We start from the raw sequence: 271,730 nt of genomic DNA, 5'->3' as shown, positions 1-271,730 counted from the left end.
GAATGGATTAATGTGGGGATAGAAAGGCCTGGCCGTCATTCCCAACCCAGCATCTCCGAAGGGGCTTCTCAGTTCCAGAGGTCTCTAGTTTGTCTGGATCTTCTGTTGAGACTGTGTGACAGCCGGACTCGCTCTTCCTGTCCCTGTCACAGAGTCTGCTCCCAGGAAATCCAACAAGTATGCACAAGTTTAAAGGCATTGAGATGCCACTTCTCTTCTGTCACATTGGGCAAAACTCCAAGTGTGACAGCATACTCTGCTGGCAAGGTCAGAGAAAGGACTCCCAAATTGCTGGTGGGAAATTTAGCAATGTCTTACAAAACGGCATAGGCTTCAACCTTTGACCCAATTAACCTGGGAATTTATTAGCAAAAATATGAAAAGATATATGCATAATGTTTTTTATTGTAACACCATTTTGTAGTAATGACAAAGGACTGAAAACAAATGGCAACCAACGGGGTCAATGACGTATGTTCATGTGATAGGGTACCATGTGGCTATGAGAAGAAATGAAAGGTACCTCTGTGTTCTCATGTGGACTGCTCTAAGATATTAAGTGGGAAAAAAATCAAGGAATAGAAAATGTGTATGGAATGCTTTAGGGAAACCACATGCATACTTACAGACCTTTGCTCATTCTAAAACATCGGAAAGTCAAACAGAAACCCTTTATTGGTTATTTGTGAGAGAGGAAATGCATAGAGCAGATGGGAAGTTGGGGAGAGAAGCCTGACCTCTTTGATGTACCTTGCTTTTCAGATCAACTTCAGAATTAAACTTAAAAATCAAGCCCCAGGGCTGGCTGGCACTGTGGCATAGTGGGTAAAGTCGCTGCCTGCAGTGCCAGCATCCCATACGGATGCCAGTTCCAGTCTCGGCTGCTCTACTTCCTATCCAGCTCCCTACTAATGTACCTGAGAAAACAGTAGAAGATGGCACAGGTCCTAGCCCTGCACCCACATGAGAGACCTGGAAGAAGCTCCTGGCTCCTGGCTTCGGATCAGCCCAGCTCCAGCTGTTGTGGTCATTTGGGAAGTGAACCAGTGGGTGGAAAACCTCTCTCTCTCTCTCTCTGTAACTCTGCCTTTCAAATAAATAAATAAATCTTAAAAAAGCAAGCCCCAAAAATGAAAAGGGGAATTGCACAAATGAACCATAATTATATAACATAAGCAGCCAAGAAGGAATTATTCCAAATAACTTAAAGACAGTCATTCGACTATACATCCCTAGTGGGATAGACTCTGAGGACAAAAATAACTTCAGAACATCACAGACTGTTTCCAGTAATTAGATTGTTAGCTGTGGTTCATACTGTTACTCTGAGACTGTTGTGCGTGTGTTTGTGTGCGATAAAGCAAATGAGGAATGATGTCGGCACCTTGCACAGGATTTTCAGCGTGGGGGAGAAAAGATACAAAGATGTAAGATCAGTGATGTTAAATTAACACTCAGAAGTTCCGAATCTGACTTAGCACTAGCAGCATGAACACATGACATATTTTATCTCAAAAAAGTAGCACACATTTCCTAGCTGTAGCTGCTGAAAGACCTGGAGCAATCTAGTAATGACAATCCCTCTCTATAAATACATTCCCCATTAGGAAGAATCAGGACTTGGAGAACGGGCTGTTTCCAAGACCTGCGCCAGGAATGTGCAAAGTGTCTTGGTCTGGAACATTCCTTGTCATATCCCAAAACACGGGAGCCCACGCTAGGGATCCTTTGACACACAAAAGGACACAAGGACTTGGGAAGTGTTGGATCTGTTACCTTGATTGTGGCAATTGTATCACGAGTGTTTGCTGAATCCAAACTCATCAGATGATACAACGTGAATTATGTGCAAATGCCTGTTTATCTATACCTCAGTAAAGCTGTTTTGAAAAAACACTAGGGTATGGGGCCGGCGTTGTGGCACAGCAGGTTAACACCCTGGCCTGAAGTGCCAGCATCCCATATGTGCGCCGGTTCTAGTCCTGGCTGCTCCTCTTCCAATCCAGCTCTCCGCTATGGCCTGGGGAAGCAGTGGAAGATGGCCCAAGTCCTTGGGGCCCTGCACCCATGTGGGAGACCCGGAAGAAGCTCCTGGCTCAAGGCTTTGGATCAGCGCAGCTCCAGCCATTGCAGCCCTCTGGGGAGTGAACCAGTGGATGGAAGACCTCTCTGTCTCTACCTCTCTCTGTAACTCTGTCTTTCAAATAAATAAAAAATAAATCTTTAAAAAAAAAAAAGAAAAAACACTAGGGTCAGGTCAAAATAACTCAGGAACCCAGGAACCAGACTGAGTATAAGGTGCCACTGGCCAAAGATGGAAACATGGGAGTATCAGTAAGAATAATGACACACAGGATTGAAATACAGCATATTTTTCACTCCATAAGTTTAGAATACTGCTAGAGGAAACTCATTCTTAACTTCCTGACTCTTTTTTGGGTCACTTTTGATGTCAGAGAACCATATTTAGGAAATCTGACAAATGAAAGGAAAGAATCAAGTGGTTATGTGGCCTTTAGTATTGAACTATACCTTTGAGTTACCAAAGCGTTGCTGAAAGTTTATCACCGTAAAAAAAAAAAAATTCCAGCAAAAAAATGAAAAAGGAAGCCAGAATTAAAACATCACTATTTTGCAACCATAACAGATTAATATATTTAAGCAATGGTCACTAATAGCTGTTGATGTCACAAAAGAGAGGTAGCCAGTCATTTTTGTGTCTCCTGTTGAGACAACATACCACCAGTTAGGAAATAATCTTGGCCAAAAATTAAACCTGGGGAAGACATTGGGTTCAGTGATTAAGACACTGCTTGGGATGCCTGGGTTGCTGTCAGAATGCCTGAGTTCAAGTCCTAGTTCTGCTCCCAGTTCCAGCTTCCTACTAATTAATGTGTGCTCTGAGAGCATCACGTATTGCCTCAAGAAGTTATGTCTCAGTCACCCACACAGGAAACCCAAACTTGAGTTTCAACCTGGTCCAGCCCGGCTGTTGTGGGCATTTGACAGGTGAACAAACAGGTAAGATCTCTCTCTCTCTCTCTCTCTCTGACTCTCAAATAAATAAAATTTTCAGAAATTAAACCTGAGTCTAATAAATACTCTAGACTTAACTACCAACTTCTAAGTAATACAGGTGACAGGAAAATGGTCTTGCTTAGGGGTTTCTTGGTTTTTAACGATGCATAAGCTGCGTCCTTGGGTCACCCTAATGTTAGGCCATATCACAAGCATGCAATTGGGATAATTCAGGTGGTAGAAAATCATGAAGGATGAACTGTTCAGATTCTTCCATCAAAACAAGACCAAAGGGGCTGTGCCGGCATCTCACATGAGCACCAGTTGAAGTCCTAGATGCTCCATTTCCAATCTAGTTCCTTGCTAATGTGCCTGGGAAAGCAGTGGATAATGGCCAAGTGCTCAGACACCTACCATCCACATGGGAGACCCGGATGGAGTTCCAGGCTTCCTGGCTTTGGCCTGATCCAGCCCCCATTTTGCAGTCACTGGGGAGTGAACCAGTGGATGGTAATTAATGGATAGAAGGCTTTTTCTCTCTCCCTCTCCCCCCCCCTTCAAGTAAATAAATAAAAACCAAAAACCCAAGACCAAAAAACAAAGAAAACATATGGAAGAGGCCTCTATAGATTAAAATGCACTTAGGAATGATACCTACCAGTTTTATTTGATTTCTGTTTCAAATAAAGAAAAATTTTTAGAAATACATAAAATAACTATATAAGTTTGGCCACTAACTGTATACTTGATGTTATCAAAGAATCATTATATTTAGGTGTGGTAAGGCTGCTATTATGTATTTTCTAAGGGTTCTCATCTTTTAGAAAGACTCAAATATTTACAGATGAAAGTGTATGGTGTTTGGGATTTGACCAAAACAGTCGGTAGTCGGGAGAGTGGAAGGTGTCAAGGAAGCAAGATTGGATACAAATTGATCATTGTCAAATGTCACATACACAAGGATTATTGTTATACTGTGTTTAGTGGTTTTATGTATATTTGAAATTTGCATAATCAAAAACAAATTTTAATTCAAAAAAGAAACATACGAGGAGTGAGACTCACCCGGAAAGCAAGTTCTCATGTGCTGGCCCTCAGATCCTCCCTAGCCGGTCCGTACTTTCCTCTGGATTGTGGGGGCAGGAAGTCTCCCAGACTCTCACCAACTGGCTCCTGGCTCATTCTGAGCAGTGGGGATCAGTGACAAGGGAGGAGAGGGGAAGAACAGAGGGGCCATCGTGCTTCTCCAAGAGCCAAGCAGGCGGCTGCAACCTTCAGCGGCACCAGTGGCTTCATGGTAGTCTCAAGAAGGACTCGTATTCAGCAGCTGTCAATCAGTGTGGGCTTGGGTGCTGTCTCCAAGGGGCAAAATGACTTCCTGACCCTCCTGCTTGCTCTCCCAGACCTCCTTCCACACTGGGAACCAGCGTTGCCAACGTTCCCCGCGCTGAAACCCTCTTTGCTGGCCGCGTCGACAGTAACGTCTGCTTTTCCGAGTGCACACTGCGTGATGCGCCACGACGCCCCATGACGGGCAGTTACAGCAGGTGTGGGGCTGATAGGATCAGCATGGGATTGACAGGAGCTGAGGATGAAGGGGCCAGGGCAGACTGGCCTTGAAGGACCCTGGAATTAGTCCGAAGGACACTCTACAGCAATAATCCACAAACCCAGGGAAACGCCATTTATCCTCCTCTCCAGGCAGGGGACCAGGTGCTAAAGAAGGGACACAACCAGGCTTGGTCCCACACACAGCCGCCTTCCATGGCTCCCTGACTGCCTCTGACTGGGGTGGCCGACCGGGCCATTCTCTTGCGTAAGTCCAGAGCTCAGCAGAGAGCACTGGCTTGGAAGCTCTTCAGGATCTTTCCCTTCTGTGACCCTGCCTCCTTTAGCATGAACACTCACTCTCCAGTCAGCAGGAAGGAGAGGTGAAAAGGAGAACCCCCCTCCCTGGCAGGACCACCCTCAACAGCTACCTGCGACATTTTCACTTCCAGCCTCTCAGCCCCATCTTAATCCCATGGCAGCAGCAAGCAAATGTAGCCCTCGCTCTGGGAAGCCACGGGCTCAGCTCAAACTTGAGAGCATCGCGGATGTGAGGGCAGGCACCCAGCAGCCACAGACACAGGGCACTGAGACTGCACTGCCCTGCCCCCTCCTCCCAGGGAGCCCCTCTAAAGAGTCACCTGCCCTCATGTATTTGGGCAACCAGAGAGTGTCCTGCATCTACCCCTGCTGGGTGCACACAGCCTCCCCAGTCTTGCGATGTTGTCTGACCCCTAGCTATGTGCCCCCACCTCTGCTCAAGCTGCAGCCCTGTCCTTCCTCCACCACCACAAAGCAATGCGTGGTTTAGACCCTTCCTGAAGGCTAGGAGGGTAACAGAAGCATTTAGGGGGAAGTAAATCCACACTAAATGTCAAACAGCAACCTTCCTAAAAACACATTGGACATTTCCAACCTATATATATACAGGCTGGAGATATATATAAATGTATATATTATTGTCACTTTGTCTTCTGGATACTTCTCCCTCTCATTTCTGGGCCCTTCACCTCATACCCCAGGGTGCCCATAAAAACTCACAAGTGACTGGTGTGTGCTGTCTCTGATCTGCCCTCACCCACCCAAGTCACTTCCTGGGTACCTCCTGTTTAACAACCAAATGCAGCCCCCTCTTACGTCACCACATCCCATATCAGAGCACTAGTTCAAGTCCCAGCTACTCCACTCAAAATTCAGCTTCCTTGGGGCTGGTGCTGTGGTACAGTGGGTTAAAGCCCTAGTCTGCAGTGCTGCCTTCCCATATGGGTGCTGGTTTGAGTCCCAACTGCTCCACTTCCAATCCAGCTCTCTGCTAATGCACCTGGGAGAGCAGCAGAGGATGGTCCGAGTCCTTGGGCCCCTGCATCCATGTCAGAGACCAGGAAAAAGCTCCTGGCTCCTAGTTTCAGATCAGATCAGCTCAACTCCGGCCACTGTGGCCACTGGGGGAGTAAACCAGCAGATGGAAGACTTTCTCTTTCTCTCTCTCTCTCTCTCTCTCTCTCTAACTCTTTCAAATAAAATTTTAAAATAAATCTTAAAAAAAGAAAAAAGAAATTCAACTTCCTGCTAATGAATCTGAGAAAGCAGCAGAGGGCAACCCAGGTACTTGGGTCCCTGTCACCCACATGGGAGACCTGCATGGAATCCCAGGCTCCTGGCTTTGACCTGGCTCAGACCTGGCTGTTACAGGCATTTGGGAGCAGACAGAAGATCCATCTCTCTCCATCCCTCTGTGTGTGTGTGTGTGTGTGTGTGTGACTTAGCCTTTCATATAAATAAATAATCTTTTTTTTTTTTTGACAGGCAGAGTTAGACAGTGAGAGAGAGTCTTCCTTTTTCCATTGGTTCACCCCCCAAGTGGCCGCCACGGCAGGTGCATTGAGGCCGGCGTGCTGCACTGATCCGAAGCCAGGAGCCAGGTGCTTCTCCCGGTCTCCCATGGGGTGCAGGGGCCCAAGCACCTGGGCCATCCTCCACTGCCTTCCCGGGCCACAGCAGAGAGCTGTGCCGGGTTCTAGTCTCAGTTGCTCCTCTTCCAGTCCAGCTCTACTGTGGCCCGGAAGGGCAGTGGAAGATGGCCCAAGTGCTTGGGCCCCTGCACCCTCATGGGAGACCAGGAAGAAGCACCTGGCTCCTGGCTTCGGATCAGCACAGCGCCAGCCGTACCAGCCATCTGGGGAATAAACCAGCAGAAGAAAGACCTTTCTCTCTGTCTCTCCCTCTCACTGTCTAACTCTGTCTGTCAAATTAAAAAACAAATAAAGTGAGGCCGGCACTGTGGCACCACTGCCTACAGAGCCAACATCCCATATGGGCACCAGTTTAAGTCCCAGCTACTTCACTTCTGATCCAGCTCTCTGCTGTGGCCTGGGAAAGCAGTAGAAGATGGCCCAAGTCCTTGAGCCCCTGCACCCGCATGGGAGACCTGGAAGAAGCTCCTGGCTCCTGGCTTAGGATGGGAGCAGCTCTGGCCATTGCAGCCATCTGGAGAGTGAGCTGGCAGATGGAAGTCCTCTCTCTGCCTTTGCCTCTGCCTCTCTGTAACTCTGCTTTTCAAATAAACAAATAAATCTTTTAAAAAATAAAATAAAGTTTAAAAAATTAACCCGACAGGTCCAGCACAGTATTTCTAAACAAGAGGAGTAGGTGCTTTGCCACAGGAATATTCTGTCTTTCTCCTAGGACATTCAACTCAAACTAGATTCAGTTTGAAAAAAATGTGTTTTCTGCTCCACACAGATAATAAAAACTGCTGTTTCCACTTTCGGTGAGAAAGCACTGCAGTGAGGAATCAAATTAGGTCTTACAGTGACTCGCCTCGCTGTGGTGCTGGAGAGGAAGGCCATGAAATATGCCTTTTCCCAATAAATTACAAAGCACAGAGCTAAGCAGGGTTTCTCAACCGCAGCACTGTTAGCATCTCGGCTAGATACGTCTGCGGGGGGAGGGAGCTGTCTGGTGCCTGTAGGATGTTTTGCAGCATCCCCGGCCTCTTCCTACCAGACAGCAGGAACAACCTGGCAACCCCCACTGCTGATGTGGTGACCCAAGTGGATCCAGACATTGCCAAACACATCCTGGGGATGAAAACCACCCCCTGCGTGTGAGCAACGGGCTAGAAGCAAGATGCAGGTGCAGGACGAGATGACCTGGCTCTGCTCCTTCTGAGCCCCGACTGTCCTCAGCACTCCCCAGATGAGCTGGCGGGGAGGCGGAAACCAGAGCTGGGTAGGGAGAAGGTCTGAGAGGCTGGAGAGCTCCAACAAGAGGCTGATTCTCCAAGCGGATTCTGATTGCCACAGACTCCGCCTAGAGACCCACACCTTTTGCTTTTGCAGGGAGTGGCTGAATGGTCGAGCAGAACCCGGCTCCCAGCCCAGAGGACGAGCCCCTTCCCCCACATGAATGTGTGAGCAGATGCACAGAGAGCAGCCAGGTTTCACACAGGTGTGTTTCAAGGGCTGAAAGGTTCATGATCTGGGCCCTTGATGAGACAGAGACCAGAGACCTGTGTTCCAAGCTTGGCCTCTGCCTCTAATGATCTCCATGACCCAGGGCGGGCCAGTGCTCTCTCGGGTTCTCAGTTTCTCTGTCTCTGTAACGGACTGAGTTCTCCAATAGCAATCCAGCCCCGACCTTTGTATTCCCATGCCCACCCTGATCTTCCATGTTCTATCTCCTGTTGAGTTCTCACAAAACCCACTTTTCCACATGTGGTATTTGCAACCAGCCTGCCAGCCTTCACTGAGCTCTGTGACAAGTGACAATGACAAAAATGGGCAAAATCAAGACCTCTGACTCTACCTCCCCCATCCAGGGACAAGGGCTGCTGAGCGAGACCTACTCCAGAAGCGCGTCTCCCATAAGAGACTTCCTCAAAGGGCCGCCCAGGCTTCGTTTCCACTTCAGTCTCAGCCCCAGCTCCAAGGAATTCATAACTGTGTTAGGAAGATGAGACTAGCACATATTTCTATTTTATTTTGCCAAAGGTGAAATCAGTAAAATTTGTCCCCCCAAAATAACTTGATTTATATCAGGTCTGTTTCACAATGTTTTATTTCTATTTACCTGTTTGGTTTATTTGAGAGACAGACAGATCTCCCATCTACCAGTTGACTCCTTAAAATGCCCAAGACTGGCCAAGCCAAAGCCCAGAGCAAGGAAGCTCAATCCAGGGCTCTCCTGTGGGTGGCAGGGACCCAAGTACTTGAGCCGTTATCTGCTGCCCAGCATGGTGCGCACCCGCAGGAAGCTGGAATTGGAAGTGGAGCTGGGACTCAGACCCAGGCACCCTGATTTAAACACTAAGCCAAACATCTGGCCGGGCTCATAATGTTTAACCCTTAAACTGAACTTCTAAATCCTACTTGAAATGATGAACAAGCATTTGCTGGAGAAGTTAAGTCGCCAGTTGGGACTCACGCATCCCACATCTGAGTGCCCGCCCTCTACTCCCACCTCTGTGCTCAGTCCAGCCTGCTGCTAACGTGTGCCCTGCAAGGCAGCAGGTGATGCTCAAGTCCTCGAGTCCCTGTCACCCACCTGGCAGATCCCGGTAGAGTTCCTGGCTCCTGGCTTCAGCCTGGCCCATCCCTGGCTGTTGAGGAGTAAACCAGCAGACAGAAGGGTTCTCTCTTTCTCCCTCTCTCCATCTGCCTTTCAAATAAATAAACTACAAAAAGAACAAGCCCATCACATACAGCTCACCTGAAGTCCCCTTTCCTCTCCTGTTCCCCCTAAGGCTGTGCCGCCCAGTCTAGCTGGAGTCCACCCTGGCACCACCTCCAGGGGTCATTACTGGACACCCGTTGCCCCGCCATCTCAGTCCCAGGTACTCTCATGGCTGCTCTCCAAGAACCACAACCCCTGCCCAAGCCTCCAGAACTACATCCAGTGACCCCATCTCAATCCCCAGCCAGGCTGATTGCTACAGTGCTTTGCTGTATGACTTACATTCAATGTTCATCAGACTGGCCCTGTCCAAGAACTCAGATGACAAATGAGACTTTGCCAGTCTCAGAGATTAATGGGTGAATTCCTCCCCTGTCTGGGTCAGTTTTGTCTCTCAAAGATTTCTGAGAAATGGGGCAAGTGTCTGGCCCAGCAGTTAATAAGCCACTTGGGGCACCACATCCCAAACTGGGGTTTGGTTCTCAGCTTTTTTTTTGCTTGCAATCCCACTTCCTGCTAACCTGCACCCTGGGAGGCAGCAGGCGATGGCTCAAGTAGTTGGGTCCCTGCCACCCACGCAGGAGACCAGGATTGAGTTCTGGGATTCTGGCTTCAGCTTGGCGTTGCCCTAGCTGTTGCAGGCATTTGGGGAGTGAACTAGGGGATGAGATCTCTCTCTCCTCTCTCCCAACCCCCCACTCTGCTTTTCAAATACAATGAAAATATAAATTTTTTATATATCTTTGAAGATGAAAACCACTCTATGAACAATATGGCTTGCAAGCGCTCCATCAGAGCAAAGCGAATACAATATCAAAGTTACTGGGAAAGTGCTAGGCGTCATTCCAGTCCAGAAAACCTTTGCCCCTGCTGGCTCTGCCGGAAGAACTGAAAGTTCAGTCCTATCCAGAGTCCTCATGGGGCCTGCCACCTGGACATGAGCCACAGGCGAGACCAGAATCTCAAGTAACCAGGGAACACACAGGTGGCTCTGGAAGGAAATGGCTTCTAAGTCAAGTTAACCTACGTCCCCAGCTGTTAATTCACTCAGACCTTTGGTCTTGCCAGGGTGGCTGCCAGCTTCCATGTAAGAAGGGACCCCCAAGGGCTGGAACCATCACCAGGTAGTGATGGCAGGCAGTGCCCCGTGCTATTGAAGAAATGTGAGCATCCCCCAGATTACAATCTGTACCCAGAGAAGAGGCCAGGAGCAAGCAGGAGGCACCTCCCCGGCCACTGGGTGGCGCCTCATACTTAGGGGGGACATCAGGGATTGGAAAAGCATTATAGGAGGAACGGCATCCTGGCTGCCTGAGGACTCCAAGGGGATGGTGGCTCTCTGTGGCCACACTCTGCACAGCTGGCTTCCCCGCCACCTCGTGGACCCCCACCGGGAACACGTCTGTGAAGCAAGGCTGATCGGACATGCCTGCGTTGAGGCCAGAAGTCAGGCAGCGGACAGTGCGTCTCCACGGAGGACAGCAGCTCCCCAGCAGCATTCTCCGTGTTGCATGGCATCTAAGGTAAATACTGTCCACACTAAAGAGGTGACCCCCCCAAATCCAGCTCCGCTGGCCAACACAGAGCCTGTATGACCAAGAATTGCCAAGGGATCGTGTCGCATCACGAGGCACGGGGTGTCACCCAGAACACCATGGCAGGACAGGAGTTCCTTGCAGAGGCTTTGTGACAAAGGCCACGGGGAAGACTTGAACAGAAGTAAAAGCAGCTCTGTGGGGCATCTCACTGAAGTGGGGCCACAGTTATTCTCTTCTATTTCGTCACGTTTCCAGTACACCTACAAGAGCTGGCTCCTGGACCGCAGGGGCTGGGCGTCTGGAAGCGGTACAGCCCCAGCCTGCCTGACCTGGGGCAACCCTGGGCCTCCCTCTCACCCACTGAGCATGCGCGGGGCCTGGGGCCCGACTGTGCTCTCTAACGACCTCTCCTGGCCTCCTGTGGTTCTAGGAGGCGCTGGCGGAGGGGTGAATATTTTAATGGAAAACTACTGCGCCCTGGGTCGAGCTGTACAGGCAAGAGAGGGGAGCGCGGGGTGGTGATCACCGCCCACGCAGTGCAGGTTGCTCTGCTGAGAGGAAGGCAGGCGAGACGGGAACCTCCCCAGCACTGGTCCTGGCTCCGGGGAGCCAACCCCGGACCAAGCTAACCCCGGATGCAGCTATTGTCGAGGGCGGTGCGTGTGTCCTGCGGGCATCTCCATCCATGAGGCTACCCTTGGCCCCAAGTCGCTGACGGCTTCTCTGCGTTTTGTTCCTTTTGAACCACAAAGTTGAAGGTTACCGGGAACACTCGCGTTGGCAGTCAGTTTGGCAAAAGTTAGCAGGGCAACCGGGCAGGGTCTGTGCTCAGGAGCGGCGCTGTACCCAACCCCTCCTCGGGCTGGGTCTGCCGTGAGTTAGGTCTCTAATTGGCAGCGGCACTTACAGCCCCTGCAGTCCCCGGCCTTCTCCGAGTGCCCGAGGTCACAGAGGGCTCTGCAAGGGGAGGCTAATTGGCTCAGGAAGGGATTTTCCTAAGACCTCGGCTTTATCAGCCCTGAGCTGCACGGCTCAGCCCCAAATCAAGCCCAATCCGCCGTGCCCTGAGATTGCCTCCGTGGACAGGGCGGTAGGAGCCCCGCACCCTGCTCCGCACTCCCGGAGGCTTGTCACCTCCCCCTCTGCCTGACCTCCTCCCTAACTCCCATGGCTGCCACTGGCCGAGCCTCCTCATGAAGCGCTAGCTACTGTAGCAGACAGACCACTTGCTTAGCAAAAAAAAACAAAACCTAAACCTGCTCATCATGCCTGAGGCTTGGGACATACCCTGGGAGCCCGAGCACACCTGACGGCTGAATGAGATCATCCTGCGGGCTGGTTGTTGGGGCCTCCAACACCTTCACTGGTCACCTGCTGCCAGCAACAGCCTTTGGATAGTGGTGCCCTGGGGTCAGGAAGGAGGAGGGGCGTGTCCCGGCTGAGCCACAGCGGGGTGCCACGGAAGAGGGTTGGAGTCTGGCACTTGCAGAGACCCCGGTTATAGGAGAGTCAGCCCAGAGCAGCAGACTCATGGCTCGGGCATCCGCAGAGATATAGGATGGTCCTGGGGACACCCCATCCCACCCCGGATAGGGTTCAACTCAGCTCTCAGCATCAGAAGGGAAGGGCTTCCGGGGCTGGGTGTGGCGAACAGTCAGACCACGTCGCTAACTGCTGTTTGCCCGAATCCTCAATACCCTGCTTCACTTTCTCCAGCCCCAGGAAACTCCATTATGGCTCCTCAGAGCCCCACATCGCCTGAGCTTCCCTGCAGCACGGTCCCAACGCCAGGGTGTCCAAGGACATTAATGAAGCCCTCCATGGTCAGTTGCCCATCTGAAAGTTCCATCCCCACCTGTGCTGCCCAGCACCACGAGAGCCTCCTGGTGTCCCCAGTCCTCGAGCTGCATCAGCTTCTCCCGCTGTGCTGACGTGGCGGGGCAGGAAGGGAGGCAGCGCTGTCGCACACGCGTGTGTTGTCATGTGTAGCGTGTGTTGTCATGTGTAGCGTGTGTAGCATGAGAGCCCTTCCCAGACTGCTTCCCCAGTGGCTGCTTTTCCTGCCTGTCAGCTTCTAAGTCTTCCCAGCCAGACCTTGTGCTGTTGCTGACTTTAACATCATGGGGAGGCCGTCCCACTAAATTCTTCCGTTCTGGTTCCTTAGCAGTGGTTCTTGCGGACTTCCGGCTCATGTTTGTAGTGTGTGGCCGGAAAATAACGAAGTTGATTCTTTAAACAAACACCTCAGAATGCATTTTTTTTAAGACAAAAGTTAACCCAAAACACCGAGCTGTGCTTGGATGTTTAGAAAATTAAGTATCAAGAATCACTTTATCAGGCTGGACACTGTGGCATAGTAGGTAAAGCCACTGCCTACAGTGCTGGCATCCCATATGGACACCGGTTCAAGTCCCAGCTGCTCCGCTTCTGAGCCAGCTGTCTGCTATGGCCTGGGAAAGCAGTAGAAGGTGGTTCAAGTCCTTGGGCCCCTGCACCCACGTGGGAGACCCGGAGGAAGCTCCTGGCTCCTGGCCTCGGATTGGCGCAGCTCCAGGGGTTGCAGCCATCTGGGGAGTGAACCAGCAGATGGAAGACCTCTCTCTCTCTCTCTCTCTCTCTCTCTCTCTCTCTCTGCCTCTGCCTCTCTGTAACTCTGCTTTCAGATAAATAAGTAAATCTTTAAAAAAAAATCACTTTATCTGAACTCCTATTGGGATTATATGATGAAGATAAATTGAGTTTTTACAGCTTAATATCATGCCTTCTAAGAAAAGTTACTATATTAAAAAAATCCTGTCGTTTGCAATAAAATGGATGAAACTAGAAGACATTATACTTAGTACCAAATTCAATATCAAAGACTACATACTTAGTACATACTAAATAACTACATACTTAGCACATAACCCAATACCAAAAGGACAAATACCATATGTTCTCTCTGACCTGTGATAACTAATAGAGCACCTAAAAGTGAAATTGACACTTGGAGAAGCAATGAATTTGAACAGCCCTTGTCTCCACTATAGAGGAACAGGGATTTTTTCCATACTATCTGTTGAACTCTACTTAGCAGAGCTAGTCATATGTGTATAAAGCTAATTGAAAATAAGCCGGCGCCGTGGCTCAATAGGCTAATCCTCCACCTTGCGGCGCCGGCACACCGGGTTCTAGTCCCGGTTGGGGCGCCGGATTCTGTCCCAGTTGCCCCTCTTCCAGGCCAGCTCTCTGCTATGGCCAGGGAGTGCAGTGGAGGATGGCCCAGGTGCTTGGGCCCTGCACCCCATGGGAGATTAGGAGAAGCACCTGGCTCCTGGCTCCTGCCATCGGATCAGCACGGTGCGCCGGCTGCAGCGGCGGCCATTGGAGGGTGAACCAACGGCAAAGGAAGACCTTTCTCTCTGTCTCTCTCTCTCACTGTCCACTCTGCCTGTCAAAAAAAAAAAAATAAAAAAAATAAAAATAAAAAAAGCTAATTGAAAATAGATCTTAGTAAAAAATACAAATGGGAATAGTAGAGGGAGGAGGAAGAAGGGTGGGACAGTGGGTGATGCATAATTATCTAAAAATACCTCAAATAGTCACTTTAGAAAGCCTTGTGCTTCTAATTTATTTCAAGTTTTTAAAATTTTTCTAGCTGTTGGTTTGAGAGACAGACAGACAGCTCTCATCCACTGGCTGGCTCACTCCCCAGATGCCCAGGGCTGGGCCAGGCTGACACTGGAATCCCAACCCAGGTCTCCCACATGGGTGGCAAGGACCCGGAGTGCCCCCTGGGTGAACATTAGTAGCCACTGGAATCAGGAGCAGAGCAGGACTTGAACCCAGGCACTCTGATATGAGATGAGGGTGGCCATCCCCTGGTAGCATCTAAGCTGCTATGCCAAACACCTGCTCCTATTTCTTTTTATTATTATTATTATTATTTTATTTGACAGATAGAGTTATAGACAGTGAGAGATGGAAAGAAAGGTCTTCCTTCTGTTGGTTCACTCCCTTAATGGCCGCTACGGCTGGCGCTGCGCCAATCCGAAGCCAGGAGCCAGGTGCTTCTTCCTGGTCTCCCATGTGGGTGCAGGGACCCAAGCACTTGGGCCATCCTCCACTGCCTTCCCGGGCCACAGCAGAGAGCTGGACTGGAAGAGGAGCAACCGGGACAGAATCCGGTGCCCCGACCAGGACTAGAATCCAGGGAGCTGGTGCTGCAGGCGGAGGATTAGCCAAGTGAGCCACGGCGCTGACCCACCTGCTCCTATTTCAACACTTTTTTTTAATATTTTTTTTATTTATTTGAAAGGCAGATCCAGAGAGAGAGAGCGTGCTCTTCCATCCACTGGTTCACCCCCGAAATAGCCACAATGGCCAAGTTAGGGCCAGGCCACAGCCAGAAGCCCCACATGAGTGGCAGGGTCCCAGATGCTTGGGCCATCTTCCACTGCTTTCCAGGTGCATTAGAGGAGCTGGACAGGAAGTGGAGCAGCCAGGACTTGAACCTTGAGCTGGACAGGAAGTGGAGTGGCCAGGACTTGAACCTTGAGCTGGATAGGAAGTGGAGCGGCCAGGACTTGAACCTATGCTCATATGGGATGCCAGCGTTGCAGGCGACCACTTAAACTGCTGCACCACGATGCAGGCCTCAATACTTCTAAAACATTTCAGAGAAACTGACACACACTGCGTGTCCTCTTAGGAACCATGCATTGCCAGCGCACCGGTTCCTTCGAGGAAGCGCCTCTCCCTGCAGGAATCACTGAAAGGCAAGGTGGATCCTGTGTCTGTTCCCATCAGACTGTCCACCATCAGGGGAGAAGGCAGGCCCCGCAGCCCTGACGCCAAAACTGCCAAGTCCCAGGTGTGACCTCAGTGCACCTCAGCCATCCGAGGACAAACAAGCAGCGAGCAGAAGCGCTGTACACAGAGGCCCGGAGCCTGGGAACCAGGGCCTGCGAAGTCTCCCTGGCTGCACCACGAAGAGGTGCAGGGAGGGTGGAGCCTCTGCGCCTCCAGACTGAGGCAGCCACAGAAAAGCACTTTCATTTCATGAAATGAATGGGCCTGGGCTTTTGATTCAAGTCTGTGGTTTGCCTTCACCACCTCTCCTGTTATTCTCTCTCTCTTTTTTTTTTTTTTTAAGAGTTATTCATTTACCTGGAAGGCAGAGTTACAGAGAGAAGGAAAGACAGAGAGAGAGGTCTTCCATCCACTAGTTTACTCCCCAGATGGCCACAACAGCCAGAGCTGGGCTGAACTGAAGCCAGAAGGCAGGAGCTTCTTCCAGGTCTCCCTTGTCGGTATCAGGGCTCAAGGACTTAGGCCATCTTCTGCTGCTTTCCCAGGCCCTAGCAGAGAGCTGAATTGGAAAAGGAGCAGCTGGGACACGAACTGGCACCCATATGGGATGCCAGCGCAGCAGGTAGAAGCTTAACCTACTATGCCACAGTGCTGGTCCCCCATTATTCTCTTTCAAACAGTTAATCAGGGTATTCTTATAATGTCAGCCGACTTCGGTTGTGCTAAGGAGAAGGGAGGGAGAGAAGGAGAGAAGGAGAGAAGGAGGGGAGGATGGAGGGAGGGAGGAAGAGAGTGAGGGAGGGAGGAAAAAAAGAAAAAGAGAAGGAAAGAAAGAAAACGAAATGAAACTATTTGTATTCACCTTTGCTAGTGAAGGGGTTAGGACCTGTGCTCCTGGGGAACAGGGGTGGGAAGAGACAGCTACAGTCAAAGGGGCCAACCCCCCAGAGAAGATGAACTCCAGGGACAGAAGTATTAGCCCAGCCCTGCCAGCTCTGCCCAGGAGCTGTCCAAGGACCAGGCAATGCAGGGGAAACATGCACTGCTCACAGGCTGGAAACCAGCGGGGCTGGAGCACAGGGCGTGTGGCAGAGGAGGGGAAGGGCAGGTGGGTCTGGAAAGGAAGATGAGAATCTGTGGCTGACGACCCAGAGGGCTTTGTCTTAGCGGCAGGGAGGAGACAGCCATCTGTCCCTTTATGACCCATGGGCGTGCACTGGACCATCTGCTCACACAACACGTGCAGGTAATTGGCAGCAGACCCTGGAATAAACAAGCAGGCTGTGGGGCTGCCCCCGAAGGTGTGGCCAAGCTAGTGGCATGGCACCTGAGAGGTGGTGAGCCCAGCTGTGGCCACCACAGGTGTCCAGCTGTGCCCCACGATGCTCACTTGAGAATTCAAGCCTCACAGGGCCCCAGACCAGGTCCCTCATTGTCACTAAGAGCAAGGAGCAATCGCTAGGTACTGAGCTTGAAGAAGCACGGAGTGGAAGAAGTGGCCAGCATGAGCCCTTAGGGCCCCTCCACAGGGTGCCACACCCCATGTCTGATATGGGCAGGGGAGACATCCAGGCCCACCCCCCTCAGCCTTCAGGCTGCGAGCCTGGCTGCAGGAGCAGACACAGCCCCTTCCATCCCCGGAGAAGAAGCACCTGCTACCCAAACCGGAACTGTTCGTTCAGTAAGTCCCTGAGTGTGTGCTCTGAGGGAACCACTGAGCTTGGTGCTGGGGAGACAGGGAGAAGGACGTGTCCCTGCCCCGGAGCAGCTCACGGTGGGCAAGGAGCGGCTGCAGCAGCCTGGACTGGGGGCTGCGGCAGTGACGGGGAGGGGCTTCTCCAAGCGCTTCCTAGGAGAGGCCCCGAGTCAAAATGACCTGAGGACTGACCAGCAGGAGTTTGTCCAACACAGTGTGTCAGGCAGAGGAGCAGAAGGTACAAAAGTCTACAGAGGGGAGAAGATTCTAGAAATTCCAGAAATGCACGAGGTTCTTCGAGTCACTGCCCCTTATACATGGTGTGCCTGTGAGCCGGCAGGCTTGTGACTCAGACGACCCAGGTTCACCTTCCCACTCAAAAGCTGTGGGTGCTGGGGCAAGTCACCCAGCCTCCTGGACTCTGGTTTCAGGCAGCTGGAACAATGCTCGCCAGAAGAGAGTGCTCAATGTGTATCAATCACTTTTATCTGTCAATGAAATGTGAGAGCTGCCGCCACCTGGCTGAGCAGGGATGGGAGCCCAGATAAGGACAGGTGCTAGGAGGCAGCTTGTACCTGCACAGATGGGCATGGATGAGTCACAAGGCTGGGATGCTCCAGGAAGCTCCCGAAGCTCTGAATGCAGAGGCGGAGGCGGGGAGGCTGTGCAGCCTGCCCTTGGGGTTTCTGCTCCGGATCCCCTGTCCCCCAGCCCAGCTCCAGGCTCCGCTCCAGGCTTCCTCCCAGCACTGGCTTCTTTCCAGCAACCACCTGAACGCCTCTTTGACCTGCCGCAGCTCCCTCCAGCTCCCACCCCCAACCTCAGCTCTAGATGATGGTCCTGCAGCCCTGCAAGAGGAGAGGGACCACACCACCCCAGCTTGCCCCTGCCCCCTACCAGTGTTCCTGTGGCTCCAGAAGCTTGGGTGAAGGGAGAAGACCAGAGAACGAGTCTGGCCCAGGAGCCAGCTGGCTGAGCAGCACGCAGCACAGGGACAAGGACGAGCACAGAGCAGGGGATAGAAGTCAAACACGCCTGCCAGTTTGCGCACTGGTTTCCGAAGCTGCTTCGGATGCCCGCATCCTGTATCAGAATGCCTTGCTCAAGCCCCAGCTCCGCCACTTCCCATCCAGCTTCCTGCCAATGCCGACCCTGGGAGGCAGCAGACGGTGGCGCAAGTATTTGGGTCCCTTCCACCGATATGGGAGACCCAGACTGAGTTCTTGGCTCCTGGCTCTGGACTGTTGCAGGCATTTGGAGAGTGAACCAGTAGATGGAAGATCTCTCCCCTCCCAACCCTGCCTTTCAAATAAAGGCGGGTAGGGGAGTCTGTCACATGCAAGGGCTGTCACAGAGTCATCCTGAACCCAGCTCTCTTCATTGGACCAATGCCGACTTCCACAGTGGCAGAGGTTAGTGATCAAAAGCAAAGCACTGGCCGGCGCCGCGGCTCACTAGGCTAATCCTCCGCCTTGTGGCACCGGCACACCAGGTTCTAGTTCCAGTTGGGGCGCCGGATTCTGTCCCAGTTGCCCCTCTTCCAGGCCAGCTCTCTGCTGTGGCCAGGGGGTGCAGTGGAGGATGGCCCAAGTGCTTGGGCCCTGCCCCCCATGGGAGACCAGGATAAGTACCTGGCTCCTGCCTTCGGATCAGCGCGGTGCGCCAGCAGCAGCGCGCCAGCCGCGGTGGCCATTGGAGGGTGAACTAAAGGCAAAAAGGAAGACATTTCTCTCTGTCTCTCTCTCTCACTGTCCACTCTGCCTGTCAAAAAAAAAAAAAAAAGCAAAGCACCTGGCTGGCACCGAGTAAATGGAGCCTCCATGACTGCTGTGACTGCTGTTCCCCACCCACCCTACAACCTCAGCTCCTGGAACGGACCTGGTACAGGGCATCCAAGCCACAGAGATACCTGTGACGAGGTCCGGCACCATAGCATAGTGGGTAAAGCCACCACTTGCAGTGCCAGCACCTCATACTGCCACCGGTCCGAGTCCCGGCTGCTCCACTTCTTTTTTTAAAAAAAGATTTATTTTATTTATTTGAAAGTCGGAGTTACACAGAGAGAGGTAGAGACAGAGAGAGAATCTGCTGGTTCACTTCCCAGATGACCGCAACCCCCGGAGCTGCGCCAATCCAAAGCCAGGATCCAGGAGCTTCTTCCAGGTCTCCCACATAGGTGCAGGGGCCCAAGGACTTGGACCATCTTCTACTGCTTTCCCAGGCCATTGCAGAGAGCTGGATTTGAAGATGAACATCCGGGACTAGAACCGGTGCCCATGTGGGATGCCAGCACTTCAGGCCAGGACTTTAACCCACTGCACCACAGTGCCGGCCCCCAGCTGCTCCACTTCTGATCCAGCTCTCTGCTATGGCCTGGGAAAGCAATAGAAGATGGCCTAAGTGCTTGGGCCCCTGCTCTCAGATGGGAAACCCGAAAGAAGCTCCTGGTTCCTGGCTTCAGATCAGCCCCGCTCCAGCCACTGAGGCCATTTGGGAAGTGAACCAGCAGGTAGAAGATCTCTCTCTCTCTCTCTCCTCCCCTGCCTTTCAAATAAATAATATTTTAAAAAATCACTTAAAAAAAAAGATACCTGTCACAGGTGCATCTCTGTCCAGACAGAATGAACCCCTCAGACACCCACATTCTTCAGTGGAGAACACGTGTTAAAAATTCCCTTCCACAGGGCCCAGACCCATCTTGAGTGCACACATGCACACACACACACACATGAACACACACATGTTGACTCCCTGCAAGCACCACAGCCCATGTCCCAGGCAGTGCCTTCACCTGGTGACAGGTGGATGGCTGTAGTGCTGGCATAGTGCCCCAAAAAAAACAACAAGTGTCAGGGTGGCAAGCAAAGTCTCTTCCACCCGCTGCTCCCTGTACTCAACACCCAGCCCAACTGAGAGGCCGGCCCCACCCCGCACCTGAACACTGAGCAGTCCCAGGATGAAGATGCCTTAAGGGCAAGGACAGACTGGAACGAGGACGAGATAGTATCAGGCAGTGGGCCGTGGTCCAAGTCAGGGTGTCTCAAGCTTCATCTATACTTTCTTCTTAATAAACATTGATTGCTTGATTGATTAACTTGAAAGGCAAAGTGACAGAGAGAAAGAGATCTTCTATACGCTGATTTGCTCCCCAGAGGGTGGCCAGACCCAAGCCAGGAGCCAGGAACTCTATCCAAGTCTCCCACGTGGGTGGCAGGGGCTCAAGCACTTGGGCCATATTCCATGGCTTTCCCAGGTGCATTAGTGAGGAGCTGGATTAGCAGTGAAACAGCCGGCACTCAAACTGGCACAGGCATGTGGGACGCCAGCGTCGCAAGCAGCGGCTTAACCCGCTGTGCCACAACGCCGGTATCTGTTCTGTTGTAATGTGCACCTTTGCTTCTCACCATCAACCACTGCCCAGGTCTGCCTCCTGCCCAAGTCCTGCTATCAAAGGCAGCAGGCTCACCCCTGGCCATGAGGAGAGCCACACACCACTGACACCAAATCCAGGCATTCCCCTACCAGACCTCCAACACATACTCACATACATATTGATCCCCCAGGAAGGACTATGGTAAACTCCCAAACCATGAGCAGACACAGCTCACACACATGTGTATCTGAACACACATGGGACAGATCCTGACACATAAAGCCGCCCTTCCTGCCTGCCCCACCTCGCTGTCATCCCCGTCCACCGCTGGCCCATGGGACTTATCCTTCTCCCCACTGCTCCCAGGCCCTGCATGGGCGGGGGGACTCCCTTCATTCTTTTCCACATGCCACGGGCACTGGAAGAACCTTCCAGGCTATGCAGACACCAACACCCACCCCATCCGAGGGGTGGCGCTGAGAATAGCCATGTTTGGCTTAAGCGAGATACTGTTCCAAGGGCTCTGGAGGCCTGCCCAGGCAGAGCTAGCCACTGCCCACAGCCCCTCTTGCTGCCACAGGGTGTGTGTGCTCACAAGCCCTGCAGCATACAGCACCCACATGCACGCTGTGCACCCACACCCTTCACAACCACCAGCTTTGTTTTGATTTAGTCCCCCAATAATGGGAAGAAGTGACCCTGACACAGCCACCCTTGTTCATCTGCTTCTCTTGTGACCAAGGAGCACAGGTGACCAAAATGAGGTCCAGCCACAGCAAGCCGCCAACTGAGCTCTGGTCAGTGCTAGAGAAACCAATATACCCAGAGCTGGGTCCAGGCATGGGCCCAATTATATAGGGTCAAGATGAGGGCCAGCGGGTAAAGCCGCCGCCTGCAGTGCCGGCATCCAATATGGGCTCTGGGTTGAGACCCAGCTGCTCCACTTCCAATCCAGCTCTCTGTTATGGCCTGGGAAAGCAGTAGAAGATGGCCCAAGTCCTTGGACCCCTGCACCCACGTGGGAGACCCAGAAGAAGCTCCTGATTCCTGGCTTCGGATCGGCTCAGCTCCGGCTGTTGTGGCCATTGGGGGAGTGAACCAGCAGGTGGAAGATATCTCTCTCTGCCTCTCTGTAACTCTGCCTTTCAAATAAAATAAATAACTCTTAAAAAAAAAAAAAAAAAAAAAAGATGAAGCCAAGTTGGGCGTGAAGGTGAGAGTCTGAACTTGGGCCGAATCCAGACCTACATTAGGGTCAGTGTGGAGCTGAGCTTACGAGCTACATAAGGGAGCCAGCCAGGTATGTGGCTGCACTGGCATCAGTGTGGAGCCAGTCTGGGGAGCCAGGGTGTCACCCAGCCAAGCGACAGGGCCCGGAGGGTGTCCGGCACACCATCAGGACCACTGACCAAAATCCATAGGGCGCAGGTGGTTCTTCACTATCCGGAATCCAGGCCTGCAGGGGAAGCAGGAGGTCCAGCCCCCAGGGAACACCTCCCACTGCACACACCCACAACCTGGCTACTGGGGCTGTCCTGTGAACCCCGCGCACGCAGACCCGTGCATCCAGACCCGGAACACAAGACAAAGCACGAGGCAGGCAGCACCCTCCCAGCACCACTGGAGTCTCCTCAGGATAATTATTTATTATTCATAGTCATCAGCATCTTCATTAATTATTCATATGATCCTTAATTATTATCCTTAACAATAAGAGCAGTAAATAGCAGAAAAGTCCTTGAGGTGCCTAAGGCCCAGGGCCGGGTGCCTCCGGGCAGTTAGACCAGCTAATGCCCCCGGGGCAGTGTGGGGACCACAGACCCCCTGTCCACTGCCCAGCCCTGCCCCTGCCCCTCCCAGTGAGGCCCAGGGGACAGCAGGAGGAGCTGCTCCTTCACCATCCTCTCCCCTTCCGTGGCCAGGGCCTCCTGGGCAGGGCCTCTGAGGGGAGGGGCCCAGGCGGCGCTCTGAACCCTGGGTGATCCACGTGTCCACACTGGGCAGCCCCACTAACTGCCCGGGTCTGAGCCGTGTCTGTGCAGGGGCTGGGAGGTGAGGGCCCCCAGCTGGCCCGGTAGGGAGAGGCGTCGAGTGGGGCCATCTTGGGGGAGCTCTGGGGCCCCTGGGGGGAGCTCCTCGCACGCCATGAACTGGGAAACCTGCAAAGAACACAGGGTGTGAGAAGGCCCGGAGGCCACAGAGGTAGGAGAGGGGCACAAGAGGAGAATCCAGGTGACAGGGGACAGAAAAGGGAGACGGACATGAGGGCTGGGGGGGCCAAGTCAGACAGAGCAAGATGGGGTTGGGGGGCTACTAAGGGCATGCACTGAGGGTGGGGGAGGGGAAGTGAACTCTCATAGGCCAAGAGCCAAACAGAGGAGCCGGGAGCAGCTAGGACGCTCCCACCTGCACACCCCAGCCAGGGAAACCTAGAGGCCACAGCTTCCTCCCCCCCTAGAGACCGTGGCAGCTGAGTCTAAACCCAGCCTGGAATATGGAGTCCCTGAGCTGGGACAGAGAGAGACAAGGTTCCTCCCTGCACTCCAGAAAGAACTCGGGGACCTAGAAACCGAGGCAGGCTGGCGGCTAGGCGTCTGGAGGCCAGGGAGAGTGCCAGGGCAGGCGGGAGGGGTTTGTGGGTGCTGCCGAGTGTGCTGGTGAGATCTCGGCGGGGGAGGCTGTGAAGGGGAGACTGGCACATTCGCTGACGTGGGCCCTGGTGTCTGCAAACAGGAGCAGTCAGCAGATGGGAGGGGGGAGCGGTGCCAGGGAAAGGGGGGAGGCAGCAGAGCCCACACGGCCTTGGAGAGCTAGAGGAGTTCCCTTCCGGGACCCTCGGGGACCGTCGCGGGATGGCCCCGCCACGGCCGTCCTGCAGGAGGCCACTCAGGGAGGACAAAGGGCAGCCGGGGCCCATCTCCAGCACAGGGGGAGATGCAGGCCCTGGCCCCCAGGGATGCCCTGGAGACACCCACCAGTGAAGGTGGGCAGGACAGTCAGAGGGTGGAATGTCAACCACAGCAGGGACCTGGGGCCAGGGCCACTCGCCGGCTGGTCCCCTGCACCAGGCCGCCTGGGGCTCTGGACTAGGGGCCCTCCTGCCTCCCCCTGGGCCCACAGCTCCCGAGGCAGCCTTCCGGCCAGGATGCAGGGGTGGCAGGAGACTGGGCACCAGCTTGAATGGGGGCAGAAAAGGCAGGGCTGATTGCGGTGGGGGATGGGATGCTCAGGAACTCACCTGAGAAAGCGAGTCCAGGGTGAGAGTGGGGATGGGGCTGACAGGTAGCAGAGGGGAGGTGGAGGTAGGGCCAGGCCCGGGGGTGGTCACAGCACTGTAGGCGGGCGGAACCAGCGTCATCTGCCTCTGTAGCAGCTGCAGGACGGTGGCCATGTCTGTACTGAGCCGAGTCTCCAGCCTGCAGTGAGGTGAGGGGGAGGAGGCACCAGTCACTGGCTCCAGGCACCAGTGTGGGGGCCGGGGAGCAGCCTGCAACCCCAGCCTCCCTGTTCACTCGGGCCCTGGCGTCCCTGGCTCAGCTCTGAGCCCAAGGCGAGGTAAAGCGGGCCCTGCTCTGGACAGCACGGCCAGCCACCCCCAGATCCTGGGCCAGCACTCACCTGTTAAGCTGCCGCTGGAGGGCGTCCAGCCTGCTCTCCACGTCGCCCCGGGGCCGCCGGCTGGGGCTGGACAGAGGGATGTTGAGGAGGCTGGGGGCGGGGGCGGGGCAGCGAGGCAGCTCCTGGTACTGGCGGCCCCGACTGTCGCCCCAGAAGCTGAAAATGTTGGACACTCCAGAGAAGGCGCCTGGAGCCGGAGAGTGGGGATGAGGCCCGGTGCGAGGCCACGCCCCGGCCCCGCCCCCGGGCACCGCCCCTACCTGACAGAGGGTTACAGGTGTCACTGCTCTTCTCGCAGTCTTCGGTCAGGGGCTCCCCGCCCGGCGGCTCTCCGGGGGGCCTGGGGCTGGAGAAGGGCACCAGGCGGAGGGGGCTGGAGCTGCGGCCTGGGCCCTCATCCTCACTGCTCTCGGGGCTGGAGGGGCCACTGGACGGGCTCTCCCCCCACGGCCCCCCCGGCCGGCCCCGGCTACTGGGCCCTGCCCCCGCCCGGCCCGGCCCCAAGGCCGACACCTCCCCTGGCTGCTCCGTGTCTGTGGGAAACAGAGAACGGACCTCAGAGACGGGAGTGGGAGGGAGGGCAGAGCAGGGGAGGGCAGAGGAGGGGGCGGGAGCCAGCCTGGGAAAGGGCTGTGGCAAGAGGCATTCGTTGGCCCCGGTTGCTTCTCGGACTGTCCTCCCCCACTCCCAACCACGCTGGCGAGCTCCCCAGGAACCCCCCCCCCCCACCGGCTGCCCCAGCAATGGCCTTGGCTCTGCCACACAAGCAAGTCCTGTCTCTTTTCCCCCTCATCTGTTCAAGGCAGCGCCCACGGATACCCCTGCCCTGTGAGAACCAAAAAAGCCTAGGCTTGCCCTGGCCCTGGCGGATGGGAGGTGACAACTTAAGTGGGCCCGAAAGGATGGGCAGCACTGGTGGAACTGGAGTGAGGAGTGGGCACGCAGGGTGAAGGTCTGGGTGGGGAAGACACCGCCCACCGGTGCTCTGTGCCCCTCCCGACCCCGCCCCGCCTCACCCCGACCCCGCCCCGACACCCCTCCCCTCCCCCCGCCTCACCCTTGTCCGTGCGCCTGCGGAAGGACAGCTTGCGCTTGCGCTGCCGGTTGAATCCGCCTTCCCACTCCGCGCTGCCCGGGGAACCCGGGATCATGTTGGTCTGGAACCAAGCAAGACACGTGTCAGGGCCTTCCCCTGCTCTCCGGGGGGGGGGCCGGATCGGGGCCCCAGCCCTCTCATTAGCATAGGAAAGGCGGGGTTGGAGGCTGGGGCTTCCGCAGCCTGGTCTAGGGTACCGCTTGACAGACAAGGGAACTGAGGCAGGGAGGCGGCCCTTGCTTGTCACCTTAGGGACTCAGCTCCGAACCCCCCAGTTAGGAGGGGAAGGCGGCCAGCCTGGGCGGCCCACTCACATCCCGCAGGTTGAAGGTGATCTCCAGGCTGGACCAGAAGTGGTCTGAGAACTCGGGGTACATATCCAGCACCTCCAGCAGGTCGTCCCGGTGGATCTTGTGCAGGTCACAATAGGTGAGGGCGCGCACGTCCCCGTTGGACTTGCCAGGCCGTGCATACAGGTTCAGGGGTTCTCCGAAGATGTCATTCTTCCCTGCAGGCCACACAGAGGGGCTGAGTTCCCGGGGAGCCGGCATCCAAGGTGGCAGGCACCTTCCTTCCGGGAGTCCCACCCCAGGCAGGGGCATCTCCTCCGGGTCCAACCCATGCAGGCAGGAAAGCGTCAGCCAACCCACCTCCCTCCACTGCCAGCAGGAGGGGTGGGAGCATGGCCAGCAGAGACTGAGGGAGAAGGGACAGCAAACCAGTTCTCTGGGCCCCCTCCCAGCAACTGGGACTGGCTGGGGCAGGGGGTGCCAGCCGGGATGCCCCAGCTCTGCTCATGGCCCTGCCTGCCCTGGCCTGTAGCGCCACCTCTCCACCCGAACACCCTGTCCCAAACAGCCTCCTGGCTGATCAGTGCACCCTGGTGCTCAGTGTTCTTCAAACTATAGACCAGGACACAGCGGCAAATCAAAAACAGCCTTTTTGTTTTTGTTTTTTTTTTTTTTTTAGCTGAAAGACATAGGATAGCCTAGCTTAGCATACCATAGAACAGAAAATACCAGAATGTACATATGTAGTAAGGCCGAGGGTTGTGTAGGGGTGGGCAGGGGGTGGGAGGTGTTTCTGGGATGAGCGTATGCTTGTTCTACGCTGGGAAATAGAATCCTACAATATCTTGCTGTGAGCCATGCTCAAACATGTCTGATGCCTTCCCTAAGGCATGCAGGGCCACGGGAAGGACAGGCAGAGGACATGAAGGCCCCACTGTCCAGGCGCACCTGCCCCGTGTGCAAGAAGGGCTGGGAGGAGAGGAGGGCAACACTCCCTTTGCTTTGGACGCGGCGGCGAGGGGCTGAGCCTGATTACACCTGTACTGCGTGAGGCTGCAGGGCCCCGTGCTTGCTCTCGGGAAAATCAGACTCACAGCCGCCAGGCTGGCGTTTCCCCCTCCACTGCCCACCTTGGAGGATCGAGATCTGATCCTTCAAGGAGAAAGCATCAGATGTCTGCCACTTCCAGCGGAGATCCTGGGGGAAAGGAGGCTGCGAACCCCGGAGTTCAGCAGCCCCACCCATGTGGGCTCCTCTGCTGGTCTCTCCTTGGAGCACCTGAGCCTGGGTAAATCAAAGGGGCCCAAAGACCTTGCGGGCAGTCCCAGGACTGTGCGCTCACGAAGCTCAGCCATCTCCGGACTGGGCAGGCATGTGCAGGCCAGCGCCAGCCACTCCCCATACCCAGGATAGCCACGACGACGTCCCCCCGCAGGATCTCAATGGAGCCCCGGGAGATGAAGTAGAGGGCAGTCAGCAGGTCCCCAGCATGCACCAGTGTGTCCCCCGGCGGCGCGTGTGTGGTCTTGAACTTCATGGCCAGGGCCCGCAGGCAGCCTTTGGTGGCCCCTCGGAAGGGCTTGCAGTGCTGCAGCAGTGAGCGGTTCAGGTGCAGGCAGATGTCAGCCTGCAGGCACTCGGGGAAGCCCTTCAGCACCTGGGGGCAGCGGGATGGCTCAGCACACGCACCCCTGGGGCCCCACCCACATCCCACCCCCCCGCCCCACCCCTCCATCTTGGGGAAACCTCAATCTTCCAGCTCCAGGGGTCCCAGATGCCTCCCCGGAGCACTAAGGGGACCCCCTCAGGAAGGGGCTGGATTCCCACGCCAGGGGCACCACCTCCATCAGGGCACCCTTGGGTGCTAGGCCTCTATTTTCTTACCTGTCTGAAGGACTGACACCATTGCCTGCCTGAAGGGTGCACTATAGCGCCTGCCCCAAGGGAGCGCTGTCCAGCAAGGGAGCCCCATGGGCACCAGACTCCTCCCAGGCACAGGGGGCACCACGCCATGCACTAAGTGTGACCACCCGAGACAAGCTCACGGCACCCAGGGCCCCCGCCGCCCCCTCGCTTGCCCGGGGAGCCTCACCGCGTTCATGTCGATGCCGTTGGTGTAGGACCAGGCGTGCTGGAAGTACTCCTCGAGGCGCTGGCGCAGCGGGTTGGGGATCTGGTGAAAGCGGATGAACTCCCGCACCCGGAGCATCTGTGTGTGGTAGCGCGCCGTGCCCGAGTACAGCCGCTGGATGATGGCGGACACGTTGCCGAAGATGCTGGCATACATGAGGGCTGGGGGCATGGGGGAGCGGGGGCCATCAGCAGCCGCAGGGACCCCGCCCACCCACAGGGACCCTCCGCTCGGGCTTTGCACCAGGCCTTGCCCTGCTGTCCCCACCCCCAAACTGCGTCACGATGGTGGACCCCACCCACCCACCCAAGGCACTAATGGTTGGAGGAGGGGGGTTGTGCCCACTCTGGCCCCTCCAGCAGCCTCACTTCCCCCCTCTGGGGGCGCACTCACAGCCAATGAGCATGACGCAGATGGAGAAGATCTTCTCCGAGTTGGTGTTGGGGGAGACGTTGCCGAAGCCCACGCTGGTGAGGCTGCTGAAGGTGAAGTAGAGCGCCGTGACGTACTTGTCCTTGATGGAGGGCCCGCCCAGGCCGCTGCTGTTGTAGGGCTTGCCGATCTGGTCGCCCAGGTTGTGCAGCCAGCCGATGCGCGAGTCCATGTGCGGCTGCTCCATGTTGCCGATGGCGTACCAGATGCAGGCCAGCCAGTGCGCGATGAGCGCGAAGGTGCACATGAGCAGGAAGAGCACGGCCGCCCCGTACTCCGAGTAGCGGTCCAGCTTCCGCGCCACGCGCACCAGCCGCAGCAGCCGCGCCGTCTTCAGCAGCCCGATCAACTGGGGACAGTCAGGGCGGGGGCGCCGGAGGTAAGATCCCCCGGCACTTCCTCCTGGAACCTCCTCTTACTGAAACCGTCTTGTGTGAAGCACCTCCCACGCCAGGCCCAGCGTGGATGTCTCATTAATCTCTGTCCTAGCTTTGGGTCAAAGCGGTTGTGGGTCCCCACCCTGCGAATGCGCAAACGGGGGGGGGGGGGGGGGGGGGGCTCCAAAATGCTCGTTTAGCTTCCGGGGCACTTTTGTGGGTTTTCAAAACCATGACTCCCTTTGGGTAGCTAAAGCAGAAAAATGGAGTCCCTTCTGGTCCCCCCACAACACCGTGAGCAGCTCACACAGAAAGAAGTGAGCCTAGGTTTGTTGGGGCATGCCATGCCTCTGTAGCCCCCCTTTCTCTCCCTCTCCTCCCACCCCCACCACCTCCCCTCCCTTTGCTCACACCCTCCCAGCCTCCCTCCCCACCAGCCTCACCTCCTCAGAGCCAGAGCCGAAGATGAGCAGGTCAAACGGGATGGCAGCCACCATGTCGATGAGAAACCAGCCCTTGAAGTAATGCACGGCGATGCGGCCGGGGTGGCTGACCACCTCCTCGTTGGCGTTCACGTAGGTGGTGCGGAAGTTGATGAGGATGTCCACGATGAACATGATGTCCACGATGAGGTCTACCACGGCCAGGGGCTGGCAGGCATAGCCACAGTCAGGGGCCGGGGGGCCCTCTTCCGTCTCCTTCAGCAAGAAGGCGGCCGAGTAGGGTGTGAAAACAGCCGTGTAAATGACCAGCAGCAGGATGAGCCAGTCCCACACGGCCTTGAAGGGGCTGTAGTGCAGGATGGTCCAGCGGTGGATGCGTGGTGCCTGCAGCTTGTACTCGGGCAGCACGTCAGCACCCAAGGACAGGACCTAGATGGGGAAGGGAGGGCAGGTGAAAGGTGAAGAGCCAAGTGCCAGGACCTCGGGGCAGGGAGAACCAGGACATCTCTGCTGAGACCAAGCAGAGGAAGGAGAGAGGCTCAGAGTCTCCGGGGGGCGGGGGACATTTCCTTAAGCTGTTAAGACAGTGCTGGGGAGGGGGTGCTGTGGCCTAGCAGGTAAACCTGCTGCCTGCAGTCCCGGCATCCCATATGGGCGCCAGTTCAAGACCCAGCTGCTCCATTTCTGATCCAGCTCTCTGCTATGTCCTGGAAAAGCAGTAGAAAATGGCCCAAGTGCTTGGGCCCCAGCACCTCCGTGGGACTCCCAGAAGAAGCTATGGCTCCTGGCTTTGGATCGGTGCAGCTTTGGCTGCTGCGGCCAATCGGGGAGTGAACCAGTGGATGAAAGACCTCCCTCCCCGCCTCTTTCCCTCTCTCTCTCTCTCTCTCTCTCTCTCTCTCTGCCTCTCCTCTCTCTAACTCAGACTTTCAAATAAAATAAATATTTAAAAAAATAAATAAAGACAGTGCTTGGGGGTGCTCACATCCATATTAAGAGTGCCTGGGCTTGGCCGGCGCCGTGGCTCAATAGGCTAATCCTCTGCCTTGCAGTGCCGGCACACCGGGTTCTAGTCCCGGTCGGGGTGCCAGATTCTGTCCCGGTTGCCCCTCTTCCAGGCCAGCTCTCTGCTGTGGTCAGGGAGTGCAGTGGATGATGGCCCAAGTGCTTGGGCCCTGCACCCCATGGGAGACCAGGAGAAGCACCTGGCTCCTGATTTCGGATCAGTGCGGTGCGCCAGCCGCAGCGCACCAGCCGTGGCGGCTATTGGAGGGTGAACCAACGGCAAAAGGAAGACCTTTCTCTCTGTCTCTCTCGCTGTCCATTCTGCCTATCAAAAAAAAAAAAAAAAAAAGAGTGCCTGGGCTCGAGTCTCAGCTCTGCTCCCAATTCCAGTCTCTGACAGTGCATACCCTGGGAGACAGCAGGTGGTGGCTCAAGTAGTGGGGTCCCAGCCACCACAGGGGAGACTCTGAGTTCCCAGCTCCTGGCTTCAGCCTGACCTAGTTCTACTGCAGGCATCTGGGGAGTGACCCAGCAGATGAGATTATCTGTCTCTTCTTCTCCCTCTTCCTCCTGCCTTTCAACTAACTTAAATAAATCAATAATCAAGTTGTCACTGTCTCCATTAGAATGCCTTCCCCTCAGCCAAGTAGTCACAGCAACTGACCACCCCTAGACCTGGGCACTGCGGTTGCCAGACTACCACACAGCCTAGGGCCACCCCAGCGAGTTCTCACAGCATCCAGCATACCTGAATCCAGGGTACTGTGCAGTAGCAACCAGTACTGCTCCCTACCAGCAATGTACACCGGGACCTTTGGACTATAGCTCATATCATGTAATCTTGCCCACACTCTGAACCAACAAGCACACACATGCACACAACCATAGTCTCAGTCCAGAAAATGTTCCAAGGACTGTAGCTACCAGCCTGGGCAATGGCCTGAAGAGCCACAATCCCAACACACAAAATTGCTGCTAGCCCAAGGACAGCAACCGCCCAGTTGCAGGCCCCCTTGGCCTCCCTGGAGGGAGAGATGACCACACTTCCTCTCACCCACCCCAACCCCTCTCCACCCAGGCTCAGGGCAGCCTGCAGTCCTTGCCCCCCCCCCAACACACACACACACACTCTCTCACAAAAGGACACAAAAGACAGCCCAGCCCAGTCCAGTTGCATGGAGAGGGACACGCACACAGGGCACACCTGGCCCTGCACAGCTCACACTCAGGGACAGAGGCAGGCCCACCACCCGGAGCAGGGGGAGCAGCCATGTCTCTTTCTCCCGGGGCAAACTAGGGAGTTCCCACTGCCCAGAAACCCCTGGGAGTCCCCCTGTGTTCCATCAGAATCCTCTCTCTCAGACATCTCACTCATCCCAGGGCCCCCTGCCCAAGCTCTCCCAGCCTGGCCCCTGACGGGCAGCCCAACCCAAGACCTCACCGAGCCACCCCAGAAGCACTGACTCCCAGGCCCCCAGAGCCTCAGGTGGGTGGGGTCCCAAAGACTCCAGCTCATATTCAAGCTGGGGCCCCCCAGGCCCACCTGCTTTGAGAATGCATCCTCAGAAGAGGAAACCGAAAGTGAGGATGGGTATAGTCAGGGGGCTTGAGCATGCTGGGGTTGGCACAGGGACTCCACGGGTACCAGCTGGCATTAGGGGTGCGGATGGGGCCTGGGGCAGGGGAAGGGACATGAGGGCAGACCCTGGACCCCATTTCTGCCCCACCTTTAGCCCAAGCACACTGCTCCTTAAGGCAGGCAGCAGACGTGCACGGGGTGGTGGTCTCTAGGGGCTCAAGTAGGAGATTGAGAAAAAGGAGCTAACTGGGACCCTGCAGACAAGGGGCAGGGTAAGGAGCTGCCCCGGATGGGATGCCTCCTCATGCCCAAGAGGTGGGACCCTAGTGGCTGTGCTGGCTGACAGCAGCGGTCTGCCCTCCCCACCCAAGGCTGCCCACAGCATGGCCAGCCCCACCCAGGACACAAACACACACGCAGGGGGCAAGCCCCAGGCCTTCTGCATGGAGCCAGTGTCAGGTCTGCACCCACAGCTCAGCACACGGCTTTAGGCGCAACTTGTCCTACGACTACTGAAGTCAGCTTATTTAAGCCAAAGCCTGGGTCCTCACCTGTGGGTGGGAGAATCCCACCTATACCTGTCCCCCAGCTGGGAGATGCCCAGACAAAGAGTGGTGGTGACAAGGGTCAGGTTTCCAGGCTCACAGGGAACCACTTCTGACTCCGCCTCCACCCCAGCCTGAGCCTCCTCCAGGCTCTGTTTGGGAGAGACACCAGGGACACAGAACTGGCTCCCAGGAGCTAAAAGAGCAATCAGCCTGGGGGTGGGGGTTGGGGGGCGATGGCCCAGCCACCAGCACCACAGGCCACATCTGAAGAGGTAAGCCAGGTGTCTCAGCTCAGCATCCCCTCACCACCCACCCAGCGCCCGCTGACCCCCACCCTCCTGAGCCTTTGGCCTCCAGGACTCCTGGAAGCTGCTCAAGCCCCCCTCACCTGCCGCAGGTCCTCCCTTGGCGCACACAGTGAGGAGCCCCAGTGCTCAGGCCCGGCCTGGCTGCTCCCACCCCCTTGGCGCTGCCGCTGGCACCTTCTCCCTCTGCCTCCATGCCATCCTCTCTGAGCACCCATGTGTTTCCTGTTGCCTTTATCCCCCCACCCCGTTTTGCAGGGGGAGCTGGAAGACTGTGGGCCCCAGAAGCCGCAGGAGAGGGGAACCCAGCAAGGGAAACCCACGCCAGGCGGGCCGGGAGGAGAGCCAAAAGTGGCCGGGCAGGGCTGCAGGGCCCAGGGTTCCCAACCTGTCCTGCTTCCCAGTAGCCCTCTTTCTGGCTGGAAGCTACACCCCCTCCGCCAGAACCTGCCTCAGTGCCCAGTCTCCGGAGGGAAGAGGAAGAGGAAGGGCCGGGGTCACCTACCTCCTGGGCCACGAGGCTGGAGATGCGCACGGCCCGCCTCACCCGGCCTTTCTTGGCCCTGGGCCGCAGAGCCCCTGTCCCGCTGGCCTTCCCTGCTGGAGCCTCCATGGAGGACTTGGCTCCCCCCAGCCTGCCTGTCCCAGGGCCGAGGGCCCGGCCAACGCCTCACCTGCACCCCGGCGGCAGTCCCAGCCCGGGCAAGCAGGGCAGCCTCTGGCATGAAGCCAGGGTGGTTGGGGCCAGGCCCCAGGGCTGGGGTCACCCTGGCAATGAGCGTGGGCAGCAGCCTGCCTGGCTCAGGCTGCCCATGGTCCCCTGGTGTGGGCCCCGCTGCTGCCAGGGTGCAGCGCTCTGCCTGCCTGCCGCCAGCCCGGCAGCCGCGGTCGGAACCTCGGCTCCTCCAGCCGGCCCCACCCCCACCCCGACACACTGGGCTCCCCCGCCCCGCCCGTGCCCGCCCCTTCGCCCCATGCCAGGCCAGGGGCCCCCTCCCCCGCAGCCCGCTCCGGGCTCCTGCTGCAGCCGCTCCCGCAGCCCATGCCCCTCCCCCTCCGCCCGGCAGCCGGGCCTGTCACCGCAGATTAATGGTCTCCCCAACACCCCCGCCCCGCCAGTCCATGCCTAGCCAGCCAGAGTCAGAGACACCGGAGTTGGAGAGACTGCCCAGTGACTGGCAGGAACACCCGGGCACGTCGACAAAGACGCACACGCACAGACCCACAACAACATGGCAGGCATCTGCGGCGGGCACGGGAGCAGAGCAGACAGCAAGCAGGGGCTCAGGTGGGAACCAGGAGACAGGCAAGGGCGGGAGGGGGAGGGGCGTGGGCAGCCAGATAAGGGCCTGGGGTGAGGGGGAATGTTCCAGAGTCCAGGCCAAGGGGCTGGAGACCTGGCAGGGACCCAGAGAGTCCGAGGCAGCTGGAGCAGGGCCAGGAGAGCAGCAAGATGGACAGCAACCTCACATTAGGCCAACGCCGGCAGCTGCTGTGGACCGAGCTGGAAGAGGCAGCTCAGGGACAGGGGTCCCCCTACCATGTCCTGAGCTCCACGCTCACTGCAGGGACCTGCAATCCTGACCACAACCCCCACCCCCCTCCCACCCCCCACACTCACACACACATTCACGGAGGCCAGGATGTGAGGGAGCCGAGGCGGACCGAGCGGTGGGGAAGGAGGTTACTGTAGACCACCTTGCTGCCAGGAGGGCTCCAAGCCCAGGAGGGGACAGATGACCAGATGGCCCCCACCATGGCGTCGTGTTGGCCAATGCCTCCAAAGGCTAGAGATCTCCTCTGGACCAGACCCAGGGACTTGATCTCTCCATAGGTTTGCGCCCACCCCCGCCCCGGCGGACATCCTGACAGCACCAGCCCCCCACGCTCACACTCACTCCTCACGTTGTTGGCCTGGAAGAACCGCGAATCTCCTGACCTTGACCTCTGAGGCCTCAGAAGCTGCAGCTTCCTCCTGTTGGCTTGACACCCAGTACCTTCCTCCCATACATCCTGTGACCAGACCGCCATGTCCCAGAGGCCGGCTTCTCCCACTCTCCTGTGCCCTCTCACACCCTCAAGTGCCCTGTCCATGGATGTGTTGGCCCCAAGGCTACCTCCCCGCCCTTCCCCTGCCCCTCAGACTGTGTCCCCTCCCATCCCAGCCCTGTGACTTCTCTCCCCGCCCCGCCCCGTTCCACCCCAGGAGGCCCTTACTGACCAGCCCCCTCCACCATCTCCTCTTGACCACAGCCTGGCCCTGCCTCTTCCCAACTCAAGTTCCTACAGAATGAGGCGAGAGCAGGCAACAGAGCACCTACCTGGGTGACCTTCTCGGTGACATTGTGGGTCCGCTCCTTTATCTTGGGTGCTATGATCTCCCGGTCACTGGTGGGCGAGGCCAGGAAGGGATCCCCCTTGAGGTCCACAAAGTTGAGGGTGATCTGGGGAATCTTGCTAATGGTGCGATAACGCACGAGGTCCGAGTCTGAGGTGGAATTAAGCAGGCCGCTGCGCAGGGGGTGCATGGCCCCTGGGGTGGAGAGGCAAAGCAGGGTCAGGTGGGCGGCCCAGCACCAAAGGGTGCTCAGGCCACGGGGGAGAGCGAGCCAGTGGACACCTGGCCCTGCTGGGGCCAGTGAGATGGAGACCACACCCCCTCCCCATATCAAGGAGGCTGGCCAAGGACACAACTGTGAGAGTACGGGCTGGCGGGCGCTGAGGAAGAATGGGTCTGTTCAGTGGGCCAGGTGGTGTTGGGAGCCCCAGGCTTCTCCCACAGCCATCCCTCTGCAGGACGTCCTGGGACAGCCAGCCCCAAGGGCCAGCAAGGGCTCTGTGAGTGGGAGAATGTAATGGGATGAATGGACATTTAATAGAGTAAAAGGCCACTTAATGAGATTAAATAAGTGCTTAATGGGATTTCCATCTCCCAGGCACCCGGGACTAGCGGGAAGGAGGAAGCTGAGGGCTTGGAAGGGGGCAGGCCTGGGGCGGGTGAGAGGGCCTGGGGTTACAGCGGGTCAGTTCCCGCCCGCCGGCCGGTGCCCTCACCGGTGCTGGCATGGCGAGGTGGCGGGGGCAGCGCCCCGGCGCGCATGGCCTCAATGTCGTCGGCCGAGGAGGCGCGGCGCACGCTGGCGCAACTCTCCCGGGAGCGCGTCCGGGCCAAGCTGCAGCTGGAGCCCGAGGCATCGGGGTTGAGGCTGTGTGCTCGAGGCGACGGGTGCGGGCCGGGCGCGCTGACGGGCGGGGGCGGCGAGCCGGAGCCCACCAATGCGCGCCGCTCCTCCGCCGGCCCGAGCCCGGCCACGTGGTTGTCCATGGCCGGCACCTCATCCAGGGCCAGCGACTCGCTGCTGGGCGCCGCGGGCGTCAGGTCCACGTCCACCACGACAGCCCCCGGGGCGCGTGCTCCGCCCGCACCGCCGGGCCGCACCGAGGACTCCCGAGCCGTGAGCGCTAACAGTGCAGGCAGCTTTAGGCGGAAGGTCTTGGCGCGGCCTGTGGAAAAGAGAGGCCATGGGGACGGTGACCCAGGAAGGGACAAGGGCTAGGAGCTGCAGCCCGAGCCGAAGAGCGGACGGTGCGGGGGGAACTGGGGACCCTGACAGCTGGCACTATTTGATACCCAGGGCCCTTCCAACGCACAGAACTCAATTCTCAGAAAACATCTGGAAACTCTGATCATCAAAAACAGCCGTTGCTTGAGCCAGGCTGCTGTGCGGCCTGTACATAAATCCTCTAACTCCCACAAGTGCAGTGTGAGTACCGTTGCCCCCATTGTCGCCAAATTTAGGCAAAAAAAAAAAAAAAAAAACTTGTTAGGTAACTTGCCGGAAATTACACCATCAGAGGTGGGGCCCGCGCCTGAGTGGGGGCCGTGGGGGATGGCAAGTGCCATGTCACTCACACTATCATTTGAGAGCTTGAAAAACCCAGAGCTGAAAGTTTTTGTCCTGACTTGGGGGGGGGGGGGGGGGGGCAGAGTTTAGAGTCAACCCAGAGAGGCCATCCTTGGGGAGAGCCGGGGGGGGGGGGGGGGTCTGAGCCTTATATCACCTTGGGAAAGAGCTAAGGCCCCCATGCCTGCAACCAAGGTGAGCATACCCCCACCCACCCACCCAGACCCTCTGCTCAAGTTGCAAAGGCCACACCGGGAGTGTGGCCTGTCCAGGTACAAGGAGTTCGGTCTCAGCCAGGCTGGGGAGAGGACCACTCCCCCGGGGGGGGGGGGGGGGGGCTGTGTTGGCAACCCAAGCAGAGGCAGTTAGGAAAAGAAATATTACCCACCCACCGCCCGCCCAGAGCCTGTGATCCTGGGACCTGTCACTCCACCGCCGTCTCGCTGTCTGCCTGTCCTGGACCAGGTGGGACCGGGCCATCCTTGATGTTCTTTCCCCCACCTCTCAACTACCTCCCTTCCTGTGGGGCATTGGCCTTTGGCAAGCAAGACCTGGGCCAGCCCAGAGGTAGGGCGGCTCCACTTACCTGGGGCCAGCCAGCTGGTGGGGGGTCCCCGGTGATTGGTGTCACGAGCCGGGGACCCCACCATGTCCTTCTCCATCACCACTTCAAAGTTGAGGATGAACATGATGACAGCCCCATCCTCGTTCTTCACGGGCACCACATCCACCAGACATAGGAAGCAGCTCCCTGCAGAGGGGGTGGGGGGAGTGGCGGGGGGGGACACACAGCCACTGTGACACCGGGGCGCTCCCAGTGCGTAGAGCAGAAAGCAAGGCAGGACAGACCCCCGAAGCAAAAGGGCCCGTCCACTCTGCCTGCCCCACTCCCCGTCCCCACGTACAACTCCCTGACCCCTCTCCAGTGTCTCCTGCCCCCACGTGTCCCCCTGGCCACGTGCCTGCCAGCGCATGGTTCATTCCCCCCACCTCCCCGTGCCGGCTCCAGCTTGCCGCTCACAGCTCACAGCTCCCCGCCCGCTGGCCGCCTATCTCCCGTCTCTAGCCCTCATGCTTCTTCCCACATTGGCTTCTGAGCCTTCCATGCTCCGTTCTTGCATCTCGTTTCCCCCCACCCTCTCAACGTGCCTTAGCTGCTCCCTCATGCAAGGCAGGGTGGCATGGAAGCCCACGGACTTCAAGCCTGGGTTCAGCTGCCAGCTCCGCTCCTTGATCATTTATGCACTGAACATTCCTGGGCCTTGTTTTCCTGCCTTTCTCACGGCGTGTAAAGATTAAGTCAGAGCACGCGAAGTGCGTGGGGTGATGCCTGGCATATACTAAACGCTGGACAGTTGGTGATCGCTATCTGCCTCCGTCTGCCCCCTCTAGATTAGTCCTTGCGGTCGTGTCGGTCCACAGAAAGATAAGTGCAGAAGTGGAGAGCAAGAGTTCCAAAACCTCTACAGCATTTTGGCATTGCCACAAGATTCCAACCACGTGATCTTGTATTTCACAAAAGCGCTGGTCTGTGACGTATTACAAATAAAGAAAACTGATCCTTCACCTTGGAGTCTCAGAAGCACTGCTTCTAGATCTTTCCATCTGCATCTCTTCTTGTCTTTCTCCCTGTCCTTGACTTTATTTTTTTTCCCCTTCCCAGTCTTTGTCCACAGGTGAGGTCAGCCCACCAGGCCAAGTGGCCCTGGCCCAGCTTGGCTTCCCCATTGAGCAAATTGGGGAGGGGCCCCGAGCCCCTCCCATCTCACAAGCTGATTTTCTGAACAAGACTCCTTTAGGGGGAGCTCTCAGCTGCACCCTCAGGCCCGTGCACCCTGCCTGCAAGAAGTCCTCCCTGAATAAGCAAGAGGGTGCATTCACACCCTGCAGGGCCCATGCATGTTCCTCATCCCCTTGCTCCCCTGTGTCACCTCTCTGCCCTGCTTCCCAGCGTCTGCGTCCCCTCTGAAGGGCCTGGCACCTAGAACACCACACACCAGGGGAGCGGGCGCTGGCCAGCAGTGGCAATGGCAATGGCAGGGGCAGGGACAGAATGACGCTGCGGTCACGGATGGAGAGGAGGAGCAACCATGTGGTCCCCCTTGGCCCCCGGCAGCCCAGCCTCATCTGTCGGTCCTGCTCGCCTCCCTACCTCCCACAGCCTCCTTTGGGCTGCTCTCCCTTCCCTCCAAACCTCCGCTGAGCCCCACAGCAGGAGGGAAGGCAGTGGGGATTTGAGTCAGGGGAGGGCCGGCACCCCTAAAGCAGGGGTCCTGTGTTTGCTGCCTGCTGGCAAGGCCTGAGGGGCTGGGTGCTGCTGCGTGAGGGAGCAGGTGGGCAGCGCCTGACTGCCGGGAGAGATCTGGCTGGGCTCGGGAAGACTTGCTGCGGACCGGACTGAGAGACCAGGGCAGAGTAGCGACCCTAACAGAGGCGGGATCCACCTTGTGGAATGGGAGGAGGATGGCACTGAGGTGAGGGCCAGCCCCGGGAGGGGCTGGCCAGGAACTCTCCGCCCACCCCGCAGCCCTTCCACTCACCGCATCCCAGGCCCTGGTGGCTCTGCCCGAGGGGCCTGAGCTTGGAGGGCTCTGTCTGGGTCTCCCTCCAGCGGTCGCTCTTGTCCCCTGACCTCCGGCCTCTGACACACAGCTGTGGTGTTGGGAGCTGCAGGGGGCTGGGCCCAGCTGGAGGCTGTTTGGCACCCAGACAGCCTGCCTGGAGTTTATGCCCTAATATGGTGATGGCCAGCAGCGGCCTGAACAGGGACTAGCCTCCTCGGGGCTGAGGAGAGGCCAGGGACCAGGAAACCTTAGCCCAAAGACCCCAGCACCCACCCCGCAGGACCCCAGTGATCTGGGCCCCATCGTCCATCCTCACCAGGAAACATGTCTCCGAGAAGTCCAGGGTCTGGAATGGAGGAGACCCCAGCCCTCCGCGGTGGCCTGAGGGTGCCAACCCCAACACCAGGGCCCCAGAAATTCTGACCTTGACACCTCAGCACCCCAGCCCCACTTCAAATCGAGCTACTTTGTGAGAGGGGCCAGAGCTGCATCCTGGAGGCCACCCAGCCCAGGCCCCCTGGCATCTCAAAAGCTGCCTGGGCTTCGGAGACTCCAGGAGAGGCCGCCCTCGCGCCCAGGCCGCCAGGGCCGGCTCCCACTCACACACACAGCCCGAGGGGCCCCTCCCTTTGTCAACATCCAAGACATTTTTCCTTTCAAATAACTCTTGTCAAAGGCCTGGTTATTCCAAAAATGTGAACTGGAGCCCTGCCTGAGGACTGAGGGAGCCAGACGGGGAGAGCGGGGAGGGTGAGATACAGAAGGCAGGGAGATGTCACCTCCCCAGCAGGCCAGGCACTCCGAAGCCCAGCCTCCCCCTACGCTGCCGTGCGGGACCTGTCTCCCTCAAGGTGCCACAACACCTGCCAGCCTGACCCCTTCCTGTCGCTGGCTGGGATCCTGGGAGTGAGGGTCCCTGAGGGCACAGGAGGGGGTCAGTTGGGCCGGGGGAGGGCCCAGGCACAGCCCAAACTGCGCATGAGCTTGGAGCAAACGGCAGCTTGCAGGCAGTGGGGCTGCGACCCTCCCTCAGCTCCCTAGCAGAGAACTGCTAAGAGCAGGCGGCTGGGCTGCACCCTGGGAGCCTGGGCGGGCACCAGCACACAGGAAACCGTGTTGCTTGCCCACCACTCCAGTTCCCCACCCAGCCCACCACTCCCTCTAGCTCCCCCAGGACAGAGGCCGGCCCCCAGGGAGGGCCCAGCAGTCAAGCTGCAGTTCCCCTAGGAGCCACTCCGTGGCAGACGCGGCCCACGCTCCCAGGCAGCCGGCGAGCTCCGGGAGCGCTCCCGCTCCTGGGCAGCTGGGGGAACAGGCTGTGGGATTCCCTGTCTCAGAGGGGAAAGGGCAGAGGCTGCAGAACCAAGTGGCCTGTAAGCATCAGGGCTGCAGGGATACAGTGGGTGGATGGCTCTTGCAAAGGAGAGGCCCCCTGGGCCAGCCTGGCTGATGAGGCTGATGCCAGAAACACACCCTGCTCTGCCCCTCCCCGCACCAACCACAGCAGCCCCAAGTGGAGCCCAGCCTAGGCCGCCACCTGTGCTTTGGGGTGCCCTGGGGGCAGTCATAGATCAGCACCCATTCAGCCACAGGTTCTCCAGCTCCTTACTTTGCCCTAACACCCCAGGTGAGGGCAGGCCAGCCATGTGCCCAGCAGGTTAACAGAGGCCATGCACCCCACTGTCGGTCACCAGGCAGGGAGAACCAGGGCTGGACACAGTCCAGCTGCAGCAGGCACAGCTCATCCCGACCCCCAGGAAGGTCGGTGTCATCATAAGAACACATCGTCCGGCTTGCTCCCATTTGGTGCCAACGCATATCCAGTAGTCTGGCCCCAGGGGCAGGACACATCATCCCTGCCCAGCCTCCTTGAAACCCACCCAAGGGCCCGGAGCTCCACCCACTGTCCAAGACACCATTTCCCATCTCTGGGCACTGCTGGCCCAGGCTAGGCCCCAGGCAGGAGCCACACTTGGCTTTAGCTGGAGCTGGGCCTTCTCTCTCTCTCATGGCAGCACCAGGTGGGGAAGAAAGGCCCCACAGAGATTCGCACAGACATGCGAGGGAAGCACGTGGGGCACCGTGGCCAACAGGGCCGGCCTGGCACTGGCCCTCACTGTGCACCCAGTGTGGTCAGGAAGAGAGAACAAACCAGACAGGTGAACAAGCCCAGGCGAGAAGAGCTGGGCTGCTGTCTCCCTTTCATTTGCTGAGTGGCTGTGAGCAGGTCATCACCCCTCTGAGCTTCAGACTTCCTGTGGGTACTGCAGGGACAAGCAAGTCCTTCCCCGGGTGCCAGCTGAGATGACAGATGGCCTTGTGGAAGCATCCAGAGCTATAACGAGGCAGGGTGGCAGGTCCCTGCAGGGAAGGTGACCTCGGGGAAGCAACCATCCTCACCCTGATTGCTCGCCTGCCTCGCTCTGAACAGGAGGAGCCATGCCCGGGACAGGCCCAAAGTCATGCTGAGGGCAGGAGGTTGGGGCTGCAGGCAGCCCTGTCCGCCCCCAGGCAGAGAGGCTGTCTCCGGAGCAGCAGCCCTGGGCTGTGCAGTGTCAGGTTATATTTAGCCTGGTGGCGGCGACAGGAAGATGCAGCGGGAGCTGCTCCTGGCCGGGGGCCACCATGTCACTAACACCACTCTCATGGGCAGCCGGGGGGCCTAGGCAAAACCAGGGATATTGTGGGCCTGGGAGACAGAGGCCAGCCAGTGAATGAGTGTGCTTTAGGGGGGTGTGTGCAGAGAGAGACCAATCCTACCCTCCTGCCTGGAGGAGCTGGGAAACCCAGAGTGCTGGGGGACACTCACTGCAGGGCATGATTGGGGGTGTCCACAGCCAGACCCCAACTCCCATAAAAGCAGTCTCCAGGTACCCTTCCAGCAGGATCCTGCCAGCTACGTCTGGGGCCATACTAGGGCCTGGGGCCTCTGAAGGCATCTGGCCCCCTGCCCAGGCCCTCTCCAGCCATCCACCTCGCACTGCAATGGCCTCAAGAGACGAGCCCTGTCCTGCTCCTGAGGAGCCCTGGGTAGGTGAGAGCCACACACTGGGGAAAGCCACCTCCAGCTGCACTCACAGACAGCCCTGAGCCAGCCGGCGTCAACGCCTCCTCCTGCACCCCAGCTTCTGCCTGCCCTCTCCTGCTCCCCTTGGCCCTGAACCTCTCCCTGCCAACTGCCCCCAGCCCCCTGTCGGAGGTTTTCTGCACTTCTCCACCTGTCCTGCGTGCAGGCTTCTCCCCGCACACTTGTCTAAAGCCTCGGCCCCTTGTAAGAGAGCGCTGTGCACGACTTCTAGGTGAACTTCCTCTCTCCAGCCCAGAGTCACAGCCCAGGGGCCAGGGCTGCCGGCTGCACCAGGGGTTAAGCGAGTGGGGAAGGATGGTTTGTGGTCTCACAGGTGGTGACCTGCAGGCATGGACAAACCATGGCCCCTCCCCCTGGGCTCCCTTCCATATCCAGGGGTACTGACCACCCTTTGGCGACAGGACTGGCCCATTTCCAACGTTTGGTGCTCTCCCATCTTGAGTCTGAACAGCAGATGGAGCCACCATGGGAATGCGGGTGTCTTTGCCTGAAGCAATAGCAAATCTGATCAACAGTGACCACGGAGGAGCGCGGGGCTGACGCTTAGAGCCCTGGGTGATGGGGGGGGGGGGGGGGGGCGGGGGGCGGCTGCAGCACAGGTGGTATTTCTGAGCTTCCGATCCCTTCAACCCTGCTCCATGCTGATTCTCCATGCGGTGTGCCATGGGGCAGCCCAGGCACACACTGTCCCTTAGGGGCCAGCCTGGGGGCCTTCCTCTAGTGCTTTGTAAGCTTCTAGAACTAAACTCCATCCTGGCTCCCAGAGAGCTGAGAGGGCACTTGATAAAGCCGGTCCCAATTTGAGCTCTGCCAAATGAGCCACTGCTTCTTGATCAGCAAACCAAGAGCTGCAGCTCCTCACTCACGGGACACTGGGAGGTACCAGCCCACAAGTACACGCGCCAACGAGAGCCCCTCGGAAAAATCAGGACGGAACATTTGAGCATCAAAACACGTGACCAGGACCCAAACAGAGATGGAGAAAACCAGTGTTATTTACGGATGATGGCGTCATCTCTCCAGAGAGCCAACAAAATCGACAGATAAACAATTAGAACTAATAAGAGAGTTCAGTAAGGTTGCCAGATACAAGATCAGCCCACGAAAATATACAGCATTTCTCTACACCAGTCATAACACAGCTAGAAAACAGAGCCACCAACAAGCCATCTTTCCCAACAGCGACAAAAAGCATAAAGCACCCAGGCAGTGACCAAGAATGTGCAAGACGTCCATGGGGAGACAAAAGCCAACCTTAAACTAATAAAGAGCAGAGAGATGACCTGCTAAATGGAGAGACAGTCTGGGTTTTTGACTGGGACAAATATAAAGATGTCAGTTGTCCCAAAATGAATCTATAAAACCCATCTCATTCCAGTCAAGATTCCAAGGGCTTTTTTTTTCTGTCCAGGAACTCAATAAACTTTCTCTAAAATGTATAAAGAAGAGAGACCCACGAAAAGCTATGTCAACCTTTAAACAGAAGAAGAAAGAGGGAGAATGTGCCTTATCAGATACTAAGACATACTAAATGTCATTTTTTTTAGATGTGGCTTTGATGCAAAAACAGACAAATGTTTGGAACAAAACAGAGAGCTCAGAGACAGACCTACAGCTATGTGGGAAATTAACCTATGACAAAGGTGGCCCCACATCAATGGAAAAGAACAGAGTGTTTATTAGATTGTGGGGAAAGTTGGCTCATCACATGGGAAAAACAAAACTTGATCCCTACTTGATCCCACATTCGAGGTAGGCTCAGGACGGATTAAAGACCCAGCTTGGAAAGGTAACACAAGTGAAGATGAACCTCTTAGGCTGGTGAAGGATTTTTTCAACAGCACTTCAAAAACACAAACAAAGCAAAAAAAAATCATGAATGATTTGGTATTAGAATTAAATATCCTTTTCCTGGATAAATTGAACAAGAGACTGAATGGAAGATGCTTGCAATATTTCAATTCAAGAAGGAATTCATATCTGGAGTATATATTGAATCTTCAATGTATATATTTGTATTTCTGGAATACACAAGCAACTCTTGAAAAGCAACAAGAACGGAAAACTGCGACCTCAGTAGAAGAATGAGCAAAATAGGTGGGCATTTGGCATAGCAGTCAGGATGCTGCTTGGGACGCCTGCGACCCCTACCAGAATGACTGAGTTCCAACCCTGACTCTGCTGCCAATTCCAGCTTCCCGCTCATGGGCACCCTGAGGCAGCAGGGTCCCTGCCACCCAGGTGGAGCTCCCAGTTTGAGTTCCTGGCTCCCAGCTGCAGCCTGACCCAGTACCAGCAATAGCAGGCATTGGGGTATAAACTAGCAGATGGGATCTGTGTGTGTCCAAAATAAAATAAATAAAAACTTTAAAAAAAAAAGAAAAGAAAAATGAGCAAAGGACGTAAGCCAGCAGTTCACAGAAAAGGAGACCCAAAGTGCTCTCAAGTACCTTTTAAGGTACTCAATAGAAATCAAAGACGGGCAAACGAAAGCACCAAGATATTGCTTTCACCCACAGATTGGCAAAAATTAGAAAGGCAGATAATGCCAAGTACGGCAGAGACACCAGGGTACAGGAATCCCATGCTCCACGTAGGAGGGTGAGTGTGGGTGCAGCCGTTCGGGTGCACAATCTGGCAGCACTTGGTTGACTGTCCATCCACGTGTTCTGTGAACCTGCAATCCCAGACACCCATCCCACAGACATCCAAGGCCGGACGGGACCACGTATGAGGAGGCTCACTGCAGCATCACTTCTGGTGGGGGAAAGGGAGGGGCAGTCTCGCATCTCTCCCTGTGCAGGTAAGGGTGCTGGGCGCACCACAGAATGCGCAGCTGCAGACGCAATATCAAATAACAGCCCAGCTAGAGTCAAAGGCATGTTTCTGTGTGAGAAAAGTGAACACCAGAATACAATATATAGCACAATATCATTTGCATAAATTAAATCCAAATGCATATATCCAGACAAAATACACATTTGCAAGAACATATGCAAGCAACACATTCACAGTAAGTACAGCTGAATGGCTGCCGATGGGGAGGGTAATGGGACTGAGGAGTGAGACAAAAGGGAAAAGGGAAAAAATTAAATGAAAAAGAAAGAAGAAAACAAACACTAACATGAGTACTGTGATTTCAGTTATTTACGAAGGGGGCAGGAGATGGGGCCAGCGGGATCCTGGGGAGGAAGAGGGCGGGGCAGGCAGGGGTGCAAAGCCGGACACGGAGTGCAACATGCAGGGGAGGAGGAGAGCAGGGGAGGAACACAGGTGCCACGGCCCGGCTTGGGCTCGCTTCCCACGGTTACAGCAGCAGAGGCCAGGACCGGTGGCCACACGGGTGACGCCCTGCCAAGCAGAGCGAGCCCTGGCACTGCTGCCCTGTCGATGCCAGTCACCTTATTCTTGGGAGCACATGGATGACAGGTGCTATGGTCCCACTTAGCAAAATGAGAAAGGGAGCTTCTAACACCCAAGATTCCCGAGGCCTGAGCCCATCACGCCCCGGACAAGGGCCCTGTGGGACAAGGCAGCCTTGTGGTGGCATTCCACGTCGGGCGGGGCTCTGGAGGTAGCATTTCCACCAGGGCAGCCACCGGCAGTCTCCCTAAGCAACAGTCTCCCTCCTGCAAAATGACGAGGCCACCTGTGATAAAGCCTGCAGCCCCCGTGGGCAGGCTGTGAAGGTGGTCACAGCAGTGAGCCTGCCATGTGAGCTGCCACGGCGGCCACCATTCCTCGCTCTGCCTCCTAACCCAGCTCTGCTCTCTTTGGAAGCTCTAAGATTTTACTCTCCTACTCGGGTCTCCTGAGTCCATTGAGGTGAGAGAGGCTCTGAGCCCCACCACGCCTCCCCCTGTACCCCACACACACAGCCGGGGCGGAGGACTCCCGGCTCTCTCAGAGGCCGTGGTCCCCCTGGTCCCGCCTTCCTCACAGCCTCCTCCTCCTCCTGAGCCCCGACATGATTTATTCCAAGGCTTTTCACAGAGTGGGAGGCTGAGGACCAGAGATGGGAAGTGATTTTCCCAAGGTCACCCAGCAAGTCTGTAGTTGAATAGAAACTGCTCCCAGGTCATCTGATCCCCAGAGGAGGAGTTCTGCAACACAGCACACTGCCCACCGGCATTCACTCGTCCATCAGCAAACATACCCCGAGCTCCCACTACATACGAGGCACAGGGATCCAACAGAGGACAAAGCAGGCAGCCCGCCCTCTGCCCTGGTGGACCGTAGGGCCTGGTAGGGGAAGAGGGACATGGTGAGTTCCTCCAGCACCGGGACCCAGGGAGCCCCTGGGCCAAGGGGAAGGCGCCGCATCCCATCAGGTGCACCCAGCCTGGCAGAGGACAGAGACCCGGCTGGGAGAGGGGGTTCATCTGAGGTCAACCACAATTCACAGCACCAGTCTCCACGGCTCCCTGGCCTGAGGACAAGGAGGGGACTATGGGGGCTAGCTCAAGCAGCCCCTTCTGTCTCTCCTCCTCCCCTGTTCTCCTGGCCCTGACCCTGGAGGCTCTCCATCCATGCCTGTTAAAAACTCCGTCACACAAAATGCTAAATGCACCCCAGCGCTGGCCCTGCTGCCACCACCCCCCCCACGGCCCCCACTCCCCAGAGCCCAAGGCCACCGTCAAACTCTGCTGCCATCCCAGACAGCTCTATGCAAATATTTACATAGCTTCCTCTCCGGGGGCTACAGAGGACTGGCCGTGGAGGAGCCACCCTCCCGACACTCTCCAGACACAGGGCGGCTGAGGCTGGCCTTCCTCCTGGGGTATACTGGGGCAGGCAGATGCACATCCACCCCCGCCCCCAGCAAACCAGGGCACCCTGTCCCAGCTCAGGAGTGACCCCCAGAGGCCTGGGACCTACTGGGGACACCTCCGAGAGACAGTGCTCCCTGGGGAGAGGCAGCCGGCCCTGAACCGTGGGGCTCTGCAGCCGCCCTCACCTGGCCCTGGCTGTGGGGATTTGGACACCTGCCCTGAAGATGACGGGAGCTCCCCGTGGCTTCAGTCCCACACGAGCATAGTTCCCCATGTCTACACTGGGTTCCCCCTGGTATCACTCAGGTCCGCTCCCATGTCAAGGACACAAAACACTCCCTAGGCACCAACCACTGTACACCCTGCATTCCCAGTCTCAAGGCATCCACTCGTCCACTCCAGGACAAGTTTCCTCTGTTGCCAACCCACCAGACAGAAGGGGACCTCGGGGCCTGAGAAGAGCGAGGTGGGGCGGGTACCTGGCATGACGAGGGCAGTCATGTTGAAGGAGGAACATGACAGTGACTTAAGGGCACAGGACGGCTGGGGAAGGTGAGAATGGGAACCAGGAGAAATGGCCTGAGATGCACAGGGCGGCAGGAGACTCGAGGAGTGAGGCTGTTAACCGCACTGCCTTTGTGAGAGCCTGGGAGACTGCGGTCAAGCCCAGGGACAGTAGACTGGTGCTACACAGCACACACAGCTGGGACAGAGGACCCCCGGCTCTCTCGGAGGCCACCATCCTCTGGGGCCACCTCTGGGGTCCTGGGAGCACAGCACTCTGGGTAACAGGCCTGAACCATGGGTCCCTACTACCCCACTCCCACCACAGTGTCAGCTGCTGCTGGAGGGGGAGGTGGCCTCTGACCCTGTTACCATGCCAACTGGCTGGAGTGGGGAAGCCAACAGGCTCCTCCAGAGATACCCCCTTCCCCACCCACGAACAGCTCCCCAGGACACAGGGACCGTTGGATGCATGGAGGGCCAGACAGAACGAAGGGGTCTCGGGAGAGGGAGGCAGGAGGAAGGTTCAGGGGTGCTGAAGGAAGAAGAGAGGCAGATGTGGGGAGAAGGAGGTAAGGGGCACACAGAGAGAAGCGGGAAGCGGAAGAGCCTGGGAGACGGGACAAAGGCAGGCAGGCCGAGCTCAGGGGTGGGGAAGCGGGGCACAGAGAGCGGAGCAGGGAACAGAGAACGTAAGGGATGGAGAGGGCGGACCTCCGTGGGGTCCAGTAGAAGAGGAGCCACAGCCCCTGCAGCCACGGCCATGTCAGGGCACAGGTATGCCCCAAGCCAGCACCGCTGAAGGAGGTGCCCCTCCACGGACAGCAGAGCCCGCTACCCCTCCCTGCTGGGCTGTGCTTCCAGTTCCACCTTAATCCTGGGCCTCACACAGGCCGGTGAACCCCGCACAGTGTGTGGCTCCCTCCAGTTCCACACTCTCCCAGTCTAACCCCCCCACCTCCCAGCGGTCCCAACAACTAACTAAATAACGGGGCTGTCTGGCTCCAGGCCTGATACTGTACAGAGCTAGGCTAGAGGCACCGACACAGCACAGCTGTCTTCTGTGGTGCCTGCCAGCAGAACGCCCTGCCTGCTTCCCAGCCCCCATCTCTCCCTGGGGCTGCAGCCCAGGGGCCCACTCTCCTGGGGCTGGCCCAGGCAAAGACCCTGAGGAAGGCCTGGCCAGAAGCAAGAGGCGGCACCCGCATTCCTGCCCTCTGCCTCCCCAGTAGGCCCCACGCACAAGCACGTGCACACTGCCCAGGTCTGACCATGGGGTCACACAAGGGACTGAATGTGTTCAAGCAGAGGAAGAGAGGCTCTGTCTTTGACTGTACTGGGTGGGGAAGGGGCAGACTGTCTGCACCATCCAAGGCCTAGAACGCAAGGACAGGTGGGCCCCGGTGGCCTAGGGCCAAGGCCAGCTTGCTGGCTAACAGGAGACATCTGATTCCATGGAAACTAGGTGAAAGTAAAGGGAGCAGGCAGAGGTGGCTGGCATAGGCTTTTCTGGGTCACAGCCCCATTTGAAGGAGCCACCTAGAGAGGGGAAAGAGTTTGAACTTGGGTCAGGGACCTGGGTTCTAGTCCACTCCCTCCGCTGATTTACTGGGTAACCAGAGCGCCATCACCCAGTTTCTCCAACTGTAACCCGAGTGGGCTGGATTAGATGACCCTCTAGGTCACTAAGATTCTGCGATAGCTCCTCTGCAGAAGTGGTCTGTGGTCATCCTCTCCCAAAGGAATTGGGTTGAGCCTGGAGGGAGGGCTTGCTCCACCTAAGAGGGCCCCACATATACTGCAACCAAAGACAGAAGTGCTCAGAGAGCCAAACCCCCCAGCACACGCAACATCGATAGTGGGCCTGGCACTGTGCTGGCCCAGAAAGACCCTGCTGGGAATGCTCTCTAAAAAGCCTAGTGTCAGGGCCAGTGCCAGGGCACGGCAGGTTAAAGCCATGGCCTGCAGCACCGGCATTCTATATGGGCAGCAGTTCGAGTCTGGGCTACTCCACTTCTGATCCAGCTTCCTGACAATGCTCCTAGGAAAGCAGCAGAAGATGGCCCAAGTCCTTGGGCCCCTGCACCCACATGGGAGACCTAGGAGCTCCTGGCTCCTGGCTCCTGGCTTCAGCCTGGCCCAGCCCCAGTCACTATGTCCATTTGGGGAATAAACAAGCAGATAGAAGATCCTCTCTCTCTCTCTCTCACTCTCTGGCTCTCCTTCTCTCTTCTGTAACTCTGCCTGTCAAATAAATAAATAAATCTTTAAAAAAGAAAATGTCCAGTGTCCTGGTGCAGTTCCCAGGTGAGGCACATTAACCCAGAAGGAGAATCAGGCTCAGGGAAGTCGACGACTTACTCCTATAATATCTCTGGTATTAGACTTGAACCCAGGACTTATGGGTTCATATTCTTTTCACTGCACTGGTGGTTTGGAAGCTTTTACAATCAAAACTCAGGGGCCAGTGGTAGGGTGCAGTGGGTTAAATTGCCACTTGCAATGCCAGCATCCCGGGTGGGCAACAGTTCGAGTCCCAGCTGCTCCACTTCCAATCCAGCTCTCCAATAATGCACCTGGGAAAGCAGCAGAAGATGGCTCAAGTGCTTGGGTCCCTGCACCCATGTGGGAGACCCAGATGGAGCTCCTGGCTCCTGGCTTCAGATTGACCCAGCCCCCACCATTGCAGCCATTTGGGAAGAGAACCAGTGGATGGAAGATGTTTCTCTTGTGTCTGTCTTTCCCTCCCCGTCCCCATAATGCTCCCTTTCAAATAAATAACTCTTTAAAAATAATTAAAACTTCAAATAGAAATTTCCCACTAACTAGTGTACAGACAGACCTCTAACTCTCAGAGGCTGTGTTCAATATGTTCAATGTGTGCTCAATGTGTTCAATATGACAGGAGGAAAAAGCAGGAGACGACATGGGTGCCCTTCCTTGCTCTGCCTCACTCCAGCTGTGCGACTTTGGGGAAGTAACTGAATTTCTCTGAACTTCAGCTTCCTCATCCAAAAAAGGGAGATAAAAATAGTTTCTACCTCCCAGGATTGTTGTGAAGATCACATCAGATAATGTAAGTGAAACACAGCCCCAAGTCCAGCACATGGAAACCACCCACTCCCTTCGGTGCCACAGCCCCTGCCTGCCTGCCAGAAACAGCCCTGATTTGCTGAGACCGTGCCCGGAGCACTGTCCAGGGCTGCCGCAGCCTGCACACCTGCAGCAGCAGGGTCTGCAGGGTGTAAGCCTTTACAGGGTGGCCAGAGCCACCCTGGAGCATACACAAGGGCATCGGGCTCCCCACCTCGCCCGGTGGCATTCACCTTGTGCAGCCAACAAGCTCCCTGAGGGCAAGAACCTCATCTGTCCCGCAGACTGCTCCACCTGCAACAGCCTAGCTCCACGCCTGGCTCACAGGGGTTCGGCAAATGCTTATTGGACTCACGCTGGGGAGCCGCAGGCTTGGGGCTTCTCCAGCAGAGGGGGCTCTAGAAAAGCCCCCTCGCTGGCCCCCCAAGGCCGTGCTGCACGGCTCTCTCCCCGCGCAGAGCCCACCCGCCAACAGGGCAGGCGGGGTGTGGAAGCAGCCCCGCCCCTGCTCTGTTTATCCGCTCTCCGGAAGCCCAGAGCGGCTGGGCGGGGAGGCGGCGGCTGAGCAGAGACACCTGGAGTAGGAGCGGGCGGCGGGGCGGGGCCGTAAGGAGGAGACCTAGGGGACGGAGGTTGGGAGAGGTACACACTGCCCCCAGGTGCAGTTGAAGGGCGGAAGGGAAACCGGACAGAAGAGGTGGGGCGGCCCTGCGTGGCCTCACCCTCAGTGGCATCTTTCGAAACCAGTCACCTAGCAGGGACAGCCCTAGGGTGGCTACAGGCCCGCGTCCGGAGGCCAGCGCGCAGCCGGGTGAAACTCCCGCTCACCAGCTCTTCGTGCCCACCGCTGCCCAGGGAGAAAGGAACCACATACTCGGGCCCCACAGCCTATCACCCCCTCTGCCAGCCTGAAAACCATCCCACCGGAGTGAATGAGACGAACAGACCCCGACCGCGCCTCTCCCCTGGCAAAAGGCAGCTTTCCGACCTGGGTCATGCCCCAGGAACCTGCCTCGGCTCAAATTCCCACCATCCCTCAGCTAACCCCCACCCCCACCCCGGGCCCTACTCCTAGCCCTACACCGGGCCCCTACTCTGCTCTCTAGGCCCCGCCCCTTCGCCCCGCCCCCCTCGGCGAGTCCCCGCCCAGACCCCGCCTACCATCCTTCCGGTAAAAGGCGATTTCCACTTTGCGCTCCTCGGCGCCCAGCAGGGCCTGCGCGATCTGTGCGGCGGCGCGGCGCTGCGTGCGCGGCCCGTGCAGGAAGTCGCAGGTGCAAGGCCTCTGCATCACCTCGGCTCGCGAGTAGCCGCACAGCTCACAAAAGCCGTCGTTGCAGTAGATGACAGCGCAGTTCTCCACCCGCGCGTTGGCGATGATGAACTTGCGGCCTGCGGGGGGATGGGGGGGCGGGGATGAACAAGCATGTGAACCCGGACCCAAGCCCGCGGGGGCTCCCTGGCCTTCCCCACCGTCTCTCGTCACGAACACTGTCCGGGGACTCCCCGCTGCAGGGAGCACCACGGGGACTGAGGTCCCCAGTAGGGGGCGAACGCAGCTGCGCCCTGACACAGGTGCCTGGCTGGGTCCGGCCGGGCGGCGCGCCCTCTCCCCCGCCCAGCCCGCAGGCTGGCTGTGTGGCTTCCCCCGGGCAGGCCGCCAACAGCCCGCCGCCCCCTCCGCGCCCGGGGCCCAGGCCAGCCTGGGCGGGTGTCAGCGACGCGTGTCAGCAGCCGCGGCGGAGGGATAAACACTGGGCCTGGAGAGGGAGCCTGGGAAGGGCCGGCGATGGCGGCCAGCCTTCTCCTTACACCGGCCCCTCTCTCCAGACCCGGGGCGCTCCCTGGGTCACTCCTTACCCCCTCCCCGAGGCTCCCTAGAAAATCACTCCCCCAAGTATCTTCTTGGAGCCTGCTGGGACAGTACCTGCTGGGACTTCTCCCACGCTCCAAGGACAGTCAGGGGCAGGGGACTGAGTGCGGCCAAAGAGGATGAGCACCTGTTTTATCTCACGTGATACACTGACAACCCCTTAAGGTAGGTGGCATCCTCCCCATCTTATAGACGAAGAAACGAGGGCTAAAGAGAAGTTCACCATTCCTAACTCCCGCAGCTTACAAATGACAGCGCCAGCTTTTGGACTTAAGCTGGCAGAAGAACAGCTGAGGGTCACAGACAGAAGCCCAAGGTCACGGGGAGTCAGGAACACGGTAGGCAGTGGGCAGCTCCAACCATGGCAATACCTGGAGCCTGAGCCACTGACCCACTAACTAGAACACAGACCCAGGAAAGGGGCCTGAAGCCCTCCTCGGTTTGGCCCTAGCAAGGAGAGGAGCCCCAGGAGACCTACTTTGGCTGGACTTGGCTCTTCCACTCCACGCCTGCCCCAGGAGCCAGGCTGGCAGGTGAGCAGCAGGCAGGCAACGGCCTCAGCTTTGCCAGGCAAGATGCTCCAGGGACAAGAGCTTTCTATAAACAGAAGTTTCCGGCCACTTTGGCCTCTAATGCTGGAGCTTTCGATAGCAGTTGGAGCTCTCCCCCTGGCCTCCCCAGAAGGCACAGCCTTTAGGCTTCAGCCCTGGGCAATCCCACGAGCAAGGACCAGGCGGCTGCAGCAGGGGCACCTTGAAGCTGGCCAGGCCTCCTCCCTTCCCCTGGCCTCAAGAGAGTTACCTTTTGGGATTGGGTCATCTTTAGATCCATTCCCAAGATACCCCCACCCCAAAAATTCCCAGGAAATCATCAACCCCAGGTGTTGGCTTCCTGTCGCAGGAAGAGACCCTTAATTCTACCTCCATCTCTGATTCAGCCTGAGACTGCCCAGAGTACCAGCCATACACCCCAGACCCTCTTGATGGAAAACCACCCCTGGTCCTCACTCCCAGGCCAGGGAGAGAAGAGCAAGTTTCTTTGAATGCAAGCCCCATCCCTTCCCCCAGGCTCTGCCCTGATATCCTGGAATACCAAGACAGAAGGGACGAAAAAGACCTCTTTGGTCTTCCCCATCCTTCAAGGATGTGGAAACAGACCCAGGGAGGAGTCACCCCAGGTCCCATGGCAGTCAGTGGCATACTGCACGAGAAGGCAGACCCCTGCATCCCAGCCCAGGTTCTTCCTGGTGCCCCCACAGCTTGTGGGGAGGAAAGCCCCGGGGCCTTCCACCCATGTCAGTGCCTCCACCCCCTGAGGCTCATCCTGTTCCTTGCTTGAGACAGTGCTGCCCATCCAACTGACCCCTCCCTCCCCCCACCACAGTTACAAGCACACGTTGTCCTGTGCTCGCAGGGTCATGGGCAAGGAATGTCACCCTCTCTGCACTCCCAGGGCCTTTGGCAGTCACACCCACTGTAGCACATGCAGTCTTGGGGACAGGCACACAAATACCCAGAACATTCACCTAGCCCGGGACACTTCTGGAAGCCTCTCCTGCCAGGCCAGCATAAAAGGGTTGGGGGAAAACCCTCAACAAGGGGGCACCACATTGAACCTGTTACCCTGGAAGCCCAGCTTCAGCCCCAAGACACCTCCCTCCTGCCCACAGAGGGTCAAACTCAAGAGTGACACACAGGTTCAGGGTCATAGCCATGCCACACACACACACACACACACACTCAAGAGCAGATGGGGCACTGACCCCACATCCTTGGCTTTGCCCCCTCACACATACAACACAGCCCAGATCAGGATGCGCAGGGTACTGTTAGGGTCCCACGGTCTGGATCACAGACATTCTCGTGTCCTTGCATCCACCCAGCCCCATCCACATCCAGGCTCCCGGAGTTGCGGACACCCGCACATTCCCTAAACACTCAGGATGTCACACACACGCTCTCCCGTCCCGGAAGTCTGAACCAAGCCCCAAGACCAGACCCTGGCACCCACGGCCCCCCAGCACCAAACCTTGTCCGGCAGCCCCTGGCCAGTCCTCGGGGCCCACCAGCCCCCACAGACTCGCACTTAGCGATGCGCACGGCCCAGGCACGCCCCCCCAGCCACACTCGTTACAGCTCGGCCCGCCCTCAGAGCCCCCTCCCCGTCCGGCCCCCTCCCCCACTCACTCTGGCCCTCAAACTTGCGGATGATGGTGTCCAGGAAGGTGTTCTGCGGCGCGACGTGGCCCCTCCGCACCGGCATCCTGAGCCCATGGGCGGGCCGGGCGGGCCCCCACCCACCCCGGCCCGGCCCGGCCCAGCACTAGTCTTCGGGTGGCCCGGCCCAGCCGTGGTCTCCGCACCCCCGCGGCAAAGCTGAGCACGGGCGGGGCCGGGGCTGGACTGCGGGCGCGGGGACCCCGCTCGCCGCCCGGGCTCGGGACCGCAGGCCGGGCCTGGAGCCGCCTGAGCTCCGGCCGCCCGCACACCTGTCTGCCGGCCCCAGCCGAGCCGCGGGCCCCGCTCCGCCGCGTCCACGCGCTGCGCTCTGCCCGCCCGAGCGCCCGGCTCCCGGCTCCCGCCCGCCCGCCGCCGCCGCGCCGACAGCCGCTCCGGCGCCCGCGGCTCGGGCAGCGCCTGCGGCTCGGCCCGGCCGCGGAAGGGTTAATGCGGCGCGCGCCCCTCCGGCTCCGGCCCCCGCCTCCCGGCCCCCTCCCGCCAGCCGCGCGCCCGCAGCGCCGCCCTCTTCCCCCCAACCCGCGCGCCCGCCCTTCCCATTGGCTGAGCCGTGCCGAGGGCTCCCCCAACCCCAGACCCTCGCTCCCGCCGCGGAGCCCCCGGGACTTGATCGCCCCGAAGAGGGGGGAGGCACCCTTCAGTAGAGGAACCGTGAAGACAGGTGCGACGCTGGCTTGGAGGTGGGCCAGAGACAGGGGTGCGGATTCCGCCCCCACCGCTGATCGGGGGCTGAGAAACCCGATTTGAAGAGAGAGGGCCGGTCCCTATGCCCTGGTTCCTCACCGTGGCAAGCACCGGCGTGGTACACACAGCGTGAGCTCAGTGCCTGCTGCGGGTGGCAGGGGCGAGGCCTAGGCCCTAGGAAGATGAGCCCAAGGTCAGGGAGACCCGGGAAAAGAGACAATGCAATCTGGAGGCCCAGGCCCGCAGAGATTTGAGATAAGGGTGGGTGACAGGAGGGGCACGCCCCCCCCCGACACACACACACACACACACACACACACGCACGCACACACGCACACACGGCGCTCTGGAGTTACAGGGCTCTCCGTGGGGGTCATGCACACGGAGAGACATTCTGACAGCAGTTGCGGCCTCCTAGCTGCTGGGATCAAAGACAGGCCTCTGAGTGCGAGGTTCCAACCAGGGGATCCCCGAGTGCCAGCGGCCCGCCCTCCCCCTGCAGCGCGGGGGGCCAGCCTTGCAGGCCCAATCGGAGGGCTCAGGGCCCTGCGGCGGCCGCGGCGGCCCAGCCCCTCGGAAAACCCTGGCCTAGCCGCAGGCCCCTCCCCCCCAGCCAGCTGGCTCGCTCCAGCTGCAGCTCCCTTATTTAGGCAAGGAGGCCTGAGGATGCTCAAGGGCAGGCAGGGTGTCTGCCCACCGCCTGCCTGGCTCTGAGTGAGGGTCTCAGGGCCGAGGTGTTCCAGGCATAAGCAGCCAGGCAGGGCCACGGAAAGACCAGGGCAGAGTGTTGACAGCTGAACAGCTTAGCCAGGCCTGGGTCCCCTCCCCTGCAGCCCAGATCAGAGGCCTGTCTAGATGGATGGGGCCATGTGGGGGCTCCTGAGGGCTTGCAGCTGCCTCTGTCCTTGGAGCTAAGGGCTGGGTCTTGTCACCAGGGAGAACCATTGGGGAAGTGGGGGAGGGGAGGAACAAAGGCAGAAAAAGCAGCAGAGTCTGGAAGGAGGCAAAGGCACAGACAAAAAGGTTGAGGTGGGCCCGCCCTACCCAGACGCTCACCTTCTACTCGGGAGCAAGAAGAGGCAGACACTGGGGCCAAATGGGGCCACTGGCCAGCAGACGACACCCTTTTTTATTTGCTGGTGGGTGGGCAGTGACTCAGGGAGGCAGCCGGTGGGAGAGAAGGAGGTGGCTCCACCAGCTGATGCTAAAAACGTCGGAGGCTCTCGCCTGTACAGTCATCCCTTAGGCTCCCTCCACGCCAGCAGCTTCTGCATTCAGCCCCGGGATGCCCAGGGCCCGCGGGCATATGGGCTTCTCCTCCTTGGGGGCCTGGCATCAGCTGCATGCACAGATCTGGGTTCACGACTCACCCAGGCCCCTCATGGAAGCAATCCAGGGGGATCATCCCCCACCTCCAGGTAGGGGATGGAGAGAAAAGGAGGAAAGACCTGCAGCTGAGAATGGGCGGGGGGGAGGGTGACTGGAAAAGGATTTCTCTGCAGCCAGAAGGGAGAGCCAGGCCCTGGAGGGAAGGAGCACTCCTCTCACCTGGCCAGCTGTTCTCCTACTCCAGTGCCCATGTCGCTGGGCCAGCCCCAGCTCTGACCCTAAGGAAGTCAGAGGGACCCCTAATCCTCCCAGAAAGAGAGCAGGCCAGGTACAGAGGAGCCATCCTTCTGTGTCAGAGCCAAGAAAGCTGTTCCCTTAAGCTAAGGAAAGTGAGATCACACACACACACACACACACACACACACACAGTCAAAGCCAAATGCAGATTTCTGACTTCCTCCGAGGCTCAGGGGACAGCAGTCCCACGGCTCCACCCCCACAGACAAGGACTGAGACAAGGAAGAGAAGCTGTGGGATGGGGCAAGCTCTCCCCAAGGCCACCTTCCTAGGGCTGCAGGTGCCAGGCAGGAAGAGGTAAGGAACCACAGAGGAGCTGATAGACAGAAGCCTCTCCCACCCACCAGTTTCCCATCTCTGCTGCCCCCAGATCTGGGACAAAAAGGAAAATCCCCAACCTTAACGGTGGGAGGGGGTTGTTGAGCGCTCCAAATCTGCCCACTCTGCCACAGGATCCAAGAGCCATTTTCAGGGACAATTCCTAGGAAGAGTTGTCCCTAGCTCTGCCTGTGACTGAGAGATGGGAGAGCTACACTTACAAGGAGACACACAGGCTCCTCCCAGCTCCCAGGAAGAGACAATTTAGGGAGAGAAGTCTACAGAAAACATCCTGCCCACCCCACTCTCTGCTCCTGCTCAGTCTGAGGGAGTCAAGCCAGAACATCGGGAGGAAAAAAAGCAATGGAAGCCTGCCCCTGCTGGTGGGCCCCCAAGGAGCAGGCCAGGCCAGACACAGCCAAAATCCTGCCCAGGAGAGCAGGTGACACTCACAGGGGACTAGGAAGCAGTTCCAGCCAGATGGCACAGGGGAGACAGCTTGTGGAGGAACAGTGCTAGGAACAACAAGAGCAGCCCCCAGGGTGCTCAGGGAGATGCTCAGACTGTGCGGTGGGGCTTTGTTTTCCTATGCAACTGGGTCTTCAGAATAGAGATGTTTTCAGATATGAGCTGGAACTGGAGAATAAAGGGGAGAGCGTGTTTCCCCTCCAGATGGGTGCCTAGCGTTTATTGGAAGGAAGGGAAGGAAAGACCAACTCATCCCAAACCTTAGACTCACCCTCCCTTCACTTGCTACATCAGTAGCTCCACATATAGCAGTCATGTCAAGCCCTGGCCCATTCCATGGTCTTCTCCCCACACTGGGGAGGCAGTCCCCTGGTGGTACCAAAACAAGGCTAGGACTCAGGAGTCCTGACTTCTAATGCTGGCTCCATTGAGAGTTGCTTCCACAGATGTTTCCTGGGGACCTTCTATGTGTTGTTCCCTGGGCCAAATGCTGGGGAAGGGAGGGAGGAGGACTGGAGGGAAAAGCCAGGATCCCTCGCCAAGGGTTTAACAGTCTAACGAGGCTTGAGAGGGGCTGTATGCAGCCAGAAACTGCAGAGTCTGTGGCCAGTGCTGTGGGATTACCAGAAGGTGTTGGTTCATTTCAACAGGATGAACCCAGGAGGGCCTTGCTAGGAAAGGTCCTGGAAGGTCAAGACAGGGCAAGGCAGAGGCACTGCAGGTGGAAGGGACAACATGAGCAAAGGTACACAGACTAGAGTGGAGGTCAGGTCTAGGGAAAACAGTGTGGTGACATGGAGCAACAGGCTGGCCATTTACAGAGGACTGGGAAGTATGAATTCTACCGATATGCAAACGGGACACTCTGAAGGAACAGTGGTGGCAGCTGAGATGCATTTTCCATGAATGTAGAAGTTGCATCCAGATCTTGGCAAACAGTAGGAGTCTAATAAAGACTTGTTGAATTAGTGAAACATGTACGATACTTTGGAGAAACTGAAGCCTACAGGAAGTGTTCCAGGTGTCTACTGCTGTATAATATCCATCCCCAAACCCAATGGCTTAAATCAATGATGTCATTATTTTGCTCATGAACCTGCAAATTGGGTAGTTTCACTTAGGCCAACTCTCTGTACTTCATTCCGGAGTAGGGACTAGAAAACTTATTCACTAACTTTTGATGGCTGATGCTGGCTGTCGGCTGGAACCTCAACTAGGGCTAAGCCAGTCATCTCCATGAAACCTTTCTTTATGGCTGCCTGCCTTCCTCACAGTATGATGGCTGGGTTCCAAAGGTGAGTGCCCCAAGAGAAGACCAGTCAGCAGCTGTATCACTTTTAATAACTTAGCCTTTCTCTTTCTCTTCCTCTCTCTCTCTTTCTCTCTCTCTTCCTCCCTCCCTTCCTTCCCCTCTCCTCCTTCTCTCTCTCTATCTCCTATAAAAAAAGTAAGACTCAGATATTTAGCCTATTTGTTATGACTCCAGTTAAGACATGCACATCTCATATCCACAATATCAGCTTCAGCTCCTGACTCTAGCTTCCTGTTAATGCAGATCCTGAGAGGCACTGGTGCTGGCTCAAATAATTTCATTCATGTCCTCAGTGTGAGAGATCTGGGTTGAAGTTCCTGGTCCCAGTTTCAGCCTGGCCCAATCCTGGCTGTTGCAGACATTTGGGGAATGAACCAGTATATGAGTGTCTTCTCTCTCCCTCTCTCTCCCTTCCACTCTCTCTCTCCCTCCCTCCCTCCCTTCTTTCCTCTTTCTCAAATAAAAAACAAATATATATTTTCTTAAAGCATGAGTGACTTCTGTCATAATCAGGGTGCACTGGATTCAAGGGGAAGGAACATAGGCCCCACCTCTCAGTGAAGGAGTGTCACTGTCATATTTCAGGAACAGCATGGCAATGTGCTATATTGGCATGACCACCTTTGAAAAATATAACCTGCCACATGAAGATAAGCAGTAGTCCAAGGAAGAGATGTCCAAGACTTGAACCAGGTCAGAAGCAATGGAGAGGGGCCAGACATTTATTGTGTATTAATACACAATATTATATCTATTTGGTGATATTTTAGAGTACCACTAAATATCATTTTCCTTAGCTTGAAAATGAGACCAAACAATCTGGCCTCTGAGAGCCCTTGAACTGCACACAACAAGTGATTCTTAATCCAATACAGCCATACTCACCAGCCATGAGCAGTCCATTTCCCCTCAATATGCATCTCCACCTCCACCTGCTGCCTCTGATCTCTTATCCTGGCTGCCCTTGGGGCCAGTGGTTCCTCCACAAATAGCACCAAGGTCCATCCTACATATTTATTTCAGACTAAAAATAAGTATAGTGGGAAACTCTTAAGGACAGACAAGAAAACCCTAAGACTGATGGGTCTCCCACTGCACCTGCTGTGCACTTGTCACTGCAGGGTCTGTTGGAAACAAACATATGGCATGGCCTCCACCCACAAGAGTTCATAGTCTAACTGGGGAGGGAGAACAAATGGGCATAAAGTCATGAAAACCATCTAGTGCTACTGATGGTGAACACAGAAGAGCTCAACAGAAGGAGGGCTCTGAGTGAGCTGAGGCAGCTGAGAGGGCTTCCTGGGGAGAGGAGGGTGGGGCTGTGACCCTCTTGTAAGGGTCACTCCTTACAAGAATAAGGGTAAGGGATTTTCCAAGCACAGGGAGAGGGGAAGAACAGCTTCATAGATCAATATCACAACAAGAGTCAGATGTGGGTCCACCCACCAATCTATACTCAAACACAAGTGAGAAAGAGAAGAGAGCAGTTTTAAGCTTCCTGTGCCTGCAAAATTAACAGCTATCTGTCCCTTTGGCTTATGGATTTGGCTCCCCAGGTATGAAAAGTGGCTTCTTCAAGTGAGACTCTACAGCTTAGTGAGCGATAGAAGCTCTAAAACTATTATATAGGAGAAGCTGGTGGTAAGGAAGAATCTGGTCATAAGGTGGTTAGGACACTTGTCTTAGGGCTAAATCTGCATGTATTCCTTCAAAAATATATTTACTAAACACCTTATATGCATCTAATGCTATTCTAGGAAATAGATTGGGTTTTGTTGTTTAATAATGCCCTCAGAGTTTGCAGAACAAGTTCAATCTTTTGAAAATTCTAGGACTTTATTTGGGAGAACTGAAAAGTACTAAGGCACAAGCCATGTTTTGAGCTATTTCCACCAGAGAAGCTGCTGTGGGGGATCCCAGGCTTTCTTGGCTGCTGGAGCCCAGCAGCCAGGCTGGAGCTCTGACTCTGTCCAAGGTGCTGAAAGCTCTTCATGCCAAGTTCAGCAAGAAATCCGGGAACAAGATCGGGGTCCTCTTCAGAACATAATGAATTAGACAGCCATCCCCAAACCATGAAAACAGTAGCTCCAGGAGGCAGTTTATGGTGGAGCAAGAGCTGGATTTTTTTTTAACCAGTTGGTGCCAAGAAGCAAAGGCCGGCCGGCGCCACAGCTCACTAGGCTAATCCTCCGCCTTGTGGCGCCAGCACACCAGGTTCTGGTCCCGGTTGGGGTGCCGGATTCTGTCCCGTTTGCCCCTCTTCCAGGCTAGCTCTCTGCTGTGGCCCGGGAGTGCAGTGGAGGATGGCCCAAGTGCTTGGGCCCTGCACCCCATGGGAGACCAGGAGAAGTACCTGGCTCCGGCCTTCGGATCAGCGCGGTGCACCAGCCGTGGTGGCCATTGGAGGGTGAACCAACAGCAAAGGAAGACCTTTCTCTCTCTTTCTCTCTCTCACTGTCCACTCTGCCTGTCAAAAAATTAAAAAAAAAAGAAGCAAAGGCCTTCTGTGCACCCAGGATGTACCTTTCTCCTTCACCCACTCCCGTTAGACAAAATACAAGTTGGCCCCTGAATTTTACTCTTGCAACTCTCAGATTTCCATTGGGAGTTTCTAGTACTTTATGAAATATTAGAGCCAAACACAAACACTTCCGTATTTTAGATGAGAAAACAGAGATTCAGAATGGGAAGACCTTTCATGAAGGTTATGTCACAAGTTGGAAATGGAGCTGGACAAGCAGTCAGGTCTCATCATGCTTAGTGAAATGGTTTTCTCACCACACTCATCCAGGTTGGGGGTTACACACGCATATAACAGTAGATAAAGAAATAGAGAATTCAAGTTCAAAGTGAGAGTTGTATGTGTGTGTCCGTGCATGTGTGCATGTGTATGTGGGGGGGGGGAGCGCGAGCTGTGGATATAGAGGTGACTGTGTCAGCTTTTCAGAACTATGCCCTATTTATTCTGTTAAAATCAGGCAGAATTCAGAGCATGGCGGGGCGAGTTGATATGGGAATGCTAACCCAACTCTAGTTCCAAGTCCTGAAGGGACTCCCAGGGTCATCAGATACTGAGCCAGCCAACACCAAGGGCCAGAGAAGAGAACTCAGTTCCAACTAAATCTGCCTTCAATCATCTCCATGATCTACTCCCAAACAATTACCCATCACTTTCTGTGTGTTCCACACTGTGCAGGGTTCCTAGGGAAATTAGATGTCTACAAACCAACCAACTCCTGGCTTTACTAAGTTAGCAATTAGTATACAGACAATATTACAAGAGTAAAATACGATTGACAGCAACTGACAAGAGAAGCTACATCACGGTAGATCCCACCTTTACAAAGTGGGGCTGACCATGAGTTCTTGACATTGGAAGAGGGAGAGAATATTTTAAGGTTGGAAGGGCAAAGGAGGTATTTACAAGAACAGATGGTTTAGGGAAAATTTGACTGAGATGAGAACCATGGTCAGGGCCTCATCTTTACCCTCCTGGAAACCACCAGTCCAGTGCAGGTGAGCATGTGAAGGTAACAACAGAGGCCACTCCATGTGCAGGGGCCCAGAATGTCCAAGAAGAGAGGATTGGGTCTTTCTCTTCTGAAAAAGAAAGGGCCCAGAGAGCTCCCCCTTCTGGATCTGTGAGGCAGAGCTTCATGGAGCTTCAGGCTCCTCTAGGAAATGGGATAGCAGTTCCTAGAGTGGTCCAGGCTGGAGTTTAGGGAATCAAACAGAATGGGAACCTAGGAAAGCTCAGGCTCAGCAGCAGCAGCAGCAAACACACCAGCGAGATCTTTTTAGCTGGTCTCTGGCAGGCCACTGAGAGTCAAGGGGCCTACAGTCCATTGGGAAAGCAGAAGCGAAAACAAATGTCACAGTGACTGAAGGTGCATCAGGGTTTGGGGTCCAGATTCCCATATCCCATGAATCAGCAGGGGAATGCTGGTTTGCAGAGAGGGCCTGGCCCCTCTTGGGGCACCTGAGAGGCAGCAGGGAAGGGCTCTGCCGAGACAACCCCCTCTGTGGTTGCTACAGAATTTCCATGCTGGGCACACTTGATGCTCAAAGCTCTGGTTCCCAAGAGACTCAGCACCACAGCAACCACACCAGGAAACTGGGCCAGCCTGAGGGACGGAACGGGAGGAGAGGAAGAAGGGAGGAGGGAAGAAGGGGACAGGGCCTTCCAGGCAGGCCAATCCTGACAACTGAGGTCCCTCAAGTCTGGAGGGACCTTAGAATCTTACATTAGCAGATAAACAGTGTGGCTTTCTCTGTATGGCTCCCAAAGCCTGAGACAGGGACCCCCCTCCCAGGTCATCATTCAGGACACCTCAGTCTGGCCCTAAAAATGTCTGGGTCCCAGGGATGATGGGCAATTTCAAGACCCTATGCACGTTAAAACATTTGCATGCACACTGATGTTCTTGGCCCAAATTAACTTTGGAGGGACAAGGACCAGATGAGGAGACAGGTCAGTGAAGGAGACCAGGACACACTGCCCATGTGTACATGCACACATGTGTTTATACAGAGACACACACGTATGTGCACATGTTTACATATGCATATACATATATTCAGTCGTGTGTTTACACAGATACACCTCGACATATATACATACACATGTGTGTTCACACAGACACATATATGCATGCACATGTGTTTACACACCCATGTGTATACATGCACATGTATGTTCACACAAGAGATGCACACCTACCTACATACATTAATATATGTTTATACAGATACACACCCACATATATGCGTGCACATATGTGTTCACACAGACACATACATACACACATGTGTTTACACACATGCATATATGCATGCACTCGTGTTTACAGAGATATGTATATGTATGTACATGTGTTTATGCACCCACATATATACATGCACACATGTGTCTATGCACACAGGTACATGCCCACGTGTACGATACATATATGCACACATGTGTCTATGCACACAGGTACACGCCCACATGTACGATACATATATGCACACATGTACATGCTTTAGACCAAGTGTTTGAAAACCCAGAGTTCACACATGGAGATTCTAACCCCCAGTGTGATGGTTTGGGGGGGTGATTAGGTCAGGGGTGGAGCCCTGGTGGATGGGATTAGTGCCCTTATCAAAAGGGCCCCAGAGAGCTTTGCCCCTTCCACCACTTGAGCACACAGTGAGAAGGCATCAGCTATGAGCTAGGAAGTGGGCCCCCTCCAGACACCAAACCTGCCAGCACCTTGATCTTGGACGTCGGGCTCCCAAACTGTAATGAATACAGTTCTGTTGCACACAGGCCACAAGGTTCCTGGTGTTCTGTTACAGCAGCAGGGACAGACTGAGATACACGCACGTATTTGTATGCAACCCACAGGCACAATAGCCACTCAGGGCAGTAGGCTGGACAGGAAAGTCTAAACCTCAAGGGGAATCAAGGCCTACAGATTCTTGAATTCCTCTCAGGAAGTTAGGCCAACCCCTAAGGAGCCCCCAAAGGCTGGGGGTCATCACCACCACTGGGCCAGGGCCAGGGGGTTCCGAACACCTCTCTGCCACATGACCTCTAGGCCAGTGGGAGGCCCAGGAGGTAGAAGAGTCTGGATCAGCTCAGGCTGCTCCCTGAGCTGCACCCCAGGGAACACACTTGAGAGAGGGAGACTTCTTCCCACAGAAGCCACAGTGCCTGATGCGCATGCCCTGGTGGTGCTGGGCACGGCTCCCTGCACCTTCAGGCCGCCACATCCCATGTGGTCTGTGCTGGAAGCAGACCAGGGCACGAGAGTTTGGGGGTGGGCTGCTCATAGAGTCACCTGCAGCAGCTTCAGACTTCTGCAAAGGCGCCATCCCTCAGACTGGACTCAGAGGCACACACCCTTGGCTCTTTGCTCTCTCCCTTGAGTCTCTGATCCCAGCACTTTGCACAAATCTCTCCTCTTCAGCTCTCTGCTGCCCTCAGGTGGCTGTCTGGAGAAGGGCCAGGGCTGCTGGAAGGCGGCCAGGGTTCACACCGCAACGCCTTTCTGATAGGCAGCTCCTTCCAAGCCTGGATCGATCGGTCTCTCAACAGCCCAGGGGAGCCCCTGCCTCAAAGCTCTCCCCAGCACCCACTTGCAGCCCTGCAGCCTGGAAGCTGAGCAAAGCTTACCATTCCCTACCAGCCTCTGACACACAGCCCCAGTGAGTTACATCCTGGGGGGGATTCCTCCCAGGCCGGCAAAGGCTGCCCCCTCCCCGTTCCTGGCTTTGCTCGCCTCCCTCCTCTCCCTTCCCCTCTTCTCCCCACCCAGGCCTTGCCAGCAGGCAGGAAGGAAGCTGCTCATAGTGGAGAGGGTGGGGCACTTCCAGCTCACACTGAACAACCCGGAGTTGGGCTATAAAGAGCGAGGGCCTTCCGCTCCCGTCACCCACTGCCCTCCGCAGCCCCCGCGCACACGCCCTGGGCCCAAGGCCTTGCCTTCCTGACTCAGGGGCCCCAAGGTCAGGGCTCTGGGCTTGGTGGAAGACATGAACAAGATTTGCCACCGTCTCAGAGTTCAGGGCAGCAGGGGCCCAGCCCTCCCCAGGAAAGTGGTCCTTTACCCACCATGGGAAGCCATCATCCTGCCCATGGGGACCAATGAGGGTGGGGGGCTGTGCTGGTCTTCCCAGCAGCGGAGCTCGGCCACTGTCAGGGAGGGAGGGGCTGGGAGCCCAGCCAGATTTTCTCCACAGCCCCAAGCAGCTCTGAGACCCCATGCTGTAAAGTGCAAGCTACTTCCTTTTTTTTTTTTTTTTTTTTTTTTTTTTCAGGAAGAGTTAGACAGTGGGAGAGAGAGACAGAGAGAAAGGTCTTCCTTCTGTTGGTTCACTCCCCAAATGGCCGCCACGGCCGGCGCTGCACCGATCCGAAGCCAGAAGCCAGGTGCTTCCTCCTGGTCTCCCATGCGGGTGCAGGGTCCAAGCACTCGGGCCATCCTCCACTGCCTTCCAGGGCCAAGCAAAGAGCTGGACTGGAAGAGGAGCAACCGGGATAGAATCCGGCGCCCCAACCGGGACTAGAACCTGGGGTGCCGGTGCCATAGGCAGAGGATTAGCCTAGTGAGTCGTGGCGCTGGCCAATGCAAGCTATTTCCTGTCAGGAGAGCTATAACCCTAAAACCTTGAAAACTGGTCTTTTGGGAAATACTCTAAAATGTGGTTGACAGTACAGGCAGTCAGCCACCATGACATGGAAATCTAAACACCTCGGCCGCAGGGATGCGGCAAAAAGCAATGCCCTGGGCTGGCGCCGCGGCTCTCTAGGCTAATCCTCCACCTTGCGGTGCCGGCACACCGGGTTCGAGTCCCGGTCAGGGTGCCGGATTCTGTCCCAGTTGCCCCTCTTCCAGGCCAGCTCTCTGCTGTGGCCAGGGAGTACAGTGGAGGATGGCCCAAGTACTTGGGCCCTGTACCCCATGGGAGACCAGGAGAAGCACCTGGCTCCTGCCATTGGATCAGCGCGATGCGCCGGCCGCAGCGCGCCAGCTGCGGCGGCCATTGGAGGGTGAACCAACGGCAAAGGAAGACCTTTCTCTCTGTCTCTCTCTCACTGTCCACTCTGCCTGTCAAAAAAAAAAAAAAAAAAAAAAGAAGAAGAGCAATGCCCTGAAGGGGCAGAGCCCAGGGAGGGAAGTGGAGGACCCTGCATCAGCACCGGAGGAACCAGCATGGCTGAGCAGGGTGCCTTGGGGGAAGTTAGGACACGCGGGGTAACGCTGGCCGGCCCCAGGAGAGGGGGAGACGGAGGCTTCCCACCCACCCAGGAAAGCCTCCCCTTGTGGCTCCTGTGGGAGTCAACACGCTGCTTTGGATGGGACACCCGCATCCTGTATCAGGTGCGTGGCTTCCAGCCCCAGCTACACTCTCTTCTCCAGCTTCCCGCCAATGCACACCCTGTGGGCATGGATGAAGTCCTCGGGCTCCTGACAGCCACGTGGAGGCCCAAACGGAGTTCCCAGCTCCTGGCTTTGGACATGGCCCAGCCATGGCTATTGAAGGTTGCAGGCATTTGAGGAGGAAATCAGTGGATGAGTGACCTCTCTCTCTCTCTCCCTGATAAATATGTTTTTAAAATCAAGTAAAAGACATTTATAAGATTGCCTATTGATTAAAAAAAAGAACTCGGCGGGGGGGGCGGTGCTGTGGTGCAGTGGGTTAACGCCCTGGCCTGAAGTGCCAGCATTCCATAGAGCGTTGGTTAGAGACCTGGCTGCTCCACTTCCAATCCAGCTCTCTGCTGTGGCCTGGGATAGCAGTGAAAGATGGCCCAAGTCCTTGGGACCCTGCATCTGCATGGGAAACCCAGAGGAAGCTCCTGGCTCCTGGCTTCGGATCAGCATAGCTCCAGCTGTTGCGGTCAGTTGGGAAGTTAACCATCGGATGGAAGACTTCTCTCTCTCTCTCTCTCTCTCTCTCCCTCCCTCTCTCTGTAACTCTGACTTTCAAATAAAATAAATAAATCTTAAAAATTAATTAATTAATTAATTAAAAAATAAAAAAAAAAATAACTCGGGCCTCGCCTGGCCCAATGCTGATGTACTGAGCCATGCCCGGCTGTTCCAGTAGCCAGACTGTGCTGCCTCTAGGACCCCTCCCATTCACCCAGACCCATCTAGTCTCAGCCAAATCTCTTCTCGGCACCTCCTCTCCAAACACAGGCTTGAGTCTCTGGGGTGCAGCAGGAAAAAAAATAGCCTCTGTTTATGAAACACCTGCTCAATAGAGGGTGCTGAGACCCAGCAGAGGGCCCCAGGCAAGCAGAACTGTCCTGTGTCTTCCAGAGCACCCATCGTCATCCGGGCGAGTGCTCACACACACCACAAGCTGCCCAAAAACCGTGACTGGGAACAACCAGGGGAAGAGACATCCCCAAGTCCTGGGTACAGGGTGACCCGGAGCTGCCTGGGAAGCATAAGAAGGGGGTGCTGATGATCCCAGAGGAACCAGCCTGGGTGTCAACTGGGTCCTCCCGAAGGCAGGCCCAAGAAGGAGTTAGAAGCCTAAGAGGGGGGCTGGTGCTGTGGCATAGCAGGTAAAGCCACCATCTGCAGTCACGGCATCCCATATGGGCATCAGTTCAAGAGCCGGCTGCTCCACTTCCGACCCAGCTCTCTGCTATGGCCTGGGAATGCAGTAGAAGATGGCCCAAGTCCTTGGGCCCCTGTACCCACCTGGGAGACCCAGAAGAAGCTCCTGGCTCCTGGCTTCAGATCAGTGAAGCTCCAGCTGTTGGGACCAATTGGGGAAGAGTGCTCTCTCTCCTCTTTCTCTCTCTGCCTCTCCTTCTCTCTATGTGTGTAATTCTACCTTTCAAATAAATAAATCTTTAAAAAAAAAAAAAAGAAGTCTAAGAGGGCCGTTGGGGGTATTGCCTCAGGAAGATGGCAGGGAAGCTGGGGGGAGCAGGATTGGCCAGAAGAAAGATCTGGAACAGAGATGGGGAACCTTTTCCCTGCCAAGGGCTATTTGGATATTTAGAACACCATCTGCAGGCCGTACAAAATTGTCAACTTAAAAATTAGCCTGCTACAGATTCAGTGGATTCTGAGTCCCACCTGCAGCTGCCTTGGTGGGACCAGACCCAGGGAGTTTGGGGGCCTAATATAGTACAAGGGCCAGACCCTCCCGTACCTGATCCATCACAAGATGCAGGTCTGACACCTGTGGGCACAGGGAAGGAAGAAGAAAAGCTCTCAGAGTCTCGAGCAGCCCAGCAGAGACCCCAGCATCGGGGGTCCCACCTGGGCAGGAATGATGAGCCCCCTCCCTCCCCCAGGGCTCAGGGACGGTCTGAAGCTTCCAGGGAAGCACGAGGCTGTGGACGGAACGCCGGGCGGAGCCCATGGGCACGGCAGCCGGAGGTAGTCGGCCACCAGCACTGCCTGCAGCAGACACCTGCTCTCTAACAGGGTAGTCGGGGCAGAGTCCGCCCAGAGCTGCCAAGGGCGGACTAGGAGGAAGGGGGGAGGATGTTTCCTTAGTCAGAGGGAAAAGAAAATGTGGAAGGGACAGTACAAGCAAAGGCCCAGAGGCGGACTGCACAAGAACGATTTGGGAACCTGTGAGAAAGCCCACGTGTGTATCACGGGCAGCACCCTGGGAAAGCTGAGGGCCAGCCCAGTGCGTCGAGGTGGCTTTGGCCTCGGCTGACAGTTTCTGGGAGAGCCAAGGCGTGCTCTGGGAGGTATCTGGCAGCGGCATGGAGCCCAGATGGAGTCAGGCTACAGGAACAGCCTGTGGCCTGTGGTGCGGCCAAGACGTGCTGAGGACATGGGCATCTCATGTTGGCTGTCACCTGGGGATTCGGCCTGAGCACAGGCCTCCTGTCTGTCTCCTCTGTCCTGAGAGAGGGCAGCACACCACCGGTGTCTGGAAGCAGGCTCCTCTGTTCCACCCTCCACCCTCCACCCTGGGGGACCCCACCTTGTTGGTGTGACCCCAGAGTTCTCAGCACAACCTGTTCCGTCCAATCTGCCTGCCACCCCCCGCCCCGCCCCAGGCCCAACCCAATCGTATCCTCTACTGTTTTCCAAAGGAGTCTGGCCAACACAAATCCACATGTTTATTTGTCTGCCTGTCTGCCTCTCCCAGCCGCCACCTCTCCCAGTCTCTCGGCTTCCGTTTCTTTCACGCAGTTTCTCTTCGTCTCTGAGGTCTCAAATCCACAAAGCTCAAACCCCTGTGGACCCAGATGCCCAGCTCATGTCCTTTATTCAGCCCTCAGATGGCACAAAACTACAAACCCCAGCATGCACTACCACGTGCAGTGCCTGAAGAGTGTTAATAGGCCTCACCTGCATTCTGGGAATTGTAGTTTCCCCAGCTTCCACACGCTGCCCAGCGTCGAGCTCTCTCCACCATGGGCAGTTCTAGCCTCTACCCGATTGCCCCGTCTCTGCTGACTTGCCACCCCAGGGAAGCATGCGTCATTGAATGACAGGCTGGGGGTGGAGGCCCTGGATGGCAGCTTCCTGCTCTTTTGTGTCCCCCACTTGAGTCATGAGGGGGTTGGGCGGGGGTTCCAGGAAATTGAGGTTGGGAGGGGAAGGGATCCCCTAATGTAACACACAAGGACAAAAGGTCACTGGATCCTTGCTGGGCCTGTATTCCCGAGAAACCACAAGTGGGAGACTGGTGAAAGAGAGAGCCGGGGGTGACCCTAGAGGTCCCTCGTGCTCACTAAGGGAGTGGGGCTCCAACACCCTTGCCACGACGCAATGCTCACCTTCCACCTGCCCTTCAGGGAAAAGCTGGCAGGGGTAGGTCCAGGGCCTGCTCTGACTATGCAAGGGTCTTTCTGACCTCCAGTTGTCCCGCCTGCCCGCCTGTCCCAGCCACTGTGCCCCAGCTCCTGCACTCCAGCCCCAGGGCCAGCGGGACACCTGGGTTCCCACTTATCAGCCCTGGCCCTCCTGGCGGAACCCAGACGTCCGGCCCCCCACCCTCTGGGCCAGCGGGCGGGCGTGGAGCCGAGGCTTTAGAGCCTCCCGGCCAGCCTTGTTCCTGTCCCATTGTGTATGGGACAGGGGCGGGGCGAGGGCCAGCTCCAGAGAGCCCCCTCCCACTGTCCCCTCCCCTCGGCCCCCCTCCCCACTTCCTAAGGAAAAGGCCGGGGCTCTGCTGGAGGGAGCCACAGAGTTGAGGCGCGCTGACATGGGCAACTTGAAGAGTGTGGGCCAGGAGCCCGGGCCACCCTGTGGCCTGGGGCTGGGGCTGGGCCTCGGGCTGTGCGGCAAGCAGGGCCCAGCCTCCCCAGCACCAGAGCCCAGCCGGGCGCCCGCATCCCCACCCCCAACCCCTCCAGCGCCAGACCACAGGTAAGAGCTGCGCGGGCTGTAGACAGACAGGAGGGCAGTGTCAAGGCCCGAAGCCCAGGGCAGGGACAGCTGGAGCCTGCAGCCCGGCCAGGAGGGCCAGGTGGCCAACCTGAAAGGGCTATCAGTGGGGACAGAACAGACGGAGAGGCTCAGAAATGAGGCCAAGATGAGGACGGGCCAGGATCAGGACAGGTGAATGAGGGGGCACTGGTGCTGGCTAGAGTCAGGCCAGGGTTTGAATGCTGCTCTGCCACCAAAGGCTGTTAGACTTCAAGCAGGTTGCTTAGCCTCTCCCAGCCCCCATTTATGTAAAAATGGTAATTCTGACCCCAAAAGGCTGTGAGTTTTTAGCACAGGGCAAGCTTTCAACAAAGAGCACTGCTGATTATTTCTCTGGAGAAGAAAGGGGCCGGGGAGGGGTCGTCCCAGGAGGGTGAAAAAGTGGGGTGGTATGGGAGAGGGAGCCAGGCCAGGAAACCTTTAGGTGAGGGGCTGGGAAGACAGAGCCACCGGGCTCTTTTCTCCTGCTCCAGGCCCCAGCATCCTGGTGGCCGTCAGCCCCAAACTGGATCCTGCCGCCTCAGTCTGCAGAGTAGGAGCGTCCTCCCTGGACCAAAACTCCCTGGAGAGAGGAAGACTGAGGGGCCTGGTGGGGGGCCAAGCAGGCAGCTGGGCTCCAGGGCAGGGCTGAGGGCCCGGGGCCTGCGGCTCAGGCGCACCCGCGGCCCGAGTCCCTCCCTTCCTCCCACAACTGGCCGTAGGCTCTGGGAGGAAATGATAAGGACTGGAAGCCTTCCCTTCACACGATGGCTACTGTCAGGAGGGGGTGCGAGTGGGAGAGAAATCAGGACCAAGGACTCCCTCTTGGGGCCTCCCTCCCCTCGGGCGTGCTGGGCTCCATCCCCCTGGAGGCAGATAGGGCTTGAGGACACCAGCGTTGGGCCATTTCTGTTGCTATTACAAAGTCCCCGAGACTTGGGGCTTTATAAATAATAGAGGTTTATTTTGGCCTGAGGTTGTGGAGCCGGTGTCTAGTGATGACTTTCTTGCTGTGTCATAACAAGGCATTGGTGACCCAGAGCAAGCTGGCCAGAGAGAGCCCACTTTGATACCAAAGCCACTCGTGCAATAACCCATTAACCTGTGCATGGTTAATTCATCCACGAGAGCAGAGCCCTCGTAACCCGGTCACCTCCCCCAAAGCCCTACCACTCATCACGCCAGCACTTGGGACAGGAAACCTGGGGGTACATTCAAGCCCAGGTAGCACTCCGTCTCCAGAGGAAGGCAGGTGGGCAGCCCCAGGCTTGGCCAAGCCACCAGAGGCCGGACACAGGGATCAGGCCAACGGGCGCCAGCTGTGCACTCTCTGGCAGAAGCTGTGACTTTTCCAAGCCTTGGATCCTTTTATCTGTACTGGGAGTGGGGGTGCACCATTGCCTCCCTCCTAAAATGGTTGTGAGAGACGACAAAAAAAAAAAAAAGGTAAGGTAGCATTTTGCAGACAAATGATAAGCCAGCGAGAACCATTATACTGTAGGAAGGGCCCTGGGCTACCTCTAGGGAGGCCAAAGGGAAACAAATCTCTCTCCCACAGCCCCAAACCTAGCTCCAACAGTCCTCCGCTAACTCGGCCCCCGGAGGGGCCGAAGTTCCCTCGAGTGAAGAACTGGGAGGTGGGCAGCATCACCTACGACACCCTCAGTGCCCAGGCACAGCAGGTGAGCCCGGGCCCCATCCCACGTCTGTGGGGGTGAGGTGGGAGAAGCCGGCTGAAACTGGTCTCGGGTGGGAGCCAAGCAAGGAAGCTGCACCTTGCTCCAAATCAGCCCCTGGTTTCCAAAAACAGGTGAGGAAAGAACTAGGAAGAACCGAACAGCTGCAGGGCATGCAAGGGGCTTGGGGGGCCCTCTGCCTCTGGCTTTCACCCCAACTCCTGGCTCAAGTTCTGCCCTAAGCCAACTCAGCCTCATCACCATGTCCAGACTCATAACCTCCCTGGACCCATCCTCCCTCCAAACCCCAATTCCTGCCTCCAAGCCCCCTCCCCCCTTGACTTGATGCTGACCTTTATGCTTCCTGCTCCCCTGGCCCAGGACGGGCCTTGCACCCAAAGACGCTGCCTGGGCTCCCTTGTGTTTCCCCGGAAACTGCAGAGCCGGCCCACCCAGGGCGCTCCACCCCCTGAACAGCTGCTGGTTCAGGCCAGGGACTTCATCAACCAGTACTACAGCTCCATCAAGAGGTGAGGCCTCCGCTGACACCCACAGCCCTCCTCGTCCCACTGAAGCCCTAGAAACATGTGGTTGCCCTCCCCACGCCCCTCTCCCTCCCCAGTCCCCACAGGGCCCCCTCTCCCAGCATTCACAGTGCCTGCCTGGCCCACCTTCTCATCCTGTCCTCCCCAGGAGCGGCTCCCAGGCCCATGAGCAACGGCTTCAGGAAGTGGAGGCCGAGGTGGCAGCCACAGGCACCTACCAGCTTCGGGAAAGTGAACTGGTCTTTGGGGCCAAGCAGGCCTGGCGCAACGCTCCCCGCTGTGTGGGCCGGATCCAGTGGGGGAAGCTGCAGGTGTGGCCAGCGGGCGCGTGTCCAGGACAGGGCACGGGGACCAACAGGGGAGGGGGTCGGGTAGCTCCTGAGGCTTCCTGGAGGGAAGGGGGTGGTCCTGAACAGCGGGGACGGCCCCTGCCTGTTCTCTTAGAGACTGGAAAGCGAAGGGGATCAGCCCCATCCCCGGCGCCCCTGGGGAGCCCTCAGCCCAGTAGCTAACATCTGGTGAGTAAGTCCCAGCAGTGCCTGGGCTGGAAGAGGAGAAAAATCTAGAACCACAGAGTGGAGGAAGGCAGCTGAGCGGGATCCCTGGGTGTCGCTGAGGAGCAGGGGCACCTCTGGGTGGCTGCTTCTCCCAGCCCAGTGTTGGCGCCACACCCCCGCTGCTCCCTCCCAGCTCCGCACCACCTCAGCCCCACCATCCTCCACAACTGGCCTACACACTCTGTGCTAGTCCAGATTCCGGGAGCGGCCTGTGGCCCTGGCACGAAGGAGCGAGTGACCCACGGAGGAACTGACTTCATGGCCTGGGGACTCTTAGCTGTAACTGGCCACCAAAGAATTTGGAATAAGGCCACGTGCTCAGCAAACCCCAAAGGAGTCTCCAATAAAGTAACAGCCATCCTGGCTGACCTTGGCCAACCCTTCAAGTTGTTCAAAGCTTCAGCTCAACTTTGAACGTGTTTGAGCCTCTGTAATGAGCCTCACTTGCTGCTGTGTGCCTTGCTTGGCCACCACCACCACCCCTGAGCCCGGAGCAGGCACGGGACCTCCCAACCTTCCCCAGGGGGCCTCTTCTCATCCTAACATTAGAAGCTGGGCTTGACAGGGTCCCTGGAGGCCAGCCCAATAGCAGTGCTCAAGGACAGCCCGACTCCGACTGGCGCCACCTGCCTTTGCTTGAGCACATGGGTAACACGTAATTCGCCTCTCTGGCAGCCGAAGCCCTTCCCCAAGCATCGGGAGCGACTGGGCCCCTCTCTGTACCAGATAGTGAGTCAGCTTCTACAGGAGTGAGGAGGAACCTGCCCCAGCAGGGACACAGGGCAGGAAGGGGGCCTCATGGAGGCAGATGGCCGGCTAGGAGCCCCTGAGAAGAAAGAGCCATGGTGCACAGCGAGTGGCTCCCCCAGCCCCGGCCTCCTTCCCAGCAAGCCACACACCGAGACCCCTTTGGGCTGGAACTCAAAACCACACCCTTCACCTTCCCCCTACCTCGGTGCACTCAGGTCTTCGATGCCCGGGACTGCAGGTCTGCACAGGAAATGTTCACCTACATCTGCAACCACATCAAGTATGCCACCAACCGGGGCAACCTTCGGTGAGTGCCCTCCCCTGCACTGCGCCGGACCCCAGGCAGCAGTGAAGGAGGCGCTCTGACCGGCTGTCCCCTCTCCCCGCCCCCTCCACTTCAGTTCAGCCATCACAGTGTTCCCCCAGCGCGGCCCGGGCCGCGGAGACTTCCGGATCTGGAACAGCCAGCTGGTGCGCTATGCGGGCTACAGACAGCAGGACGGCTCTGTGCGGGGGGACCCAGCCAACGTGGAGATCACCGAGGTGGGGAAGCCAGCGGCGTGAGGCATGGGCGTCGGGCCAACGGGTGCAGGCAACGGGAAGAGGGCATTTCTGGTTGAGATGAGGATGGGAGGTGCCCAGGAAGGGGTTTCCAGGGTGGGCACGGGCACCCACCACTGCCTCGCTCCCCACAGCTCTGCATCCAGCATGGCTGGACCCCAGGAAACGGGCGCTTCGATGTGCTGCCCCTGCTGCTTCAGGTCCCGGACGAGCCCCCAGAACTCTTCACTCTGCCCCCTGAGTTGGTCCTGGAGGTGTCCCTGGAGCACCCCACGTGAGCACAAAAGGGTGGGGTGGCGGTGGCAGTGCCGGAGCCCCTTGAGGAGGGGCTGTGGTATGGAGGGGCCCTGGTGCAGGCCCCACAGGCTGCTGACCCCACGCCCTGCACCCCCAGGCTGGAGTGGTTCGCGGCCCTGGGTCTTCGCTGGTATGCCCTCCCGGCAGTGTCCAACATGCTGCTGGAAATCGGGGGGCTAGAGTTCCCTGCAGCCCCTTTCAGCGGCTGGTACATGAGCACGGAGATCGGCACACGGAACCTGTGTGACCCTCACCGCTACAACATCCTGGAGGTGAGAGCCACGCCCCTCGGGCCTGCAGCCTGACCCTCCCTGGGATCTGCAGAACGCCAGCCGCCCGGAATCTGAGGCTCCCGGCTCCAGGGCTGCTGCTTCAGACAGACCTGAAGACAAAGCTCTGGCGCCACGGAGGCCCAGGCGCGCAAGCGTATGTGTGTGTGTGTGTGTGTGTGTGCGCGCGCGCGTGCGTGCCCAAGATTAGGATCTATAGCTTTCAGCAAATTCTCAGAGGTTTTGACTCAAAAGAGGTAAAGACTCATTTTAGAGATGAGAAACGCAGGTGCAGGACTAAAAGGCAATGCCCCAAGTCCTGTTTCCTGTTTGGGATGCCTTTGCAGGCAAAAACCTGACCCAGCCCCACATGAGGTGGGCGGGCCTCCCCACAGCACCCGCCAGCCTCACTCCCCTCAGCCTCTGTCCCTACCTATACCATGAGCACCCTTCCCCAGGATGTGGCCGTCTGCATGGACTTGGATACCCGGACAACGTCGTCGCTGTGGAAAGACAAGGCGGCGGTGGAGATTAACTTGGCTGTGCTGCACAGTTACCAGGTGCAAAGGCTGGACTGGCCGGGAGGGCCCGGAGCTGGAGTGGGTAGGAGAGAGGGAGGCACTTAGAAACCGCTGCAGGATTTGGACAGGTGCCCCAACAAGTTCCACAGCCCAAGTGCCATGGAGCACACTGGGCCTGCAGATCTGGAACTACACTACTTCAGGTGCAGTAAAACCAGGCCTGGTGTGTGCCAGAAACTGATTCCCGGGGCAAAAGCTGTGGCACCACCTGGATTCTGGCAATTCTAACACTAGAGCAGAGAGAATTCTTGGTATGAGGAGTGTAATGCATGCTGGGAACTATAGTTTAAGGAAACTAGTGCCGACTGAGTAGCTCTACGGGTTCTCACGAGTTTAGGATTTGGGGGTTAGGGTGGTAATGCATATGGATACCTGAGATCAGGACTGCTCTGGCACGTTGAACTTGGTGCACGCCCATGCAGGCTGCAGTTTGGGGGATGACACTGTAGTGTCAGAGGACACAGTATACGTTATACTTGAGCGACCCGGAGTGCAGTATGCTTTCGGGTGACAGAAGGTAGAACGGGCAGACTCTCTGGGCCACATCTGAGCCGAGCCCCCCTCCCCCACCCCAGCTCGCCAAAGTGACCATTGTGGATCACCACGCTGCCACAGCGTCCTTCATGAAGCACCTGGAGAATGAGCAGAAGGCCAGAGGGGGCTGCCCTGCTGACTGGGCCTGGATCGTGCCCCCCATCTCGGGCAGCCTCACTCCTGTCTTCCATCAAGAGATGGTCAACTATTTCCTGTCCCCTGCCTTCCGCTACCAGGTGCCCACCCCAGCCGGCTCCTGCCCACGTGGGCCCAGTGCTCGCTAGCTAAGCAGCTCCAGGAACCTCTAACCTTTTGTTTTCTTTACTCATCTCCCCCCGCCCCCCAATCACTTCCCTGCAGCCAGACCCCTGGAAGGGGAGTGGAGCCAAGGGCACTGGCATCACCAGGAAGAAGACCTTTAAGGAAGTGGCCAAGTGGGTAACCTAGAATCACCACCCTTCTCCAGTGCGCACCCTGGGGGAACCCAGCCCAGCAGCGGCCTAGGCCCACCACCCCAAAACTTTGCTGTGATGGGGTTTGGACCCCTGCCCAGGGAGGCCCCCTAACCCGGTGCACCTGGGGAGGTCCCACCTCTGTGCACCTGGGATGCCCTCACCCAATCCTCGCCTGCAGTGCAGTGAAGATCTCTGCCTCACTCATGGGCACAGTGATGGCAAAGAGAGTGAAGGCCACAATCCTGTACGGCTCCGAGACTGGCCGGGCCCAGAGCTACGCGCAGCAGCTGGGGAGGCTCTTCCGGAAGGCGTTCGACCCCCGGGTAGGGCTGAGCCCACAGGGGCAGAGACCTGGAGAGGGGCGGGGGTCTGTCAGCACCTTCAGAGGTGCCCGGGAGAACCGGAGAGGGTCACAGGTGAGGACTCAGAAAGAACCTTGGAATCCACAGGGATTTCAGGAATGGAGTCCAGCCTGAGGGAGGAGGCCCAGGCAGCAGGTGCCAAGACTCCCCAAGGACACCTGTCTTCTCCTTGCCCACAGGTTCTGTGCATGGACGAGTATGATGTGGTGTCCCTCGAACACGAGACGCTGGTGTTGGTGGTGACCAGCACATTTGGGAATGGAGATCCACCAGAGAATGGAGAGGTGAGGCCTGGGAGGACAGGGCCCCTGTGAAGGGGCCCAACACTGGGGTGGCTGGACAGGACCCCCCACACAATCCAGGACGGAAAGGGAGATGTTGAGAGGACCACAGAATGGGAGTGCACCTGCTGCTGGGGCCCTCAGCCTGCACGAGCCACAGTCCAGGCTCACCTATATGGCTGCCCACAGACACAGCCCTGCTTAACTGGGTGCCCCTCGGTCACTTCTGTTAACAGAACAAGTTTTTAATATGAGGAGGGCACTTCCCAGCTGGCCAGAGAGGTTAGGCTGTTCCAGGAGTTGACAAATGAAAAGAGCAGAGAGACTCCACTTAATACACAATGTTGGTTATTTTTTCATTTCTTTTCTTTTTATTTGAGATAGAGAAAAAGAGAGAGGGCAACAGACAGAAAGAGGGAGAGAGATCCCATCTGCAGGGTCACTCCCCAAATGCTCATTAAGAGTCATGTTGAGCCAGGAGCTGGAACTCAGTCCCTACTGCCCCCCTCTCTCCTCAGCACAACTGTCTAGATGCCAACACAGATTAGGTAACTTCACTTGTTCAACACAAAACTATACCGCCACCACTGGACGTGTATTGGTAGCCATTATCTTTCAGGCAGAAGCCTCTCTATGCTGCCCCAAGCTATCTTCGTTTCTGGCCTCTTCTCTGCTCTCACTCCTAGGTATCACAAGGCTTATTAGCAGTAAGCACCTTCTGAAGTCAGTCAGTACCCTGCAGCAAGTGCGACACCTGACAGAGGTCTCCTCTTGGCCCCACTGTCCCTTTCAGCCCTCATTCTGATCTGCCTGTTACAGGAAGCCAGCACATCGGTCTCCACATCTGTCCAGCGTCTGGTGGCAGCCTTCTTGCTGCACCACGACATGACAGAGGGCATCACACAGTGAGACAGAGGAAGTTTGCCAGGAAGAGCCCGCCTCAATAATGAAACCACTCCCTGATAACCCATGAAATCTGTGAACGGATTAATCCATTCCTGCAGTGACAGCCCTCATGATCCAATCCCCTCACCACCCCCACAAAGGCCCCACTTCCAAATACCATTAACTTTGGGGATTAAGTTTCCAAAACATTAATTCTGGGGGTCAAACAGTCACATCATAGCAGCACCATCGATCAACCCTTTGATAAGCATAAAAGTAGTGTATACACTCGTGCAAGCCCTAACAATATACAGAGCACTTCCATGGCCCTAGAAGCTTCTCTCCCAATTCCAAGTCATCTCCTCCCCGACTGCCTCCCTACCAGAAGTAACCACTGCTGCGACTAGTTCCACCTGCTCTGTCACATCATAGGAATAGAGGCAGGCAGTATTAAGCTTCTCTCCACCTGTTTTCAAGAGTCACCCGTTGCCGGCGCCGTGGCTCACTAGGCTAATCCTCCGCCTTGCGGCGCCAGCACACCAGGTTCTAGTCCCGGTCAGGGCACCGGATTCTGTCCCGGTTGCCCCTCTTCCAGGACAGCTCTCTGCTGTGGCCTGGGAGTGCAGTGGAGGATGGTCCAAGTGCTTGGGCCCTGCACCCGCATGGGAGACCAGGATAAGCACCTGGCTCCTGCCTTCCGATCCGCGGTGACCATTGGAGGGTGAACCAACGGCAAAGGAAGACCTTTCTCTCTGTCTCTCTCTCTCACTGTCCACTCTGCCTGTCAAAAAAAAAAAAATCCACCCATGCTTTGCATGACTCGCTATTCCATTCCTTTCTACTGCTGAGTAGCGTCCATTGCACGAATATCCCATTTGTTTACCCATTCCCCTGTTGATAGACACTTGGGCTGTTTCCAGCTTGAGGCTATTATGAATAAAGCTGTTGTGAACATTCTTGTACAGGCTTTGTAGCCTTATGTTTTCATTTCTCTTAAATGAATACCGAGGCGTGGAATTTCTTGGTCACAGGCTAGATGCATGCTTAAGTCCTTTCTTCTTTTAAATAAAACTACTGAACAGCCAAACAGACTGCAGTGTACCCGTTAAGATCTGTGCACTTCGATGTCTGTTAGGTTTACCCCCAACTTTTTAAAATGGAGCAAATCTAGGAATACATTTCATGGGAAATGGGATATATTCAAAAAAGATTAAAAGAAAACTCGCAGCGGTATTATAGCTCATAATACCATGAACTGGAAAAAACTCAAACGACTATCAACAATAGACTTAATAAGTAAATCGTGGAAGCTCAAATTCCAATACAGCAATAAGGTGAACAAATTACAACCGCACGCAATACGATGAACCTCACATGTGAAGTAAAGGAAGCCAAGCACAGAAGACATATGAGGGCTCTTCAGAGAGCTTAGCGAAACGCACATTATGTTTTACTAATTCCATTTTCCACCAACCTTTTGAAGTGTCCTCACACTGCAGGATTCACTTTCCTACAGAGCTTAGTAATAGGCAAAACTAATCCCTGACGTCAGAAAGCAGAAGCATGGTTAGTCACCCCAGATGAGGTGAGGGGCTGTGGGGACTTGCAGGGGACACACAGGTGAATGCTGGGATGCTGGTAATGTTTGTTTGTTTGTTTGTTTGTTTTTTAAGATTTATTCTATTTATTTGAAAGACAGAGTTACAGAGACAGGTAGAAAGAGAGGTCTTCCATCCACTGGTTCACTCCCCAAATGGCTGGAACAGCCAGAGCTGAACTGATCTGAAGCCAGGAGCCAGGAGCTTCTTCTGGGTCTCCCACGTGGGTACAGGGGCCCAAGCACTTGAGCCATCTTCCACTGCTTTCCCAGGCCATAGCAGAGAGCTGGATCCGAAGTTGAGCAGCCAGGTCTTGAACCAGCATCCATATAGGATGCCAGTGCTGCAGGCTGGGGCTTTAACCCGCTACACCATAGCGCCAGCCCCAGTAATGTTTCCTGATGGAATGCTGCTTGCATAAGGAGGATGTTGGATTTGTGAAAATATGTGTGCTTTTCTGGATATAGGTTACACTGCAATAGATAATTCAAAAATGAAATTCAAGTCATACATGCCAATTATGGTGAACATACAGAACCAGCACTCAAATACCTCCACCGTTAGCATTGGGAGGTTATTTCCTGGTAGCTTTTGTTCTATGGGAAGGTTTGTTCCGTGTCATTCTAAGCTATTTTCATGGCAGCACTAGCAGTGGTGCCTTCTGAGGAGGCTGCCTGACGCCCTCCAGGGACAGCGTCTGCAGAGAGAATGTAAGGCGACGTCCACCCATGAGAACTGGCTGAAGCATTAGACTGAGCATAGCCAGTTCTGACATGGCTGAGGCAGCGCCACCCCCTGCCCTGCTGCTGTAACCATCATCTGACTACACCATCAGCAGCCCCACTGCAGACCACCCAACAGAGAGACGCAAAAGACGCAAGGAGCATGGATAACTGTGTGAGCACTGTGCACAGACCGCCCAGGTCTCTGTCAGTCAGAGGGAAGGCACACGCCACAGTGGACGTGAGTGCCAGACTGTGATGTGATGTGATGAGTGACGTCGATCTCGATGTGCTGACCTGGAAAGTTCCATGAGAGGTGATTGGCAGACACTGGCTAAACCTAGCATGGTCACATTGTTACCGTCTTTAAAAGACCATCAACACAAAAACGGGCTGGAGTTCCCTCCTGTAGCACACACACCTCGGATGCTAAGACGGGCAGGGTAGGGTGGCCTTTCTCTTTTGCCACTGTAATGTAATTTTTCAAATAGGCCTCTTTTGAAGTGTTCAAAACACATAAAAATTAAGAGTTACAAGTTAATAAGAACCAGCCTGGTGTGGTTTTAGGCTTCTGTATAGTCTGAGATACAATAGAACTAACGGCGATGCAAACACCTCCCCTCCCGGCAGAGTTTTGCAGCAGCCCTGATGGAGATGTCCGGCCCCTACAACAGCTCTCCGCGGCCAGAGCAGCACAAGTGAGTGTGGGCAGGTGGGAGACCGGCAAGGGAGGGGCTCTGAAGAGCTCCCCTCTGTGCCACAGTCGTTTTCCCCATAAGCTGGAGGGCAGAAGGAGGAGGGCTGAGCCCCCATCACAGCCTCAGGGGGCCTTCCCTCCCTGGGAACCTGCCCGCTCCCAGGCCCCAGGATTCTAAGAGGCTGGGACAGCCCTGAGGTCCCTTCAGAGAGGAAAGGGAAGCAGAGCAGCCCCCCCTGCCCCCCACCACCAGCCCTTCCCAAGAGCAGGGCGCGTCCCACCCCAGAGGCAGAAAGCCTCAGATGTGTCTCCCGCTCCCTGTGACACCCCCGTCTTTGCTCTCTCTTACCAGGAGTTACAAAATCCGCTTCAACAGCGTCTCCTGCTCAGACCCGCTGGTGTCTTCTTGGCGGCGGAAGAGGAAGGAGTCCAGTAACACAGACAGTGCGGGGGCTCTGGGCACCCTCAGGTCTGGCCACTCTCATGGGGATCAAGGGGGGTACCCTGGGCGGTCAAGTTGGCTGGGCAGACAGGGGCTGGGTCGGGGTCTCTAGTGGCAAATGCCCTGCCCTGCCCGCCAGGTTCTGTGTGTTCGGCCTGGGCTCCCGGGCATACCCCCACTTCTGTGCCTTTGCTCGTGCGGTGGACACGCGGCTGGAAGAGCTGGGCGGGGAGCGGCTGCTGCAGCTGGGCCAGGGCGATGAGCTATGCGGCCAGGAGGAAGCCTTCCGCGGCTGGGCCCAGGCCGCCTTCCAGGTGAGCCCCTTTGCCTGTCCCCTATGTCTGGCCCCTCCAGCCTGCCAGCCCCCTTCTGACTCATGCCACAGGCAACACATCCCCTCTGTGCGTTCACTCCCTTCTTTTTAAGTTTTTTTTTTTTTTTAAAGATTTATTTTCTTTATTTGAAAGGCAGAGTTACAAAGAGAGAGAGAGAGGGAGAAACAGGGATTTTCTAACTGCTAGTTCACTTCCCAAATGGCTGTAACCACCAGAGCTGGGCCAGGTGGAAGCCAGGCTCCTGGAACCCCATCCAGGTCTCCCACGTGGGTGCAGGGACCCAGGCACTTGGGCCGTCTTCTGCTGCTTTCCCAGGCGCATGAGCAGGGAGCTGGACTGCAAGTGAAGCAGCCAGGACTTTGATGGTGCCCTTAAGGGATGCCGGAGTGCAGGCAGCAGCTTAACCCCCCGTGCCTTCCCTCCCTACCCCTGCACTACTGAGGACCGAGATGCTCACTGCTGCCCTGACTCTGTCCAGGTTTCTGGTCACTTGCTGCTCCTTCCAAACTCCTCCCTCATTTCGTCCCTGCACAGCCAGTCCTGTTGTCTCAAGTAGTGGACAATTTGGCCCTGTGAACCACAGAGGTGCCTGGCCCCAGCAGCACAGCTGAAGGGAGCAGGCAGGATTGAGGGTCAGACGGAAGTGAGGACTGAAGCTGATGCCAGCACAGAAACCCCAAAAATCTGAAGCCAGAGCAGCCGGGGCAGTGCCTGGACGGGAAGGCGTGGTCTGAGGCCAGAGGAGGGTGGAGGGTGCCAGGGCTGTGACTCTCGAAGCCTGCTCTTCCACAGCAGGCAGCTCTGCCTGTCTGGGGATTTTTGCTGGAGTTGAACAGACTCATTCTTGCCAGTGCTGCCTGTCATGCTTCGGCACAGTGCCACCCCCCAGAGCCCAGAGCTGGTTAGGACCAATGGGGAGGAGGAGGAGGGTGTCCCAGGATGCAAGGGGATGGGGAGGGCTGCCTGGTGGAGGGGGCAGGGTCTGCTGGGGAGGGGGCAGTCAAGCTGGAGCAAAAGGTCCAAGGGGGGTGGAAGATAAGAGTTGAGGAATTTGGACAAAAGGAGCCCCCAGGAGCTTGGGGGTGAGGGGAGACTACAACGTAGTTTCAGGAACACTACAGTGGAGGTGCAGGATCAATCAGAGCAGGACCAAACTAGAAGCAGGAAGAACGAGCCAACAGGGGTGGTAGCAGTGGCGTAAGGAAGGAAGGGAGGGGGCCATGGGAGGAAGGAAGAGATATAAGACTGTGCACACACCACAAAAGAAAGATTAACAGGAGCTGGTGATAGGGGCTCAGCCAATCAGAGATGAGCCCTGGGCTGCACGCCTGGCTCTGGCCTGTTTGCTGGACGTGTGCCTGACCAGAACAGATAGGATGTGCAGCCTCCTGGGAGTCCTGCCCCATGGGACACCCACCACCACCAGAATCCTGTGTCCCTCTCTTGGAGCACTTGCGAGCTATGCACACTGTGCTAAAGGCTCCACCTGAAGTCTCTCGCTGAGTCCTCACCAGAACCCAGCGAAAAATAAAGATGGGGAAAGTTGGGCTGTGAAATTCAAGTTCAGCAGGCGGGATGTGAATTCAGGGACACAGACGCCTTCACTGAGCTACCAGAAGCCAAGCACCACGCTCTCTGGGATATGGGATTGATAAGGGAACCATTGGGTGTGACAAATCAATAGTGTGCAGAGGAGTGGCGGGCAGTGCCCCTGGGCCCAGCAACCAAGCCAGAAAATGGACTAGAGGGCAAGGTCAGTGCTGGTCTCAGCCTCAACTTCCCTCCCGCTGCTGCCAGGGCTGCCCACCCCACAGGAGCCAGCCTCAGACAGGCTTCTCCAGCTCCTGAAAGTCACCCAGGAACGGAAGGAGGTGACCAGGGAGCCATCGGGCCCAGCTCTACCTCCACGTCACCCCCGCACACACATGGGGGCTCATTAGGGCTACTCCCCAGGGACAGAAGGTCCTCCGCCCTGACTCTCTAATCCCCCAGGCCTCCTGTGAGACTTTCTGCGTGGGAGAGGATGCCAAGGCTGCTGCCCGGGACATATTTAGCCCCAAACGGAGCTGGAAGCGCCAGAGGTACCGGCTGAGTACCCAGACCGAGGGCCTACAGTTGCTGCCAGGTATGGCTCTGATCTCATCCTAGGACTACTGGTTCTCAGGGGTCCCTGGGGCCCCAGAACTGACCCATCGAGGGGCCAGGCCCTTCTCCCCAGTTCAGGCCCAGTCGCCTCTGCCCCGCCTTCCCCCCCAGGTCTGATCCACGTGCACAGGCGGAAGATGTTCCAGGCCACAGTCCTCTCAGTAGAAAACCTGCAAAGCAGCAAATCCACGTGAGGGAAACTGCTTGCCCCACCCTCCTGCCCTGTCCTGGCCCCTCCGTGCCCAGACCTCGGTGCCCTCTCCTCCTACATTCTCTCCTCGCTTCTCCTCTCCACGATCCCTAAAACTACTCCCTGTCTGCACCCACAGCCGGGCCACAATCCTGGTGCGTCTGGATACTGGTGGCCAGGAAGGGCTACAGTACCAGCCAGGGGACCACATAGGAGTCTGCCCACCCAACCGGCCTGGCCTCGTGGAGGCGCTGCTGAGCCGTGTGGAGGACCCGCCGCCACCCACGGAGCCTGTGGCAGTGGAGCAGCTGGAGAAAGGCAGCCCTGGTGAGGGGCGCGGGCTGGGGCGGGACAGCGAGAGCCTGCACCTCCCCCAATCAGGCTGGCCTTAAGCAACCAGCCCCGTCCCCAGCGCCCCACTGCTGGTGCCGAGCCAGCCGTGCCATCCTTGCCAGGTTGGCCTTGTCACTGGGTGGTTCACAGCCCCCCACCTCCCACACCACCAACGGGTGGCCCCCTCCCTCTGGGATCTTTCCAAAGGCTCCCCTGGGGCAGTCCAGCTTGCTCTGTAGGTGGCACCGAGGGGATCTGCTGCTACGTCATACCTGGGGTTAAGAAAGCTTGGGGGCACTGGGGCAGAGGAGCCCGAGGCCCACTCAGTCCAGCCAGGGGTCCCTCGAACACTGGAGACCACCTAACCCTAACCCTAACTGGAGACCACCCAGATAGGCAGGTTCTCTGATGAAACATGAGGCATGGTCAGTCCCCAAAAAGCAAACATCAGTCCACATGATGCAGGAGGCCTCCTCCTCAGAGTTCCCTGTGCACCCCCTCCCCAGGTGGCCCTCCCCCCAGCTGGGTGCGGGACCCCCGGCTGCCCCCGTGCACGCTGCGCCAGGCTCTCACCTTCTTCCTGGACATCACCTCCCCACCCAGCCCTCGACTCCTTCGACTGCTCAGCACCCTGGCTGAAGAGCCCAGCGAACAGCAGGAGTTGGAGGCCCTCAGCCAGGTGGGGGCCCCATCAATCAGAAAGTGGGGACTAAAACGCAGGATGAGCTGGAGGGTGGGGGTCCTAGTGGCAGGAAGCCCCCGTGTAAGGTACTCCCTGGACTTTCCTCTCCTGGTTAACATGTACTGGTGCTTTAAGACCCAACTCCAGGGTGCTAACTCGTATTTGGAGCCTAGGGTCTTAAAGAAACACTTTTGACGTGCACTGAGGCGGCAGAAAGCCGAAGGCAGCTCAGCTGAGAAGGGGCCAAGGAGGTTGGTTGGCAGGCAAGGCTGTGAGGCTCCTAGCCCATTGCATCCTGCCCTGCCAGGACCCCCGGCGCTACGAGGAGTGGAAGTGGTTCCGCTGCCCCACGCTGCTGGAGGTGCTGGAGCAATTCCCGTCCGTGGCACTGCCTGCTCCCCTGCTCCTCACCCAGCTGCCCCTGCTGCAGCCCCGGTACTACTCAGTCAGCTCGGCACCCAGCATCTACCCAGGAGAGATCCACCTGACTGTCGCTGTGCTGGCCTACAGGACCCAGGGTGAGGCTGCATGCAGGGTGGGTCTGGCCTCAGCAGAAGCGGGACAGCCCCTCACTGGCCTTTCCTCCCTTCCCCTAGATGGGCTGGGCCCCCTGCACTATGGAGTCTGCTCCACGTGGCTGAGCCAACTCAAGGCTGGAGACCCCGTGCCCTGCTTCATCAGGGGGTAAGTGAGCCCTGCGGGAGGGAGAGAGCTGTCGAGAGGGCGAAGTGAAGGTGCCACAGGCATGGCTGGGGACACAGGAGGAGTCAGTGGGGGCTGCACAGGGCCAGGGTACTCACTCTGGGGGGAGGGAGGTGCTATTGGAGGCATGGGGGACCCCTGTGACACGGCAAGGATGGAGTGTCGCTAGGTCGCTTCAGAGCTGATGGGGACTCAGGGCCCTGTCCTCAAACCACAGCCCTGGAGACAGCTGCGATCCCATCAGCAGGTCCTCTTGCTCTTGAAAGCGTGGTTTCCATGTCTCCCTCTAAGTCCTGGGCTCCATCTGAATGTGGAAAGCATGGCCTCTGGAAACAGTGGTCCCTGATTCCCCCTCAATCCAGAGAGAACGAGCCAGAGCAAAGATCACTCCTGGTCACACCGATATGGACTTGGGAGACCCGGCCCTCGTGTTGCATCCAGAAGTCTTACCTCTGCCCCGGCAGCCAAAAGTCTCAGGTCCCAGGATGGCACCTGCTAGGCCTGGTCACCCAGACCCAGCCAGAGGGCTAAAACCGTACCAATCAACTGAATACCAGCCAAATGCCAATACTGAGGCCATTGTTTAAAACCAACACCGTCAGTGAACCCATTGTAAACCAAAGTCTGTCCCTTCCCCTCACCCCCATATTTCCTAACTTCTCTAAGCTGAGCTATACAAGTATTCTCCAAGCCGGATCGAGCTGTTTCCTTTGGCCCAAGCTCCAGAAACCAAAGATGCAGGGAGTTGCCGCTGGCTGGCAGTTCTTTTAACAAACACACCATGCTTATACCACCAGCCAGACCCTGTTCTAAGGCCTTCAAAAGTATGGACTTCCTTCTCGGTGGAAACTGGGTTCTCCTCTCTGCATCCCGCCTGCCTGAGGCTGGTAAAAAGGAGGAGAGTGGGGGGTGGGGGCTCTGATCGAACGTCTCTTCCCTAGGGCTCCCTCCTTCCGGCTGCCACCTGATCCCAGCTTGCCCTGCATCCTGGTGGGCCCCGGCACCGGCATCGCCCCTTTCCGGGGGTTCTGGCAGCAGCGCCTGCATGACATTGAGAGCAAAGGTGAGGCTGGGGGCGTGTGGTGGGAGGAAGTCACACCATCTAGGGACAAAGGCAGGTGGGGAAGAGGCCAAGGACGCCACAAAGGTGAAGAGAAGCTCATTAGCACAAAGGGGTACCTGGGGGGCCAGGGCTGGGCCCTGTTTGGCTTCCTGGTGCCTGATGGAGGTTGGGACGTGACACAGGGTGCTAATGAGAAGCCCTACAGGCGAGGGACAAGGAACCAGGGAAGCCGCAGGGCCTCTGTGGAAGCGTCCTGCACGCTCCTGGAGGCCCAACAGCCCAAACAGCGGATGCTTCAACTCAAAAGGTCAACCCGGGCATTGGGTGGCCAGTGGGAGGCACTGCCGGGGCCGCGCCCTCCCAAGCCGCCTTGTCGCCTTGCAGGGCTGCAGCCCGCGCCCCTGACTCTGGTGTTCGGCTGCCGATGCTCCCAGCTGGATCACCTGTACCGCGACGAGGTGCAGGACGCCCAGCAGCGCGGAGTGTTTGGCTGCGTCCTCACCGCCTTCTCCAGGGAACCCGACAGCCCCAAGGTGCGCGACTCTCAGGGCGCCGGAGGGACCTGATAGGGAGAGAAGGAAGGAGCGAGGCGGTCCAGCTAAACGCGCCCGGCCCCGGCCCCGTACCCTCTGCTCCTGCCCAACAGAGCTCAGACACCGAGCCCACCCAGCTGGCGCGCCCGGCCCCCGGCGGGCCGCCCCTCGCCCCGCCCCGCCCCGCCCCCTGCGGTGCCTAGACCCCCGCTCCGCGGCAGGCAGGCCCCCGCGCTCACCGCGCAGACGTCTCACACACCACGCCTGCCCCCTTCCGGCCTCCCCTCAGACCTACGTGCAGGACATCCTGAGGACCGAGCTGGCGTCTGAGGTGCACCGCGTGCTGTGCCTCGAACGCGGCCACATGTATGTCTGCGGAGATGTCACCATGGCAACCAGCGTCCTGCAGACGGTGCAGCGAATCCTGGCCACCGAGGGCGACATGGAGCTGGACGAGGCCGGTGACGTCATCGGCGTGCTGCGGGTGCGGAGGGGGCGGGGCCCGAGCCGGGGTTGGGGGCGGGGCCAGAGGCGCGGCTCGGACCCCGGACTCGGGTTCTGATCCGCTGAGCTTCTTCCCGGCAGGATCAGCAACGCTACCACGAGGACATTTTCGGGCTCACGCTGCGCACCCAGGAGGTGACAAGCCGCATACGCACCCAGAGTTTCTCCTTGCAGGAGCGGCAGCTGCGGGGCGCGGTGCCCTGGGCGTTCGACCTACCCGGCTCCGACACCCCCGGCCCCTGAGAGCCCCCCCCCCCGGCTCTCCACACTGGTTCCCAGAGAGAGCAGGGCCGGCCAGCGCCCTCCCCTCCCGAGTGCCTTCCCACGTGTGCGGGGGCAGCTGCTCAGCTTTCTTCCCCCAGGAATGGGCCAAATGCGCTCGCTCGCTCCCTCTCGCCCCTGGCCTGGGCATCCCTAATCCTGGTAGGCCCCTCCCAGCAGCTGTATGCCAGGGCCTACTACTACTACCCATTAGGTGAAGTTTAGCTTCCCCTTCGTTTCTCGGGAGTGTCTTACCCTCAAAGCCTAATCTCTAAATCATTCAGATATTTATTATTGTTGAAGATTTACGGGAAGAGACTGTGCCAGGTGTTACGACAGCCACTGACGCCTAACCCCAGCCCCGGTGAATTACAATTGTAAAATCACAACTTTCGTGTTTTAACTCGGACTCATGGGGGGGTGGGGAGTCTTTGCCGGGGAGCGCCATGTACTCCATGTGACCCACAGTGTCCAGCCAATCGTGGGCAGCTCTGACTGAGAAAACAGGTGCAGCCCTCAGCCGCCGGGGGGTAGGGGATGCCAGAGACTACGTCCCAAAGAAGTGCAACGCAGCCAGAAGCAATCTTTACTGCTTGTTTCATACAGGAAGAGGAGCCGCACCCACTTCCTCAGACATCGGCCAGTGCTGAAGTCCAAAAACATCGGCCCTCTCTACTCTTTCCACTCCCAAGTCCCCATGGGAACCTGAGGGAGTGGCAGCATGAAGAACCCATTGCCCCCTTCTCTTCCACTTAGTGTGGCCTCTGCCCTCCACCTTGAGGATGCGCAGAGACTTCTTCCCAGGTTCCCACTCCCGAGGCTAGGCCCCGGGAGAGGCGGCGGGGCGGGTATCTCCTTAGCTCCTCCACGCGGGAACCACCTCACTCCTACCCTTTCTCTGATCTCTGGGGCGAGCTCCTCGCTGACCCCCAGGTCCTTCCCAATGAAAGCATCCTGGGCTCTCATCAGCCGGGGGCTCTCAAGTTGGCTTGCTGTGCCCTTCCGCGCCACTCCGCGCAATCTCTTGTGGCTGGAGAAGCCAGGGAACCTGGGGGAGAAGGCTCTTGGTAAGAAGTCCAGGGCTCTGGGTTCCAGAGATGACTTCCCCACCACCCTCAGTTCCCACCACTATCCCCATCCCTTTTCGCTCCACCCCCTGCGTGGGCCATACCGACCTGAGGAGTCCTCTCATTCAGGGTTAAGGGCCTGGCCAGGCTCCTTCTGGGTGTCTCTGGTCTCCTGAAACCCTTCAGGGAACAGCTTCCTAGCCCTCTGGGTCCCCCACTGCTGTCTGGGGCTGGAGGCAGGACTGGAACCTGGTGACAAAAGCCATCAGCTGGGCAGTGCCACAAGGCCCAGGGTCCATCCAGGAGCGCCCTCTGCCCGCACCCCCCCCCCCCACACACACACATGTTCCTCACCATCACTTGACCAGGATGGCTTTTCCTCGTCCGGCGAGGCTGGCTGGGAGGAGCTGGACCAGGGCCGGGATGGGGACGAGGCTTCAGCCTCCCCCCACACTTCCTGCTGTTGCTGCTGATGGAGCTGGATGGGAGGGAAAGGAATGAGGGGCTGCCCCTGCCCCCGGGGGCAAGGCCAAACCCCCTCCCCAGCTGGGGGCAGAGGGCTTTTATACCTCCTCCTCAAGACTCCAGGCCCCATTTTGTCCACCTGCTTCCTCCCGCCATGTCCCTTTCTGGCAGCCCTCTGCTCACCTGGTGCAGGTAGATGGCATGGAGACCCATCTCAGCAGAAGCCAGCTCGGGGAGCTGGGCCAGCTTCTGGCCCCCACTGCCTCCTGGAGACACACAGCTAGAACACAGGGTATGATAGGTCAAAGGGCAGCTCGCTCACATCCCAGAGGGAGGGCCCCTCCCTCCCAAGTCCCCCTCACTGCCCCAGCTCCCTCCTCCCAGGACAGTCAGCCCCTCCCCTGACTTCCCTTGCGTCTGGGGCCTCCGCCTCTCACCTGGGGTCCTGGGCGATGCGGGAAATGGAGGCAAGGAGGCTGGCTGTGGCAGCAGCCGGGCACGGGGTTGTGGGGCTCAAGTCCCTCGGGGGCAAGAGGGGGTGCACCAAGAGGTTGGCCAGGAAGGCCTCCGGCTGGCAGCAAGAGAAAAGGGGAGACAGAGTCAGAAGAGAAAGCAGAGAGAAGAGGAGGTTCAAAGAAGACTGGAGAGCTGGCTGGGCTAGGCCAGCAACCCATTAATAGGAAAGGTGAAGGCGGGGGGAGGGGGGTGGAGGGCTTAGGCGCTGGAGAAGATAAAAGAGCCGGCCAGGCCTGGGCCTCACCAGAGGGGAGGTGCAGCTGCTGAGCACTCCTGGGGTGGGGGGGCTGCGAGCCGAGGTGGTGCCCCAGGCAGCCGCATCTTGCTGAACCCGGCCACGAAGCTGCCCGAGGAACTTGGAGCTGTGCCCTGGGGGGCGCCATTGTGGGTGTGCCAGGGAGAATCGCATCAGGGAGAGCTCGGTCTTCCCATCCTCTGCACGCTGAGACAGTGAGGCCTCCGTCTGGCCTTCCGAGAGCCACTGCGAGCAAGGGCAGACAGTCAGACGCTCAGGACCCTGCGCCCCGTGAGGGTCGGCAGGGCTGAACCCTGCCCCGCTTTCCACAGGAAGGAAACGGAAGGCTGTGGAGCAGCACGGGGGGCCAGGTCCAGCTCCGGGGCACAGCCAACCCCAGGGCTTCACCCACCTGTGCAGACAGGGCCCCGCGTGCTGGAAGCCGGTGCTGGCTCAGCCCCACCCACTGCCCTGCCCCCTTTCTCAGCCTCTCTGGTACCCTCGGCTCCCATTTCCTGCCATTACCATGCACTGCATTGGCATCATCTCACGTGGGCCTCACGACAAGCTTCCAGAGGACATTGGGCGCAGGAAAGTGAAATGACTTACCAGCTCTGCTTTGGGTGAGGCAAGCCCAGCCCAGCCCTGAGCAGCCGGGGAAGGACTCTAACCTGAGGATGGCCGTGACGTTTCACATCCATGAGGGCAAAGGAACAGATGTCCCCAACCCCAGCCACGTCCACAGTGAAGTGATGGAAAAAGTCAATAATCTCCAGCGCACGAGGGCGGAACCAGAAGAGCAGAAACAGCGGCGTGAGGAGAGGGGACAGGAGCTCCTCCAGAAGGGAGACCTGGGAAAGGGGGTAGGGGCTGCGTTAGGGCCCGCGCCAGTCATCAGGACCAAGAGGCACCCAGAGACAGGGCAGAGCAGGAAGCCTCCAACCCAGACACTGCCTCGTCTCCCCAGAGCCAGTCCCAGGCCCCTCGGTCCCGTGCCCTCTCCCACACAGACCTCCCCACCCCCGGGGACTGTGTCGCCTCCTGCGTGTGGGCGCGACCCTCACCGCTCGGTATTGCAAAAGCTGCGCCATCTGCCGGTAGGCGCTGGCCCTGCCGCCAGCGCCTGGCTCCTCCGGAAGGTAGTGCATGTGGGCCAGAGCCGCCTGCAGCAGGAGCTGCGGGGCACGTCCCTGGCACTGCTCTTCGGGAATGAAAGACCTGGGGGGCGAGATCCAGGGTGGGAAGGGGGGGTGCCGTTAGGAGGATGTGGAGGCGGGATTTAGGACTTGGGGAGCGCGCGGGCAGTGGGCTCCAAATCAGAGAAATGGGCATTCCCACCACCATCCCGGACACCTGGCCGGCGCACCTCGCCACGGTGGCCGTGACCCCGAGCGCGGTCATAGCGGTGAGCACGTGTTCCACGGCGAGCACGTCCTCGTCGTAGACGGTGAGCACCAGCAGCGCGGCGAAGAGCGCGCCGGCGAAGAAGACGAGCTGGCGGGCCAACAGCGCGCGCAGGGGCGCGGGGGGCGCGGCGGCGCGCAGGAAGGCGGCGGCGGGGCGGTAGGCGCGGGCCAGGCGCGCTCGCAACTCGTGCGGGAGCTCGTTAAAGTGGCGCAGCTGCAGGCGGGCCAGGCGGGACCAGCGGCGCGCCCCGAACGCTCCGGGCTCGCGCCGCAGCAGCTCCACGTGGCTGTAGAAGGCGTACAGCACCTGCCAGGCCAGCACCAGAGGGCTCAGCGCCAGGTTCACGGCGGCCAGCAGCAGCACCGTGCGCCCCCAGCGCGCGGCCAGGGCGCTCCGCTGGTCACTGCGCTTGTAGGCGTCGGGCAGCTCCCAGCCCCCGCGGAAGAGCGAGAAGGGACCTCGGAAGAGGAGCAGGTCGACGTTGAGCGCCAGGCCGCGGCTGAGGAAGGCCGCACTGCCTCCCCAGGGCAGCGGGCAGCGGGCCGGCAGCAAGCCCTTGTTGGCAAGCGCCACTTGGTAGTTGGTGTAGCGCAGAATGCGGTGATGCACATCCAGCTCGGTCAGCGGCCTCGGCTGCACGCACAGCCCTCCACTCCTCTGCAGTGCGAGGAGGCGGGACTGCACCTCCGCCCAGGGCACCGAGCTGAGCTCTTCCTAAAGGGACAAGAGGACTGCTGAGCGCCAGTGGCTGTGATACCGAAGCTCCGCCTACAAACCGCCACATAAACTCGCCTTGGCCAAAGCTCCACGCCTCGTGGCCCCTCCGCCTTTCTCGTTCTGCACTCCCCTAACCCTGCCACTGACGCTTGGTGCGGCTGTGCGTGCTCATCTGAATCGCTGTCCCTAGCCCTGCCGCTCCTATGGTCATGAGTCTTGTGGCACTTCCTGTGACACCTGCTTAGCAAACTCTCCAGGGGTTCCACCTGGCTTTTCAGCTCCTTGAAGGCAGGGTTGTCCCTTGGGCCCCACCGCCGCCGGTCATGCCACAGACAGAACGGCTGGCAGTTCTGGGGGCGGGCAGTGGAAGGGGAATCTCTCCCCGTTTACAATGTGTCAGCCGCAGCTGGACCCAAATCCTCACCACCTTCTGTTTAGGCATGTTTTCAGACTCCCAACCCCAGCCTGCTCCAGGCAGTCTTGCGGTCTGTTCCCAGATTAGCCTTCCTAAGACCCTGGCTGGGTCGGCGCTCGGGGGTGGGACGCTCCGCCAGACCCCATCTGGGGGAGCTGCGAACCTCATTTTTAGTCCACTTTTGCTCAGTTCTCCCAGCCCTGGTCAGTCAAAGTCCCTCGGGGTCAGCCTCTCCAGCTTAGCCCAATGTCTCCCTTCCCCTGGAAGGAACCGGACAGACAGGAGGGAAAAGATGGGAGGAAGAGAAAGAGAAGATCGACAGCCTCCTGGAACCGGAGGCTCCTGCTTTCCCTTTCTGGGCTACGCTGGCCTCCTGGGACTCCTCCCCGCTGTGCCTAGCAGTCCCCTCCTGTCTCGTGCACCTTCTAGAACCTCCCCTCTCCCAGTGCAGAAGGTGCTGCTCTGGGTGGGGCAGAGCAGGGACTCTGTGCCACAGAGCTGCGCTTGAAAGGAGGAGGAGCAAGGTGGAGAGGGGAAAGACAGGGCAGAGCCAGATGGGGGCAGTGCCGAGGCCAACACAGAGGCTAACCGCAGTAGGGGGGTCACCCCACAGGGGTCTTGAGGGCTCAGTTTTAGGCTGGCAGGTCCCTCTCCTCACCAAGGGCCCCCAGATGCCCGCTGCTCCCCACCCCCACCTTCCTGCCTCGGGGCTCCCATCCAGGCCCAACCCTGGTTCCTCCTGTTCTGAAAATCAGAGGATGACAGCCCTCCCTGTTTACACCACAAGCATGTGACTCTAAGTCACTCTATATGACCCGGCTAAATAAACCGTGTCCATTAGGGCAAGGATCGTGGCTCCCAAGTGGCACGTTCCGCTCCTGATGTTACTCTGAACCCAGGGCTGGTGCCAGTGACGCCTCACTCTGCCTGCTCCGCCCCCCCCCCACCTTCTCTGCCACCTTGGCATAGCACCCCACACGCAGACGGCCCTGCCCAGCTCACCGGGGGAATGTGCAGTGCCTCCCTGTAAAACACCTGGATGTCCCAGTAGCTGAAGAGGTTGCAGACTGAGCGAAGCAGCTGGAACAGCCAGAAGCCAGCAGCCAGAACCAGGAGGAAGACCAGCAGGGGGCTGGCGTGGATCCTGCAGGGGGTGGACAAGCAGACGTGAGGGACAGTTGGGAGCCCCACAGAGAGCAAGGCCTGACTTGGAGACAGATGGCCAGCAGTCGTGGGGAGCAGGCACCAGCTGGCCCTTTAATGGGGTCCACACAGGGGGTCTGCCAAAGAGGCCTTCCCGAGTTCCTGAAAAATCCAAACTTTTTTTTTCAAATCCTACACTTTCTGCTGTTTTCATTTTCATTTTCCCGTGAGTGTGCAGTGGCATTTTCCATGAAGATGTCACAATGCCCTGACAGCCCATGGAATGTATTCTTGTACAGTCTTAGGTTTTACGGTTGTTCTGAACTTTTTTAGAGGATTTATTTATTTATTTGAAAGTTAAAGTTACAAATAGAGAGAGAGATCTTCCATCTCTGGTTTACTACCCAGATGGCTGCAACAGCCAGTGCTGAGTCAGGCCAAAGTCAGGAGCCAGGAGCTTCATCTGGGTCTCCCAGGTGGGTGGCAGGGGCCCGAACACTTGGGCCATCATCCACTGCTTTCCCAGGCCATTAACATGGGGCTGGATTTGGAAGTGGAGCAGCCAGGACATGAACCTGCACCCCATATGGGACGTTAGTGTCTCAGGAGGTATCTTGACCTGTGACACCACAATGCTGCCCCTTGAGCTCTAATTTCTAACGTGTACATAGATAAGTACGACTCTCCTAAAGAAAAGCTCCTCGGGTGCTCAATTCTAAAGGTCTTAAATATACTTACTATAGTTCAAATTAAATACAACTTAATTCTAGTTGTAAACTAAGTACAACTCAAAGTATGTTCAGTGTATTTTTGGCACTGAGACCAACAGCTCTGAGAACCACTTATCAAGACCAAGGGGCAGGGGCCAGCATTGTGGTGCGGTGGGCTAAGTTGCCACCTGCGACATCAGCATCCCATATGAGCACCGGTTTGTGTCCTAGCTGCTCTGCCTCCAAACCAGCTCCTTGCTAATGTGCCTGGGAAAGCAGCGGAAAATGTCCCAAGTTCCTGGGTCCCTGCCATCCGTGTGGGAGACGTGATGGAGTCCCAGGCTCCTGGCTCTGGTTGTGGCCATTTAGGGAGTGAACCAGTAGGATGATTGATCTCTCTCTCTGTCTCTCTCCCTCTCTCTCTCTCTGCAACTGTGCCTTTCAAATAATTGTTTTTAATCTTCAAAAAAAATAATCAAGGGACAATTGGGCAAGGGAATCCCGTCTGCCCCCCTCTCGTCTCCATGTATGCTTCACCTCTGCCCCCACCCCGGGCTGTCACTCACCTCTGGGCACACTGGGTGGAGGGTAGGATGGCATCTGACAAGGTCACTTTGCTATGAAGTGGCTGAGTTTTTGTATGGTTATTTGGTTGGTTGGCAAACAGAACATCGTAATCCACACAACGGAGAAGGAAGGTCGTGAAGGTGACAATGAAAATGAATTGTCTGGAGGCACAAGGAGGTGCAGAGATGCGGCAGAGATTAGGCCTAGGGCCTCCTCAGGATCTCAGGCCCCAGTCCCAGCCCTGCCCGTCCTGCTGAGCCCTTGGGCCGCTTAGGGAAGAACTGGATTGATGAGTAGCCCATGGGTCCTGAGCAGAGAGCTGAGGGCCGGGGATCGGCATCTCACCCCAGCTGAAAGACATCCTCCAGCAGGATGCAGGCGAAGCCATTCCGCTGGTGGTAGCTGTAGATGTGTCGGGCGAGTTAAGAAATAAGCCTGGGCAGAATGGGTCCCTTCTGAGAAAGCCCCCTGCCCCAAGGCACCCTCCCTGCCAAGAAGGTGCCCCCTCCGCTGGTCAGCAGGAAGGATATCTTGGTGAAGAAGCTGTCCAGGTTCTGGATATGATGCCAGGAGCCTGGACGCAAAGAGGGGATGTCAGATGTGGTGCTTTCACCACGGTGACAAAGCCTGCTGCCCCCAGAGGCCTGGGCTACACCCAGGAGCCCCAGGTCCCCCTCCCCACTGCCCCCAGATGCACACACCCACAGTCACACACACTCACACACGTACACTGTCACACACATACCTCCCCACTGCCCCCTGATGCACACACCCACAGTCATATACACACATGTACACTGTCACACACATACTTCCCCACTGCCCCCTGATGCACACGCCCACAGTCACACACACTCACACACATACACTGTCACACACATACCTCCCCACTGCCCCCAGATGCACACACCCACAGTCACACACACTCACACACGTACACTGTCACACATAGCTCCCCAATGCCCCCAGATGCACACACCCACAGTCACATACACACATGTACACTGTCACACACATACCTCCCCACTGCCCCCTGATGCACACGCCCACAGTCACACACATTCACACACGTACACTGTCACACATAGCTCCCCAATGCCCCCAGAAGACACACCCACACACACATACACTGTCACACATAGCTCCCCAATGCCCCCAGATGCACACGCCCACAGTCACACACACTCACACACGTACACTGTCACACATAGATCCCCAATGCCCCCAGATGTACACACCCACAGTCACACACATGTACACTGTCACACACACACCTCCCCACTGCCCCCAGATGCACATGCCCACAGTCACACATACACATACATACACTGTCACACACACTCTCTCTCACCGCGGAGCCCTTCGGGCACATGAAGCAGGGGTTGCTGCTCCTCCCCGTGGAGGGGTGAGTCCTGGGGTTCTTCAGGATCACAGTCTTCCAGCCGCTCATAATCCTGCTCTGGAATCAGAGGGCCTATCCGCAGCCCAGGGGGATCCTGGGGGCACCGGCGCGAGGGCGGGGGAGTGGCCGAGGCCAGGGATGGTGCGGAGTGGGATCCCCAGGAGGGGGTAGCAGAGGTGGGTGTCATTGCAGGCTGTGCCTGTGTTGAGGGGGTGGCTGGGGTGGGGAGGGCACTGTGGCAAGGCTGAGAAGCCCCTGTGCTCTGGAGCACGGGGCAAGGGGGCCCTGGAGCAGACGGGCAGAAGGAGGAGGAGCTTCTTGTATGAGGGGCGGGGGACAGCGAGAAGATGGACATCCTTCCTCCCCCGGGTCCCCGACACGCAGGAGGAGGAGGAGGAGGCAGCAGCGGCAGGGGGAGGAGGGGCACTGACCCGGGCCCCAGGTCTCCCCACCGCCCCCGCCGCCCCCTGCTCCCCCCCCAGCCCATTCGGCTCACCATCAGGCTGCAGCTTCTCCCTGAAGGCTGGAAGGTTGGGAACCTGCTGCTGTGGCCACAGAGGTCTGTGGCGCTGAACAGGGCCTTCGACAAGGACGAGGACAACAACAGCACCAGGTGACTCAGTCGGGGCAGGCCTCCGGCGTCCCAGCTCTCAGTCACCTGCCTGATCACTCACGCCCCTTCCAGGGCAATCTAGGGCCAAAGCTCTCAAGGGCCTGCCTCTGTGCCTGGGAGGGGCATCAGTTTAAGAGGCAGGAGTTGGCAAGCGCATCAAGACAAGACGAGACACATAGCCTCCATCTTCAGGCCTTGAGTAGCTTAAAGGAGCGAGCAGCAGCCCAGATGAACGCAAAATCCTCCTAAGGTGTTGCAGGATCTTGGGGCCAAGCTGTTAAGTCCTTCACTTCTACAGTGTTATCTGCCTTCCCTCCACGCACACATATGGTGATCAATAGGGAAAGAATGAAAACAGGTGCATGATCTGTTCATCTGAGGGTGCTAAGGACAGAAAGAGGGGAGACTGTGTAACTCTGCAGCCAGGTGAGGGGTACTAAAGAGAAGAAGGAAGTGAAGCACAAGGCAGCTCTCTTGGATTTGAAGAATGGTTGGGGGGAGCTTGAGGTAGAAAGGGGGGGTTCCTTGGAAGTTCTGGTATGTTGACTTTCTAATCTCCAACCCTCCAAGTCCTGGCCCAATCGCTGAGGCTCCCCAGGGTCATCAGGGCTACCTGGATGGAGGGATAATGTGAGCACCCAGGGATGAGCCATCGGAGCACCCTGTTGCCTCAGCCAGGCGGCGGATGCCCGGGCAGCTGGTGTGGTGGCTTGCCCAACGCCATTCTTGAGGCCCTGAGTCACCGCCCATTCCTTGAATACCGACTCAGCCACCAGGTGTCAGGGCCACGGGGCGGGGGGGGGGGGGATGGGGGATGGGGGGCTGAGGCCCCAGGGCAGATACAGCAGGTATCCCAGGAATGGAGAGACAGGCACAGTGCTTCCCAGATCCTCCACTGGAGGAACGTGCAGGAATTCAAGGAATTGCCCACAGAACTCAAGTCCACGTGTGCCTGTTTTCCTCCCTCCATGCCTCCTTGCTGAGAGGCCAGTGGACACAGTAGCTTAGGACTTGTATTTGGTTGTTGCTGTAGAGGTAGAGCTATAGAAATGAGATCCTGCCATTCTGGAGGTGGCAAAATGGAGCTTCACGCTCCAAGGGGGTACCAGGAATCGCCACGATCTTTCTGGGACATGGGTCAAGATGGGTTCTGGGAGGGGGGCTTTGTCTAGTCTCTCTTCCCTCTTGGCCAATATCACTTAGTATCGTGAATATTCCATCATGCTCACATCAGGAGCCCTCTCCAGAGAGTGGGCCAATCCTGGCACATTGTACTGCCTAGTTCCACTCCTGATTCACCTGCTGACAACTTCCCATCCACACCCCTGCCCCCGGGCCAGGGGGCATCTGTTTGGAAGGGAAGGAGCCAGATCACTAAGTCACAGCCCAGTGAGGGAGGCAGCTATGCAAATAAACAAGCACACGGAAGTGCTAGGCGGAGCAGCCAGCACTGTTCAGTAGGCGCCTTGGGCAAGTAGTCGTGACTGGTGAGGAAGGCATCTGTCCGGGTGACAGGGCAGAGGTCATAACTTCATAAACCACAGGACCTCCACACCAATAGTTCTCAGTAGTTGAGAGGTAGGGAGGGGGTATCCACCGCAGGACTTTTTTCAAAAATACACCTGGCTGCCATCCCAGGGCTTCTGACACGAATGGTTTGCAAACCATTTGGAAAACAAAAAACCTCCCAGTCTTTTGTTCATTCGTGGCCCCACAGCGGTACATTCCTTGGCAACTCCAGGATATCTACACACCGCCTGGAGTACCTGCAGGAAGGTAGCCCGAGGTCAGAGGCCGGCGGGTGACTATGGAAACCCAAGGATGGAAGGGGGGACGCGCCCGGCACACCCTCAAAACGTCACCAGAACCGACCCGGGCACCAGGTGGAAAGCGCTGCCCATTCCGGCTGGGGGAGGGAGGGCAGGCGATACTCTCCAATCACAGCTCCGAAAGGAGAAAGGCCGACAACGTTTTCTCCAATCACGGTTTGCAATGAGATAGATGCATCTATCCGCCAATCATTGCCGCGGGGCGAAGAGGTTGTCGGGATGGGGGCCGGAGCCAATATGGAGTTCTTAGTGAGATGAGAGTCGAACTGCCGGTGCCGGCGGCTTCTTATTTCTCTCCCCAGCATGTTGGTGCACTTATTTCGGGTCGGGATTCGGAACGGCCCTTTCCCAGGCAGACCGCTACTACCCCTCCGTTTCCAGACATTCTCAACTGGCAGGTAAAAAAAGGAAAAAAGCTACTCGGCGCGGGCCATTGAGCGGCCGGCAGGGCGTGGGGCCTGCCGGGAGATGGAGTCCACGGACACGCGCAATGGCTGCTGGGAGTTGTAGGCTAGCCCGACTTGGAGGTGGAATGTCACTCCCTGAGCAGTCAGGCTCAATTATTTATTACGACGCTCGGGGCCCGGCAGGAGGCTCTGCACGTCTGTAGCATTGAGTCGGCTGGAAAGGCGGGACTGTCCAGCTTGGTGACCGCTCCCGGCCCGCACTGCCCGCGCGGGAGCGCCGCTCCCCGCCCGGTCCTCCTGCCTCTTGGAACCGATTTGGCGGTTTGGACAAAAGCTGAGTTAGTGTGGAGACATACAGTGTTGGTGGTGAGCCGAACAGAAATGGCTCCTCGGCAGGGATAGTCAGCCTAATGAGTCGTACGTGTGTTCTTGACAAAACACTGGACAGGAGAGAGAGGGGCTGGTGGGAAACAGCGACGCTGAAACTCCAACCTGGACGTAAATGCCCGGAGCGACGGGGCTCATTCCCTTCCAGTCGTGCAGGGAGGCCCCGCAGGGCTCGCTCAAAGCGGTTGACGCGCAGTTTGACAGAGGGCAAGGGCTGGTGTTCTTGGCAGTGACCAGCCCTGCTTAGAGTCCTGGTTTGGAGGGGGTGAGAGAAGCTGGAACGTGGCCATGGTAAATTATTTAAAGGTTTGAAAACAGTGCTTAAGGAAGGGTCAGGCTGTTGCTATTACTTGAACCAGAGAGAAACCCAGGAAAAGACACCAAATAATGTTCCATCGTTGGTGCATCCCTTAGTGCATTTCAGTAAATCAGGAAATGAGTGTACTGGGTCAGGACCGTTTACAAGTAAATGTGATAGAAATTAAATAGGGAAGGGATTGCTTTGTGAGGCATTTCAGTTCTGTCTTGCATATGTACTGGGTTGCAGTGTAAAATGTAATTCTTAACTGTTGGCCACGAGAAGTCTAAGTATTTGCAAAACACTGCAGTAGCAAAGTCGGGCTGTTCTGCGTCTGTATCGAGAGCGTGCATTCACTCAACAAACATAACCATTTGCTAAGCATCCACTGGCAGATTCGTGCTGAGTGCTAGCGATAGAAGATCCAGCTTCCTGCCCTTTGGGAAGGTGGCACAGTTAACACAGGACAGCACAGTGAGCCTCTCTGCGTAAACTCAGGATGACGTAGAACACAGTGGAAAAGAAGACTGGGAGCCAGCCAGGCAGAGTGGGGTGAGTGAGGCTTCATGTAGAGGGGGCCAGAGGCACAGGCTTCCCCGAAAGCAAGGGAGGGGTGAGACTGAAGTCCGGTTAGAAGAGTCTGGGAAAGAGTGCAAAAACCTCATGCCGTAGTCTTTTGTTCTTTTACGTTTGTTTATTTTTATTGAATTTGAAAAGCAGGGTAACAGAGAGATCTTCCATCTGCTGGTTCACTCCCCAAATGCCTGCAACAGGCAAGGCTGAGCCAGACTGAAACTGGAACCAGAAACTCCATCTGCATCTCCCACATGGGTGGCAGGGACCCGAGTACTTGAGCCATGACCTGCTGCCACCCAGGATGTGCATTAGCAGGAAGCCGGATCGGAAACAGGGCCGGGGGTGAGAGTGGGGGGCTTGAACCCAGGTGCTCTGATATAGGGCGCAGGCATCCCAAGTGACAGAGTGACAGCTGACAGCTTAACCCACCATAGCATGCTTGCCCCTGTTTTGTTTTTGTTTTTAAAGGCTTTTCCTCATCATTAATCTCATTTGAATCATTGAGCATGCCACCGTACCCTCCTGGCTTGATATAACATCTGCTTCCAACAGGCTTCTCCATAGCCGGTCCTGTTCCCTCCTTCCCACGCACACCTGTTCCCCTCCACTGTGGTCTTCAGAGTGCAAGTATGATGGTCACACCCTAGCCTGAAAGCCACAAATGGTCTCCATTGCCCCCTACAGCCCAGATGCTTTCTAAAGACGGGACTGACGGACCCCTCTCCCAAGCCTCCTGTCTCCTCTCCCTCCTGTGTGGCACTTTCCCGCCATCCTTTCTTGCTGCCTAGGACTCTCTCCCACTCCATTCCCCACCTGCACCTGCCCAATTCTGTCCACCTTCAGGCTGCGTCTGGAAGGCCTTTCCTGGCTCTCTGGGACATACGTGGGGAGTGCCTGCATTTCCCCTTTAACTCTCCCGAGCCTGACCTCCATGAGGGAGGTCTTGGCCGCCTCCATACTCCCTGCATTAGACAGCACAGCTGCCCGTTCATCCCAGTTCTACTGCCTGGAGACAGGTTATTTCCGCTGTCTCAGCTCTATGCAGTTTTTTTCCCATCAGGTAAGTGAAAATGTGCAGACCCCCTTGTTCCTGGGGCAGCTGGTAGAGAACAGCAGCCTCTCCCTTCTAGGAAGGCCAGGGTCAAGTGCACCCAACAGTGAACTCTGCAAGCCCGCTGCCAGGACAGAGGAGGAACGGGAGCCTCACTCCCAGAGGCCCTCTGCCTACCTGTCAAAGAAGTGCCCGTGGGCCAGCTCCCCGCCAGCGTGCCCTCCGGCTCTGACATGCGCAAACTGGGGACCATCACTGGCCCTGGCGCTTGGTGCCTCTGCCTGCTTGGATGGGTGCTGAGAGACGTCGTGGGGGGAGGACACGTTGAAGACTTGATCCCACGCTCATTCCTCAGCAGCTTTGCACATGTGTGTTTGTCTTGGATACTGAAGTTGCTGCAAAGCAGCCCTGAGAAAACCAGGGTGGAAGGCCTGGAAGATGAGGCATTGCCAGGATTGGGGTTGTGGTGCCACGGGTTAAACCACCACCTGCCACACTGGCACCGTAAGAGAGAGAGCCGGCCTGAGTCCTGGTTGCTCCACTTCAGATCCAGTTCCTTACCTGGGAAGGAAGCAGAAGATGGCCCAAGTAAGTGGACCCCTGCCTGCCCACATCTGAGACCAGGATGAAGTTCCTGGCCCTGGGCTGCAGCCTGGCCCAGACCTCCTAACTGTTGCAGCCATTTGGGGAGTGACACAGCAGGTGGAAGAAGATCGCGCGCGCGCTCTCTCTATCTCTCTCTGTTGCTGTGCCTTTCAAATACATAAACCCTTTTTTTTTTTTTTAAGATTTATTTATTTATTTACTTGAAAAACTTGCTCAGAGAGAGGTCTTCCATCTGCTGGTTCACTCCCCAGTTGGCTCCAACGACTGGAACTGGGCCAATTCAAAGCCAGGAGCCAGGATCTTCTTTTGGGTCTCCCACACGGGTGCAGGGGCTCAAGGACTTGGACCATCTTCTACTGCTTTCCCAGGCCATAGCGGAGAGCTAGATTAGAAGTGGAGCAGCCAGGACATGAACCTGTGCCCATATGGGATGCCAGCCCTGCAGGCGGCGGCCTTACCCGCTACGCCACAGCGCCAGCCCTGAAATACATAAACCTTTAAAAGAAGAGGAAGAAGCGCCGCCGTCTAGAAGGCTCGGCCAGAGCTCGGGTGGCGCCCGGGTCAGTTGAAGGACAGCCAGGGCCTCCAGCCATCAACACCATTCTCTCCCTGCAGGTGCTCTGATGGCTGCCACGGCTCCTCCCTCCTCAGGGCGCTGGCCCGGCTGCGGTTCCAGCTCCGGGCCTACCTCCCTCGAGCCCCGCCAGCACCCAGCCGGAGCCCCTCTGCCTGGTGCTGGGTCGGGGGAGCCCTGCTGGGGCCCGTGTTGCTGAGCAAGCATCCGCGCCTCTGCCTTGTGGCTCTGTGTGAGGCGGAAGAGGCCCCTCCTGCCCGCTGCACGCCCCGTGTTGTGGAGTCCAGCTTTAACTGGACGCTCTTCTGGCACTTCCTGCGCCCCCACCTGCTGGTCCTGGGGGCAGCCATTGTGGTGAGGCTTTCTCCACTTGTCCACGCTGGGGACAGGGAAGGGCCACATTCCTGCCTCACCACGCCTCAGGGGAGACCTTGTGGGAGTAGCAAGGGCGGGCCCCAGGGCTGGGGTGCTAGGGATACCGGAAGAATCTACACAGGACAGCCAGTTTTGCAGGGTGTGGGGGTCTACCTGGGCTGGTGTGTCCACATGAGCAGCCACACTGTGGAAAAAAAAAAAAAAAAAAAAGGCTAGTAGTGGGAGAGGAAGGGGGAGGGGAAGAGGAGGGCTCCCCTTCTTGAAACGTGTGCCCCGCCCCCATTCCAGTTGGCGCTGGGCGCAGCACTGGTGAATGTCCAGATCCCCCTGCTCCTGGGCCAGCTGGTAGAGATCGTGGCCAAGTACACGAGGGAGCACGTGGGGAGCTTCGTGACGGAGTCCCGGAGTCTCGGCACCCGCTTGCTCGTCCTCTACGGCATCCAGGTATGGCAGGGTGGGAGGGCCTGTGGGCCCGTGAGGGAGGAGCCGCCCGGGTGCCCCTGACTGCGCTGGCCTCTCTCACAGGGACTGCTGACTTTCGGGTACCTGGTGCTGCTGTCCCACATCGGTGAGCGTATGGCTGTGGACATGAGGAGGGCTCTCTTCAGCTCTCTGCTCCGGTACTGCCAGCTGCAGGGTGCGGGGCAGGGGTGACTGATGAGCCCCAGAAGGGGTCTTCGGGAGGATCTGGGGGGTCGGGCCTCACCCTGAAGTAGCGTCTCCCTCTTCTCCACCCGCTGCTTCCATGTCCCACCCCCAGGCAAGATATTGCTTTCTTTGATGCTAAGAAGACAGGGCAGCTGGTGAGCCGATTGACGACTGACGTGCAGGAGTTCAAGTCATCCTTCAAGCTTGTCATCTCCCAGGTTAGTGGCCCCAAGCCTCCCCAATAGGTGTGCGCGCAGCCCTGCCCTGCCCTGGCCTGGCTCCCACGTTGGGCCCAGAGCCAAGGCCCAGCCTGTGAAGGAGGTGGGTGAGGGAGCTTGGACACTCATGGGAGGGAGGTGCTAAGGCAGCATTCGGGGTCAAGGTAGGATGCCACCTCCGTGAGGCCTTCCCAAGCCCTCAGACCAGCCTTTCCCGGCACAAGCAGATGCCCTTGGCCTGCCTCCTCCCCTGAGTGCCTGGATTGCCTACAAGTGTTGAACTCATGCCGTGGCTCTGTAATCTGGCATCCTCCCCTCATCCACCCCCACCATCGCCGAGGCCACTGGTTCTGCCAGACCCTGGTCCACAGTGGCCACTGTGCGTGATCCCTGCCTCGTTGGTTCCTGTAGTTCAATTTCTAGCAGAGAAAGGGCAGCAAACTTGGGATTGCCCAGGGAAATGATGCTGCGGTCCCCATTCTCAGCCACTTTGTGCCTGCTGGTGGTTGGACCCTAGCTGGCCAAGAAAAGGTCACACTGTGACCCGTGACTGCCGCTTGGCCTCCAGGAGTCAGACTCGTGGCCTGCGCCTGTGAACGCAGGCTGTAGCCAGAAGCCCCACGTCCTTTTCCTCCTGCCCAGGGGCTGCGCAGCTGCACCCAGGTGGCTGGCTGCCTGGTGTCCCTGTCCATGCTGTCCCCACGCCTCACACTGCTGCTGATGGTGGCCACACCTGCCCTGATGGGAGTGGGCACCCTGATGGGCTCGGGTCTCCGGAAGTTGTCTCGCCAGTGTCAGGAGCAGGTACTGGAGTTTTGGGCTGTCCTCCGTGTCCCCTCCCTTACCTTTGCCCAGCCCTTCCCCAACCCCCGTCACTACTCCCGTCTCCATCCTGGCCCGCTGTTTCCTGGGCTCCTTGCAGATTGCCAGAGCCACAGGTGTAGCAGATGAGGCCTTGGGCAATGTTCGGACCGTGCGGGCCTTCGCCATGGAGCAGCGGGAAGAGGAGTGAGTCCTGGGAGGGACGAAGTACAGAGTAGGGACACTCCCCACCGCCCTGCACACCAGCCCAGCCGTTTCCTGAACGCGGGGCCGGCCTCTGTCTCCCCAGACGCTATGGAGCAGAGCTGGACGCGTGCCGCTGCAAGGCAGAGGAGCTGGGCAGGGGCATCGCCTTGTTCCAAGGGCTTTCCAACATCGCGTTCAACTGTGAGTGAGCGAGTCCTTGCCTGGGAGGCTCTGGGTTCACGAGCGGGGGAGAAGACAGGTGAGGGGCGGCTCTCCACCCACCACAGCCCCTCAGACACTGCCAGGCGCCCTGGCTGCCATGGCCGTCACCCAGCGGAGCTGCACGGGCAACGCTGCAGCCGTGCTCAGCGGGAAGCCAGGCAGGTGCTTCTCCAATGAGCAAACCAAGGCTGAGACCGTCCAAGAACTCGCCAGAACTCCCCGGCAGCTGGTGGCAGAGCAGGCCTGGGACTGCAGACCAACAGAGGCCAGGGCTCTTTCCTCGGCTCTCACCGCTTCCTCCCTCACCCCCGTTCCCGTCCCCTTGCAGGTATGGTCCTGGGCACCCTGTTCATTGGGGGCTCCCTAGTGGCTGGACAGCAGCTGACAGGGGGAGACCTCATGTCCTTCCTGGTGGCCTCTCAGACGGTGCAGAGGTAAGTGGGGGGTGGCCCCCTCCTCAAGGAGCCCCCAGAGCCCTGCTGAGTTAGGGGACTGCTGCCCGGCCCCCATCCTGCCCAGCTGCCCCAGGGGAGCGCAGGGATTGGGGAGAGAGCCCCTCAGGACTTCGACCAAGCCCCCAGGCTGAGTCACTGAGCCACATGCTCAGGAATGCAGTCATCATCTTCCAGACAGCCCACAAGTTTCCTTGTCAGGCCTTTTTTTTTTTAATTGTGGTAAAATACACATAACGTAAAATTTACCATCCTGGCCGTTTTTCAGGGACACTTGAGTAGCATAAGGAGCCCGTCCCCAGTGAACACTGGCTCCACCCCTCTCCCCGCAGCCCCTGGCAGCCACCCCTGTACTCTGAGTTTGACCACTCTGGGGCACTCGTACCCTGGGAGTCACACGCTGCTTGTCCTCGTGTCTCTTCTCCAAGTTCCTCCACTTCAAGGGTCAGACTTTCCTTCCTCTAAGGCTCAAGAGCATTCCATGTATGCGTGGACTGTCCTTGTCCAACCTTTTTTTTTTAATATGCCATATTCCTCCTTTTTATTTTATTTAATTAATTAACTTAGTTATTTATTTAAAAGGCAGAGGGAGGGAGAGACATAGAGATCTTCCATCTGCTAGTTCATTCCCCAAGTGACTGCAACAGCTGGGGCTGGGGCTGGGGCTGGGCCAGGCAAAAGCCAGGAGCCTGGAACTCTATCCAGGTCTCCCAAGGACTTGGGCCATCTCCTGCTGCCTCCCCAGGCACATTAGCAGGGAGCTGGATCCTAAGTGGGGCAGCCGGGATTCCAACTGGTGCTCTTACGATGCCCAGACAGTGGCTTAACCTGCTACGCCACAATGCCAGCCCGCTTGTCAGACTTTTTAAGAGCTGCCTCCCCTTGCCGGCGCTGCGGCTCACTAAGCTAATCCTCTGCCTACAGTGCCGGCACAAGGGGTTCTAGTCCCGGTTGGGGCGCCGGATTCTGTCCCGTTTGCCCCTCTTGCAGGCCCTCTCTGCCATGGCCAGGGAGTGCAGTGGAGGATGGCCCAAGTGCTTGGGCCCTGCACCCCATGGGAGACCAGGATAAGCACCTGGCTCCTGCCATCAGATCAGTGCGGTGCGCCAGCCGCAGCACGCCAGCCTCAGTGGCCATTGGAGGGTGAACCAACGGCAAAAGGAAGACCTTTCTCTCTGTCTCTCTCACTGTCCACTCTGCCTGTCAAAAAAAAAAAAAAAAAGAGCTGCCCCCTCACCTGCTGCCTGACCATTTCCGGGGATGAGAGGTGGACCCTTGCCCCTGAAAATCCCACCGTTGTAGCTTACTGTTGTTCACTACAGACTACCTGCTCTGCCAGGCCCCATCGCTGATCCGGGGCAGCCGGGGCCCTCAGCTGCCTCTGCCATAGGATAGCCCAGACACCGCCACCTCCCCTTCCTGTTCCAAGCTCAACTCTAGCAGTTCCTACTGTTTTCCAGCTTTGCTCCCCCTACGCACACCCCAAGTATATCAAAATACTACAACATAAATATATGTTAGGATAAATAATTAAAGAGTGAAAGTGCCGTAATAATTAAAGAGTGAAGACCGGTGCTACCAGCAGCCGCGTCAAGAAAACGACATTGCTTCATGCCTACCCCCTGCCCACTGGTCTGCTGTCCCCCTGGAGGTGACAATGCTGACCCATGCTGCTCGTGGCCCTGCCCCGCCTCCCTGCTCACCGCCAGTGAAGGGCATTTCTTCCCAGTTGGGCTTACTGGCCATGTAACGTGGGGCTAGCCCTGAGAGAGCAGGTAGGACATGCCCTTGCTCACCAAGACGGAGGAATGGCCTTGACCGGCCCAGAGCCAGGATTCCGCTCCCTTGTGCAGCTACAGGAACAGCATCCTCGCCCTGTTTCTGCTCCTTGATGAGGACACGGGTGGATCCGCCCATCCCAGGCAGCCTCCTCCTCCTCCCTCTTCTGGCCCAGAAACTATTCCCGGGGAGCTCTGGGATCCAGGTGCTCGGACTTTGGTCGAGAAGGGGCTTGGGTGTCCCCTCTGAGGCCCTCGCCCTCCCCACCCCTGGGGCTGGCCCACTTTCTGAGCTCCAGCCTCTCTGAGCAGGGAGATCCTTCCGGTCCTGGGGAATGTTGGTTCCTTAAGCAGCCTTGGGCCTGCTGCCTCAGGCCCTGTCTTCCCTTTATGGCCTGAGGACAGGCCCTGCTTACCCCTCTATGCCCTATTGGTACCTTTCAGATGCAGGAATGCCCAGAGAACCACAGGTCAGCCCAGGGGACATGGTCAGTGCTGGTGGTCAGCCAGCTGAGGCTGGAGGAGGAAGGGGCAGGACAGCCCTGCCCCGCTGGAGGCAGCCTCACCCTGTGGACCCCCTCCTGAGTACTTATTCTTGTCTACAGCGCAGGGGCCGGGCCCCACCTCAGGAGGGCTCTCTGAGCAGGGTCTCACGCACAGATGCGTCATGTGCATCTTGGATTTCAGCTGCTGCCTGGCCCCTTTGCCAGCCCCTAATGGCTTCCAGATCTACAAGGAGAACGTTCCCCTTCTCAGCAAGAGAGATCTCGCTGGCTTGGCCCTTCTCTGCCTGCCGGTCCCCCTCCCCTCCCAGGGCAAGTGCTCAGGGCTCTGAGCCGCCACAACCATTTCCTTGCGGGCTCCAGGGCTCTTCCCACCACCCCCGACCCGACCCCAGTGCTGGAAGAAGTGAGTCCTGCAGGCCAAGGATGTGGGAATCAGTGTTTCCTCCTTAAAGAGAGAGGACCCTGCGTACAGTGGCAGGCAGACACTGTCGGGGTGGCCAGGCCAGTCGGTGACCAGTGACTAAGACCTGGTTGACTCATCTCCCTCCCAAGCCTCGCTGCGGCTGACCAACCACATCCCCGGCTCTGCTGTGACCAGGGAGATGACCCACTGTCTAGACAGATAAACACACACACACACCCATCGCATGCACTTAACACACACCTCCAGGGCAGGCCATGGTGAACGCGCTTGTAGACTTTTGTTTTGGGGTCTCCAGCGTTCCTTGCAGCCCTTGTTTTCTTTCCCTGAAAAGATGCAACACCCGTGTTTTTCACTTTAATTTGAGTGTAAGCTGTCGCTTCCCCCAAGAGTCCAGCCAACACCAGACAACACCCTGCTAGGGCTAGCAGCTGCTGCTAGCTGCCAGGCCGGAGCCCTGTGGACAACACCGCGTCTGCGTCACCAGGGCTGAGGTGGGAGGGTCATGGGGTTAACTGTGCATGACGTCACCCCTGCACAGGTGAGCGGAGGGCACCTGCCGAGGTCTCGGGTCTTCCGGCCACATCCTTGTCCTCCTCCGGGATCTGGGGTAGCCGAAGGGCAGGTGTCCTTCTGCAGTCGGTGAGGGGCTGAGCCGAGTCGTGGCTGTGGCCTGCAGTCTGCAGTCCCCTGTCCCCTTCAGCTGGGTCCTTCCGCTTCTCACTGCCTCTTGTCACCTCTTCCTCACAGGTCCATGGCCAACATCTCTATCCTGTTTGGTCAGGTAAGCAGGGGTTGGTGTGAAGGTGAGGGCGCTGGCTGTGACTGGCTGTGAGACAGCAGGGAGGAGCAGGGGGTAACTGAGCCCCAGGGCCACAGCCCGGCCCCACTGGGGGCTCAGAAAATGCTGTGAGTGCTCCCAGCCAGCACCCAGCGGCTCACTTCCCTAGGAGCCCCCACTTCCTCCTCACTGTACACTTTGACTTCCCTCCCCCAGGTGGTGCGAGGGCTCAGTGCAGGCACCCGTGTCTTTGAGTACATGGCCCTGCACCCCTGCATCCCGCTGTCTGGGGGCTGCTGCATCCCCAGGGAGCAGCTGCGCGGCTCCGTCACGTTTCAGAACGTCTGCTTCAGGTCAGCGTCCGTGAGCGGGGCGGGGCTGGGCCTTTGTGGGCTGAGGACTGGAAGGGAGCTGGGTGGGGAGAGTGGCCTCCTGCCCCCCGCCCCATAAAGGAGCCACCTCGGAGGGACGAGGTCCATGAGGGCCCGGAAGCCTCATCTGACTGGGGGTGCTGGGTCTCTTGGCTCCTCCAGTTACCCCTGCCGCCCCGGCTTCGAAGTGCTCAGAGATTTCACCCTGACGCTGCCCCCTGGCAAGATCGTGGCCCTCGTGGGCCAGTCTGGGGGAGGTAAGGGGGATCCCCGTACCCTCTGGCTCGCTTTCCTCAGATAGCCACTCGGCAAGGCTGGAACGTGAGCCAGGGCAGGGGGTGGAGGTGGGGTGGTGGGGGGGGTACTGTGTTCCCTGGGGCGGTCCCCAGAACCCTGCCTCCCTCGCACAACTCTCCAGGAAAGACCACCGTGGCTTCCCTGCTGGAGCGCTTCTACGACCCCACGGCCGGCACGGTGATGCTGGACGGGAGGGACCTGCGCACGCTGGATCCCTCCTGGCTCCGGGGCCAGGTTGTCGGCTTCATCAGCCAGGTACGTGGCCCAAGGCCCATGGCACGCAGGGCAGGGCTGCCCTCACCCACCTCCTTCCCCCGGGCCTTGCTCTTCTCAGTCCCCAGGGCCTTGTCTGTCCTTCCCACCCGTGTCCTGCTGCTCTCAGCAGGCCCCTGGCCTTCCTCACTGCTCCTGGCTGCTGTCGGGGTCGGAGGCCCTGGGTTCTGTGGCTCAGGGGCAGGAACGCTTTGTTCTGTTACAGCAGTCTTTGCAGCTGGGTGCTTTAGGATCCCTTTAGGATCCTCTTTGAAGGCTGTGGCATCCAGAAAGTCTAGAGAAGCCCACAACTGTGGGGCCAGGACTGCTGGTGGCCACTGTCCACCCAGGGCCCAGCCTGCAGCGCCAAGCCTCCAGCCCCTTTCCCTCTCCTTGAGGTGGCGCTGCCCAGCAAGGGGCCCGTCTTCCCTCTGTGCACCCTGAGGGATGGCCACACACCAAACAGTCCTCCATGGCTCTGTTGGGCCAGCTGGCCTTGCCGTCCTGGCCGCCTCCTCGCCTGCCCTCCTCCTGAGGAATCTAGGCCCTTGGTGAGAGGTCACCTCTCCTGCCCTGTCACGGGTCACGCTGTGTCCCTGCTGCTCTCTGGCTTTAAACTTCGGATTCTCCCTAGGATCCCTGCAGGGGGTCCTACTCTGATCCAGCCGGGGGGGGGGTCTCCTGCTGTGCAAGGCAGCCCCTCGAGGGGACATTTCCTGTGGGCTCATCTCTATGCCCCCCACCCCCACCCAGGAGCCAGTCCTGTTTGGAACATCCATCATGGAGAACATCCGTTTTGGGAAGCTGGATGCTTCTGATGAAGAGGTGTATGCGGCTGCGCGGGAGGCCAATGCCCATGAGTTCATCAGCAGCTTCCCGGAGGGCTACCACACCATTGTGGGTGAGTCCCAGGGACGGGACCCTGCCCGGATCTGCAAGGCCTGAGAGGGGAGACAGGGGAGACGGGTGCAGCGCAAGCAGTGGGTGCCTCACTGAGACCGAGGGGAGCAGCGGCAGCTGGGGAGAGACGCTGATCATTTCAGGGCGGACCAGAGCTCTGGCCAGGAGAGACTAGAGGTGGCGCTGTGGGGACGGGGTGGGGGTCACAGCCCATGTGTGCTCACGCTGCTCAGGTTCTGCACGCTCCTGCCTGGCCGGGGAGCTCGGCCACACCTCTCTTAAGTTGCATTCTCCTTGTACCTCTGATCCCAGCTCACTCCCTGCTCATCAGGGGCTTCCCAGGGCTGTCCCCCCACCCCGCCCCATCACTGGCCTATGACCCTGGCATTGCCTTGAGGTTCTTTTGTGGCTCCCAGGCTATTATGGTCTGCTGTCCTGCGTGGTGGGCTTCACGTCCCACCATACGTGGGGTCACTGTGCTGTGGGAGCCCATGGCTGGGTGCAGACCAGTCCTTTTCCCAGTGGGGACCTAGGAAGGTGGCTGGGGCTGCAGGCACAGGGCAGGGAGCAGCCGTGCTGGCTCTGAGGTCAGCCGTGGCAAGGGCAATTGGTGACACACTGTGTTGTGTGAGTTGTGCCCTGACTTGCACAGGTCTGGCACTGGGGACTGATGGGCATCGCCCCGAGGACCTGTGGGTACTCGGGAAGGACCTGTGCCCCTTGGCAGCCCTTATGATCCCTTCAGACCCCTGCCCTGTCCCCTTCCTCCTCAGGTGAGCGGGGCACAACCCTGTCTGGTGGCCAGAAGCAGCGCCTGGCTATCGCCCGTGCCCTCATCAAGCAGCCCACGGTGCTGATCCTGGACGAGGCCACCAGTGCGCTGGACGCGGAGTCCGAGCGGGTGGTGCAGGAGGCCCTGGACCGGGCCAGCACTGGCCGCACCGTGCTGGTCATTGCCCACAGGCTCAGCACTGTACGTGCGGCCCACCGCATCGTCGTCATGGCCAAGGGCCGTGTCTGGGAGGTCAGTCCGGGTCTGGGTTCTGGAGGGTTTCGGCATGAGCAGTGGAACAGGCAGCTCAGCTGAGCTCTGGGAGCGTCCAGCCTGGCCTCAGGGCTAGCCCCAGGTTCTCGGGGCCTTGGTTTCTTCTGTCTCCTGGGATAGGAGAGCTACACCGTCGGCTCCCAGGCCCCAGGACAGAAGTACATGGGGCTGGGGCCTAGAACGGAGCTGGCCGCCCAGGGGCTGCGGTGCCTATGCGGTAGCACCAGGGACCCTGACGAGGGACCAGGGAGGAGCAGCACCTCAGAGACTGGGCTTGACCCCAGCCTCCAGCCGCAGGGGCCCTGGGTTCTGAGTTGCAGCTCTGGGTTCTACAGGGCAGATGGGAAGAAGTAGATGTTCTCTCAAAGTGCACTAAACAGGGTGGTGGCGCTACCACGCTGTGCCAGTGGCAGTTCTTTCCTGCTTGGACGCTTCTCAGAGCGTCTGCCGAATGGACACTGGCTTAAGAGACCGAGAGCCCAGTGGCTGATGCAGTGCAGCCCTCCCAGGGCTCTGAACTCGGTGCTGTTGCGGTGACCCTCTGCCCCTCCCTCCCGTCTTCCAGGCTGGGACCCATGAAGAGCTCCTGAAGAAAGGCGGGCTCTACGCAGAGCTCATCCGGAGACAGGCCTTGGATGCCCCGCTGGCGTCGGCCTCACCTCTGGGAGGGAAGCCCAAAGACCCCCGGAGCCACCAGCACAAGTTCTGAGCATGGCTCTCTAGGTCTGGTCGCTGCCAAGCCTCAGAGCCACGGCTGGCGCTCAGCCGGGGATACTTGGATGGGGACTGAGCCCCAGGACACAGGGGGTGGCTCCCGCGGTTCCCACGCTGACAGTAGAGCCTGGGCCCAGCTGCAGGACTGGGGGAGGCTGGGATCGCCCCCGTGCACCCTTGACCTTGTTCTCGGGCTGCCTGCTTCCTGCCAGAGCACCAGAGCTTGCCACCGTCTGTGGACTGCGTGAGGGTCAAGGCGGAAGTCCCCAGAGGCCCTGTGTTCCATTCTCTCCCTTGGTTCACACCCTCCCTGAGCTTGTACTCTGCAGCCTCAAGTTGTCGAGGCCCCCAGCTGGAGGCAAGTTTAGAACATCACCATCTGGAAATGGGCCTGGGAGCGCAGACCCCCGCTAGGACCTCACCTCTGCAGACTGCGACTGACCCCCACACACACTCCTGCTTCCGCCCTGCTCCTCTGGACCCTGGGACAAGGAGCCCTCCCCCAGCCCACCCTCCAGACAGCCTCCCTTCCCGCTCCCTGCTCCATTCCCGTAGTCCTGATGTCTAAATTGCGCCTCCTCACCCCTCCTCCAATGAGATGCCTGATGGGGCAGAGAGGCAGAGCACCCGTGGTCCATCCCGCAAGAAGCACCCAGCCTGCGCAGCTGTCTCCTGCTACCCCTGCCCTGTGCACCTGCCCTGTAAGTCTCCCTCTACACTGTGAACACTCAGCTGGGAAGGAGACAGGAGGGACCAGAAGCGCACGCGCACACAGCTCTCAGCTGGGGAAGCCACAAAACCAACAAGTCAGAAGCAATAGGGAGCAGTTAATGCAAGATACAATGTGAAAGTAATCTAAAAACAGGGACACTCAAGAAGGCGGCGAGACCGGCCCCACCAGGCTGCTGAAGTGAAGTGAGCCTAGGGCCCCAAAGCTGTGAACGACCTCCAGGCATCTAAGAGGCCCTTAGGCTGGGCCGCCGCCCCAGGGCTGGGGAGCCATAGGGATGCACTGGCCCTCCTCACCTACTCCCACCTTAGTGTGTCCACGGCGCTTCCCACCAGAACCCTCCCCTGCTGTGTCCACAGAGCCCTACTCTGCAGGATGTGGGAGGAGGAGGTGCCCGTGCTACACTGCCCCAGCCAGCTAAGCATTTTGAACTTACCCTGTGGCCATCTTTCAGGGGCGGTGGTGGCAGTGTGCAGAAAGTGCAGATGGCAGCTGCCGGGAGGCCAGCCTGGAAGAAGTAGCAGTGACTCCCGGCAGCGCAGGGGCCAGGGAGGGACTCACAGCTTCTTGTGGGTATGGCTCACTGCCAGATGGCTACTTTTACAACAAGCTGCCCAAAAACTCCAGGGTCACACCCACCCTGAGGTTGCATATCTGGGCAGCGGTGGCCCTGAGGAGCAGAACTTGGGGCTGGCTTTGGCCTGCTTGGCCACTAAACCATTCCCTAGTGCAGTGCAGAGCGGGACCTCAGCTTCCTGGCAAGTTCCCACTGTCCCACCCCTCTGTCCTCGGGCAGCCAGCCAAGGCCCAAACTGCGCAGGGCGCCTTCTGACACCAGATTCTTGGTCTCTCCTTACAGCTTCAGGGTAGCTTCTGTGAATCCGGCCCTCCCCTCTCCCCCGCCCACTAGGGAAATAGTGAAACCCATGGCCAGTCAAGCTTGTCCCGCTAAGCCGCCTGTACGCCCTCCCCGAAACCCTACCTCGACCTTGGCGCCCCAGCTGCTCAGAGATGAGCAGTCTGGCTGTTGTTGGTCTTGGAAGCCTGTTCTGGACATTTAAATGAGATGATCTACAGTCAAGTGCTTACAGATTGAACGCTGCAGCCTCACCTCGGTGCTGCAAGGACAGCATTCACCCATCTCTTCCAGCGTTTCTGAGTGGGGCACTTACCGCCTGCCGCTGAAAGGGTCCTGCGCCTGTGCAGCTCTCGGTCTGCTTGGGGGCCAGGCAGCTGGGGTGGGTATGGTCCTGTGTGCCTCGTGGGACTGTTTCCTGCCCCTTATAGCCAGCAGCCAGAGCGACCATGGCAGCGTCCAATGCTTGTTGGGCAGAGATGGGATAGAAATGAATTTCGGTAATAAACTGATGGATGACGTGAGCCTGCTTTCTCTCAGATTGGCAGGGAGATGTTGCCCACTCCCCAGGTACATGGGGGTAGAACAGACGCAACCGATGCCAAGCTTCACAAGGACCAGGTTCTGCAGTCCTTGGTGCAGGCACGGCCCCCTCCCCCTGCCCCCGCCCTGTGACACGGGCCCCTCACCCTGCTCAGGCCTGCCAACGGCACTTATCTGCGTCCTCCCCTAGCCCACACCAACCCATCCCACCCTCTCTGGATCAACGTGAAGTCTCCGTCTTGAGGCCAGCTTTCGCCACGCTAGTGCAGTGGCCAGGGCGCCCTGAGCTGGCTCAGGGACACGGTGATTCCCCTTTAGAAAAGCCCTGGGGGGTGTGGCGTAGCGGTCGGCCCTCTGCCTGCAGTGCCAGCGTCCCGCGTGGGTGTTGGTTTGAGTCCCGGTTGCTGTACTTCCAATCCAGCTCCCTCCTGATGGCCTGGGAAAGCAGTGGAGGACAGCCTCCACTTGGTTGGGCCCCTGCACCCATGTGGGAGACCCAAAGGAAGCTCTTGGCTCCTGGTTTTGGATTGGCCCAGCTCTGGCTATTGCGGCCATTTGGAGAGTGAACCAGTAGATGGATGTCTCTCCTTTCTCTCTAACTCTGCCTCTCAAATTAATAAATCTTTAGAAAGAAAGAAAAGCCCTGAACAGAACAGGCCCACTTCCACCTTGCTGGTGGGAGTGCAAATGGCATGACTTGGGGGAATTTTGGGTCAACTATCACATTTCCAACTCAGCGGCCTCTTGACCCAGGAGTCGACATCTGTGCCATGGTATTGACAGCAACACTGTTTGCAACAGACTGGAAATCCCCAGCATTCAGTGGGGCAATGGTTAAATAAACTGTGGTACCTCCGCATAATGGAATGGGGTGCGGCCACTTAGAAAAGAAGGGTGTTGTGCATGGTAAACTGAGCCATCACTTGGGGTCCCACAATCCAGCTCCCTGCTAATGCGCCTGGAGGACAGCAGATGATGGCCCAAGGGCTTGGGTCCCTGCTACCCACATGGGAGACTGGGATGGGGTTCCTGGCTCCAGGCTGTGGCCTGGCCCAGCCCCAGCTGTTGGAAAAATTCTGTGTGTGTGTGTGTGTGACAGAGAGAGAGAGAGAGAGAGAGAGAGAGAGAGAGAGTCTGACATTCAAATAAATATAACTTTGTTTAAAAAGACGTTTTCCAGGTAGTGGATACTGCATGGTCTCCAGAATATTCTTTTAAATGCAAAGAGTAAGATGCAAAATCATAGGGTACCCATGAAAACTGGTAGGATGGCAGGTGGGACACCATGTTACCTGGAGGTGAAAGGTGGGGTCCATGTTAGACTTGGGGTGGCACATAGGGTACCCATGTTACTTGGGGAGTGGCAGGTAAGCCCACAGTCAGGGCGGTAGATAGCAGCCTCCTAGCAGGCCAGTGTGGAGAGGTGAGATCTGACTCCTAGTGGGGGGTGGGGGGGAGGCAGTCAAGGAAAGCGTGCTGGTTGGGGGACCTGAGAGACCCCCAGGTGCCCTTTGGAGGCTGGGAGGCTGGGGGCAGAGAAAGAAGAGATTCGTCAGTGCCAGACTTCCCACTACTTTCCAACCTGGTCAAGAGCCAAGTCTACTCTTTGTGAAAGAACAAATGATCCTGGATGAGGTTCCTGGGAAGGGCAGAGAGGCAAAAGAAGGGCAGGGTGGGTCCAGGGTCAACAACTGACCCCCAGGCCTGACCTGCAGGGCAGCACCAGGGACCTTGAGGGGTCCCGAAGGCGCTCCCAGCCCCAAATTAATCTTGGGTTCCCCTCAAGCCCTCCCAGGAATGCTGTGGTTTCCTCCTGGCGCTGCCTCTGATCTCAGCCACAGCACCCCCTCCCCCTGCCACTGCACTAATGGCTCAGCCTGGAGCCCCAGGGACCGCCCCCGCCCCCCAGCCTGCTCTGCTGGCCCCCTTGCCCCCCTCACTGCTGAAACCCAATCCTCTGCGGCAGCTCTGGCTCAGCACCGCCTCAGCACTGCTCCGCAACCCCTCCTGCTGCCACTGCCTGCGCCCTACCTGGTCTGTGCTGAGCCCCCAGCCCAGTGGAGCCACAGCCTCTTCCCGGGGAGCAGGCTGAGCGGGTCCAGCCAGGCCACTTCAGCCTGTCCCACCAGGCCAGTGTCTCCCCACCTCTTGGTCCTGGCTCCTCCTCTCCCACCCTCTCCTCTCCTCTCCTCTCCTCCCCTCGCCTCACCTGCAGTGGCCCCTTCCTAGCTACCTGCATCCTGCCTCACCTCCTGCCAGCCCTTGGCTCAATTGCCAAGTCCCAGGAGCTGGTCACGAGCCTCCTCTGAGGTCTCCGGCCATGAAGCGCCCCTCGGAGCAGGAGGAGGCCCGGCGGCCAGCCTCGGACATCCGCGTGTTCGCCAGCAGCTGCACGCTGCATGGGCTGGGCCATGTCTTTGGCCCGGGGGGCTTGACCCTGCGCCGGGGGCTATGGGCTGCAGCGGTGCTCCTGGCGCTGGCTGCCTTCCTCTACCAGGTAGCTGAGAGGGTGCGCTACTATGGGGAGTTCCACCACGAGACGGCCCTGGACGAGCGTGAAAGCCACCGGCTCACCTTCCCAGCCATTACCCTCTGCAATATCAACCCACTGCGCCGCTCACGTCTCACACCCAACGACCTGCACTGGGCTGGACCTGCACTTCTGGGCCTGGACCCCGCCGAGCACGCTGCCTTCCTGCGCGCGCTGGGTCGGCCCCCAACGCCACCCGGTTTCATGCCCAGTCCCACCTTTGACATGGCACAGCTCTACGCCCGCGCCGGCCACTCCTTGGAGGACATGCTGCTGGACTGTCGCTATCGTGGCCAACCATGTGGGCCCGAGAACTTCACTGCGGTGAGCTGAGCACCCTGCCCGTCCCCAGCACTGCCAGCCCAGGCTCCCCCAGAGTCAGCGAGCCTCAATGCCCTCTGCCCGGAGATCCCTTCCTTCCCACAGGGCTTGTGCTCCTCACTGCACAAGTGCTGTTCTATCCCGCGTAGGCAGGTGCTCACCTTGGGGCCCTCTCCCTGTCTCTCAGCTGGATGGCAAAGTGCAAGGCCATGGCTTTTAGCACAGGCGGGGACCCGGGCTGGCCCCATATCCAAGGGCTGGCCTGTGGAGACCCTGCTCCTGGAGGTGAGGGGCTCCTTAGTACTGGGACTGCTCTGGGGGCAGAAAACTCCCCATCTCTGCCAGGTGGAGCAGGCTTGCTTTCCCTCTGCGTCTGCAAAATTCTGCTAGCCACAGAGGAGGGTCACTGGTGCCCACTTCCTTTTACCCTGAACCCCAAAGAAACACTTGCCCTCTATGGCTGTGCTCCGGGCTTTGAAGGGAATAGAAGAGGTGGAATGATGGGTAGGCACCCAAGAGGGTCCAACTGCATGTGCCAGAATGCAGAATGGGGCTGGGGCATTGAGATGTGGGTTTCAGCAAGGAGCTCAAAGAGAAGACTTGGAGCATGAGGAAAGAAGTCCCTGCTTTCACGCCTGCCTGGGGGTGGAGGACACTCTGCGTCTGTCCCCACCCCCAGATCTTAACCAGGATGGGACAGTGCTACACATTTAACTCTGGCGCCAATGGGGCGGAGCTGCTCACCACGCCCAAGGGCGGTGCAGGCAATGGGTTGGAGCTCATGCTGGATGTGCAGCAGGAGGAGTACCTGCCTGTGTGGAGAGACATGGGTATGGAGCACACGTGTGAGCCTGGGGGCCATGGGACGCAAAGGGATAAGGGAAGGAGAGGCGAGGAGGGGAGGAGGGGCTGGGGAGAAGCCCCTGAAGCACCTGTGAGAACAGGCAGGGCTGGCTCATCCCAGTCCTGGGGGCGGGGGAGGGCACAGTGGGAGGTCTCACCTGGATAGTGCAGGAGGCCTAAGGTTGGGTCTCAAGCCCCAAGGGCCTCTCCCTGCAGAGGAGACCCCGTTTGAAGCTGGGATTCGAGTGCAGGTCCACAGCCAGGAGGAACCACCGGTCATCGACCAGCTGGGCTTTGGGGCCGCCCCTGGCTACCAGACTTTTGTGTCCTGCCAGAAGCAGCAAGTATACTCACCTCCAAATCCCTCCCACCTCAGACCTGTCCCAGGGGCTCAGCACCTCTCATGTTCCCCAGGAAACCTCAGAATGCTATCCCTCCACAGCTAAGCTTCCTGCCTCCACCCTGGGGTGACTGCAGTTCCGTATCTCTGGACCCCGACTCTGAGCCCGACGCCTCCGATCCCCTGGGTTCCCCCAGCCCCAGCCCCAGCCCCAGCCCTCCCTACAGCCTAATGGGCTGTCGCTTGGCCTGCGAGACCCGCTACGTGGTTCGGAAGTGCGGCTGTCGCATGATGCACATGCCTGGTAAGGGGGTGGAGGTGGCCGCATCCTGGGGGCAGGGACCTGGGGGGCTACTGGGCGCTCCTGAAGCTGTCTCCTCCCCCTCAACTCCACCCCAGGAGGCGCACCGGTGTGCAGCCCCCAGCAGTACAAGGATTGCGCCAACCCGGCCTTGGGTAAGGGGCGAGCCTGTAGCCCAATTCTGCATCCCCAGGGAGGCCCTCGTTCCACCCTTGACCTCGATCCCGCTGCTGTCAGCTCTAACCGTGGCCTCTGTGACCCGCAGACGCCACGCTGCGAAAGGACGCGTGTGCCTGCCCCAGCCCTTGCACCCTCACGCGCTATGCCAAGGAGCTCTCCATGGTGCGGATCCCGAGCCGCGCTGCCGCCCGCTACCTGGCCCGGAAATACAATCGCAGCGAGGCCTACATCACGTGAGCTGCACCTGCCGGGAGGGGGGTGGGTGGGCCGGCGGGCTGCCTCCTCTGAGACAAGGGGCTTCTGGCAGGAGGCTTGGCCAGAGCCTGGTGCGCATAGCCGGGGTGGACACCCTCCTCCACACCATCACCGGCGCACGACTCTGGGAACCGCTCAGCCTTTGGGGACCCCGGGGTGATCAATGCTCTTTCTCAGCATTCTTCAGAGGATCAGAGGAAAAAGCTGCTTCCTGGTAGCAGCTAGCACTGGCGTGCAGGTCCTACAAACGTTCGAGGCCTTTCTTTTCCTCCAGGGAGAACGTGCTAGTCTTGGACATCTTCTTTGAGGCCCTCAACTACGAGACGGTGGAGCAGAAGAAGGCTTACGAAGTGTCCGAGCTGCTGGGTGTGTGCGCAGGGGACACCCCACCCCAGAGCTCCAGGAGCTGAGGGCAGGACGGGCTGTGAGTAGATGGGTGTCTCTGTCTCCACAGGCGACATTGGGGGCCAGATGGGGCTGTTCATCGGGGCCAGCCTGCTCACCATCCTTGAGATCCTGGACTACCTCTGTGAGGTGAGCCAGGGCCCCAGCTGGGGGAAGAGGGGAGGTACAGAGGCACTAGGATCCGTGGTCAAGGTGCGCGCTGGCCATCTCCCCCCACCATCTGTCCCCAGGTGTTCCGAGACAGGGTCCTGGGACGTATCTGGAACCGAAGGCGCTCCCCAAGGCACTCCAGCACTGATCTGGTATAGCTCGCTCAACCTACCCCACCCCCGCCCCCTCCAGGGGCATGCAGCCTTCTCCTCAGAGGCCTGCATCATCCTCCCTGGGATGAGAGGGGTGTGAGTGACTCTCTGGTCCCTGGGAGGGCCTCTCCCCACCTCTGACTCGCCCCTTCTCCCACAGCTTCAAGAAGGGCTGGGCAGCCATCGAACCCAAGTTCCCCATGTCAGCCTGGGCCCCAGGTAACACAAAACAGCCCCCTAAGGTCAAAGGATAAGAGGCAGGTCCACTCCAGAGGGAAAGTTCAGGTCCAGGAGGGCAGGGGCGGGGGGAGGGGCAGAGCAGGGCAGTGGGTGTGAAGGACCCTTGACCAGCACTGTGGTCTGTCCCACCAGGTCTCCCACCCCTCCCTGTGCCATCACCAAGACTCTCTCTGCCTCCCACCGCACCTGCTACCTCGTCACTCGCCTCTAGCCCTGCTCTCTGCATCCTGGGGCCCACATCTCCGCGTTCTGGACCGGAGTCAGCCTGCACGTGTCTTTGCTATCTTCACCCCCAAATAAAGTTCGAATGCACCTGCCTCAGGTGTTCCTCTCCCGGGGCAGGGACTTAGCCAGAGCAAGGTTGGCCCTACTCAGGCACAGGAAGTCCTCAGCAGCTGTCATCCAGCTGGCCTTGGCTTCTCCTGTGTGAGGCTGGTCCCCAGACTGGCTGCACAAGTCTCTGCATGACATCAGTGGCAAGAGGACATGAGGCTGGTGCCGCGGCTCACTAGGCTAATCCTCCGCCTTGCGGTGCCAGCACACCGGGTTCTAGTCCCGGTCGGGGTGCTGGATTCTGTCCCAGTTGCCCCTCTTCCAGGCCAGCTCTCTGCTGTGGCCCGGGAGTGCAGTGGAAGATGGCCCAAGCACTTGGGCCCTGCACCCCATGGGAGACCAGGATAGGTACCTGGCTCCTGCCTTCGGATCAGCGCGGTGCGCCGGCTGCGGCGGCCATTGGAAGGTGAACCAATGGCAAAAAGGAAGACCTTTCTCTCTGTCTCTCTCTCTCTCTCACTGTCCACTCTGCCTGTCCAAAAAAAAAAAAAAAAAAGAGGACATGAGCCGCAGGCACCTCGTTGTGGAGTTTATCGGACTGACATTTCAGAGAGGGGAAGAACGGGTGTCCGCCAAGATCCAGACTCCGTGTGACAGCACAGAGGTCACACTCGGCAGGGACTCACCACACTCCGAGGGTACAGTGGGATGCAGGCTAAGGGGGCGGGTGACGGGGGTTATTCCACTCCGAGAGCGCAGGCTGTGGTCCTGCCTTAGGTCCTCTCACATGGGGGACCAAGGACCCAACTGTCTCTGTGGGAACAGCTCGTGCCTCCTTAACCTCACAAACACTGAAGTCCTCAGCTTGAGAGGGTGGAGAAGGAGAAGGAGAAGTAGAAGGAGCCCTCTCTTCTCCCTCCTGCTCGGGCGCCGGCCACAGGCTCAGCCCCCCTATCTTTCTGTGTACCCCAAAGACTGGAAAACTGACAAAGAAGAAGGGGATGGAGGGGGGGTGTTCCTGATGGAAGCACACTTTTGGGTCTGTTCTGCTGCAGCCTGCAGGCCCGGGTAGAGCAGTGAGGAGGGCAGGGAGGAGGAGGGCCAGCGGGAGAGGTCTAGCCCTCTTCTCCACACTGCCATGAAGCTCAGCCCTGCTCAGGTGCTGGCTGCCCGGCCCTCCGGGGCTGTGTCCTGGGCAGAGGGAGGGAGGGGTGTGGCACAGTGCTGCCCTGAGCCCAGCCAAGAGGGGTGAGTGGGGGGCAGCCCTGGGTCGCGACTGCTTAGTGCTGGGCTGGGTCTGAGCAGGAAGAGCCAGGCTGCAGAGGGTGGTAAGCAAGGCAAGGACCCCCCCGCCGCCCCAGTCCACACCCCCTTCAGAGCCACCCTACCACCACATCAGCAGACTGTGGGAAAGGAGCCAATTTATGAAATTAAATAAAGTCCATGGAGAAGGGTAAAGACCACGGGCCAGGGCACCTCCACCCTGGCTGGACCCAGCACAGCTGGAGCTCAGCACACAGTGCACCCCCCACTTTTCCTCCCCTCCTGGGAGTGGGGCTTAAATAAGGCCAGGCCCCAGCCTGGCAGGCAAGTGTCCCAGAGCCTAGGGGGGACAGAAGTCTGAGAAGTAAGGGTGCTGCAGGGCCTCTTCTGCGGAGATGCGCTGGACAGGGTTACACTTCAGAAGGTTCTGGACACAGGGAAGGAAGGCAGAGGTACATTCAGGCCAGGTCAGCTGCCCAGAGCTCCGCCTCCCCTGCTCCCAGCCCCACCCTCTGCCGCTGGTCTCTACCTGCAGCAGGTCCCTCCCTGTGGCGTTGAGCTTGGGCACGACGTTCACCAGGGACGTTGTGGCCGGGTACATTGGGTAGGGCTGTGGAGGGACAGAGGGAGTCAGGGCCACAGAGACTGAGCTGAGAGGGACCCTACTGAATCACCACCCTCCCCCACCCCCGTCACACCTTATAATCTGGCAGTTTGGTCATAGCGGGCCACTGCTCCTCAGTTGGTGTCCCCAGCAGCGTGTCCACAGGGTCAAGGGTCACTCGCAGAAAGGGCTGCACCTGTACCTTCAGGGGCTCCCCCCAGGAGAGGCTTCCTTATGCCCACCCCAGCCCCCCTCAGCCCCCCATTACTCTGTCCCCCTGGCTCGTGACGGAAGAAGGTCCCGAGCACGTGGCTGGCATATTCAGTGCCACATGCACAGCACCGAGATGGGCCAGGAGCATCGCAAGCACTAACCCAAATGCTGCTGTCTGGGGTCCCAATGAGCCAGTGTTCTTCCCTTTCTTCCACAAAACCCCCCTGCTTTGGCCTAAGAACTTGTCCGGAAGCACACCCCAGCGTGCCCTTGTGCCTGCAGGCCGCACCTCTGCACAGCGTGTGCCAGCTGCCTGCCTCTCACCCTCAGGAGAAGCCTGCAGACCCCGCCATCCCGGCAAGGCCACCGCCACCCTCACACCTGTGCTGTCGGTCCACGGCCTCACCCGCTTCCAGCGGGCCCAGGGCTCAGGGCCCTGGGGGCAGCGAAAGGATATCGGAAGATCCTCTTCAGCTGGTCATCCACATCGTTGCCAGGGAAGAGGGGCCGGCCGGCATTGGCCAGCTCTGTGAGAGGGGCACAGCCGTGACGCACCGCGCACTCCTCACTCCGAGGCACCCCTGCACCTGCCATTCCCGGACCCGAGGGCCCTACTCCCTTCCCCGAGAGGGCACCCTCCAGACCCTGTTTGTCAACCCAGATTGGGGAGAAAGAGCAGAGCCGCCCCAGCACGTCACCTGCGAAGATGCAGCCGGCTGACCACATGTCGATGGACGTGGAGTACAGCTTGGCCCCAAAGAGGACATCCGGTGGGCGGTACCACAGCGTGACCACCTGGAGAAGACCCCACCCACAGGGACGCCCTCCCGTTTAGAGGGCTGGGACGGAGGGTGGAGAGGGGAGCTCAGAGAAGAGAGGGCACTGTCTCGGGTTGGTCATGGAGCAGGAGCTGAAAAACACCAGGGACTGCTCCCCTCAACTCCAAATCCCACCCCCCAGCTCACCTCAGCTGAGTAACAGCGGACAGGAATCCCAAAGGCTCGAGCCAAGCCGAAATCGGCCAATTTCAGTTCCCCATTCTGGGGGGAGACGGGAGGGAGGCACGGCACGGGGCTGTTAAACGTCTCAGGGCAGGCTCCTGCCCCCTGCCCTCCCCTTCTCCCCTGAGCAGTACCCTGTTTATGAGCAGGTTCTGGGGCTTTAGGTCTCTGTGCAGCACGTTGCGGCTGTGACAGAATCCCAGGCCTTTCAGCAGCTGGAAGAGGAATGACTAGAGAGGGGCAGAGGGGACAGAGTCAGACACCCTGGCTACGAGGTGATGCCAGCCATGGGCATGCTCCCTGCCTCACCCTCAGCTTTGTTCCATGTCCTACCCAATCCCCAGCACCAAGCTCAGGACAACACTATATGCACTCACTGCCGAGGGTTGGCTTTGCAGCCCGTACAGCAGGAAACAAGTGGCTCTGCTCCCTGCCCTTCCAGACCTTATAGCCCGATAGGCCTTCTGCCTTCCCAGCCCATGCCTCTCTCCCCTACCTGGCTGGACCTGAGTGTACAGTCTGTCACCATCAACATGGATATTGTGCTCTGGGATGGTTCAGGACCTGACTCCCCTGGAACCTGGGCCAAGGCACTTGGTCTCGGGCCTAGTACTCTCAGCAAATGTTTGTTGATTAAATGAGTGTAGCTCTTTGGGTGGAAATAGCCGTTGGCCTCAGAGTGTCACTATACAGGTCCAAGGAGGCCATGTGGAAATGCTGGCTAAGCCCGGAGGCCCCTGGAGGGCAGGAGCAGGTTTGCTCTTTCTCTGACACCCCCCCCCCAGAAAGTCCCTGATTTGTGCCTAAACAGGAGAGCTGACACTGCATACAGACCGGAACCCCAGCCCCGAAGAGCCCCCAGAACACCCTTCCCCTCACCTTCACAATCTCAGGATCGAGGTCACCATTGCAGCTGTCAAAATACTTCTTGAGGTCCTGTCAAGGGATGCAGCGGGGGAACAGGACAGAGGTGAACCTCCGTCTGGGCCCCACACCCTCCCAAGCCTGCTCCCTTTCAGCCCACCCCCATCCCCTTTCACCTGGTCACAGAACTCAAAAACCAAAGTCAGCTTCTTGTCACTATGCAGGACATCGTGAAGCCTACGGAGAAGCAAGGGCTGAGCCAGGCAGGTCTGCACGTCTGCACCACCCCAACCAGGCTGAAGCCCCCTCCTCCTCCACCTGCAGGGCCCCCTGCCCCCTCCACACCTGACAATGTTCTTGTGCTTCAGCTCCTTAAGCAGGCAGATCTCCCGGAGGGCTGAACTCGGCACACCCTGCACAGCGAGGGAGCAGCAGTCAGATCCCACTCACCCCAGGCCTCCTCATCTGCCACTCCCTGCCCTGGTGTCCCCGGTCCTACCTCGTCATCGTCATCCAGCCTCACGCGTTTCAGAGCCACGATTTCGTGAGTCTCTCGGTTTTTGGCCTTGAACACTGTTCCGTAAGTGCCTAAGGGGAGGAGGTCATAGATGAGGGGGAGGATGCGGCACCCTCCCCATCCCCAGGAAATGGGGAGGGGGAAGGGCACTTGAGTGTGTAAGGGAAAGGCTTCAGGGTGAGGGGCAGGCTTGCAAGAGCTTTGTAAGTGAGGACGCTGCAGGGTAGGGAAGGCCTAAAGGTTGAGGCTCCAGGGTCTGAGCCGGAGGCCAGGGTAAGGACAGCGCTAATAAGGGCGGCACTCCGGGAGGTCTGGCCATAGCAGGACTCTGGGAGAGAACTGAGGGCCTGCAGAAATGTCAAGGCTGAAGATCTGCTGGGGTCCGGGTGAGGATGTGCAAGTGGTGCTGAAGCTAGGCGTGGGAAACGCAGGACGTGCCGCGGCTGGGAGGTCGGCTCCACAGGGAGGCTAACGTTGGGAGTGGGAGTCCGCGGAGAATGCTAACACGGGCAGGGCTGGTGTCTGCACGGAGTGCTGAGCTTGGGGGCCAGGGCTGCAAGCCAGTGCTGAGGTCGGAGCCTGCAGGTACCGCAGACTACGGGAGAGCCTAGGCTGCAAGGAATCCCGAAGGGTCTGCAGAAGAAGATCTTGCAGGAACATCTCGTGGTTCTATTACCTTCCCCAATCTTCTCCAGCTTCTCGTATTTCTGCATCACGGCAGCCGCGGGGACCCCTGCGGGCCCTGGGTTCTAAGACTCCGGCCCCGGCGTTGCAGAGGAGGCGGCACCCCAGCCTCCGGCCCCGCCCCGCCTCCTGTCTGCGCATGGCCTTCTGGGGCTTGTAGTCCTAGGACGGCCAGGTTTCCCAGCGGTGTCCGGAGACTCGGGCAAGAGGACTACAGCCCCCAGCAGGCTGCGCTAAGGTCCTCTGCAGCACTCGACTCCCGGGACTCCGGTTCGACCGCGGAGGCAAACCCTGGACTCCAAGTCCCAGAAAGCATCACGCGTCCGCTCCTTGGGCGTCCCCACCGTGACGCCACGGTTCCCAGTGTGCCCCGCTCTTGTTACTCCTTTTCTGTGTGCCTTCTTGAAAAGGGTCGCTCTGGGACTACGCGTTCCAGAATGCGGCGGGGTGGGGGTAGGGCGCCCTCGGGTTGAGGTCTGGCGGCCCAGATCCGGGACCTAGTGGCTCAGCTCTGACCTGGTTGGTGATGATGAGTTCCGAGCGACCTCAGCGCGGGTTTCCACCTCGCCCCAGGCCTCCCAGTGACCTCAAGGTTGATTGGGGAATAGGAACGATGACCTCACAGGGACCAGCTGACCCCAGGGCTGGGTAGAGGCAGGTGTTTGCCATTTCTGGCTGGATTGGAAGGGTGACTTCTCCCTCTGCTGGACCTCATCTGTCGTCTCGGAGCCCATGATGAGGCGAGCCGGCTGGAGCCCTGGGAGTCCCCCCAGATCCCAGTCTTCCGAGCAGAGCCCACTGGAGGCAGTAAGGGTGTGGCCCACGAGGGCTGACAGGTTGGTTACCCCCTCTACAGACAAGACCACAGACAGATGCTACACTTACAGCAGCCTTTACCTCATCCCTTACGGCAGTTGATTATAGATTTTCCTGTGCTGCTCTCTAATTGTCTCATGATTGCATTCTTCCGGGCTGTGAACTGGACGAAAACAGCCCCAAATAGCACTCCGCAGCCAGGAACCAGAACTGGTGCTGACAATTTGTGGATTAATTCCTTTATATCAGAATGCTTTCGCATACACAATGCTGTGCTTCACCCACGTGGCAGACTAAAAAAACAAAAAAGTATATAATCCTTACCTAAACGCATTTTTAATTGAGAAAACAAGATGGCACACAAGTTCTTTAAAAGAACAGGACTCGATTCAGGGTGGGAGGTAGCAAGGACGAGGAGGGGGCCGCCGCGAGGCGTTTGTGTCCCTGAAAGTGACCGGTCCTAGGTCAACTCGGGGTAAGGGACAGCCAACCTCCAGCCGCCATCACCTCGTGCCCCGTGCAAAGACAGGGGGGCTTCTCTTGGAGGCCTGGGGGGTTGCGTGCAGGTGGGCGCAAGAGAGTCTTGGCCCTGCTGCGTTTGTATCGAAACTGCCTGGCTTTCCCGGCCGTCCTGTGCCGGCTGGGATCTCCAGCGAAAAGCAGGCTCTTCTCCGCCCAGAAGTGCCGTCATGGAGCAAGAGACGGCGTCCCCGGGCGCCAGAGCCCCGCGCAGGGAAGGCCTGGGCGGCGGCCTCGCCTGGCCAGGCCGAGAGACCCCCCGCGGGGGCGGCCTCCGGGGCCCGGCTCCTGGTGCCGGGTTGTGCCTGGAAGCGCGCCCCCACCCCCTGGCCTCGGCCCCCGCTCTCCGCCTCCCCACTGGCCGCGGCGGGGCCGCGCACGGTGCGCCGGGGGGCGCGCACGCTGGGGGCTGGCCTGCCCGCGACGCGGGGGAAAGTTGAGTTGGGAGAAGTTGGGAGCGGCAGGGGCGCGCCCCGGGGTGGGCACGGGGAAGCATTTGGGAGCGCGCGAGGGCGCTGGAGGACCGGGAGAGACCCCGAGACCCCCGGGGCACGAAGCGCCGAGCAAGCGGGTGAGCGGAAAGGTGGCGGCGGGGGAGGGCCAGGGCCGCGGAGGGAGGAAGGGAGGGGGGGAACTCGGGACTCGAGCGAGGAGGAGTGGAAGTGGAGGAAAGGGCGGAGACTGGGGCGCAGGGAAGTAAGGTCTGGACGAGAGGATGGGGAGGCGAGCGGAGTCCCGGTCGGAAGTGGGGATTTGGGGGTCCGCTTCTTAAAGTTGCGTGAAGCCAAGGGTGCCGCGCCCCCTTGCCACCAGGAGGGGGTAGTCTCGGGGAGGCGCTGCCTGCTCTCCCTCTCCTGGGCGGGCTCCAGACGACCCCCTCCCCGCCCCCCATCCCCACAGTGTTCTTCAGTCCTGTCCTGGACGCCTCGCCTAGGGCTTGCCCGGAGCCTCCGGCCCGGGTTCAGAGGCGGAGCCAGGAGAGGGGTATTGAGGGTCAGGTCAGGACATGGGGTCGAGCAAAAGCGGGGCCAGCCGAATGGGAATAAGAAAGATGAACCCAGAGGGTTGGATGGGACTCCCGGGGGGCCGGTATATGTGGGTGAGGAGCTCTGTGCCGGTTTTGGGGGGCGGCAGTGCCTGAAATCCGGGGTTCACTTCGCCCTCCCTCCTCTCCTCGGGTAGACACACGCCCTCAAGCTGTGGAATGTACGAATTCACTTGAGACGTGGTTAATGCCCAAGTAGGGGTCCAGGGTGCTAATCCCTCAGGCAGGGGGAGAGATGCTAATCCTCCGGGCCGGTCGGGGCTGGTCCCCGGAATGTGCCCCTACCCCGGATTATGGGCACCGATGCTCTGGACAGAAGCTGCTTTGTGTTCGGGGATAGCCGGAGAGGAGTGTGGGGGGGGGTGAAGGGAGGAGGGCACAGCCTGGAGGTGGGAGGGAGCCCCTGCAGGTGCTCAGCACAGATCCCCACACCCCTGCAGGACACCTCTCCCCCACGCTGGCCATGCCCTGGCTGAAGGCCTGCTGAGGGGGAGGTGGAGAGAGCAGTCAGCTGAGTTGGAGTGCTCGCCAGGAATGTGTCGCCTGGGCTCCCCACCCTGGGCTGATACCCCCCACCTGCACTACTGACCCTCCACTGACCTGCCCTACCCGTGAGGTAGCCCTAAGTTGGGCTAACTGGGCTCCCCAGACCGGGGAGCTTCAGTATTGTTACCATCCGAGAGCCTGGGGGCCCGTTGCGCTGCCCTCCCTGTGGGAACGGGCACTCCTGCTGTTCTCCCCCAACAGTGCCTTCTCGGGACTCCCCGACAGTCACTGTCAGGAGGGCAGCAGCCCGGGCTGCTCACCTTTTCCTCGCCTGAGCCGGCGAGGGGAGGGGTGGGGAGGGATCCCGACTGCCCCTCGGAGGCTGAACCTCGGAGTTTCTGTGCCCAGCCCATCACGTGCCCCTCCCCCATTATAAAGCTCTGTCCAGCCTGTGCCCACCGGCCGGCCCTTCCTCCCCTCCCACTGAGTGAGTGGAGTTGGGATCATGCCCTTCCCTGCGGGAGCCTACTTCTTTCCTGCGTGCCGGCCCAGGCAGGGGAGGGGGCACCCCCTCCCAGCGGGTGGCCCCCCGCTTGCCTCTGGGCCCCCTCCAGAATCCTCTCTCTCCCTCCGCTTCCTCGCGGGCAGCCTGCCCCTCCTCCCTGCAGCTTCTGCTCCGCGGGTGTCTCCCTCTCCCCACCACACCCCTGTCTCTGGTCTCGGGCCCACCTCCCGGGTTCCTGTTTCTGCCTGGGCCCTCACTCCCGTTCTCCCTCCACTCTTTATCGTTCCCTCCCTGATCTCTGCCGCGCTCGCTTCCTCCCCCTCCCGTCCTTGCGCTCAGTCCCTTGGCGCTTCGTGGCTACCTCCTTCTCACTCCTCTTCTCTCTCTCTGTTCGTCTCTCTCCTTCCTATAAATAACTCTCCTCTTTGCTCTCGCCGCCTCTGAGGGCCACCCTTTCGGCTCTTCGAAGTCGAAGGGGATCCTGAGCATCGAGGGGACCCGCGTGGCGGGCGCCTGGCCTGCTCAGATGGTGATCGGTCCTCTCCCCCACCCAGGTTATGCCTCCGCCTTGTTGCTCTGAAAGCCGCAGCGACAGCGAAAAGGGCTAAGATTTGGCCATGAGCAGCGCCCCCCGGCGCCCCGCCTCGGGCGCAGATTCTTTCAGAACGGTGAGTGTTGCCTGCGGGGTCCTTCGCCGCCCCCCCCCCCCGCCCATGCTGGCGGCCACAGCTGCTCTGGCACAGGGTTCACGCCAACCGGGTGCGCGCTTGTGTGTGTGTATGGGTGTAAGCTCGGAGAAGGAGGCTGTGGTGTTTTGGGGAGACCTACTGCCATCCCTACCCTGGTCTTGCAACTTGTGGCGCGATCGAGAACCTTTCAATCCTTGGGGAAAGAGTTAAAGACTGTTTCTTGAAGACCTAGACGGTAGTTTAGCCTTAGTGGAACAGGAGCCTTGGAAATCCTGGGTCTCCAACCCTGCGACCCCTTCAGACCCGGCCTTGGTACGGCACGGAGGCTCGCGCGCAGCGCCTCTCTGGCTAGGACTTGCGTCTACGGCTGGCTCCGCCCCCGCCCCGCCCCCTGCCCCACGTGCTCCCCAGGCCCGCCCCTCCGCTCCCCCGCCCCCCACGTGGCCGCCGCCCCACGTGGCCCCCTCCAGATTTCCCTAAGGAGGCTAATGATTAACCCCAGGTGCCACAGTCAGCCCTGTAATTGGTCACTTTGGCCCAGTAGGGCACGTGACTGGGAAGGGGTGCGGGCCCGTGCCCTTCCCCTCTTTCCCGTGTTCACCCCTGCCGGTCATGGACTTCCTCCTGCGGCCTCAGGTGCGAGGGGTCCGCCGCCCCTCCCCCCTCCCCAGGCTGGCTCCCTGCGCCCTCTCCCGCCTGCTTCCTCCTGCGGTTCTGCTTCTGGTGGGAGCCGGGCTCCAGCTGTGGCGATGGGCTGGGCAGGAGCCCTCTGTGCAAAGGAGAAGCCAGCCTGACCCTGTCGTCCTCTCGTATCCAGTGTCCCCGCCGGCTCCAGCGGCTCCAGCTCCCCACTCCTCGGTGTCTCCCCAGGACCCGCCCTTCACCCTGGCCCTCCTACCCTGGCTCTTCCTTGCGCTAGCCGCCGGTATTGCCATGGAGGGGCTGCCTACCCCCGCCCCTGGAGGTCCCGATGCCCTTGAAGTGCAGAAGCTCCTGAGCAAATATTTGGCGGCGCCCAGAGCAGAGACCGGCAGGGGGTGGGTGGGGGGCTGGACCAAGGCTGCCCGCCCCAGCTCTGCTGGGCTAAGCTCTCCCAGGCGCCACCGCAGTCCCTGCCTGCCCGGCTGGCCCTGCCCTGGCTGTCTGCTGCTGCTGCCGCGCTCCGCAGGATGACTCAGGTGGGGGGAGTGGGGGTGGGGTGAGGGGCGGGGCTCGCTGCCTGAGGGGCTGGTGGGGCCAGGCTTGCTGCTGTGAATAGGGGGCTCTGCTGGCTAGGTGAAGGGTGCATGTTCCTGTCCCTAGTAGGGCTGGGTGTGCGTGACTCATGCCTACTCTGAATCAGTTAGCTTGTGGGGGCCGCCAGAACTTACTTTTGGGGCTCAGCAGGTTTCCTGTAGCCAAAAGGAGTTTCTTCACTCTCTGCCATGTGGACTGCCCAGTTAGCACACCCTCCCTCCAGGCTGCAGAAGGGCTGGACACACGGGATGTCTGCTGGGATCTCCAGACTGGGCCCTTTCGCCTGCCCCAGAACTGATGGACACTGACTGCAAGACAGGGTCCGGGCAGCCGGGGGGTGACTGAGTTCCTGGCATTGGAGGGAACAGATTATGGGGGGTATCAGATCCCAGATTTGAGGGGACCGTTTGCCGAAGAGTGTGTTGGAGGGGGGAGACTGCTGGGGGTGGGAGAGGGTACTGGGTCCCTGGTGTTAGGGAGGGTACTGGCAGCCAGGGATCCACTGCCCGGAGGCTACTGGATCTCCAGCGCTGGGCAGGGTAGGGTTTTGGAGTCCAGTTCCCAGTGAGCCCCTGTGTGACCTCGGCTACCCCTCTTCTTTGCAGCCAGAGCCAGAGAGCTTGGGCCCTGGGACACCTGGGTTCCCGGAACAGGAGGAGGATGAACTGCACCGCACCCTGGGCGTGGAGCGGTTTGAAGAGATCCTACAGGAAGCCGGGTCTCGTGGAGGGGAGGAACCAGGCCGCAGCTATGGGGAGGAAGACTTTGAATGTGAGGGACAGGCAGGGGTGCGGGGGAGGCAGAGAGCTCAGGCTCGGCTGAGCTAGGGCTGGGGTTGGGGGCCAGGATGGCTGGGGGGGACTCTGCCTGCCAGCAGCCAAGCCCCTTCCTCCCTGCAGACCACCGGCAGTCCTCTCACCACATCCATCACCCGCTGTCCACCCACCTTCCACCGGATGCTCGCCGCCGCAAGACCCCTCAGGGCCCAGGACGGAAGCCTCGAAGGCGCCCTGGAGCCTCCCCAACTGGAGAAACCCCCACCATTGAGGAGGGGGAGGAAGATGAGGAAGAGGCCAATGAGGCTGAGGGGGCCAGGGCACCCACTGAGCCATCCCCCGCCTCCACTCCCTCTTCGGTACAGGTGAGGGAGGCCCTGGGCACTTGGGGAAGCCTGCAGGGCCCTGGCCTGTCCCTTCTGCCCACAAGGGTCCGTGTCGCAGTTCTTTCTCCAGGAGGATGAAGGTGCGGAGCGGAAGGCAGAGAGGACCAGCCCATCTCCTCCTACACTGCTGCCCCACCAAGAGGCAGCCCCTTGGGCCACCAAAGGGGCCCAGACGGGGTAAGTACACCCCAGTCAACAAGTGGCTCTCCCTTGCTAGAGCGCTGAGGTGATGCACGGAAAAGAGTGGACCGTGAAGTCATCAGGCTGGGGTTCAAGTTGGCCCATGGTCTGTAGAGTAGGTGTAATAGAAGCCTTCTCACTGGGTGGTGTAGGGATTAAAGGGTGTTGTGAGCTAAGATTCTAAGTGTGGTTTGGCCAGGCAAGGAACAGATAGGCTAAGCTGCCCCCCACCCCTCGCTTGGCCCTCCACCCTTCATGTCAGAAGTGGCATCGAGCTATGGCCGGGGAACTGAACTGGTGGCCTCCCAGTGCTGCCCCAGGGTTGGAGAAGAATAGGGAACCCCCATCATTCCTGGGGAGCTGCTCGTCCACCCCAGTTGGAAACCGAGAGTTATCATGTGACACGGCTCCAGGATGCTGTCCCTGCACGCAGTGGCCTGGCTCAGACAGAGCGTCAGTACCAGCAGGAGACTAGAGTTGAGTTTGGGGGCACTAGTCAGGGACGGCTTCCTGGAGGAAATGACTTTGAGCCTGTCTGAAGGTCGCTGCTATCACAGACCTGTTGTGTTCTGGGTGCCAGGTAGTGCGAAGGGCTGACGGAGGTGCAGAGTGCAGGGGCACGCCGAGGAGACGGGCTGTGCGGATGGAGCTGGCCTCTGATGTCAGCCAGCCGGGAGGAAGCAGGAGCCTCGGAGAAGGCCTGGCTTGGAGACGGGATGGGGGCAGTGGACAAGGGTGTGCACAGTGAGGGCTCCGAGGACGGGAGTGGATGAGAGGGCCTGGCAGTGGACAGCTCTGTCATAGGAGGGGAAGTAGGCTTGGAGCAATGGAGCATCTCAGTATCAAGAGAGGAGGACAGGGAGGCAGGTGGGGTCGGGCCTGGGGCGCTGACACAGAATGGGGAGAGCAGCAGAAGTCAGCGCCTGCCAAGGATGAGGCATTTGAATTTGGTTGTTTTCGTTTGTTTTGTTTTATTAATTCGAAAGGCAAGAGAACTCTCGCATCCTTTGGTTTATTCCCCCTAAATGCCCACAGCCACCAAGGCTGGGCCAGGCCAAAGCCAGGAGTCTGGGTCTCTCACATGGGTGGCAAGCTCCCACGAACCTGAGCCACCAGCCCCGCCTCCCAGAGTGTGCGTTATCAGGAAGCTGGAATGAGGAGCAGAGCCGGGGCTCAGACACTGTAGTCTGGGACGCCGGCGTTCCAAGCAGTGTCTTAACTGCTAGGATAGCGCCCAGTCCAGGATGAGATATTTGTGCCCTCCCCACAAGCTCAGGGAAGCCATCGGCAGCTTCCAAGGCCTGTTCCACCTCAAAGACCCCTTTAATTAGTGATGCCTAACTCTGGCCACCTCCCGAGTCCTGTGGTAGGGGTGTGTGGGGGCAGGGCTGAGGGGCTAGGGACTGAATGCAAAGTAATGTTTTTGATCACCTGCTGCGAGCCACGCCCTGCCCTGGTGCTTTTCCCAAATTTCACCTCTCTTAGCACCATGAGGGGTTTAGCCCCACTCTGCTGAGCAGTTGATGTTGGTGGGGGTACTTGTTCAGGGCGCACAGCTAGAGACTGCTTCCGGAAGTCTCCCACTTCCTGCACCCACCTTCTGAGGGGGGGGGAGAGCATAGGACGGGGGCGGGGGGGTCTGGTCCCCATCCTGCATTCCCCTGTGTGGTGCTGGGTGTAGGGGAGAAGGCCACTTTCTTGGGCTCAAGGCTGCTCTGTCTCTCCAGAGTCCCGGTGGAAGAGGTGGCAGTGGTGGCCAGTGGCACAGCAGGAGGAGATAACGGGGGTGCCTCCGGGCGCCCCCTGACCAAAGCCCAGCCCGGGCATCGCAGCTACAACCTTCAGGAGAGGCGGCGCATTGGGAGCATGACCGGGGCCGAGCAGGCGCTACTGCCCCGCGTGCCCACAGATGAGAGCGAGGCGCAGACGCTGGCCACAGCCGACCTAGACCTCATGAAGAGTGAGTGCTGGGGCCTGGGCCGAGGCTGGTGCTGGTAGGAAGAGGAGTGTGAGAAAGGGGAAGGCTGACTCAGACTCTGTCCCTGGCCAGGTCACCGGTTTGAGGACGTTCCTGGGGTGCGGCGGCACTTGGTGCGGAAGAATGCCAAAGGGTCAGCTCAGAGCAGCCGGGAAGGGCGAGAGCCTGGCCCCACGCCTCGCTCGCGACCCCGGGCCCCCCACAAGCCCCACGAGGTACCGTTCCCTGCATCAAGGCTGCCCCACCGTCTCTCCAACCATCTTCTCTCTAGCCTCTGGGGCAGCAGCAAGCTCACGCTCCGCTCCGGGGCCACCCGCTCTGGTCGCCACGGTTGCAGGAGTGCAACGGGCACATCTGAGCGTTGTGGTTATGATTCATGCCGGAGACATTGCGGATGTGTGCGTGTCGTGGCCGTCTTCTGGCAAGGTGGCAGTGAGGTGTTTGGGGAGCAGCTGCCTTTTTCTGGTTTGAACAAAGGGACCCTGTGGGCCAGAGGTAGCCGTGTGCGGCCCTGTGCTTCGTTTTCCAAACCCAGTTATCTCTGTGCTCACGGGCCCCTCCCAACAGTTTGTGAGGAAGGCGGTGCAGGTGGAGGCAGCCGTAAACCAGGCGGCTGTATCTTGGCCAAGGTCACTTCGTTACTGAGTGGCACTGCCCGTCGTCGACTCCAGGGCTCTGATCCTGAACTCTGTGTATATTTTTGAGCCTTTTTATTGAGGTATAACAGTTGTACAGGTATTTCCAGTCGTCTCCAGCGTCCAGCTCAGTGTTGCTCATGCGACACCTGGAAAACTGCCACCTAGATAGAGGCCGTCCCCACACGCATGGTCAGTGGCCTTCAGTGGCGCCCACCCTCCTGTCAGTTGCAATGAATTTTGCCGCTTCTTGCATGCACATGGATAGCATCACGCAGGTCACTGCTCCATCTAAAGTGCGAGTACAGCAAGCGCTGGCTCGGGTAGCACGCCAAGCAGCTTATGTGCCTTTCATTTAATTCTCATAGCCCTTTGGGGTGGGCAACAGACAGGTTGGTCGGGACCTCGGGCCCTCTGGGCTGTGAGCTGGGGGGGGGGGGGGGCTGACTTGCTCCGCGCTGAGACCCATCCCTGTGGAGGGGTGGGGGTGGGGGGAGCGGCCTTGGCTCCGCACCCTGCAGTGCCCTTCTCATCTCGCCCCAAGGTGTTTGTGGAGCTGAACGAGTTGCTCTTGGACAAGAACCAGGAGCCTCAGTGGCGGGAGACGGCTCGCTGGATCAAATTTGAGGAGGACGTGGAGGAGGAGACGGAGCGCTGGGGGAAGCCTCACGTCGCCTCTCTGTCGTTCCGCAGTCTCCTGGAGCTCCGGCGGACCCTGGCCCATGGTAACCTGCACGTCCTCTCCCCAGAAAGCCCCCGCTCTTTGGCCTGTTCTCTGAGAGCACTGTGTGTGGTCCCTCGCCCCGGCGTCCCAGGGGTTCTGCAGGGCGGGAGTGACGCTGCCCTCATGTGTCTAGCGTTGGCAGTGAGCAGGTTCTCTGCGCCTGATGTTTTCAATGACGCATTTCAGGGTGGCAAGCTTTTTTTTTTTTTTTTTTTTAAGATTTATTTTATTTATTTGAAAGAGTTACAGAGAGAGGTAGAGCCAGAGAGAAAGAGGTCTTCCTTTCTGTTGATCCATGCCCCAAATGACCACAACGGCTGATCAGGAGCTAGGAGCTTCTTCCAGGTCTCCCACACGGGTGCAGGGGCCCAAGGACTTGGGCCATCTTCCACTGCTTTCCCAGGCCACAGCAGAGAGCTGGATGGGAAGTGGAGCAGCTGGGACTTGAACCGGTGCCCCTATGGGATGCCAGCACTACAGACTGGGGCTTTAACCTGCCACGCTATAGCGCCAGCCCTTGGCAAGCTGTTTTTAAACCATTTTGACAGACAGCTCTCCAAAGCTCCTAGCATGCCTTGTGAGCGTCGTGTAGATTCTAGGGCATGTGAGCTGATCCCTAGGGTCGTGTGCGTGTCACTGATGGTGTTCCAGCCCGTGGCCGCATGCTTCCTCCTTCCCGTTGGGCAGTCACTGCCAGTTGCCGGAGGGCCTGTTCCCCAGTAGCTGAGGACCAAGAAACCTCCTGGTGGCGCTGTTTCCAAACCGAGAGTGACAAGGCTCCGAGAGAGTCTTGGCCCTTTGGGTACAGTGCCAGAGTGCGGGCACTTGACGGGCCTGTGGCTTTGCCGTGTCTGTTTTGGCTGCCGATGAACTGTTTATCCTTCAGTTCTTTGTTCCTGAAAGCTGACCTTGCCGGTGATACGACCCGGTCACTTTGAATAGACTTTTCATTTCTGTATGCAATGGTGGTGAGAAGTCTAGATGTCGCCCAGGGACAGCTCTCGGGCCTGGAGAAGTGAGGGGAAGTGGAGGGGGCTGAGGGGAAGGGGGCGTCTCCAGCTGGTTCAAGGGCTGCCACGGGGACAAGGCCGTGTCCTGCGTCCAGAGAGTGGGACAGGGACCTCGGAGCAGACACACAGCTCACCAGGAGGAAGGAGGGACTTCTGCCAGCTAGGGTGGGCGGCCTGGAGCGTCCCACTGAGGCTGGGTGCTCCCCACATGGAGCATCTGTTAGTGAGTGTTGATGGTCTCTGCTGAGCCTCATGCCATTCCAGAGGGGCGGTCAGGGTGCAGAGAGAGGTCAGGGTGACATGGACATCAGGGACACTCCAGCCCTCTTATTTGTAGGCTTGTGCCCATGCCCTGGTCACACCCAGCTGGATGCCCCCATCCACGACCAGCTCACCCACCATGGTTCTCTGGGGAAATCTCCATGCCGCCTCTCTCCTAGGGGCTGTGCTCTTGGACCTGGACCAGCAGACCCTGCCTGGGGTGGCCCACCAGGTGGTGGAGCAGATGGTCATCTCTGACCAGATCAAGGCCGAGGACAGAGCCAACGTGCTGCGGGCCCTGCTGCTGAAACACAGGTGAGGCCCTTTGGGGCAGGGGGGCCCTACTTCCTCCTTCCCGCCTGTCCCTGGCGGCCCCTGCCGTCACCCTTGTCAACCTTGCTGCCCTCTGCTCCCATCAGCCACCCGAGTGATGAGAAGGACTTTTCCTTCCCCCGCAACATCTCGGCCGGCTCCCTGGGCTCCCTGCTGGGCCATCACCACGGCCAGGGGGCCGAGAGCGACCCTCATGTCACTGAGCCCCTCATTGGAGGAATTCCCGAGACCCGGCTGGATGTGGAACGAGAGGTGAGGGGACAGCAGCGCTGCCTGGGGCTGCTGGCAGGACTGTGAGCGAGCCTGGGTGTGAGCATGCAGCGGGAGGCGCCCACCCGGGCTGAGTTCCCTCCTCTCCCGTGTTCCCCCAGCGCGAGCTGCCCCCCTCGGCCCCGCCGGCCGGCATCACACGTTCCAAGTCCAAGCACGAGCTGAAGCTGCTGGAGAAGATCCCGGAGAACGCCGAGGCCACGGTGGTCCTTGTGGGTATGTGGGGCGAGTCTCGGGGCAGAGGGGGCTCTGCAGCCAGGCCTGGCGCCTGCGCTCGCCCACGACGGCCTCCTGCCTCTAGGCTGCGTGGAGTTCCTCTCCCGCCCCACCATGGCCTTCGTGCGGCTGCGGGAGGCTGTGGAACTGGATGCTGTGCTGGAGGTGCCCGTGCCTGTGCGCTTCCTCTTCCTGCTGCTGGGCCCGAGCAGCGCCAACATGGACTACCACGAGATCGGCCGCTCCATCTCCACCCTCATGTCGGACAAGGTCAGTGTCCATCCGTCCGTCCTCCTCCGGGTCCTGGTCCTCCTGGCCAACCTCAGCCCCACCCCCACCCCCACCCCCAATGCCCACGGATCGTGCTCAGCCCCGGCTCTCTGCCCTCGAGCCTCCCACTTGTGCCCTTCCCAATCGCCGTCCTGCTTTGGTAGCAATTCCACGAGGCGGCCTACCTGGCAGACGAGCGCGAGGACCTGCTGACCGCCATCAACGCCTTCCTGGACTGCAGTGTGGTGCTGCCGCCCTCCGAAGTGCAGGGCGAGGAGCTGCTGCGCTCCGTCGCCCATTTCCAGCGCCAGATGCTCAAGAAGCGGGAGGAGCAGGGCCGGCTGCTGCCACCCGGGGCTGGGCTGGAGCCCAAGTCTGCCCAAGATAAGGGTACGGGCCCGTGCCGGCCTGGGGCCGCCTCGAGGAGGGAGCGGGGTGCACAGGAGGGCTCTAGGGGCACCCTGGGAGAGGCCTGGGTTGCAGTGCTCTTGGCGACGGGCTGCGTGCACAGAGGAGGGCCGGGTAGCATGGCAGGAGGGGCCCACGGGGGCCCTGACGGAGGCCTGGGTTGCAGCGCTCCTGCAGATGGTAGAGGCAGCAGGTGCAGCTGAAGATGATCCCCTGCGGCGGACTGGCCGGCCCTTCGGGGGCCTGATCCGTGACGTGCGGCGCCGCTACCCACACTACCTGAGCGACTTCCGGGACGCGCTCGACCCCCAGTGTGTGGCTGCTGTCATCTTCATCTACTTTGCCGCCCTGTCTCCTGCCATCACCTTTGGGGGGCTGCTGGGTAAGCAGAGACCTCGGCTGGGGCAGAGACCTTCGGGGGGCTGCGCGGGACCCTGCTGCAGCTGCTTGCTACTACGTCCTCAGGAGAGAAGACGCAGGACCTGATAGGGGTGTCGGAGCTGATCATGTCCACGGCGCTGCAGGGTGTGATCTTCTGCCTGCTGGGGGCTCAGCCACTGCTGGTGATCGGCTTCTCCGGGCCTTTGCTGGTCTTCGAGGAGGCCTTCTTCACGGTGGGCGCTCCTCCTGCCCAGTTCCAGCTGCCTCCCCCCGCCCCCGGCCCAGACACCCACCTCGTTAAGTCGCCACTGACTCTGACAGCTCCCTGTGCCCCGCCCGCAGTTCTGTAGCAGCAACCAGCTGGAGTACCTGGTGGGCCGCGTGTGGATCGGCTTCTGGCTGGTGCTGCTGGCGCTGCTCATGGTGGCCCTGGAGGGCAGCTTCCTGGTCCGCTTTGTCTCCCGCTTCACCCAGGAGATCTTCGCCTTTCTCATCTCCCTCATCTTCATCTACGAGACCTTCTACAAGCTGATCAAGGTGGGCGGGAGCCAGGGCCTACCCTGTCCCATCTCGCGGTTCTTCCTTTGGGTTGGGGGCCCGGCTGGGCTGCAGCATCCCCAAGCCAGTCTGGGCTTGGGTTTGTGGAGCCTACAGGGCTGGGACTTCTTGTTCTTCCTGCTCCCACTGAGTCTCCCTGTCACCAACACACAAACCAGGGTTTCAAATCTTTCAAAAATCCAGCACGTGTTTAATAACAAAGGAAACCCATGCTTCTGTCACCGTATCAACCCAGGGGTGCAGCAGTGGTGACACACATCACAGTCTGGGCATCAGGGGTGTGTGTGACAGGCTCAGGAGGTGGCACCCCAGGCTTCTTCAAGCCTGGCTGGTGCACAGCCTTCCTGCCTTCGCCTGGCTCCTTGGGGCCCTCTCCTCATCCCATTCAGCCCCATGGTTGGTGCTGGTTCTCTGGATCATTTTCCCAGTCCAATAAGAGAAACTCCTTGAAGGCAGGGCGGGCTTTTCCCCACCCACGGACAGCTGAGTGCCGGGAACCTTCTCTGCAGTCCAGCTGATGGAGTCCTTTGTGGACCTCCCCTCTCCAGATCTTCCAGGAACACCCGCTGCACGGCTGTTCCGTCTCCAACAGCTCAGAGACAGACAGCAGCGAGAACGCCACCTGGGCCGGGGCAGGATCCACGCTGGGGCCGGCCAACAGGAGCTCAGCTGGACAGGCCGGGCAGGGGAGGCCCCGGGGCCAGCCCAACACAGCCCTGCTGTCGCTGGTGCTCATGGCTGGCACCTTCTTCATTGCCTTCTTCCTGCGCAAATTCAAGAACAGCCGGTTCTTCCCTGGCCGGGTGCGTGGGCTTGCGGGCTGCAGGGAGCCGGGCCAGGGTAGAGGTGACTTGTTGGGGGGTGAGAGGCAGCCGCAGGGCACATGGCCTCTGAGCGCGGTGCTTGCCCACTCAGATCCGGCGGGTGATTGGGGACTTTGGGGTGCCCATTGCAATCCTCATCATGGTGCTTGTGGATTACAGCATTGAGGACACCTATACCCAGGTAAGGGGGTGGCCGTCTGTCCGGCACTGAGCTGCTTCCTCGGCCCTGGGTCCTGGGTGCTCTCTGCTCCAGCCCTCAGCCTGAGCCTGTCCTTTAACTGGGTAGATGACAAGCTTTTTCCATCCTATCCCATCTCTGCCCTCCAGAAACTGAGTGTCCCCAGTGGATTCTCAGTGACAGCCCCTGACAAGCGGGGCTGGGTCATCAACCCCCTGGGCGAGAAGAGCCCCTTCCCAGTGTGGATGATGGTTGCCAGCCTGCTGCCTGCCATCCTAGTCTTCATCCTCATCTTCATGGAGACGCAGATCACCACGTGAGTGGTCCTAGCATAGGGGCGAGGTGGGGGAGGGGGGACCAGTGTCCCTGGCCAGCATGGGCGCACAGCTGCACTGGGCAGGGGAGACCATGGAGCGTGAGGACTCTGACTGCCAGGTGGGCCGCTGGAGGTTTATTTCATAGGCAGCAGAAAACCCCACTGATGCTGGCTGGGCTGGGGACAAGGGCTGAGGGGCAGGTTCAGCTCCTCGTTGGAATTCTAGGCCTGACAGAATGGCCAGGGACCACCAAGTTCCGGAACAGACACAGGGTCTGGCTGGGGGGGGGTTCTGTGTGCAGCCTGGGCCCCGGCAGGTTTCTCCGCTCTCAGGCTGATCATCTCCAAGAAGGAGCGCATGCTGCAGAAGGGCTCCGGCTTCCACCTGGACTTGCTGCTCATCGTGGCTATGGGGGGCATCTGTGCCCTCTTTGGCCTGCCCTGGTTGGCCGCTGCCACCGTGCGCTCTGTCACTCACGCCAATGCACTCACCGTCATGAGCAAGGCTGTGGCGCCCGGGGACAAGCCCAAGATTCAGGAGGTCAAGGAGCAGCGGGTGACGGGGCTGCTGGTGGCCCTGCTTGTAGGTATGCTGCTCTTGGCCCTTCCCTCCCAGGGGCTCTGCGTCACTGGGTGGGGAATCTGTGCCAATGACATCTCCCCACGCCCCGCCCCGCCCCACAGGCCTCTCCATCGTTATCGGGGACCTGCTCCGGCAGATCCCCCTGGCCGTGCTCTTTGGAATTTTCCTGTACATGGGCGTCACATCTCTTAATGGGATTCAGTTCTATGAGCGGCTGCACCTGCTGCTCATGCCGCCCAAGCACCACCCCGACGTCACTTACGTCAAGAAGGTGAGCCCCAGCTGGAAGGGGCCTCCGTGCCTCTGCCCCATCCTGGTCTACCTGGGTCGCCCTCCCGCTCTGACGGCCCCTTTACTTTCTGTACAGACCAGGCTCTGGAAGCACTTAAGAAGGTATCTCCGTCCCCACCTCTGAGCAGGGGAAAGGGGTCAGCCCCACGCCCTGGCTGCGGCCAGCTGGTCAGAAGCCCGGGCTCAGCCTGTCTCCCCTCCCCAGGTTCGGACCCTGCGGATGCACTTGTTCACGGCCCTGCAGCTGCTCTGCCTGGCCCTGCTCTGGGCTGTCATGTCCACAGCTGCTTCCCTGGCCTTCCCCTTCATCCTCATCCTCACGGTGCCGCTCCGCATGGTGGTGCTCACCCGCATCTTCACTGAGCGAGAGATGAAATGCGTAAGGGCTCCCGTGCTCCCTCCCTCGGGCCTCTGCAGCCCCCCCCCCCCCCCCCCCCCCGCCCCATCTGTCTGCTTGCTAACAGTCTCCTCCTCCCACAGCTGGACGCTAATGAGGCGGAGCCCGTGTTTGATGAGCGGGAGGGTGTGGATGAGTACAACGAGATGCCCATGCCTGTGTAGCTGCTGCCTGGAGGGACGGCCAAGGGACTGATGGACAGAGGGAACGGGGGCTGTGGGGTGCTTCCCCTGCCCTCCTTGTTTTTATTTAAATGAATAATTTAAAGCTTTCTCCTCTCCACCCCGCCCCCGCAGTAAAGTGCTTCAGCCGCCACCTACTTCTGGCCTTTTGTTTCTTGGGGGGGAGGCATGAATGGAAAAGAGGTGTAGGGGACCCCAGCCCGGCTCCCTGTCCCAGAAATGAAGCTAGCAATGGGGAAGGAAAAGGACTTTAATGAAAAACCAAAACATAGGGAGCCAAAGTGCAAATTGTCCACCCCCCATAGGGGGGCCATCCTGAACCCCATGTGATCCCTCACCCCCCTTCCGGCCCCCAGCGGAGCCCCAAGGCTTGCAGCTTCTGCCTCAGGTAGCTCTTGAGCTGGGGCAGGCCTCTCTGTGACTCCAGTTCCTCAAAGGGCAGCTGTGGGGAGAAGGCAGCAGGTTACTTGCGGGGCTGGGAGTGGGGACATGGCCGGACAGGGCAGGGCAGGCCTCTTACCGGGAGGAGCTGGTAGCCCAGCAGGCCCAGGTGCCGCTCCCTCAGGGCCCGGGAGCCCAGCAGCACCCTGCCGTCCCGGCAGAAATGCCAGCGTTCCCGCAGCATCAGCACCACCCTGGGGGCGGGGGGCAGACACAGGTCAGGGTGCGGTCGGCAACACAGCCAGGGCTCATCCGCCCTGCCTCCCTTACCTCTGGGCAGGGTCCCTGGTCGTGGGGTTAGAGGCAGCCTGGCCCTGAGGGCAGGACCTCGGTGGGTAAGGTAGGAAGGGGTCCTGGGTCCTGACGGGAAGCACAGCACCGGAGCTGCTGACACACAGCAGGAAGTCTGCAGGGGCAAGAGGGCCAGTGCCTTAGCCGAGGCCATCTCCCCAGGCCTGCTTTGCCCGCCGGGGCTTACCTGTGCAGTAGCCTGGAGGCACAGTCAGGTCCTGGCGGTATTTCTCCTCCCCCAGCAGCTGGCGCAGCCCCTCGGCTACTATGTCCTTGTGACTGAAGGGGAAAGGGCGCAGTTAGTGGAAGGTCCAAGTCGGTCCTGGTCAGGTCCTGCTGCTCTGGACAAACAGCCTTGGGGACTGTTTTGCTGTCATCAGTGCAGCCACCTGCCCAGTCCCACGGGCCCTCTGGCTGTTCTACACGACTGCTTCCAAGGCGTCCACACCCTTTGCCCCACACCCCACGCTGCCCTACCCACCTGTACTTGCAGCGGGCACGGTCGGTGATGAGCGGCTGGGGGAAGATGGGCACTTGCTGCCTTCGGGGAAGGCGGGGACCCCGGTATCCCGGGAGCTCCAGCTCCACGGCCGTGTCAAGCAAGGAGAGGTAGCGTCGCACAATCAGCGCGTGAGGGGTGCCTGTGGGGAGGTGGGGACTGGAGCTCGCTGGGTTGCAGGTGGTCCCCGCTCTCCCAGGTCCTCAGGGGCCCCACCGGCCATCCGGTCAGCATACCACTGACGTGGTTGATGAAACTCGGGGAAAATACAAAGTGCAGGGCTCTGAAGGGCAGGCACCGGAGCTGGCACAGTGACATCAGGATGTTGACCGTGGCCAGGGGTGCCACCCCTGCCTCCCGAGCCAGGATCCTCTCGAGGCAGGGCATAAACTGCTGTTCCAGGGGCAGGTAGTTCAGCCGCCCAAAGGGCAGCACCAACTTCTGTACCACCTGTGGGGCGACAGCAGGGCGTTACCCAGCACAAGTCTTCTCCAGTGAGCTGCACGCTGCACTTGGCGTGGAACACTGCTCGAGAGGCAGAAGGGTCCCTCTAGCTGCAGCATAACACAGGTTCAACAGCAGCAGCAGTGTCTTGGGCCGTGTGACGAGAGAAGGGGACGCTGCTGTGGAGTCCGGCTCTGGAGTCATCAAGGAATGAGACTGATAAAACTAGATGGTGCCCAGTGCTCTGGAAACTGCAGCTCGTTCTGCCCTCCCGCTCTTCCACAAGCACTGCACAAGCCACTGGGATGGTATCTGCGGGTGTGGTGGCCCTGGGGCACAGCGCAGAATGGCCCAGCTGCACCAAGAGGCTAGGCTGAGCCTGAGGGTGATTCAGAGAGGAGCATGGGAGGTATGCCCACCTTGCTGTTGAGCTGGGCTTCCTGGACCACCAGGAAGTGGGCAATGGCTTCCAGAAGCTGGGGCTCCCGCAGCCGGTGCCGGGCCAGGTGTCGGGCCAAGAGCACCATCACGTGGGGAGTCAGCTCTTCGGGCCTTGCTTCTGTGAGGAACAGCTTATCATGCCGGACCCTCAGGTCAGGCCCGCCCATGGGCTAGATGCCTCCGTGCCTCGGCCCCTCCCCCACCCACGTGCCTTTAAGCCCCTTCCAGCACCTGCCAGGCTGCTGATCAGATGCTGCCGTGGATGCCGCAGAAAGCGGGGGCAGCTCAGGGCAGCTTCCAACCTTTGCCCGCCGCGGAGGACGGGCTGCAGAGAGGGAGGTGGTTTCGGAGGGAGGCGGAACCTTCGCTCCTGCTCCAGGGCACACACCAGAGGCCCATCTGATGGAAAGCCTAAGACGGAGAGGGGCAGAGGCAGGCCTGCTAACAGAGCTGTGCAGCTCTGCTCTGACGGCGGGGTTAGTCAGGGAACTCCCCCCAGCCCTCTCCGTCCCATCTCCTGAGTAGGAAGGTGTGCTGAGTTTTGGTGGAAACACTGAGAAATGTTAAGTATCATGTGAACATGAGGTTATCACTATGATCTGTGGGGGAAGAGGCTGAGACAAAGATGACAAACAAGCCCTCATGGCAACTGTGACAAACTACAGTGGCTTCCCAGAGCACTACATTAGAAGGAGCCTGAACAAAGATGGAAGGAGCGTGGTTTGACTCATGTCTGCCATCAGGAGGGGAAGCAGCACCGAGCCAGCCTGGGTATGTGTCATCCGGGGCCCAGCCCGAGAGGCTGAGTGTCAGCTCCATTCTCGTTCTCTAATCTTCCATTCTTAGCGCCCATCCCTTCCCAGACGCCCTCCTCAAGCCCCTCCTCACCAAGTAAGACTGCAAGGTGCAGACACACGTGGATCGTGTGAATGTCATAGGAGGGGCAGTTTCGGATGATGAGCTGACTCAAGTCCTGCAGTGTGGCCTGCTCCACGGGAGGGGGCCGTGGCCGGGACCCCAAGAGCTGGCCCAGACGACGAAGTGCCACAGGGTAGTGGTGGGCGCGCACCTTGGTGGGGTTCTGGCCCAGCCAGCGTAGCAGCTCCCCAGGGGTCCTCGCCTGTTCCAGAAGCCGCTGCAGTCCTTGCACGTGGGGGCCTCCTCCGAGAGGCCGGTCCCCCCACTTGTTGGGCCCCAAACAGCAGGGCTGTACTGGCGGGAACAGCAGCAGGCCAGACAGCCGAGCAGGGGAGGCCTGGGCAGAGAGCAGGACTCGAAGCATGGAGTTGGGTGACGGAGACCCTGAGGGGCAGCCCAGAAGAGGGGGTGAGGTTTCCTTCAAAGGGGAGAAAGACCTGCCATCTCCTCCTAACCTCACTCCCCAGCCAGAGGGGCCTGGAGACAGAGCAACCTTGGGTGACCCCTCTGCTCTCCCCCGCCCCGCTCCTTCCAAACAGCAATCATAATGCTTCAGCGTGCTCAGCGCAGCGCTATGCACAAGGCAGCTCCACATGCATTATCTCCTCGGTGCTCCTTACACGCCTATGGGGGGGGGGGGGGGGTCGGCAGGGCTGCCATCACTTCATTTCGCAGATGGAGAAACCAAGGCCCAGAGTGGCGAAGAGGTTAAGGCTGAGGTCATTAACCGGGTTAGTGGTTGCGCCCAGTATGGAGCCCAGGAGGCTCCAGCAATGCGCCCTCCCGACGACCACCTCCCGCTCCCGCAGGAGGCGGCGGCGGCCCGGAGGGTGGAACGCGGGCACCGCAGCCGGACAGTGCTGGGTTCCATGCTGGGCGCCCCCACTTACCAGCTGTGTGACCTTGGACAAGTAGCTTCGTCTCTCTGCCTAAGTCTCCTCACCAGTGAAATACGAATGCAGCTCCACCGCGCAGGGCGCGGGTGAGACCCGAGTGCGCAGTTTTGCAATGGCGCGGAGTCGGCGATGTCGGGGTCCCCCACACCCACCCCAGCCCAGGGACGCCAGGAGACCGTGGCCACCGCCGCTAACACCTACTCCCGCCACCCTCCCGCGGCCCGCCCCGCAGGCGCCACCCCTACATGACTCCCCAGGCCCCGCGCAGGTCGCTCCCTCAGTCGGTCTCGGGGCCCGGGGGCCGGGTTCCCCCCGCGGCCTCCTCATCCGCGGGCCACAGAGTCCGCCATCTTCCCAGCAGCCCCCGGATCGCCGCCGGGACGCCAACCCCGGCGAAGCGCTTGGCCAGCGGAGACGTGGCTCCCGGCAGGCGCTGCGAGCCAGGGCGCCGCGGGCCCCGCCCCCAGCTTCCGGGAAGTGCGCGCGCAGCACCGGGGGCGGGACCCAGGCTAGGGGGCGGGGCCACAGAACCAAACCCCGAAGCCGCGGCGACCGGAGCAGAGAAGGGAAGTTAGTCGCCGGCGGGTTGGACAGGGCCGAGGGTCCAGTCCCGGTCCTTCCCTCCCTTTTCTCCCAGACAACAAGGGCTCCCCGCCTCCCAGCCCCACTCAGACACACGCCAAGAGTGAAAACTTCACAGTTATTTTAATCTGCACATATTTCATAGACCTCTGCCCCTCTCCCATCCCCTGCACCAGCCTACCGCAGTCTTTGCGTCCCTAGACCAGCCCGAGGAGCTGTTAGGGTCTACACATGGCCGGGTCCACAGGCAGAACACTAAGACGGGCCCAGGGGGGTGGCCTGGCTTTGCCCAGGGCCAAGGCATCGACAGCAGGTACCTGACCCCGAGGAGCCAACTGTCAGTGAGGGCTGGGGGCCTGCAGCCCTAGGAGGTGGCCCCGAGCCGTGGCGGTCACAGGCAGGGGGCTCCGCCAGCTCCCGGAGTCCTCTGCGGCGCAAGGCTGGGCTCCAGGGGAGCGGGAAGAGGCAGGCCGGAGAGGCGGGCCTGGGCAGGCAGCAGCTCCCGCTGTGCCTTGGGGAGCGAGGTCCGGAGGGGCCGGCGACGCTGCCGAGAGCCCGTGGAGGCACTACGGGCGGTACATGGCGAAGGCCAGGAGGCTGAGGAGCAGGGTGAAGCCGGCCAGGCCCAGAGTGGCGGTCAGGGGGAAGAAGGGCCGGTACTGGATCTGGCAGTACCAGAGCAGGAGCAGCAGCAGCAGCAGCAGAGGCAGCAGCAGGCTGCCGATTTCCAGCCCGGAGGGGCCTGGCTCTGACCCCGGCGGGCAGGGCGGATGCGGGGGCCCGACCCTCGTGGACACGTGGCAGTGGAGAACGCAGTTGGGAGGGAGGTGAAGGCTGCCCAGGGTCTGTGTGTCGTCTCCTAGCAGTTGCCCTTGGTAGATGAGCCGCACCTGCTGCTCCTGGCCGGGAAACTGGGTCCTGAGGAGAGAGGGACCTGGGTAAGAGAGCAGGCCTCAGGCAATCCTAGTCCCTCACCCAAAACAGCGCTGCCCCCCGCCCCCACACACCACCCGAGGGGGCAGCCTGCCGTCGGGTGTGATACGGGGAGCTGAGGGCCCTCAAGGAGGTAAAACCATCACTCCCACCCCCACTCCCAGTGGCGTTTCTCCTGCTCATCTCTTTGCTTACCTTTTCAAGGAGCCAATGGTGTCGTGAGGCCAGGCCCTGGCCACCTGCTCTGAGTCATTGAGGAATTTCAGCCGCAGCACTAGGGGCTCCTGTGGGGAGTCCGGGGGTGGCGGTGTTGCTGTGACCCCTGCACCAGGCTCTGGCTGTGCAGCTTGACCTCTGTGTCTCAGGCTGGGGGTCTCGGCCCCTGGGGACTCCCCTCTGACGCTGTCGGTGGCGGTGGCTCCCATAACTTCACCGGGCTGTGCTGCTGTTGCGACCCCTGATGGCTGGGGCAGGGGGTCGGCGCCCTCGGCGGTATGTGTCGAGACCCAGGCGAGGGCCAGCACCAGAAGGCAGGCAAGCACCGCGAAAAGGACAGTCACCTCATCACCCACCCCTTCAATCAGGGCCATGGCACCTGCCTTGCCCGCCAGGCTACCATGCTGGAAAAGCACAAAGATCTCATGAAGGGCTGGCTCTCTGCCTCCTGACCCACCCCACCCCAGCTCTTCCAATCCCTCTGCTTTCTTACAAAATGCAGACTGCTCTCCCAGTAGTCCCACACTTGCCTCCTCCTGCCCTTTCCCATCACCAAATCCAATCACAACTCCCTATTCTTAACCAACCCCTCAATTCACCAAAACCCTATCGCCTTCTGAGCACCCCTTAAATTCAAGCCCCTCCAAAGTTTTTCTATTCTACTGCATCCCAAAGTGTACCTACTCCTCCATCTACTTCACCCCAACGCTCATCCACTCTTATGTTGATACAGTTTCTCCAAGGGGGAAGATCCTCTACAGCTCCATTCACCTCGCCCCTTACCATACCCAAACCGCACCCGCGCGCGGCACGGGACTGCTTCCCAAAGCTTCCCCCACACCAAACGTCAAACTCCGCCCTTGGGCAATCTGGAGCCTCTAAGAGCTGCCACCCACCCAACTCGGCCCCCGCCTGGTCCACTCAACCCCCAACCCCCAACCCCCGTGGGGGCCCGACTGCGCGTCTGCTCGAGAAACCTCTCCAAACCCAGCCAGCTGCCAGACCCCAGATCCGGAATCTGGGACTTCACCCCCGCCACTCTCTCTCTCACTCACTCTCCTCCATCACCCCTCCCATCTTCCCGCCCCCCACCCCCACCCTAGAGCCGCAGGAGGGCAAGGGCGATCCCGGGGCGGGGCGAGCGGGGCCCGGCTGGGTCCTGGGGCGGCGGGGTGGGCGCGGTCACGGCGCGGGGACTCACCGCCTGGCTCCGCCAGCTCCATCTCGGCCCCTCGGGCACTTCCGGGCGGGAGGCGCCGAGGTCGCAGACACCTGAAGCACCCCTCCTTCCCCGCCGTCGCGGTCCGGAGCATTGTGGGATTTGTAGTCCCGCGCCGCGCAGTCCCCGCCCTCTTCCCTGCGGACCGACGTGCGGTGCTGTGCGGGCTGTTCCCTGACCACTGAGGGGCTGGCGGGGGCGGCTGTGAGGTTTGGGCGGTAGCAGGGGCCGCCTCCTCCGCTGCCAGCAGCCAGGGCATCTGTGGTTCCAGACACCAACGTCAGCAGGTGCACGTCAGAGCGCCCGTGTTGATGATGCAGTGATGAGAGCCCTAGGGAACTCAGGTGGCCCCTATCCCGGCTTGCCCTTATGTCAGAATGGATGGCAGAAGGCCACTTGGACTCAAAGCCCAGTACCCGTGGGCTGCTCACCAGGCTGGCTAAAGATAACTTCCCCAAGCTTCCGCCTTCCCCTGGCCCCCTTCTCCACCTTGTCCCTGCATAGGCTCTATCGTGTGCTTGGCAGTGTGGCCTTGGGTGGGTTATTAAATCTCTTTGAAAATAAATTTTGGGGCCTGCGCTGTGGCACAGCAGGTTAACGCCCTGGCCTGAAGCGTCGGCATCCCATATGGGCTCCGGTTTGAGACCCGGCTGCTCCACTTCCAATCCGGCTCTCTGCTATGGCCTGGGAAAGCAGTAGAAGATGGCCCAAGTCCTTGGGTCCCTGCACCCACGTGGAAGACCCAGAAGAAGCTCCTGGCTCCTGGCTTCGGATCGCTACAGCTCCAGTTGTTGCAGTCAATTGGGGAGTGGGAGTGAAACAGCGGATGGAAGACCTCTCTTTCTCTCTCTGCCTCTCCTCTCTCTGTGTAACTCTTTCAAATAAATAAATTAAAAAAAAAAGTTTCTTTTCTAAAACATTCATCCTACCTCAATTGTGAGGAATAAGTTACATGGTTTATTAAATGTATGTAAAATATTTGCCATTTAGTAGATATTTGCTCATCTAGTGTTAAACCTGGCACATAAATTGTGTCATTACAGTGTTATAATTTAAAGGATGTTGAGTCCCAGCCTGGCCTGGTCTAGCTAATCTCTGTGGGTTTCCTCTCCTTCCTCTGGGATCCTGTAGCCACAGAAACCTCATCTCCTGGATTTTACAGGCCAGCCTTGATTGAAAATAATCTACCTGGGGGCCAGTGCTGTGGTGTAGCAGGTTAAACCTCTGCCTGCAGCCCCTCATCCCATATGCGCAGTGGTTTGAGTTCAAGCTGCTCCACTTCCAATCCAGCTCCCTGCTAATGTTCCTGGGAAAAGTAGAGGAGGATGGCCTAAGTGCTTGGGCCCCTGCACTCATATGGAAGACCTGGAAGAAGCTTCTGACTCCTGGTTTTGGAGTGGATGGAAGTTCACTTGCTCTCTCTGTCTCTCCCCCCTTTTCTCTCTCTCTCCTTCCCTCTCTGTATCTCTGCCTTTTTTTTTTTTTTTAAGATTTATTTATTTGAAAGTCAGAGTTACACAGAGAGAAGGAGAGGCATCGAGAGAGAGAGGGCGAGAGAAAGGTCTTCCATATGCTGATTCACTCCCCAGTTGGTGGCAATAGCCAGAGTTGTGCTGATCCGAAGACAGGAGCCAGGAGCTAGTTCTGGGTCTCCCACATGGGTGCAGAGGCTCAAGGACTTGGGCCATCTTCTGCTCCTTTCCCAGGCGATGGCAGAGAGCTGGATCAGAAGTGGAGCAGCCGGGTCTCGAACTGGTGTCCATATGGGATGTCAGCACTGCAGGCGGCGGCTTAACCCGCTATGCCACAGTGCCGGCCCCTTTCTCTGCCTTTTCAAGTCAATCAATAATTCTTTAAAAAAAAAAAAAAAAGGTTTATTTTTAGGGGCCAGCACTGTGGTGAAGCTGGTAAAGCTGCCGTCTGCAGTGCCGAATCTGGAGCCAGTTCGAGTCCCAGCTGTCCCACTTCCAATCCAGCTCTCAGTTATGGCTTGGAAAAGCAGAAGAGGATGGCCTGAGTCCTTGGGCCCCTGCACCCACGTGGGAGACCCAGAAGAAGCTCCTGGCTCCTGGCTTCGGATCAGCCCAGCTCCGGCCATTGTGGCCAACTGGGGAGTGAACCAGCGGACAGAAGACACTCTCTCTCTCTCTCTCTCTCTCTCTCTCTCTCTCTCCTCTGTAACTCTGCCTTTCAAATAATGTTTTAAAAATTTATTTTTAAAAATATTTGTTTTTTATTTTATTTATTTGAAAGACAGAGTTACAGAGAGAGGTAGAGACAGAGAGAAAGGTCTTCCATCCACTGGTTCATTCCCCAGATGGCCACAATGGCCAGAGCTGCGCCAATCCGAAGCAGGAGCCAGGAGCCAGGAGCTTCTTCGAGGTCTCCCACGTAGGTGCAGGGGCACAAGGACTTGGGCCGTCTTCTACTGTTATCCCAGGCCATAGAAGAGAGCTGGATCGAAAGAGGAGCAGCCGGGACTAGAACTGGCGTCCATATGGGATGCCGACGCTTCAGGCCAGGGTGTTAACCTGCTACACCATAGCACCAGCCCAAGATTTTTTTTTTTTTTAATTATTTTTTAGGGGCTGATGCTGTGGTGTAGAAGGTTAAGCCTCTGCCTGCAGTGTCAACATCCCATATGGGCACTGGTTCTAATCCCAGCTGCTCTACTTCCAATCCAGTTCCCTGCTAATGCTCCTGGGAAAGCAGTATAAGATGGCCCAAGTCCTTGGGCCCCTGCACCCATGTGGGAGACCCAGAAATAGCTTCTGGCTCCTGGCTTTGAATCGATGCAGCTCCAGCTGCTGTGGCCAATTGGTGAGTGAGCCAGCAGATGGAAGACCTCTCTCTCTCTCTCTCTCTCTCTCTCTTTCTATGTAACTCTGACTTTCAAATAAATCAACACATCTTTATTTTTTTAAAATATTTATTTATTGATTTGAAAAGGCAGAGATTCAGAGACAGAAGGAGAGAGAGACAAAGATCTTCCATCCGCTGGTTCACTCCCCAAATGGCTGCATTAGCCAAGGCTGGGCCAAGCCAAAACCCGGAGCCAGGAGTCCATGTACTGTGTTCCAAGCATACAAGATACAACGTGGGGGAGGGCTGGCATTGAGGCATGGTGCCCATATGGGTGCTGGTTCCAGATCTGGCTGCTGCATTTCTGATCCAGCCCCCTGCTAATGCACCTAGGAAAGTGCAGCTGAGCCTGGCCAAGTGCTTGGGCCCCTGCACCCACATGTGAGACCCAGATGAAGCTCCTGGCTCCTGGTTTCACCCTGGCCCAGCCTTGGCCATTGCAGCCATTTGGAGGGTGAACCAGTGGATGGATGATCTCTCTTTCTTTCTCTCCTCTCTGTAACTCTTCCAAATAAATAAAATAAAAATGTTAAAAAAAAAAAAAAAGAAACAATGGAGAATACAGTGGTGAATTAGACCCTCCCTCACACTGCTGTCACCTGGCTCATATTCTAACAGAAAGGACAGTCATGTAGCTGGGACATCAACACTAAAATGGATGTGTGCTGATTGCTGGGACAACATGTTGGAGGAGCACTTCATCTTCAACATCTCTCTTGGACGACATACCTGTGCAGCCTCTTGCTGTCAATTCTAAGGAAGTGTCTAAAAGAGATGTTATTGGGGCCGGCGCTGTGGCTCACTAGGCTAATCCTCTGCCTGGGGTGCCGGCACCCTATATGGACGCTGGGTTCTAGTCCCAGTTGCTCCTCTTCCCGTCCAGCTCTCTGCTGTGGCCCGGGAAGGCAGTGGAGGATGGCCCAAGTGCTTGGGCCCTGCACCTGCATGGGAGACCAGGAGAAGCACCTGGCTCCTGGCTTCGGATCGGCGCGCTGTAGTGGCCATTTGGGGGGTGAACCAATGGAAGGAAGACCTTTCTCTCTGTCTCTCTCTCTCACTGTCTAACTCTGCCTGTCAAATTAAAAAAAAAAAAAAAAGAGAGAGAGCGAGAGAGAGCGAGAGATGTTATTGCCCTTTTTCAAATCATAGAGCTCAGGTTTTCTGTTTAACCACTGTAGTGCATAGACCAGGCCCCAAGAGGGCACAGGACATCTCTAAGGTCATCCACGTAGATAGGAACTTGAACCCCTCAGGAGCTTAGCAAGTCCAAGGTGTTTATCGGCTTGCACCTTGTCTTTGGAAGGTTAAGGAAAACTTAGGAATGGTGGCTGGGTTGGTATGCGGCAGAGCCGAGTAGGTAGTCACATGGCAGGAAAGCTTGGCCTTGGGAGATGAAATGCGTGTAAAAAGGTGACCGTACCATTAGATACCCTGGCGGTAGCCCTGGCAGGTTCATTCGCTGGGGTCACTGCCCTGTACCTGCCACTTCTCGTGGATTTTAGGAAATGTCACGGGGAGCAGGGCGTTAGTAGAACTGCAGGCCACTTTGGTGTTGGGAATGGGGCCCCCGACCCTAGAAAGGGTGGAGCGACAGCAGGACGGACAAGGACGAGAACCGTGTGGGTTCTTGAACCGGGTGCGTGGAGGAAGAAGGCATGATACTTGCTTCGTCCTTCTTCTTTCCCAGCCTACCAACCGGGTCTGGCGACACTCAACGAACCTTCCCAGACTGGCAGGAAGGGTCTTTTCGGACAGGCAGCTCACAAGACGCGTGGGGACCTTATGGCTCCAAGTGTCACTTCCAGGGCCCTCCGAAGCAGCTCTCAGGAGGAACTGGAAATAGAAGCCGGGAACCCTTCCCAGCCTCGGAGTCGCAGCCAGCAGTGGAGAGCCCGGGCGGGGAGCCAGGGCAAGAACCCGGGCGGCGGGTGGGTTGTAAGGCTGACCTCTGGGCCTGCGGCCCCGCGAGCCCGTGCCGCACTGAAGGCAAGACGCTGTGGCCCTGGCGCACAGCAGGGCCCGGGCGGGCTCGTCCGCCAATCAGCCGAGTTTATCAGCACCCTCAGGGCGCAGGACGCCGTTCGGGCATTGCCCAGAGATGTGACACCCGCCCAGGCCAGTGCAAGGAGACGAAAGAGACAGGCAGCCCTGGGAGGAGGCCGGGGCAGCTGTCCCCTCCGAGCCGCTGGCCCTCGAGGCAGCGTGGGTGGGGGCTGGTGAGGAGGCGGAAGGGCCGAGGCTGGGTGGGAGGGGCCGGGAGCCAGGGCTGGAGCGCGCGGCTCGGGGGTGGAGGCTGCAGAGCCGGCGAGCTAGCGAGGGGCGGGGGCGCCGGGGCCGGCGCGCAGGAGGGGCGGGGGCGGCGGGGAGGGGGCTCGGGCTGCGTGTGCCGGAGCCGGCGGGGGCGGCGGTGCGTGCGCATGACGTGGGGGGAGGGCCCGGGCCGCGCGCTCCCGGTCCGTTGTTGTTGCCGCTGGAGGCTGCTCCGAGGCTGCGGGATCGCGGCGCCGGGAAGCGCCCGGCGGCGGCGGCTACAGCGTGCGCGGCGGTGCCTCCTGGCCTCGGCGCCCCCGGCCCTCGGCCCCATGCATTAGCTCCGCGCCGCCGGCTCCGTAGTCCCGGCCCCGCCAGCCCCGCGCGCCCGCTCGCCGCCGCCGCCGCCGCCGCCGCGCCGCCCCGGGCCCGAGCCGGGCCCGCTTCGGGCCCCGCGGCTCCGGAGCCATGAACTTCCAGGCGGGCGGGGGACAGAGCCCGCAGCAGCAGCAGAGCCTGGCGGCTCCGGGGGCCGGCAGCGGCGGCGGCGGCGGCGCGGGGGGCGGCGGGCAGTTCGGCGGTGCGGGGCCGGGGGCCGGGGGCGGCGGCGGCCCCTCGCAGCAGCTGGCCGGCGGGGCCTCCCAGCAGTTCGCGCTCTCCAACTCGGCGGCCATCCGGGCCGAGATCCAGCGTTTCGAGTCCGTGCATCCCAATATCTACGCCATCTACGACCTGATCGAGCGCATCGAGGATTTGGCACTGCAGAACCAGATCCGGGAGCACGTCATCTCCATAGAGGGTGAGCGGAGCCGGGGGGCTGCGGGAGTCGGCGCGCGGTGGCCCCTCTGGCACTGGCCCAGGGCTCCACGAGCCCGGCCGGGCCATGCTGTCCGGGGCAGGGGGCTTGGCGCGCCTGCGGTCCGTGACACGCGGTTCGCTCACGGGGCGCTGCAAACCCGGCGTCCTGGATTCGCCATATCTCGGCCGGGCACAGTTTCAGGCTGGGGATAAATCCCGCGCCAGGAGACACGTTTTCTGCTCTCGGGGCTCCCGGGGTGTGAGGGCGGTGTTGCTCTGGGATGAGTGCGCTCCCAGTCGCCGAGGCTCTGGGGGACGTGGGCCAGGTCTAGTCAGGCTTGGCCGAGGAGGGTGGGCGCGGCGGAGATCTCTGCGGGCCGGGGGGTGGGGCCGCGGACCCGGGAGGCTTCTTAGTTGCCGTCCGTGGGGCGGGGATCCGAGTCTCTAGTTGGTGGATGGCAGGCTTCCCGGGCCCAGTGCCCGCGGGCCTCGGAGGGTGGCTGTGGCCGCGGCGCCCTCTTTCGACGCGCGTCCCCTCACGCTGCTGCGGCCAGGCGGGCGCAGGCCAAGCCTGGCGCTGGGCTGGGGCGCCGCGACGGCGTGGGAGGCACTGGCGGGTCCCTCTACGTGTTTGTCGGATCACGCGTGCGCCGGGCACCGGTGGTTGCTTGCTTCGGAGGCAGGAGCGGAGCTGCTGGTCGCTGACTGACCTCCAGGGACGCTTCGCTTGGCGCTGGGGACAGAAAAGCCCCTGGCCATCTCTCCTATCTCTTGGCTTTGGGGCCTTTGATTTCAGGCGGCCGGGGAACACAGGAAGTGGGCGCACGCTGCTGGCAGAAGCGTCGCGACCCCTGGTGTCGCAGGCACCCCAGTGACACGGTGACCTTCTAGCGAACGCGGCCAGATGGGCCTCGCCCCGGGCCATCTGCTTCCTCCTCCAGCTCCTGGGACACCCACCAGCAGGCAGGTGGTGGTAATTGAGGGAGAGCCCGGGCCTCTGCCCGTAAAGGAGAGATGTGAGTAGGGCCCCCTTCCAGCTTCAAGGTTCTGTGTGAGATTCTGCCCCTGAGCACCCACTTTCTGCTTTCAGAGGCCCCCGTAGCTGGAGAAAGGATCCTGGGTCTGGGGACTTGAGAGTTCTGCTTAGAGATGGGGGTATGCCCTGCTGCTGTGACATCCCAGTCTGACTTCTGTCCCTCTCCCGACTAGCTCCGACGGAGTTCGGTGAGAACTAATTAGGTGACAGAAAAAAACCAACCTCATTAACATGGATCTGAGTAAATGACCTGAATCAGCACTGTGGCTGGGGACTAGGAGGTGGCGTTTGTGTGAGCCAGGGGGCCCCAGAGAGAAGAGATGACCAGTTTTTTTTTTCCTCCTAAATATGAGGGGGCATGGGGTGGGGAGAGACACGGTTCCCCACAGCTTCACTGTGCCCGAGAGGAAGTGAGAGAGTCCTGGTCCACTCCAAGATGGCCTTCCCCAGCCCCTTATGGAGGCTGGAGAGACGTGGTGGGACAGCCACAATGAGGGAGGGAAGAGCCATCTGCCTCCAGACCCTTCCCAAAGGAGGGAGAGGCCAGGGTGAGCGGGGCCCTGCGTCTGTCTCCAGCTGCCGTAGCGCCATCCTGTCCCCTGGGCCTGGAGCTGTCTCGTTGGGCAGTGACTCCTGGATGCTTTTGGGTTTTTACCTCCATCTTAAATTCAACATGACAGGCAGAATTTCCCCTTGTAGAGCACCCTGCCTGCCCAACAACTTCCCCTCTGTGGTTTGGAAATACCCCGGGCTTCCATCTGCTTAGCCTGGAAGCTCGCTATCACTACCTCAAAATCCTGGGCCCCAGTGTCTCATTGTCACCAGACCCAGCCAGCTGCTCCTCACACATCCGTTCTCGGCTCTCTGCCGCTCCCTCCGCCGGTCCCTGCTCCCCTGCTCTCTCCTGGAGGCCTCCCAAGCTCTTGCCGCCTTCTCCCACTTTCTCCCAGTCTCTCTCCAAGCACCCATCCTCATTACCCCCCACCCAGCTTGCTCTCCCACTTCTGTCGCCCTAGCTTTGCTGCTGTCGGCAGGCTTAAAAAAAAACCCAACCCCTTCCATTTCTGCCCTGTATGCTTCCTGTGGTGGAACTTCTCTCCATCTGCCCGACCATATTGCTGTGTCCTGCAAAGCAGCATCCCCACCTTGCTTCTCCCGGGAAGCGGAGGAGCGGACTCTCCGGGCGCCTCCCAGGCTCACCCTGAGCATGAACTGAACCCCCTGCCAGGGCCAGCAGACCTGGGCTGTTACATAAAACACATCAGGCACCCACACCCAGGAACCCAGAGCCTGGGCTTCCTGCAGTAGAAGCCCCTTGGTGCAAAGGATAACGTTTTCAAAGCACGTAATGAAGCCTGGCCTCACCCTGGTGGACGCTCGGGTGCACGGGTGGAGGTGCACGCCGCCCAGCTCTGGAGGGGCCTCGGGATGTGCACTGAGCATCCATCTGGCACCGAGGGAGTGCAGTGGGCACTGTGCTCTCTCTGCTTCCCTCACTGACGTCTGGCCCCGTACCTGGGGTGGGTGGAAGCCAAGGGGCATTCGTTCAGCTGTTTCAGGACAGGATTTGAGAGGAGAGGAGCAGAACGTTTGGAAAATTCCATCCCCACCAAAGGCCAAAGAAAGAGAAAACCTGTCCGTCCCTTGGTCTTAGGCAATGAAAGACCGACAGCCCTGAGTGAGACTGGGGTGCTGGGAGGCTCTCCATGTGCACAACTTCTGTGTCACCCTCAGCTCCAGAAGGGCGAGGGACCCAAGCCAGTACAGAAAGGGACAGCCTGGTGTCTTGGCCGCCACTCAGCACTCTCTCTCCCCTAGGAAAGAGGGCCTTTGACTTGCCTGGGCCTCCTGGCTGTGTCCTAGAGAGAGGCATGCAGGCAGGGGAGCCAGAGCCATTGTCCAGATGGGGGGAGGCATTGGACACGTGCACATGGGACCCTGGGCCAACCCAACCAAGCTCCTGGAGCCAACCAGTTTCCTGAAGGTGGCCTGGAAAGGCCGACTGGTCCCTGAGCAGGTGCGCGCCTGATGAGAGTGGCTCCCAGATGGCAGGGCAGGCCAGGCTGGGGCTGGGGGCTGGGGGGTGGGCCTGGAGCAGCACCCGTTTCCGGCTAGGGCTCCCAGCCTGGAAGTGGACGTGACTGTGTGTGTGCCATATGGCTGTCATTGTGTGTGCAGGAACCCGGTTTTGTCGGCTGAGTGACTGGTTCCGTTTCCCCTTTGCCTCCCCCTACCCGAGGTTTTTCTTTTGTGTTTTGTTTTAAACAGCGATGGCTGGATTTGGACTGTTTTCACTCTCATGGGCTCACTCACTGACTTCCGAGTTTGCCTATCTGCCTGCCTGCCTTGGGCTCAGGGCTGGGGGACACTCTCAAGGGAGGAAAGGAGAGATGGGCTGTTCTGTTTGGTTCCAGTGTAGGCTAGACAGAAGGGGGCACCAGTGGGGGTGGGGGCAGGGGTCCTGGCTATTCCTAGCAGGACTCCCTCAGGCGAGCCTGAGGTTTTCCAGTTTCTCCCGCATTTCCTGTTTGTCTTGTGATTTCATCCTGGGGCAACCCAGCCTGAGCTGGGCGAAGAGGGACGATGGTGTCCCCTTGGGAGACGCGGGGAGCTCTCTGCTGACTCCTCAGCCTTTCTTCCTGTTAGGGTGGTCATGGGAGTGTTGCTGAGGCTCCCTCCAAGGACTCCGACTTGGGAGGTCTGGCACGGGGGCCTGGCGGTCCCGCATCCGTCCCTTTCCTGGGCCATTCTGGCCCTTAGCCCGTTTAGGGAATGAGTGCCCAGGGCCTGGGCTGCCTCTGTGGGTCTTTGTAGAGCAGCGTTCTAGGAATTCTGAAAAAGAGGAAAAACCCCAGTGGGTGCCGGCAGCCAGGGAAAGCTGCGTTTGTTCCGCATACATTTATGTGGCTCCTACCGTGTGGCCCAGTTGCATCTAGCATTGTGGAAGGTAGGAGAACAGAGGGGACGAGAGGAGAGAAGAGACGGGAAGGGCTGGGCTCAGCAGGCATCAGGAGAGTGGCTCAGCATATAGGAGGTACCAGGGGACACCGGGCATGGTAGCAGCAAAGCCCCAGCTGTTCAGAAAACCGGGCCAAAGCTTAGAGACTCGGGAAGACTCAGCACGACGCTGTTCCCCGGGGTCAGATGTGGGCACGGCAGGAGCAGCTGCCCCAGCCTGGTCTCAGACCGAGGGATCTCAGGCGTCAGCCAGGTGGAAGGCTTCCCTCCATTCAGTCTGTACCCCACCAGTGACACAGTCCTCGTCCCTCAGTGCCACCAGCTGTCTTCCTTTAATGGAGTATGTGCCAGGCACAGGGGCCTGGGGGTTTCAGGATCATGAAGGCAGCCGTGGCATGAGAAGGCGGGAGAGTGGTGTTCATGGCACAGCAAGCTGCTGTCTATGGCTCCGCTGTGGGAGTCCCTTAGGGGACAGGTGCGTAGGACCCTGGGCAGGAGTGTTTAGTGATTTCTGTTAGTATTGATTTATTTCCATCTCCCTGTGTTCCAGGGCAGCATGGAGTGGAGCTGGTTCGTCCTCCTGTAGGGGTGGATCCCCCGGGAGGGTTCAGGCAGGAATGTGGGGAGGGCTGTGGTGGTGCCAGGTGTGCGCACTGCTTATTTGCATCTACCAGATGCTGTGGCTCAGATGTGGAGGGAGTCAGCTGGCCTTTCTTGGAAGGCCAGCATTGGTTCAGGGGAGAAAGACATCCTCCTAAGCACCCTTGTGTCCCTGTTCAGCAGTGCCTGGTGTGCAAGAACTCCAATTAGCTTATTTATTTGAAAAGCACAGTTACAGAGAGGGAGGAGGATGGGAGGGAGAGAGGGAGGGAGGGAAGGAGAGAGAGAGAGAGAGAGATCGATCGATCTTCCATCTGCTGGTTCACTCCCCAAATGGCCACAATGGCCAGGACTGGGCCAGGCTAAAAGCCAGGATCCTGGAACTCCATCCTGGTCTCCCACGTGGAGGCGGAGGCCCAGACACTTGGACCATCTTCTGTTGCTTTCCCAGATGCATTAGTAGAGAGCTGGAGCAACCAGGACTTGAACTGGTGATCACAGGGAATGCTGGTGTCACAGGCAGCAGCCTAACCTGCTGCACCACAACGCTGGGCCCCATCAAAGTTAGGTGTTTTTTTTTTTTTTTTTTTTTTTTTTTTTGATAGAGTGGACAGAGAGAGAGAGACAGAGAGAAAGGTCTTCCTTCCATTGGTTCACCCCCCAATGGCTGCCACGGCCGACATGCTGCGGCCGGCGCACCATGCTGATCAGAAGACAGGAGCCAGGTGCTTCTCCTGGTCTCCCATGGGGTGCAGGGCCCAAGCACTTGGGCCATCTTCCACTGCACTCCTGGGCCACAGCAGAGAGCTGGACTGGAAGAGGAGCAACCAGGACAGAATCTGGTGCCCTGACCGGGACTAGAACCCGGGGTACTGGCGCCGCTAGGTGGAGGATTAGCCTATTGAGCCGCAGCGCCAGCCCAAAGTTAGTTTTATCAGACTGCTCTCCTCCTGCCCCTAGCTCACTGCTGCAGCACAGACCCAGGGCAGGGGGAGCTCATTTTGGAGAGCGGAGCTGAGCCCTTGGAAAGGGGGGAGGGCAGGCCTTGTGCTTTGAGGAGGTACGGCGGGCAGGTATGCCATGCCATCGAAACAGCTCACTGTTTTCCCAGAGGAGGCTCTTTGTAAAGTTTGCAAGAGTCGTCTCCATTTTGCTGAGTGAGACGGCCTGGGACTTAGAGGAAGCTGCGTTACGGAGGCTTTTCCCTGGGATCCGGACTCCAGGTCTGGGAGGGCTTCCCTTTGCGCATGTGGACTGAGTAAGTTTCGGTGTCCAGGCTGCACACCTGATATGAGCCCTTCCACATTGCCTCTAAGGGAAGCGTTTTTCTTTTTTTAAGGGCAGGAGCCGTTGTCTTAGTCATCGCTTGTTTTGTTTAATTTGTTAGTTTATTTGAAAGGCAGACCGAGAGGGCTGCCACCTGCTGGTTCACTGCCCAAATGCCCAGGTTATCCAGGTTGGGACCAGGCCAAAACTGGGAGCTGGGAGCTCCTTCCCGGTCTCCCACATGATTGGCAAGCAACCTGATTGCCTTGAGCCATCCGTGCTGCCTCGCGGGGACTGCACTGTCTGGGAGCTGGAGACCCGGAGCAGAGCCCGCTGTTGACCCGAGGCACCCCGGCATGGGATGGCTGGCGTGTTAGCAGGCTTCTAAGTGCTAGGCTAGGTGCCCGCCTAAGGAAGCGTCGTGAGAGGCAAACCCCTCTGGAGTATAGCTCTTAAAAACGTGCAGAGGGCCGGTGCCGTGGCTCACTAGGCTAATCCTCCGCCTGCGGCGCCGGCACCCTGGGTTCTAGTCCCAACTGGGGCGCCGGATTCTGTCCCGGTTGCTCCTCTTCCAGTCCAGCTCTCTGCTGTGGCCCAGGAGTGCAGTGGAGGATGCCCCAAGTGCTTGGGTCCCTGTACCCGCATGGGAGACCAGGAGGAAGCACCTGGCTCCTGGCTTTGGATTGGCGCAGTGGCGGCCATTAGGGGAGTGAATCAATGGAAGGAAGACCTTTCTTTCTGTCTCTCTCTCACTGTCTCTCTCCCTCTCACACTGTCTTACTCTGCCTGGCAAAAAAAAAAAAAAAAAAAAAAAAAAAAAAAAAAAAAAGAAAGAAAGAAAGAAAAAAAGTGCAGAATACAAGTGAAAGGCGAACTCAGACTCCTCTTCCTCGCGGTCCTTTGAATCCTCAGTGTTTCGAATCCTCTAGTGAGGACACAGCCTGCCCCACCTAGATGCTCGCTCAAGAAACGCTGCAAACATGCTTGGAAGGGAGTTTGTTGAAGTGCACATTTAAGTGATGAGAGCAACTCTGTGCTTGTTACCAACAGAAGGAACACGGACCGTACCTGCTGTCACCCCTGGAGAGTCTGCCGCGTGCCCCCTTCCGGTTTTTTCCTTTCCATCAGCCGCTCTCTGATTTTTAAATTGCTGGTATTTCTTGGCAAAGGTTGTTTTTGTGGGCAGTGCGCCCCTGGGAGAAGGGAAACCAGGGGATGCCAGATTCGCAAAAGGAGGCTCTTGGGTTCATTCGCTTGTTTGCCAGCTGCCTGGGTTCCGGTCCTGTGAGAACCCCGGGGCGGGGGGCGGGGGAGCCGGCCCACCATGCTGGGCCCATCTTCCTAGAGTCTCGTGCTGGTTGCGTCCGCACGGCTAGCCGTTGCCCTGCACGTGGATATCTGGACCCATCTCGGGCTTAGCCCTGTGGCCCTGAGTCCCGTCTGAGGCTGAAGGGGGCTGAGCTGAAGTCTCTCCCGCAGCACGTAGAGACGTGCCACCCAGGAGCCCTCGGAGGTGACTGTTGGGAGACACCTGTGTGGAGAGGCGAGCTCTTCTATGCCCCTGTCTCCTCCCTTGAGATGGAGGGGGTCGTGAGAGAGCCACTCTGTTTGGTTTTGTTTCTCAATAGTATGAATGTGTTTTATTTGTTTATTTGAAAGAACAACAGAGAGACAGAGAATCTTCTATCCACTGGTTCACTCCCCAAATGCCCACAACAGTCAGGGCTTGGCTAGGCTGAAACCAGGAACCCAGAACTTCATCCGGGTCTCCCATCCAGTTGGCAGGGGTCCAAGTACTTGAACCATCATCTGTCTGCCTCCCGAGGTGTGCATTGGCAGGAAGCTGGATGGGAAACAGAGGAAGGAGTGTATCCCGGGCACTGTGATACGGGACGGGTGAGACTTGGCCTGCCACCACCGCAGCACCTGGCCCAGAGCCACCCTCCTGGCCACACCAAGGATGAACAAATCACACATGTAACATGCTTAGTGCAGTGCCCGACCCATCGTGTGCGCACGTGTTAACTATGAGTTGTTCTAGAAGGAGGCGTAGGATCCTGTATGAGGGCCCCCTGGTGATTATATGCCTCTTTGTACATTTGTCTGATCGTTTCCTTTGGACAAATTCCCAGAAGAAGATGGTGAGATTATAGGGTCTGTACGTTTTAGGACTCCTGCTGCCGTTCCAATCCCCAGGGTGCAGACAGCCTGTTCCCCGCCCCGCACCCCTGGGACCCTCCTTGCCCACCTCATAGGTAAGGGGAAAAATATGTTGAATGGTTTTCATTGTCTTCGTGTTACTTTCCTATGCATTTCTATCTTTAGCTGTTTAGTTCATTGATGGCTACCAGTGAGCGTCAGTATTAAAACTGCTTTTGGGGGGCTGGCGCTGTGGCTCAGTTGGTTAATCCTCTGCCTGCGGTACCGGCATCCCATATGGACACTGGGTTCTGGTCCTGGTTGCTCCTCTTCCAGTCCAGCTCTCTGCTGTGGTCCGGGAAGGCAGTGGAAGATGGCGCAAGTGCTTGGGCCCCTGCACCCACGTGGGAGACCGGGAGGAGGCATCTGGCTCCTGGCTTTGGACCTGCATAGTTCCAGCTGTGGCGGCCATTTGGGGGGTGAACCAACGGAAGGAAGACCTTTCTCTCTGTCTCTCTCACTGTCTATTCTATCTGTCAAATAAAGAAAAAAAACCCTGCTTTTTGGTTATTTGCACCTTTGTTTAATCCTATTCGAATCTTTCATTTATTTTCCTCTTGGTTTGTCGCTCTTCTTCTTATCAAGCCCAAGGCGATTTTAGTCTATCTCTTCATGTAGATCTTTCTTGATTGCACACTGTACTGTTTCCGGGTGTCTCGGCAGCACCCTGCCTAGAACCGGCTGTCCCCGCCCCCACACCACGTGGTCCAGGTGGATGTGCCCTGGGAGCTTTACTCCCCAGCTAGCCACAGTGGCCAGAGTTGTACCCATCAGGAGCCGGGAGCCTCCTCTGGGTCTCCCACGTGGGTGCTGGGCCCCAAGGACTTGGGCCACCTTCCACTGCCCTCCCAGGCCACAGCAGAGAGCTGGATCGGAAGTGAGAGCAGCCGGGACTCAACCGGCACCCATATGGGATGGTGTGCCCGCCTGGCAGTTTCTCTCTTGCCTTTTTGTTGGATGTTTCCTTGGCTTGCAAACCCCAGCCCAGGCTTGTGGAGTGGAGTTCATAACGGCGAGAGGAGCCCACCGGGCTTCCTGCTTTGCTCCTGCCGGAAGCTGCTGCCACCTCTGCCGGGCTTTTTCAGGGACAGGCTGTCCGTTCTCTGCCTGGAGGATTGTTGTTGTTGTTTTGACAGGCAGAGTGGACAGTGAGAGAGAGAGAGAAAGGTCTTCCTTTGCCGTTGGTTCACCCTCCAATGGCCACCGCGGCCGGCGTATTGCACTGATCAGAAGCCAGGAGCCAGGTGCTTCTGGTCTCCCATGGGGTGCAGGGCCCAAGCACTTGGGCCATCCTCCACTGCACTCCCGGGCCATAGCAGAGAGCTGGCCTGGAAGAGGGGCAACCGGGACAGAATCCAGTGCCCCGACCGGGACTAGAACCCGGTGTGCCGGCGCCGCAGGCGGAGGATTAGCCTAGTGAGCCGCAGCGTTGGCCAGGATGGTTGTTTTCTAACAGACCCTGGAGCCTGTGTCTGAGAAGAGTTGTGAAGATCTGGCTGCTTTCCATTACTCCAAGTCCAGTCCCCCCCCCCCCCCCCCGCCTTTTTGCTTGGTATTGCTTCTAGATTGTTCCAGACTGTCTTGTATTAGGTGATGTGGTTGGAGCCTGTATGGAGTAGCAGGTAAGGGGCTCTGGACCCGGGGCTGCCTAGATGTGAACCCCCCAAGCTTTCGCGTGGCAGCTGTGTGACCCCGGGTGGGTTCCTTGACTTCTCTGTGTCTTGGCTGCAGCAGGTGACATGAGGATAATGGCACCCGGCGCACAGTGTAGGTGTGAGAGGAGCTAGTGCATGCAGAGCTCTCGGCACGGCACCAGGCCGTAGGCAGCGCTCAGCCGCGGAGCCGTCGCCCCGTTACTCACGGACCAGCTCGTCACCCGCCTCCGCAGGGTTGCGGGGAGGACCGAATGGGATCACTCGAGGGAGTGTGTTTCCGGAACCCCGGCGCAAGCACTTAGAGGGCAGAACTCGGGGTGCCAGGGGCAGGGGTGCCGAGTCGGTACCTGAGGGTCCCGCAGGTGGGCACAGGCCCCAGGGCCCTCACATCCGCACGTGACTCAGCGATAGCCGCATTGCATCATTTTTTTTTTTTTTTTTTTTGCCTGTCGAAAGTCTTTCCTCTGCTTCAGTCCTGTCTGGTGGAGGTCGGTGAGTCACATGTGTAAATTCAAGTCTCCAAAAGGGGAAAAACAAAGGTGCAGTCTGTTTTAATAACGCGTCTTACTGAAGCCAGGGCGGCAGGAACACCCTCATCTCAGCGTGTCGTCTCTCTAAGAATCGCGAGACGTTTCCACGGTGTTCAGCTCCTGTTCTGTCCCAGGCACCTTTCCCCTTTCCACAGCATATCCGGGGCTCAGCGGCCCTGGCTCAGCGGCCCTGATTTATAGCCCATAAGATAACAAAAGAACACCTGTGGGTTGTAAAAAAAAAAAAACCCCAGGAAGCCGGAAGTGTATTCCTTTTGACTCACCTTTTCAAAGGATCCCATTTAAAAGTTACAAAATAATGCGCCTTTCAAGTGAGTGCTGCCGGTTAACAAATATTTATTCACCAAGCACTTTTCCAAGTCTGTGGTGGTTGTTAGCAAACAAATCCATTTACCAAGTGTCACTGAATTCACAGCAGGTTTTTTTTTTTTGGTCCTTGTGTGTCGTCTCCCACACCACCGTTGTGTGGGGTTGTTCACAAAACTTGTCCATGTTAAGGGGAGCACTGAGCCTGATGGGGCAGAGTGGAGAGTGAGCCTGGGGCCTGGGGGGACTGTGGGGTGGGCCTCTGTCTGGCAGCCTCTGGTTCGCTGTCAAGCGCTCCCTTAGCGTGGGTGGGCCAAAGCGTCCATCAGCCAAAGCGTCCATCAGCGAAGGTCGCAGTTGTCCCTCCCCTTCACCCTGGCATTTGAGGCACAGGGCTGTTGCCATGTGGGGTGTCCACTCCTTGCCTGTGCCTCTCTGTGTGGGCTCTGAGCTGCCCCACAGTCCACGAGGGGTGTGTTACTGTCCCGTTTACATGTGGGGATGATAGTGTGATTTGCTTCCCTAAAATATAATATCGGAATATGGCCCCCTTGAAGTTCCCCAAAAGCCCCATCTGGGTCGCCCATATGAAATCGAAACTTGGGGTGCCCCAAGTTTATGTTAATATTAATAAGCCCATGTGGGTTCTTGCCTAATATTCAGAGAAGAATTCTGAATACCGCATAAATGAACGAGGCAGCATGGTACATTTTTAAGCTTTTATTCAGTGCAAAAGATGCATAGGAGAGTGAGGGCCCTGTCTATAGGAGAGGGGTAAATCTGGGTTCATACCGGGCACCAGGAACCAGCCAAGTGGAGGAGCATCCAGGCCAGGAAGCATGGAGCGGGTGGCCCGAAGGCCATGCACCCTGGAGGTGCAGGGCTTCAGCGAGTCCTGTACTGGCAAGAGGCCAAGGAAAGGAAGGGGGCAGGCACACCGTGTCCCAGGCTTTTAATCCACTTTCAAAGGGGAGTGGTTAATTAACCTGATTGGCCAGTGGGTGCTCAGGTGTGGCCAGGTAGGGGCATGAGGTCACACAGGGGCGTGGTGAAGGCGTGGTCTTCCAGCTCACAAACCTAATCAGTTTTATCCTGTATGCCTGCCTACGTCAGGAAGAGTGATCTCACAGCAGCCAGGCAGTTGTCCAGGATTGCTCTGTAGGTGCAGATGTATTGTTTTTTAAATTAATTTATTTATTTGAAAGTCAGAATTACAGGGAGAGAGGAAAGAGAGACAGAAAGAGATCTTCCATCCTGTGGTTCACTCCCAAAATGGCCTCAGTGGCCAGGACTAGGCCAGATCAAAGCTGGGAGCAAGGAGCTTCCTCCAGGTCTCCCACATGGGTGCAGGGGCCCAAGCTCTTGGGCCATCCTCCACTGCTTTCCCAAGCACATCAGCAAGGAGCTGGGTTGAAAGTGGAGCAGCCAGGATTCGAACTGGTGTCCACATGGGATGCCAGCACCACAGACAACCACTGAACCTGCTGCGCCACAGCGCCGGCTCCAAAACCCCTGCCCTGAGTCCCACCTTCAGTTCCCAGGTCCGGCCTCCCTGCCCCTGCCAGGGCCCAGCCAGCACCTGCTCCTGCCCACAGGCCTCTGCTCGCTCCCCAGCGCCCTGGCCTGCCTGGCTGGTGGCCACCTCCTTCCCAGCCTTGCTTACTTCAGGCTTCCCCCACCAGAGCCTTCTGTGGCCTGATCCCGCCATGGGCCAGCACATGTCACGTGCTGCTGGTTGCTTCCTCGATGAGTGCTGAGCCCTTGTGTCCCTGACCCAGGGGGACTTGAACCACCAAGGAGCTGCCCCACTTCTGTGCTGGGTTGGAAAAACCCCACAGTGGCCTGAGTCTGTGCTGGTGTGCTGGAGAAGCCTACCAGGACCCGCCTGGGGCCAGGGCCAGTCTGGGCCAGCCCAGGTGCTGCCTGGGGGCCCACCCAGGCCTGCTGGAGGCAGGGCAGTGAGGAAGCACTTTGAGTCCCCCCCTCCCAGGGGCAGGGGCCTGTAGCCCTGTCCCCTCCGGGCCACCTGTTCTCCCTGGGAGTGTCCTCATTCCTTTCCCTTGAGTTAACAAAGCGCCTGGGAGCTGCCGTTGGCTGGGGCCCAGGAGGCCAGACAGCGTGACCATGCAGCCAGTGCCCTTGGGGGTCAGAGCTGAGACCCGGCTTGGTGTGCTGGTCAGCTCGGGTCTCAGATCGTGGGTTGCCTGTGCAGAGAGGAAAAGCACCCTGGGAAGTACAGGCCTGAGCCCAGGTGGAGGTGGGTGAGAAGCTGGGACCAGGGGCAGCGCAGTAGGGGGGCGGGGACCTTGGTGACAGCGGACTCTGGGAGGGACAGATCTGCAGTGAGGTGCCCATGGCTGCTACACACACGGCATCAGGCGTCTCCCGCTCCCTCTGGGGTGGGGAACAGGAGCCCCATGGAGCCTTCCATTCCCACGTGCCCCCAAAGCTTGATCAGGGGCAGAATTGGTTTCTGTGACAAGCAGAGGGACAGGCAGCAGAGTTTAGGAGTGGGCCATGTGAGTGACATCGAGGTGGGGGGGCTCCCCTTTCGTCTGAGCTGGAGATGGGGGTGGGGGCAGAGGGATGCCTAACTCGTACCAGCACAAAATCGTGCTGGTAGGAAAAGCAAAGCCCGTCTCTGGAGCGTGCACGTGGAAGGCACACACAGGTTCCACGCGACAGCCTGGGGCTCAGGACGGCCCTGGGGATTGCTTAGGGAGCCTGCCACCGTGAGAGGCACCACCAGACGTGGTTTTCCTGGAGTAGTGATTTCATTATGAAAATTGCCGGCGTGGTGTGTATTGAAGCTACTCAGACGTGCCACCCCACACTCCAGCACGTCGTGTTTGCGCTGCAGATGCGGCTTTACCCGCTATGTCATGGCACTGGCCCCCATCCTACCTTTCTTTTTAGTATCATTGTTGTCTCCTGGGCTTGTATTGTTGTTTTTCAAATGTTAGGATCCATTTCAAAATGAACAGATTTAATTATATTTCTGCATCACAGAGTAGAAGAGTTCGCTTGCAGTGCCCATGTACTAGAGAAACAGCTAACATGCCCATTACACAAATCTCCCAGTGGCCAGTGCTGTGGTGTGGCAGGTAAAGCTGCCACCTGCAGTGCTGGCATCCCATATGGGCGCCAGTTTGAGTCTCAGCTGCTCCATTTCCGATCCTGCTCTCTGCTATGGCCTGGGAAAGCAGTAGAGGATGGCCCAAGTCCTTGGGCCCCTGCACACATTGGGAGACCTGGAGGAAGATCCTGGCTCCTGGCTTCAGATGGACACAGCTCTAGCCATTGTGGCCAATAGGGGAGTGAACCAGTGAATGTAAAACCTCTCTCTCTCTCTCTCTCTCTCTCTCTCTCCCTCTCCCTCTCCCTCTCCCTCTCCTCTCTCGGTGTAACTCTGCCTTTCAAACAAATAAATCTTTAAAACAAAACAAAATAAACAAAACAAAAGCTCCCATGAATCATTAAGAAAAAGATTCTGAAAACTCAAGAGAATAGCGGGTGAAGAATAGCAGCAGACAAGTCACAGAAGAGGAAATGCACGTTGTTGATGAACTCGGAAAAACTGTGAGCTTGTGGATAATCAGGGAAACCCAAGTCCAAGGAGCCCGGGCTGGTTCTCCAAAAGCGTAGTAGAGAGCGAACCTGTAGCTCGCAATGCCTGGAGGCTGCAGCCAGCCACTCACCCCCGACTCATGGGAGAGTGGGGAAGGCATCGCGGCCTCCTACTTGCAAGAGGAATCAGGCATCATCCATTAGCATGAAAAATTCACGCGCCTTTGAAGCTAACTGCCCTACTTTTGGGAATATCCCCAGTGGGAAGAAAGCACACAGATACACGGGTATCCATTCCAGCCTTGCATGTCGAGGGGAGAAAGCAGCCTCAGCGCCCCTCGCCAGGGGAGTGCTGAATAATGGATGGGACATCCGGCCTCTGCAGGATCCCGAAGCTGAGGAGGGAGGGAGCCGACGGGGAGGCTGCAGGAGCATCCGGCCCTCGGTGCCCTGCACCGGGGCAGCCTGGTAAAAGGCTGGAGGCAGAATCCAGGCAAAGAGGATGCTCCTTCTGGAAGCAGCTGCTTCAAGGAGAGGGAGGAGACCAGGGCCTGCACCCAGAGTGCAGCTTTCTGAGCGTGTTGTGAGAGCGTGTTCGTACCTAAAACAACTTGAAGGCAGCGGCAACATGTGGAGACCCCAGTGCAGCTGCAGGTGGAGAGGAGCGAGGGCTGAGGGGCACAGGTGTCATCAGGGAGCTCACAGGCCCCCCAGGAAACCCACCTGTGTCCTTGTCTGTTCTCTCTCCCCCCTTCCAAGTCAGAACAGGCTGCTGTTTCTTTTATTTCTTCTTAAAAAAGCAATGCCTCCTTGAAACCTTTCAGCACATAGGAATTGGCATCGTGGCATACATAGCAGGTTAAGCCTCTGCTTGCGATACCGGCATCCCATATGGGCACCCCATATGGGCACCAGTTTGAGACCCAGCTGCTCCACTTCCCAACCAGCTCTCTGCTAATGTGCCTGGGAAAGCAGTAGAAGAAGGCCCAAGTACTTGGGTCCCTGCACCCATGTGGGAGACCTGGAAGAAGCTCTGGGCTCCTGGCTTCAGCCTGGCCCAGCCCTGGCCATTGTGACTGTATAGGGAGTGAACCAGCAGATGGAAGATCCCTCAACATCACTAATGATTTTTTTTTTTTTGAAGAATTGTTTATTTGAAAGGCAGAATTACACAGGAGAGAAAAGGAGAGGCATGCACGGGGCAGGCGTGGGGGTCCTTCCATCTGCTGGTTCACGCTCCAATTGGCCACAATAGCTGGAGCTGCACCGATCTGAAGCCAGGAGCCAGGATCTTCCTCCGGGTCTCCCACGTGGGTGCAGGGGCCCAAGGACTTGGCCAATCTTCTACTGTGTCTCAGGCCATAGCAGAGAGCTGGATCAGAAGTGGAGCAGCCGGGACTCGAACCAGTGCCTATATGGGATGCCAGCACTGCAGGTGGTGGCTTTACCTGCTTAGCCACAGCACTGGCCCCACTGATAATCCTAACCAGAGGCAGTCAGCCACTGTCACCGTCTCGTCACCATTTTGATATGTTCCCTTTTTTCCTAAGCATTCTATGTCATGCTTGCTTTAAAAAATTATTTAGAAAGACCTCGGCCGGCGCCGCGGCTCAATAGGCTAATCCTCCACCTTGCGGTGCCGGCACACCGGGTTCTAGTCCTGGTCGGGGTGCCGGATTCTGTCCCGGTTGCCCCTCTTCCAGGCCAGCTCTCTGCTGTGGCCAGGGAGTGCAGTGGAGGATGGCCCAGGTGCTTGGGCCCTGCACCCCATGGGAGACCAGGAGAAGCACCTGGCTCCTGCCTTTGGATCAGTGTGGTGCACCGGCTGCAGCGCTCCGTCCGTGGCGGCCATTGGAGGGTGAACCAACGGCAAAGGAAGACCTTTCTTTCTGTCTCTCTCTCTCACTATCCACTCTGCCTGTCAAAAAAATAAAAAAAGAAAAAAGAAAAAAAGAAAAAGAAAGACAGACCTCCCATCTGCTGGTCTGCTCCCCAAATGGTTACAAGGGGGGGGGTGGGGGGAGATCTTCCATCTGCGGGTTCACCCCCACAATGGCCACACAGTGGAGCTGAGCCAGGCTGAAGCCAGGAGCCAGGAACTCCATCCAGGTCTCCCGTGTCTGTGACAGGGACCCAAACACTGGGGCCAGCATCCCCTGCTTTCCCACGTGCACAAGCAGGAAGCTGGATCGGTCACAGAGCAGCCAGGACTCAAACTTGTGCTTAGAAATGGGATACAGGCCTCACGAGATGCAGCTTTAGCTGTTGTACCACAACAGCCACCCCCAAGGAAGAGTCTTTTTGGAAAGAGGCACCGTGCCAGGAAGGCCAAGCCTGGGCTGTCTCCATATGTGTCCCAGGGTAGGGAGGGAAGGGAGGCAGGCAGGTAGGGATGGGCTCCAGCTGGCTGTGAGTCAGCAGATACCTGCAGCCTAGGAGAGCAATGGCCAGGACTGGGGAGGCCCAGGGGCCCCAGCCAGCCAGCTGGCCGGGGTTCAAGTCTTCTAATAGCTGGTGACCGTAGGCAAGCCACTCGACCTGTGTGCCTGATTTCTCGTCTGTAAAATGGGGGAGATTGATAGTATCTTCCCCCAAGTGTTCTTGAGAGAGTGAAATGGGTTCCTCAGGGCCCATGAGGCTCAGCAAGTTGCCGATGTGACCAGGTGGCCAGTGGTGTCCCGTGTGGCTACTGCCTTGGGCGTGGGTACCCATGGTGACTCAGCCGTCCCCACGGGACATCAGCTGGAGCCTGGCTCCGTGCAGCCCCCAGGCCCCCTGGAGGACATGAGAGCAGAGACAGACGGTGCTGTGGATGTGGAGATGGGGCTGGGTGGTCTGGAGCCCCTTGGGGCCTTTGTGGTGGTGGCGGCCATGAGATGGGCAGGGTGGACGGAGGGAGCCTCCACGTCCCGGCCCTACTGTTGCAGACTGCGTCATGGGAATTCAGGTGCATCTGAAGGTGTGTGCACGAGACTCTGAGATCTCCCAAACCTTCTTTGTAACAGTGGACGTGGTCCTCTTGTGCACCTGTGCACGTCAGCCCCCTTCCCCGGGCCCCTGAAGTTAACTTGTTGTCCCCGGGCTCGAGGCAGCTCGCTGTTGGCAGCTCCTTCCCTGCAGGTCCTGCACCGGAGTAGTTTGGTGCATGTTCCCTTATACAGATATTTTCACTGTTTGTAAAAAGTGCAGTGACTGTACCAGAACTGCAGAGAAGGGTGCAGGGCTCATGAGCGGAGCATCTTAGAAACCCGTTAGATTGTACAAAGCGCAGCTCCTAGGATGTCAGGTGGACCATGTGGTCAGCATTGAAGGGAGAGAGCAAGATTTAAGATGGCATGAGTACCAGAGATGTGCTTAGTGGGTTAAGCCTCTACCTGTGGTGCTGGAATCTTATGTGGGCACCGGTTCGAGTCCTGGCTGCTCCTCTTCTGATCCAGTTCTGTGCTATGTCCTGGGAAAGCAGTAGAAGAGGGCCCAAGGCCTTGGGCCCCTGCACTCATGTGGGAGGTCCAGAGGAAGCTCCTGGCTCCTGGCTTTGGATCGACGCAGTTCTTGCTGTTGCAGTCGTCTGGGGAGTGAACCAGTGGATGGAAGACTTCTTTCTTTCTCCCTATCTCTCTGACTTTCAAATAAATAAATACATCTTTTTAAAAAAAGGCAGCACAAAATGCAGGGCATGGGGTCAAAATTGTGGCAAAAAGGCAGGTGCATTTGGGAGTGTGTGACATTTCACAGCCTGAGTCGAGAAGGCCCTGTGTAACTTGGGGGTGCTGCCTCTCGGGGCCATGGATGGTTGGGTCAGCACAGAGCGGGGAGGGGCACAGGACACGCCGGGCCCCTTTGCCCTACAGAGAAGAACTGCGCAGAAGCTGGGGCGTGCCAGGGTGGGGGGCCTCAGGGGTCCTTTGGTATTTCCATCTGCGCCGAGGTCCAGGCAGTTGCTGCAGCTGGTCACGGTGGGCGGGTGTGTGTGTGAGTGTGTCCAGGACACTCCCAGAGTCTTAGAATGTGGCAGATGGGACAGGCTCCAAAGGCCAGGTGGTGGCATACCGAGGACTGAGGCCACAAGGGGAGCCCTTGGTCCTGTCCACTGTTGCGCCTAGCAGAGAATTCGCGGTTAGAAAGAAAATCAAAGAAGTGACTCTGAGGGCTAAGCCACTGCTTGGGACACTCACATCCCGTGCCCAACTTGCCTGAGTTGGAGTCTTGGCTCTGCTCCCACTTCCAGCTTCCTGCTAGCGCACGCCCCGGGAAGCAGCAGGTGACGGCTAAAGCAGCTGGGGCCCCTGCCACCCACATGGGAGACGTGGACTGAATTCCTGACTCTGGCTTCAGCCTGGCCCAGCCCAGCTGTTGCAGGCATTTAGGGAGTGAACTAGCAGATGAGTGCTCTTTCTCTCTTGCTGTCTGCATCGCAAATAAATTAGAAAAACCTAGTAATGAATTAAAGAAGTTACTTTCAAGTAGCTGAGACTTGTAACTTAAGACTGCTTCTGGGCTGTGATGACTGTCCCCTCCACGGCCACTGCTGTGTCTTGGTCCCATTCAGGCCCAGGCCCTGGGACTTCCTCTGCCTCCCCGCGCCCGGATGGGCCCTCTTCAGCTCCCACAGCTTTTCCATGGGTGGAGAGGAGTGAAGACCACCAGGGTAGGGAGCTTTCAAGCACCCTGAGCTTGGCCACGGGACCGGAATTCCCTGGAGGCTGTGAGCAGCCCCTGCAGGTCGCAGGCAGGTGAGGCAGTCTGCTCCAGTCCCACCCCCCACAGCCAACCCAAGCACCTCGAGCCAGGTGGGGTGCACGGAGACATCCTTCTGCTCACGCTGTCTGCACTGGTGAGCACTCCACACACAGTGCAAGCTTGAGCACTGGCCGGGGGCCCTGAGCGCCCAGCTGTGTGCAGGTTCCATCATCGCTGGGCTGTGTGACCTCGGGCAGGTCACCCCCCTCTCTGGGCATCACTGCCTTTACCTCTAATACGAGAGGTTCAGAGCAAGTTCTGAACCTAGAATCCGTGGTTCCTAAGCTAGGGGCTTAGGAAGCTCCTAAAAATACCTATGTTTGGAAAACGTAATTTGCTTATTTGAAAGGCAGAGTGACGGGGCGGGGGGTGGGGGACGGGAAAGAGAGACAAAGAGATCATCGCTTCTTGGTCTTTGGGCTAAGATCAGGTGTGGAGAGAAAGAGATCTTCCATCTGCTGGTTCACGCCCCAGTTGGCTAACAGCCAAGGCTGAACCAGGCTGAAGCCAGGGACCAGGAACTTCATCCTTGTGTCCCCAGTGGATGCTGCTTTCCCAGGCACACGGGCAGGCAGTTGGATCCGAAGTGGAGCAGACAAGACTCACACCAGCGCTGCAGTCTGGGATGCCGGCATCAAAGTGGCTCCTGCATTGTTCTTTCCTGTAGGGCCCATAGCTTTTGTTGTTTCCTAGGGTTGCAGTTAAAGCAGCGTGGGCTGGGTGGGCTTAAAACCACAGGAGTTTATCCTGTTCCTCCTGGAGGCCTGAGCTCTAGTCTGCGGGAAGGATTCATTCCAGGCCCCTCCCCCTGCTTGCCGTTGGCCATCACCCTGCCGTGTCTCCTCAAGCCTTCTTCCCTTGGTTCTGGTGTGTGTCTGTGTCTGTGCTAAGATCTCCCCCCTTGGACGACACCCGTCATTAGGGAAGCGTGAGACTCACAGAGTATGACCTCATCTTAACTAATTACATCTCCAGTGGCCCCGTTTCCAAATAAGGTCACACCCTGAGGTCCTGGGATCCCCACGCCCGGAGAGAAGAGGTGGCAGGCGGGGGATCTGCCCGGCGTCGGCAGCCCTGGCTGAAGCCCTGGACTTCTGACCGGAAGAGAGCAGGTACCATGTTACGTAATTGCCAGCCGGGCTCTCTTTGGTCCTGTCGTAGCGGCTCCTTCCACTGTCACATCCCTCGTCTGCACAGCGGCTGCAGCTGGGAAGGAGGGGACTGTCCTGGTTTGCAGATCCACTGAAGTTAACAGTGGCCAGTGGCTGAATTTGAATCCTGCTCCCGCGCCCCTTGCAAATATACCATCGCGCCTATCTCAGCCTTATCTCAACAGGCTGCCCAGCCACGGACTACCTGTTTGAAGCCTGCCTCCCTCCCCACAAGGGGAATAGAAAGCCAAGGCACTCAGCTGACAATCAGCAGAGACCTGCATTCATTTATGCCTTTGTTCATTGGTTCCCTCACCAAGAATTTTCCTACCTCCTGTACGCCCAGCGGGGTTCTTTCAGGGGAGCGGTAAACACACAAGAAAAGCATCCCAGTGGCAGGTGTTAGGCCTTGTTGACTGAGACAGGCAGCCTCTCGTTAGAAGGCACATCTCAGCTGTGATCTGAGTGACCTCAAGGATAAGCCCTGGACACCGTGTGGCTGGGAGGTGATGGCGAATGGGGAGAGCTACAGATGAGACCGATCAGGCAGTCAAGTGCGTGTGGGGCATGAAAAGGGAATTAGGGAGGCAACCACATGGCCAGGACAGGTCTCTATAGGGTGGTGATTGTAGGAGGCCACGCCTCCTGTGGCAAATAGATTGGCAGCTCCATGGATGCATGGAGGCCTTCGGAAGCTGAAGCAGTGGTTGACCTTCATGTTGGACAGAGGGACTGGTGGGGAGTGGACATACTGGGGCCACATTTCAGAGGGACAGCCAACAGGGCTGACCCTGGACTGGACTGGGGGAGTGGTGACAAAGGGAGGGAGTGGAGGGGACCCTGCTGGGTTTTTGGCTTGAACAACTTGATGCAGTGCTGTTTGTTATAGTGGAGGGCCCTGGGGGGAGGGGTTGGGATGGAGTTTTTGAGGTCATGCCAGAGCTAGGGGCTGGCAGCTGCTGGAGGAGGCAGCCCCAAGACAGTTCCCCTTTCTCTTGATTTCTTAATCCCCAACCTGTGCGGAGACATCAGAGCTTGCCAGAGACTGACCAGCCCACCAGGAGCTTGGTCCACCTGTCACTGCCTGCTGGGCTCAGTAGTACCCCCCCAGGGGCGTGGCCGACCCCAGTGGCCGGCAGCCTGCGTTCTTGCAGTCACCAACCCGGGGCTCCAGGAAATGCTTTGCTGCCACCTTGTGGACAAGAAGCGCCTGACCCATCTGGCTCCTTCAGCGTGGCTCCCGGACCACACTGGGCTGCTGGAAGAGACCAGAGCCTTGCAGAACTTGCACAAGCTAGGGCTTTCAGGAGGAAAGGGAGAGGGACCTGCACCAGTTCCCTATCGGCACGGGCTGTGGCTGGGCACAGCCCAGCGCTTATCAGTGGGTCAGCTAACACACATTTGGGTGGAGACCAGGTGCCCGTCTGTGGGCTTCCTGGGGCACAGCTTGGGGCCACTTCCTCGTTGTGGGCCATTGTGGACATCCCACTCCTGTCCAGTGGTCTTTCTCCTGTAAGGACCCTTCTGGGCCCCAGACACTCAAATGCGTGTGTGGGCAACTGTGGGGCATATCTGGAGTCCGCTCTTTTTCTGACTTCCAGGCACTCATGGTGGGGAGGGGCTGCCTTGTGCATTCTTTGCCCCCACCCTGGGGGAGGAAGATTGCATTCACCCTGACCCAGAATCTGCGCTGCAGGCATCCGTGGGAGAGTTCATCTTAATCTCTCTTCCCGGCCCTATGAGGAAGCCCAGCAGAGAGCCTGCACCAGGGGCACTTTTATGGCGTTTTTGTACTGTTCCTGGTTTTGTACTGTTCCAGCCTGGAGCTGGTCAGCGCTGCCCTGTCCCCCCTGGGCCCAGCAGCTCATGGTGCGGGGAGTCAGTCTGCATTTCCCGCTTGTCTTGGGAGAATTTTGTCAGTTGGAACAGGGAGACCTTGTCCCTGACCTGGGGCGGACCCAAAGGAGGAAGAGGTTTTGTGGTGTAGATGGGGTGGGGTGGGGTCTTTCACTGGCTCGATGTTGGGAGGGAGCAGGTGCCTTTACCTGCCTAACTTCTGTGGGTCAGGAAAAGCTCCGGGGGGGTGGGGGTGGGGTGGGGGGTGGGTGGAGGGGAGAATGGGAAAGAGGAAGCCACCAGGTGAGGAAGAGGAGGCTTCTCCCGCTTCACAGGCTGACCCACAATGAGCTTTTCTGCAGGTGCCCTGGAACTGGGAGCAGGTGTGACCTCAGGTGTTCTCTGGGCACTTTGTGCGCTCTCCCCACTCTGTCTCCACAGACCACCTCCCGTCCACACTGTCCTGTGCCTGCATTTGCGTTGGCTTGCTAGGAAGGCTTATTTTGAGGAAGGGTAATTTTCAGTGAGAGAGAGAGAGAGGGAATAAGGACAGCTTTGCAGACAGGGAAGGAAGGCAGAAAGCATTTTCTTTTGGTCTGTGGCTCTGAGGGTACGGACTTCAACTTGGAAACGGGGGTCACAATACCGGCTGCAGTGAGGGTCCAGGGACAGGCTGTCCTGGAGAACCGTCCATTAGGGGGGAACAAGCCTCCCGGAGAGGAGGAAGCTGCCCTCTGCACAGCTAATAACTGGTCCCACGGACACAGGGAATCACCCCCACCCCCAGGCCCGGGAGATCCAGCCCAGGACTTGGGAGTTTCCGGCCCTCCAGTCTGTGGGGCGCACCTGGGATGGAGAGGCCCTGCCTGCCTTAGGCATTCCCCCAGCCCCAGCCCCCTCAGGAATGCGCCACTGTTATCTCCTCCTCCTCTGAGACCCTGGTCGCTGAAAGGGATGGGGCAGGAGCTGGATTAGGCGGGCCGGGGAACACTCTCTGTAAAGGAGACACAAGCCCCTCACGCCTCGCTCCTCCCTGCAGATCTGCATGCTGTGGCCATTGATTTCTGCTTTACAGGCTGTGGTCAGTCACACTCCAGGGACCCCACGCCCCACTGCCCCAGTGCTGGGGTGAGGCCTGGCTTCACTGGGTGTCTGGCGCTCACTGAGGGTGTTTTCACGTAGACTGTGAGGTCCCAGCCGGCCCCAGCTCAGGCGGGAGGTGAGGCCCAGTGACTTCAGGGCCTAAGAAGTGAGTCACCGGGGAGCAGGGTCAAGGCCCAGAAATTACCCTTTGGCTTTTCCACTGCCGTAGGCAGGTCAACACCTAACATGCAGTCCAGACAGATACGAATCTTCTGGATTCTGTAATCTCCAGAGGAAAAGACAGCCACAGCCAACTGTAGCGCAGCCACTCCGGACCTCCAGATGTCTGAGCCAAAGACTCGGGGTTGCCGACAAGAGACTCGCCTCCTGGACTCCTCCCTTGGCCTTTTTTTTTTTCCCCAAGATTTATTTTTATTTATTTGAAAGAGCCAGAGAGAGGTAGAGACAGAGAGAGAGGTCTTCCATCCGCTGGTTCACTCCCGATGACCGAAAGGGCCCGAGCTGCTCTGATCCGAAGCCAGGAGCTTCTTCCAGGTGTCCCACGCTGGTGCAGGGGCCCAAGCCCTAGGGCCATCCTCCACTACTTTCCCAGGCCACAGCTGAGAGCTGGGTCGGAAGTGGAGCAGCTGGGACTAGAACCGGTGCCCATATGGGATGCCGGCGCTTCAGGCCAGGGCGTTAACCCGCTTCGCCTCAGCGCTGGCCCCTCCTTTGGGCTTTTAATAATTCCGGCCCCGTGCCCCTGGCCCTTCTCTTGAGAATGAGAATACGGCCCACTTTTCTCAGCCTGTGTGTGTGCTCGTTGTGCTGTAGGACTGCTATTTATTTGGCCTGTCCTTAATGACAGCTCCTCACCTACCTGCCCAGTCCTAGGAGGAGCCCTGGGCTGGAATTTCCTGTTTTCTGAGGGCTCCCGGGGGCTGCCCGAGCAGGCCGGCTCCCCTGCGCCGCGCCGCCGCCGCCGTTCCCGGCGTTCCAGGCCAGACTTGCTGCCTCTCCTGGCTGGGCTGGCTCCCGGCCTCTCCAGGTCTGGGCTTGCCGGCTCGGAGGTGGAGGAGTTGAGGCAGTCGCTCGGGCCGACACCAGGTGCCCAGAGGCCTGAGGTCCGTGCGCCCAGGCCGCGGCCCCGGCCCGGGCCCAGCCCTGCGCCCCTCGCCATGGGCCTGGCCCTCACCCCCGGGCCCTGAGTATGGAGCGGGGCTGGCCGCCGGTGGACAGCTGCAGCGGGGAGCGGCCCGCCGCCTGCCGCCGCGCCCTCAGCGTCAGCGACTCGTTGGACCTGCACGGCGCCCCGGCCGGCCGCTCCGCCGCCCTGCAGGCCGCCCTGTGTGCCGCGCGCGAGCAGCCGGTTCGGCCGCGGAGCGTGTGCTCGGGCGGCCCGGGGCCGGCGCCCGCCAGCGCCCGCGGCCTGCTGCTCGGCCTCCTGCGCCCGCGCCTTGGCCGCCGTGGCCCCGCGCCGTCGGAACGGCCCGACTCACCGGCGCCCAGCCCCGCGCCGCTTCGGCGCGGCCGCACCTCGGGGGAGTCGGCGCCGCGGCCGCGGCCCACGAGCATGACGTTCCTGGAGGTGAACCGTCTGGAGCTGGCGGCGGCGGCGGCGGCCGAGACGCCGGGCCCAGGGCTGGGCCGCGCGGGCAGCGCGGGCTTCCTCCGCGGCGCGTCGTTGTGGAGCAGCCAGCGCTGGCAGGTGTTCCGTGGCGGCGGTGGGCGCGGCGCCGAGGGTCCCCGGCGCGGCCTGTCTGCGCTCAGGAAGAGCTTCAGTTTCCGCCTGCGCCGGGGCCAGGAGATCCGGCGCTCCGAGTCCGGGCTGCTGGCCCGGCCACCCCGCGCGCGCACCCGCAGCGACGGCGATACCGGCTCCCTGGGCGCCTTCCCCAGCCGCCGCGACCTGTTAGGCGCCGAGGCCCCGCGCGCCGCGCCCGAGCCGGGCCGCCCCCGCACCGCCGCCAGCCTCTGGAAGCTGCTCACCAGCCGCTTCCGCCGGAGGGAGCCCGCGCCCCCCGCGCCGCTGTGGAGCCGCCGGGCGGCCGCGGTCCCCGGGCTCCTGGGCGCGCCGAGCGGTAAGGGGAATGGCCGCGCGGAGCCTGGGTGGCCTCCCCGGGTGGAGTCTAGCAGGAAACTGAGAGCTGTGTGAGAGTCTGTCGGGAACCTACCTGGTGGAGGTGGGTGCGCCGTGCGGGGCCGCGAGCTAGCTGGGTCTGGCGCAAGTGGCTGGGGTCGTGGGCAGTGGCAGAGAGAGACTGCTGGCAGGTTCAGGCGATAGCTCTGTCCCTGGCATCCTGGAACGGGAAGAAAGCTCCAGAGTTTGCATCCGAAGGAACTGCATGAGAGTCAGGAGGTCGCAGGCTGTACTGGACGCGTCTCCTAGCCCCCAGGCCCGCCCTGAGCCCTGGAAGCTGAGTACTTGGAGACCCGGTCCCCCAGAGCTGCAAAACATTTCTGGGGACAGTGTGTCTAGGAGCAGGGGCTGGGAAGCCGGCACCGCCCAGCCTGCTGGGCTGTCCCGGGCTAGACTGTGTGCCGTGGGAACCTGGGGGAGAGAGATGGGGCTCGCTGTGGGGGGGAGGGGAATCCAGTTAGCCAGAGGCTTCGCTTTCCTGAGTCGGGGGAGAGCAGTGGTGCAGAGAGTAGGCCAAAAGGCAAGCGGTCTAGAAGGTGGGGCTTCCCACCAGGGAGGAGTCTGAGGGGGAGGGCTGTGTGGAGGAGATAGGAACCTATTTCCACCTGCCTCTCAGCCAACAGGGCCAGGTGAGGCTCCGCCCTCTGGCTCGGGAATGTGATGGGCGACCCCACCCTCCCAAGGGTGAGCTGCTCCTACTCGAAGGAGGCTAGGGGACCCTCAGCTGGGTGCCCAGTCTGTGTGGGGGACTAGAAGTCTGACCTGGGTGAGAAGCCAGGTGTGGTTTGAGGTGGGAATCAATCGCTTGCTGGAGAGGTCCCAGGTTCAACGTGTAGTCTGAGTCCATAGCCTCAGGGTCTTCCTGCTGCTCCCTGGGGGACTAGGGGTCCAGGCCAGGATCCCATCCAATGCCTAGGGGAAGACCCTGGCAGCAGGCTTTAGGACAGGCGTGTCTTTGACCTTGGCCCTGACCGAGCGGCTCTGTCTTCACAGATTCATTTGTGAACAGCCAGGAGTGGACCCTGAGCCGCTCTGTGCCGGAGCTTAAAGTGGTGAGTGAGGCCCAGAGGTGCCCACGAGCCTGGGACTGGGTGGGCGAGGCCCGGCGCTGCTTCTGCCAGCGCCCACTCCCCCTTGGCCTCTTGGCTCGGCCTCTCCCACCCCATCTGCCACCCCCATCTCCTCCCTGTACTGCTTTGTCTTCCCTGCCCTGCCTCCTCCCGCTCCGTGCCCTCTGACTGCCGCTCCCCTCCCCTGCAGGGCATAGTAGGGAACCTGTCGAGTGGCAAGTCGGCCCTGGTGCACCGCTATCTGACGGGGACCTACGTCCAGGAGGAGTCCCCCGAAGGTGAGCGTCACGGGCCAGCCCGGGATCGGAGGCACACTCACCCGCCCCGGCTCTGTCTTTGGCTCTGCTCGCTCCTCTCTCATCTTGCACTGCCCAGCCCTCCTGGGGTGCGCCCCACGGTGGGCCCTGACTCTGCACTCTGTCCTAGGGGGTCGGTTTAAGAAGGAGATTGTGGTGGACGGCCAGAGCTACCTGCTGCTGATCCGAGATGAAGGAGGCCCCCCCGAGCTCCAGGTGATGCTCCTGCCCCAGGGCCTGGGGCCACCCCTGTGCTCGGCACCCCTTTCTCGAGGTTAAGACTTGGGACTGAGCGAGGTTGCGTGTCTGGGGAGGGGGTGCTTCCTGGGCCTGCCCCCCCTGGGTCTGCCCACCCAGCGAGGGAGTTGCCCCCGGGGACCCCGCGAGAGCTAACTCTGCTCGGTCTCCCCTAGTTTGCGGCCTGGGTGGATGCAGTGGTGTTTGTGTTCAGCCTGGAAGATGAAATCAGCTTCCAGACGGTGTACAACTACTTCCTGCGGCTTTGCAGCTTCCGCAACACCAGCGAGGTGCCCATGGTGCTGGTGGGCACGCAGGGTGAGGCGGGGAGGCCCTGGGGCTGGGTGCAGCCTGGGTGGACAGATGTGAGAGCGCCCCCTCCCCCAGGTCCCCTACTGCCCAGCGCTCCCAGGACCCCTCGTCCCGGATCTTCCCCCTACCCGGCTGAGTCTTGCTATTGCCATAGGTGTGACACTCCTGTCCACGGGTTTCTTTTTTTGAGATGAATAAAGTGGTTGGCTCATTTCCACTCAGGGAGGTGGAAGCAAGTTCTTAGAGCCCTGTGTGTTCCACTCGCCCTTGGAGCGCATGGCCCTCCTTCCTCTCCCCTGGCTTCTCAGCCAGCCGAGTGAGCCCCCCCCCCTCCCACCCCGCCTCCAACAGACGCCATCAGTGCCGCCAATCCCCGGGTCATTGACGACAGCAGAGCCCGCAAGCTGTCCACAGACCTGAAGCGCTGCACCTACTACGAGACGTGCGCCACCTACGGGCTCAACGTGGAGCGCGTCTTCCAGGACGGTAACTCGGGCCCCAGAGCAGGGCGCAGGCAACTCCTGGGCCAGCAAGCCTGAGTCCCTGGAGGGGCGGGGGGTGGGGGTGGGGCAGGGGCTAAGCTGGGCTTTCCATTTCTCCCTAGCGGGTGTAATTGACTCTGCTGTCCCCTGCAGTGGCCCAGAAGGTGGTGGCCTTGAGGAAGAAGCAGCAGCTGGCCATCGGGCCCTGCAAGTCCTTGCCCAACTCACCCAGCCACTCGGCCGTGTCTGCTGCCTCTATCCCAGCTGTGCACATCAACCAGGTGCGCCCCCACTCCTTCCCCTCCCCCACAGCTTCCAGTCCTCCTGTCTTTCTGTGTTCTGCCACCTCTGCCACCGCCTCCTCACACCTGCCCACCTCCCCTGTGGCCTCCCAACCTTGCATGTGGCTGGAACTCCGCGTAGCCTGCATGCTCGGCCTTGGCCTTGGCTGTGTCCTGCAGGGACTGCATCTTCCTGCTTCGGTTTCCCAGCCCCTGCTCTCTACGGTCTCTCATCCCCACCCCTAACTTCAGCTCAGACAGCACAAGCATTTGCTCTGGGTACCGCCATTAGAATCATCTTGTAAACTGCTTCCCAAGGAAACCCGGCCCAGCGGGTGCAGAGAAGAGAGGAAAGTTCTTTAGGCCTGCTCGGCACCGGCCCTGGGGCAGGTGGGGGCGCTCTGCAGGTCTGGCCCCGTCCCCCCACTTTCCTGGGCCAGCGCCTGGCCCCTGTGGGCGTGGAGGAAGCAGCCCTGCCCTGGAGGCAGAGGGGAGGGCCTGGGTCCGGGCACTGGCCACGTTTGCACAAGTTAGGGCCCCACAGAGGTGAAGCCAGGCCACGTGCTCTAGGGAGGGCCGTCGGCAAGGCAGGGGCTCCCGTGCACTGCAACCTCACCCTGTGGTCGCTTCTGGTCTCTGCAACGTACTCTGGCCGCCTCACAGCTGCGCTCTGCCCCATGCCGGGGCGAGAATCCTTTCTCAGCCACACACATCTTACAAGCAAACCTCAGCCTCCCCCCACCCCCCACCAACCCTTGCGTCCCGGACTTGGAGGAGGGGGGGTGTCCATTCTGAGTAGCCTTCTTCCGGGCCCCTGATGAGCCAGGACGTCACCCACAGTCTTGTCTCCTCTCACGCTTGTCCCTGACGTCACCTGTGCCTCTGATGGAGCTCCTGGCTGGGCTCCCCTGCCCAGGCCCCAGGACGAGGGTATCCTCCCTAGCCGGGCAGATGCCCACCCCCCCAAATTCCTCTCTGTAGGAGCTAGCAGCCTGTGTGCCCTGCTACTGCAGGGCTTCCTGGCGCCCGCCCCAGAGCCCCCCTCAGCAGCCCTCTCTGTCCGTAGGCCTCGAATGGCGGCGGCAGCGCCTTCAGCGACTACTCCTCCTCAGTCCCCTCCACCCCCAGCATCAGCCAGCGGGAGCTGCGCATCGAGACCATCGCCGCCTCCTCCACCCCCACACCCATCCGCAAGCAGTCCAAGCGGCGCTCCAACATCTTCACGGTATGTGACCCGCCCCGGCTGCCCTCAGCGCAGGAACAGGCAGGGCCCGGCCAGCGACAGCTCCCAGCCAGAACCAGGGAGGGGCCCGCTGCAGCCTCTCTCTCTCTCTCTCGTACATAGATGCACGCCGCTCCTAGAAGCTCCTTCCTGGTGCCCTCAGAACCTTCCAGGCTGTTCCTCTGAGCCTGCAGAGGGCTGCCCTTCGCTGCCCTCACCATGCCCAGACCCTGCCCACCCTGCGCTGCACACACTTGGCCTCCCCTCCCCGCAGCCAACCCCTCCGTCCCTCCCGGGCCCCTTGTAGGGTGTCCCTTGCAGCCTGAAGGGATCTTTGGCCTAACTGCCCTGACCCGCTTTGATTCAACAGCTAATGCACCGGAGGCCAGAAGGCTATTTGCCCAAGGCGACACAGAGGGTTAGCTGGCCGAGCTAGACTCGGAGCCAGGCCGCCCCGTCCGCCTTCCGCTCTTTTCCCCCACTGCCGAGGGGAGACTCATGCTTCCCACCCACCGCTGTGATTGGTTTAACAAAGGCTTAGCCATCTTTTCCTGGGCTTCACCACGCTGCCTCGGCCCTCCCTCTCAGGTTTGTCCTGTCTCCTTGTGAGCTCCCTGCCCCTCCCCCACAGACCTGCCAACCCCACCCCCCACCCCCCACCCCCGCCCCGGGGTCCAGCCGGGCGTGCCCGGCTCGCTCCCCCAGTGTCCAACACACAGTGCCCACCCCAACCTCCCCATCCCCCCTGGGCTTCGGCTGGACTGTTGTCCCAGGAGTGTCGGCCAGACAAAGGTGGGTGAGAGCCAGCCGTGTGGATTGGCACTACCGCACCCGTGCCTCTGTGTCACGGGTCGCCTCTTATGGGGAGCCAGGGCCAGCCTCTCAGGACCCTGCCCGGGCAGAGCCAGTGCCCCACCCCCACCTCTGCCCCCGCCCTGGCCCTTTATCCATCCTCGCCTCCGCCCTGCCCAGCACGCGCCTTCCCGCCATCACGCCGTGCACTGGACTCATAGCTTCTTGTTCCCGTTCACATCCATCGAGATGCACAGAGCCCTGGTGGCCGCCTGCTTGTGCTCATACCTGCCCGCCGCCGCCGCCGCCACTGCTATGGGGCCTTTAGGTGCCTGTGCGGCACCTCTGTCATCGGCTGCCTCCGTTCCATTCTTAGCTCCCCATCTTGCCCCTGCTGGCTGGTTCTGTGACGCCATCCCCCTGGCCCCGGGCCCCTCCCGCACCTGCCATGCCCAGCTCCACGTCCTCTCTGTGCGCCGCCTTCCATCCTGTGCTCTCCGCTGCCTGCCTCGACCGCTGTGCACTCCCCCACCCGCCTCGCTGCTGCCAGCCCCCCCAACCCGGGCCCACCCGTTCTCTCCATCTTCACAGTGGCCGCCCAAGTCTTCCTTTCCATCGTTTCCTTGGTGACCTCACTCTTGGCGCCATTGTCCCCCGGGGCCGCCTCAAGGCGTGTCCATCTCTGTGGGTGTATCTGGGGACCTCCCCTCCCCCCACCATCATCTTCGCTGTTGGGACCACCCTTCTTCTCCTTCCTCGTCCTCTCCAGTCACACCTGCTCGAGGGGGGCCCCCTGTGTCGTGCCTGCTCTGTGGCTGGTGACCCCACCCCCACCCCCAAATTGGCCGTGGCTGTGCCCTCCCCAGTCCCCCCAACCATGACTTCATGTGCTCATTTTGTCTCCACTCTTGCGCTGTGCCCGTCCTCCATGGAGGAGATGCCCCTTTGGGCTCCCAGGGGTCCCCTCTGATTGGGGGGGGCTCTCGGCTTTTCAGCCCGGCTGGGGTGGGCCGCACCCCACCCGTCCCGACGAGCCCTTCCATCTGGGGACTCGGTGACTGTGCGCCCACCCTCCTCCCTCCTCCCCCGGGCAGAAGGGGCAGAGAGGGCTGTGGAGCCCTGGAGGGGACCAGGGCATAGGCGTTGCCCACGGAGTTGCCGGGTGGCTGCTGACGCTCCCGCGGTTCTTCCTCCCACGCTGCAATTGCAGTCCTTCATGCCTTCCCTGTACCCTTGGCTCTTGGCAGCCTGGGAGGACAGGAGGGCTGGGCCCTTGGGCCGAGTGGTGAGCCGTCCCGGCCAGGATGGACGGCAGGGCTGCGTCTGCTCAGCGGTGCAGCGGCCGCCGCCTCCTCCAACTCCTCCAACTCCTCCTCCTCCTCCTCCTCCTCCTCTTCATCCCGCTGCCGCCTCTCCCCAGGCGCCTGGGTCTCTGCCCTCACTACTGCTGACCAACGTGTGCGGGGCTTGAGTATAACTTGCCAAAATCTTTATTCTTTCGATATTTGCAGATATGTGCCACTGTTTCCAACTTTTCATCAACAAAAAGGCCTTTCCAACTCCTTCCAAATTAGAAGACCAGGTGGTGACACACGGCACCTCTGGACATACCCCTGTCGGGGCCGGAGGCGGGCCGGGCCCTGGGACTGCTCTCAGATGAGAAGCGGCCGCGAGCTCCCCGCTCCAGAGACCCACAGGAATCTTTGTAACTAACCCCACCCCCAGGGAAGGCTAGGAGCGCCGGAGCCCTGCTGGGGGCTGCCGGGCACCAGGCCCCCGGCTGGACGCTGCGCCAGGCTCGCTGCATGGAGAAGAAGGGAGCTCGGCCAGCTCGACGAGGCCCCCAGGGGGTGTGGGGGAGTCGAAGCCCGCCCGCCCGCCGCCGGCCCAGCTGCTCCTGGGGGGCGCTTTCCTGCCCCTGTTCCCCCTCTGCTCCCTCCTGCATGGACTTCTGCCGTTCCTGCTCCGGAAGCCGCCGCTGCCGCCCGTCCCCCCTCCCCCTCAACTTGCCTAGCCCCTCTCTTTGGCTTCCCTGTTTCCTAGGATCCGCATTCGGGCGGACTCTGCCCCAGGAGCTTGGCAGGGCGCAAAGGGCCTCTTCCGGCCTCTCTCCTCTCTCTCTCCATCCACTGCGCCCCTCTGGGCCACGTGCCGTGTGGTGTCTGTGCCGCAGCCGGGCCGCCCGCCCGTCACTCGCGGACTCTGCTCTCCCCGGTTGTCGTGTGCCCCCCCGCCCCGTGCTCCCAGCCAGCCCTCGGCCTCCACCGGCCACCTCTCCTCGCCCCCCCAACCCGGCCCCCTCCCCGGGCTGCGTGCTCCTCGCGCCCCGGTACTTCCTGTCCTTGCTCTTTTGGGAGGGGTGGGCCCGGCTCAGTGACCTGTGCTGCTCTGTATGGTGCGTGTGTAAGAATAAACCCGTTGGAATACTCGTGGTCTCGGTTCCTTGCCGCCCCGTCGCCCTGGCCCGACCCAGTGCTAGGGCTGCCCAGGAGGAGGGAGGAAGGAGGGAGGGCTGGGAACTCCAGGCGGGCAGTGTTCCCCCGGCGGAGCCTGGCCCTCTCCAACAGCTGCTCTTCTTTTCTCTTCCAGTCTCGGAAGGGCGCTGACCTGGACAGAGAGAAGAAGGCTGCAGACGGCAAGGTGGACAGCATCGGGAGCGGCCGGGCCATCCCCATCAAGCAGGTTAGCGCTGGCCTTCCCCTGTGGTCCCTGGATATGCTAGTGTGTGGCACTTGTCAGGGCCTCTGTGCTGAGAACGGTGTTGGGAGAGAGGCCACTCTTTCAAGCCCCCAGGTTCTTAAGGAAGGGACTGGAACTGTGGCTCAGTCTGTACCTCCTTACCGCCACTGGAGGGCAGCAGAGAGCCACTGCTGGCTCGCTTTGGCGCTCCCAGCCTCGCTGCTTTGGGGTTCCACCTGGAGAGCCTTGTCTGGGCTCTGCCACCTAAGGAAAAGAATTGGCAGAATCACCTGAGGAGTAGGCGTTGAGGGCCGCGCCCCTGCTGGGTTTATCGGTACAGTTTCGTGGCTGTGAGCCTCTTCCTTTCTGAGACACTACCTGTGGGTGCTAGGCCGCCTGAAGCCTGAGTTCTCCCAGACCCTGCTGCCTTGAATGGTGGAGGGCGTCTTGTGCTCAGAGAGGGTGGTGCATCGGGTCGGAGCTCCAGAGCCGCTGGGCTGGAGGAGGGCAGAGTGGGCGAGTGTGTCTCCAGCTTGGCTGAGAGGCCGCAGGGCTCAGAGCCCACAGGTGCTCTTGGGGGGATGGGAGAGGTGCGGCAGTAGCCTGGTGGTTGGTGCCCTCAGCTCCGCCTACACATCTGCTTGCACGTGGTCATTCTTCCCTCCCTCCGGGTACTGACTTGACACAGAGCTCCCTGGGGTCTGGTGGCTATTGGCCAGGTTTGCGACCACAGACGGGGCTGGTATAGCCAGAGAATCAGAGCTTGGTTTGGCCAGGGCCCGTGGTCAGGTTTGGCCTTTCTGGGCTGGGGATTATGGGGGTCTCCAGGCAGTGTGGTCTCCTGGGGAGAAGGGGCCCGTCATGTGCCCAGCAAGAGTCCCAGGAAGTCCATGGGGGACCCAGAGGGCAGGGCAAGGATCTGTACCCTCATCTGCACCCCGTCTTCCCACTTCATCCCTCTCTTAAAATACCTGTTGCATTCATGCCTGTTGTCGGGCAGCACTCGGGCGCTAGCCTGCTCCTGGGAGGCGGCTGGAGAGGCTCACAGCACGGAGCGCCAGCGGCCAGAGCCCCCCAGGCCTCCTCCCGTGCCTGTGCGGGCGTGCGTGTCTGAATGCAGAGGCAGGGCCCGCACTGGCCCGTTGTTGATCCTGTGATTCGCGGGGGCCTCTCGCCAGGTGCTGCGTGCTTGGGCACAGCCTCCCCTCCCCTTCCTGCTCGGAGGTGGGCGATGTGGAGGAGGCGTGTGTCTGCTGAGTGACTGTGTACACCTGAATACGTTTAATCAGTAAATAGCGCTGTCATCCATCGGGCCCACACGCTCGCCTTCCTGTCTGGGGGCTGCTGTGGCTGGAGGTGGCTTATTTGTTCCCGGAATCCTCCCAGTGGGGATGGAGGGGAGGAGGAAGCGCTGTGAACTTGGCCCTGGCGTTGTGCAGCGGCCTGGGAGTCAGCCGGCTTCCGCGGGATCTCAGCCTGTGCCTGCTCTTTCAGGTTAGGTAATGACAGCACCCACGAGGGTAGCGCCTGGCGGGCCCTCCTTGCATCCTCTCCCAGCCCTGCAGTCAGTGGGGTGGAAGGGGGAGAGGGTCTCCAGGACCCGGGCCCCTCCGCACCCCCATCCCATCCCTTGCTCGGCGCTGGTCCAACCCCCTGCCCCCCCACCCCGTCTGCAGCCCCTCCCCTTTCCCCGCCCCCTGTCCCGTTCTCCCCAGTTCTGTTCCTTCCCCTCCCCCACCCAGCTCCTGCTGGGAGTAGAGATTGCATTTCAGTTGCCATTTGCATTCCCAATCAATCCGGACTCCGCAATTAAGTCGGCTGGCGGAGCTGGGAGGGAGGCGGCGGCGGGAACGGGTCCTCTGGGGGCCGTCGCCTCCGCACTGCTCCCATTCCGCCCCAGATTGCTTCCTGCTCCGCCGTGCGCAGCCGGCCGGCCAGGGAGGGGAGCAGGAACCCCTGTAGCTTCTCGTCTAGCTCCTGGTACGCGGGAGAGGCTGGGGAGCCAGGGAGCAGCCGGGCAGGTGAATGGTGGGCCGCAGAGCCAGCGGAGCCGAGTGGGCGGCTGGGCGGCGGGGTCGAGCTCCGCCAGCCGCTTGCCCAGACCGGAGCACTCCGCCCACAGCCTCCCGGTAACGAGCCTCATTACTGCAGCTCCCAGATGAAGTGAGGCGAGAGGTTCAGGCGCGAGGGGGCCCTCTCTGGATCGCCTTCTCTGGACCTCAAGTCCAAGCTCCAGGTCTGACCCAGGGAACAGAGGCCCCGAGCAGTAAAGGTTTGTCTGATGTTCTGGGCTGGCAGTGGCCGCCTGGGCTGGAAGCTGAGACTGGACCTATGATAGGAACCCCCTGATCTTGATGAAGGCTGGATGGGGAAGAGGGGCCCAGGCTCTTGACTGTAGCCCTGTGGGATTCTCCCTGTGAAGGCTGTCAGGACAGGGAACGCAGTCGTGGGAGAGGAGCCCTGAGTAAGCCTTGGGGGAGCTCCACCCACAGTGTCCACTCAGGAAGCTCCGCCCACACATCTGTTTGCACGTGGTCATTCTTCCCTCCCTCCGGGTACAGTCAGGGAGCTGGGGATCACTCCCAAGGGTGTCTGCAGAGCCTGGTGGCCATTTGTCCTCAGGGGTGCTTGTCCTGGGGGCCGGGCAGAGGGAGCAGCCCTGGTGGGGCTGTGCTCTCAGCCACTCCTGTCCTTGGCCTGTGATAGGGAGGCCACGCCCAGAGAGTCACCAAGGCCTAGGACTGCTGGCTCCTTAACAGACCAGGAGGCAGGGCCAGATTGCCCTTTGGAGTCGCCCCGCCTACCCTACCGCCTGCTGGGGATGCCGCGAACCCATTACCTTCAGATGCCCCCTTTCAATTAATTAACTAATCAACTAACTTGATTTGATTGGCAGAGCACTGAGAGACAGGTCCCACCTGCTGGTTCAGTCCCCAGAATTTCTACAGTGGCTCCAGGCCTGGCAGTGGGGCCCAGGAACTCTTCCAGGTCTCCCACATGAGTGACAGGGACCCAACCACTTGAGCCGTCATCACCAGCTGCCTTCCAGGGTGCACAGTAGCAGAAGCTGGAATGGGGAGCGGAGCTGGGACTTGAATTCAGGCAACTCCACTGTAGGCAGCTGGCATCCTAACTGGAGCCATTAGCACTAGGCCAAATGTCTCCCTCCCACCCTGCATCTAAAAAAAAATGTTTAGGGCTGGCGCCGCGGCTCACTAGGCTAATCCTCCACCTAGCGGCGCCGGCACACCGGGTTCTAGTCCCGGTCGGGGCACCGGATTCTGTCCTGGTTGCCCCTCTTCCAGGCCAGCTCTCTGCTGTGGCCCGGGAGGGCAGTGGAGGATGGCCCAGGTGCTTGGGCCCTGCACCCCATGGGAGACCAGGAGAAGCACCTGGCTCCTGGCTCCTGCCATCGGATCAGCGCGGTGCGCCGGCCGCAGCGCGCCGGCCGCGGTAGCCATTGGAGGGTGAACCAACGGCAAAGGAAGACCTTTCTCTCTGTCTCTCTCTCTCACTGTCCACTCTGCCTGTCAAAAAATTTAAAAAAAAAAAGAAAAAGAAAAAAGAAAAAAATGTTTAGCAAGGAATATTTGTACATTTTTATTTATTTATTTGAGAGGTAGAGCCACAGAGACAGAAAAATCCTCCATCCACTGGTTCACTTTCCAGATGGTTGCAATGGTTGGAGCTGGGCCGATCTGAAGCCAGGAGCTTCTTCCAGGTCTCCCACATGTGGGCAGGGGCCCAAGGGCTTGGGCCGTCCTCCACTGCTTTGCCAGGCCATAGCAGAGAGCTGGATCAGAAAAGGAGCGGCCAAGACTCGAACTGGCACCCATATGGGATGCCAGTGCGGCAGGTGGAAGATTAACCTGTGCGCCGCAGCACGAACCCTGATTGTACATTTTTATAGGACACAGTGCAGTACCCCAACACACGCATCCTGCATAAATGAATCGAATCAGGCACTCGGCAGCAGCCCCTTTGAGGATCGAGTCTCCCTCGCTGATGGGGCACCAGGTAGCAGGTTGTATCCTCCAAAGGCTGCATCCATCTCCCAGCTCCCATGACCACCTCCGGCAAATGGCATCTGCCTCTCGGAGGGCTCCAGCAGGGATGTGAGGACGTCTACTGGAAAGGGGGACACTGGGGTTAAGGCCCTGGAGTGGAGCGCCCTTCCCTGTCCCCACCTCGTGCCCTGTGGGGAGCAGAGATGGCTCAGGAACTCCTAAGCCACCTGGATTCCAATCCCGTCCACCGGGGGCTGAGCCTTGTGTTGGGAAGAACTGCGGGGGGGAGGCGCGATTGAATCCGCTCCGGACGCCCGTCCTTGGTCATCAAGACCAGACCAGACCAGACCATCAGCTGAAGGCAGAAGGAGCACCGCCCCCCCACCCCCGCATCTCTTGCTCTGTGTTTCCTTGGCTGCCATGAAGCTGGGTGTCCGTTCCTGGAGGAGAAGCCATCACAGTGCCTCTGCCCGCGGGCTCTGCCTCTGGCAGTGTGGGGGAGCTCACGTTCTCAGCATCTGCTGGGAGGGGACTCGGGAGCCTCCCCCTGCTGTTCCCCGGCGGATGTCTCTCCAGCTCTTCCCACTTAGCACCAGTCTGTGGCCCTCCTCTTCCTCTTCTTCCTCTTCCTCCCCTCCCCCTCCCCCTCCCCCTCCCCCAGGAGTCGCATCCAGCAATCCCTAGGGAGCACAGCCTCTTCTCGCTCCTGACTTTGGGGGGTTGGAGGAAGGAGGCAACAGGATTTGCTGGTCCTGGGGACCAGCGCCAGCGCTCCTGATTCCTGTGCCCCGTGCCAGCCATTCTCCTGTGCCATGTGTTGTTTCAGAGGGACTATCGCTAGAGGGGCGGGTTTCTCCCAGGAAGGAAGGAAGCCAAGGCTCTGATTGGGCATTGTCTCAGTTCGTCTTCCTGCTGGGGTCTGCCCCCTACGTCTCCCCGGCTGCCAGCCCACGCAGGTCTGGGGGCCTTCCCCCAGTTCTTCTAGCAGGCGCGTGCAGCGGGTGTGTAGTGGCCTGGGCGTCACCTCGCACGCCGAGTTTATTAGTGAATGAAGCAGACCTCCTGGCTGTCCTTGTCTGTGTATGCCCACCCACATGTGGGAGTGTCCTGGCCACAGGGGAAGTCTGTTCGCTGAGATGGAACCCTGGCTCCTCCCACTGCCAGCTAGGGGACAGTTAGGGGATCTTTCTGCCTTATTCTAGAGCTCCCATGGAGGACCCCTTCTGAGAGAGGACCCCTCCCATCCCCAGGGCAGGGGAGGGAGGGTCCGGGCAGGTCTCCCTGGCAGACCTCCAGGGGGAGTGGGTTCCATCAGAGGGTCTGCCTGGCTGGTGCACCTAGTCCAGCCGTAGGTCCTCAGGGTCCTTGTGCTCAAAGTGGGGAAGGCAGAGGATGTGACCCGATGACACTGTGACCTTTGCTGGGGCAGGCGGTGCTGGCCCCTGTCCCTGACCACACCTCTGCTTTCAGGGGATCCTGCTGAAGCGGAGTGGCAAGTCCCTCAACAAGGAGTGGAAGAAGAAGTATGTGACGCTGTGTGACAACGGGCTGCTCACCTACCACCCCAGTCTGCATGTGAGTCTGGGAGGAGCCTGAACCTGGGGGCGGGGCTTGGAGGGACAGTAGCAGAATAACAAGCAGACTGAAGTGACTTCCGGTTTTTTTTTTTTTTTTAAGATTTATTTATTTGAAAAGTAGAGTTACACAGAGGGTGGGGAGACAGATCTTCCATCCGCTGGTTCACTCCCTGAATGAATACAACAGCTAGGGCTGCGCCAGGCCAAAACCAGGAGCCCAGAGCTCCATCCTGGTCTTGCATATGGAATGCAGGGGCCCAAGCACGTGGGTCACTTTCCCCTACTTTCCCAGGCACATTTGCAGGGGCCTGGATCAGAAGCAGAGCAGCTGGGACTCCAGGCCTCGCTTTGGCGTTGCCGGGCTTCCGACATGGGACGCCAGCATTGCAGGCAGCAGCTTAACACGCTGCGCCAGACACGAGCCCCGGAAGTGATTTCAAATGGGTTTTCCCTTGAGGAGGAACCTCACTTGGGTGCTTGGGAAGTGCACAAGACCCAGACCCAGTCCAAGTGCTTATGCTAAAGCCCACACATGGCTAATCAGGGCTGTGCTCCACCAGGGACCCACTCCGTGGCAGGTGCTGGGCTGCCGGCCCCTCCCGGGCCCTCCAAGCAGCTTGGCTCCACCTCCCACATTCCAGTTATTTGAAGAGCTGGAACCCACCCACTTACATGGAATTTCTAGAATATCTATGGTGCTGGTGTTGCCAGACAGTTGTCTTTGAGCTGGACCGTGCCGGTTGGGGAGCACCAGGCTGCAGGGCCCGGGGTGGTGGAGGGGGAGACGGCAGCTGAGCCTGGGCTGAGAGGGGCCAGGCCCTTGGGAACGTCCTCCCAGGAGGGACAGAGGAGGGCGATGTTGTCTGGGCAGGGGCGCCTGGAGGCGCGTGGCCGTGCCCCAGTGTGGGTGCTGCAAGGATTGCAGAGTAGCCCCCGTGCAGCTCCTCCCACCCTTCCTCCCTCTCTCTCCCCTCCCTGCGTGGCTCCAGCACACAGCTGTCACCAGAATCCATCTCTGTCACCACCCCACTGTGGGGCTAATGAGTTCTCCTGTGAAGCCCCCTCAAGCACAGCACGTGGGCCGGCCCCACCCCCGGCCCGGAGGCCCTGGGCCTGCCTCCGAGGGTCCCCAGCCTGCCTTTGAATCTGTACATGAGACACGAGAGAGGCTTGACCCGAGAGCCGCCGGGGTCCACGATGCCCGGCCCCGAGCGCAGAGCCCAGGCAGCTCTGCAGGGAGAACCTGCACCAGAGGCCTGGCCTGGGGAGAGCCAGCCCTGGGGTCTTCCGCCTCCAGCCTGGCCTCCTGGGGATTCTCCTCACCCAGTTCCTTGGGGCGCTGCCTCACCCCCTTAGCTCAGGGGACAATGCCAGTTACTCCCTGCTCATCCCTCACCAGTGCAGGAAGTGGGCCTGGACACCAGGTGGGGGAGCAGAGTGGGGGCCCCTCCATTCAGTGCAATAGAGGGCCCTCTGTAGGATGGAGCCTGCACCCCAGGGAGCAGGGCAGGTGGGCGGGGAACAGCCCGGAGGACAGGGACCTGGAGGCCTCATGACTGCCTGCAGACCGGAGACCCCAGAAGTGGCACTCAGGCTGGGAGACCACGCTGGCACCTGCCAAGTCCCTGGTGTGTGCACCTGGACAGGGGTAGCCTTTGTGCTCTGCCTGTACCTTACCTGTTCCTTTCTGCTTTGTGCCACCCTAGCTTGGTACGTGGTCTTTCCTCCCGTTTGTCCCTTGCCCCAGATAGTGAAAGAAGCCCAGTGGGGAGAGGAAGGGTGGCAGAGGGGCCTCGGGACATGGAAGAAAGGGGCCCTGTGCCGTGGTGGGGGGTAGGCTGGGGCTTGAGGGAGCACCGTCTCCATGTGTAGCCTCCTGGACGGCACGGGCTTGGAGGTTTGGGAGCTCATCAGAGTCACCCGACCAGTGACTGAGACTTGAACTCATGACTTTAGCTCTCAGCAGTACCCAGGTTTTTCTGCCTTTGCCAAGAACACAGCTCCCTTTGGGGCTGGCTAAGAAAGTCACCGGGGAGTGTTGTGGAGGTAGACCAGCCGCCTGGGTGCCCCAGGAGTCACCTCCCCAGCTGCACTGGGTGTAGCCGAGTGTGCATCAGGGGCCGTGGCAGGAGCTGGGTGCCAGGGACTTCCAGGCCTCTCCTGGTGTCCTTGCCAGGGGAGCTCTAGGGGCAGGCAGGCAGCCTGCCGGCCTGGCACCCCAGGCCCCCGCTGCTGTCCCGGCCTGGGAAGCCGTGAGGAGAGTGCTATGAGCCGCTCGCTCCCGAGGGTGAATCCCGGTCAGTCGGCCACAGCTCCTCCTCGGCCACCGCTCCTCCTCGGCCACCCACAGGCTCCATGCTCAACACGCATGTCCCTCCCCCAGCTGGACCCCAGAGGAGCTGACAGACGCCACGGGCCCATCCCTGCCCTGGCAGTGCTGACCCTGTCCTCGGGAAAGCACTGATCTGATCCGGGACTGTGCTGTAATAGCCAACGCACACGTGAAAGCCCATCCGAGGGTTGCCCTGCTCAGGGCTGTCCCGGGGATTCCACCCAGGTCCCCCCAGCTCCTCCAGCCCTGTTCTCTGCCTCTCCGTGGCTGCCGCTGCCCCCTTCACTTCCTCCACCTCCCCTTTGCCACCTGCTTCCACCTGATTCAACTCTCCAGTAGCCAGCATGACCGGGCTGCCTTCCCACCTGTGAGCAGCCGGCTCCCCGACGGGGAGTGTGGGAGCCCCAGAGGCTCAGGCAGGGCTCCCCACCCCACCGCCAGGGAGTGGGGCCTCCCCTGAGATCCGAGCGGGGCAGTGCTGGTGCATCCTCGCCTAGTGACGGACCGGACCGGATGTGCCGAGCAGGGGTTGGTGGGCCAGCCTCAAGCTTCGCGGCCGATTCTCGCCTGGCCCGAGAGAGAGCCCGCCACAGCCTCCCCCATTTTGCAGCCAGCGGAGCCATTCACACAATCACCTTCTGTTAATTCTATCTGCAACATCAATTAAATTGTTTGTAGAAACTAATTGAATGTGGCTTAATCACACATCTTAATAGCTTTCCACGCTCTGAACTCGTTGTTAATTCCAGTAATAAAACGAGATGAGAACGCTGGCTGGGTAATTAGCGAGGAGGCTGGGGAAGAAATTGCCGTTTGATGGTGGGTAATAAAGGCAGCCGTGGTGACCGCTCTCCTGAGCCGCCGCCGCCACCGCCGCCGCTGCGCTCCCCGTTCTGCTGACGGAGGGAAACGCTGTTGCTCTGCCGCTGCTCCGGGCTTCTCCCCACGCTCTCCTCCAGACCTACTCTCCCTTGCTCGGCGCTGGGCCCTGGAGCTGGCCAGGCACAGGGCACAACCTCCGGGACCGCGGGTGTCGGGCACTCGGGCTATGCATCCAGTGCAGTCCGAGTTGGGCAGTATCTGGCTCCTTGGCGCTGAGCGGAGTCCCCCGGTGCAGCCCTTGTGCTTGGCAGGAGGTTAGCTCTGCTCCTTGGCATCCCAGGGCTGTACGTGGGGCCCGAAAACTTAGAGCTGCTGTGACCTCCTTGTGAACTAGAGCAGTCCAAGTGCCTCCCCCCAGAGGAAAACTCCAGCGGTGCCTTTGGCCCAGCCAACTGTTGACAGCCGATCCAAGATGTAATTGTGGACGGAGACTAGCAGGGACCAGGGATCAGTACGTGCGAGGATCAGGGATGGGAACATGCAGGAGCTGGGTCTGTGGGGAGGAGGTGGAGGATTGGCTTGAGGGGCATCGGGAGGGCAGGGCAGGGGGTCCTGGGTTGGTTTCCTTCCTAGCCATCTTGGTGAGGCCCTGAGCAAGCCGGGGTGGGGGGAGCCCTGTCGGTGCTCAGCAGAGTGTGCACTGAGGTTGTCCAAGGGGCCTTGTCTGGGCAGGAGACTGCTGTCAGTGATTTCTCCGTGCTGTCCTGTGGTTCTGAGGCCGTGAGCAGAAGCTCCGAGTGCGTGCGTCTGAGGCTGGGCTCTCCATCGCTCCCCGAGGATTCGGGCGGTGGGGTGGGGGGGGGGCAGGGGCCGGGGCCTCCCTTCTGAACACTGCCTCCCTGGGAATGTCCAGTGGCCACCTAGGTTCTTCTCTCAGGAAGCTGTGTGGACCCTTGGGAAGGAACTTCCGCTGTGTGTTACCAGAATATTAGCTAGGCGCTCCTGGGGAGCTGGACTGGCGGGGATGGGGAAGCAGGAGAAATCGACAAGTCTGAAAGAGACTAGAGGCAGGAGGGACAGGCGGGCTCCAGGCCAGGCCCTGGGTGTAGGAGAGGAAGCCTCGGGGACAGCGGGCTCCACACGCGGGCTCCACTCGCGCTGCCACTCTACCCGGCCGTCTTTGGCGGAGCGTGTTGGTGGGCGGGGCATCCCAGCACAGAGTAAGTGTATGGAGCACAGCCCTTGGAAACTGAAAAAGCAGGGCTTGAAAGTCTGGGTCTGCTGCCTTCTAGCCCCGTGTGATAGTGGGTGGAGTGACCTCCCTCGGCGTCGGAGGTGGCGAGGTGGCTGATGCAACGTGGGCATGTCTCCTAGCACACGGCTTCCCCGGCGCTGGAGGGCCGGGTGCAGAGGTGGAGGAGCTAGGAAGCTGTGGGCCTGTCGCCTCCTTCCTAAGTCTAGCAAAACACAAAGCCTCCCTTTAAATTGTCCAGCAGACATTTATATCGGGTACTGTACTCAGGGTGAGGGGCCATTCTAGGCTCTGGAAGATTCTTAGTGCCCTGGGCAGGCAGGAGATTCTGGTCCATCCCCAGACGGGGGTCAGGGCCTCTCCTAAGCCTCAGTAACTGGCTCCAGATCTTAGCTGTCCCCTCCCCCCGCCTCCTTCCAGATTTGGAAACTGTGGGCCTCGGAGCCCTGCTTTTTTTTTATAGATTTATTTATGTGTGTGTATGAGAGAGCGAGCGAGCAAGCTCTTCCATCCACTGGTTCACTTCCCAAATGGCCATAACAGCCAGATCTGAGCCAGGCCAAAGGCGGGAGCCAGGAAGCAGGAACTCCTCCCGGGTCTCCCACATGGGTGCAGGGGCCCAAGCACTTGGCCCACCTTTCTGCTGCTTTCCCAGGCGCATCAGCAGGAGTTGGGTGAGAGCAGAGCAGCCGGGCACTCTGGTATGGGATGGCGGTGTCACAAGCAGCAGCCTAACCCGCTGCACCATAACATCAGCCCCTGGAGACTTTTTTTTTTAGGTTTGAGTCTTACCTCTGCTCTCCCAACTCCAGGGAGCACACCCGGGGGGTCTTGGGGGGGGGGTGAGTGCCATAGACTGAGAGGTCCCAAGGAGTGACCCGTGCTAACCACTCCGTCTGTCTTGCCCGCACGGCCTTCAGGATTACATGCAGAACATCCACGGCAAGGAGATCGACCTGCTGCGGACAACGGTGAAGGTGCCCGGCAAGCGCCTGCCCCGAGCCACGCCCACCACAGCCCCGGGCACCAGCCCCCGTGCCAACGGGCTGCCCATGGAGCGGAGCCACACGCAGCTGGGTGGGGGCACAGGTGAGGCGGCCGCCATGGCGGGGCGCACGGAAAGCACTGCAAGGCTGGGAACGGCCCCAGCGGGGCCGCGGGAGCAGAGCTGGGGCCCGGCCGCCGCTCAGTCTGGGTGTCAAGGCTCCTTCACACCCGCTCGCCAGCCGGCATCACACTTCGGGGTCGTCCCAGCCAGGCAATGCCGCCTGCAGCAGCAGATTTCCAGAGGAGCAGCTGGTTTGGGTGTCAGGTGGGGCCAGCGGGCCTAGAACATTCTGTGTGCATCTGGAGTGCAGCAGGTGATGGGTGGGGGCCGGGCTGACCTTGCCGCGTGGAGCCCAGGAGGTGAGGGGCAGAGCTGCCTGGAGTTAACCAGGCACATCGCAGTCTGCCGTGAGAGGCAGGGCCCTGTGCGGAGGGCAGGAGAGGCTGCCATGGCTCTGGCCATCGAGAAAGAAACCCTCAGAGGCTGAGAGACAGTGGTGATGGCAGGGCGGCCTTTCTTAGACTGTTTCTCTTACCTTTTCACGTGACAGTGTGGGCTTAGGCAGAAAAACGCTCTGTCCGCAGCTGCTCCCTTCCTGTCCCTGGCTCCTCCCCGCTCCCCTGGGTTTCTGCTCCAAGGCCACCACCTCCTCGGGGGCCATCTTTCCACATACTCTGTTCCCTTACCCCAGGACTCACCTGGGCTTCTGAACCCTTCCTCCCAGGACCTCTGACCCTGGGGTCCTTGGGCCACTGGATCTAGTTCTCCCTGGACCCAGAAACAGCTGCTCGGGGCGCTGACCTGCCTGTGCTGACCCTGTGCCCTGCCTCGGGGGTCAGCTCCTAGCGCTGTGGGAGGGGTGTGCTGCCTTCCCGGGAGTGCATGTGGGGCTCTTTGTGCTCATCCCAGTGCTCTTTGCACATTTCAGGGCCACAAGGGGCTAGTGATACCAAGTCCCCTGGGATACACTGGGGCCCCCAAGCTAAAGACCCCCCAACTCCAGATGCTGATGGTACTCGGGCTGAGAGCTGGGGTTGATGACAGCCTGAGTGTGGCTCTTGTGTGTGTGTGTGTCTGTGTGGCCACTGCTAGCAGGCCAGAGGTGTGGGTACAGAGGATGTCTCTACACCAGTCCCCAGGGCCACAACAGCACTGTGAAGTCCAGATTGTCCCCACTTTGATGAGGAGACAAAGGCTGGGAGAAGCTAAGTAGCCCATGTGTGCAGCCCCACAGGAAGCCCTTGAAGTGTGTGGAGGGAGAAGTCTGGTGGACAGGCAGACAGAGGAGGACAGAGGCGTGTCTGGAGTGCCTGGGGTGGGGGATAGCTGGGGCAGGCCCAGCTCTGATGGTGGCCGTGCCAAGTCCCTGGGCAGGGAGCCTGTGCGTCTCGGCTGGTTGGCTTAGGGTTTCTTAGACCCGTACCAAGGAGGACGAGCAAGTACAAGTGTACAAAATGGAGCTCTTCCTTGAAGGCAGGTAGCAAGAGAAACGCTGGGCCCCGGCCCGTTCCCAGGCCCCCTGGTCGCCCGCGCCCCGGGGAAGCTGAAGCGGCTTGGAGGAGGGAGCAGCAGCACACACTCCGTAATTACGGCACCCACACGCAGGAACCCACGGACGGCGCTCACCAAGCCGCGTGCCCGCTGCCGCACGCCGCTGCCGCCGACCCTCATGCACACTCACACATGTCTCTCGCTCACCGGGCGATGTTAACATCTCATTATCTTTGTTACTGTAATTACATTATCCGCTGCTTTATGCAGAATTATCCTCCGAGGACTAATTGATGGCTCCATGTTTAATTCATTAATCATTAGCATCAAATTCGACAATTACAGTGCACACTGATTGTGGGATTGCAGGCGTAATGAGGGGAGAATTAACAAAGAAAAGGGAAAGCACTTTCCCTCCCTCAGGGTTTCGGGCTGGGGGGCTTGGGGAGGAAGTTGGGCCTGCCATCTCTTTGGATGGGGCTAGGGCTTGGGGGTGGGGGGATAGGATTTGGAATCTGGGTGGAAATGAAACAGGACAGGGTCAGGAGAAGCAAGGGGTCGGAGAAATCGGGGACCAAGTGTGGCTTCTGGAAGGTTCGCTGAGGGTAGGAGGAGAAAGACCGGTTGGGAGAGGCAGCTCAGGGGACCGGCAGGGGACAGACTAACCTGCCTGTAGCCTTGGCACCTACTATGTGTCCAGTCCTGCTGTGGGTGTTGTGACAAATACAAGAGAGACATAAAACTTGCCTCCCCGAGCGCTGTTCGTCTGGCCTGTTCCTTCACCTTCCGGCTGCTTCAGCCCCGTACTTCCTGCCTAGGCTTCCAGAGCGTAGTCCTGCACACCTGTAGGGCTGGCGGGAGGCCTCCCCTCGCCCAGCCTCTGCCTGCTTTCTCCAGCTTGGGCCAGCTCCAGACACCCCTGCTTTCCTCCTGACCACCACTCCCGGCCGGCTCCTAGGGTTTGGCCCACCTGTCTCTGGACCTCCGCTGGCCTCAGTCCCTACTCTCAGCCTTACAGGGACTTGAGGGGACAGGAGGGGAGCTCAGATTCTCCGTGGCCCAGCTCAGGCCCCTTAAAGTGTCCCAGGCCTCTGAGGCCCGGCGGTGAGGGTCTGGCCCCCGCCCAGGGCCGGGCCTGCCCAGCCTCTGCACTCCTAGAGCCTTTGGTTCCCCCTTGGCTTTGCCATTCTTCCCTGATGGGAAACGAAAGATTAATTTTCTCCAGCCCAACAGGATAATTACTAATACTAATTAGACATAATTACTTGAATCTGATACACTTATTTCTCGTCAGAATGGCAGCAAAGCTGAGGCAGAGCAAATGGCATGTATGGACTAGGATCCAGAGTGCAGGGCCTGAGCCAGGAGGGGCGGGGTTGGGGTACGGGCAGGCCCCAGGGGGCCTGACCAAGAGAGCCCTGGTGTTCCACCCTGCAGCCTCTTTCCTGCCCCTCCAGATCACAGTGAGGGGACAGAGGCTGTGGCCCTTTGGCCCTTTATGTTCATTGGGGACAAGGGGGTGTGACAGTCTGGGGCCAGGCTGTCCCCTAAGGCATGGGGGTGTGGATGTCTAATACCCCTGGCCCCACCTGCTGAGCTCAGGCCTTTTACATTTTCCTTAGTGCCCTCCTGGCATGTATGTCCCAAGCTCTGCCTCCCTCCCAGCCTGACCTTCCCCCTGCCCCACCCCCAGGTGCCCCCCACTCGGCCAGCAGCGCATCCTTGCACTCTGAGCGCCCCCTCAGCAGCTCAGCCTGGGCTGGCCCGCGCCCCGAGGGGCTGCACCAGCGCTCCTGCTCCGTTTCCAGCGCCGACCAGTGGAGTGAGGCCACTGCCCTGTCCCCCGGCATGCAGCACCCTGGTGAGTGGCGGCTCCGCAGCTGGGGCCCAGTTAAGCAATAGAGAGAAAGGCGAGCCCGCAGCACTCCCAGCGCGGGAGGCTGAGATGGGCCATGGGCCGGTGCCCAGGGGTGGGCACCTGTGGAGCCCTCCAGGGCTTGGCCCTGACAGTGCTAGCCGTCTCCTCCAGCCGCCAGGTCTGGCTTCCTGCCTCTTGCTGCAGGCTCGCGCCCGGCCAGCGGCGGCGCTAGAGGCCCGGCCTCCGCAGCGCCTCCTCCCCTCCGTCCCCAGGTGGCGCTGCTGGCGCTCCCCGTCCCCATCAGCCCCCCGCGCAGTCAGCTCATCAGCCTCTCGGCGGGGGGGACCGGGAAGCGGCTGAGTAGGGAGGTTAGAGGCTGCAAGCCATTCCAAAGGCAGCAACTCGACAGCCGACGGGGAGAAGCGGGGTCCCCGCGGAGTTGCCCCGGAAGGTCGGGGTCCCGCGTGTGTGGCTGTGCTCGGGTAGCTGAAGCCCCGCCCCGTGCAGGGTGGGTCGGAAACTCCACCGGCCTGGGCTGTTCATTTTCTTTCTTTCCGTTTCCATCTTTCTCTCTCTCTCTCTCCCTCTCCCCCCTTTTCTCTCCCTCCCTCCCTCTCTCTCTCTTCTAGATTCACCTAAATCCTAACCTTTTGCCCAGAGACCCTGAGGCTAACAGGGTGGGACAGCTGTGCTTGTGGCCAGTGCTCCCCTACCCCCTGCTAAGCCAGGAAGGGGGCAGTGGCAGGTGCAGTGGAAACTTGCTGTCCCGCTGTTCCTCCAGCCCTGCGGGCCTCCCAGAGACCATCCCCGGACCCGCTCCAGCTCACCCGCCAGGGCCCATTCCCTGGTCGCTGGTCACCGCGTGGCCTGTGCCGGCCCTGGTGAGACCCCTGTGTTGAGTCTGGAAGGAGGAAAGCTGGGAGGGAGGGGGCATGTCTGCCTCTAATGAAGTTTGACATTTAGTGGTGAGCACCGGGCGGGGTGTGGGAGCCGGAGCTTGATTAGCGCGCTCTAATTGACAGTAATTAGGCAGCTCCCTGATTGTTTCTAATTCTGCTATTAATTGTGAGGAGCGGGGAGTGTGATTGAGGATAAATTTGGTGCGGAGCTGCTGGGGCTTCAGCTCCCTGTGAGTTCCCTGGGCCGCCTTCCACCCCTCCAGGCTGCAGAGCTGTTCCTGCCTTTGCTTTTCTCCTAAGTTCCCTTCTGTCTCTGTCTCTCTCTTTCTCTCTGTCTCTCTGTCTCTCTGTCTCCATGTTTCCCTCCACCAAGCTGGGGAGCCTGGGCAGACCCCTCGCTTGCAGAGAGGTGTGTGCCGGGCCCCCCAGGTGCATCCCAGCCCTAGTTGGCAGGCCTGGGCCCTGTGCCCCCCATGCCCCCCGTCCCACACGTCTCCACCTCTCCCCTCACCAGCCAGTGACCCAGCTGAGGGACTCGGGTCCAGCCCCAAGCTGGAGCCTCCCCCATCTCCCCACTCCAACCGGAAGAAGCACCGTCGGAAAAAGAGCACCGGGACCCCCCGACCAGATGGCCCCAGCAGTGCTGCCGAAGGTTAGGGGGGCCCAGAGGGAGCCTCGGGCGCAGGAGGTGGGCCATGGGGCTCGGGGCTCGCAACCCAAACTGAACCACCTGGTTTCCGTATGAGGCGGACTGAGCGCTTTGTAGTGGAAGTGGATCTACAGCTTCTTCCCGTCATCTAGACCCAGTGTCAGACAAGTTCTGTCCTCTGCCCCCCGAGACCTCCCTGTTGACACGGGAGCTCACCGCTCTTACTCTTGAAGAAGGTGAACGCACACGGCCACAGTGGCTCTCCCAGGACTGGGGCGGGGCCTGTGTTTTCTGTGTCTCTTGTATCACCCACGGAGGCTAATGAGTGCTGGGTACATAATAGGTGCCAATACATGCGTATGGATCGGCTGACTCTCTCCTTGGCCTCCTGTAGATCAAGGATTGCCAGCCCACCTCCCTCCCCCGTGGTACCTTCCTCACCATCGGTTGTCATTATTGGCTTTACTGCTGTAGCTTTAGAACCTCCCTCTTCTGTGATTGGGGTCTCTTGGCTTCCAAATAAGCTTACTCCTGTGGACCTGGGATTTCTCCTCTCCGTACTGTCAGGGTTAAGGGCTTGCGTCCGACGGGTGATGCTTGGTGGTCACAGCATAGCGCATTCGCTGTGGTCCCAGGAACCAGGCCACAGGTGGCCGCGGAGACGGTCACAGCTCAGAGGCAAGGTGGGGTGCCAGGGTGGTGCGTGAGGGACGTGGCAGTGCCAGTGCCCCGGATGCAGGAAGGCAGTGCAGCTTGGGGGGTGGCCAGGGGGCGTGGCCAGCCCTGGAGCTGCCCCACAGCAAGTCCCGATGCTCAGTAGGCATCATGACCCACCCATCGGGGAACCAGATGCATTTGTGTGTCCATCTCGTGGGAGGGGGCCTGGGAGCAGGCCTAGGGAGAGCTCCACCGTGTGGCTGGCACCCCCAGGCCGCCCGCAGGCGTCCTCCCATCCCTGTGTGCTCGCACCCCCGGGGCTCCTGGGGGAAACCGCTCCCCCTCTCCTGCATCCACTGGCCCTGCCCGGCTGTCTGTGCCAGCGTAGTGGGGGAGGGGTCCAGCTCCCAGGAGCCCCACACTGACGCCGTCAGGAATATTGGGTTTAATGAGGTGCAAAATGAGGCGGCTGCAGCTGACACGTACGGATGGTGCCCACGCCCGCCCTCCCCCGCCCTCTCCCGGCGTGTGCCTCCTTAGCACCCCATCGCGTCCCTCTGTAGACACCTAGCTCGCCTTTCTCCAGGAGGCACCCTTCCCGGCAGGGCCAGGCCCGCTGAGACCTTGCCCACTCCCCCCCACCCTGGGCTCCACAGGTGGTTAGGAGCGGAGGTTTGTGGGTTCGCTGTGCTTCCCCAGGCCCCTGCGGGTTGTCGTGGAGAGAGTGGTGGAGGAGGAGGTGTGCATGCCGGGGTGGTGGCGAGGGAGGCTGACGGCGTCAATGCCCCTTCCCCCAGAGGCCGAGGAGTCGTTTGAGTTTGTGGTGGTGTCGCTCACCGGGCAGACGTGGCACTTCGAGGCCTCCACGGCGGAAGAGCGGGAGCTGTGGGTCCAGAGCGTGCAGGCTCAGATCCTGGCCAGCCTGCAGGGCTGCCGCAGCGCCAAGGACAAGGTTAGCACGGGGCGGCTGGGCCCACACGGAGGGCGGGCTAGGGTGGGGCTGGGTTGGGGGCCGGGGGAGGGGGTGAGGGCTTGTCACCGACCGGGCACCCTGCCTCTCCCACTGTGTGGCAGGCTCGCCTGGGGAACCAGAACACAGCTCTGGCTGTGCAGGCCGTCCGCACCGTGCGCGGCAACAGCTTCTGTATCGACTGCGATGCACCCAGTGAGTGCCCAGGCAGCGGGGGCTGGGGGAGGCCGGGAGGGCGTCCCTGGCTGTCCCAGCCTGGCTGGCGGCCTGCTGCATCGTCCTTTCCCTCCATGCATAGATCCAGACTGGGCCAGCTTGAACCTGGGCGCCCTCATGTGCATCGAGTGCTCGGGGATCCACCGCCACCTGGGAGCTCACCTGTCCCGGGTCCGCTCCCTCGACCTGGACGACTGGCCGCCCGAGCTGCTGGCTGTCATGACCGCCATGGGCAATGCCCTTGCCAACAGCGTCTGGGAGGGGGCCTTGGATGGCTATGCAAAACCAGGGCCTGAAGCCTGCAGGTGAGTGGGTGGGTGGGGTACCCCGTGGCCGTGTCAGTGTCAGAAGGGTTAAATCGAGCTTGCAAGCGGTGGCTCTGCTTGGCAGTTGGCCTCTGGGGGCGGCCCTCCCCCTCGGTGGTGCCTGTCACTCAGGCTGCTCACAACAACAGGCCCTTTCTGAGCCTTATCAGCAGGTCAGGGGGCCAGCAGGAGGCGCATGCGCAGGGCCGTGTGGTGGGGAGCGCCCCAGCCTGCCTTCTAGATGGGGAGAATGGGTGGGAGATAGGGTCTGCAGTGGCCCCCTGTGCGGGCCCCTACCCGCTTTGTTCCAGTGCTGCCAATCGAGAGAGTTCCATGGCCAGATAAGCTGCCACATGGGCCTGCCTGGAACCTTCCTGCCCTCCCAGCCCCCCCAGCAGCCCTGCTGCCCCCCAGGGACCTCCCTTCAGTGTCTCTTCCTGTCAGCTCCCCTGCCCCTCCCCACCGCCACCACTGCCCCTCTGTGTGCCCTGGAGTGTCCTAGGCGGCCCCGTCCTCCTCCCCCTCTCTCACTGTTGCTTCCTCCTCCTGGACCCCACCCGCTGGGCGGCGTGTCCTTTGCCTGGACGCCGCTGGACCTGTGGCTGCAGAGAGGAGAAGGAGCGCTGGATCCGAGCTAAGTACGAGCAGAAGCTGTTCCTGGCGCCGCTGCCCAGCTCGGACGTGCCGCTGGGGCAGCAGCTGCTGCGGGCGGTAGTGGAGGACGACCTGCGGCTGCTGGTGATGCTCCTGGCCCACGGGTCCAAGGAGGAGGTGAACGAGACCTACGGGGACGGGGACGGGCGCACGGCCCTGCACCTCTCCAGCGCCATGGCCAACGTGGTCTTCACACAGCTGCTCATCTGGGTGAGTGGGGGGGCTCCTCCGGCTGAGGACAGCTGTCCCCGCCCTCCACCCCGGCCCCCCATGTCACACCTGCTGTGACCATGTGCTCTCTCCTGCAGTACGGGGTGGACGTGAGGAGCCGGGACGCCCGGGGCCTGACGCCGCTGGCATACGCCCGCCGGGCCGGCAGCCAGGAGTGCGCGGACATCCTCCTCCAGCACGGCTGCCCTGGGGAGGGCTGCAGCCTGGCCCCCGCCTCCGGCAGAGATCCGGCCAACGGCCCCAACCCCTCTGCTGAGCTGCACCGGAGCCCTAGCCTCCTATGAGGCCCAAGGAGAGGGCAGAGGGGCCGGAAGGACTCCATGTGTGGCCAGGGCACAGAGGTGGAGAAGCCAGGACGGGCAGCGAGGAAACCCAGAGGGGCCGGCGAGCCAAGGAGAGGTTTGGGATTCTAAGCCGCTGCAGAGAGTGGGAGTGTGGTGTGCAGCCCCCTGCCCTGAGGTGCCGCTGAGGAGGGACGGGACCCTTTGGAGGTGCCTGTGAGGAGAGGGGAGCAGGACCTCTCCCTCCTCCAGACCCCGCCCTCCCAGGGCCAGCCTCCCGTGGAGGAGGACAGGGCCCAGCCTAGGCGTGCGGGCCGAGTGGCGGGGTCTGGCCTGCGAGTCCCGTGTAACATTTGTACATTGGAATATTTATGTCTGTGTACATACTTGGTGTGCGTGTATGATGAGCCAATAAACAGACTGCGTGTGCGGCCTCGTGCCCTCTGCTGGCTGCCCCACCACCACCACCACCACCACCACCACCACCAAGCGCGCTCCTGGCCTCCCCCTGCTCTCCCCTGGGCTCTCTGTGTTCTGAGAATTCGCCCCTCGTCCAGCAGTGGGGGTCCCAGGCAGCCATCCCCGTGCAGACGACTCCTCGGGCTGAGCTGGCGCCCAGGCTTCCCTCGCCGTTGGCTGCACGGCACGAGGCACCCAGAGAGGATCAGAGCTCCTTGCTTCCATGCGCCGCACCTCACCCCTGCACCTTCAGAAAGCTCTGCCAGCCGGCCCTGCCACCGTTGCCAGCTCAAGGAGAGGGCATGGGCCTCGCCCACTTCCTCGGACTCCAGGGGCCACCTCACACGGCCAGGTGCACAGCGCTGGGAGGACTCGGCAGCTGTCCCTGTCTGATTGGCCGGGGCGCGGGCCAGCTGTGTTTCTGTGTAGCTGTGCCTGTGCCTAGGGGAGGAGGTGGGTCACGGGTGGTAATCAGCCACCTTAACTCCTACCAGCATCTGGCCAAGTCAAGCTGGGGGTGGGGGGGCAGGACCCAGAGCCCCCTGCTTTCCCTTCCGACTGGATCCCTTTGTTATTCTTGAAGACCGATCTGGGGATGGACCCCCACCCCCCACCCCCCACTCCCGGCTGGTTATTGAACAACAAGCACTTGCCAAGTTAGGGTCCTGGTTGGCTGAGAAAGTCTGCTGTTCTGTCCCATGCCTGGAACCACTTTGCTCCTGAAACACCTCACGGATGTGGCTGTGGGGGCCGGCGCTCCGTGCATGGGCACCTGCCTGTGTGGAGGTAAATCACCCAGGAACACCGTCCAGAGAGGAAACCAGACTTTATTTCTCAGTCCACAGCCCCTTCTGCAAGACGGATAAGAGCCTTCCACATAGATAAGGGCAGAATAGAGGGGTCAGGGGCACGTGAAGGACTGGGTTCCTGGGTTCAGAAAATGTTAGCAACAGTCGCCTCCAGACTCCCCGGGGGCAGTCAGCTTAGGTAAAGGCAGGAGAGTGCAGTGAGTGCCCCGCGTGTGCGGCCTTTCCGTCCGGTGCTCGCTCCCCCTCCACCCCAGGGAGAGGCCGCTCAGCCTTGTGAGGGGTTCAGCACCTGCTGGAGTGAGCAGCATTGACGAGCCGGCCGGCCCAGGGTTGGGAACAGCCAGCATTGGCCCTCTGAGGACAGGGGGGCAGTGGGCCGGGTCCGACTCGGGCGTGCATCCCTCCCCTCCCTGACCTTCACACCGTGACTTCCTGAGTTTCCTGGGCTGGCTTGCAGCCTGCCTGTTCCTCCTCTCCCTGACTGTTCTCTGCCTTGGCTCGCTGTCCACTCACATCAGCGCAGGTCACCCCGATGCCAACCTCAGCTGGTTTCTGTGCACCCCGCTGGGCTGTGCACCCCGCTCCTTGTGTTTGCTCACAGAATCCCAATCCCAAAGCCTCGAACTCCATCTCCATGGCCTCCCTCCAGTCCCCACCCTTCCAGATCCGTCACAGGTTTGCTTCTGTGCCATGCACTCTGCAGTGGCTCCTCTCCTGTCTCAGAAGAGGCGGTGGCATCCCCTGCTTCAGATACAGCATGAGCTGTAGCAACAGAAAGCTGAAATTGAGCCCTTTCCCCCAGGCCCTTGCATCTGGAGTATCAATGTCCTTCCCAGAGGAGACCACTTATTAATGAGCCCCAGGGGATACCGACTGGCGGGACCCTACCCGATGACCTGGACGCACCCCAGCTAGGCCAGGGTCAAGGATTCCGTTTCCTTTCGGAACACGAAGGCAGCGAATCTGCATCCCGAAGCCTGCCACGTCCTCGGGAGAGGAGGGCACAGAAATGAAGAATTCCACCTGTGTGATGGGGAGAGGGGACGAAGTGGCAGGATCAGAGCAGGAGCTGAAGGGGTGGGTAGTGGATGGGCACAGGAGTGGAGGTAGCTTACATGGCGGTGTGTGTGTGTGTGTGTGTGTGTGTGTGTGCGCGCAGGAATGTCTGGGGGCGGGACAGAGAGCTGCATTTCACTAAAGAGTGTGCCTGCCCCAAAGTAGCATTGCAACAGATTGGCTGAGGATCAAAGAAACAACTTTCCCAGGCCCTCTCTTGGCTGCAGACAGAGACATCGCTCCGTATATACAAACTTTACACAAAATAAATAAGAGTGTGGTCCGCTTGGCCAGGTTTCACACTGGATTCCTCTTCCCAGTCAGAGCTGCTCCCCAGGAGTCCACATCAGTCCCTCTGACTGCAGCCCCTGGTCCTCTAGGTCCCTGGAACAGGTTCTGGGGGAGCACCCCTGGGGCTGGGGGCCTTGCCCAGTGGGCCCCACTCCCAGAGCAGCATCGCAGCTCAGGAGCCCCCTCGGGCCCACAGAACCTGGCTCAGGCTGCACAGGCTCGGGGCGGATCCTCTGCCTTCTGAAGTCCTTGTGGGGCCGCTCAGGGCCGGGCGCCCTGCTCCATTTGTTGGTGCTGGCTCCGCACGGCAAACCTGTTGACATGCACGGGAATTGGCACAACGATCTTGGGGTTGCGCACGGGCTCCCCGGAGCGGCTGCTCACGTTGCCGGCTTTGATGCGCTTCCACTTGGCCCGGCGGTTCTGGAACCAGATCTTGACCTGCACCTCACTGAGCTTCAGGGCGTGGGCGATCTGGGAGCGCTCCGTCAGGCTCAGGTACTTCTTGCAATGGAATTCCTTCTCCAACTCCAACAGCTGCTCGCTGGTGAACGCCGTGCGGCGCCGCCGGCTCTTCCCCCCAGGAGCGGTGACCCCAGCCGCCACTGGCGCCCCCTCCTCAGCTCCAGTCGCCAGACTCCCCTTCAGCTTCGGCTTAGGTCCCAGAAGAGCCCCAGGGCCCCCTGCAGCACTGTCCAGGAAAGCGTCGTCCTCGCTGTCACCGCCGGAGCCCTCTTCCTCCTGCTCGCTGCCTGCCGGGTCTCCTGCAGGGGCTTCCAGTTTCTCCTCGTCTGAGCTGTACACCTTGCCCTCCGCTGTGGGGAGTGAAAAACCGATGGGTAGGGCAAGGCAGAGACAGGCAGCTTGGGGGGGGGCACAAGGGGCCATGGCCAGGGATCCGAGAGAAGCCGCAGGAAGAGGTGATGGGCGTGCAGAGGGTGATGGGGGAGGAGGCAGGGGGCAGAATGTCCAGGTGGGAGGTTTAGGGGAGACAGATGGGAAGAAAGGTATTAACCAGCACGGATTCTCTACGGGGAAGAGGGGAGGCAGTAAGTGCACAGGGAGGGACCTCAGCATCCCCACTGCCCCAGCTCCTCCCTGCCTGCCACCTCCCCGCTCTGTCCAGACCCAGAGACCAAGGCCCCCGCCTTCCACTCTGCAAATGCAGCCCTTGCGGCCTCAGGTCCCAGGATGAAGCCGTGAGGGAGCCGGCTTGGGCACTTTGGAAGCCGCTGTGGGGGGAGCGGAGCCATGCAGGGGAATGGCCCGGGGCTGTGGCCTTTGCAGCTGTCCCAGGAGTCCTCGTCTGGCCTCGCTGGCGAGAGCTGCCTCCCCACCGCGACTCTGCCTTTCCTTCCTTCCCTCCTCACCAGATCTGGAGTCACAGATGGCACCTTCAGGTCCATCCGGCCCCACCCCATATCTGGGCCCAAGAAATGTTTTCAAGGGACTTGGAGACAGGAGGTTTCCTGGGAAGCCCCTCCCAGGTTCTTATAACAGACCACCCACCGCATCTGGCCAGATTTGTCCCTCTGTGACGTGGTCTCCCCACCCCTCCACCTCCACTCCCCTTGCAGTCCTTCTCCTTCATTTTAAAGTGATGTCATCGCCTTCCCACCTTCCCTCTGTCCTGGCCAAGGTTGCCTGGGCAGCACAGACAGCTGCTTTCGGCCCTGAGCTAGGACTGCAGGGAACGTGGGAAGAGGAGGAAGAAGCACAAGTGCAACAAGGGAAAATGCAGAATTGGCAATGACCAAAAAAAAAAAAAATTGTTGACTCATTTAGTAGATTATTGATTATTTGTAACCACAGGCACATAAACACTTTAATCTATACCTAATAATAAAGTTAACACAACCATTGGTTTTTACCTACTTATTCACTGATGTTTTTATCAGGACTACAAATAACGTATTACAAGTGTTTTCAGTGTTCAAGTTTTACAAACTCCCTTGTTTCCTGCCCAAAGAACCAAAGAGCTGTGACACAACAAAAAGTCACAAGACAGGCAAGAGAACAGGAGAAACATGGATAACCTACAAACGAAATAGTCGGCTCCCTCCCGAGATTCACCGGGACTCGGAAAGTCCGCGGCGGTGTCTGTCTGCACCGACCCCACAGGCAGGTACACTCCCAAGCACACTCAGGTTGAGAATACAGCTCGAAGTGAAGCAAATTCAGGGTACAGAGGAACACTAAGTGTGTGTGTGTGTGTGTGTGTGTTTGCGCACGTGCGCGCGGTGGCGGTGTAGATGGGGGGGGGGGACAGCTCCCTCAGGCAGAGCTCCAGGGTTCTCCCCGACCTCGCCCACCTGCCCACAGCTGCCAGGGCCAGCCCAGTCACCTGCAGTCTCCTCTCCCCCTCACCACTGCAGTCCATACCCGCTCCTTTTCCCAAAGAGCCACAGCGACATTTTCCGTAGAGGCCAGGACTCAGCCCCTGTCCACGTCACTGGCTCCATCCCAGTTGGCTTCTCCACCTCTGCAGGGGGTTTTGACCCTCACCCTTTCTTCTGGGGGTGTTTCATTCCTCATCTAAGCTCCTGATACCTGAGTGCCCCAGTGCCCAGCTTAGGCTCCCTCCTATCCGTTGCTTTTCACCAGCAACGGTCCCTGTTCTCGCCACAGCTCGGCCGCGCGTCCCCGGCTCCCCGTGTCTGTGCAGCATCCACAGGTCACACACTCCTCCTGCTGATCACCTTCATCCCCAGCCAAATCCTTGTTCCCTGCAAGACTCACATCCGGGGTTTCCCCCTTCATCCCAATCAGGGCGCATTATCCCCACACTATCTCCCGCTTCCTCAGAACTCAAACATCACCCCCCACCCCATACACACACACACACCAAACCGCTGCTCTTGCCCCCCAGACGAGTTCTTCCCCATCTTAGCTACGTCTTCCTCATCGCAATGGGAGCTCCACCCACCTCGAAGCCAAACTTCCCTCTCCACCCACATCCAGCCAGGAGCAAATCCCTTTAGTGCTGCTGCCCTGCAAATAAACCCAGAGCCCGAGCCTTCTCACCACCTCCTCTGCTTCCAGCTGGCCCCAGTCACCAGCACCTGGGCCCTGGTTCCCTGGCGTCTCCTAGCTGGCTTCCCACTTCTGCCTCCCTCCCCCTTCCCCGTGTCTGGAATGTTAGGTGGTTCACCTCGGTCTCTGGTCTCTGCACAGGCTCACTCCCGACCGCCTCCAGGTCTCCACCTGACCACTGAGACCTTCCCTCGTCAGCCCTTAGGAAGAAACCCTCCAGCGCTCACTGCCTTGTTGCTATAGCACCCGCCACCAGCTGGATCCGTTTGTTTCATCGGCTGCTTCTCCCAACTCGAGTGGACGCCTCATGCAGACAGGAACTGAATACGTTTCCTGCACTGCTGTATCTTCAGCATCTTGAAAACGACTTGCACAGAGCAGGGCCTCAGCGAACGTTTGCTGACTAATGGGAGAAACTCTCTCCAAGCACAGGTGAGCACTCTTCCTCCCTCTCCCTCTCTCTCTTGCCATCTCTGTCCCTTCCTAAGATACTCCCTGCGATCCTGCTCCCTGAGACACCCTGCCCGCGGTCACCATCCTCCCCACTGTCCTGTGAGCCTTGGATCTCACCTATGCTGGAGGGGACCCCGCACACACCGTGGAAATCTCTAGAGCTTAAAAGTCCATTGAGAGGCCGGCACCATGGCATGGCAGGTAAAGCCACCGCTTGCAGTGCCAGCATCCCATACAGGTGCTGGTTAAAGTCCTGGCTGCTCCATTTCCAATCCAGCTCTCTGCTATGGCCTGGGAAAACAGCAGAAGATGGCCTAAGTCCTTGGGCTGCTGCACCCACGTGGGAGTGCAGCTGGAAGAAGCTCCTGGCTCCTGGCTTTGGATCGGCACAGCTCTGGCCATTGCGGCCCATTGGGGAGTGAACCAGTGGATGGAAGACCTCTCTCTCTGTTTATCTCTTTCTCTCTCTGTCTCTGCCTTGCTGTAACTGTGCCTTTCAAATAAATAAATAAATCTTTAAAAAAAAGTCCATTGAGCGCTAAATAAAATGAAGGACAGTCCCACCTTTACCAAATGCTCCAATTTTAATTTTTGAAGCCCAATTTATAGTAAAGAATTAACAGAACAGCAAAAGACTATAAAAACTCAGCCCAATGTTACAATATTTTAAATTGTGCTAAAAGGGCAGAAACTGGATCTCGGGCTTGACGGATGAGATCATTTAGTACTGCTCCCAGCACCCAGGGGATGGCCAATAAATCTAAATTGATAGTGACTGAGATGAGCTCCCAGGTTCCCCGATCTGGCAGGGCCCTCCTCAGAGCCTGTCATCCATCCCTCTGTCTTCAGACATCCATAAAGGCACGCCTGCATGCGCGCGGCCACCCTCGGCACCGCTTTGGAAGCCCCACGAGGAGTGCGGGTTCGCAGCCTCTCTGTGACACTTGATCCCGATGCGATGCTGAACGCTAGGGGCAGGAGTTTCTGTCTGAGGCTTTCCCATCCACCACTGAGGACTCTGATAAGCAACTCTGGGAACCGGGCTTTGGGGTGGGGGGGTGCCAGAAGACAGAGACAGAGAGGGGAGCACAGCCAGCGGCCTCAGAGGAGAGCATCTGGGGCAGCGGGTGAGACCCAGGAGGAGCGGGAGAGCAAGGAGAGGCCAGAGCAGGAGCGAGGACTGGAGCGAGAGGCGGCTGGGGACAGCGAGCGGCGGAAGAATTAAATGCGTCCGAGGAGATGAGAGGGCTGACAAGGCTTTCAGAGGAGAGACAGCACCTGGAGTTTTAGTGAAAACGCCCCTTGCCCGCACAACACTGCTACATTTGGAGCCAAGCAACACCTTCAGCCCTGCCACCTGCTCTCTGCCCCACCGTCAGGACGCCACCCCCATGGCGATGGACACAGGCGGAGGAGCCGGTGGCCAGGGGCAGCCACCCCAAAACCGCTTGCTGTCTTCTCCCAGGTTCACTGAGACAGAAACGCAAAACACGTTCTTTATTCTGACTTACAGTGAACACTAATGATAAAAAAAAAAAGCCAAACAAAACAAAAAATTGCACGTACAAGTTTATTCTTGAGGAAACACTGACAGAAGAGGTCAATCTTTGTTTTCTGTTTTGTAAATTTCTATCTTGCAAACTTTGATGTAGAACAATTGGACTTCGTAGCTCTACTATGCATTGAAAGTAAATTTCCAACTGCCGATGCTGGAATGGGTTGATCCGAATAAAAAGTCTGATCAACAAAACCAGACTTCATTGGAACTTTTACATGGAAAAGAACGATTCTGGTGGGACTGCTGTCAGCAAGACGAAACTTGGGCCTGCGAGAAGTCTGGCTGGGGGGCGACTGTGGGCCAGACTGGTCATTCGCAAAGACACAGAGTTGGTGGGAATTCTGGTGGTAGCTGTTACCCTAAGAACCAGTAATCCTAAGGACTGACCCACGATGATTGACTTCCTGCCAGGGCGGCACTCGGGCTCCGGGATCCCCTCGCACGCAACCTTCCTGCCCTCTACACACAGCGGGGAGACCTACCTGGGTAAGGAGTCAGGACAGGCAGGGGAAGAAATCAAGGACCAAAGACTCCCAGTAAGAGACCTCCCACAGAAGGAACACACAGCACCAGACCCACATGGTCTACAGGGGTGGTCCAGGGACACCCGAGAGCCACCCAGGGGACGCACGCAGCACCTCAGACGCCCAGCTGCAGGAGTGCCGCTGCCCCCCCCCAGGGGGGGCCGTCCCCCACTCAGCAGTCACTCCCACTCTGTCACAGAAGACAAGGCCCCTGGGTCGGACTGCGCTTCAAGAACAGCTGCCCAACACTGCCCCCAACAGGCATCAGAAAGCGTGCCCCCCGCCCCCCCCCCCCCCCCCCCCCGCCATGGTCCACCTCCCTGCTTCCTCCCGGGTCAGCTTCTCTGCTCTCTGAATCCACTTCCGGAAAACGCAGGTCATCCCTCGAAGAGCATACTCTGGCCTTTCATCACCACGCACAGCACCGGACGACTGCTCTCTTCAGATCAGCACTGTCTCCCGCCGTTTCTAACCCTGCCTTTGTCACTCGTCCCCGTTTATCACGGTTCTGCTTAGCCCGGCTCTGCCCTGGCATTTTATCTGCACTAAGGAACACGCGTGGTCACTGTTCCCCTCTCTCCACTCTGCTCACAACCCCTCAGCACTCTGTACTCTAACTGGCGTGAGAATTTTTCCCGTGCCACGGCCACGCAGAGCCTCCCCCCCTGCCCCCACAAGTTCACAGCGATTTCCCCCCGCTGTCCCAGGCTCAGAGCCGACACTGTCATTGCCGGAGAGCCCCTGCCAGACCCTAACTTCTCAGAGTACTTTCCACGTTTGTTATCATATTTTATCATCAGCAACTTGCGGAAGTACAGCGGATCTCTCCTGTTAGTAATAAGGGAGTTAAGTAAGCTTACTTTCAGGTGGAAAAGGAGACAAGGTTTGAGAATGGTGAGATGGTTTCCTGAGTCGCGTGGCTGGGGAGAGTGCCTTGTCCAGTATCTTGGTCTGCTACGTCTCTAGTTAATGCTCTTTTTCTCCTTTCCAAAACATCTTGTGTCCCCTCCCACTGAAGTCACACTTCTCAGATGCCTCATTAGGTAAACATTCTTCTTACCAAGTCCAAGTTTAGACCGCAGCCTTTTCTGCCCACCACAGTAGTACTACTAATTAACATCTGCACTTAACATACTCAGAGGAGACTCTTAAAACTGCCATGGGCGAGGCCCCACTCACCAAACGTCACCTGCCCTTATCGGGCTCTTTCTCCCATCACTCCCAAAACAAAATTCCCACTGGATCTTTCTCCCATCTTTTATGTCCATATTGGTTTTTATGATGTAATCTTATAAGTCATTAATACCTTTATTTTAAAATGTATTTTCAAAAAGATTTATTTATTTACTTGAAAGTCAGAGTTACACAGAGAAAGAAGGAGAGGCAGAGAGATAGAGAGAGGTTTTTTAAAATTATTCTTATTTATTTGAAAGGCAGAGTTACAGAGAGAGGGAGATTTATTTATTTATTTGAAAGAATTACAGAGAGAGAGAATCTTCCATCTGCTGGTTCACTCCCCAAATGGCAGCAATGGCTAAGACTGGGCCAGGTCAAAGCCAGAAGCCAGGAGCTTCATCCAGGTCTCCCATGTGGGTGCAGACACCTAAGCACTTGGGCTATCCTCTGCTGCTTTCCCAGGCCATTTGCAGGGAGCTGGATCAGAAGTGGAGCAGTCGGGACTTGAACCGGTGCTCATGTGATGCTGGTGTTCTAGGAGGTGGCTTAACCCATTATGCCATGGCGCTAACCCCTTAAAATATATTTTCTAACTTTAAAAATAATATTTGCAAGCTATGGGATCAGTTTTGTTTTGAGGCCAGCTTTCTCCCTCTTCCCTCCATAGAGCTGCTTTGTGCAAACCGCCTGGTTGAGGAGCGGCAACTTTTCCACTGACTTCCCTCTCTGCCTTCCTCCCTCCAGGCCCCTCCTCGGAGCCGCACTCCCACGAGTCCGTCACTTCTAGCCAGTGGAGAGCTGGGCCTTCCTGGCCGTGTTCCTCTCCAGTGCCGACAGGGAGCTCAGAAGGGGGATCTTTCCCTTCTACCCACTCCAGGGCTGTTTTTGTCTGCACAGTGACCACTCCCGTCTTGTTAGGGTAACAGCGTCCTCTTCCTTTAGGGTCTGTGCCTCCCCTACTGCTCAGTACCCCTGGCGGTAGGGGGCTGTCAATCATATTTCTCTACCGTCCCCACCTTGGGTAGGCCTGTGACTCTGGTCTGATGGGCTACAACGTGCTGCTTTCCTAAGGCCATGACTAAAACTAGTCTCAGTCATCCTGGAGTTTTATACACACCAGAATCCACTGGGGCCATAACCTGGGATTGTAGAAATACACAGCTGGAGTGGGCATGAGCACGGTGGTTAGGATGCCACTTGAGGGGCCAACACTGTGGCGTAGCAGGTAAAACCGCCTCCTTACAGTGCCGGTATTCCATATGGACCCTGGTTTGAGTCCCGGCTGCTCCAATTCCGATCTAGCTCTCTGCTGTGACCTGGGAAAGCAGTAAAAGATGGCCCAAGTCCTTGAGCCCCTGCATCCACATGGGAGACCCAGAAGAAGCTCCTGGCTCCTGGCTTTGGATTGGCACAGCTCTGGCCATTGCGGCCCATTGGGGAGTGAACCAGCAGATGGATGACTTCTCTCTCTCTCTCTGCCTCTCTGTAACTCTGTCTTTCAAATAAATAATTTTTTTTTAAAAAAGATGCCACTTGAGATGGCTGCATCTCTGTGTGTGTGTGTGTGTGTGTGTTTCATTCTTTCCATCTCTCTGGCCTTCAAATAAATAAATGGATTTTTTAAAATAAGATTTAGAGGGGTTGGCACTGTGGTGTAGCAGGCTAACCCTTCGCCTGCAGTGCCAACATCCCATATGGGTGCCAGTTTGTGTCCTGGCTATTCCTCCTCTGATCCAGCTCCCTGCTTATGGCCTGGGAAAGCGGTAGAAGATGGCCCAAGTGCTTGGGCCCCTGCACCCACATAGGAGACCCCAAAGAAGCTCCTGGATCCTGGCTTTGAATTGGCTCAGCTCTGGCCATTGTGGCTACTTGGGGAGTGAACCAGCAGATGGAGGACGCTTCTCTCTGTATGTCCCTCTCTCTGTAACTCTACCTTTCAAATAAATAAATAAATTTTTAAAAGATTTATTTTATTTATTTGAAAGTCAGAGTTACAGAGAGAAGGAGAGGCAGAGAGAGAGAGAGAGTTCTTCTATCTGCTGGTTCACTCCCCAGGTGGCCACAATGGCCGGAGCTAAGCCAATTCAAAGCCAGGAGCCAGGAGCTTCTTCCTGGTCTTCCACGTGGGTACAAAGTCCCAAAGACTTGGGCCATCTTCTACTGCTTTCCCAGGCCATAGCAGAGAGCCGGATCAGAAGTGGAGTAGCTGGGTCTCGAACTGGCACCCATATGGGATGCCGGCACTGCAGGTGGCAGCTTTACCTGCGACGCTACAGTGCCAGCCCCTAAAAAAATCTTAAAAAAAAGATTCAGAGCTGCATATGTTTGTACCATCCCCTACCTCTCACTGATGAAGGAAGCTGTCTTAGGAAACACAGTGAAGGTAGAGAAAGGAGTCGGGCTGAGGGCAAGGAAACCCTGTGAACAGCTTTTGGGACCTACTATATACTTAGCAGCTACATGAATCCATAAATGCCCATGTTAGCTTAAATCAGCGTTGAGCACCGTACAACAGAGAAAGTCGGTGTGACAGTCACAAGACCCCAGGGAAAGGAAGCGTCTCCACCCTGCTCCTGTGCCCTTCCAGAACAATTTTTTCAAGTCACACCATCTAAAATCCCACAAGTCTAAATGCATTCGCAGTTTTCAAAATCTCCTAATCCACCTGAGTGTGAATTAGTTTAATTCAATGACTATGCTCCTAACATCAATCTGAGATCAGACATATGAAGGAAGAGGAATTCTGATGAAGAAAAAAACAGGAGAGGAGGGTCTTCAGGAGAGAGGAAGGGAGAACAAGCCCCCGTGGGTGCAGCAGAGGGGCTTGGGCAGCCACGGGACTCAAGAGACACCAGGGAAGCCAAGCGGAGGGAGAAAGAGCCAGAGACAGCTGGGAAGTCCCTGCCAGTGAGTGCCGAGTTCTCTCCCCATAAACAGTTCTCCGGGTGCAGTGCTGTCTACATCATCGCCCCAGAAACGTGTGTCCTCGCCAGCACAGACGGTGTCGCCCAAACTACACCGCCCCCATACGGAGATCCGTCTCAAGTGACTTCCCAGGTCGGCTCCCCGCCTGCCGGATGTGCAAGGCCGATAGCGATCACCTCCTGAGCACCTCATCTAACTGCTCCTCCTGTGGAGTGAGGGGTACCGCCCCCATTCACTGCCGAGGAAGCTGAGACTGTGGAGGTTAGCAGCACTTCACCGCGGGCCACAGAAAAACCTGTGGCACCGAGGTCGTGCCCAGCTCAGCTGACCGGAGCCCGGGCGTGGCCCTCTGCTGCCCCATGCCTCTGTCAAGGGTTCGTGTAGGACCTGAATTCTCACAACACCCTGTCATCAAAGTAGAATCAGTGCGAGGAACAACACAGGAGGCAGGGACTGATCCCGCGGCACCAGTTCTCCATCCTGGCCAGGGAAAGCCAGTCGGGATCCCAGATCTTTTTAGCCGAGACAAGATCTAGTGCCTTTATCAAGTGTTCCTCTCTCATAGAATATGACAGGTGTGCACAGATGCCACTTCCCCACTCCTTGGCCACCCCACAGCCCAGCCCCTCCTCCTTCCCCACAACCATAACAACCCAGTACCAGCAAGGAGAGCGTTCCCCCAGGCCCTGTGCTCAGGATGCCTTTAAAAGAACACTAACTCACTAATAAAGGAACCCTAGACACAACCGTGGGGGGCGCCCAATCCAGATCCCAGATTTCACTGACTGGGGAGGCAGGACACAGACAGGTCCTGGCCAAGGCCACCCAGGTAATGTACCCGCACTGTGTCTGCTGTCATCCGTTCCCGCACCCTTCTTACCTTCACCCTGGGGACAGTGACAGCCCGGCTCCCCCCCACTCCCATGCCGCCACACCACTTCTCGGCCCGGGGGCTGCCAATACACAAGTCCATCCTCGCCACTTCTATTAAAGCCCGCCCCCTCCAGGACTCCCAGTCCAGAACTCTGCCTCCCACTCCCCCGGCACCGCCCCCGGAGGGGTCATAGCTGCATTCCTGCCTCACCCTGCCCTCATCCGTGTGCAGAGTGCTTTTTGCTCATAACTCGTCTCCCCGCCTCCCTGCAGCCCCTGCTTCTCACACTGATGCTTGGGTTCATCCCCTGGGGAGCATCCCTGTCCCTCCACAATGGCCAGGGCGGTCTCCTCCTACGACACCCTGCTTCAGCCTGTGGGGGTCACTCTTTCACCCACCAGATCCAACAATCCCTCTCCCTTCACCCTGTCTCCCTCACAGTCATCTTCCTTCTACCTCACTCCAAGCAGGTGCCCTCCTCCCAGCCCCTGCTCTGCCGCTCTGAGCCAGCCTCCTGTGTGGCTGCGGCACCCCCTGCACAGCCGCTGTCCCTTTCACTGGTTCCTACAGCCCCCCACCCCTTCACCCCTGCCTAGCACAGGGCATTCCCTACTCCTTTTAAATAAAACTGCCCTGCTGCCACGGAACTCTGTCCTCAGCACTCCTGTTGCAGTCTCTCTCTCTCTCTCTCTGTCTGTCTCTATTCTGCGACCCCTCTCCTGGTTCCTAACTCCTAGCCAGTTTCAGTGAAAAGACCCTCCCCCACCACATGACTTTTAGGGCAGATTCTTGCCTGTAGCTTCCTCTTGTGGCATCTGAGTGCAAAGCCCTTCCCTCAGAATGTTGCACTCCTCCTTCCAACTAAAATAGGTGCCTTTCATTCTTCCAATCATTGTCCTCCCCCCCCCCCAATCCCAGGGCAGGCGGCTCATACCCAGCAGCCTAATCACCTGTCATATGTGCCTCGGTGGCCATGTGTGCCGCTGCAGACCCCGTCTCTCTGCCCTCTCTCACACCGTCACCCGCAGTATGGCACGAGGCAACTCAGCATCCCGGTCCAGTCCTCCCAGGCCAGTTGTCCTGGCCACTGCTGAGAGCTGTGTCTCAGCCAGGCCTTTGCATCTCTTCAGGGCCAGGAACTCCCCTGGCAGCCTGAAAAAGCCTTTGAACCCCCTCTCGGAATAACGCCTTCGGGTGTGTGACACAGAATACACGGGAGAACATCTGAAGCCAATTATATGAAAATACAAGCTATCAACTATCTGAAGCGGAATTGGTGATAGAATCCTGTTTGCTAGTTTATTAAACAATATCCCTTCACGGACTCTAGATCTGTGTGAGAATGCCTGTGATTTCCTTCACTGATGGAGAAAACCCTCACGCACTGATGAAAGGAGGGTTGCTGGCCTACACTCACACCAGAGGACCAACTCTGTTAGAAGTCAGCAAAAATGAAGGCGGAATTTCCCCCCCACCCACAGTGAACAGATCCCCCGACACGGGCTCCGTGGAGTCCGCCTTAAGAACCCTGCTTGAAACACAGAGGCCGAGGGAACTGAGAGGGACGATAAAAATCATCTGGACCAAAACGCTGGGCCCAGGCCTAGAGAAGCGACGTGGGTGACTCTCCGGAAGGGTCTCAAACACACTAAGTCCATAACAGACTCTCGACACACGTTCCCTGAGCTGAACGAAGTGACACAGCTGAGGAGCGACAGAGCAGAGCCTGACCCCTGTGCCAGGACGCCTCAGTGAGTGCTCCTGGGATGACGTCGGCAGAAGCGACAGCTGCCTCTCCCTGTGCACGCTTCCTGGGAAGTTCCAGGGAACCGTACTCCCCACCTCCATCACTCCCCCGAAAGGCAGCTCTCCTCTCCGACAGACGTCTCCAGTGCCACGTCACCTTCCCGTTCCCGTGGGCCTCTCCTAAGTCAACTGCAGATATTTTGACAACTGTAACTAATGTCCCAGCACCCAGACATCAGGCTGGGTTCCCTGGCAGGGCTCCCATTACTCCTGACAATTTCTGCTCAGAAGTTAGCAACTCTCTTCCCTGTTCAGTTTTTGTTTGTTTGTTTGTTTTTTACAACAATGTTCACTACATTGACTTCAGGCTTGTCCCCATCACATTCTCTTCTCATCTCGGTCACCCCCGATGATCAGTCTTTGCTTGTCCTCACCGTGCCCGGTGCTGGCGCTATCCCTCTGTGTGCGGGGAATCTACTGCACCCCGGTTCTGCAGCTCTCGTGTGCAGACAACCTGAAGTTCTCCTGTCTGAAAGGACCATTGCTCTAGAAATCCCCAATTTAAAGTTTTCTTTAAAGCATTTCTCCAAACAGATGGCGTTTTTCATCCGTGCCCCAGCCCGTGGCCTCCACGCCACCCCTGGGATCTGGGAGGTGTATCTACACCGCCTCTTATGCACAGGTTAGCTTCGACACTCAGCCAGCACCCACATACACCTGCAGGTACACACCATCCCAGCAGAGGGGGAACTACGGCTCTCTTCTACCTGCTGTTTGATACAGGGAGGACTTACCACATGCCCCAGCTAAAGCTCCTTTACCTCCCTGCACTGTCCCAAGACTCTGTTCTTGCAGCTCTCTGGACTGGTCCTGTGGAACATGGTCTCAGCAGCCCCCTGAGGGTACCAGCCACCCGACACGTGGCTGGTCCAAACGGAGATGTGCTGCAAGTGTCAACTCAACACTGGATTTTGAAGCCTTCGTATGAAAAGAGATAGGAAAGCTCCCACTAAAAATGTGGATATTAATATTGAAATAATCATTTGTTGGACATACTGGGTTGAATAAGATGTATTATTAAAATTAATTTTCCCTTTGTGAAGTGGCTAATAAAAAACGTCTTCATCACATACAAGGCTTGCATTATGCTTTTAGTGCCAGTACAACTTTGGGCTGCTCTGTGATTCTTCCTTAATCTTCCTCACCAGCTCAAAATTCTCTCCTCTTCACTCTTCCTGCTAAAAGTCTTACCCCGATCAGCTCCACAGCTCCCCACACTCCAAACCTAAATTCTCTTCATTCTACCACTCTCAGTACCTTTCAAACCCATTATTTCTGTACACAGGACTTCTTTCCATTCACTAATGCAGCCTCTAACCCTGTAAAATAAATCATAATGAAGTTCTGCTTTTTTCTTCATCAATTCTCATAGAAAGGGGTATCAACTCTCAAAAAAAAAAAAAAAATAAGACCCTGTAATTCCCTGTGAAAAGAGCTACACTTACCATTTCCCAAATCGGCCTATCTTTGCTCTAATTTCATTTGGAGGGGCTAGTAATTTTACGACACTAAACAAACATAAATGATTAATAATTCGAACCAATGTCACCCACGCACTGCCATTTTAAAGATCGAATTCTTCCTCCACACTCCTCTAACGTTGAGGTTTCCATTGCCTCATTCTCAGCAGAGAACTCTCTTATTCCATCTCAAATACTCAAATACAGTTGCAAAAGGAGGAGTATTTGTTTCCCACCATTTTCAGCGTGGGCTACATGTCATCACCCCTCAGTGGACTTTATGTTTAATATTCCTGGGTCTGCAGTGGGATGTGGACGGAGCGGCTCGGGGAGGCAGACTTGGTGCTGAAGGAGACCGGGAGCGCCAAGCACTGGTCAGAGTCCCCACCGTCATCTTCTGCTACAATCCTCCCTGGGTATCTCTTCCCAGCAGGAGTGGTGACCTCCGGTCCCGCCCTTTCTCAAAATTCTCCCTCTGTTAGCTCTCCTTCCCTACATCCTACGCAGAGATCCTTACCTGCACTCCAAGAACAACACAGGTCTCCTTTTGCTTCCAACATTTTCTGCAGATGATGATCTCACCTTCATCATTTCATTGACATTCCAGTTTCCCATCACTCCCAGTATTGAAAAACCTTTAAAGAAAACTACTCCCAGCATGGCAACTTTTCCCCGTTGCCCTGGAATTCCTATTTACCTCCCTCTCAATGCTCTAAAGACAGAACCAACACCCCGCCCAGTGATACTCTGTCCTGGACCACAAGCCCCCTTCCAATAGGCACGCTCCCTCCTTCCTATCCTCGGTAGATGGCTCATCCTTTGGTCCTTTCCTCTCCTCTGCTCTCTTCTGGGTTTCCCTCTGTTGATTCCTGTCGGTCCTAGCCAATATTCCCATTTGCTACAGAAAAGTGCCCTCATTACACACGTGAATCAAAACAAGAACTGAGGGGACCCAAAGGGGTAGGGCCAGTCGCTTGTTCTCCCATGGTGTGGGCACGCCCCCTCAGTTCCCCTCCCTGGAGAGGTCTCCCCCCTCTTCACTCCCTGCAGCTCCTCTCTCTCCCGGCTGTGTCTGCTTCTATCTCCAGATCCTATTGCCTCCAGAGCCAGCTCCTTGTTCTCTTTTCTGCTTAGGACCACCCAGTGCCAATCCTTCCGTCTTAAGATCAGCCTCGCAGCTTCCACATTGGCCCTCTTCCTGGCCCTTTTAGCTGGTGGACATCTCCCCTACCTTCCAGTTGCTGCTCTGTTTCTTATGAGACTCCTTAGGAGATGCTGTTCTGACTCCAGCCACCGGATCCGCCCCGTCCAACCAGGTACAAGCAAGAAAGCAACTGCTGGCCCTCCCTCCCCTGCGGCCAGAATGTCCAAGGCTAACACAGGAAAGGAGGAAAGGCTCCTGGGAGCCCCTGGGGTCTGGGAGAGTGACTCGTGCTATGGACAGTGTCAGAAAGCGCCCAGAAGCCTATGGCCAGGAATTTGTCTTTCCTGGCAAAGGACAAAAGGACTCTCGGATTTCCTCCTTGCCAGCCCCCAGGCCTCCGGGGTCATTGCACCTGCTAAGCTGGGTGCAACAAACGGTGCGCAGAGGTGGATTCATCCCGATGCTAAATAAGTTTAAGCCCCACAGCCCCACACTCACACGTGGCCCCTGTTTTTCTTCAATAGGGTCCACTATATTTTGTAAGCTTTCAATTTCAGGACGCTTGGATCTCCCTGAATAGGAGACAGCTTTTCTGGCGTGGAGTGATCTGAGTGAAGCGATTCTGAACGGAGTTGGGTTTATCACACCTGCCCCCCCCCCCCGGGAGGGGGGAGGACACTGCCCCACGGAGCACCCAGGGCTCTGGAATTATCCCTGAGCTGAATCTTGGCTGAATTCTAACTCCAGGTCTACGGGCCACGCCCAACTCAGCGCACCCGTTTAACCTCCTACTTGGTTCTTCGAGGCTGGGCTCTAAAGCTGCCAGTTCAGAAGTGACCTCTTACTACTAAGGCAAAGCCACCGCCGCCACTTGCGGAGCCCATCCCACTCCTCTGGGGTCAATACAATCTTCTCAGAAGGCGGAACGTGCCCTCTGCTAACCGAGCTGACAGCTGCCCCCACACCCCCTCACCCTAGGGGTCCCAGCCTTGCACCTGCTCTCCTGGTAGAGGAGGGAAATGAAGGAATTCGGGAAAGGAGACGGAGCCGAGGCTCGAGGGCCGGGAGGCTCGGGTGCCGGGTGCCGGGAAGTCTTTGGTGAGGCTCCCGGCGCTCCAGGGACAGCGCAGGGTTGGGGCTCGCGGTGGGGTGGGGGGTGTCTAGAGACGCGGTGTTCGGAACTGAACTGGAGTCGGCCCGGCAGGCCCCGCACGCGGGCTGGGGGTGCGGGACTCCAGGGCTCCAGGCAGACGCAGGTTCCCGTCTGGGATTTCCAGGTGAACGCGCCTCCCGCTTGGCGCCCCGGTCGGCCCCAGCACTTACCCGGCAGACTCGGGAAAGTCTCTGAGAAGTGCGGAGGCGGGGGCGGCGGGGCTTCTGCCACTTTCTCCCGGGCCGGCAGCAGCTCCTCGGCTTCCAGCCCGCCCTCCGGGCGTCGGCCGCCCGCCTCGGGGTTGTTCCGGGAGGCAGTGGCGGCGGCGGCAGCGGCGGCGAGCTCCGGGGGCCCGTAGAAGGCGTCGGGCGGCTCCGCGAAGCTGGGCAGCGCGGTGGTCAGCGCCACCATCGAGGGCACGGCCTGGCCCAGCCCCGCGCAGAAGGTGTTGGTGAGGCGGCCGGCAAAGGAGGCGAGCGGGGCGAGGGGCGGCAGGCCGGCGGGCAGCGGCGCGGGGGCCAGCGCCTGCGGCAGCACGAGCGGCCGGTAGGGCATGAACATGGGGTAACCGGTGTAGAGCAAGTGGCCGGAGCGCGGCGGCGGCGGGCCGATCAGGGAGTCGATGGAGAAGGCAGTGCCGGGGCCCCCGCCGCCGCTGCCGCCCCCGCCGCTGCCCGCGGGGACGCCGCCGCCGCCGGCCCTCTGCATCTCGCGGGGGAGCTGCGGCCGCCCCGGGGCGCTCCCCTCCGGGAGCCGCCGTGCGCCCCGCGGCTCGGGCGCCCCGCGCGGACACGCGGGGCTCGCTCCCTGGCTCCCGGGCCGAGGTGGCGGCGGGGCGCGGGCTCGGCGCAGTGTGGCTCCGGCGCCGCGCTCCCTCTCTCTCTCTCATAAGGAGGGAGGGGGCGGGCGAGCGGGCGGGCTGGGGGTGTCGCCCTCCGGACTCATCCATCTTCCTCAAATTACGCTCCACTTCCTCCCTCCGCCCGCCGCCGCCGCCGCGCCCGGCTCCTGCTCCCTCCGCACAGCCCCGTTCCCAGCGGCCCGGCCGGCCGGCCTGGGACCCCCGCCCGCCCCCCGCGGCCCAACCAACTATTATTAATGGAGATTGATGAGGCCGGACACGCCGCTTTGTGAAAGTTTGCGGCCGACGAGAAGGCGGCGGCAGCTGCTGGGCCGGTCCCCCTCGCTTCACCCAGCCCGCCCCCTCCTCAGCCCACTCGGCCCGGGCTCGGCCCGGCTCGGAGAGCGAGCGGGAGGCGGCCCGGAGCGCAGGGGCGACTGGGCCGGGCGCGGCCGGGGCGCGGGGAGGCAGGCGGGGAGGGCGCCCCGTGGGTGCCGGCTGCCGGGCCGGGCCGGACCATCGCGGCCGCCGCCCTCTCTCCGTCGGACCCCCAGCCCTTCCTTCGGGCGTGCCTTTCCGTCCGCGGCACCCCCCGCCCGGCTCCTGGAGCGGCCGAGGCGGCGGGCGGGAGGGCGGCGAGGCGGGGACGGCAGGGGGCGCGCTCGGCCGAGGGTCACTGGGACCGGGCCCTGGATCTCCCGTCGCGTCTTCCGGTGCGCACCCAGTCCTCTGGTCTCAGCTCGCCTGACCTGGGCTCTCCCCCTTCTTCCTCGACCCCTCCTCAGGGGTTGACTTCCGTGGTGTCCGGGTCTCGCCTCTATGGGCAGTCTCCTCGAGGGCCCACTCTGGGCGCGTACCTACCAGTCCATGCCTCTCCCCTCTCCCCACCATCTCTCCCATCCTCCCTTTTTTGGCCCTCATGTCTAGTCCTGGTCCTGTTTGATGAACTCTCGCACCTCTCATTCCGTATCCCAGTCCCGTCTGTCTGTCTGTCAGTCTGTGTCTCCCTCCCCGGCGTTCTCTGCCTCTCTTCTGCTATTAATTTCCCTGATTGGCTCCCTGGCTCCGGCTCCGCTGATGAGCCCTATTCATTCCCAGGCCTGACACTCTCGACCTGCCCTGGCTGATTGCTGGGGGCTGGCCCCAGGAGCGCTGATGAGCCCCAAGGGTCAGCAGCGCTAATTATCCGCTAATTGCGGATGACTCTGCTCACCTCCCCCATTCTCAGACGCAGCGATGTGGCGCCTTTTACTGTCCCCCTCCTCCTGATTCCCAGCCCGTGGAGTTGTCAGCCCAGAGGCAGAAGTCACGGGCACTTTGGCCTGATAGGCGGCTCAGGTCAGTGGGCAAGAAAGTGACTTAAAACAGGCAAGTCAACAGAAGAAAAGTGGCCGCGGTTTCAGGGCACAGAGCAAGCCTGGCCAGCTACCATGGATGGCATCTGCTTCTCGGCAAACAGTTACCCGGTTGGGGCCGGGGAGAGCCACGCTAGTTAAAATGAGTGTAATAGCAAAGCCGGGTGAGTTTGGGAAGATGCAGTTTAGGTTGGGGGAGTTGATTTGTTTCAGGGGAGCAAGAAAACCCACAGCAGAATCCCAGGGTTGCAGCCAAGACAGAGCAGGGGAGGAAGGGAGAGTGGATTTCAGGGACATTCCTTCCAACCAGCAGAGCTGTGTTGGCCAGTGTCAGGCTGATGTACTTAAAATCAGCACCCCGACAGGCTGACATGGTGGCACAGCAGGTTAAGCCACCACCTGTGATGCCGGAATTCTTTATGGGTCCCGGCTGCTCCACTTCCCACCCAGCTCAATGCTAAGGCACCTGGGAAGGCAGTGGAAGATGGCCAAGTCCTTGGGCCCCTGCCACCCGTGTGGGAGACCCGGATGGAGTTGCAGGCTCCTGTCTCAGTCCTGCCCTGGCCATCACAGCCATTTGGGGAGTAAAGCATCAGATGGAAGACACCTCTCTCTCTCTCTCTCTCTGTCCCCTTTTCTCTCTGTAATTCTACATTTCAAATGAATCCTAAAACAAAAACAGCACCCTGAAAGACATGGTCGCCAGCGTGGGAATGAGAAAGAAGGTGGGAGTCGGGGAGTGGGGGAAGCTTTCTTCGGCTCTGTCTCGACTGGCAGTTCATCAGAGAGGTGAATGAGGAACAGCGGCATTGCCATGAACTTCCGGTCTCCCCTGGGCTCTGTGTTAAACGCAATGGAAGTACAGAGAGACAAGTCTTCTGGGAAGATGTCACTGTGGAGAAAGAAGAGGTGCCTTTGCTTAGGTCTGGGCACCCCAACTCACTACTAAGTAGAGGGATACATCTCTGTCTAAAGATGCTCTTCAGAACAGCCTTCTGCTAACTCAACCAAGACCTTCACCATATGGATACAGAAGACCAGACTTCAAAAGAGTGTTGTCCTTAAGAAGTGAGAGGTCAAGTCCTCGGTGTGATTTTTTTTTTAAAGATGTATTTATTTATTTGAAAGTCAGAGTTACACACACACACACATACACAGAGAGAGACAGAGAGAAAGAGAGAGAGAGAGGGGTCTTCCATCTGCTGGTTTACTCCCCAACTGGCTGCAATAGCTGGAGCTGCACTGATCCAAAGCCAGGAGCCAGGAGCTTCTTCCAGATCTCCCACATGGGTGCAGGGGCCCAAGGACTTGGGCCATCCTCCACTGCTTTCCCAGGCCATAGCAGAGAGCTGGATCGGAATTGGAGCAGATTAGACTTGAACTGGTGCCCATATGGGATGCCGGCACTGCAGGTGGCAGCTTTACCTGCTATGCCACAGCACCGGCCTCTGGTGTGATGGTTTTACAGTGTTAGATACCTGCTATGGAGGCTTACTGATTTGACTAAGTATTGTGGAAACTTCAGGCTACAAAAACTGAAATTAAAGCTGTGTAAACAGTCACAACACCAATCAAATAAGGCATGAAGAGCCATTTAAAAAAAATCATGGGCCCGGCACTGTGGTGTAGCAGGTAAAGCTGCCACCCACAGTGCTGGCATCCCATATGGATGCTGGTTCCAGTACTGGCTGTTCCACTTCTAATCCAGTTCCCTGCTAATGTGCCTGGGAAAGCAGTAGAAGATGGCACAAGTGCTTGGGTCCCTGCACCCGTGTGGGAGACCTGGAAGAAGCTCCTGGCTCCTGGCTTCAGATTGTCCCAGCTCTGACAGTGGTGGCCATCTGGGGAGTGAACCAGCAGATGGAAGACTTCCCTGTCTGCCTCTGCTTCTCTCTAACTCTGCCTTTCAAATAAATAAATCTTTTTAAAATTTCATTCAATCTTTACATAGGTAATAAAATAACGTAATAGGTGATCCTCAAAGCTCAGAATGATACACATCAACACATCTCCCCCCCACCAGTCCTTCCAGTAAAAGTCACTTTAATCAGTCTGTCAGTCTCTGTTGGGACAGAATGGATCATACACATTGTCAAGGACTCCAGGTTAAAGACGTTCTGATCTTGACGTTTGTCACCTGGCTTGTTGTTCAGAACCACACTCAGTAATGTGGATTCTCCACTCAGCCTGGCATACAAACCCCTACGGACCAATGCTGAACTGGGACGAATGAGGCCACAGGGTCTATGTACTGGCCTGGTATGGCCCAGGTTTGTTAGATGCTGTGTTTTATAACCCCTTTACATCTTCAGCCCGTTCCTTGCTTTGTGGGGTCACGAAGTGTGACTTCTTGATAGGGCTTGACACTCAGTCGTGTCACACACACGGTGGCTGCTGCAATTTCTCACTTCCTTTCCCTTTCCTTTCAACAAGCATGGAACTGAGGCCACATTAAAGGAATGGAGTACCGGCGAGAGTGAAAAGATCGAGAATTAAGTTCCTGTCTGGGGGGGAGGGCATTGTGGCATAGAAGGTTAAGCCCCCACCTCCAGGGCCAGCATCCCACATGGGTGCCGGTTCAAGTCCCGGCTGTTCCACTTCCAATCCAGCTCTCTCTAGTGCGCCTGGGAAAGCTGCAGAGGATGGCTCAAGTGCTTGGGCCCCTGCGTCCACGTGGGAGACCCAGAAGAGGCTTAACCTACTCTACCACAGCACCAAACCCAGTAAAAAGTAAATCTTTTTTTAAAAAGTTCCTGTTCAGACCACTCACTGGGCCATGTGACTTTGGCCCATCTTCAATTTAACTTCTCCGTCTGTGAGACAGTGATTAATATCTACTCTGCTAGTCAAAAAGCAAGGATCAATTGATATGAGAAAACAACTTCCAAAACAAGTTCTTCTTGCACTTAATAGACAAAGAGTAGGGGTTGGCGTTGTGATGAGGTGGGTGAAGCCACTGGCTGCAATGTCAGCATCCCATGTGGGCACCGCTTCAAGTCCCAGCTGCTCCATTTCTGATCCAGCTCCCCGCTAATGCACCTGGGAAACCAGTGGAACATGGCCCAAGTTCTTGGGCCCCTGCCACCTACATGGGAGAGACCCGGATGGAGTTCCTGGCTCCTGGCTTTGGCCTGGCCCAGCTCTGGCCATTGTGGCCATTTAGGGAGTGAATGAGTGGTTAGAATAACTCTTTCTCTCTCTCTCTCTCTCTGTCTCTGTCTGTCTCTCTCCCTCTCTCTGTAGCTCTTTCAAATAAATCTTTTTTTTTTTAAAGACAAGGATTAGAGTGGTCACAGATGGAAAGGACTCACCATCTCCCAAATCAGTGACTCTCCAAAAACTTCCTCCTGGGGTGGCCATTCGGTGCAGTAGCTAAGCTGATACCTGGGACACCCACATCCCAGTTCTGAATGCCTGGGTTCAAGTCCCAGTTCTGCTTTCAAAGCAGCTTCCTGTTAATGCACACCCGGGGAGATAGTAGGTGATGGCTCAAGTCCTGGGGGCCCTGCCACCCATGTGGGAGACAAGGATGGAGCTCCAGGCTCCTGGCTTTCGCTTGGTCCAACCCCGGTTGTTGTGAGGCATTTGGGGAGGGAAGCAACAGATAAAAGATCTCTCTCAAATACATAAAAATTAATAACAAAGAAGTTCAAAAAGAGCTCCTTCTTCTCACATCAGCACCAAGGCCAGATGCTCCGTCTCATCTGCTCAGAGCTGGCTGCCTTCTTCACCAACAGAAAACTGTGGTTCTGCTGAATCCGCGAGCAGGCCGATTAGGAGCAAGCACCTCGCCTCGTTGTCTAGACGGGATGCTTTAACTGGCCACAGGCTCTGACTTGTCCTGCTCTGGCTACTCCACTCCTTTGGGAAATGCTCCTACGGCGGCGTTTTCTTTTTAATCTAAACCACATCTCTGCTTGGGCCTATGTCACACTTCACCATTCGGCCTCTCCTTCACGTATTGGCAAGCAGTTCCAACGAAGCATTCAAAAGCCAGAGCGGACAGGTCTCTTCCTCCAAGTTACCGGCCGGACAAAGTCCTCTTTCAGTGGGCAGCGTCGGCCCTGTCCGCGGGTACCCTCTGGTGGCAGCAGCGCTCAATTGCAGACACCGCGAGGGCGGTGCGGGGTGCTGCAGCGCCCCCTTGCGTTCTTCAAGTACAAGCGCCCAGGGCAACGGGACCAGGAGCAGGTTGGGGGGGGGGGGGCGGTGAGCGCACTGGGTGCTTAAATTGTGAATGCACTGGTTGGACGGGGCGGGAGTTGGAGGGGGATGTTGCACATAAGTGTCTTATAGACTAGTATGCACGCATATAGGTTTCTGTCTGTTGTGCCCAAGTACTTGAACTCTGTGTGTTGTGCTCAGCGTGTGCTGTGTGTGTGAGCCACCCGTTCACACGTGGGTAGGCTGGTGGTGGGGAGGTCCGTGCCTCCAGTGCAGGGCGGAGTCCTCACAGAGGCGTGAAATTGGTTTGGAGCAAACACATTATGGAAAGCAATTACCGGGGAGAGGTTCTGGGCCCGCGGGACCAGCAGCCAGGAGGCTGGGGAGGAAGCTCCCTGGCTCACAAGTGTCTGCATGTCTCACCCCAGAAAGGTTCTTTCTAGCATTGCCTTGCTAAGAGGACAAGGCATGAGGGTGGGCACAGCCCCCTGGTGCTGCTCACTCCACACCCCTCCTCCCCTCCCTCTCTTCCTGCAAAGGGCGACCTATGGAGTTCTGGCTCCTGGATTCCACCTGGCCCAGCCCCGGCTGTTACAGCCATCGAGGAGTGAACCAGCAGATGGAAGACCTCTCTTTGTCTCTTTCTCTCTCTGTCGCTCTCTTGTGAGATAAGTTTTCCAAAGAGGCATCCTATTATTCAATGCTCTCCCCATACAGCCAGAACCCCTCCCTTGGAGAAGACACACTTGTGAATTCTTCCCAGACTCCTGCCCTGTTCTCTGCCTTCCTCTCCACACCTGCAGCTTCTGCCCCTCACTTTGTTTTTTTAAAGATTTATTTGAAAGGTGGAGTTACAGAGAGGCAGAAGCAGAGGGAGAGAGGGAGAGAGAGAGAGAGAGAGAGAGAGAGAGAGAGAGAGAGAGAGAGGTCTTCCATCTGCTGGTTCACTCCCTAATTAGTCACCACAGCTGGAGCTGTGCCTATCTGAAGCCAGGAGCCAGGAGCTTCTTCCAGGTCTCCCACATGGGTGCAGGAGCCCAAGGACCTGGGCCATCTTCTACTGCTTTCCCAGGCCACAGCAGAGAGCTGGATTGGAAGTGGGGCAGCCAGAACTCAAACCAGTGCCCATATGGGATGCCAGCACTGCAGGTGGCAGCATTAATGGTTACATCACGGTGCTGGCCCCCTCACTTGTTCTGAATCGGTTTCATTGCTCCTTGCATTCTAGCTGGTTGTTCACACACTTCTCTCACAGGGTAGATTGAAAATCCACTGAGGACAGAAGCATGTCTCATGCATAGCAGGGTAGCTAGGACCTAAACCCGGCAGCTCAAGAAGCGGATGAGATTAATTAGGATTTCCATCAAAAGCATCCGCAGGACTCTTGGGAGGGGCCCCCCTTGGGAGTCAGGATTCCCTTAGGGAAGGGCTCCACCTTCCCCAGGCCAGGAACCCACATGCACGTGGCCAGACCTGCCCTCCCCCTGAGCACAGCCCCCCGGAGGGGACGAATAGGCAGCTGCGGTTGAACATACCCAACACAGACCTCTGGACTCCTGTTCCTTCCTCATCTCCCCACCTTGGTAACCAGCGCCGTCACCCATGCAGTCGTTGGAGCCCAAACTGCTAGGGGTCACCCCGCTGATGTCTTCCTTCAAGCCCCATCATCGCCCCATCAGTTCTCACCGGCTACTACCCCAGCTCTTGCCTGACCACTGCTGTGGAGACCACCTGGTCTCTCTGATTCTCCGGCCAGAGAGATCTTCCGATACCTAACCCCCTTCGTGCTATCCCCGCCCCTTCCCCACTCTGCTCTCACGGCTCCAAGAGGAAGCGGCCTGGTCACTCCTCTGTGGCACCCCCCTTTGGCGTCTCTCTCCTCGGTGCTCCCCACCATCTGATGCTGCCCCCTGTTGGCCGTTTCCTGCTCCCACTAGCGAGCAAGCTCCAGTGCATCTGCATGCCTGTGGAGCCCGGAACACGGTGGGTTCTCAAAGAATCCTCACACCCAGGACGGGGTGGGATCTCCAAGAGAGCCCCCCCAGCAGGCCCTGAATAGTGAAGACCCCCCCTACTTCCTGACCTTTGACCTTCACCCTTGTGACATGGGGCCGGTGGATTCAGGGTCAGCCCGGAATTTCTCCAGCTGAGGGTCCCATCCATTAGCGGACCCTCCAGCTGGCCTGGCGCCCCCAGGCCCCGGAGTGGTGGTGCCCCTGAACCTTCAGTCCAGACAGGCAGGTGGGCCCCGGGTCCACCACTCACCTCCACTCCCCTTCTCATCTGCCTCTCACCGTCCTCCAGGGCTTGGCACTCAGCTCCTCGCAGCCACCGGCTTCGAGTCCTCCTGGCCCAGCACCCAGCCTCGCGCCCTCCCGCTCCCACCCTTTGACACCGCTAGCTCTGGCACATGCGCACTCCAGAGTCCTGGGTAATCTGTCCGGCGACCCTTGACGTCACACGTCACAGTGCACCTGATTGGCTGCTCTGCGGCTTCCCACTGCGCCCCCTTCCGCCTGTGGTTGCTGGGCGGGTCCCGGCTGCTGGGGCCTCTGTTAAGTTTGCTAAAGTCTTAAAGTCTTGGGACTGCAACGGCCCTCAGAGACCCTGCTGCTTTCTTGTTTTACGGGTGCAGAAGTGTGGGCTCAGAGAGGGCAAGTGACTCATGTTCCACTATATGTTAGTGGCAGAGTGAAGACTAGAACCCGGGTCTGTCTGCTCAATGTCTGGTTGCCAAAGCTGCATTTAATAGTGAGCGCCCAAAGGAGGAGCGCGCAGGTGCTGCGGCACAGCAGGTTAAGCCACTGCGGTGACAGCTGCGTCCCATATCGGAGCACTGAGTCCTCTCTGCTCCACTTCCGATCCAGCTTCCTGCTAATGCGCCTGGAAGAGCAGCAAATGATGCTTGGGTCTGGGAGACCCAGATGCAGTTCCCGGCTCCTGGCTTCCCCATGGCCCAGCCTGGGCTGTTGGGAGCATTTGTGGAGTGAACCAGAGAAGAGAAATCTCTCTTCTCTCTCTCTCCACTGTTATTCTGCCTTTCAAAGAAATAAATCTTCCAAAAGCTTTTTTTTAGATTTATTTTTATTTATTTGAAAGACAGTTACAGAGAGAGAGATAGAGAGAGAGAGAGATAGAGAGAGAGAGAGAGGTCTTCCATCTACTGGTTCACTCCCCAAATGGCCACAACAGCCAGAGCTGGGCCGATCCAAAATCAGGAGCCAGAAGCTTCTGCCGGTCTCCCACATGGGTTCAGGGGCCCAAGGACTTGGGCCATCTTCTACTGCTTTCCCAGGCCACAGCAGAGAGCTGGATCAGAAGTGGAGCAGCTGGGACTTGAACCGGTGCCTATATGGGATGCCGGTGCTTCAGGCCACTCTGGCTCTGCCCATTCTTCAGTCCTTCTCTGGCACTGTCTCACCTGGTGGCCATTCTGCCATTTCAGGGGTCCCCAGGGACAGCTTGGGAATCCCTCACCGCTTGATGGCTGCCAAAGTGGATAGGTGAGGCAGCCGGCACTGTGGGGCAAGTGTGGCCCCCCATAAGTCAGTCCACCCTGACTCCAAACCAGCTTGCGGAAGGCCTGTTGGAGATGGCGCCAGCAAACAGCAGATTTTTAATGCACGTACAGAGTTGGCTGGGCTAGGGGGGCCCTCAGGAGAGCCCCAAGAGGAGTGTGTCACTTGCTGTAGGTCCCAACTCCTTCATCACCCGCCCACAGAGATGACGGGGCCGCCTGGCCCTGGCCGTGCAGAGGGGGTGCCGCTGATGGACTTGGGCATCCACTTGCAAGTTCTCTCAAAAGGCACATCTGCAAGGAGAAGTGTGGATGTGGTGGGTGGGGTGGGGCGTGGTTCTGGCGAGGGCCCATCCCGACCCTTCTCTCACCTCCCACCGACCACCTACCCACCCTGCCCCCAAACGCTGTGACCAGGCCTCACCTAATAGAGCACATCTTCAAAATCAAGCTGCAGGTAGCGGAGCAGACGGGGCGGGAGGGGGAGGCGGGGCAGGGCGTGGGCCAGGCAGCCGGCCAGGTGAGAGCGGAGGGCGCAGCGGCTCAGGTGCTGCAGCGAGCGGGGCTGCCTCACCAAGGCGAAGAGGGAGCCGTAGAAACGCTGGTGCTTCTGGAAGCAGAAGGAGGGGCTCGGTGAGGGGCAGCCTTGGCAGATGGCGCCCGTTCCTCCTAACGGGCAGGGCAGCCACCACTGCTGTGTCTACAAGGAACCTGCTAGAAGCAGTGAACACGTTGGGTGTTCACTCTGCAAGTCCTCTTCTTCTGGGACCTGAGTGGGTCTCTGGGGGACTGAGAGGGCTGCGTTGTTGGGGGTGACAGCCCCTCAGGACTGGGCCGAGTGACTGCCCAGGGTTCTGGGGTCTGACCTGCAGAGTTTCAGGGGGCACCAGGCCCACGGCCTCCTCGGGAAGCTGCACGACGCTGTAGGTGTTCATCAGGACCTCGATGGTCCGCGGGGATGTGCACCAGCGCTCCAGCACCTACAGGAGGCAGAGACGAGCCAGGCTCCCAACCGGCCCATGCAGGCTTGCCAGACCATTCTAGCACAGCTGCTGTGGCTTGCGTTTGGTCCCCCAAAAAGACAGATCGAAGTTCTAACCCCTGGTGCCGACAATGTGCCCTTTGGAAATAGGGTCTTTGCAGATAGACTCGGGTTACGGTGATGTCGCTAGGGTAGAACCCTAATCTAGCCCTGGTGTCCTTGTGGGTTCCAGACCCATCCAACAGTGGGGAAGGCTGGATGACAAAGGCAGGCATTGGAGTGGGGTCTGCAAGCCGAGGAACGCCAAGGATTGTGGGCAACCACCAGAAACTAGGAGACAGGCAGGAGACAGCGTTCTCTCAAGGCCTGCCAACACCTGGGTTTCATGCTCCCAGCCTCCAAAACAGAGGGCCAAGCTACAGTTGTCTTGGGAAGCCAACACCTAACATTTCTGTTGTGCCTCACTGAGACGCTTTCCAGGGATGAACGCTTGATCCTTGTACCCGCACCGTGTGAGCTCTTACCCTCGGTTTGCAGACAAGTGAAGCTGAGGCACTGGGAAGTCACATAACTTGCCCTGTGGAAGGTCCGGCAGTCCCAGCCTGGCAGAGCAGCTGCTTGCCCTTAACCACTGCACCATCCTGCTCTCCTGCCTGCCTCTGCACGGTCTGGGCTGGATTTTCTGCCAGTCAGAAAAGGGCCCCAGGCCACGAGTTGGAGATGTTCAGCAGATAAAAAATCAATCGGAAGCTGGCGCTGTGGTGCAGCAGGCTAAAGCCGTGGCCTGCAGCACCAGCATCCCATATGGGTGCCGGTTCTAGTCCCAGCTGCTCTGTTTCTGATCCAGCTCTCTGCTATGGCCTGGGAAAGCAGTGGAAGATGGCTCAAGTCCTTGGGCCCCTGAAGCTGTGGGAGACCTGGAAGAAGCTCCTAGCTCCTGGCTTCAGATCAGCTCAGCTCTGGCAATTACAGTCATTTGGGGAGTGAACCAGTGGATGGAAGACACCTCTCTCTCTCTCTCTGGCTCTACCTCTCTCTGACTTTCAAATAAATAATATAAATCTTCAAAAAAAAAAAAAACATTCGGGGGCCGGTGCTGTGGCATAGCGGGTGAAGCCACTGCCTGCAGTGCCAGCATCCCACATGGCCAAAAAAGTCTCAGCTGCTCTTCTTCCAATCCAGCTCTCTGCTGTGGCCCGGGAAAGCAGTAGAAGATGCCCAAGACCCTGGGCCCCTGCACCCGTGTGGGAAGACCCAGAGGAAGCTCTTGACTCCTTTATGGCCAACTGGGGAGTGAAGCAGCGGATGGAAGACCTCTCTCTTTCTGCCTCTTCTCTCTTTGTCATACTTTTTTTTTTAAAGATTTTATTTATTTATTTGAGAGGTAGAGTTACAGACAGTGAAATGGAGAAACAGTGAGAAAGGTCTTCCTTCCATTGGTTAACTCCCCAGATGGCCACAAAGGCTGGAGCTGTGCCAATCTGAAGCCAGGAGCCAGGTGCTTCTTCCAGGTCTCCCATGTGGGTGCAGGGACCCAAGGACTTGGGCCATTTTCCACTGCTTTCCCAGGCCATAGCAGAGCTGTATTGGAAGAGGGGCAGCCGGGACTACAACTGGAGCCCATATGGGATGCTGGCGCCGCAGGCAGAGGATTAACTTACTGCGCCATGGTGCCGGCCCCTCTGACTTTCAAATAAATACATCTTAAAAAAAAAAAAAAAGCTCAATCGGGGCAAGCATTTGGTGTAGATGTTAAGGAACTGCTTGGGATGCCCATATCAGAGTGCTGGGTTCAAGTCCCTGTTCCACTTCCACTTCCTGCTTCCTGCTAATGGGCCCCTGGGGAGGCAGCAGGTGATGGCTCAAGTGTTGCGTCTGTGCACCCACGTGGAAGACCCAGACTGAGTTCCTGGTTCCTGGCTTCAACCTGGTCCAGTCCCAGCTATTGTGGGGCAGTCGAGGATGGAAGATTCTCCCTCTCTTTTTCTCTCTCTCTAATTCTCTCTCTTCCTCCCTCTCTCTCTTCTTCCCTCCCTCCCTCCCTCCCTTCAAATAAATAAAAATATTGTTTTTAAAAAAGCTCAGGAGTCATCAGTGTTTTAGCATAATGGGTAAAGCTACCACCTGTGACACCAGCATCCCTTTCCCATATAGGCACCAGTTCGCGTCCCAGCTGCCTCACTTCCACTTCCAATCCAGCTCCCTGCTAAAGGCCTGAGCCACCACTGCCATCTAAAGAGTGAACCAGCAAATGGAGGCGCGCCCTCTCTCTCTCTCTCTTTCTCTTTTCCTTTCTCTCTGTAATTCTGATTTTCAAACTAAAAAAAAGCACAGTCAGTATATGGAGCAGAATCTGCCCAATTTGGAGAAGGGGTCTTGGGCTCTGCGGTGAGGATAAGGAGCCAGGAGGGCATTGAGTGAACAGGGACAAGCAACCAGACACCTGGTGTAGGAGGCCCCATGGCAGCTGTGGAGGGCTTTTGGTAGGAACGTGAGTGGGATGAGCTGGAGCCAAATTCATTCTTTCATGTTCTAATTCAGCAAATATTTCCTGAGGGCCTACCATGAGCCCAGCGCCGGGGATCCATCGGTGAGGAGAACAGACAAGACGCTTCTATTTCAGAGGGGAGACACTGCACATAAATCGGCACTCGGGGACTCGCTACTGCAGAGTGGGGTCAGGGCACTGAGTGTGGCTGGGGAGGGCACCGTCCTGGATGGAGGGGTGGATGGCTTGGTGCAGTGAGGAAAAAGGCTATACATGCAGCTACAGCAGCCACGGAGGCACCACCCACATGGCCAGCACATGGCCAGCGAGGCAGCCACAGGCCAGACACACGCAGGTGCCAGGATGCCTGTGGTGCCTGCACTGGGACCCTGGTAGCTCCTCCATGCTTTCTTCACTCCAGCTCCCACTGGCCCTCAAACTGCAGGCAGTCACCACAGAGCCTGTGCAAGATCTGAAAACAGCCAAGTGCCGTCTCCCAGGCAGTGTCCCCCCACTTAACCTGTGCCTACCCCAAACACACACAACTGCATATAGCATTGGAGCCGGGGGGGGGGGGGGACGGGACGGGGAGCTGTTCAATCTCCTGCGTCTAAGGAGGGCTGCTTCTGTCTGGCAGGCTGGGGCAGGGGGGGTTGTGGGAGCAGCTGGAAGGCCATGCTTTGTCTAGGACACAGGGTCTTTGGAGCAAACATTTCATACACACAGGCCCTCTGATTCTTGCTCTGTATCTGGGCTATGCATACCATAGCTACCATAGCCCCATCTGTCCAGGGCAGGCCTCTCTAGCCAACTCCTTAGAGATAGGAAAGAGCATGCTGGTGACTGCTACTGCTGTCTGCTGTCCAGGCTGGCCTTGTCCTCCTCCCTGGCCCCATGTGTATCCCTGCCTCTACACTCTGCTCAAGAGGCTCACTCTGGGGGGGTGGGGTGGGGTGGCGCTGTGGCATAGGAGGTAAAGCTGCCACCTGCAGTGCTGGCATCCCATGTGGGCTCCGGTTCAAGTCCTGGCTGCTCCACTTCCGATCCAGCTCTCTGCTATGGCCTGGGAAAGCAGTAGAAGATGATTCAAGTCCTTGGACCCCTGCACCCACGTGGGAGACCTGGAAGAAGCTCCTGGCTCCTGGCTTCGGATTGGTGCAGCTCCAGCCATTGCAGCCATTTGGGGAGTGAACCATCGGATGAAAGACTCTCTCTCTCTCTCTCTCTCTCTCTCTCTCTCTCTCTGCCTCTCCTTCTCTCTCTGTGTAACTCTGACTTTCAAATAAATAAATAAATCTTAAAACAATAAAGAGGCTCACCCTGCCAGGAATGCTAGCTCCTTCCCCTGCCTTCTTGTCCCAGGTCCTGCCTCCCCCAGGAAGCCTGTGTAGCAACTGCAGCCTGCATTGCTTCCCATGTCTAATGATACCTTCTACTGAGATGGTGCCTAATAGCACAGCAAATGCTTTCACAGACATTATTTACCCTCAGAATGTGTAATGCCAGCTAACAGGTATCAAGCACTAACTGGGGGTTAGTCCCTGACCAAGGGCACATTTGTGTTAATTCTACTTCCCACACTAACCCAATAAAGCAGGTGCATTGCTTTACCTGTATTTACAGATGAGAAAACTGAGACTCAGATAAATTAAGCAACTCACATAGGCTCACACAGGTGGGGTGTCTGGCTCCAGGGCCTGTACTCTTAGTCACTGCTGGGGGCACTGAAGGACCCCAAGTAAAAGTAGCCTGTGCGTCCTCCTTTCTCCATTTGGCTCCTACAGCTTTTCATCCCTGGAAGGTGGAGTCTGTATCACACACAAGGAGCTTGGGATTCAAAGAGTTTCAGTGACTTGCCCACCATTGCACACCAGACCCTGGGGGCAGGGGTTCACCACAGCTAGGTCCCTGCTTGGGATGCCTGCCCCCTCATCAAATTGCCTGGTTCAAAGCCCCAGCTCTGCTTCCAATCCAGCTTCCTTTTTAATTTTTTATTTTATTTTATTTTTTTGGACAGGCAGAGTGGACAGTGAGAGAGAGAGAGACAGAGAGAAAGGTCTTTCTTTTCCGTTGGTTCACCCCCAGTGGCCACTGCGGCCAGCACACTGTGGCTGGTGCACCACGCTGATCCGAAGCCAGAAGCCAGGTGCTTCCTCCTGGTCTCCCATGGGGTGCAGGGCCCATGGACTTGGGCCATCCTCCACTGCACTCCCGGGCCACAGTAGAGAGCTGGACAGGAAGAGGAGCGACTGGGACAGAATCCAGCACCCCAACCGGGACTAGAACCCGGGGTGCCGGCACCACAGGTGGAGGATTAGCCTATTGAGCCGCGGTGCCGGCCCCAATCCAGCTTCCTACTGCGCTCCCTGGGAGGCAGCTGTGATGTCTCAAGTCCTTGGGTCCCTGCCACCCACACGGGAGACCCAGACTGAGTTCTAAGCTCCAGACTTCAGCCTAGCTATTGGCTATTGCTGGCATTTTGAGGAGTGAATCAGCAGATGGAAGATTTTTTTTTTGAAAATTTTATTTTTTGAAAGACAGTTACAAAGAGAGGTAAAAGCATACAAACAGAGAAAGAGGTCTTCCATCTGCTGGTTCACTCCCCAAAGGGCCAAAATGGCAAGAGATGAGCGGATCTGAAGCCAAGAGCCAGGAGCTCCTTCCAGGTCTCCCACATGGGTGCAGGGGCCTAAGCACTTGGGCCATCTTCTACTGCTTTCCCAGGCACATTGGCAGGGAGCTGGATTGGAACTGGAACAGCTGGGACTTGAGCCGGCGTCCATATGGGATGCCGGCACTGCAGGCCAGGGCTTAACCCACTGCCCAATCTGTCTTTCTGCCTTTCAAATAAAATGAAAATAAATAAATATTTTAAAGCGCCAGCTCCTGGATCCAGGTCTCCTGAGTGCCAAATCCAACATGGCAAATCCTAGAGAAGTGGCTGGGGCTGGCATGTCATCACCGAGGGTCCTCCTTGCAGGACAGGAGCCCTGAGCCAGAGAGCTGCTGATCATGAGAAAGGAACAGATGGGACCTGCTTGCCCGCTAGGTCCCCAAGACAGGCTCAGGAGGAGAGCAGGGCGCTGGGCAGCCCTGTGGGGTCCGGGGGAACCCTTTTGCTGCAGCCTCGCCTCGCCCCCCTCCCGCCCGACGGGGAAATCATTAGCTGTCAGAGCCGCAGTCAGATTACAGGGAATTACTCGGCTCCTAATTATCTGGTGTTAATAGGAGATTAATTAGTGTTAATTGTTGATTTTCTTGTATTTTCCCAAAGGGGAGACCAATCTGCCGAACTCTTGGGCTGTTTAATTTGGTCTTGCTTAGGAATCCAGACAGATGCTTCGGTGTTCGTGAGGGAAGGGGCAAGGCGGGGACAGCAGGGTGGGCCCAGGGCAGGGACAGGCTGGGCAGCACAAGCCCCATTATGGCGGGGTGGACAGGGGATCCACCCACAGCCCAAACCCATCTCCCCCATCTCCTCCTAGCACGGGTGACCCCACCCCAGGCCCAGGCTCCCACGGGGTGCCCTCCTGAGCTGACTCAGCATGGGACAACCCCTCCCCCCTGCCAGGCATCAGGAGTATAGAGCTTCAAGTGAGACCCTGTACAGTAAAAACCTGACAGAGAGAGTTGGGGCTTCCCCAGGCATTGGGATAGCGGCCACTGTTTTTGGAAGATTGGATCCTGGCTGTTTTCAGATGTTTGGGAGGCCTTAAGAGAGGGGTGCACGCTCTGCCCTGGCCAAACCTCTCCTGTGGCCCAAGGTGCCTCTCACTGGTGGACTGCACTGAGGGTCAGAGCCGCCTCAGACACTGCCTCTAGCCACTTGCTACCCTCAAACCACACCCTGCCATCCACATTGGCTCTGACCCCTCCTGTCTGTTCAGATCCTTTAAAATCTGGCCCCACTGCTGTCAGTCCTCCTGGATCTCACACACACACATGCACACACATGCATGCACAGCTCTCAGTCCTCCTTCACCACACACACACATGCACACACATGCATGCACACATGTACACACATATATGCATACGCAGGTGCATGCACACACATGCTGCCTGCTGGTACCCTCACCTATACTCCCACGTGGACTTTGCATACTTTGTTAATGAAGACAGAGGAACTGCTTTACGGCCCATGTTCCTGCTACATTCCAAAGCAAGCTTCAGCGCACTTCTAAGTCCCCTGTCCCCTTACCAATGTGGCCCTCTTGTTGCCTCCAGCCTTCATACCTTGGGGAGGGCCCCCGGCCAGACTCGGACAGCGCCATGGTTGAGCAGAGCCCGTACCATGCGCTCTGGGCTCTGGGCCAGGGCTGCTGCCGGGCCCTGCAGAGCACAGTGCAAGGCTGTGTGGCCCCCGTAGTCCATGGCGTTAGCACTGACGCCACAGGACAGGAGCAGCTCCACCACAGCCGCGTGGCCACGGCGACAGGCAAGGTGCAGGGGCCGCAGCTTGTCCTGGTCGGCAGCGTCGGCGTCTGCTCCAGCCGAGAGCAGCAAGCGGCACAGCTGGAGACAGCGGGTGCTGGTGGCCTCGGCGTCAGCGGGGCACTGGCAGCGGGCATCGCAGGCGGCCAGGAGAGGAGTCCAGCCTTCAGCATTGCGGGCGTCGGGGCAGGCCCCCCGTCTTAGAAGCAGGTCTGCCAACTCCACGTTGCCAAGCCGCGCAGCCACGTGTAAAGGGGTCTCCTCTTCCTCCTCAGACCGACCATCCACTCTCGCCCCAAACTTGAGGAGCAGCTCCGCACACCTGGTGAAGGCGAGATGGAGGTGGGCACAGACCCCTGCCTTCCTGCCGGCGTGGGCAAAGCAAACAGCAGGGCCCGCGGATGGCTCCTGGTCCTGCCCCCGCCCACTTCCCTTGGTCTGTCACTGGTCATTCCAGCAACGTTCTGCAGGACCCCCAGTGGCTTTTTTTTTTTTTAATTTTTTTTTTTGACAGGCAGAGTGGACAGTGAGAGAGAGAGAGAGACAGAAAGGTCTTCCTTTGCCGTTGGTTCACCCTCCAATGGCTGCCACGGCCGGCGCACTGTGGCCGGCGCACCATGCTGATCCGATGGCAGGAGCCAGGTGCCTCTCCTGGTCTCCCATGGGGTGCAGGGCCCAAGTACTTGGGCCATCCTCCACTGCACTCCCTGGCCACAGCAGAGAGCTGGCCTGGAAGAGGGGCAACCGGGACAGAATCTGGTGCCCTGACCGGGACTAGAACCCGGTGTGCCGGCGCCGCAAGGCAGAGGATTAGCCTAGTGAGCCGCAGCGCCGGCCCCCAGTTGCTTTCTTTAAAGCCCATGCTTTCCACAGAAGAGTCTGCTCGTTCCTCCGTAAGTGGTCACCACACAGAACAGGTGCGCTTCTAAGGGCTGTGCGTGGATCAGCTCAGTTCACGCCCACAACTGTCCCACTCACATCCCAGGTGACACCTCCAAGCCTCTGCAGGATTCACACGGCGAGCCAGGGGAGCACCAGGCACTCAGGGCCACGGGCAGCAGGGCAGCTCGAGGGCTCAGTGTCCTGGGACTAGGAGGAAGCTGGGGCCTGGGGCCTGGCAGGGGCCTAAATGGAATTGGGGGGAGTGAGATAAAGAACAGCAAAGCCAGAGGTGACAGACCAGACTGGCTTTAAACAGCCTTGGGGGGAAATGGCACAGGGGCGGGGCATGAGGGTCACAGCGACAGGTGCACCAACGCTCAAGGCTGAGACAGCTTAGCTTCTTGGAGCTCCAGTTTCCTCGGGTGTCATATGGGGACAATTAATAAGACACTGGCAGGTGCCAGCACTGTGGTATAGTTGGCTAAGCCTGCGCCTGTAGCACCAGCGTTCCATATGGGTGCTGGTTCAAGTCCCAGCTGCTCCTCTTCTGATCTAGCTCTCTGCTTAGGTCTGAGAAAGCAGTAGAAGATGGCCCAACAGCTTGGGCCCCTTCACCTGCGTGGGAGGCCCAGAAGAAGCTTCTGGCTTCCTGGCTTCGGATTGGCCCAGCTCCAGCCATTGCAACCATTTGGGGAGTGAACCAGCAGATGGAAGACCTTTCTCTGTCCTTTCTGTGTCTGTAACTCTGTCTCTCAAATAAATAAATAAATAAAAATGGCAGCCTTTGGTGGGGATGGGGGGTGTGGGTGGAGACAGATCGCAGGCACTCATTACACCTTCCTGGACACCCTTCTGTGTGTGTGAGATTCTCCATAATTCTAAAAGCACATTCATTCACTCAAGAAAGGAAGGAGTGATTCTCACTGGGGTAACCTTGGGGAGTCTGGGCTGCAGCACGGCCAGAACTAGAAGTGTGGGATTGTGCAGAGCCCTGCTGGCCCACACAGCAGCCGCCACTTGTGCTGTTACTAGTCCTACGGGACACGTGCTGTGAGGGTCAGTGCACGCCAGCCATGAAGACTTAGTGCAAAAGAATGTGAAATATGGAAAGCCTCTGTCTCTGTGTGTCCCTCTCTGTTGTTCAAGTAAAATTAATACCTTTTTTGAAAAAAAAAAAGCTTTAAAAAGTTCATGGAAAATTCAAATTCTCCTTTTAAAAATTATTTATTTATTTATTTTTATTTGGAAGGCAGAGAGATGGAGAACAAGATCTTTCATTGGCTGATTCACTCCTCAGATGCCCCCCAAGAGCTAGGGCTGGGCCAGGTCAAAGCCAGGATCCAGGAACTTTATTATTATTATTTTTTAAGATTTATTTATTTTAAAGTCAGAGTCACAGAGAGAGAGACAGAGACAGAGAGAGAGGGAGACAGAGAGACAGAGACAGAGAGAGAGAGAGAGGGAGACAGAGAGACAGAGAGAGAGGGAGACAGAGAGACAGAGAGAGAGAGAGAGAGAGAGAGAGAGATCTTCCATCTGCTGGTTCATTCCCCAAAGGGCTGAAAGAACCAGGACTAGGCCCGGTCAAAGCCAGGAGCCAGGAGCTTCCTCCAGGTGTCCTGTGTGGGTGTAGAGGTCCAAGCACTTGAGCCATCTTCTCTGCTTTCCCAGGCCATTAATGGAGAGCTAGATTGGAAGTGGAACAGCCGGGACACAAACCAGCGCCCACATGGGATGCTGGTGGTGCAGGCCGTGGCTTTACTGACTACACCACAGCACCAGCTCCCAGGAACCAGGAACTTAATCCAGGTCTTCCATGAGGGTGGCAGCAGCCCAGTACCTGAGCCAGCATCTGCCCCCTCCCGGGGTCAACATTATCAGGAAGCTAGAGTTGGAAACAGAGCTAGGACTAAATTGCTGCTATGGTTTGAATGTGCCCCACAAAGTCCACTTGTTAGAAACCTAGTAGGGTCCAGCATTGTGGTGAAGCAGGTAAAGGCACCGCCTGCAGTGCCGGCATCCCATATGGGTGCCGTTTTGAGTCCCAGCTGCTCCACTTCTGATCCAGCTCCCTGCTATGGCCTGGAAAAGCAGTGGAAGATGGCCCAAGTCCTTGGGCCCATGCACTCATGTGGGAGACCCGTAAGAAGCTCCTGGCTCCTGGCTTCAGATCAGTGCAGTTCTGGCCATTGCGGCCAATTGGGAAGTGAACCAGTGGATGGAAGACCTCTCCCTCTCTGCCTCTCCTTCTCTCACTGTGTAACTCTTTCAAATAAATGAATAAATCTTAAAAAAAAAATTAGAGACCTAGTAATTGGAAGGGGGTTTGGCAAGGTGGTTAAGATGGTGCTTCCCACATTGGAGGGCCTGGGTTCAAGTCCTGGCTGTGCTCCCAACTCCAGCTTCCTGATAATGCACACCTGGGAGGCAGCAGGTGATGGCTCAAGTGATTGGGTCCATGCCACCCATGTGGGAGACTCAGATTGAGTTCCTGGCTCCTCGCTTTGGCTTGGCCCAGGTCCAGGTCTTGAGGGCATTTGGGGAGAGAACCAGCAGATGGAAGATATCTTTCTGTCATTTTCTCTCTCTGTATCCCTGCCTTTCAAATAAAATAAGTAATTAAACAAAAATCTGACAATCCCCATAGGGATTTATTATGGGTTGGAGGTGAGGCCCTCAGGAGGTAATTAGGTTAGAAAAAGTGATTAAGGTGCAGCCCCCATGGCTTTATAAGGAGATGAGGGACTGACAAAGCCACTAGCTCTGTCACCCCCTGTGATGCCCTTGCCAGATTACGATGCTGCATGAGGCCCTCGCTGGATGCTGAGCTCCTGCTGGTGCCTTGAATTTGAACTTGAACTTGAACATCCCAGACTCCAGAACTGTGGGCCAAAGGAATTCTACACTTTAACAAATTACCCAGTCTTGGGGATTTTGTGGTAGCAACAGAAAACAATCATGAACGCGGCTCCCAGTAGCTGTCTACTGGATCACCCCCACAGACAACTCCTGGAATCCTCTGGGGCTGAGAAGGTTAACGACCCCAGTGACACCTTCAGAGGCGGAAGGAGAAGCCAGCAGCATGCGGTGAGTGGAGGGGCCTCTGCTGCAGGCTGAGCTAGCTCATAAAGTTGCCAAGGCTCCCGAAGCTTCACCAAAAACTGCCCGTGGTGGGGACTCGGCTCCTGGGGCTCCCTGTACAGAGGCTGACGTTACCTGGGTCCCTGCAAAGGAATCCTCCCTGCAGTAAACACCACATGGACACACTGGGGTGTCCCCAGCCTGCTGCTTGGGAGTTTGGCTTGTGAGAGTCCCTTTATCTGAGGGTGCTCTGCCCACACAGAAGTCACACCTGCCAAGCTGAGAGCCAGACCCTCCCCTCAGGGACACAGCAGGCCCTGTCCAGCCTGTCTGGAGCACAGGCCAGTGAGCCCCCTGAAGGCAGGACCCCCAGATGGTCGCTCCTGTATTTAGCACAGTGCCTAGAACATCAGACAAGCTTAGACAAAATACAGACTTTACAGTGACACCCTTCCCCAGGGGAGGTTTACATCTGAGCCCCTTCCACGCCCTCCCTCCCCCTGGGGAACCAGAAAACTGTCCCAAGTTCAAGTTCAGGTCACTGCAAATTTCCAGGGCAGGGAGGAGAGGAGTCAGTGGTTGGATGGCTTGGATGGGGAGTCTTTGCCTCCTGATGCCTGGCCCAAACCGAACTCCTCCCCCTACCCACAGAGCCTCTGACTCGCCCCCTGCTCCCTGAGAGGGTCTCCTTGTTCTCCCTGAGAGCAGACTCAGGCCTGGGGTGAGGAGTCACTCACTCAACGGTGCCAGCCCCCTGGCAAAGATGCAAAGGGCGTTTCCCATCCTGGTCTGGGAGGTTGGGGTCAGCGCCCGACACGAGCAGCACATGGACGCAGGCGGCATGGCCGGCAGCACAGGCCTCGTGCAGGGCAGTGCGGCCCCCGGGGGCGCTGTCCGGCCGCGCTCGACGCCTCAGCAGAAACCGCAGAACGTCCGTGTGGCCGCGGCTGGCTGCCACGTGCAGCGGCGTGGTCAGCTCCTCTTCGTAGGTTAGGGACCAGAGTCCTAGGGGAGAGAGGGACATGGGCCTCAGATGCCGATGGGAGGCAAAGCGTAGTCTTGAGTGGGCTGAGACGGCAGGGGTGGGACGAGGGCGCCCAGAGCTGGGGCTGCAGCCTCCCCTCTCCCGCTCAGGCCCCCCTCTCAGGGCACCCCCACCCCGCCCCGGCCCATACTCAGAGCACGGATGTTGAAGCGGAAATCCCTCCATCGCTCTGGGTCGCTGGTGTCAAAGATGGAATCAGGAGCCAGGCCGGTGCCGGAGTCCGAGAGGATGCGGGAGACGGAGCCCACGTCCCCAGCCAGCAGTGCCTGCCAGAAGTCCAGGGCAGGTCCCGTGGCCGTGCGGGTGACGATGGGTGCCGGGCCAGACTCAGGCTGCTCCTCGGACCCCCTATTGGGCTTCTCCACCAGCCTGGCACAGAGGGCATGATTGTCACCGGGCAGCCCTCCCTGCCCCCGGCACTCCTCCGGGGCCCAGCTCATGAGCACGTGGGGAGGGGTGCAGAGGCAGAGGCCACCCGGGTAGGAGGGGAACCCAGACCGACGGAGGCAGAAGGGCTCCCTGCGCCAAGCTCCGGCTGACCTGGCCACGCGGTGCAGCGTGAGCTATTCTGGGCTCCGCATGACTTCCCTCCTGGGCCAAGGCTAGGCCTGGCAAGCAAGCTCTGGGGTGGGGGAGAAACAGCCAGGGGCTTCTCCTTTCCCTCCAGCCCTGCAACCTCTGTGTCTGAGGCCATGAGCCCAGCCCCCGAAGGCTCCCCCTGTGGCCCCTCACCCCTCTGGTGGCTGGTCCAGCGAGGTTCCGCAGCCCGGCTCTCCAGCAGCAGGTCGGCTGTGCTACAGGGGGGGAACAGCTCCTGCAGCCTGGCCAGGTCCCCTGTGTAGAGGGCATTCTGCAGGGCCATGTCACGGCACAGCAGCGGGCAGGCTGGAGCCGAGGGGTGGCACCCCCATCGGTGTCCCCCCTGGGCAGGAGACTGTCTTCCCTTGGGCATGGCTAGCTTCTGGGAGAGAACCCGGAAGCAGTGGGACCCAGCCCAACACTGCTGGTGGCCTGGGCAGGCGGGCGGTGGGCCCCAAGCCAGGTGGGCCCAGTGTGGGAGGAGCAGGCAGCACAGGCGGTCAGCGGTCAGCTATAAATAGCCTCCAGCTGTGCCAGCTGCTCCGGGGTTGGGGTGGGGACAGGGGAATTAGGGAGGAGCAGGAGACCAGAGTGCGGGGGGAGCCCTCCACCCCCAAGCTCCACCCCCAGGGCTCCAGGGTTAAAAGGGCCCATTCCCAGTCACACTGTCCAACCCACCCAGGCCATCATCTCATGGTGATGAAGGAAAACAGGGCCCAAGGAAAGGAAGCCGTTTGCCCAAGAACTCACAGGTGACTTGTCACGGATCTCCAGCTCCTCCTCCTCTGTCACCTGCTTCGCCAGATCAGCCTCCAGCTGTCTGGGCGCTGTCCGGTCCCACAAGGAGGAGTGGAAGGTGCCCAATTCTGTTCCCTGTCCTCCTGTCCATTAGCCATGCCCTTCCCCACTCCCAAGCCCAAGGAGGAGGTCACCCCTGCTGTGTGGGTCTCGGCCTCAGGGGTGCTCTGGAAGACAGACTTCTGCCCTGGGAACAGGGCTCAGCACACAGACACCCCTCCCTCTACCACGCCCATCCCAGGTACTAACCCCCACCCAGTGCCTGTCCAAGGTGCTGACCCCTCCATGCCCTACATGGACCCTCCATTTCCCTACATGGTTCCCCCACCCCCCAAAAAAGATTTATTTTATTTATTTGAAAGGCAGAGTTAGAGAGAGAAGGAGACACACACACACACACACAGACATCTTCCATCTGCTGGTTCATGCCCCAGATGGCCTCAACAGCCAGGTCTGGGCCAGGCGGAAGCCAGGAACCTGGAACTCAATCCAGGTCTCCCACATGGGTGGCAGGGCCCAAGTACTTGGCCATCACCGATTGCTCTCCCAGGGCATTAGATCAGAAGCAGAGCAGCCGGAGGCTTAACCAGGAAAGCACTGTCGGTGCGGCGGAGTTAGAACCAGGCTCCCTTCACTTCCAGTAGGCTTTACTGCCACCCTCCTCCTCCCTTCTCTTCTTGCCTTCCTGGTTTCTCTCCCTTAAGCACCCTGAGGAGGAAGAGAGCAGGGTGAGGGTGGGGGCAGGGCCAGGAACAGGATCTGGGAGCCAGAGCAGAGAGAGGCGGGGAGGCGGGGAGCAGGGTGCAGATGAGGGTGGGGCTGGGGTGGAGGAGGCGCGGAGACGGATGGACAAGAGAGCCCAGCCCTGAGCCATCTAGGCATTTATGCCTCTGCCCCGGGTTCCTTCACCCCTGGGCACTGCCTGGCGTCCCCCTCTTCTGGGGTGTCACTTCTTTTTCTTCTTCTCCCTGGCCAACTTGGCCTCCTCGGCCTCCATCTGCTCTTTGCCGAGTTTCACGTTCTTCCTGCCCAGTGGGGTCTTGAAGTACCATTCCTGGGTGGCAGGGGAGCAGGAACGGGGTCACACCTCGACCTTGGCTCTGCCCCCCTGGCCTCACCCCTTCCTGTTTGTGGACGCTGTTTCTCCAGCGTCCAGTTTTGTCCACTCTCGCAGAGCATGGGTTCCTGATAGAGCTGAGGTTCCCCTTGCTCCCAGCTGAACACTCCAGGCCATGAAGCACCCCCATTCCACCCCTGCAGCCCTCTCTCCTGGGCTCTCAAAGCCACTCTTTCCCCAGGGATAGACACTACCCCAGGGGTGCGGGAAATGGGTTCCGCAGCTGCCAGAGCCAGCCAAGGGCTCTTAATACACAGGGGACCCCTTTGGGCTCCCAGCCCCAAAAGGCCAGGACAGACACCCCCTATGCCTTGGCCTCTGGGTGCTCCCTCTCCCCTCTCAAACGGAACTCCCTCTAATCCAACCACCTTCTGGTTATTTGGGGGAGCAGAGAGAGGGATTCGGGGTGTACTCCAGAGGGCTGACTCCCTGCTGGCACTGCTGGCCCTCAGGCCCCCGTCCCCAGGAGCCACACCTTCATGGACTCCTCCTCCTCCTTATACACAGGATCCATCTTCGCCAGGTACCCCAGGAACTCTGAGGCCACCAGGGGCCGCTTGGAGAGCTGCAGGAGCCGCCGCTCATTCAGCACCAACTGGGTGGCTTGGAGAATGTTAGCGGGTGTGTAGCCATCAGACACCTTGGCCAGGGCACTGACGTCCAGGCTTTGGGTCACCTGGACTCCCTGGGCCTCTATCATATGCTTCCAGAGCACTGTGGCATGGGGAGAGGACAGGGTATGGAGGGGCAGCATGGAGCCTCCACCTGGTATCTACAACAAGCTTTGTGCTTCTGGGGGAGCAACTCCTGCACCCCAACTCCTCCACCCTGGCAAGGCATGGGATCGGAGCTACAAGGAGCATCCTCCCAAGTTAACACAAGGAAGCCAAGATGCAGAGGATGAAATGACCTAGGCCTATATCCATGGGGCTGAGGCTAAGACCCAGCCACAGGGCAGCTTGCCTCGTCGCCCTTCCAGCAACCTTGGAGGTGAGGGCTCCAAGCAGTGGTGAGGGGATGGGAAGATGGATGGGGGCAGTGGTCCCTGGATCCCATCCCCAGCCCATCCCCATGGCGCTGGGCTCACCAAAGCGAGAAGCATAGTCAGGCCGCGGGATGAAGAGGACTCGCTCATAGACCCGGCACAGCCCTTTCATTTCGGCCAGCTGTGGCCTACTGGTTGTCCCTATCAGCATCACACGGTCTCCAGGAGCCAGCAGCCGTACGGCCCTGGTGAGGTCCTTCTTAATTCGCTTTGGGTCCATCTGCTCCAGGGAGGTATGGCAGTGGGCTGAGACGTGGCTACCGGGCCACCTGGACCCCTCAGCTCAGAGCATAGCCCACACTCAGTCCTGAGGGAGGTGTGTGTGTGTGGGGGGGGGTCTGGCAGCCCCCCTAGAGCCCAGGAAGCAGGGCACATGAGGCACAGGGGATTTATGCAAGGTGGCGGGGGAGAGGTATGCAGTGAATGGAACAAGCCTAAGCCCTCGGGTCTTGCCCCGGCTCCTGCTGGCTGTCCATGAAATCTTTCACACCCACAGCTCCTCACCTTCCTCTCTTCCTTCGGGACCTTCTTATAGAAGTTCTTCTCAGCATTTCCAATCCAGATCACGGACGGCTGCAGGAGCCGGGCCACCTGGAGAGGGGCAGGGAGGCAAACTCAGACCTGCGATGTCCCCGGGCATGGGGCACGTCCCCAAAGCACCTGGGCAGGCCTTGGGCAATGACTGACCTTGGAGTCCCCAGATCTCCGCTCCCTACATCCTAGCAACCCTGCCCTCTGGGCCTGTGCTCATAGGTGACACCCCCGTGTGAACTGGACTCTGTGGCCAGTGGCACAGCCCTCTGTGAGAGGGGCATTGCATATCATGCCTCCTTGCCGCCTTCCTACCTTCCCCACTGCAGGGGCTTCGGGAGGAATCCCTGCTCATGGCAGGGGGAGGTAGGGAGACCTCACGGGTTCAGTCTTGGGTCACACCACATAGGTCAACGGGTGAGCTCCTACGGAACAAAGGCCACCCTGGTCCGGGGCACGAGTCGGAGAACCAGAACTGCCCGACCTTGAAGACCATGTGCACTATCATCTGCACCCCATTCTTGCCCGAGCATTTGCCCTGCAGGTTGTTGGGCGATAGGTCGAACAGGTTGGCGCTGGTTTCTGTGCACACAGCATTGACAAGCATCTTCTTCCCCATGCCGGAGGGGCCCACCAGCAGGATGGAGCGGATGAGAGGAGCCATGGAGTGAATGTCAGGGGATCCTTGGGAGGAAGGAAACAGGGGCCAGAGGCAGCCGATGGACCAGCGCTGGAGAAGATTCTGCAGGGGGTCAGGCCAAGGGCCAGGGGCCGGGGAGGCTGAACTTCGGGTCATGGTTCAACTTCAAGGGCCCTGAAGCCCGGAGAGGCAGCCTAGAGGCTTCTGAGTGGCTCAGCGATCGTGACAAGGAGAGCGGTAAGCAGGGGCCTCTGCCCTCCTCCACCCCCCCTGCTTGCACGCCCGATCAGGTGGCGTGCAGTTAAAAGGCATGTGATGAAACACCCCCAGTCTGGTATCTAATAGGACTGGTCTTCTGAGAACAGGGCAGACCACTGGATGTCACTTGGAGATGAGTAAGGGCTGGTGTTCTGGGCCCTCAGCAGGTGCAGGGCCCACAGTTCTCGGTGTGATCTCCAACAGGGACTGGGGAAGGCAGGGGGAGGCCAGCTAGACCCACAGAGCCTTGGAGAGTGGAGGCTACAGCAGGACATGCATGCCCAGCCACTGACTCTGGACCCAGCAACCCCCAGCCAGGCCACCTGCCCAGGGCTGGCTCATCACTCTCACCTAGCCGAAGGACCCCATACAGGGCCACGTTCTGTCGAACATCAAACAGGGAGGGCATAGGCAACTTTCTTGCCAAGTTCAGAGTAGCTCCAAGGTAGAGGCAGTCACCTGAGGGGACAGGTGGCCGCCTGGTGAGTGGCTTTCCCTGGGGCAGAGCTAAGAGCCACTGGAGGACAAGGCTCACTTGGAAGGAAGGCACGGCCCGGGCTGGAGGCAGGGGCTGGGCGTGCAGGGCTCACCAATATAATCTTTTAATGCCACTTTCTCATTCTTCTTTATGAGGCCCATAATGACAAGCTCTTCATACAGAGAGTCCAGGGACCTGACAGAGGACGGTGTCCCCAAGGACATGAGAAAGTGAGGATGAGGGAAAGGAAGACAGAGATGGGGAGGAGAGGGGACAAGTGGTCTCCACCCAACACAAATATCTGTAGGGCCACTGGATGGCAGGGGGCCACAGGTGCAGCCCCAGTCCCCCACTCCAGGAGGCAGGGGCCCTGCAGTGGGTGCTGTGTGAGAAGGCAGCGCCCTCTGCAGGAGTACCCATCACTCTGCCCTCAGGAGCCCAGCCACTCGGGTTAAGCATTGTCCTCTTCCTGGAAGCCAAGGTTAAGACAAAGGTGGGAGGGAGGCCATTCAGGCGGACATCAGTGTGCTTGTGACCACTGTTGCCCACGGGCAGGCCCTCGGATGTCCCAGAGTGGGAGTCTGAGGGAGACGGCTTTGATGGGGACTGAACTAAAAGCCTAGAGGAAGGGTCTTGGGTGAGGGGAATAATGATTCGTTGTTGCAAACTCCATCCATGTCTTATTCTACATCAACACTTCTTCTTTATTTGATCCTCACTGCTATCTTGTGGGTTGGGAAAGGTGGACACTTGGTGAACAAGGCCAGGGATCAGAGGTGAAGTGACTTCCCTGAGCTCACACAGCAGCACCAGGAACAGGACCAGGACCAGGACCAGGACCAGGTTCCCGGTCCTAGACCAGCCCCCCCCCCCCCCCCAGGCCATGGTGGGCACAGAAGGGCTGCTACCTGTCTGAGGTCAGATCTTTCTCTTTCTTCTTCTTCCCAAGTTTCTTCTTAGACTTTTTCTGGTTGGAAATAGCATATAGGTAATTGTTCCTCTGCCCTCCCTGGCCCCTGTGTGCCCTCCCTTGCCCAGTCCTAGCCCCTCATCTTGCCCTTGGAGGCTTCACAGGTCTCTCCTCCTCCTTGTCCACAGCCAGACGCAGGTTCTTCAGCTCCTGGCGCATCAGCTCATCCACCTGGATATGGCAGGCAGTGTGGGAGGCAGCCCAGGGTTGGGGAGGACCCGTGGGACAGCTAAGGATGGAGGCTGGGAGAGGGAAAGGGGAGGAGTCTGGGGGGGATCCATACCAACCTGGAAAAAGCTGGACAGCCACCAAGGCCTTCCCATGCGTGCCCTGGCCTTCCTTGCTCCCCTGCACCTGCCCATAGTCAGTCCTAAATCAGTCTTGCACACTTACAAGCCTAGCTCTCAAAGCCATCAATGTGGGAGAAGCCCACAAGGTGGATTCCAGGCTGAGATCCACCCCCTTAAAGTCTCTGTGACCTGGAGCAGCTGGACAACCTCTCTGTGTATGATGGGCAAACCGTGGGACTTGCCTCTTGGGTTGCCTGCAGGGCGACACGATCTGCTGTTCCTAAAGTACACGGCATGGGGCGGGGCATGTTGTCCGTGCCCTTTAAGGGTTCGTGAGGATAGTGGTGGGGTGTGGACAGCTAACCTGACTCCAGCTCAGACCCCCTCACATGCCCTCCATGTGTCTACTGCATCAGGCACCTCGGGGGAGAAAGAGGACAATGGGGAGGCAGAGGAAGACAAGGAGGAACGAGGAGAGCAGGTGGAGCTGGGATGAGGCATGGAGGGAAGACAGGTGCACAGACGATGAGCCGGGGGCCTGGGCTGGGTGGGGGGAGTGGCCTGCAGGTAGCTCTGAGCCGGCGTCACACCTGGATGCGAATTTCCAGCTCCACTTCCTTCCTCTTCTCCTCCCGGAGGCTCTCGGAGTCAAAGCTCTGACTGGGGTACAAGCCGTCATTCCGGTTCTTCCACAGGCCTGATGGCAGAATATTGTGCGGCATGTGAAAGTGAGAGTGCCAGGCACCCCCCCCACACACACACGTGCCTGTGTGCATACGCGCACTCACATACACGCACACACACGAGGTCCAGGGAGCTGACCCCGGCTGGTCCTCCTGCCCTACCTGGGCACCAGCGCTGCTTCCACTCACACCACAGACAAAAGGGTTGAGCCCAGAACCGAGGACCCACAGGATTCAGCTCTGAATCCATGACAGCTCCCACCCAAAAAATCACATCCTTCTCCCACTTTGGCACCATCCCCTCTGCTTATGCTCCCAGATCCCAGACTAGCACCCCAATGGCCACAGCCCAGCTACCCCCATCCCCATGATCAAGGACCCTAAGATGCCCCCAGGCTGGCATATTCCTCCCTAGCCTTCCCTTCTCTTACTTATATACTCCTCATGTCCAGCATTAATCACAGGTACAAATCTGGATGGTGACACTTTCAGCACTGTTTCCGCCTCCTAGAATAAAAATTGCCTTTGACCTTGATCATCACCTGGCCTAGTTCTTACCTGGACCAGGCTCTCTACCACAAGTTTCCCGGCCTTACTCCCTCCCTGCCTGCGTGCTCCACATGCTGAGAGATGCCTTACCCCCTTCTTAGCTCTTTCTTCCTTCCCTTTCTTCTTCTTCTCTTTTTTCTCCGTCTCATTTTCCTTATTTTTGTCTTGCTCCTTTTTTTTGTTCTCCTTGTCCTGTACCTCCAGTTCCATTCTCACCTGTGACCAATGACAAAGGATGTTTCAGAGCAGGCCAAGGAGATTGTACAGGAACAGAGAATACAGGGCCCCAAACTGGGAAGGGTCAAGAATTCCCAAGGCCCAGGGCAACTGATGGGGCCCAGGGGATGGAACACGTGGAGACGGAACTGGGGTCTGGGAAGGAAAGGGTGCCATGACCACAGCCTCTGCTCTCTCCTGGGCCTCACGGACATATTTCGTCTCCCGGCCCCGGGTGCTCCCTGCCCACCATCCCCATGCAGCCTTGGTAGTTACTGTTTTAGTTACTGTATTTCCTCTGGCCACATCTTTTCTCCACCCCACTGCCACTACTCTGTTACTCCAGGCTCTGCCTGCCACAGAGAACTTCCTGTCCCCACTTCCGGATACCTGTTCTGGAGTCTTGTCTGCAAAGATCAGGTAGGATCCCCCTGAAGCCTCATCTGGATAGTCAGGGAACCGACCTGTAAGGGCACTAAGTGGACACAAGATGGATGAGAGACAGATGAGTGACCGGCTAGATAGATGGACAGTTGGTTGGACAGATGAATGGGTGGATGGATGGGTGGGTGGGTGGATGGGTGGATAGATAGATTGGTAGAAGGGTAGATGGATAGGTGGATGGGTAGATAGATGGGCGGATAGATAGATCAGTAGAAGGGTAGATGGATAGATGGGTGGATGGAGGGGTGGATGGGTGGTTAGATGTGTGGATGGGTGGAGAAGCATGGTTGGGTGAATGGGAGAAGGGTAGTGAAAGACAAAGGACAAGGGAGATGGAGATAGGGAGGAACTGAGGGTTACAAAATGGAAAGGAGAGCATGCTTAGGGGCATTTGTGGACACTCCTCCCGTCTTGTCCTGGCATTTTGTCTTCTTTCAAGGCAATGGGAAGTCAGATATGAAGATGGTCATAAATTTGGGGGGCCCAAGGTTTAAACCAAGAGGGTTAGCAGGGTTTGGGGAGTGCAGGAAGATGGATAAAAAGACCAGCCTGAACTGGAAGACAGAACTGAAGTGTGTGTGTGTTGTGGGGGTAGGAATGGCCTCCAGGGACATGGGAGAGGAGGGAACCAGGGGCTGAGGGTTGGGTCAGTGAGGCCAGGGACACTGACTGGCACTCGATAAACCACTGTCGAATCTGCTCCTTCATTTTCTCCTTCATGTCCGGCCCCTCGGTCTCGGTGAGGGTCTCATGGGCCTTCACCAGCGCCTGCTGGAACTCCTCCTCCTTCTCCCTCTGTCGCAGCCTGCGAATATCCTCCCCAAAGGATGCTTGCGTGATGATGCCAAAGTGCTCCACCTGGTTGGCCGAGGGGAGCTGGCGGGAGTGGAGACAGAGGCTGAGGGGCTCTGGAGGGGGGATGGCAGGACCCAGCCTCGGGCACACACACCTGCCCCCTGCTCGCACCCCCCCACCCACCCACACAGGCGCAGCCCTGCACACACACCCACACGGAACAACGGGCATGCCTGCATCAGGAGAAATTGTGTTTGGAGCTGAAACTCGTCTGTGTAAATTACTGTGATAATGAGTTTGCTAGATGCATCCGGCCTGGCCCCCCTGCCCGCTCCCCCCACGCGGCCTCCCCTGCGAGCCTCCGGCCCCAGCCCCCATGCGCAGCCCCGCCCGCGGCGGCCGAGTTGGCAGGCGCTCTCGCAGCCACTTTCCCGCCTCATTGGCTCCCAAATGTATTTTAAATATCACTCTGTGCAGAGACAATTACTGAAAACGCTGAGCTCACACTGTTGATGGCCCGGGCGGCCCGGCTCATTCCTCACCCACCGCAGCGCCGGCCCCCCCATCCGCCGAGGCCGACCCCTGCCTCCTTCCGGCCGCTGCGGCCTCCCGGAGCTCCAGCTCTGCAGGCCCCCAACACGTCTCTGCTATTTCCCCCACAGCAGCCACGGGCCCCTCCGTCCTTCTGCAGCGTCCCCCACCCCGCCCCGCCCCGGCGTCCCATAGTAGCCACCCCAGCTTGCCAAGATGCCACAGCTCCACACCTCGTGTCTCAGGCCCTGGAGGGGCTCCCTTCCTTCCAATCCCTCAGACCCCCAGGCCTGGGCTTTCCCCACCTCTCTATCAGCCAGGCCCCCGCAGCATCTGCCCAGAGCAGAGCCCCTGTCCCCAGGAGCTCCTTTTCCGTGACAGCAGGGACCAACCGGGTCCCAGGAGCCAGAGAGCAGAGGACAGCAGCACTCAAAAAGCATGGCCCGTTCCCCGGGCCTGAACACTCAGACACGTGGACATGGGCTGCTGCCCCCCTCCCCACCCTCATGCTCACACTTGGTTCTCTTCCGTGCAGGACTGGGGAGAAGTCTGGGGGTGACCAGAGCAAGTGGGGAGGCTGCAGCCCCAAAAGCCCTGGCTTAGGGGCTGCGCCCTCCCCTCCCCATGGCCCCTGGTGGCTTCCCAAGGCTGCTCGCAGAAGCTGCAGTATGGGTGCTGCAGCCGGCCTTGCAGCCTCCTCCCACGGGGCCCGCCCTACAGCTTCTCCTTCCAGCAGGGGCAGGGATGTGGAGCCTGGATGCTCTGTGCTACTGCCCTCTCCGCCCCACACTGGAGGTCCTTTAGGGGTTCTAGAAGCAGGAGTAGCTGCCATAAAGGGGCGTGGTCTGTGGTTTTCCCACCCACCTCCCACCTCTTTCTCACCTAGGAGCTCCCAGTGCACCTGTGGAGGACGAGTGGCTGGTGTGGGGTGGGAGGGACCCTGTACTCTGGGGAAGGGGAGAGGTGGGACAGAGGATGCTGACATTGGCCAGCCCTGTGCTCTTCCCTGCCACGGCGGCCAGGGTGGGCTCACCATGCCAATGAATTCCATCTCTCTGCGGCGGTCCAGCTGGGTGCGTTTCCTCTGTAGGTAGCCCTTCCACACCTGGCAGATGAGACACACAGGTTGTAGATGGTCTCCACAGTGCACGTTTGCAGGAATCAGGCTCAGGGGCTCAGGGAGAAGTGACAGTCACTCTCTCAGGGAAGGTCTCAGAAGGTCACGGCTATGGGAGCTTTAGGACCAGGGCAAGAGACACACCAGGGAAGACATCTCTTTGGCAGGTGCACACTGAAAGTGGTTCCTGGTAAGCACCCAAGCCACCTAGCTCAAGGCCCCCCAGAAATTCCCTTCTTCTCATCGCCACCCGAATCTGCTGTCTCTGTTAAGCACAGATTGGAGCTTAACCTTCTTCCAAGAACAACACCTGCTAGTTCACTCCCCAGTGCCTGCAACAGCCAGGCCTTACTAAGCCGGGAGCCAGGGACTCCATCTAAGTCTTCCACATGGGTGGTGGGGACTTAAATACATGACCATCACCTGCTGTCCCCCAGGTACACGTTAGCAGGAAGCTGGGATTGGAAGCAGAGCCAGGCACTCCAGTATGGGATGCCGATGTCCCAAGTGTCAGCTTAATGTGTCACATGCCAGCGCCAGGGGCGTGTAGGATCCAGCTATGATTCGGCGATGGAATCAGGCACCACCACTACCACTCCCGTGATCCATTGCGGAGCCCAGCAGGCTTTCCAGAAACAGGGCCTCCACTTGGCCCCGGCCCTGGGTGCCCAGGGTTACCTTCTGTATGATGACAGCTGACTGGTCTTGAGTGAATTTGTGCCGCCCCTCCTCCCGACTCTTGCGATCCCGCTCCTCCTCTTTCCGAATCTCTCGCATGAAAGTGGCCCGGAGCCGGCCCTGCCTGGCCCGCTCAGCGCGTTGCGCTAGAATGATGGCATCAGTCCGGTGCATCACTGGAGGGGCCTGGCCAGGGCAGGGGCAAAAGAGCAGGAGAGTACAAGGAAAAGCTTACAGCTAGGGTGGAAAGCTGAGCAAATAGCCACGAAGGATGCCCTGGGGTACCGTTCCCCTGGGACATGCGGGGGCCCAAGCCCTGCCCGGCACCGGAGTGACAGAAGGAGCCCAAGAGCAGTCTCAAAGGAGGCCAGAGATTGCCAAAGAGCACCGTGCGGCTGGGCAGGGCAGGGCCTCTTTGTCTCCCAGGGGATGGCATCCCTGTTTCCGGACAGGGCGTATGGCAAGTCTCAGAGCGTCTCTCCCCTCCCCCACTTACCTCCTCCACAGACGCTGGACGCATTCGGGACAGGATCTCAGCCAGAATCAGCCCTCGCTCTTTGATAGCACTGTTCTGCTCCAGGAGGAAGTATTTGGGGATCGGCACCTCCAGGTCTGCCTGGGGGGGGGGGGGGGGCGGGCAGCAGGAACAATGGAGGATCAAGAACTGACAGCCTGGGCCATCGGGCTGACCCCTTGTTGCTGTCCGCTTCTCACATGTTCCCTCCTGCCGTTTCCCTCGGTTCCAGAGCCCTGGCATGGGACGCTCCCAGAATATGAGGTAGACCTGCCCCCAGGGTCGTCCCTCTCTTTCCTGGTTCCCAGTGTCTGGCCAGGGCTGAGTTCCAGAGCATCATGGGAGGGGGCACGGGTCCCACACCAGGCTGCACATCAGAATCCACTGGGAAGCTCTGAAATGCACATTCTTAGGCCTTCCCTTAGCCTTGGGAGGGCAGGGCCTGGGGAATCTGCTTTTCCTCCATTGGAAGAAACCTTGACACCGCCTTGCACAGGGGAGCAAGGACTGAGCCCAGAGCTGGGGGCAGGACTGGAGGCTGGAACAGGCAGGTGTGCAGATGTTCGGGGTCTGGTGCTCAGCCAGCAAGTCTGCATTTCCAACCAGCTCCCAGATGAGGCGGGTATCACTGGCCCTAGGACCGCACCTGTGGGATCCCACCACTCTCCTTTGGCCCTGGGGGTTGGGGCCCTAGGCCCGGGTCTCCATCCACCTCCGGAGTTCCTCCACGCACCGGGCTTCCCAAAGCCTCTCTCAGAGGGACCAACTCCACCTTCCGATGTCCCCCACCCTCCTTTCCTGGCAAATGAGTGCGCGCGCGCGCAAGTGTCACAGCCCGCCCCAACTCCACTGGCCGGGGCGTGGCTCCACGGGGTGTGTGGGGGGGGGAGCCAAGGCCCGCCCCCAACCAGACCCGGGGCCCCGCCCCTAGCCGCGCGCCCACCCACCCACCGGGGTGAGCTTGAGATCCTGCAGCACGCGGTCCATGCAGTGCGTCTCGCACAGGTCGGTGCGCACCAGCTCATCCTTGAGCTCCAGCACGCGGCCCGCCACGCCATCCAGCAGGCGCCGCAGCAGCCGCCGCTTCTGCGGCTGCACCATCTGGTCATAGACGGTGTCGAACCGGCGCAGAAGCCCCAGGTAGTGCAGGTAGAGCGACGAGATCCTGTACTGCAAGGACTGCCGCTCCCGGTCGGGCACGGGTTCGAGCAGGGGCTGCTCGCGGTCCAGCAGCTCTTGCAGGGTCACGTGGGAGGAGTCCCAGAGGCGTTGGTAAGCGCTGGAGAGAGGGCAACGCACCGCGGGCTCGCAGGCGCCTGGCCGGGGACAGCGGGCGCGGGAGACCGGCCCCGGCGAGCTTGGGGTGTGCCGTTCCTCGCGGCACCCAAGTGGACCTCAGTGAAGTGAGGGGGACCCCGGGGAATGGGACTCAGAGAAGCAAGAGCCCTAGGACGGAGTCTTGGGGCCCCGCTGCTGGATTAGCGAGGAGAGGAAAGGGTGAGCCCTGAGTTAGGGAGTTGGGAGGAAGGCAGCCCGGGCTGGGTCCCTCCAGGGGAACCTGCTGCCTGCGGAGGCTGCAGTGGCCTGGGGTGGGGGTGGGGTGGCAGGTGAGTTAGAGGAAGGGGCCCTTGCGCAGGGCAGAGTCCTGGTTCTGGAACTAACAACCAGAGGGGAGTCTGAAGAACCCGCAAGGCAGCCCGGGAGCTGAGTGATCCCTGGAACCCAGCAAGAGCGGGCCCAGTGCCCACCGCCGCCCAGCCCCCTGGCTCCCAGGGCGGGGAGCACCTTTGCTTTTGACTTCCCCAGCCATGATGCTCCACCCCAGCCGCTCTCTCACCCCTCAGACATGGCTCCTGCTCCTCCTCACTGCCCTTTGTGAGCTGACGGTGGAATGCACAGATTCTCTGTGGTTCTAGCCTGACCCCACCCTCCAAAGCCAGGGGCCAGAACGGCCTGGTTTTAAGAGTTCTGACCCATTGTGCCAGTGTTCTAAGGCTGAGGAGAGGGGGCTGGAGGGTGCAGGATTGGGGACATTTAGCCAGGAGGACTTCCTGGAGGCGGCATGACGACTGCAGGGCGTGAGGAGCAGCAAGCTTTGGAAGGTTAGAGCAGAGCATGCGTCAACTGCCGTCACTTCTCTTGTGAGGACCAAATGAAAATCACGTTCTGTGTTAGGTCACCTGGAAGTGGTGAGGCTCCGGAAGACTATGGATCCCTAAGGCATCACTCCGGCTGCAGCTTCCCAGCCACGGGAATCCTCTATTCCTTAGCGCAGGCCCAGTCTCCTATTCTGCACACCCACCTCGACTCTTGACACACTGGAACCGGGAGGCCGTGCACTGGGGTCAGAAGGGCGTCATGGCCCAGCCTCCCCCCAGTCGTGAGTCAGCGCAGCCCTGTCGACCTCGTGGGATCTGCCGTGACCCAGGCCCATGGCAAGGATTACACTGGTGGGGTGGATGCTGCTCGGGGGCTCTGGGCTTGTTCTCAGCCCTCGTAGGCATCCCCCACCATTGCTGCAGGCTCAGGGGGCCATTCTATGGAAAACACAAAATGTGATACCGGCAGCAGCCTGACTCTGTTCAGCTGGGGTAGGGGGTGGGAGGAGGCGAGCTGATTAGCTCAGGGTTAAGTAGGAGCTCATGGGGGCTGGTGCTGTGGCGTAGTGGCTAAAGCTGCAGGCACAGGCATCCCACACAGGCACTGGTTTGAGTCCTGGCTGCTCCACTTCCCATCCAGCTCCCTGCTAATGGCCTGGAAAAAGCAGCGGAAGATGATCCAAGTGCTTGGGGCCCTGGACACACGTGGGGGACCTCCAGGCTTCGGATTGGCTTGGCTCCAGCCATCTGGGGTGTAAACCAGTGGATGGAAGATCTCTCTCCCTCTCTAACTCAGATTTTTTTTAAAGCAGGAGCTCATGAATAAATAAATAAGAAAGGGGGCTAAGGAAGGCAGCAGAAAAGAGGAGAAATGCCCAGACTTTGACGTGCTTATGAATTAACTACAGATCATGCTCCATCTGAGATGGGCCCAAGAGCCTGCATTCCTTGATTTTAAATATTTTTCACTTTTTATTTGAAAGACAGAGATAGAGATCTTCCATTCATTGGTTAACTCCCCCCAAATACGTGCAAAAGCTGGGGCTGGGCCAGGCTGAAGCCAGGAGCCGGGAACTCCATCTGGGTGGCCGGAACTTGAACTATCACCTCCTGTCTCTCAGCATTAGCAGGAAGCTGGACTCTGCCACGGGGCTGGGACTCTAACCCGGGCACTCTGATATGGGATATATCTTATATATTTTAAGATTTTATTTATTTGAGAGAGTTACAGACAGAGAGAGGGAGAGACAGAGAGACAGATCTTTATCCGCTGGTTCACTCCCCAGCTGGTCACAATGGCTGGGGCTAAGCCAATCTGAAGCCAGGAGCCAGGAGCTTCTTTTGGGTCTCCTACACAATTGCACATGTCCAAGCACTTGGGCCATCTTCCACTGCTTTCCCAGGCCATAGCAGGGAGCTGGATCAGAAAAGGAGCAGCTGGGACTCGAACCGGTGCCCATATGGGATGCTGGTGCTGCAAGTGGAGGCTTAGCCTACAATGCCACAGCACTGGCCCTCTTTATTTTTTAAATGTAGATGGCCCTGGGTGTGGTGACTTTTTTTAAAGGTTTTATTTGAAAGGCAATCTGACAGAGTGAGAGAGTCAAAGAGAGAAAGATCTTCCATCTGTTGGCTCACTCTCCGAACAGCTGCAGTGGTCAGGTCTGGGCCAGGCCAAAGCCAGGAGCTAAAAACTCTATCTGGGTCTCCCACGTGGGTGGCAGGGGTCCAAGTACTTGGGTCACCTCCTGCTGCTTTCCCTGGTGCATTAGCAGAGAGCTCGACTGGAAGTGGAACAGCCGGGTCTCCAACTAGTACTCTGATATGGGATACTGCTACACCACAACACACACACTTACACACCAGCAGCATCTTAACCACTGTGACAAGGCCCTGCCCCAGGAGCCTGCTTCTCTAGCCAGCTCCCAGGTGATGTGGCTGCTGTGGGTCCAGTAACCACACCCATTGAGTGGCAAGGTGTGAAACGAAGCAGCAGAGTGGGGGAGGAGGGAGGCCCAGATCTGCGGGGTCTACCCCACTTCAGGCGCAGGAATCAAGCCTGGATCATTAGGTTCTCAGCTCAAGGTATCTGCTGCGAGGCGTGAGGCGTGAGAAGACACATGTAAAAGGTGCAACGGCACAGCCCAATGGCCGCCATCAAAACAAGGCGCTACGTTGTTAGTACATGAAGGGGATGATGACAGCAAGCCGAGTCCATCCACATAAAAAGGGAACGTGAAGAATTTTAGGTTTGTTTGAATACCACCCCTTCGCTGGACTCTCGCCACACTTGGGAGGGGATTTAGGGGTCATGTGTTTACAACACAGAGCAGAGAATGAATGAGGAAAAAAAATAATGCGTAGCCAAACATTAAGTGGCAAGTCTAGTTGGAGGACACGTATAAATGACATCTTGCATTTCCTGAATGTCCATGTTGCAAAATAACATTGGGGAAGAAATGTCTCCAAAACATACCACTGACTTGTTCTGAAGCCAGGGGGAAAGAAGACGTCAGGGGGAAATGGACAATCCTGATCTCCGCAGGTTCTCTAGGGGCCGGTCTGCATCTTAGAGAGCGGATCTGTGTAGCCCCTTCGCCCAGCGCAGCGCCTGTCATCCAGAGTGGAACAGCAGCTGGCGGGAAATGGGCATCACAAAGGCATAGCAATGGCCACCCAGAGAGGGAGACGCCAGCAGTAAACCCGGGCTCTGGTCCTCATGCCAAGCCCTACTTCAGCTCCCTACCAATTAGACCAATTTACATTCACAGTTACCGTCACATGTTGCTCGCGGATGTGGTTTTTACAGAACAGGAAGCGCGTGCTGTTCACTGGTTAGTCTCAAAAGGTGAGAGTCCCGTTGCCACAGGCCGTGGCCTCCTTCACCTAGCCCTCTTTGCAATCAGCACAGTGCACAGGAATAGCTCATCCTTTATTCGGGTCAGGCCCCAGGTCACTTGGAGCTGGTGTACTTGGTGACGGCCTTGGTGCCCTCAGACACAGCGTGCTTGGCCAGCTCCCCAGGCAGCAGCAGACGCACGGCCGTCTGGACTTCCCGGGAGGTCAGTGTGCTGCGGCCCGAGTACTGGGCCAGCTGGGCAGCCTCGCCAGCCAGTCGCTCAAAGACATCGTTCACAAACGAGTTCATGATGCTCATGGCCCTGGCGGAGATGCCGATGTCAGGGTGCACCTGCAGAAGCAGCGGCACCACTGTTAATGGGGGCAGGGGGCTCTGCCTGCACCGCAAGCCTTGGGCCCAAGCCGGGGGCTCCAGGAAGCCAGGGGCAGCGGGCAAGGCCAAGGCAGACAGACATGGAAACAGGGGATTGTGTTTTCTCTTTACTACAATCCCCAAGTTGTTTTTGATTTTACAGTTTCTTTCTCTTTATCTTTTGCCAGGCAGAGTTAGACAGTGAGAGAGAGAGACAGAGAGAAAGGTCTTCCTTCCGTTGGTTCATTCCCCTAATGGCCACTACGGCCGGCATTGCACCAATCCGGAGCCAGGTGCTTCCTCCTGGTCTCCCATGCGGGTGCAGGGACCTGGGCCATCCTCCGCTGCCCTCCTGGGCCACAGCAGAGAGCTGGACTGGAAGAGGAGCAACCAGGACAGAACCTTCGCCCCAACAGGGACTAGAACCCAGGGTGCCGGCACCGCAGGCGGAGGATTAGCCAAGTGAGCCACGGCGCCGGCCTGCTTTTACAGTTTCTGAGAGGTAACTACCCAAGCCTGCACTCCCTGTACAAGCGCATAAAAACATCTGTATTTAACAAATGGGATCAGTCGTGCGGGCATCTGGCCTTTTCCATTTCATGCATTTTGCATGGTGTTCCATGGTATGGAGGATTCGCAGTTTATACCATGCCTCTCAATGGACATCGAGGGCTTTGCCTTTTCTCTTGTTCTGTGCTACAGCAAACGTACCCCCTCAGAACGCCCTGTGAGCACACTGAAGGCTGCTCCTGGGGCGGGGTAAGGGGTTGTGCACTTAACCCAGCAGACAGTGCCCAATTACTTGCCAAGAGCATATCCACACGGCCCAAGGACCAGGCAGCAGGAAGCCTGTGTTCTGTGGCTGTGCCATGAGTCACTACGGGCTTTTGAACTAGGCGATCTCTACTAAAACAGTGACATCCTCCAACGTGAGTATATAAACCTCGCCAGGAGAGAGGTGACGGCCAGCTCGCTCGCTGAGCCAGTGGTGGGGACAGAACTAGAGCCAGGTTCCTGGCCGCCTGCAGCTGCGCGCAAGGTGTGTTTAGCCCCAGTCCCCTCTGTCCTTGTGTCCCATGCTCCGTGGGGCTGCGGGAGTGAGAAACTCAGTCCGCTCAGCGAGGCGCATAGGCTCGCTCTCAGCGGCACTCTCTGGAGTCAGGACTGCCCCTGCTAAGCCACAGGGCTCAGTGGCACCTGCTCCACCCCACTTTCTTCACCTCCCCCATCTTCTGGTGCTTCCCTTCTGGCCAACCCCCGGCACCCAAGGCTGTCAATTCACTAAGACCGCTCATAGGATTCAAGCTGGAGAGCGGCTCCACCCTGGGACCTAATCTACAGCAACGGGAGGATATAAGGCAGGCTGGAGAGCCCCGGGGAGGTGGGGGCCCCGGCTGTGCCCCGTAGGCTGCAGGCTCTGCGCTAAGGCCAAGTTGCTTCGGATCAGATTGGCCTGTGGGTATCAGCAGTAGCTGCTCCTCATGGATGAACACAAGGCACCCGAGCCCACGTTAGAGGAAAGGGACGCACAGCAAGGAAGCTCCTCAAAGGGCCAGGGCGCTCATTTTTGCCACAATGTGTTCAGCACCCAGTCGCCTTCAGCCTAGCACAGAAGTGTGTTCTTGCGCTAACGTTCCGCGTGATCATCTCAGCCACCCCAAAGCCCTGTACATTTCCTGGATCAGGGAGGCAGCGTGTTTACACGCCTCCTGCCAGTCACAGGTGCACAGGGCACTGAGAGGCACAGACGCCTCTCGGATCAGCTCAGCCGCCCCAGGGCCTGCCCTGGTGCCAACACTAAGCCAAGTCCCAGCTTCCAGGCCCGCGCCTTTCCTGGGCGTCAGCCCATGTGCCTCCCACACGTCCGTGCACCACACCCCCTCACCTGCTTCAGCACCTTGTAGATATACATTGAGTAGGTTTCCTTGCGCTTGCTACGCTTTCTGGACTTCTTGTTCCCAGAGCTGCGGCCCCTGCGGCTGCTGGCCTGCTGCTGCTGCTGCCCACGCTCCGTGCTCATCCTCCTGCTCCTAAGACCGGCTCCACTCACACCTAGGAGCCACTTTTACGAAGTCAGCTGCCCTGCCAGGTGGGGCTGGACGCCAGCACCTGGGGTGGGAGGGGAGGGGCTTGGCTCAACTCCATCCAGAATGTGCTCAGGGTTAATCTTGAAAGAGGCTAATTGCTCTCTCTTCTCCCCCCTCCCCTGGGTAATTTCCTATCTATGAGTTAAGAAACCCTGCACCGGACCCTCTTCCCCGACTCAGCCACCTCCCGGTGAATGTACACAAAGTTCACACAACTCCAGAGAATCACTCTGGGCTCGGTATGGCTCAGAGCCGGGGAGAGGAGGGTTCAGGACCCCAGGCTCCCGCCCCCAAGGAGCCCTGCAGCAGCACTGAAGAACCACAAGAGTGGTTCGCATTAAGAAATTAGGGGAGACTACAGCTGGAGGGCTGCCACAGCCAGAGGCGGCTTCATGGAGTAAGTGGGTGCTGGCTGGCTGCGATTTCACTGGGGAGGGTCGGGGGAAGTGAAAGGGCATGAAAAGCAGAAAGTGGAATCAGTGCTTGTGGCGTGGAGGGAGGCTTGGGCTGACGGCAGGTGGGGCAGAGTGGCTAGGAAGCTAGAAGCACACAAAGAATGGATGTTCACTTCTGTGTGGGGTCCTTGTGGAAGAGGGCTGCATAGGGAAGAAAAATGTTCACTGTCTCACTTAGTACCTATGTGTGAACAAACATTTCAGGTTTTTTGTTTTGAATGCTGTGATTAAAGAACAGGAAGAGTGGATGCACAGACAAGCGTCCCCTGCCAGTGTGTGAAAGCAGGAGATCCCACTTCACTGCGCTTACCTCCCCCTCCAGTTCTGAACATCCGGTTACAAGGGACATGCTAAGGTGTTTGAAGGCCAGGAGGAGGGCAGGTGTTGTGGCACAACAGGCTAAGCCTGGGACACCCACAGCCCACATTCTTATCGGAGTGCCAGCTGATAAGCCCGTCTCCTGCCAATGCACCTGGGAAGGCAGCAGATGAGGCCCAGGTAGCTGGGGCCTTGACACCCACGTGGGAGGCCCTGATGGAGCGCACACACAGGCTTCAGTCTGGGCTAGCTCTGGCTGTTGCAGGCATCTGAGGAGTGAATACGCAGATGGAAAATCTATCACTCTGTCCTTCAAATAAATTAAAAAGGTCCTGAGGGCAATTCTGAATCCAAAATAAGGGAGTGCTCATCTTATTTAAAGATTTATTTATTTGGCCGGCGCCGTGGCTCAATAGGCTAATCCTCCACCTTGCGGCGCCGGCACACCGGGTTCTAGTCCCGGTTGGGGCGCCGGATTCTGTCCCGGTTGCCCCTCTTCCAGGCCAGCTCTCTGCTATGGCCAGGGAGTGCAGTGGAGGATGGCCCAGGTGCTTGGGCCCTGCACCCCATGGGAGACCAGGAAAAGCACCTGGATCCTGGCTCCTGCCATCGGATCAGCGCGGTGCGCCGGCTGCAGCGGCGGCCATTGGAGGGTGAACCAGCGGCAAAAGGAAGACCTTTCTCTCTGTCTCTCTCTCTCACTGTCTACTCTGCCTGTCAAAAAAAAAAAAAAAAAAAAAAAAAAAAAAAAAAGATTTATTTATTTGAAAGGCAGAGTTGGGACTGGTGGTGTGCCATAGTGGCTAAGACTGCCACCTGCCATGCCAGCATCCCACATGAGTGCCGGTTCAAATCCCGGCTGTTCCACTTCCGATCCAGCTCCCTGCTAATGTACCTGGGAAAGCAGCAGAGGATGGCCCAGGTGCTTGGGCCCCTACACCCATGTGGAAGAAGCTCCTGGCTTCGGCCCGGCCCAGCCCCACACTGTTGCAGCCAGTTGGGGAGTGGCCCAGTGGATGGAAGCTGTCTTTCCCTCTCTCTGTAACTATGCCTTTCAAATAAAAATAAATCTTTTTAAAAAGAGAGTTGTAGAGACACTGATCTTGCATTCACTGGTTTATGCCCCAAACGGCTGCAACAGCTGGGGCCAGGCCAGGAGCCTGCAACCCGTCGGTCTCCTACACGGGTGGCAGGGGCCCAAATGCTTGGGCCATCTTCTGCTCCTTTCCCAGCTGCGTTAGCGGAGCACTGTATTTGGAAGTAGAACAGCCAGGGCTCAAACAGGTACTCACATGGGATGCCAGCATTGCAGGCAGTGGCTTAACCCACCACAGCACTAAGTAGGCCTCATAATTTTAGAAATGTGTATTTTGTGGCCTTAAGTGTGCTTCCAGTGATAAATCTGGGTGCTGAAGGCCTGTCCCTTAGCACCTCAGTTACAGGGCTCCGAAGGCCCTAACAGACTGGATCTAAGTCTCAGTGCGCGGGCCCCCTTGGCCGTGGCGGTGGGAGTCGTCCTCGCTCCCATGATCCCAGCAGCTCGCTCCGCAGACGCCATCCTCCCGCAAGCAAGGTCCTGTATGCTTAGGACAGACTGTCTTAGGCCATTTGGCTCCAGGCCCCTCACGGTGGAGCAGAGGACCTGTCTCAATGGCAGCCCCTCACCACGTGCTGGTGTTCCCTCTGCCCAGCGCAGCTCTGGGACTTCTCCCGCGGCGGGAAGCCCCTACTCTTCTTCCAAGTCAGAGCACCAATCCCGCCTTCATGGGCAGCTACCCAGGAGAAACTCCCTCCCTTTGGTGTCTCCTACCATCTAAACCAGAATTCAGCACTGATCCACGTCTCCACTGTCTTGTTCTCAAGTCTTACTGGCTTTC

At 58.6% G+C, this 271,730-nt stretch overlaps 14 protein-coding genes and 1 long non-coding RNA gene across 49 annotated transcripts; 6 read left to right on the top strand and 9 right to left on the bottom strand.

Moving 5' to 3' along the window:
* Window positions 1-22,264: 22,264 nt before the first annotated feature.
* KCNH2 (potassium voltage-gated channel subfamily H member 2) lies at window positions 22,265-54,860 on the bottom strand. 6 transcript variants are annotated; one of them, NM_001082384.1, is given in 16 exon segments: window positions 22,265-22,797; window positions 23,877-24,054; window positions 24,257-24,443; window positions 24,517-24,789; window positions 25,314-25,413; window positions 25,667-25,860; window positions 27,047-27,299; window positions 27,735-27,934; window positions 28,167-28,554; window positions 29,026-29,454; window positions 34,784-34,995; window positions 35,517-35,966; window positions 36,954-37,118; window positions 51,550-51,602; window positions 51,654-51,780; window positions 54,448-54,523. In NM_001082384.1, coding segments are annotated over 16 exon segments (3,435 nt in total). In that variant the 3' UTR covers window positions 22,265-22,647.
* A 15,651-nt stretch (window positions 54,861-70,511) lies between these two features.
* NOS3 (nitric oxide synthase 3) lies at window positions 70,512-89,140 on the top strand. 5 transcript variants are annotated; one of them, NM_001082733.1, is given in 26 exon segments: window positions 70,589-70,752; window positions 72,350-72,473; window positions 72,849-72,997; window positions 73,161-73,323; window positions 74,535-74,626; window positions 74,721-74,862; window positions 75,015-75,154; window positions 75,275-75,449; window positions 75,905-76,006; window positions 76,603-76,797; window positions 76,922-76,995; window positions 77,195-77,339; window positions 77,558-77,662; window positions 81,495-81,562; window positions 81,914-82,030; window positions 82,143-82,317; window positions 84,331-84,463; window positions 84,595-84,673; window positions 84,813-85,000; window positions 85,513-85,685; window positions 85,996-86,206; window positions 86,285-86,372; window positions 87,332-87,453; window positions 87,838-87,986; window positions 88,276-88,470; window positions 88,572-88,733. In NM_001082733.1, coding segments are annotated over 26 exon segments (3,630 nt in total).
* Window positions 89,141-89,314: 174 nt separating this feature from the next.
* Window positions 89,315-98,739, bottom strand: ATG9B (autophagy related 9B). Its single transcript, XM_070077328.1, has 14 exons — window positions 97,345-98,739; window positions 96,524-96,567; window positions 96,339-96,403; window positions 95,993-96,154; window positions 94,576-94,717; window positions 92,401-93,155; window positions 92,099-92,252; window positions 91,706-91,885; window positions 91,044-91,280; window positions 90,721-90,854; window positions 90,467-90,563; window positions 90,173-90,296; window positions 89,927-90,067; window positions 89,315-89,799 (listed from the first exon to the last, which is right to left on the bottom strand). The coding sequence occupies exons 1-13, from the start codon at window positions 97,892-97,894 to the stop codon at window positions 89,940-89,942; spliced, it is 2,772 nt and encodes a 923-aa protein (XP_069933429.1). The 5' UTR covers window positions 97,895-98,739; the 3' UTR covers window positions 89,315-89,799; window positions 89,927-89,939.
* A 1,294-nt stretch (window positions 98,740-100,033) lies between these two features.
* On the top strand, window positions 100,034-115,834 carry ABCB8 (ATP binding cassette subfamily B member 8). Of its 2 annotated transcripts, XM_070077326.1 has the most exons (16): window positions 100,034-100,235; window positions 103,778-104,090; window positions 104,400-104,555; window positions 104,637-104,731; window positions 104,872-104,977; window positions 105,620-105,781; window positions 105,900-105,985; window positions 106,089-106,186; window positions 106,536-106,641; window positions 110,115-110,148; window positions 110,362-110,498; window positions 110,679-110,773; window positions 110,935-111,068; window positions 111,819-111,966; window positions 112,739-112,989; window positions 113,576-115,834. In XM_070077326.1, exons 1-16 carry the CDS (start codon window positions 100,141-100,143, stop codon window positions 113,717-113,719), a joined length of 2,160 nt encoding a protein of 719 aa, XP_069933427.1. In that variant the 5' UTR covers window positions 100,034-100,140; the 3' UTR covers window positions 113,720-115,834. The 2 variants fall into 2 exon arrangements, with proteins under 2 accessions (XP_069933427.1, XP_069933428.1); XM_070077327.1 differs by lacking the exon at window positions 103,778-104,090 and having other exon boundaries at window positions 100,035-100,235.
* Window positions 115,835-117,956: 2,122 nt separating this feature from the next.
* On the top strand, window positions 117,957-121,877 carry ASIC3 (acid sensing ion channel subunit 3). Of its 3 annotated transcripts, XM_002715067.5 has the most exons (11): window positions 118,040-118,707; window positions 119,384-119,534; window positions 119,764-119,891; window positions 119,990-120,191; window positions 120,287-120,343; window positions 120,454-120,601; window positions 120,898-120,989; window positions 121,078-121,157; window positions 121,259-121,330; window positions 121,491-121,549; window positions 121,703-121,877. In XM_002715067.5, the coding sequence occupies exons 1-11, from the start codon at window positions 118,174-118,176 to the stop codon at window positions 121,779-121,781; spliced, it is 1,602 nt and encodes a 533-aa protein (XP_002715113.1). In that variant the 5' UTR covers window positions 118,040-118,173; the 3' UTR covers window positions 121,782-121,877. The 3 variants fall into 3 exon arrangements, with proteins under 3 accessions (XP_069933426.1, XP_002715113.1, XP_051714291.1); XM_051858331.2 differs by lacking the exon at window positions 121,491-121,549; XM_070077325.1 differs by lacking the exons at window positions 121,078-121,157; window positions 121,259-121,330; window positions 121,491-121,549; window positions 121,703-121,877 and having other exon boundaries at window positions 117,957-118,707; window positions 119,990-120,976.
* Window positions 121,878-123,247: 1,370 nt separating this feature from the next.
* Window positions 123,248-127,135, bottom strand: CDK5 (cyclin dependent kinase 5). Its single transcript, XM_051837019.2, has 12 exons — window positions 126,982-127,135; window positions 126,288-126,376; window positions 126,134-126,201; window positions 125,965-126,025; window positions 125,804-125,860; window positions 125,059-125,154; window positions 124,889-124,963; window positions 124,622-124,718; window positions 124,381-124,450; window positions 123,805-123,865; window positions 123,636-123,716; window positions 123,248-123,533 (listed from the first exon to the last, which is right to left on the bottom strand). Exons 1-12 carry the CDS (start codon window positions 127,016-127,018, stop codon window positions 123,447-123,449), a joined length of 879 nt encoding a protein of 292 aa, XP_051692979.1. The 5' UTR covers window positions 127,019-127,135; the 3' UTR covers window positions 123,248-123,446.
* A 3,779-nt stretch (window positions 127,136-130,914) lies between these two features.
* SLC4A2 (solute carrier family 4 member 2) lies at window positions 130,915-143,571 on the top strand (the record flags this gene model as incomplete). The annotated part of the gene is given in 24 exon segments (NM_001082319.1): window positions 130,915-131,028; window positions 132,891-133,056; window positions 133,185-133,426; window positions 133,506-133,624; window positions 135,355-135,587; window positions 135,678-135,820; window positions 136,785-136,965; window positions 138,415-138,550; window positions 138,655-138,820; window positions 138,940-139,054; window positions 139,140-139,324; window positions 139,489-139,673; window positions 139,675-139,685; window positions 139,688-139,714; window positions 139,899-140,114; window positions 140,198-140,346; window positions 140,456-140,650; window positions 141,220-141,474; window positions 141,587-141,676; window positions 141,823-141,989; window positions 142,323-142,576; window positions 142,674-142,843; window positions 143,069-143,242; window positions 143,344-143,571. Coding segments are annotated over 24 exon segments (3,711 nt in total). The 3' UTR covers window positions 143,425-143,571.
* A 103-nt stretch (window positions 143,572-143,674) lies between these two features.
* On the bottom strand, window positions 143,675-147,824 carry FASTK (Fas activated serine/threonine kinase). Of its 6 annotated transcripts, none has more exons than XM_008263900.4 (10): window positions 147,618-147,824; window positions 146,447-146,860; window positions 145,790-145,969; window positions 145,537-145,673; window positions 144,910-145,123; window positions 144,656-144,815; window positions 144,362-144,453; window positions 144,154-144,289; window positions 143,963-144,077; window positions 143,675-143,884 (listed from the first exon to the last, which is right to left on the bottom strand). In XM_008263900.4, exons 1-10 carry the CDS (start codon window positions 147,697-147,699, stop codon window positions 143,777-143,779), a joined length of 1,638 nt encoding a protein of 545 aa, XP_008262122.2. In that variant the 5' UTR covers window positions 147,700-147,824; the 3' UTR covers window positions 143,675-143,776. The 6 variants fall into 6 exon arrangements, with proteins under 6 accessions (XP_008262122.2, XP_002715095.2, XP_008262124.1 ...); XM_002715049.4 differs by having other exon boundaries at window positions 145,537-145,676; window positions 147,618-147,823; XM_008263902.4 differs by having other exon boundaries at window positions 145,537-145,676; window positions 146,628-146,860; window positions 147,618-147,822.
* A 234-nt stretch (window positions 147,825-148,058) lies between these two features.
* TMUB1 (transmembrane and ubiquitin like domain containing 1) lies at window positions 148,059-150,461 on the bottom strand. Its single transcript, XM_002715052.5, has 3 exons — window positions 150,305-150,461; window positions 149,083-149,507; window positions 148,059-148,872 (listed from the first exon to the last, which is right to left on the bottom strand). The coding sequence occupies exons 2-3, from the start codon at window positions 149,475-149,477 to the stop codon at window positions 148,521-148,523; spliced, it is 747 nt and encodes a 248-aa protein (XP_002715098.1). The 5' UTR covers window positions 149,478-149,507; window positions 150,305-150,461; the 3' UTR covers window positions 148,059-148,520.
* A 5,130-nt stretch (window positions 150,462-155,591) lies between these two features.
* Window positions 155,592-208,373, top strand: AGAP3 (ArfGAP with GTPase domain, ankyrin repeat and PH domain 3). Of its 12 annotated transcripts, none has more exons than XM_070077313.1 (19): window positions 155,592-156,233; window positions 182,314-182,372; window positions 182,581-182,668; window positions 182,817-182,902; window positions 183,100-183,241; window positions 183,587-183,721; window positions 183,871-183,998; window positions 185,065-185,223; window positions 188,602-188,694; window positions 194,169-194,273; window positions 199,602-199,770; window positions 202,914-203,081; window positions 204,492-204,629; window positions 204,779-204,862; window positions 206,081-206,235; window positions 206,358-206,448; window positions 206,552-206,774; window positions 207,383-207,638; window positions 207,737-208,373. In XM_070077313.1, exons 1-19 carry the CDS (start codon window positions 155,903-155,905, stop codon window positions 207,941-207,943), a joined length of 2,817 nt encoding a protein of 938 aa, XP_069933414.1. In that variant the 5' UTR covers window positions 155,592-155,902; the 3' UTR covers window positions 207,944-208,373. The 12 variants fall into 12 exon arrangements, with proteins under 12 accessions (XP_069933414.1, XP_069933415.1, XP_069933422.1 ...); XM_070077309.1 differs by lacking the exon at window positions 155,592-156,233 and adding an exon at window positions 180,251-181,261; XM_070077314.1 differs by lacking the exon at window positions 204,779-204,862 and having other exon boundaries at window positions 155,594-156,233.
* Window positions 208,374-209,114: 741 nt separating this feature from the next.
* GBX1 (gastrulation brain homeobox 1) lies at window positions 209,115-228,035 on the bottom strand. The gene is made up of 2 exons (XM_070077322.1): window positions 226,832-228,035; window positions 209,115-211,370 (listed from the first exon to the last, which is right to left on the bottom strand). The coding sequence occupies exons 1-2, from the start codon at window positions 227,367-227,369 to the stop codon at window positions 210,817-210,819; spliced, it is 1,092 nt and encodes a 363-aa protein (XP_069933423.1). The 5' UTR covers window positions 227,370-228,035; the 3' UTR covers window positions 209,115-210,816.
* An 8,572-nt stretch (window positions 228,036-236,607) lies between these two features.
* ASB10 (ankyrin repeat and SOCS box containing 10) lies at window positions 236,608-250,166 on the bottom strand. Of its 4 annotated transcripts, XR_011390310.1 has the most exons (8): window positions 249,581-250,072; window positions 249,143-249,410; window positions 244,245-244,764; window positions 239,964-240,134; window positions 238,045-238,202; window positions 237,405-237,518; window positions 236,963-237,148; window positions 236,608-236,832 (listed from the first exon to the last, which is right to left on the bottom strand). XR_011390310.1 is itself a non-coding variant. In XM_051858346.2 (6 exons), the coding sequence occupies exons 1-5, from the start codon at window positions 249,888-249,890 to the stop codon at window positions 236,963-236,965; spliced, it is 1,398 nt and encodes a 465-aa protein (XP_051714306.1). In that variant the 5' UTR covers window positions 249,891-250,069; the 3' UTR covers window positions 236,608-236,832. The 4 variants fall into 4 exon arrangements, 2 of the variants coding, with proteins under 2 accessions (XP_051714306.1, XP_051714305.1); XR_011390311.1 differs by lacking the exon at window positions 239,964-240,134 and having other exon boundaries at window positions 249,581-250,071; XM_051858346.2 differs by lacking the exons at window positions 238,045-238,202; window positions 239,964-240,134 and having other exon boundaries at window positions 249,581-250,069.
* Window positions 250,167-251,458: 1,292 nt separating this feature from the next.
* IQCA1L (IQ motif containing with AAA domain 1 like) lies at window positions 251,459-263,641 on the bottom strand. 4 transcript variants are annotated; one of them, XM_070077306.1, is made up of 20 exons: window positions 263,521-263,641; window positions 262,635-262,962; window positions 261,666-261,785; window positions 261,170-261,355; window positions 260,408-260,479; window positions 258,719-258,924; window positions 257,995-258,079; window positions 257,479-257,604; window positions 257,271-257,346; window positions 256,747-256,853; window positions 255,954-256,037; window positions 255,805-255,863; window positions 255,009-255,091; window positions 254,770-254,877; window positions 254,005-254,204; window positions 253,494-253,580; window positions 253,032-253,209; window positions 252,420-252,658; window positions 251,737-251,881; window positions 251,459-251,535 (listed from the first exon to the last, which is right to left on the bottom strand). In XM_070077306.1, exons 1-19 carry the CDS (start codon window positions 263,529-263,531, stop codon window positions 251,774-251,776), a joined length of 2,463 nt encoding a protein of 820 aa, XP_069933407.1. In that variant the 5' UTR covers window positions 263,532-263,641; the 3' UTR covers window positions 251,459-251,535; window positions 251,737-251,773. The 4 variants fall into 4 exon arrangements, with proteins under 4 accessions (XP_069933407.1, XP_069933409.1, XP_069933406.1 ...); XM_070077308.1 differs by lacking the exon at window positions 252,420-252,658; XM_070077305.1 differs by lacking the exon at window positions 251,459-251,535 and having other exon boundaries at window positions 251,693-251,881.
* Window positions 263,228-266,562, top strand: LOC138850497 (uncharacterized). Its single transcript, XR_011390312.1, has 2 exons — window positions 263,228-263,785; window positions 263,859-266,562. It is a non-coding gene; the product is annotated as an uncharacterized lncRNA (long non-coding RNA).
* A 44-nt stretch (window positions 266,563-266,606) lies between these two features.
* Window positions 266,607-270,531, bottom strand: H2BK1 (H2B.K variant histone 1). Its single transcript, XM_002715073.4, has 2 exons — window positions 268,879-270,531; window positions 266,607-266,972 (listed from the first exon to the last, which is right to left on the bottom strand). Exons 1-2 carry the CDS (start codon window positions 269,011-269,013, stop codon window positions 266,736-266,738), a joined length of 372 nt encoding a protein of 123 aa, XP_002715119.3. The 5' UTR covers window positions 269,014-270,531; the 3' UTR covers window positions 266,607-266,735.
* Window positions 270,532-271,730: the final 1,199 nt, after the last annotated feature.

The sequence above is a fragment of the Oryctolagus cuniculus genome, chromosome 7 (genome assembly GCF_964237555.1).
Source record: "Oryctolagus cuniculus chromosome 7, mOryCun1.1, whole genome shotgun sequence".
NCBI lineage: Eukaryota > Metazoa > Chordata > Mammalia > Lagomorpha > Leporidae > Oryctolagus > Oryctolagus cuniculus.
Note: the sequence above shows the minus strand (reverse complement) of the source record. Positions and strands in the feature narration are given on the sequence as shown.

Bases quoted from the DNA above. Each gene is read 5' to 3' on its own strand.
- KCNH2 (XM_051836951.2), bottom strand. From the start codon at position 54,523: ATGCCGGTGCGGAGGGGCCACGTCGCGCCGCAGAACACCTTCCTGGAC. The intron at 51,781-54,447 runs GTGAGTGGGGGA...ATCCCCCCGCAG, and splicing joins CCGCAAGTTTGAGGGCCAGA to GCCGCAAGTTCATCATCGCC. The intron at 28,555-29,025 runs GTGAGGCTGGTG...GACTGTCCCCAG, and splicing joins TCGGCTCTGGCTCTGAGGAG to TTGATCGGGCTGCTGAAGAC.
- ATG9B (XM_070077328.1), bottom strand. From the start codon at position 97,894: ATGGTGAGCCGAATGGGCTGGGGGGGGAGCAGGGGGCGGCGGGGGCGG. The intron at 94,718-95,992 runs GTGAGTGACAGC...CACCCCCTGCAG, and splicing joins TCCACCCAGTGTGCCCAGAG to GATCCACGCCAGCCCCCTGC. The intron at 90,855-91,043 runs GTGAGGCCCAGG...TCTTGCTGCCAG, and splicing joins GCAGCTGCACCTCCCCTCTG to CCGGAGGCCTTCCTGGCCAA.
- H2BK1 (XM_002715073.4), bottom strand. From the start codon at position 269,013: ATGAGCACGGAGCGTGGGCAGCAGCAGCAGCAGGCCAGCAGCCGCAGG. The intron at 266,973-268,878 runs GTGAGGGGGTGT...CTGCTTCTGCAG, and splicing joins TCTACAAGGTGCTGAAGCAG to GTGCACCCTGACATCGGCAT.
- NOS3 (XM_070076671.1), top strand. From the start codon at position 70,589: ATGGGCAACTTGAAGAGTGTGGGCCAGGAGCCCGGGCCACCCTGTGGC. The intron at 75,155-75,274 runs GTGAGCACAAAA...CTGCACCCCCAG, and splicing joins GTGTCCCTGGAGCACCCCAC to GCTGGAGTGGTTCGCGGCCC. The intron at 75,450-75,904 runs GTGAGAGCCACG...ACCCTTCCCCAG, and splicing joins ACCGCTACAACATCCTGGAG to GATGTGGCCGTCTGCATGGA.
- GBX1 (XM_070077322.1), bottom strand. From the start codon at position 227,369: ATGCAGAGGGCCGGCGGCGGCGGCGTCCCCGCGGGCAGCGGCGGGGGC. The intron at 211,371-226,831 runs GTAAGTGCTGGG...CACTCCCCACAG, and splicing joins GACTTTCCCGAGTCTGCCGG to CGGAGGGCAAGGTGTACAGC.
- TMUB1 (XM_002715052.5), bottom strand. From the start codon at position 149,477: ATGGCCCTGATTGAAGGGGTGGGTGATGAGGTGACTGTCCTTTTCGCG. The intron at 148,873-149,082 runs GTAAGCAAAGAG...CTCTCTCCTCAG, and splicing joins ACCATTGGCTCCTTGAAAAG to GACCCAGTTTCCCGGCCAGG.
- ABCB8 (XM_070077326.1), top strand. From the start codon at position 100,141: ATGTTGGTGCACTTATTTCGGGTCGGGATTCGGAACGGCCCTTTCCCA. The intron at 104,556-104,636 runs GTATGGCAGGGT...CCTCTCTCACAG, and splicing joins TCGTCCTCTACGGCATCCAG to GGACTGCTGACTTTCGGGTA. The intron at 105,986-106,088 runs GTGAGTCCTGGG...CTGTCTCCCCAG, and splicing joins ATGGAGCAGCGGGAAGAGGA to ACGCTATGGAGCAGAGCTGG.
- CDK5 (XM_051837019.2), bottom strand. From the start codon at position 127,018: ATGCAGAAATACGAGAAGCTGGAGAAGATTGGGGAAG. The intron at 124,964-125,058 runs GTACTGCTCAGG...GTCTCCCCCCAG, and splicing joins AGAACCTGCTCATAAACAGG to AATGGGGAACTGAAATTGGC. The intron at 123,866-124,380 runs ATATCCTTTCGC...CCCTGTGGACAC, and splicing joins CAGCTGAAGAGGATCTTCCG to GCTGCTGGGGACACCAACTG.
- ASB10 (XM_051858345.2), bottom strand. From the start codon at position 249,890: ATGAGCTGGGCCCCGGAGGAGTGCCGGGGGCAGGGAGGGCTGCCCGGT. The intron at 249,411-249,580 runs GTATGGGCCGGG...TCTCTCCCCTAG, and splicing joins CTTCAACATCCGTGCTCTGA to GACTCTGGTCCCTAACCTAC. The intron at 244,765-249,142 runs GTGAGTGACTCC...CGCCTTCACCAG, and splicing joins CAGGGGGCTGGCACCGTTGA to GTGTGCGGAGCTGCTCCTCA.
- FASTK (XM_002715049.4), bottom strand. From the start codon at position 147,699: ATGAGGAGGCCGCGGGGGGAACCCGGCCCCCGGGCCCCGAGACCGACT. The intron at 145,124-145,536 runs GTGGGCATACCT...GTCGCCCCACAG, and splicing joins AAGCCCAGCTCAACAGCAAG to GTGGTACAGAAGTTGGTGCT. The intron at 144,078-144,153 runs GTAAGGGAGGCA...CCCCGCCCCCAG, and splicing joins ACCAGGGACCCTGCCCAGAG to GGTGGTGCTGATGCTGCGGG.
- IQCA1L (XM_070077306.1), bottom strand. The intron at 257,605-257,994 runs GTATCCGGAAGT...CATTGGTCACAG, and splicing joins CAGACAAGACTCCAGAACAG to GTGAGAATGGAACTGGAGGT. The intron at 254,205-254,769 runs GTGAGAGTGATG...CTTCCTCCCAAG, and splicing joins GTATGGGGTCCTTCGGCTAG to GATCCCCTGACATTCACTCC.
- AGAP3 (XM_070077309.1), top strand. From the start codon at position 180,391: ATGGAGCGGGGCTGGCCGCCGGTGGACAGCTGCAGCGGGGAGCGGCCC. The intron at 183,722-183,870 runs GTAACTCGGGCC...TGTCCCCTGCAG, and splicing joins GGAGCGCGTCTTCCAGGACG to TGGCCCAGAAGGTGGTGGCC. The intron at 206,449-206,551 runs GTGAGTGCCCAG...CTCCATGCATAG, and splicing joins TATCGACTGCGATGCACCCA to ATCCAGACTGGGCCAGCTTG.
- ASIC3 (XM_070077325.1), top strand. From the start codon at position 118,174: ATGAAGCGCCCCTCGGAGCAGGAGGAGGCCCGGCGGCCAGCCTCGGAC. The intron at 118,708-119,383 runs GTGAGCTGAGCA...CCCCACCCCCAG, and splicing joins GGCCCGAGAACTTCACTGCG to ATCTTAACCAGGATGGGACA. The intron at 119,892-119,989 runs GTATACTCACCT...ATCCCTCCACAG, and splicing joins TGTCCTGCCAGAAGCAGCAA to CTAAGCTTCCTGCCTCCACC.